This window comes from Solea solea, chromosome 9 (genome assembly GCF_958295425.1).
Source record: "Solea solea chromosome 9, fSolSol10.1, whole genome shotgun sequence".
NCBI lineage: Eukaryota > Metazoa > Chordata > Actinopteri > Pleuronectiformes > Soleidae > Solea > Solea solea.
In genome coordinates, this window is record NC_081142.1 from 28,799,161 (window position 1) to 29,087,518 (window position 288,358).

The following is a 288,358-nucleotide window of genomic DNA, read 5'->3' on the forward strand; positions in this document are numbered from 1 at the left end:
GGACTAAAGATTCTATACACATGAAGTATAGGGGAGGAAGTAGGGGGTGGAGTGGCTCAGTGGTTAAGACCGGTACCCTGTGTGCAAAAGACATCATGGTTGAATGGTCGCAAGTTCGATTCCACCCCTGGCTGATTGTACTCAATACCGTTGTAAGTCTCTTTGGATCAAAAAGTCTGCTAAATGACATGTAAAGTATAGAAGAAAAGACTGTGGCTCCTTTGTGCTCTTCATCAGATAACTTCTTGTATTTCTCTTTGTGTTTGGTCACGTAGTAGCGATTCACATTGTAATCCTTAAACTCAGCGACTTGTGTAGCACGAACTAAGCACACAGCTTTACCTCTGTGAAGAAATATTTAGCAGTCCATGTCTTGTTGAAAACGCGCCATTCGGAATTAACTTTTCTTTTTTTAACATGAGCTGACATTTTTAGGGGACGAGGGGTAACTGGCTAGCATCACCTGTCGCTGTGCGGACAGACGCAGATACGTGCGTCCATACGTCAGGCTTTTCAAAATAAAAGCAACACAGTTTTATCATGCGCAGCATTAATACTTGTTCATCTGTGTTTATGACAGGGACGCCCAAATGTGTGGCAAATGTGTGTAAAATGCCCAGGTCTGTCTGAGATGATATTAAAAAGTATCACAGCACAAACTAAGAAGTGACGAGAGGAAACAGAAACGCTCGAGGAAAGAATGTAAGTTTCTGGCTGAGAGTCAGAGCAGAGCTGTTTGTCGTTCTCACTCCCTTCCTCTTCTCTTCTCTTCTCTCGTCCCTTTTCCTGTCTTTCTCTGAACTTTCTCTCGCCCACTCCCACTCCCCTGTCTCTCTCTCTCTCTCTCTCTCACACACACACACATCTGGAGGGTGTCTGCTGTGGCTGGGACTTGTCTCCTGCTATGGGACAGCCCGTGTTCAGAGTAGACGGCAGTCTTCGGTGCACTTCTGCAGAAAGGTAAAGAGCAGACTTTTACTTTTATATTTTTTGATTTGACTGCATGTGGCTTTGTTGCTTTACTGTGGAATAACATGTCGGTGTCATTCACACACGTATGACACACGTCTGACATGTGTGTTCCAGATGATTCCACACAAACTCACAGAACCAAATATAAGAAAAACAGTGCAAGTGCACAGGCTTTTCATTCTCTCTCTGTCTGTGGATGAACAGCTGTTAGACACGTGCGTCTCGTGGAGGACGAGCAGCTCTGAACTTAGAGACAACGTCAGAAACTGACACTCTCACTCACTCACTCACTCACTTACACTCTCACACACTCACTCACTAACACACACACACTCACTCACGCTCACTCACTCACTCACTCACGCTCACTCACTCACTCATTGACACTCTCACACACTCATTGACACTCTCACTCACTCATTGACACTCTCACACACTCACTTACACTCTCTCTCACTCACTCACTCACTCACTCACTCACTCACTTACACTCTCACACACTCACTCACTAACACACACTCACTCACGCTCACTCACTCATTGACACTCTCACACACTCATTGACACTCTCACTCACTCACTTACACTCTCACTCACTCATTGACACTCTCACACACTCACTTACACGCTCACTCACTCACTCACTCACTTACACTCTCACACACTCACTCACTAACACACACTCACTCACGCTCACTCACTCACTCATTGACACTCTCACACACTCATTGACACTCTCACTCACTCACTTACACTCTCACTCACTCATTGACACTCACACACTCACTTACACTCTCACTCACTCATTCATTGACACTTTCACACACTCACTCACTGACACTCACTCACTGACACTCACTCACTGACACACTCACTCACTGACACTCTAACTCACTCACTGACACTCTCTCTCACTCACTCACTGACAATCTCACTCACTCACTTACTCATTGATATTCTCACTCACTCACTCACTCACTCACTCACTCACTCTCTCTCACTCACTCTCTCACTGACTGACTCACTCACTCACTTACACTCTCACTCACTCATTCATTGACACTCACACACACACTCACTGACACTCTCACTCACTCACTTACACTCCCACTCACTGAGTCACTGACACACTCACTCACACACTCACTCACTGACACTCTCACTCACTGACACTCTCACTCACTCTCTCACTCACTCACTGACACACTCATTCACTGACACTCTCAGTCACTCACTCACTGACACTCTCACTCACTCACTCACTCACTGACACTCTCACTCACACACTCACTCACTGACACTCTCACTCACTCACCGACACTCTAACTCACTCACTCACTGAAACTCTCACTCACTCACTCACTGAAACTCTCACTCACTCACTCACTGACTCACTCACTCACTTACACTCTCACTCACTCATTCATTCATTGACACTCTCACACACTCACTGACAAACTCACTCACTTACACTCTCACTCACTCACTCATTGACACTCTCACACACTCACTGACACTCCCACTCACTCACTGACACTCTCTCTCTCTCTTACTAACTCACTCACTCACTCACTCACTGACACTCTCACTCACTCACTCACTCACTGACACACACACTCACTCACTCACTTACTCACTCACTCACTGACACAATCACTCACTGACACTCACTCACTCACTGACACTCTCATTCACTCACTCACTTAGTGACACACTCACTCACTGACACTCACCCACACTCACTCACTCACTGACACTCACTCTCACTCACTCACTTAGTGACACACTCACTCACTGACACTCACTTAGTGACACACTCACTCACTGACACTCACCCACACTCACCCACTCACTGACGCTCTCACTCACTGACACACTCACTCACTGACACTCTCACTCACTCACTCACTGACACTCTTACTCACTCACTGACACTCTCAGTCACTCACTCACTCTATCTCTCACTCACTCTCAGTCACTCACACACTCACTCACTGACACTCTCACTCACTCACTCACTCACTGACACTCACCAACACTCACCCACTCACTGACGCTCTCACTCGCTCACTCACTCACTGACACTCTCACTCACTCACTCACTCACTGACACTCTTACTCACTCACTGACAATCTCACTCACTCACTCTCTATCTCTCACTCACTCACTGACACTTTGAAGTATGTGTTGTGGGATGGGAGGCCAGTGCAGGTCATGTGATCTCTGGAGTTCTGGACCTGTTGAAGTTCATTGAGGAGCTTTCCGGCACGAACCGTAGAGGGCGCTGTTGCAGCAGTAGTCGATTTTGGAAGTAATGAATGCATGAATCATGGAGTGATGGCCGGAGGAGTTGGAAGAAGAGGGTTTTAGTGAAAACGCTTCATGACCTGCTGTTTCTAACTTCTATGACAGGAGATCGTGAACATGGCCTTTAGCAGACATCCCTCGCTGCAGACTCTGACTGTGCTCCTCCTGCTCCGGGTTTTGGTGAACTGCCAGACAACACTTGAACCTGTGGAAGAGGATGAAGGAGAACCTGTGGAGGAGACGACAGTGGTGACCAAATCAGAGGCGTTCCAGTGTCCGCTGGACTGCAGCTGCACGGCAGAGGGCTCGGTGGACTGCGCGGGAGTCGACCTCGTGGAGTTTCCCGCCAAGCTGTCAGATAAAACCCGTCAGCTCTCGCTGCAGGTGCTTTTACACCCACATGATCTGTGGTTCAGGGGACTCATGAAGGAGCCACTGCAGAGCCTCTTCAGTCTGTCTGTGTTCTCACTCTCTGTGCTTTGTCTCCTGGAAACAGAACAACAAAATCGAGGAGATAACAGTGGAGCACGTCTCTCACCTGTATCAGCTGGAAACGCTCAACCTTCAGAACAATTGGCTAACCTCACACGGTATTCACACCTCACACCTCAGGGTTTCACACACTGACATCACCAAAGTAACACATTTGAACTCAGTGATGGAGGCAGCAGTGGATCAACAAAAATCAAAACCATTGATTTCCTCTAAGGACTTTGGTGTGGGACAGTGAGTGATCAACAAAACGACACAAACTCATACAAAAAAACAATGTTACAATGACTTGAGAAGCTCTCAGGAACAGAAACAGACGCCACAGCTGGTCAGAAATCTGCAGACACGCAGCATTTACATGTTGGCAGCACTCTGGGCCCAAAGCACAACAATCAAGCAAATGGGTTTGAGTCACACACAATGAGTGGGAACAAAGTAGATCCAACACGAAGGAACATCACATGTGACATGTGTTTTGTTGTTATGGGCTTTATGTGGCTGGTGAAATGCTCCAACAATAAGTGGTGTCATCTTAACCTCAGACTCACATGGATTAGCCCTCATACAGCTGCTGTGGACTCCAGTGTCGTGTGCAGGCATTAAGCTCTGAGAACCAGCCTGTAACACAGACCTTTCTTAAAAACAGCCATTTCATACAAGGACTCTCCCACACCAAACCCCACAGAGAAAATCAGTGATTTTAACATCACACACAGGAGTTGTTGATCCACTGCTGCCTCCATCACTAAGTTCAAATGTCTTATTTTGTCACTTCTGTGTTTAGAAACCTTAATTTGAATTAACCTCAGTGACACAAAGTGACCACACAAGGTAGCAGAGGACCAGCAGCTCCTTGCCTTTTTATTAGTTTATTAGTTGAGTCTTTTGTTACTTCGCCCGACAGAGTGGGAGTGAAGTATTTTAGTGGCTCTGTGTGTGTGTGTGTGTGTGTGTGTGTGTGTGTGTTTCTGCACTTGCTGAGCAACAGAACAGTTGCTCAGCAAGAATACACAAAATCTTGTGATCTGGAGTCTGGAGTGTGTTACACAGGCTTGTGAAGTCTGCCATCTCTGATCGCCTTGTTTTTCCATGTTTTCAGTGCGTGATCCTCTGTAACTCAGACAAAATCAGCGTTGTCCGACTTCATGAAACCTAAAATAATCTCTTTGATGCAGAAATGTTACATGTACTTTGATTTGACCAAAATATGACCTCAGAGTTCAAAACATCCAGCTGGATCAACTTGTCCTGAACATTGCACCACTTAAAAACTGATTCACTGATTCTCAGAACACACGAGCACAGACTGAGTCAGAGCCATTAATGTTGCAGCATTATAAGAAATGATGTGTCATCTAAACTTGGGATGCTGGACTGAGTAAAATGATCGTGTGGAGAATGTGGAGTGTGTTTTGTATTTTTGTCTTCTCAGGCCTTGAAGATGAAGGATTTGAGATGCTGGAAGAACTGGCTTATTTATACTTGGCAAACAACAAGGTGAGTCATCCAGCAGAGCAAAGCAGAGCAGAGTGCAGTGTGACATGGTGAATATAACTGACTGTGCCAGCTGGTCACAAACATCACTGATGACCCTCTGGGACAGAGAGACAGGATGGACAGATGTGTGATATGGAAACAGGATCCAGGAAGAATAGGGGGATTTTAAAGTGCTCACTAAGCCTCAAAGACACCAACGCTGCTTTAATCCATGAACCATATTATGAAGGAGAGGGCTCTAATGGTGCTTTTCCACCACGGCTCGGCTCTACTCCATCAGTGATGGAACCTGGTACCTGGTGTTCTGACAGGGTTCCAAGCAGGCAGGGCCGATATTAAACTGTGACGTCAACACACTCACCAGAAGATGCTTTATGAGATTTTTATGAATTAAATTTTGGGATGTGACTGAATGAATGATCAGCAAATGGACATTTCCATTAAAGTTTCACCTTTGACAAAAAATATGATCTCTTATGTCGCCAACAGGATTTGTCATGTGTATGTCCCATTACTGCAACTCCTACTGTGGTCGCTTGTGATATCTAGAAAATTCTAGAACTATGTACTGGCGATCTGTCCATGGTGTGACCCGGCCTTTAGAAGATGGATGGATGGATACCGGAAAGCAGAGAAATAGAGCTTTGCACTCATATGCTTGTCATTAAGGTAGAACCTCAGGACTTCAGAGGAACAAGCGTCCAATCACAGACGAGATTCACCATCACACGTTTGTGACGTCAGCTTCTCAGTACTGTAATTCCTTGTTGAGTTGGTTAAATAACTGCCAGATATGGAAAGTGAAAGTTATCTTGGAGAAAAGGGGCAGAAGAACTTACTCATTGAACACTTTTTCAACAATTCTACAGCCATAAAATCAAAATAAATCCAGGCTTTATGTTTCTTTATGTTTGCAGCTCACTTCAGCACCAAAGGTACTTCCACCCTCACTGATCAGTGCTGATTTTGCTGCTAATCAGCTCACAAAGATCTACCTGTATACGTTTGGCTACAAACCAAAGCTGAGGTACGAGCGTGCGCGTGTGTGTTTGTGTAAATTAATCTTTTTGTTTGTGGGATTTAATGTGTTCACCTGTGGCCTCATCGTGGCCGGCAGGTCTGTCTATCTTCATAACAACAAGCTGACGGAGGCAGGACTTCCTGATCACATGTTCAATGGTTCTGACAGTCTGGAGATCCTGACCTTGTCCAGCAACTTCCTGCGGGTTGTTCCCAACAACCTGCCGTCAAGCCTTTACCGTCTTCATCTGAAGGTAACGAGAACACCTGGATACACCTGGAGAGGAGTTCATGTACAGATACTTTCCCATCTGACTGTGGTTAGCAACAGTCATGGTAATGTATGAGTAACAACTTTAAGTTGTTTTCACACCTAATAGTCCGCTAGACTCGGTACGATTGGGTCAATGAATTTTGCAACGCGACTAAGTGAAACGAACAATGTGTATTCCCTGCCTTCAAAGGATTTGTGTTGTATGATTCCTGTGTTTTGTACAAATCATGCTTATGATGGACAGGAAAAGTCATGCTTTCAAACACTGTGTTGTCTTAAAGTAAAGTGTGACCAACAACTTGAGTCAAGTAACACATAAGGATTGTTGTTGTTGTTGTTACAGAGTAACAAGCTGGAGAAAATCCCAGCTGGGGCCTTTGACACCTTATCAAACCTCAGAGAGTTATATCTTCAGAACAACCTCCTAAGCAACGAGGGCATGGACAATGAGACTTTCAGGTTGATAAAATCCTTTTTCACAGTCCATCAGTGGTTTATTTCTAACCTGCTGATGTTGTTGCCAAGTGTAAAACATTGATTATACATGGGTGCGAACTCTTGGCAGGATCAGAGGAATGACTGGATTGCTTCCTCTTTTTCTCTGGTAGTCAACTGAGCAGCCTGGAGTGCCTCGATTTGTCAAACAACAACTTGAGCGTTGTACCCGGGGGCCTGCCTCGCAATCTGGTGCTGCTACACCTGGAGAAAAACGCCATCCGCAGCATCCCCGGAGACGCTCTCACCGCCGTCCGGAACCTTGAATACTTGCTCCTTCACAATAACAAGCTCCGTGCACGCTCCATCCACCCAGCATCATTCATGGTACTTTTATTTTCTCCGTTACTCACATTTGACATGTTTGCTTTCCATGTTAATTCATTTTTAATTTGTGTTTTCACAAGGGTTTGAAGAAGCTTCATACTGTACACTTGTATAACAACTTGCTGGAGCGGGTTCCCAGGGGTTTGCCTCGACGGGCCAAGACACTAATGCTGCTCCACAACCAAATTTCCGAACTTGGCCGCAACGACCTGGCTCTGCTGTACACGCTGACGGAGCTGAACCTCAGCTACAACAAGCTGACCAGTCCAAAGGTTCACCGCGATGCCTTCAGGAAGCTGCGGGACCTGGAGAAACTGGACCTGTCGGGGAATGGCCTTCACTCGTTGCCACTGGGTCTTCCCCGCAGTCTGCAGGTGTTGGAAATCAAGAACAACCAGCTCAACTCAATACCAGACGGAGCACTGACAGGCATGGAGAAGCTACAAAAGATCATCCTGAGTGACAATCAGCTGAAACTGAACTCAGTCTACCAGGGAGCTTGGATGGAGCTCAGTGCGCTCACAGTGAGTGTCCGAGGATCATATCGGATACTCTGAACCTGAGCATTTATGAACATCATGAGGCTTTGATTTAATTGGATCTTCCTTGTACTTAAAATGATAGTTCAGGTTTTTTGCACTGACTAGACTGTGAGACTGAAACACAGTGGCCCACTCACTGAATACATGCTCAAACAACAGAACAACAGATTTCACAGGAACTGTGTTAAATTGTACACAGTTCTTGGTTCATGGCAATGTGGTGTGCAAGGTGCAGCCATCACTGACTGTGTCAGTATCTCTTACAGCTATAATTGTCACCAAAAACCTGAACATTAAGACGCTTTCATACTTACAGTAGTTCACTCATTATAGCATAAATGTTTAATGTCAACAAACAAATCAACAAAAAGGATTTAAGACGATATCTATGATAATTTACTCTGCCTCTTCCAATTTCAGACATTAGACCTGTCTGGAAACCAGCTGACACACATCCCCTCTGACCTGCCTGAGTCTCTGGAGTATCTTCACCTGCAAAGTAACCGCATCTCTGCCATTCCTGAGTCAGCATTCGAAGGCACTCCGAACATCAAAGGCATCTTTTTGCGGTAAGGGACCTGCAAACCATTCACCTGACCAAACCTGACCAAACCTGACCATACCTGATCATACCTGAACATACCTGATCATACCTGATCATACCTGAACATACCTGACCATACCTGAACATACCTGACCATATTTGAACATACCTGACCATATTTGAACATACTTGACCATACCTGATCATACCTGACCATACCTGAACATACCTGATCATATCTGAACATACCTGAACATATTTGAACATATCTGACCATATTTGAACATATCTGAACATACCTGAACATATCTGAACATACCTGACCATATTTGAACATACCTGACCATACCTGAACATATCTGACCATATTTGAACATATCTGATCATACCTGAACATATCTGACCATACCTGAACATATCTGACCATACCTGAACATATCTGATCATACCAGAACATACCTGATCATACCTTACCATATCTGACCATACCTGACCGTATCTGAACCCAACAATCCTTTTGGGGTTTATTTCTGAAACCCGAGCCAAACCTGACTATCCTTCCTGGATTTTTGACCAAACTTGGCCCAACCCGATGGGTTCAGGTCGGATATCCACGCTCTATTCTGCACAGGGTCTACAGATGATTACATTCATATCACAGAGAAGATAGTGGACTTCTGTGGACTTATGGATGTGGGAGGTTTGATTCCATTCGTATTCTCAGTCGTGTTGCTGCTCATAAACAATCCTCGATTTCCAGCGAGCGGTCGTATTCTCGTCAACATTCCTCCTCCAGGGTTGTTTGCACAAGCTTTTCGGCTTCAAATTTATCACATGACCCACTTAGGCCAAAACCAAACACTCTCTGTGCTTCCCTGAGGTTGACAGAAACCTTGTGGGTGGCTCCTTACATAAATTTCTTCTCTATTTGGGATTAATTCCAACTCAGGAAGTGATTATGCAAGTGTGACCGGAGCAGACCTGTGAGGAAATTTGCTCTGTTTGTTTAAACTGCTTTGCTCGTCACACACTTCACTTCACCTCCCTTTTTTACACTGAGCTTGACTCTTAGGTCAGATTCAGGTTTTCAGTGCGGGGGAAAATCACTTCATTACATTACATGTCATTTAGCAGACGCTTTTATCCAAAGCAACTTACAATGGAATTGAGTTCAATCAGCCAGGGGTTGATTCGAACTTGTGACTGTTGCGACCATGATGTCTTTCGCACACAGGGTACCGGTCTTAACCACTGAGCCACTCCACCCCACTTCAAAAATACATACAACAATAATAATAATAATGATAATAACTTAGATTTATAAAGCGCCTTTCGCGAAACCCAAGGTCGCTGTTCAGTAGAAAACAGAAAAAGACAGATCCAAAACACAAACACTAACAAACAATCAATCAGGTGGCAAAAACTTGCCGAATCAACAGTGATTCAAACGACTCCAGAGTTGGTGCTTGGCAAACAGCCGGGGGGGAGTGAGTTCCAGAGCGTTGGAGCAGCGACACTGAAAGCCCTGTTGCCAAAGCTCTGCCTGCAGGGGAACGCAGAGGAGACCGAGGTCAGCAGGCCGCAGGTTCTGGGAGGGACGGTGCACGTGGAGGAGGTCAGAGAGATAATGTGGAGCAAGTGAATGGAGAGACTTGTAGCAAAGGAGGAGAAGCTTGGAGGCGATCCGGAACTTAACGGGGAGCCAGTGCAGTTGTTTCAGCGTGGGGGTGATGTGTTGCCAAGGTTTGGTTGATACAAAGTGACCACACGAGGCAGCAGTAGACCAGCAGCTCCTGTGTCCCCGTAAGCTAAAATCAATGATTTTCTCTATGGACTTTGGGGTGGGAGAGTGAGTGGTTTACAAATTTCAGTTTCCTGTTGGAAAAGTCTGTCTCACAGTGAGATAAAGACGTCAACAACCTTTTATTATGTGAGTCTTTTGTTTAGTGGCTAAAATCAGTTTGACCATGTCTATCCTTTTAGCATAAAGACTGGAAATGGCTAACCTTTCCAAAAGGTAATAGAATATCTGCGTACCAGATCTTTGAAAGCATTTGAACACTTTTAATTAATTAATTTACAAAAAAACTATTTGAACAATTTGATTATTTTCTTTAATTTACTCTGCAGACATTAGACTGGTGCTATTCTTCTCATCTAACTCTGGCCAAGAAAGTTAATAAACACATTCATAAATGTCAAACTAGTAATTTTTCAGTTTTGCAACACAATGAGCAGATGTTAGTTTCCAAATGTTGTGAAACAACTTGTTCAAAAATGTTGCCGTCTGTTAATAATCAACAAAATTCACTGTGTTGGATCGGGTGACTGGGCTTAACACTGCAGAGCACTGCTATCTATAATCCCTCCATCTTCTCTCACTCGTGTGCATTCAGCAACTTTTGCTCTGTGGTTTATTCCACAGAGACCAGACTCTGGGTGTTTAGCAGCTGTCACAGCAGAGTAAAGGGGTTTGAGACCAAACGCTTTCAAGGCTTTTGTTGTGTTTGGTTTTCAGTCTGACCTCAACCTGGTGTTTATGGGCCTTGACCTTTTCCTGGGCTGTTGTCCTCTTCATGTTGTTCATATCAGCTGCTGCTGCAGTTTTTTTTCATCACCAAAATCCCCTTCCAGCTGGAATCCTTGCGTTTCAGCCAATTGAGAGCCACTGGAATGTTTGCATTAGTGGGGGAAGTAGAAGGAGGTTTTATGTGTGTGTGTGTGTTCTTGTATTTGTTACCTCTTTAGGACTTTTTTCTGTCATAAACACTGATCTTGTCAGGACCAGTAGTCCTCATGGACACCAAAACCTGGTTCTGATGAGGCAGAACCTGATTTCTGAGGAACTGGCTGCGGTTGAGTTGAGCGAAGGCATTGTTTAGACAAAAAACCTTTCTATATGAGGACCCACTTTTTAAAGATGGAAAACTATCCATTGATTACATCAGGGATCAGTTCTGAGCCTCTTCCTGTGTGCAGTGATGATGGACAGGTGATGGAACAACAGACTGTCTGCCAAATAATGAGCTGTTATCTCCATACACCAACAGACTGTCTGCCAAATAATGAGCTGTTATCGCCATACACCAACAGACTGTCTGCCAAATAATGAGCTGTTATCTCCATACACCAGCAGACTGTCTGCCAAATAATGAGCTGTTATTGCCATACACCAACAGACTGTCTGCCAAATAATGAGCTGTTATCGCCATACACCAACAGACTGTCTGCCAAATAATGAGCTGTTATCTCCATACACCAGCAGACTGTCTACCAAATAATGAGCTGTTATCGCCATACACACACAGACTGTCTGCCAAATAATGAGCTGCTATCTCCATCCACCAACAGACTGTCTGCCAAATAATAAGCTGTTATCGCCATACACACACAGACTGTCTGCCAAATAATGAGCTGTTATCGCCATACACCAGCAGACTGTCTGCCAAATAATGAGCTGTTATCTCCATCCACCAACAGACTGTCTGCCAAATAATGAGCTGTGTGCTCAGTGTTAACAATAAACTCACAAGGGGTTCTTAAAATAGGGAATGAATCACACAGTATAAATAAAGCTCCACCTTATGCAGAGGCTAAGTGGACAATAAATGGAAGCCACAAACTTACTTCATTACGCGCTGTAGAACCTGATAATGTAATAAATCCCCGATAATGTAATAACCCTGATAATGTAATAACCCTGATAATGTAATAAAAATTTGCAATTGAGTCCATTGAAAATGTGATAAAACCTGATAATGTAATAACTTCCCGAAAATGTAATAAAGTGCATTTCCCAATAATGTAATACACTTTTTACCAATAATGTAATAAAGTATTACATTAACGGGAGGTTATTACATTATCAGGTTAGCCTTCATTTCGCAGGTCCTGATAATGTAATAATTCCCCAATATTGTAATAATTTAACAGCAGACCACCCGTTACTTGGGTTCAAGTGGTGATACTGTGTAAGCAATGCAAGCTCGAGAGCTCTAGCGCCACCAACAGGACAAAGTTGGACATGCATAAACTGTATGTACATTAACTTTTGACTTGTTCATCCTTTTTTCACAAACGATGTATCACTGGAACCCTTGGGCCAAGCCGAGTTCAACGCATCCTTAATGTTCTTTTTGGCCATATTGGATTTTCTGCCATCTTTGATTTGATCCATAACCGTTTAAAGGCTTCTCTTGTCACACATTTTGTGTAATCTCCTCAAAACATCGTTCAGATGATCTTCAGACCATGCCACACGAATGCATTCAACATCTTGAAATTCAAAGGCACGTGGCAGCCAATCAAACATGACGTTGAGGTCACCAAACAGGAAGTAAGCCAATTTCTCTGCATCCCTTTAACATATTTTAACCAAACTTGGTACATAGATTCATGACATCATCCTGGGGATACCACAAAAAATGGTGACCTTTGACCTCTGGGGGCGCTGTGTTTAAACCAGGGGTCGCGTTAACTGAATATTTTCCATCATTGACCGTTTTTTTTAAATAGTGATGGAAAAATCTGAGGGCCATCCGTCATTTTGACAGATTGCAATTCACACCCATGACCACTTGGTGTGAAAAGCATATTACAGTAATTGGCTCTTGTAGAAGAAGAAAAGTAGAAAAGGAAGAAAAATGTCACGGCAGTTGAGTGTCAGAAGTTTCTTTAAAAAGCCCAATAACTATGTTGATAAAAGAGGTGAAAAAAGAGAGATAGATGCAGATGAAGGACAAACTCAGCCCTTGGCCTCAGCGGAGCGAGGAAGCGGCAGTAAGGAGGTTAAGCAGGAGTACAGCGTTCAGTGGGAGCGGGAGTTCTCCTGGCTGAGGAGGGCGGATAGAAAAATGTTCTGCGACAAAATAAAGATTTCCATCGGAGCATCTGAGCATAATTTCTGACCTGGACACCGTACTCAATGCATCTCGCTATCCTTGTAGTGCTGACAGCGTGTTAAAGAGCTATGGACAGGAGGCTTTGGAGCGCGTCTGTGACCGGTGCAGCTGATCCACTGGTGCAGAAGGAGCGCATGTTGCGGGATTTCCTACCACGCGCAACTACGCGCAAGCAAGTATGCGATTCAAGTCCATGTGGACCAGGAGGAAGGTGTGAGACTGTGCGTTTAGGCCACAGGTGAACTCTTCATATTTCACTGCAATATGAACAATGCAATTGAATATGTCATTATTATCATTTAAAGTGACCGGTAAAATTTGATTATGACGGGATTTTTATGACCCTGTCAGTCAAAATGACAGACAACGAAAAAGTCTAGCGCAACCTCTGGTTTAAACTGTTTACTTAATTTCAACACACAACAGTCACACACAACACACAAGTAACTTATATCCAGAAAAGCAACCTCATTTTAAAGCCATCATTTAAGAACTTAGAACTCTATGGTTGATGTCTTCATCATGACTATTTTTAACATGGATTTGACTTTCTTTCGGCATCCAGTCCTCCACCACTTGTGGTCTCCTTGAAAAAGAAGTAATACAATATGAATGTTTTGAAAAAGTTTGAGATGTCAACATATTTACAAAATTCTGTATATAGATATGAACTCACTTATCTCTTCTACTTCCAGTATATATCTCTGATTTGGTATCTCCCATAACTCAGATACTTGAGCACAAGCCATGCTCTCATCCAATGACAATGCTTGGCAAATCTATGTACCAAGTGTGGTTAAAATATGTTAAAGGCTTGCAGAGAAATTGGCTTACTTCCTCTTTGGTGTCCTCAACGTCATGTTTGATTGGCTGCCACGGCCAAGTGCCTTTGAATTTCAAGATGTTGAATGCATTCGTGTGGCATGGTCTGAAGATCATCTGAACGATGTTTTGAGAAGATTACACAAAATGTGTGACAAGAGAAGCCTTTGAAAGGTTATGGATCAAATCAAAGATGGCAGAAAATCCAATATGGCCGAAAAAAACATTAAGGATGCGTTGAACTCGGCTTGGCCCAAGGGTTCCAGTGAAACATCGTTTGTGAAAAACGGATGAACAAGTCAAAAGTTAATGTACATACATGCATGTCCAACTTTGTCCTGTTGATGGCGCTAGAGCTCTCGAGCTTGCGTTGCTTACACAGTATCACCACTTGAACCCAAGTAATGGGTGGTCTGCTGTTAAATTATTACAATATTGGGGAATTATTACATTATCAGGACTTGTGAAATGAAGGCTAACCTGATAATGTAATAACCTCCTGTTAATGTAATACTTTATTACATAATGTAATACTTTATTACATTATTGGTAAAAAGTGTATTACATTATTGGGAAATGCACTTTATTACATTATCGGGAAGTTATTACATTATCAGGTTTTTATTACATTATCGGGGTTATTACATTATCAGGGATTTATAACATTATCAGGTTCTACACGCGCGCTTTGGTATTAATCACCCAAAATGATCATCAGTAGAACCTCCTCCATTGAGCACATCACCCCCGTTCTCCAACAACTTCACTGGCTCCCTGTCACCGAATACATATACATATATATATATATATATATACATATATACCGAATCCAACATAAGCTCCTCCTTCTCACCTTCAAACCTCTCCACAATCTTTCCCCGTCCTACCTCTCTGACGTCCTTCATCCCCACACTCCCTCTCGTTCCCTCAGATCCTCACTCTGCCCCCAGACTCACTGCACCCTCTGCCCGTCTCGTCACCATGGGGTCCAGGGCTTTCAGCCACTCTGCCCCCGCCTCTGGAACTCTCTCCAACAAGACATCCGCAATATTGACTCCCTTCACACCTTTAAATGAAGACTCAAGTTTAGAATTGCTTTCTCTTTCTGACCCTCCACCTTCTGTATGTTTTTAAAATTTTAGCTTTGATATTTGTATTTATATTGTTTTTTTGTGTGTTTTTTAATGATGTACTGTAAGGTGACCTTGAGTGCTTTGAAAGGTGCCCTTAAATTAAATGTATATAACTAGATCGGCAATTCTGTGCCGAAATTTCGAGCGTGCCTGCTGTTCTTGCGGCATGTGTTGTCGGGTGCAGGACTTGTGCTGGTAAAGGATTAAAGAATTGAACCTTCAAAAGATGAAGTATTTAGACAGAGTGGTATTTTGGTGGAATCACCCTTTAAAAGACCAAGTTTTAAAGGAGAGAGGGAGAGAGAGAGATTCACAAGCCCCTCTGTTTCCCATTCATGTGTATGTGGAAATTCTTCGCAGTTTTCTGCGATTTTTGTCGCCATGGTTACTTGGAAAAGTAATAGCACACCATTCCCGGTCAAGCCGCACGTTTTGATATAACATGAGTGGGGGTTTTCTCAAAACTGTGGGAGGAGTAGCGCGCCAAAGTTTTGGGTGGAAGAATACAGAGAGACTGACAAGCCCCTCCCAAGTCCCCCCTCCGCACACGCACACACACACGCACACACACACACACACACCTCTCCCTAACGGTCCCAAACCTCTGAAAACAGAGAAAACAGCATGTTTTAAAGTTGTCATATTTCAAGAACGGTTGATGATAGAGATACATTTTCTTTTAATTTTTGGTTTGTGAGCGTCAGGAGGCTTTCGGCAGCTCCCACATTTAAAGGCGACATCGAATGCTTGTATCACACATATATGTTAGTTATGGAGGTCTACTTACATATATTAACTTGTTTTCATGGTCACATATATGTTAGTTATGAGGTCTACTTACATATATTAACTTGTTTTCATGGTCACATATATATGTTAGCTATGGAGGTCTACTTACATATATTAACTTGTTTTCACGGTCAGGTATATGTTAGCTATGGAGGTCTACTTACATATATTAACTTGTTTTCATGGTCACGTATATGTTAGTTATGGAGGTCTACTTACATATATTAACTTGTTTTCATGGTCACGTATATGTTAGTTATGGAGGTCTACTTACATATATTAACTTGTTTTCATGGTCACGTATATGTTAGTTATGGAGGTCTACTTACATATATTAACTTGTTTTCATGGTCACGTATATGTTAGTTATGGAGGTCTACTTACATATATTAACTTGTTTTCATGGTCACGTATATGTTAGTTATGGAGGTCTACTTACATATATTAACTTGTTTTCATGGTCACGTATATGTTAGTTATGGAGGTCTACTTACATATATTAACTTGTTTTCATGGTCACGTATATGTTAGTTATGGAGGTCTACTTACATATATTAACTTGTTTTCATGGTCACGTATATGTTAGTTATGGAGGTCTACTTACATATATTAACTTGTTTTCATGGTCACGTATATGTTAGTTATGGAGGTCTACTTACATATATTAACTTGTTTTCATGGTCACGTATATGTTAGTTATGGAGGTCTACTTACATATATTAACTTGTTTTCATGGTCACGTATATGTTAGTTATGGAGGTCTACTTACATATATTAACTTGTTTTCATGGTCACACATATGTTAGTTATGGAGGTCTACTTACATATATTAACTTGTTTTCATGGTCACACATATGATAGTTATGGAGGTCTACTTACATATATTAACTTGTTTTCATGGTCACGTATATGTTAGTTATGGAGGTCTACTTACATATATTAACTTGTTTTCATGGTCACATATATATGTTAGTTATGGAGGTCTACTTACATATATTAACTTGTTTTCATGGTCACATATATGTTAGTTATGAGGTCTACTTACATATATTAACTTGTTTTCATGGTCACATATATATGTTAGCTATGGAGGTCTACTTACATATATTAACTTGTTTTCACGGTCAGGTATATGTTAGCTATGGAGGTCTACTTACATATATTAACTTGTTTTCATGGTCACGTATATGTTAGTTATGGAGGTCTACTTACATATATTAACTTGTTTTCATGGTCACGTATATGTTAGTTATGGAGGTCTACTTACATATATTAACTTGTTTTCATGGTCACGTATATGTTAGTTATGGAGGTCTACTTACATATATTAACTTGTTTTCATGGTCACGTATATGTTAGTTATGGAGGTCTACTTACATATATTAACTTGTTTTCATGGTCACGTATATGTTAGTTATGGAGGTCTACTTACATATATTAACTTGTTTTCATGGTCACGTATATGTTAGTTATGGAGGTCTACTTACATATATTAACTTGTTTTCATGGTCACGTATATGTTAGTTATGGAGGTCTACTTACATATATTAACTTGTTTTCATGGTCACGTATATGTTAGTTATGGAGGTCTACTTACATATATTAACTTGTTTTCATGGTCACGTATATGTTAGTTATGGAGGTCTACTTACATATATTAACTTGTTTTCATGGTCACGTATATGTTAGTTATGGAGGTCTACTTACATATATTAACTTGTTTTCATGGTCACGTATATGTTAGTTATGGAGGTCTACTTACATATATTAACTTGTTTTCATGGTCACACATATGTTAGTTATGGAGGTCTACTTACATATATTAACTTGTTTTCATGGTCACACATATGATAGTTATGGAGGTCTACTTACATATATTAACTTGTTTTCATGGTCACGTATATGTTAGTTATGGAGGTCTACTTACATATATTAACTTGTTTTCATGGTCACATATATATGTTAGTTATGGAGGTCTACTTACATATATTAACTTGTTTTCATGGTTACATATATATGTTAGTTATGGAGGTCTACTTACATATATTAACTTGTTTTCATGGTCACACATATGTTAGTTATGGAGGTCTACTTACATATATTAACTTGTTTTCATGGTCACATATATGTGAGTTATGGAGGTCTACTTATATATATTAACTTGTTTTCATGGTCACGTATATGTAAGTTATGGAGGTCTACTTACATATATTAACTTGTTTTCACGGTCACACATATGTTAGTTATGGAGGTCTACTTACATATATTAACTTGTTTTCACGGTCACACATATGTTAGTTATGGAGGTCTACTTACATATATTAACTTGTTTTCACGGTCACGTATATGTGAGTTATGGAGGTCTACTTACATATATTAACTTGTTTTCACGGTCACGTATATGTGAGTTATGGAGGTCTACTTACATATATTAACTTGTTTTCACGGTCACGTATATGTGAGTTATGGAGGTCTACTTACATATATTAACTTGTTTTCATGGTCACGTATATGTGAGTTATGGAGGTCTACTTACATATATTAACTTGTTTTCATGGTCACGTATATGTTAGTTATGAGGTCTACTTACATATATTAACTTGTTTTCATGGTCACGTATATGTAAGTTATGGAGGTCTACTTACATATATTAACTTGTTTTCATGGTCACGTATATGTGAGTTATGGAGGTCTACTTACATATATTAACTTGTTTTCATGGTCACACATATATGTTAGTTATGGAGGTCTACTTACATATATTAACTTGTTTTCATGGTCACGTATATGTTAGTTATGGAGGTCTACTTACATATATTAACTTGTTTTCATGGTCACGTATATGTTAGTTATGGAGGTCTACTTACATATATTAACTTGTTTTCATGGTCACACATATATGTTAGTTATGGAGGTCTACTTACATATATTAACTTGTTTTCATTGTCACGTATATGTTAGTTATGGAGGTCTACTTACATATATTAACTTGTTTTCATGGTCACGTATATGTTAGTTATGGAGGTCTACTTACATATATTAACTTGTTTTCATGGTCACGTATATGTTAGTTATGGAGGTCTACTTACATATATTAACTTGTTTTCATGGTCACGTATATGTTAGTTATGGAGGTCTACTTACATATATTAACTTGTTTTCATGGTCACACATATGTTAGTTATGGAGGTCTACTTACATATATTAACTTGTTTTCATGGTCACATATATATGTTAGTTATGGAGGTCTACTTACATATATTAACTTGTCTTCATGGTCACATATATGTTAGTTATGGAGGTCTACTTACATATATTAACTTGTTTTCATGGTCACATATATGTTAGTTATGGAGGTCTACTTACATATATTAACTTGTTTTCATGGTCACATATATATGTTAGTTATGGAGGTCTACTTACATATATTAACTTGTTTTCATGGTCACGTATATGTTAGTTATGGAGGTCTACTTACATATATTAACTTGTTTTCATGGTCACGTATATGTTAGTTATGGAGGTCTACTTACATATATTAACTTGTTTTCATGGTCACACATATATGTTAGTTATGAGGTCTACTTACATATATTAACTTGTTTTCACGGTCACATATATGTTAGTTATGGAGGTCTACTTACATATATTAACTTGTTTTCATGGTCACACATATGTTAGTTATGGAGGTCTACTTACATATATTAACTTGTTTTCATGGTCACGTATATGTTAGTTATGGAGGTCTACTTACATATATTAACTTGTTTTCATGGTCACGTATATGTTAGTTATGGAGGTCTACTTACATATATTAACTTGTTTTCATGGTCACATATATGTTAGTTATGGAGGTCTACTTACATATATTAACTTGTTTTCATGGTCACATATATGTTAGTTATGGAGGTCTACTTACATATATTAACTTGTTTTCATGGTCACATATATATGTTAGTTATGGAGGTCTACTTACATATATTAACTTGTTTTCATGGTCACACATATGTTAGTTATGGAGGTCTACTTACATATATTAACTTGTTTTCATGGTCACATATATGTTAGTTATGGAGGTCTACTTACATATATTAACTTGTTTTCATGGTCACACATATGTTAGTTATGGAGGTCTACTTACACATATTAACTTGTTTTCATGGTCACACATATGTTAGTTATGGAGGTCTACTTACATATATTAACTTGTTTTCATGGTCACGTATATGTTAGTTATGGAGGTCTACTTACATATATTAACTTGTTTTCATGGTCACATATATATGTTAGTTATGGAGGTCTACTTACATATATTAACTTGTTTTCATGGTCACATATATATGTTAGCTATGGAGGTCTACTTACATATATTAACTTGTTTTCACGGTCAGGTATATGTTAGCTATGGAGGTCTACTTACATATATTAACTTGTTTTCATGGTCACGTATATGTTAGTTATGGAGGTCTACTTACATATATTAACTTGTTTTCATGGTCACGTATATGTTAGTTATGGAGGTCTACTTACATATATTAACTTGTTTTCATGGTCACGTATATGTTAGTTATGGAGGTCTACTTACATATATTAACTTGTTTTCATGGTCACGTATATGTTAGTTATGGAGGTCTACTTACATATATTAACTTGTTTTCATGGTCACGTATATGTTAGTTATGGAGGTCTACTTACATATATTAACTTGTTTTCATGGTCACGTATATGTTAGTTATGGAGGTCTACTTACATATATTAACTTGTTTTCATGGTCACGTATATGTTAGTTATGGAGGTCTACTTACATATATTAACTTGTTTTCATGGTCACGTATATGTTAGTTATGGAGGTCTACTTACATATATTAACTTGTTTTCATGGTCACGTATATGTGAGTTATGGAGGTCTACTTACATATATTAACTTGTTTTCATGGTCACGTATATGTTAGTTATGGAGGTCTACTTACATATATTAACTTGTTTTCATGGTCACGTATATGTTAGTTATGGAGGTCTACTTACATATATTAACTTGTTTTCATGGTCACACATATGTTAGTTATGGAGGTCTACTTACATATATTAACTTGTTTTCATGGTCACACATATGATAGTTATGGAGGTCTACTTACATATATTAACTTGTTTTCATGGTCACGTATATGTTAGTTATGGAGGTCTACTTACATATATTAACTTGTTTTCATGGTCACATATATATGTTAGTTATGGAGGTCTACTTACATATATTAACTTGTTTTCATGGTCACATATATGTTAGTTATGAGGTCTACTTACATATATTAACTTGTTTTCATGGTCACATATATATGTTAGCTATGGAGGTCTACTTACATATATTAACTTGTTTTCACGGTCAGGTATATGTTAGCTATGGAGGTCTACTTACATATATTAACTTGTTTTCATGGTCACGTATATGTTAGTTATGGAGGTCTACTTACATATATTAACTTGTTTTCATGGTCACGTATATGTTAGTTATGGAGGTCTACTTACATATATTAACTTGTTTTCATGGTCACGTATATGTTAGTTATGGAGGTCTACTTACATATATTAACTTGTTTTCATGGTCACGTATATGTTAGTTATGGAGGTCTACTTACATATATTAACTTGTTTTCATGGTCACGTATATGTTAGTTATGGAGGTCTACTTACATATATTAACTTGTTTTCATGGTCACGTATATGTTAGTTATGGAGGTCTACTTACATATATTAACTTGTTTTCATGGTCACGTATATGTTAGTTATGGAGGTCTACTTACATATATTAACTTGTTTTCATGGTCACGTATATGTTAGTTATGGAGGTCTACTTACATATATTAACTTGTTTTCATGGTCACGTATATGTTAGTTATGGAGGTCTACTTACATATATTAACTTGTTTTCATGGTCACGTATATGTTAGTTATGGAGGTCTACTTACATATATTAACTTGTTTTCATGGTCACGTATATGTTAGTTATGGAGGTCTACTTACATATATTAACTTGTTTTCATGGTCACACATATGTTAGTTATGGAGGTCTACTTACATATATTAACTTGTTTTCATGGTCACACATATGATAGTTATGGAGGTCTACTTACATATATTAACTTGTTTTCATGGTCACGTATATGTTAGTTATGGAGGTCTACTTACATATATTAACTTGTTTTCATGGTCACATATATATGTTAGTTATGGAGGTCTACTTACATATATTAACTTGTTTTCATGGTTACATATATATGTTAGTTATGGAGGTCTACTTACATATATTAACTTGTTTTCATGGTCACACATATGTTAGTTATGGAGGTCTACTTACATATATTAACTTGTTTTCATGGTCACATATATGTGAGTTATGGAGGTCTACTTATATATATTAACTTGTTTTCATGGTCACGTATATGTAAGTTATGGAGGTCTACTTACATATATTAACTTGTTTTCACGGTCACACATATGTTAGTTATGGAGGTCTACTTACATATATTAACTTGTTTTCACGGTCACACATATGTTAGTTATGGAGGTCTACTTACATATATTAACTTGTTTTCACGGTCACGTATATGTGAGTTATGGAGGTCTACTTACATATATTAACTTGTTTTCACGGTCACGTATATGTGAGTTATGGAGGTCTACTTACATATATTAACTTGTTTTCACGGTCACGTATATGTGAGTTATGGAGGTCTACTTACATATATTAACTTGTTTTCATGGTCACGTATATGTGAGTTATGGAGGTCTACTTACATATATTAACTTGTTTTCATGGTCACGTATATGTTAGTTATGAGGTCTACTTACATATATTAACTTGTTTTCATGGTCACGTATATGTAAGTTATGGAGGTCTACTTACATATATTAACTTGTTTTCATGGTCACGTATATGTGAGTTATGGAGGTCTACTTACATATATTAACTTGTTTTCATGGTCACACATATATGTTAGTTATGGAGGTCTACTTACATATATTAACTTGTTTTCATGGTCACGTATATGTTAGTTATGGAGGTCTACTTACATATATTAACTTGTTTTCATGGTCACGTATATGTTAGTTATGGAGGTCTACTTACATATATTAACTTGTTTTCATGGTCACACATATATGTTAGTTATGGAGGTCTACTTACATATATTAACTTGTTTTCATTGTCACGTATATGTTAGTTATGGAGGTCTACTTACATATATTAACTTGTTTTCATGGTCACGTATATGTTAGTTATGGAGGTCTACTTACATATATTAACTTGTTTTCATGGTCACGTATATGTTAGTTATGGAGGTCTACTTACATATATTAACTTGTTTTCATGGTCACGTATATGTTAGTTATGGAGGTCTACTTACATATATTAACTTGTTTTCATGGTCACACATATGTTAGTTATGGAGGTCTACTTACATATATTAACTTGTTTTCATGGTCACATATATATGTTAGTTATGGAGGTCTACTTACATATATTAACTTGTCTTCATGGTCACATATATGTTAGTTATGGAGGTCTACTTACATATATTAACTTGTTTTCATGGTCACATATATGTTAGTTATGGAGGTCTACTTACATATATTAACTTGTTTTCATGGTCACATATATATGTTAGTTATGGAGGTCTACTTACATATATTAACTTGTTTTCATGGTCACGTATATGTTAGTTATGGAGGTCTACTTACATATATTAACTTGTTTTCATGGTCACGTATATGTTAGTTATGGAGGTCTACTTACATATATTAACTTGTTTTCATGGTCACACATATATGTTAGTTATGAGGTCTACTTACATATATTAACTTGTTTTCACGGTCACGTATATGTTAGTTATGGAGGTCTACTTACATATATTAACTTGTTTTCACGGTCACGTATATGTTAGTTATGGAGGTCTACTTACATATATTAACTTGTTTTCACGGTCACGTATATGTTAGTTATGGAGGTCTACTTACATATATTAACTTGTTTTCACGGTCACGTATATGTTAGTTATGGAGGTCTACTTACATATATTAACTTGTTTTCACGGTCACGTATATGTTAGTTATGGAGGTCTACTTACATATATTAACTTGTTTTCACGGTCACGTATATGTTAGTTATGGAGGTCTACTTACATATATTAACTTGTTTTCACGGTCACGTATATGTTAGTTATGGAGGTCTACTTACATATATTAACTTGTTTTCACGGTCACGTATATGTTAGTTATGGAGGTCTACTTACATATATTAACTTGTTTTCATGGTCACGTATATGTTAGTTATGGAGGTCTACTTACATATATTAACTTGTTTTCATGGTCACATATATGTTAGTTATGGAGGTCTACTTACATATATTAACTTGTTTTCATGGTCACATATATGTGAGTTATGGAGGTCTACTTACATATATTAACTTGTTTTCCTGGTCACATATATGTGAGTTATGGAGGTCTACTTACATATATTAACTTGTTTTCATGGTCACGTATATGTTAGTTATGGAGGTCTACTTACATATATTAACTTGTTTTCATGGTCACGTATATGTGAGTTATGGAGGTCTACTTACATATATTAACTTGTTTTCATGGTCACGTATATGTTAGTTATGGAGGTCTACTTACATATATTAACTTGTTTTCATGGTCACGTATATGTTAGTTATGGAGGTCTACTTACATATATTAACTTGTTTTCATGGTCACATATATGTTAGTTATGGAGGTCTACTTACATATATTAACTTGTTTTCATGGTCACATATATGTGAGTTATGGAGGTCTACTTACATATATTAACTTGTTTTCATGGTCACATATATGTGAGTTATGGAGGTCTACTTACATATATTAACTTGTTTTCATGGTCACATATATGTTAGTTATGGAGGTCTACTTCCATATATTAACTTGTTTTCATGGTCACATATATGTGAGTTATGGAGGTCTACTTACATATATTAACTTGTCTTCATGGTCACGTATATGTTAGTTATGGAGGTCTACTTACATATATTAACTTGTTTTCACGGTCACGTATATGTTAGTTATGGAGGTCTACTTACATATATTAACTTGTTTTCCTGGTCACATATATGTTAGTTATGGAGGTCTACTTACATATATTAACTTGTTTTCATGGTTATAAACTTACTAGTCGCTGCAAACGAGCCGATCAAAATATCTCCTCACTGACGCTCTCGTCAGCCGCGCTGTTTCAGACCAAAACCACACCCCCAGAACGTGGACTGTGTTGTGATTGGCCAGCCAACGCGAGCTTTCCCACTGTCCTGTGATTGGCCAGGTACCTGGAAGTGACGTAATAGATAGGCCAGCTCTTAGATACACAGCTCCCCCTCTGGCACCGTGGATGCTCTGCATCTCAGCAGCTACAACGAGAGTAGTTCTTCTTCTTCTGCAGTTGAATGTACGCAACTGGATGTGCCCGGACTAGTGCCCGCACCGGGAGGCGCTACGGTGGTGAGAGGAGTGGTGAGGATTTCTGATGACGACATCAAATTAAGGAAGTGCCGATCCGCTTCGCAGAGCCCAGGAAAACAATACAACACTATTTTCTCAGCAGTGGCTGAACTGTTGTTCTGAAACTTTAGGGTTTCATAAACGAGGTAATGACGCAGATACACACACACAAACGCAGCGTTAATTGGAGCTTCTGGTCTATGTCGCCTTTAAATTTGTGACAAACGGGCGTGAATTGACGGAGAAATCACAGTTTTAAAATCACCCTCGGGTTGATTTTTCCAAAACTCCAAAGCAGACATTTTAACATGGAAGTGAATGGAGGCTGTGACCAGAACTCTCTGCGCTTTGAGGGGATTTTAAGAAAAACGACAAGTCATATGAAAATGAAAACACACACAGGGTTAGACGACAACCATGGCAACGTTTTGGTGTAAAAATTGTCTGTGTAGGTTGGAAATTGTGGGCAGGAGAAGAGTTTGTTTAGAAATTTTTTGTGATTATTTTGCTGGCTCTTACTAGAGTGTGTCACTCTAGCGTCCCGCCTACACACGCAATACACACCCATTATAAAATCTGAAAACGTCGAAAAAAAGTACAAAACGTAAACTGCGATTGTTTAAAAACCGTAATATGTATCAAAACTTTGACTTAGGTCAGAAAAGTCCCAAGTCTTGTGGCTCGTTTAAAGTAACAATCATGTTTCTGCGTTAAAGTATGATGACACTGTGATGCTCAAAGTGGGCTTGGTTTGTCTCTGTTTCCCATTCATGTGTATGTGGACATTTTTTGCAGTTTTTCGCGATTTTTGTGTGAGGGTTTTCTCAAAACTGCGGGAGGAGTAGCGCTGCGAAAAACGTGCGGAGAAGGAATAATATCAAGAAGAATAAACGCCAGGAGGATTACAAGAGATGCTTGCGCTGCAATGCATTCTAGTGAGAACTCTAGGGAGTTCTGACTAGTATGCCTTGCAGCTGCAGGCACTAATAATAATTATAATAATTATAATAATTATAATAAATGAGCTGTTCTATCTTAGATCACTTGACTTAGATTATACTTCAAGTGCTTACTCCAGCTTTAACTACAAACAACACTTCAAGTCCTTTGTTTTTTTCCTTTAAAGGTTTAACCGTCTTTCTGTGGACGCTGTGGACGAGAGCTCGTTCGCCCATCTGTCTAACTTACAGGTGCTGGACATCGGCTCGGGAAACAAGAGAGATGATCTGGAGGGGGACGAGGACGAGGAGGAAACTTAAACTGACATTGGACTGACATGGACTTTGAGATGGGACTGAACCTGTGAATGTGTGAATTTATTTCACACGTCCATTATCGTTTGTTGAAAGAGTCGCATATTTCTGGTGCAGGATACCAGATGAAGTTACGTTAGTTTCCATTGTATGGGCTGGTTAGTAATGCATAAACTGTACCTGAGCTTTGATATTTTTTTACATCTACATGGTTTTATAAAGAAATGCACACAAAAAGTCACAAACATCCCTGTGAAGTTCACGCTGTAAAAGTCTAAATCATTATGAGAAAGCATGAAAAAGGAGAGGTTCACACTGTCATTACGTCTGCTTTATTTTCTTTTTAATTCTTTTGTTAATGGGTGCCTCGTTAAACAGACTTTAAAAAGTGTTTTTATGGCAAATATTGTGAAGCCATTTGTGTTGAAAACACCAGGACGACCGGTGGGTACGGTGGCTCGTAAGTTCAAAACAATGTTACAAAATTTGAAACAAATTTACATTCAGGACAAAAAGATTTGAAGCACTTTTACAAATCCTGAAAGAAATGAACAAACCTTGAAAGACGTGTACATAGGAGGTTATTAGGGATGAGTGAAAGTGTTGTAACTGTGTCAGCACTTTACAAAATATGAAACACTTTCTTTTTTTTCCCAACGTTTAGACAAATTTTGAAAATGTGAAACATTTAGAAAATCCAGAAATAATCTAAAAATGTAAATTTGTCTCAACTTTTGAAAATTTGTTTCTGCAATTTCCTAGAAGTTCCTAGAACACATTTTACAAAATTTGAAAATACAAAATATGAAACAAAATTACACAAGTTCAGACAAATTTACATTTTTGAAAATATATACTTTTTCACAAATCACAAAATAAATGATAAATAAATGTAATTTTGTTTCAAGTTTTGTAAAAAATAAAAAAATAAATTGGGATTTGTAAAATGTAATTTAACTTTGTTTTGTCCTGAATGTAAACGTAATATTGTTTTGCTCTTACAGGCCACCGTAGATACACACTCTGACATTAAGAACAGTGTGATGGTCGCTGATTGCAACTCTTAAACAGGACTTGATATTTAAAAAACTATTACTATAAATACTATATTTATCTCACCGGAAAATAAAGAAAACATTTGACAAACATAATAAAAACTTAAATTGGTCTATGGACCTTTCTTGAAGTTAACGTCATATAACTTTAGACTGAGTTTTAGGTGTCACCATTTGAAGTAAAGTTTGTCAAAAATGTTGTTGTTTAAGTTATTTTTGCGGCAAAAAAGTTGAGCATGTCAATAAGAAGGACTACACTACCCACAATCCCACAGACTGTATATTAGAAGTAGACTTGGTGATTTTGGGTTTGGTTTCAGGACAGTTAGCCACCAGGGGGCGACTCTGGTATTTAGCTTAGAATGTTGACTTAATTTAAAAAAAAAATTGAAAACATATTCCCAAGAAGTTAATGTCTCACTCACTAGTTTCAGCTCTTCTTCAATTGAACGTGATGACAGTTTTGTTATTTACATTCACATTCAGTGGAAAACAGACGATCAATTATGACAAATGTGAGTGTGATTGACGGCTGTATCGTCCAATAGGAGCCTGAATAATGTTCGTAAAACACTGACATGGTGCCGGTGAAAATCACCAGAAAACATCTCACGTGTTACGTTCCGACCTTTTCTCCGTCCGTCTGTCTGTCTGTTTTTAAGGACTTTTCACTTTGCCTTGTCTTCACTGCAGACCCTTTCTGTGTGATGCAGATTTTCTCACTAATTTTAGCAAAGGGAGCCCAAATTTTTGAGCACTTTACCCTGAGGACCGTGCGTTGAATCTGAGTTGATTTTAAAATCGTGGGAGACCACAGACGCTTTTATCCTGAGAAAGCACAGACTAGACGATCCAGTCCAGACCAGGACCACACACTTGGAGTTAAGCCAAACTATTTCCCAGGGAGGAGATCGCAGGGATTTGGGATCTCACAGAATCTCGCGTGATTTAACGTGATTTCAGACTGTCAGTGTTGTCAGTTAACAGCTGTTGTGTGAGCAATGTTTTGTGCTGGTATTTGATGAAGTCATAGCTGAGAAGACTGAATCAACTCGTCTTGCATCTAAACTAAAGAACGCAAACATCTCAATCTCATTGGCTAATGCGGGGTCCCCAATCATTGTTTGAAATCGGGAGGACTCCAGCGCATTCGTTAAAAACGCGCCTCACTTTTACAGGATGATTTGGATGTCTTGTAACAGCCTTTAAAAATCTGAAGACACCCACGATTGTCAGAAGAACAAGATCGGGACCTAAATCTGGCCAATTATCTTTTAGTGTGGGGCGGGGCTTTAGGTGAAGATCAGGAAAGTTAGAACAAAAGTGACTTAAAAATTGATAACAGCACCGATTTAATTTTCCACATGTTAGCATTTAAGTGCTGAGCAATGCTAGAAAAGTGATATGAACAAGTAAACAAAAACAGGAACATCGCTCGCTTCACTTTATGACAGTCATTAAAAACGTTTAAAACACTAGTTTTTATTCAAATCAGACAAAAATAAATAAATCATATAAAATGTAGAACAGTTCATCAACTTTCTTTGACGTCCTCACACCCGTGAGGTACGAGTTCATGTCCAAGAGTTTTATGAAGACAACTGTACTTTTTCGTTCTTTCTGCGTCTTAAATTCCATCGTTCAGTCGGATTAAAACTCGGCTGCTTCGATGAAAAGTCGTCAGAGACCGGTGTAAACGTTCCAGGACCTCGTCGTATCACATGTCCTCTGACGACTCGGTGGACGTAAGCAGGAGGCTATACGCTAGTCTCAAGGCCATTCATGTCGATGGTGCAGTGTTCTTTGTTCTTCTTCAGGTGCCTCGGAGGAACCGGCGGCTTCTTCCTCCCGGGCGGCCGGACGCCCTCCTCCAGCCGCATGAGTCGTGCCAGGTCCGGGGGGACATGCTCCTGTTTGAACCCCGAGGACGGGGGACGGTAGCTGCCGTTGTTGTTGTTGTGACAGTTCATCAGTTGCGGCGTGCTCATCGCAGGTTTGCTCTCACAGATTAAAGGCACCTGAGATTGCAGATTAAAATCATATGTCAGCAAGAAAACAGATTATTGATATGAAAATGTTGAATAACTAACGTTTCAAAATGCTGTCACTGGAAAGTAGAAAAAACATGGATGTATTATAAGAACTGGATAGAGCTCTGCCCCCTCTGCCTTGAAGACAATGATGTTATGGTGGTCACTTGTGGTACTGCAACAAAAAATACTCATGGGCCCTAAAAGCAATTTTCCCATTGACTACAATAGTAAAAGAGATGCGTGTAAAAGTGTCCACAGGACACCTGGACACCTGGAGACATGGACACAGGCATGTATAGATCTTTATATTCTATATTTTTAATTCATGGAGTTTCACATGTGTAAAACCTTCCTAAAGGCCATAAAAAGCCCAGAAAAATCTTATTTCACAGAGTGACGTCACAGCTGTGTACGAGCACAGCAAAGCGCGGTCATGTGACGTCTCGGGAACGCCTACTGTCAGGGAACCGTACGAAACTTTGAGAAATGTGAATAAATGAAGGCAATGATGGGTTTTCTTTGCCATTTTAAAAATATTACAACAAAACAGGTTTTAGTTATTTATTCTTCGCTCATTAGGATTTATTTTCAAACTTATTATCGATGTATTAACGAGCTGCTGTGTGGATTCATGCTGACATCGTGAACACGGGGCAGATGACGGTGTGATGACCTGAGACCTGCGCTCACTTCACCACTGATGAACACATGAATTACACTATCTGTTCATAAAGTTACTGATAAATGTGATGAACACATGAATTACACTATCTGTTCATAACGTTACTGATAAATGTGATGAACACGTGAATTAGAGAAAGAATCTGGAGTTATAAAACTACGTTTAACACGTTATTGTTCCTAATAATATGATCATGAGTCTGCAGGTTTTCTGTTTTTAATATTTTATGATTATTATATTTACCATAAATTGAAGTTAGCTTTATTTGTAAACCACCTACAAAAACAGTTAGAAATGTGAACTTTGACATTTAAACCAAAATACAAAGCATAGCAATGAGACCAAAATCATATTCATGGATAATATTCAATGGAATTGTTGTTTTTAATCATCATAAAAGTACTTCATGTTGTCATTATTTTCTTCTGTGACAGTGATTATCATACAGTTTATCAGTGAATGGAAGAAAACAACATCATTCCTGTAACAACACAAATAAACTAATATTCACTGATCATTTTAACTGTAATGACGTCATTATACTTTTCACTTTACTGTATTCACTATCGTTGGTTTTCACATTCATTTATAAATCCATGGTTTAAAGACTGAAGCTAACGTGACATCAGTATTCATGAAATCCACTTGCACACGTCAGCAGCGTACTCCCATCATGCCTTTCTCTGTTCATGGACACGGTGAGCGGGTCGAGAACGTGGACGGCTCGTTCACATAGATGAAAGGCATGATGGGAGTAACGCTACTGCACATGCTCTATGTGCAGCACAACCTGGAAATAAACCAGGAAGTCAGGAACGTTTTTGGCATATGTGCTGAGTGAGCAACTCTATAGGAATGAACAGAGCCAAAGGGGCGGAGCTACATCCAGGTCTTACAATACATCCGTGAGAAAAATGGGAGTTGTAGAATCACAGTTGTAGAATTACTAACACTAAAAATAACATTAAAAAGAACATGTTTTTTATTTTATTTATAAGCAGAATAAAAAAATATAAATTTATTTTTTTATTTTTGAAGAATAACAAAAGACGGTGTTACAGAAAAAGGTTGCAAAAGCAGTAAAAAGCCTTATATTGAAAGCCAGGTAGAAAATAAATGGTGCATGTATTTGTGTATTTTATTGCCTAAAAGTTAAATCAAATTGTGTATTTATTTTATAAAAATAATTACTTAGAGTTTAATATAATGTTATTTTAATATAAAACGTTGGATACGTTATGTTATTGGATCTGTTCCACATTTTATCCAGGTCACATTTGATAAAATATGACATCACTGATCGTAGATTTAAAGTTTTAGGGGCCTACATCTAGCTTACATTAAGCTAACCACCTGTAGCTACCATCTGTTCTGGGACACCAGGAAAAACCTAAGTTTAACCACTTAACAAAGATCTCACCTCATAAAACACTGTTTGAAATCTCTCTTTTCCAAACAAAAGGAAATGTTTGTAAACCACTCACTCTCCCACACCAAAGTCCAGAGAGAAAATCAGTGATTTTAGCTCACAGGGACACAGGAGGTGCTGGTCTACTGCTGCCTCGTGTGGTCACTTTGTGTCACTGACGAAAACCAGAACAAACTGGTCACTAGCTTTAAGTAAAGTTTTGCTTAGCTTAACTGCAGCCACTTTCTTCCTTAACAACTGGTTAAAAACAAGATTTCAGAAAGCTGTTCATATCACAATCATCTTTATTTCAAACTTGATTAACTGTAATAGTTAATAATAATAATCTTTTTTCATATTGTTCATTATTTTCCAAGATAATTGTTTTTCTTTTAAGAGAAATGTATTTTAATATCTTAAAAATAATTGTTTGCATGTGTAATTGTTTATATTGTGTCTCCGTTTACCCCGTCTCCCTCCTGCAGGAAGTCTTTCCTGCAGATGTGAGCCATGATTCCTGTGGCCAGAGCGTCTCCCATCACGTTCACCATGGTGCGGAATCTGTCGCTGTGACCAACGACACAGAGAACATCATCATCATCATCATCGTCATCATCATCATCATCATCATCATCATCACCACCATCATCACCATCATCATCATCATCATCAACATCACCATCACCATCACCATCACCATCATCATCATCACCACCATCATCATCATCATCATCATCATCACCATCACCATCACCATCATCATCATCATCACCATCATCATCATCATCATCATCATCATCATCATCATCACCATCATCATCATCACCATCATAATCATCATTATCACCATCACCATCATCATCATCATCATCATCATCACCACCATCATCGTCATCATCATCATCATCGTCATTGTCATCGTCATCGTCATCATCACCACCATCATCACCATCATCATCATCACCACCATCATCATCATCATCATCATCATCATAACCATCATCATCATCATCATCATCATCATCATCATCATAACCATCACCATCATCATCATAACCATCACCATCATCATCATCACCACCATCACCACCATCATCATCATCATCATCATCACCATCACCATCATCATCATCATCACCATCACCATCACCATCACCATCATCACCACCATCATCACCATCACCATCATCATCATCATCATCACCATCACCATCACCATCATCATCATCATCATCACCATCACCACCATCATCACCATCATCATCACCATCACCATCACCACCATCATCACCATCACCATCATCATCATCACCACCATCATCACCATCACCACCATCATCACCATCATCATCACCATCACCATCATCATCATCATCATCATCATCATCATCATCACCACCATCATCACCATCACCATCATCATCATCACCATCACCATCACCATCACCATCATCATCATCATCATCACCATCACCACCATCATCACCATCATCATCACCATCACCATCACCACCATCATCACCATCACCATCACCACCATCACCATCACCATCATCACACTCTTCTGTCACACTCACAGAGCCCAGTCCACTGCGATAATGAGTGTGATGTCATCCGTCGGCAGCCCCACAGATGTTAGCACGATCACCATGGTGACCAGGCCGGCTTGTGGGATTCCCGCTGCACCGATACTGGCTGCAGTGGCTGTGATACTGATGAGAAACATCATGATATTTATCATTCACCCCAATATTGTCTTTCCAGCAGTCGATGGAAACAGAAAAATGTGCATTTTCCTTCTTTAAAAATGTATCGATAATACAATGATGGACGAGCTGTCACATGATCAGTAACATCTTTATTTCTTATGTTCTAAATGATCATGCATGTAATGTATAGCATGAAAGAAAGAGGAATATGCTGAATAAATAAAGCATTTATTAGTGTATTTTTATGTTAATTCTTACTTGCCTTGCTAAAGAGCTCCTGTAAAGTCTTCAGAAAGTCTCCATGTCCTTGTCTTTTTTTTTATTTAACTGGTAAACTGGAGATTGAAGTCTGTAAACCACTCACTCTCCCACACCAAAGTACAGAGAGAAAATCAGTGATTTTAGCTCACAGGGACACAGGAGCTCGTGTGGTCACTTTGTGTCACTGACGTTAATCCAAATGTATGATTTTAAATGCTGAAGTGACAAAATAAGACATTTGAATTTAGTGATGGAGGCAGTGTGTGTGTGTGTGATGTTAAAATCACTGATTTTCTCTGTGGACTTTGGTGTGGGAGAGTGAGTGAGTGTGTGTGTGTGTGTGTGTGTGTGTGTGTGTGTGTGTGTGGAAATGAATATTCCAGTCAGAAAAGGCAGTGTAAAGATAAAATAAATAACAATAAAACAGGAACATATTCTGAAGACATTGTAAAGTTCAACTTAAAAAGTACATGTTTTAAGTCACTATGACACAAATGAACCTCCAATTTGCCATATTTATTTATTAGTTGTTTGGTATTAAAAAATGGTTACAAAAACGAAATAACTGAGCGTGGCTCCACTGACCTGATGGTGATGATCTGACCAAAGTCCAGCTCGTAGTTGTTGACCTGTGCAATGAAAATGGCCGCCACAGCCTCGTAGAGGGCGGTGCCGTCCATGTTGATGGTGGCGCCCACGGGGAGCACGAAGCGGATGATGCGGCGGTCGATGTGGTTGTTCTCCAGGAGGCACTTAAAGGTGATCGGCAGCGTGGCTGAGCTGAGGGAGACGTTAAACACAGATTAATATTCTATTTAATCTGTGTTTAACAAGTCTGACCTTGTTCTTGTCAACTCTTATTTTTTAAGCAAGTTTTTAAGATAATTATGCACTAAAATGCTTATAGCAAAAAAACAAAACTGCCTGGCAAGAAGAAATATCTTGACTGAGCAAATAAAATAAAAGAAATACAATTAGAAAATATGAAAAAAGTATTTAAATGTTCTTGTTATAGTCAATCTTTGCTGTTCTTTGCTGTTCTTTGCTGTTTTTTGCTTTTCTTTGCTGATCTTTGCTGCTCTTTGCTGCTCTTAGCTGATCTTTGTTGTTCTTTGCTGCTCTTTGTTGTTTTTTGCTTTTCTTTGCTGATCTTTGCTGTTCTTTGCTGATCTTTGCTGTTTTTTGCTGATTTTTGCTGTTCTTTGCTGTTCTTTCCTGTTCTCTGCTGATCTTTGCTGATCTTTGCTGTTCTTTGCTGATCTCTGCTGATCTTTGCCGTTCTCTGCTGTTCTCTGCTGATCTTTGCTGTTCTCTGCTGTTCTTTGCTGTTCTTTGCTGTTCTCTGCTGTTCTCTGCTGATCTTTGCCGTTCTTTGCCGTTCTCTGCCGTTCTTTGCTGATCTTTGCTGATCTTTGCTGTTCTTTGCTGTTCTCTGCTGTTCTCTGCTGATCTTTCCTGTTCTTTGCCGTTCTTCGCCGTTCTTTGCCGTTCTCTGCTCTTCTTTGCTGCTCTTTGCTGTTCTTGCTGTTCTCGTGGGCGACTGAAGACATTTCAGTATTTGGTGTTTAGTGTAAATCAGAGGCAGTGACTGACTGTTCTTCACATTTTGATGAACGTCTTAAAACCTTGACGATGTTCCCACAAAACTCGTCTACATTCTGGATTAATGATTGATAAACATGACTGAAGCTGTTTGTTGTTGGACGCACACACGCACAAGCACGCACACACACACACACCCTAGTCTCAACCATAACCAGTTCACGTGTCTTTGTCCTGAACTTTAACCAGTTTCTCAGGAATGAGGTTCTGCCAGGTTTTGGTCTCCATGATGACTACTGGTCCTGACGAGGTCAGTGTTTATGACAGAACACACTCACCCACACACACACACATGCACACACACTCTCACACACACACACACACACACACACACACACAGTCTAATCACATGGAATGCTCCTTTACATTCCAATCTCTTCCCACACACAGCAGATGTTTTGTGTCAGGGATTTTTATGCTCGTGTTTCTCAGACGCAGGTGTGTGGGACGTGAGAGACAAAACATCCATGTTTGAAAAGACTCTGGACAAAAATGTGGAGGAAAACAGGAAGTCCTGTCCAGGATCTGCTCCGTCTCCTGGGAAATGTGAGATTTGTTCAAACTCTCAGGTCACAGAAGAGTCATGAACGTGTTTCCCACTAACATTCACAACGTTACTGTCTCCTGTCCTGTCCTCATGTCTGTCCTGACATCTGTCCTCACATCTGTCCTCACGTCTGTCCTGACGTCTGTCCTGACATCTGTCCTGATGTCGGTCCTGACGTCTGTCCAAACGTCTGTCCTCACATCTGTCCTGACATCTGTCCTCACGTCTGTCCTGACATCTGTCCAAACGTTGGTCCCATCTCAGACTCAAACCCTTTTACTTAGTCTGGTCTCATTCTCAGTCATGGAGGGCTGAGGATTCTAGATCAAGATTCCTTCTTTTGATTGGGTATACAACCTGGTGCTAATTCTGATCTTTGACTTGGTTTTTGACCCAATCTCTGTACAAGTCTGTAAAAGTCTCGCCTCACCTCGCCTCGTCATGGTCTTGGCACACTCTGGTCTAGGTCTTGTCTTTTAAGTCCCGTACTTGGAAGTCTTGGTCTTGGTCTTGATTCCTTCTTTATCCTTACAAGTCTTAATGTGTGTCTAATCTATACACTCTGGTCTTGGTCCTGACTTGGTCTCAGTCCCTACAAGTCTTGGGTTTGTCTTGGTGTTGCTTCACACTGGTCTCTATCTCTGTCCTTACAAGTCGCATTTTGCTCTCTATACACTCTGGACTTGGTCTGGTCTTGATTCCTCATTTATCCTTACATGTCTTGATCTTATCTTACTTGATCTCTTGATCTCACTTTTCTTGGTATTGCTACACTCTGGTCTTGGTGTGGACTTGGCCTCTCCCTCTACAAGTCTTGATCTTATCTTGGTCTTCTCTCTTGATCTGGTCATAGTCCTGGTACACTCTTGTCATGGTCTTGACTAGGTATCTGTCCCTACAAGTCTTGGTCTTGTCATACTCTTGGTACACTCTGGTCCTGGTCTTGACTCGGCCTCTTTCTCTACACATGTTGGTCTTGTCTTGGTCTTAACTCCTTCTCTATCCTTACAAGTCTCAGACTTATCTTGGTCTCTATGAACTCTTGATCTTGACTCAGTCCCTGTCTCTACAGGTCTTGGTCTTGGATTTAGTGTCTCCTTGATTACAACACATTACAAAAGTCTTTAAAAATGTCTCGAACATGATCTACCTCGTCCAGTCCTCGTCATGTTTTTGTTTGTTCTCTGAACATAAATAGTCAATTGAATAAATAAATTCTAAATTTCATTTGTAAGCAGAGAAATGAGCGGAGACACAGATCAGAGGGTCAGAGTGACTGTGACCAGAATCCACATCTGACCTCAGCCAGAGAAAGAGGGATACATCATGGATGAATGGGAAGTAAAAAACAAAAACAATTGACAATTGGATATAATAAATTAGTGAAAAGAACAGTTTGGTCATTTTCCTTGTACCTGGAGGAGGTTGCCAGAGCGATGAGCAGGGCCTGCAGGATCCCCCGTATGTAGACGATGGGGCTCTTCTTGGTGATGAAGAAGTACATGGCGGGGAGGATGAAGAGGCCGTGCAGCACCAGACCAAACACCACGGTGATGGCGTAGAAGCCCAGCTTCTTCCCCATGTCGGACGGATCGCTCATCTCCAGGATCTTACCGGCCACCAGGAACACGATGCCAAATGGGAAGTACCTGCAACGAGGAGTCAGCAAAAACTTTCTGTAAGGTATCCAACCTTAGATGGTGCACATCACAGGATAGGATTACAACCACGTCATCATCTCATTGTATCAGGTGAATGAATGATGAGCATAGACTGGTGAATGAATGATGAGCATAGACTGGTGAATGAATGATGAGCATAGACTGGTGAATGAATGATGAGCACAGACTGGTGAATGAATGATGAGCACGGACTGGTGAATGAATGATGAGCACAGACTGGTGAATGAATGATGAGCACGGACTGGTGAATGAATGATGAGGACAGGTGAATGAATGATGAGCACAGACTGGTGAATGAACGATGAGGACAGACTGGTGAATAAATGATGAGGACAGGTGAATGAATGATGAGCACAGACTGGTGAATGAATGATGAGCACAGACTGGTGAATGAATGATGAGCACAGACTGGTGAATGATGAGGACAGAATTGTGAATGAATGATGAGCACAGACTGGTGAATGAATGATGAGGACAGGTGAATGAATGATGAGGACAGATGAATGAATGATGAGCACAGACTGGTGAATGAATGATGAGCACAGACTGTTGAATAAATGATGAGAACAGACTGGTGAATGAATGATGAGGACAGACTGGTGAATGAATGATGAGGACAGGTGAATGAATGATGAGCACAGACTGGTGAATGTATGATGAGGACAGACAGGTGAATGAAAGATGAGCACAGACTGATGAATGAATGATGAGGACATACAGGTGAATGAATGATGAGGACAGGTGAATGAATGATGAGCACAGACTGGTGAATGAATGATGAGCACAGACTGGTGAATGAATGATGAGGACAGACTGGTGAATGAATGATGAGGACAGGTGAATGAATGATGAGCACCGACTGGTGAATGAATGATGAGCACAGACTGGTGAATGAATGATAAGGACAGACAGGTGAATGAATGATGAGGACAGGTGAATGAATGATGAGGACAGGTGAATGAATGATGAGGACAGGGGAATGAATGATGAGGACAGGTGAATGAATGATGAGCACCAACAGGTGAATGAATGATGAGCACCGACTGGTGAATGAATGATGAGCACAGACTGGTGAATGAATGATAAGGACAGACAGGTGAATGAATGATGAGGACAGGTGAATGAATGATGAGGACAGGGGAATGAATGATGAGGACAGGTGAATGAATGATGAGCACCAACAGGTGAATGAATGATGAGGACAGACAGGTAAATGAATGATGAGGACAGGACAGGTGAAGGAATGATGAGGACAGACAGGTGAAGGAATGATGAGGACACACCTGTCCTCAATTCAATTCAATTTTATTTTTTTGGCGCCAAATCATAACATACATTATCTCAAGGCTCTGTACATAGACAACATCATAGAGAGCAGAGAAACACAACAGTTCACACAATGAGCAAACACTAGGCTAGGAACTGAATTGAATTGAATTGAACCTGTCCTCATCATTCATTCACCTGATGAGGACAGACTGGTAAATGATGAGCACAAGGGAATGATGAGGACAGGGGAATGAATGATGAGGACAGGGGAATGATGAGGACAGACAGGTGAATGATGAGGACAGACAGGTGAATGATGAGCACAAGGGAATGATGAGGACAGGGGAATGAATGATGAGGACAGGGGAATGATGAGGACAGACAGGTGAATGATGAGCACAAGGGAATGATAAGGACAGGGGAATGAATCATTTTTTCGTTTGTTAAATGAAAATGTCAAACATTGTGACACTGGCGTGATTGAGTTGCACCGCTCTGCTGCATGAGGTCAGAGAAAGTGTTTCTCACCATATTACGATGGCGACGATGCGGAGGACGGCCTCGTTCAGACTCTGGCAGAAGTTCACCAAGGCGCTTCCATTTGGCCCCATCCTCCCCAACATTATACCTGACAAAAACACAAGCGATGGATGAAAGACTAACTCATCTGCATGTCAGGAGGTCTGTGGACAGACTTCAGAGAAGAACAATCATTGTTAACTCTTAGTTGTCTTTTCCCTTTTCCACTTATGGTCCCAGCTCGCCTCGCCTCACCTTGCAGACTCCTCTGTTAAATATTGAGGTATCAGACATTTCCCAGGTATCTGTTGGAGATGAACCCACGTTTTTAGGATTGTTTAGGAGTCTAACTGATCTACAGTTCGGCTGTTAAGCTTGATTATTGTGTTAGACGTCTCTTCCTATCACAGCACACTGACCAATCAGTGGTCGGCAGTCTGGCGACATCACGCATCGTTCCTACTGAGCGTGCTTGGAACCTCACCAGAGCAGGTACTTAAAAAAGTACCTGGTACCAGGTAGAGGAAACACATTTTTACCGTGCGGAGGCGAGGCGGGGCGAGGTGGGGCGGGGCGGGGTGAGGCGAGGGGACGTGAGGCGGTGGAAACAGAGTGTGCCATTAGGTACACTCTTGGCAAATTGCAATCGGAATAATACAGAACAGAAATCGAGATAATTGTGCAGAAGTCACAGAATAGACAGTTTTCCTTTTCTTTTTGTTCACAAAAACGAGCCAAGTGAACTTTGAACTGTGACATATTTCCAAATGTCACAAATTCAATCCTTTTGAGCACTTTTTGCTCACATATGTTCATATGGTTGGCGGACAGAAAGGACAAGGGTTATGTTAGTATTACCCATGGTGGCTGAAAAGATAACGATCCCAAGGACGTTCATTCCGTCACTTGTCCCGTCTCGAGTGCGTATGAGAACATCAGGGGGCGGAGTCAAGTCGAGGGCAAAGTTCTGGACGTCGGTTCCGTTGTCGCCCCGGATGCCGTAGATGAGCGCTCGCCGCGTGGTAGACTCTGACGGCGTCTCACTCACGGTCGACTTTGGTTTGACGATGTACTCACTGCTCGTCCGATACTGAGGAAAGAAATGAAATATGTACTCCAAACCTGCAGGGGGCGCTCTGTGTTGTCAGTGCTGCGTGTGTCTTACCTGCTGAAAGGCAGCCTGGACCAGATTAGACGGGAACATGTTTCTGTAAAACATAAACACACACATAACGTTGTCAGTGAAACATGAGATTTATATTTAGTTTGGAGGGTTTATATCAATGTTTACATCTGAATGATCCCAATATCTGTCCTGAATGTGTCCTCAGATCAAATCACAATCACCACATGAGCTGCATTAAAGTTGTGCTTTGCTTCACTTAAAATTCCCCTGACTTGTGCTCGTGGTCCAACGAGACCTCTGTATTTTAACGTCATTTTGTTTACAGTGTAGTGTACCATCTAGTGGTTGACATGTGTAACTGCAAGGGGAACATGTTAGGGTTAGATCCATCACAGGTCAGTGTCGATGGCTGACGATCATTACTGCAAATGTTTGTGATTTACTGTTGTTGTAAATGACAGCACACAAACACACCCATTATTGTCGTCACATTTGTGAATCCACAATAATACACTATATGGACTAAAGTGTTGAAGTCAGGTGTTGGGCTCTTGGCCTCTTATCTCCAGTGAAGGACAATTTAGACATTTTGGACAATGCTATGCTTCCAACAGTTTGAAGAAGGTCCTTTTTTAATCCATGACTGTGTCGCAGTAGGACTAAGTAAGGACTATAAAGACATGGTTTGACTTGGAGTTTGGTGTGGCCCCACACAGAGCCCTGACCTTTAACCCCATCCAGCATCTTTGGGATGAACTGGAACAGAGATTATGAGCCAGACCTGCTTGTCCAACATCAGTGTCTGACCTCATCAATGCTCTACAATGAATGGACACTAATTCACCATAGAGACACTTCACAGAAGACAGGTGAATGATGAGGACGGACAGGTGAATGATGAGGACAGACAGGTGAATGATGAGGACGGACAGTTGAATGATGAGGACGGACAGGTGAATGATAAGGACAGACAGGTAAATGATGAGGACAGACAGTTGAATGATGAGGACAGATAGGTGAATGATGAGGACGGACAGGTGAATGATGAGGACAGACAGGTGAATCTGTTGAATGAACATAAAAAAGTCTCTCACCTATTTGCTACAACTGTGGTGATAAGCAGTTGAATCTGTTTACATGTTTGTTGTGGACGATGTTGTGACGTCTTTAAAAGCAAAATGAAAACTGAAACAATGTTTAGAATAGAACCAAGATGGACATGTGCCAGTACATGTGTAAAATAAAATAAGAGGTAAGTCAAAAAACAAGAAATAGACAATAAGAGACGTTGTAAAGACAAGACAGCTGTGGATTAAACGCTTCTGTGTGGAATTAGAAATACAAAAGATTCACCAGACACCTTATGCATGCTAAGGGAACTTGTAATATGGCTCTGAACAGAGCGTCCACTTGAGAGAAATAAGAGGAAAAAAAAAACATGATTATACATGTCTCATGCTGCTTGTTTTTCCCCTCTTAAATATTTGCTTTTAGTCCAATTTTGCATTCATGTTATTTTCTTATCCTCAGCCTTGTTTTTTTTTTAACCAAACCACCAAAGCAAAGCACTCAGATGTGCTCAACAATCCACCACATTATGATTCAGAGTTTCAGGTTTGGTCTAAAAGACACGGTGACTGGGACGTACAGTCCTGTTTGTCCTCACTGCAGCGGTGACATGGAAAAGCTCTGTCCAGTACATGTGATTTTTTTATGAAAAAGGACAAACCATGTCAAATAAAGTGTGGTCATATCATTTGTTTTATTTATGACAATCAAACACATTTGCTTGGCAGCTGCAATTGTACGCCCTGGAAATTTGAAGGCAGCGAGTTTGAAAGAACGAGGTCAAATTATTTTAAGAAAACAGACAGGAGCCATTAACATGAGCAGAAATATTTCTGCTGGAGTTCATTTCCTGACTTTGTTTTCCTGGGTTGTTTAATCACAACCAAAAAACCCACAAAGTCACTCCGGCCTCATCCAACCATCTTTAGTTGGTTTGCCTTAAACCTTAAGGGGATAGTTCAGGTCTTCCTTGAAGTGTGATTGTACCAAATACTGCCACAGAACCAGCAGAAAACATGGTTCCAACAGGAAACTGAGTGTGTAAACCACTCACTCTGCCACACCAAAGTCCACAGAGAAAATCAGTGATTTTAACATCACCCACACACCCACACACACACACACTGCTGCCTCCATCACTAAGTTCAAATGTCTGATTTTGCGTTTTCAGTGTTTGAAATCCTTTGTTCAGATTGACCTCAGTGACACAGAGTGACCACACGAGGCAGCAGAGGACCAGCAGCTCCTGTGTCCCTGTGAGCTAAAATCACTGACTTTCTCTCTGGACTTCGGTGTGTGTATGTGTTCTTAATCGCAATAAATGGATTTATTGCGATTAAGACCAGAATTCATAGTCATAGAGACAGGTAAAGCCTTTCATGAAGCCAGCTACGGCTAGTAGTTTATAGTTAGCTGCTACAGCTAGTTATTCGCCACCAAAGCTAGCTGTTAATTGCTACATATAGCTGTTAGTCACTATAACTAGCTGTTAGCTGCTATAGACAGCTAGTACAGCTAGTTATTAGCTGCTTGAGCTAAACATTAGCCACTATTGCCAGCTGGCCTCCGACACCAGCATTTTCAATCCTGTTTATTGGACATAATAGCAATATTTTAGCAGAAATACTGCTTTTATGAAATGTAATATCTATTTAATTATGTATTCATGTACCGTATTTAATTTAAAAGCGAAGCAGTTTCTTCATCAACGACAAAAAAACAACCAAGAGACTTCACGAAGGAGGCGAACGGAACAAAGGATGGATTTTGTACACAAATGAGCAGCAAGTTCTGCTGTTTTATGTCACATATTAGAGGATAACTGTTTTTAACTGTCTTGTATAAAGTGGTCTGTGTGAGTGTAAGTGTGTGAGTGAGTGTAAGTGTGTGAGTGAGTGGGTAAGTGTAAGTGAGTGAGTGAGTGTAAGTGTGTGAGTGAGTGGGTAGGTGTAAGTGAGTGAGTGAGTGTAAGTGTGTGAGTGCGTGTAAGTGTGTGAGTGAGTGAGTGAGTGTAAGTGTGTGTGTGTGTGTGAGTGAGTGAGTGAGTGAGTGTGTGAGTGAGTGGGTAAGTGTAAGTGAGTGAGTGAGTGTAAGTGTGTGAGTGAGTGGGTAGGTGTAAGTGAGTGAGTGTGTGAGTGAGTGTAAGTAAGTGTGTGAGTGAGTGTAAGTGTGTGAGTGAGTGAGTGTGTGAGTGTGTGAGTGAGTGTAAGTGAGTGTGTGAGTAAGTGAGTGTGTGAGTGAGTGTAAGTGTGTGAGTGAGTGAGTGTGTGAGTGAGTGTAAGTGTGTGAGTGAGTGATTGAGTGTGTGAGTGAGTGTAAGTGTGTGAGTGTGTGAGTGAGTGTAAGTGTGTGAGTGAGTGTAAGTGAGTGAGTGAGTGAGTGAGTGAGTGAGTGAGTGAGTGTAAGTGTGTGAGTGACTGAGTGAGTGAGTGTTAGTGAGTGAGTGAGTGAGTGTGTGTGTGTGTGAGTGAGTGTAAGTGAGTGAGTGAGTGAGTGAGTGAGTGAGTGTGTGAGTGAGTGAGTGTAAGTGTGTGAGTGAGTGAGTGGGTGAGTGAGTGTAAGTGAGTGAGTGAGTGTGTGTGTGAGTGAGTGTAAGTGAGTGAGTGAGTGAGTGTGTGTGTGAGTGAGTGTAAGTGAGTGAGTGGGTGAGTTGTCTTTCAAACTGGAAGGTTGTAGGTTGAACTCCTGGCTCGTCTTAACCACATGATGAATTGGTTGAAACAACAAAGTATTTGTACTTTGTTGTTTTACAACACTGGTTTTTAAAAATCACTTTTTTGGAATGTAAATCTTAAAATATACGTAATATCTCTTATACTTTGTTGCTGAGTGTTTTTGGTTTGTTGTCAGTTTGAGTCCAGAGGTGCAGCAGAGAGCTGTTTTGAAAAGGACCTATTTTTATGTGGAACTATTGACGTCATTTGCAAATCTTTTGGATTATATCAGAGATGAGGCAATCAGCTGTTGGCAATGAATGAAGCGTGAGTGTCTGCACAGGCTCAGTCAATGAGCACATGATTGTGGGGGTCTTACATCCATATTACATCATGTCATACATCCATAGTTTAAAAACCCTAAACTACAATGTTAACTTTAATCCAATGCAAATCATTTGTACAGATTTTCAAAAGCATCCACTTTACTCAGAGAGAGAGAGAGTGTGAGAGAGAGAGAGAGTGAGTGAGAGAGAGAGAGAGAGAGAGTGTGTGTGAGAGAGAGAGAGAGAGAGTGTGAGAGAGAGAGAGAGAGAGAGAGTGTGAGAGAGAGGGGAGTTTGACTTGGTGAGAGGAAATAAAAGACAAATTAAAACAGCCATTAACTGCACAGCTGGACAAAATAACAACCTCAATATACACACGTGTCCAAGCTATACAAAAAACACAGAAAACACAATTATAAGAAGATATTAAATATCATTTTCTCATGAACATGCAGGACTGAATTAAATGTAAAAAGGACACAAATATCATTTTAAACCTTATCAGAAAGTTGCATGTTTGGAAAGGAAATTCAGAAAAATTCTCTTATGGGATGTAAATCATTTCTGTGTTGAATAACAAAGAAATGGCTCAAAAATACCAGAAATCTGCCTCTAATCCACTACAGACCCAGTCTGTGCAACCGGACCAAGAACAGAACAAAAGGAAAGACAGAAGATAAATGTGAATTCCAACAATTATCTGATGCATTTCCAGACACCAAAGTCCAGAGAGGAAATCAGTGATTATAGCTGCGGGGACACAGGAACTGCTGGTCCTCTGCTGCCTCGTGTGGTCACTTTGTGTCATTGAAGTAAACCTCCCACAGTCCAAAAACATGCAATGTGGGGATTAGGTAAATTGGACACTCCAAATTGACCATAGGAGTGAGTGTGAGAGTGAATGGTTGTTTGTCTCTATCTGTGTGTGGCCCTGCGATGGACTGGCCAACTGTCCAGGGTGTACCCCGCCTATCGCTCAATGTAGCTGAGATTGGCACAGCACCCCCCGCGACCCTCTGGCAGAGGATAAAGCGGTAGATGATGACTGACTGACTTTCCTGTTGGAAAAGTCTTACTCACAGTGAGATAAAGTGATAAAATGATTCAATTACTGTGAAAAAAGACTTTTGAAATGAGATGTTTCTCATCTTGTTAAAGGTCCAGTGTGTGAAATTATTTTTATTTGTCAAAAATTGAAGGCAAAATAACTATGCTTATTGTTCTTTCTTTAAATAAGTGTATAATCTCCTGATTGTATGACTTTTTTTAACCTTTTATATTTATATCAGGAGCAGGAGGCGGTCATTTTCGACCACAATGTTTTTACACAATGTACAAACAAGGGACAAACGAAACATCTTTTGAGTTTTGAAGCTAACTGAAGGCTACGTAGTCTCAACAACACATACTGACGTGAAGGACATTCAGCTGTAACATGTAACTCCAATAATACATGTTGATTTTAAAATGTACACACTGTACCTTTAAGATCAGGGACCTACTTTGTCGTCCATGTGCTGAGAGCACCAACAACATAAACTCTGAGTAAGTTAAGTTTGGACAGTTAAGAAGACGGACGTCATGGTGGTTTTTACCGTATGAGGTCCAGCAGAGCGTCGGCAGAACTCATGATGGGCTTTCCACTGTCCTCAGAGTCCTCCTTCTGGGCCGCACCACCCGGGTGGATGATGGAGACCATGATGATCCCCACGATCACAGCCACGAACGTGGTCCACAGGTAATACGACACGGTGATCAGACCCAGGCGACTGGAACACTTTGCGTCGAGGGCAGCCAGTCCTGACATCAGACTGGAAGAAGACGGAAATGAAGAAACATCAAAGTTTCAATATGTAACACCAGAAAATATTCACATTTAATGGTAGTGATTGTTGCAGCCCTAATATTTTGAATTGGCAAAATCATAATTTCCAAGAGATGTACTGTTAATGAATTACAACTTCATTCACCACCACCACATGTTGCCCCAACCAGGGAGATTTGATTAAGAGTGAGGTGGAGACTGACGTCATTACCTGGACACAACGAGGGGGAGAATCAGCATCTTCAGCATCCTCATCAACAGCTCCCCAGGAAACTGGAAATACTTCACCTCCTATAAAATAATGAAAGAAATCTCAAAGTTCTTCAACTCATCTCAGAGTTCTTCAAAGTTCTTTAACTCATCTCAAGGTTCTTCAAATTCTTAAACTCATCTCAAGGTTCTTCAAAGTTATTTAACTCATCTCAAAGTTCTTCAAAGTTATTTAACTCATGTCATTTGCTCAGAAAAGATAAAAGATAAGGTAAAGTGATTTTAGAGAAATGTTTTGTTATCTCAATAATATTGAAGAATTGCAATTATTTATTAATTTGGATATTATAATGAATTGAATGTGTCATGTTTCAGTTGAAGGTTTTGCTCCAACAACACAAGCAGCTATGAATTATTTTTCTACGTCGTCTGACCTTGGTGGCTTTTCCAAATGACAGTGACTGCTGTGGCAATAAACATCTCCAATTTATCTCCATGTGTTTGACAAAATAATAGCCCTTTCAGGACAATCTCCATGACGACTGAGATGAGCTGGAAGTTGCAGATATTTTCTGGGGGATTAATTATTCATTGCTTGTGCAATGGAGTTTACAAAATGAGTAAATCATGCTCTGAGGATGAAGATCGGCCAAGTCGCTAAAATGACACTTGGTTCAAATAGGAAACACAGTTATGTTGAAATCAAATCAAGAAGACCAGTGTTTTCTCTAATCTCTCCTGTGTTTGGGCCCCATAAATATCAACACCTCCGAGGACACACTATAACACAGTAATCTAATCCCATGTATACGTTTCAAGATTCCACAACTTTTCAACAGGTAATCAATTTATTCTTCAGTGGCCAGGGTTTATTGGATTTTCTGCACATCTGAACATTTGCTGATGTCGCGCTGGTGCGGAATATTGACTTTTATATTTCATATCATGTATTTAAGGAGATAAAGTTTCATCAGCATTACTTCTTGGCTACCATTTTCTTTTCACGGATCAGTCTAATTTTTTCTGTTATGTGTAGGTGATCATGCAAGTATGTACCCATTAAATTTTGGTGAGAATCTAATCACTGATGATGCCACAAAACATGATAATGTTTTCAGAAATCCCCATCTCTTTATAATGGGCAAAACTGTAAAATATATACTGATATCTCTGTCAAAACTAATCTCTAATTTGAAAGGAATTTGGCACGTGTAGGTAGGATCACACGCTGTACCATCAGATTATGTTTCATCCAGATTTGATACAAATATATGGATTCGTCTGGAATTTAAATGTAAAATACTTCAGTCCCATTGAAGAGGTTCAGATGCATATAAACTCAGTGCCATCTTAGCCGATCAGTGTGATTTTTTTGTGATGTGTAGCTGATCACCCAAGTATGTTCCCATTCCATTTTGGTGAGAATCAACCCACTGATGACTCCACAAAACATGATCAAGAAGATGTTTAAGAAATCCCCATCTCTTTATAATGGGCAAAACTGTAAAAATATATACTGATATCTCTGTCAAAATGAATCTGATTTGAATGGAATTTGGTGTGGATATGTAGGATCACATGCTCTATCAGACTAGTTTAATCTGGATAGGATGCAGATGACGGATTTGGCAGGATTTTAAATGTAAAAGTTCAAATGTGTGTATATCAGCGACATCTTAACAGATCAGGACAAAATGTGTCATGTGAGATGGTAAAAGCTCTAAAAAGTCCTATACAGATCCAGAAAGTCTGGTTTGTGAAACACAGCTGAGGTGGAGGTGTTTGCTTCTCTGAGCGACCATGTTACATGTAGTTTATTCTATTGAAAGAGTTTAGAAACTTAACAATGTGGTGGTTGAGCTCACAGAGAATGCAAACGTGTAAATGAAAACCCATGTGTTATATCACATTTGGACAAATACTTCATTACAAGTCATTCTGTATAAAGATTTCTACTTAACTGTTATAGAATAGAATAAGTTAACAGTTTAGAGCTTATAATTATGTCTAGATATTCCTTCATAATCATCTCAACAAAAATCATTGTGACGATTATTGCGCACCATTTCAAAACAAATGTTGTTTTGGTATGAAATGACAGTTAATTAACATTGTGATACATACATATACCTACTGTATTATTATTATTATCGAAAATATTATTCACTGTTCATGCCAATTATTGATAAAAACACAAAGTCTGTGTTTAGTTGGAGGAGGAGGAGGCGGTTCATTATATATGTAAAATGTAGGGCCGTCAATCGATTAAAAAAAGAAAACGAATTAATCGCACAATATTCTGTAATTAAATGTTTTTTAATTAATCGTACAAAGCACTTAATGGTCAGGCCCCTTCATACCTGAAAGACCTAGTCTTACCTTATCACCCTAACAGACCACTTAAGTCACAAAATACAGGTTTACTTGTGGTTCCCAGAGTGTGTAAGAGCAGAATGGGAGGCGGAGCCTTCAGGTACCAGGCTCCTCCTCTCCTGGGGAACCAGCTTCCAATGACAGTTCGGGAGGCGGAGCCTCTCTCTGTATTTAAAGTTAGACTTAAAACTTTCCTTTTTGATAAAGCTTATAGTTAGAGCTGGTTCAGGGAAACCTGGACCATCTCTTAGTTATGCTGCTATAGAACTAGACTGCTGGGGGATTTTCCTGTGGTGCACGCACATTCACTCTCTCTCTCTCTTCTGTCTCTACCTCGTCTCCCTCTTGTGTCCCCCCCCCCCCACCCCCGTTTGCTGCAATGTTGTATATGTATTATGTATAGTTTTTCTTCCTGGATAGTATTTTCCTTTTCTTTTTCCTTTATATATATATATATATGTATATATATGTATATATATATATATATATATATATATATATATTTATAATTTAATTTTAACAACATTTTAAAATGTCTGTGTGTGACTGCAAATTGCACCAAAGGGAGTTGCACTCCAATTTCTTTCTGTCCCCCAGAGTTTTTTCTCTCCACTGCCCCCTAGTGTTTGCTCATTGTGTGAACTGTTGTGTTTCTCTGCTCTCCTTGATGTTGTCTATGTACAGACCTGAGATCATGTATGTGATGATTTGGCGCTATACAAATAAAATTGAATTGAATTGAATTGAATTGAATTGAATTGAATTGAATTGAATTAATTGATTGATTAACAACCACCTAAAAGTCCTTCCTTATCCTTTGTTGCGCCGTAGACTGTCCTGTAACCAGGATGGCTCTGTTGCCTGCACACATGATCACGTCGCCGCCAGAAGTAAACAAACAACATTGACTGCGTTCATTTTTTTAACACGTTACATTATTTAAATGAATCGCTAACGCTGACAGCACTAGTAAAATGATATATGTGATTGATTGTAGCTCTGATGTAAGCATGAATTTTTTGTAACGATGCAACAGGTGAGAGAGAAACTTTTATACAATCTGCAGCAGGTCTGTGAAAACCTCCTTCATGAACAAGAAGAAGTTGCATGATTTTTGTGAGGACCACCAAAAATGTCCTCACAACCAAAAATGTCATCTGTCAATAGTTGGACCTCACAAGTGCAGCAAAACCAACACCAACACATGCACATGCACACACACACACACACACACACACACACGCACACACACACACACAGTGATCGCTCCTGTGAAAGTCGTCACACAGCGACCGCCTTTTATTTCACATACAATTAGGGGAAAAAAAACAAGCTCTTGCTTGATTGAATTTTAATCCGGTGTTTGTCAAAGTGAAGGAGTCCTTGTCTATTTTAGGCCTGTTTGAGAATGAGATGGAGATTTAGTGTCAGGATGAGGCTGAAGAGAAAGAAAAAGCCCCCCCCCACGTGTGTTTATTTAAAGCGACAAGCTGCCACATGTATTTACTCTGTATTTACCATAAGCTTGTAGGTTTTGATCTTAGCCTGGATTTGTGCTTTTGTGATAAATAGAAAACTCATCATCAACATAAACACAATGTGAATGTAACTACTTTTGGTGCTTTTCCGCTGCCCAGTTCCAGTTGAATTGGCGTGGTTTGTTTTCTTCTTCTCCATCAGTGATAGAACCTGGTACCTGGTGGTTTTTTCCTGCTTTGATGAGGTTCTAAGCGAGCTGAGCTGATACTAAAATGTGCTGTCGACTGCCGGCCTCTGATTGGTCAGAGAGTGTCACCACTGAAGAGTCATGAGTGCGATGTCTGACACGAGAATCAAAACCAACAATGTCCAACTTTAGATCAACTGACTTAGGAATCCTACTTAGAGTTCCAAAATCTACTTTATAATTCCAAAATCTACTTATATTCCAAAATGTGCTTATAATTCCAAAATGGACTCTTCTTCATCCGGGTCACTTCCACCCAAGTTTCCCCTCATTCTTTTGAACAGCACCACCATGAGGAGACATGAAGTAGATGGCAGAGACTGTTTACTTTAGAGTGACTTCATTTGTTCAGTAAAATATCCGTATTTCCCCCGGTGTTCCATCGATTATCACGAGCACGAGGATGGACGGTAATATTTCCCCACAGTGATGACGTCATGACGTCATGACATCGTGACATCGTGACATCATGACATCATGACATTGTGACATTGTGACATCACACCTTGTCAGTGGGAGGAGCCCAGACTTGGACTGACCTGCTCGGTGAGACGCCGGGTCCTCAGGAAGAACCCTAAGAGACACCCAATGACCACGGCCAGCACGGACATGATGAGGAGGCCATTTTGTCTGCAGACGTTCTTCACCCTCAGCCACGCGGCGTCCAATGCCAAGGCCATCATGAGTCCGTCCTCTCAGTGACCCATAAATGTGAGGATGACAAACCAGGAGGGCGGGGGGGGGGGGGTATTGGGGGTGATGAGAGGATGAAAATCAATGACAATGAGTGAATGAATGAAGGGGGGGAAAAACCTCCAGGACAGGATGTTTCACTGCGTCCCTCTCATCCTCTCACTGCGGCGATAAGAAGATCCTCTCACTTTACACACAACGGCCACCCTCCCCCCTGGCTCCACCCACCAGCTGCCTGGATGTGGAAAGCGTTGACCCTCGGCCGGGGGGAGGAACAGCTGGCAGCCGTATCCCTGGAGGAGGAGGAAGAGGAAGAGGAGGAGGAGGGATAACATCCTAATAATCCTGTTAGAGCACTACTGTATTAAACAGGTCTGAGGCCGGATTAAAGATCCACGATGTATGAGTACGACGACAGAGTCACAGGCCCCGCCCACACTAAGGCTTTAAAAATGTACAACACAGACCAACAGAGACAGAAAGTAACAATATATGTTGTCTAACCAACAGGGGGCGACACCAGAAAAAGAACTCAAATAAAATAACCTGAATTGAAGCCAGTGGGGAACCAACATTAACTTCGGTCAATGTGGAAGAAGAATCTGCACCACAGGAAATTCCCCCAGCAGTATAGGTCTATAGCAGCATTGTAGAACCTGATAATGTAATAAATCCCTGATAATGTAATAACCCCGATAATGTAATAAAAATTTGCACTTGAGTCCATTGAAAATGTAATAAAACCTGATAATGTAATAACTTCCCGATAATGTAATAAAGTGCATTTCCCAATAATGTAATACACTTTTTACCAATAATGTAATAAAGTATTACATTAACAGGAGGTTATTACATTATCAGGTTAGCCTTCATTTTGCAGGTCCTGATATTGTAATAATTCCCCAATATTGTAATAATTTAACAGCAGACCACCCGTTACTTGGGTTCAAGTGGTGATACTGTGTAAGCAACGCAAGCTCGAGAGCTCTAGCGCCACCAACAGGACAAAGTTTGACATGCATGTATGTACATTAAATTTTGACTTGTTCATCCGTTTTTCACAAACGATGTATCACTGGAACCCTTGGGCCAAGCAGAGTTCAACGCATCCTTAATGTTTTTTTCGGATATATTGGATTTTCTGCCATCTTTGATTTGATCCATAACCTTTCAAAGGCTTCTCTTTTCCCACATTTTGTGTAATCTTCTCAAAACATCGTTCAGATGATCTTCAGACCATGCCACACGAATGCATTCAACGTCTTGAAATTCAAAGGCACTTGGCCGTGGCAGCCAATCAAACATGACGTTGAGGTCACCAAACAGGAAGTAAGCCAATTTCTCTGCAACCCTTTAACATATTTAACCATAGATTCATGACATCATCCTGGGGATACCACAAAAAATGGTGACCTTTGACCTCTGGGGGCGCTAAACCCGCTCCTTTCAGAACGCTCGGTTTTGTGCATGGTCCCTTTATATGCAAATGAGACACAGGCAAACACACACCCACTTCTTCCAGGGGGTTTGTGATTTGTCCTATTTACAGCGCTCACTCGCTCAGCTCCTGTTCCCTCCGCTTTATTCCTCTCCCACTCCCTCCACTAGTGCCACTGTTCTTGCAAGCCGAACAGTGCCGAACTGTAAATCAGTTAAAAACACTTAGGGACAGCACAGCTGATCGCCACCGCCGATCACCACGGCTGATCGCCAGCGGCGAGCTGCATAAACTGCCGCTGTATGTGACTGTATCAGACTGAGTCTGTGCTCCGGTCATGGAGGACGTACTGAACAAATATCTTTAATTAGGACGTGTCAGAATGGTCAGTTATGACCTCTATTTGACCTTTTCTTAAAAATGTGTGTGTTTGTACGTCGGTGAAATACGGTCACTGACTAAATACGGCGACCGCTGGCCGCAGTCTGATGTGAAGTGGTGCGAACACACAAACACACGTTTGCTGACTTTATCCGGAACATTAGCTTCATATATAAAATCCTCTGAGGCTGGAAGTTTGTGTAAAACACTGTGCTCCACTGTGCAGCCACCAACAGCACACTTGTCCCTCTGCGTTGACATAATAACGCTCTTCCTCCCTCGCCTGCACTCTCGCATTTTATAGGGACCAGGTGGAGCTAAGGTGGAGCTAAGGTGGAGCTAAGGTGGTGCTAAGGTGGAGCTAAGGTGGAGCTCTCCAAGTAAACTTACTGGTGGGTGGTAACATTCGCGGTGAAATGCGCATGCTGCCGTCATAAGCGCAGGGAATTCAACATTGCGTGTTTTATCGCCTATACTTACACTAAGGGGGACCACGAAAACATGACTGAGTATTCTTTTTCCACACTTTGGCGACTAGTGTCGCCTCCAGAGTCCCAAATATAAGTATTAAAATGGTTAAAAAGTTGATTTTGCATAATATGTCCCCTTTAATTTAAACACACAACAGTACACACACAACACACAAGTAACTTATATCCAGAAAAGCAACCTCATTTTAAAGCCATCATTTTAGAACTTAGAACTCTATGGTTGATGTCTTCATCATGACTATTTTTAACATGGATTTGAACTTTCTTTCGGCATCCAGGCCTCCACCACTCCTTGTGGTCTGCAAGTACAAGCATTTGAACTGGATGGAACATGCTAACATCTGTTTCATAATCCTCGTAATAAGTAATAGATCGACTGTGATATGATCACACTCACTGTGATTATAATGCTCTTATAGAGGTCAAAGGTCACCAAGTTATTCGTGCATCATCAGGATGGGGGTCATAAGACTATGTGCCAAGTTTGGTTTGGATAAATAAAAGCAGAGCTATGAGCGAACTTCCTGTTTAACATCCCCCCAGAGGTCAAAGGTCACCAAATGATGATGTCATGAATCTATGTACCAAGCGTGGTTAAAATATGTTAAAGGCTTGCAGAGAAATTGGCTTACTTCCTGTTTGGGGACCTCAACGTCATGTTTGATTGGCTGCCACGGCCAAGTGCCTTTGAATTTCAAGATGTTGAATGCATTCGTGTGGCATGGTCTGAAGATCATTTGAACGATGTTTTGAGAAGATTACACAAAATGTGTGAAAAGAGAAGCCTTTGAAAGGTTATGGATCAAATCAAAGATGGCAGAAAATCCAATATGGCCGAAAAAAACATTAAGGGTGCGTTGAACTCGGCTTGGCCCAAGGGTTCCAGTGATACATCGTTTGTGAAAAAAGTCAAAAGTTAATGTACATACATGCATGTCCAACTTTGTCCTGTTGGTGGCGCTAGAGCTCTCGAGCTTGCGTTGCTTACTGAGTATCACCACTTGAACCCAAGTAACGGGTGGTCTGCTGTTAAATTATTACAATATTGGGGAATTATTACATTATCAGGACCTGTGAAATGAAGGCTAACCTGATAATGTAATAACCTCCTGATAATGTAATACTTTATTACATTATTGGTAAAAAGTGTATTACATTATTGGGAAATGCACTTTATTACATTATCGGGAAGTTATTACATTATCAGGTTTTATTACATTTTCAATGGACTCAAGTGCAAATTTTTTATTACATTATCGGGGATTTATTACATTATCAGGTTCTACAAGCATAACTAATGACGCATTTCCACCGGCTCTACTCGCCTCGCCTCGGCACGACATGGCACGATTAGGTTGCATCTCCACTACAAAAAAGTACCTACTTAACGTGGGCGGAGTCATCACTGCACGGCTGAGTGAAACTGCGGTGATTTCGTTTTATACACAACACACATACACACACACAGACACACAAGTGACTAGTGACTTTACACCAGACTTCTGTAGTTGTTGGAGATTAACCCACGTTTTTAGGATTGTTAAGTAATTTTAATTTATCTACAGTTCGGCGCTGTTCAGCTTGATTTGTGTGTGGGACGTGTCTTCCTGTGACGGGACTCTGGCCAGTCTGTGGCCGGCAGTCTGACCAATCATCGCATAGTACCTACTTAGCACGCTTGGAACCTGGCCGGAACAGGTACCTGGTACTAAAAATAGTACCAGGTACCTTGAAATGCTGTGAAATATCCAATCCAATCCAATATATGATATCCAAAATATCATTGTTAATATCTGTAATTGGAAGATTACGATGGATTATCAAGATTTGATTTTAATTTCTTATCCCTAACAGTTTATTTTTCATGAACTATCTGACTTTTTTCTCCGAAGTTCACTGGCCCCCAGGTCATTCTGAGTTAGAGTCTAGATTATTTAGACTTTAGACACTGTTTACACTATGAACTGTAGTTTGTATAGTGTCTTATATTTGTATCTAAGGTATTTTTTACATTTCCTCTGAAGGTTACACAACAGTTTCCTTGTATGAGCACAAAAATAATACAGCATCTTTCCTGGGAAAAGCTTTTAGCTGCAAAAACATCTCAAACATGTGAAGGACTGATGTGAGTTGGACCAAACATCATCTAATTTAAACTAATAATAAAGTTGCTGAGCAACATCGAAAACAACATCCCCTTCCTGAAGAACAACAAATTAGTAAGAAAGAAATAGTCATTCGATAATGGAAACATGGCTGCCAGCATGGACACACGAGAAAAACAACCATTTTTTAACCACAAATTAATCTAAGAACATGTTTTTATCTCACAGACTTTTCCAACAGGACAGTAAAGTTTGTAAACCACTCACTCTCCCACACCAAAGTCCAGAGAGAAAACAGTGATTTTAGCTCACAGGGAAACAGGAGCTGCTGGTCCTCTGCTGCCTCGTGTGGTCACTTTTTGGTATTTAAGTAAATAAAAGAATTTAAAATGAGGATTTAAAATGCCAAACCAAAAAAACAGCACATTTAAACTTAGTGATGGAGGCAGCAGTGGATCAACAACTCCTGTGTGTGTGTGTGTGTGTTATGATCTGTCACCTCCGTTAAGTATCTTGTTTTGTTTCTCCCTTCATGTTCCATGTCTTGTCTTCCTGTTTTATTTTGAAATCACTCACCCTTGTCTCTGTTTCAGGTTCCTGTCTACCCCGCCCCCTTCCTCGTCTGCATGCACCTGATCCCTGATTGTGTCTTCCACACCTGCATCCTATCACTCCCTAATCAAGCACTGCTTATATTCCCCTCTGTGTCTTGTCTCGTCGCCAGTTCGTTGTAGTTCATAGCTCACGTTCTAGCACTCTTGTTTCACAGCCATAGTTTAGTCTTCTCATGTTTTTGAACCTTGCCTGCCTTTTTTGACCTTTTTTGACGTTTTTGTACCTCTGCCTGATCTCTTTGACCTCTCGTGTACCGAACCTCTGCCTGGATTCTGCCTGGATTTGAGTCCACTGTTCTGCTTTGCCATAGTTCACAACAGAACGAACTGGCCAGACATGGACTCAGGGGATTCCGACTCGTTTCGCCAAGCCCTTCGTCACGCTGAGAGAACTGGCGACACGCCAGGACTCGATGATGTCATCGGTGGGCTCACAGTTTCAAGAACTACTCTCTCATCTGCCACGAGAAACACCTGCTGAAGCTACGTCTGACCCAGCCCCATTTCCGGGTCCACACACGGACGCGCTGCTCCCTGCCAATACTGCAAAGCCTTGTCTACAGCTCTCCCGTCCTGAGCGCTTCTCCAGGGAGTCAGGGGACGTGAGACCCTTGACACAGTGCAAGCTGCACTTTGAGCTACAAATCAGCCTTCCCGACTGACCGGTCCACGGTGGCGTTCATCATCTCCCACCTCACAGGACGTGCAGAGGCGTGGGCTACCGCCGAGTGGAGCCGTCGTTCAACAGCCTGCTCTTCCCACGCCAAGTTCACACGGGCACTCAAGCTGATTTTTCAGTACACCGCGCCAGGCAGGGAAGCTGCTAGATCTCTGCTCACGCTAAGGCAAGGAAGGCACAAGGTAACGGACTATGCCATAGACTTTCGCACCTTCGCCACTGAGAGTGGGTGGAACCCTGTCGCCCTATTGGACGCATTTTTTCCAGGGCTCTCGGCGTCTGTGAAGGATCAGCTGATCAACATCGATCTTCCGGAGGATCTGGATTCCCTCATCATGCTGGCAGTTAAGATCAACAAGCAACTCACCGAGCGGGACCAGGAGCGGGGACGACTTCGGGCTCGTTTGTCGCCTCACCGAGGATGGAGGAGCAGCTCCGAGGATCGGCCAAGCCACGTCCGCCAACCAGCAGCCAGTCTGCCTCCGTCTCCCCCTTCCCCACAGGAACCAATGCATCTGGGACGCGCTCATCTTTCCGCTGAAGAGCGACATCGTCGTCATAGAGGGAAGATGCTTTTACTGCGGTCAACTGGGGCACTTAGTGAGTGCCTGCCACATCAAGGGGGGCGGGGCAAAGCCAAATCAACTGCTCACAGTGAGTCGAAGCCTGGTAATCAGTAACCCAGCCCTGCACCAGCCTCAGGTAAAGATTATTTTCTGGTTCTATCTTCTTGCCTGTATTCATTGACTCTGGTGCAGATGCTAGCATAATGAATTCTTCCCTGGTCAGAAGACTCGGACTGAGAGTTTTCGCACTCCCACGCTCCCTTGAGGTGAGAGCCGTAGATGGAAGCCCTCTGGGTAGGATTACCCACCACACCCAGTCAGTGACCTTAGTTTTCCCAGACTCTCACACGGAAAAGCTAAGCTTCCACGTCCTTGACTCAATGGCTCACCAGATTATTTTAGGGCACCCATGGCTGGTCACCCACAATCCTAATTTTGACTGGGTTAGTGGAAAGATAACCTGCTGGGGCCCGAAATGTGCCAACATCTGTCTGCCAAAAACCCACAGCTCTCTTCCCACTAACCCTGACCTCACCAACGTACCGCCATGCTACCACGACCTAGCCAAGGTGTTCAGTAAGGCAAAAGCCACCTCCTTGCCACCTCATCACCCTTATGACTGTGCCATTGACCTGTTACCAGGCAGCACCCCTCCTAGCGGTAAGCTTTATTCCCTTTCGGCCCCTGAGCGTAGGGGCATGGAGGACTATGTTAGGGAGTCCCTCGCCGCCGGTCTCATCCGTCCCTCCTCCTCCCCTGCTGGAGCCGGATTCTTCTTTGTGGAGAAGGACAAGACCCTCCTGCCCTGCATAGACTACCGTGGTCTCAATGCCATAACTGTCAAGAACAGGTACCCCCTTCCCCTCATCTCCACGGCCTTAGAACTGTTGGAGGGGGCTAAGATCTTCACCAAGTTAGACCTCCGCAATGCTTACCACCTCGTCAGGATCAGAGAGGGCTGTGAGTGGAAGACCGCTTTCAACACCCCAACAGGACATTATGAGTATCTGGTCATGCCTTTTGGTTTAACTAATGCACCAGCTGTTTTTCGAAATCTGGTTAACGATGTACTTAGAGATATGCTTAATGTTTTTGTCTTTGTGTATTTAGACGACATCCTGATCTTTTTCCCCGATCTGGAGACTCACACCCACCATGTCCACGCTGTGCTTCAGCGGTTACTCCAGAACCAGCTGTTCGTGAAAGTGGAAAAGTGTGAGTTCCACAAGCCCTCGGTCTCGTTCCTTGGGTTTGTGCTTGCTGAGGGGGAGGTCAGGATGGACCCAGAAAAGGTTGCGGCTGTGGCGGATTGGGCCACTCCCACTTCACGTAAAGAGGTTCAGAGGTTTCTGGGTTTTGCTAACTTTTACAGAAAATTCATTCGCAATTACAGCACCATTGCCTCACCCCTGCACAATCTCACTTCTCCACACAGACCATTTGTCTGGAGCCAAGAGTGCGAAACTGCCTTTAAGAGCCTTAAAAGAAGCTTCACCTCCGCCCCTGTCCTCTTCCTGGACCCCAGTCAGCAGTTCGTGGTAGAGGTAGACGCTTCGGACGTTGGCGTCGGAGCGATCCTCTCCCAATTCAGCCCAAAAGACGGTAAACTTCACCCTTGTGCCTATCTTTCTAAGAAACTCTCCTCGGCCGAACGCAATTACGACATTGGTGACCGCGAACTGCTGGCAGTCAAGGTGGCCCTGGAGGAGTGGAGACACTGGCTGGAGGGAGCCTCCCAACCATTTCAGGTTTGGACTGATCACAAGAATCTTGAATACCTCAAATCCGCTGAGGCTTAACGCAAGGCAGGCTAGATGGGCTATTTTCTTTAGCTGCTTTAACTTTACCCTCTCCTACAGACCTGGTTCCAAGAATCTTAAGCCTGACTCCCTGTCCCGAATTTTCGCCCATGACCAAGTAAACTCAGAATCCAAAACGATCCTACCCGCAACATGCTTTATATCAGTTCTCTCATGGGAGATAGAGGGTAAGGTTAAGGTGTCACTGCCCCCCTCAGATTGTCCTGCGGACAAGCTTTTTGTTGTTCAGGGGGGGAAGTGATTCATTGGGCTCACACCAACAAGACTGTCTGTCATCCGGGTATAAAAAAGACCTTGTTTGTTGTACAACAACGTTTTTGGTGGCCTAAAATGGTCTCCGATGTTTCCAATTATGTCAATGCCTGTGCTGTTTGTGCTACTAACAAAACCTCTCATCAGAAACCGTCAGGAGAACTCAGGCCCTGCCAATCCCTCAACACCCCTACTCCCACATCTCCATGGACTTTGTCACAGGACTCCCACCTTCGTACGGTAACACTGTGGTTTTGACGGTGGTGGACAGATTCTCTAAAATGGTTCACTTTGTTCCCCTGCAAAAGCTTCCCTCCGCCAAGGAAACGGAGGAGGTCATGTTGAATAACATTTTTAGGATACATGGTTTCCCTATAGACATTGTTTCAGACCGAGGTCCCCAGTTCTTCTCACACTTTTGGAAGGAGTTCTGCAGTCTTCTTGGGGCCACAGTCAGCCTCTCCTCAGGCTTCCATCCTCAGACCAATGGCCAATTGGAGCGCCTAAACCAGGAGTTGGAGACTGGCCTCCGCATCACCGCCTCCCAGGACCCTGAAACCTGGTCCCAAAGACTGGTTTGGGTCGAGTTTGCCCACAACTCGCTCCCCTGTTCATCCACTGGTCTGGCCCCTTCCACATTGTCCACGGTTACCAACCATCTCTCTTCCCCTCCACAGACCTCTGTGCCCTCCGCATTGGCCTTGGTGAGACGCTGCAGGAGAACCTGGGAGCGGGTCCGCCAGAACCTCCTTCGGCAGTCCAAGTCCTACAGGGCAGCCGTGGATCGCAAAAGGACCCTTGCCCCACACTATCGCAGCGGCCAAAGAGTGTGGTTATCCACCAAGAACCTGCCTCTTCGGGTGGACTCCAAGAAGCACGCTCCCAGGTTTGTTGGTCCATTTCCCATCGCCAAGGTGATCAACCCTGTCTCTGTCCAGCTCAAACTACCAAGGTCAATGTGGGTGCACCCCACCTGCCACGTCAAACCCGTCATGACCAGTCCTCTCGTCCCTCCGGCCAAACCCCCTCCTCCCACCCGATTCATCGACAGTGACCCAGTGTTTACCGTCAAGAAGCTCCTGTCTTCTCGCCGTCGGGGCCGGGGGCTCCAGTACCTAGTGGACTGGGAGGGCTATGGGCCTGAGGAGCGCTCCTGGGTTCCTTCCAGGTTCATCTTGGACCCTTCCCTCATCCGGGACGTTCATGCCGCCCCCCCTGACGCGCCTGGGCCTTCAGGAGCCAGCCCTTGGGGGGGGGGGGGGGGGGGGGGGGGGGGGATACTGTCATGATCTGTAACTTCCGTTAAGTATCTTGTTTTGTTTCTCCCTTCATGTTCCATGTCTTGTCTTTCTGTTTTATTTTGAGTAGTTTAGTCTTCTTGTGTTTTTGAACCTTGCCTGCCTTTTTTGACCTTGCCTTTTTGCCTGACATTTTTGTACCTCTGCCTGGATTAAACTTGTTTACTGATTGAATCGTGTCCAGAATTCCGCATTTGAGTCCACTGTTCTGCTTTGCCATAGTTCACGACAGTGTGATGTTAAAATAACTGATTTTCTCTGGGAAAGAACATGATTTACAAAGTTTCCAGTCAGAAAAGTCTGTTATGTTTGGGTGATAGATGCGATGAGATGAGTTCCACAGTATATGTATTCATTATTTCTTGTGTTTAAAGCGTATCCTACTGAAACTACAGGATGGATAAAAGGGGGAAATAAAGGATCAGGTTCCTCCTGAGCTGTGGTGTGTGCAGGGAGGCTTAACACTTCATATGGATTTCATTCAGTAATGTATGTATTAAATGCCTTATATGAGCAGAGCCAGGGGATTAGCAGCGATGCATTGACCTCCGTGTGTGTACAGTAGCTGCCCCGCTCAGTCACATGACTTCCTGACAGCTGTTGTTCACTTCAAATTGAAAAAAGACACATTTCTAAACCTCATCTCAACCGTTTTTGGTCAATTCACAAACTTAAAGGAGACAAACTCCACATTTAAAAAAACAAAACAAACTTTTATTTTCTTGCTTGAATAACAAAACAGACTGACACCTGTGTTTGTGTAGTTTTAGGTTTGATGTCAGAGTGTAGTTGGTGTGGCTTTGTAAAGCCACTCACTCTCCCACACCAAACCCCATAGAGAAAATCATCGATTTTAGCGTCACAGCACACAGGAGGTGTTGATCCACTGCTGCCTCCATCACTTAGTTCAGATGTATTATTTTGTACATACGACATTTCAAATCTGTGTTTCATTTGACCTTAGTGACAGAAAGTGACCAGGCAGCAGAGGTCCAGCAGCTCCTGTTTCCCTGTGAGCTAAAATCACTCACTTTCTCTCTGGACTGGTGTGGAAGAGTGAGTGGTTTACAAACTTCACTTTCCTGTTGGACCTCTCCGGGAACCATCACCTTATTGTGGTGGAGAGGTTTAAGTGTCCCTGGGATCCTGAGAGCTGTGTTGTCTGGAGCCTTATGCTCCTGGTAGGGTCTCCCAAGGCAAATTGGTCTCAGGGGAGGGGCCTGTCGAAGAATGGTTCAAAGACCCCATGAAACAACGACTGAGGAAGAGAGTGACCCTGCCCGGACGAAGCCCGGGGCCCCCGCCTGGAGCCAGGCCCAGACGGAAGGCCCGTGATCGAGCGCCTGGTGGCCGGGTCTACCACGGGGCCTGGTCGGGCACAGCCCGAAGAAGTCCCGTGGCCTCGTCGTCGTCCTCCTGTGGACCCACCACCTGCAGGGAGACCGACTGGAGTCGGGTGCGCTGCCATATGGGAGGCAGTGAAGGTCGGGGGTCTTGACGTACTGGACCTGGGCGGCAGAAGCTGGCTCTGGGGACGTGGAACGTCACCTCGCTGTGGGGGAAAGAGTCGGAGCTTGTGCGGGAGATGGAGTGCTACCAGTTAGATCTGGTGGGGCTTACCTCCACGCACAGCCTTGGGTCTGGAACCACACTCCTTGATAGGGGTTAGAAGTTTTTCTTCTCCGGAGTTGTGGGGATACTCACGAGCCCCCGGCTGAGCACCGCTGTGTTGGAATTTACCCCGGTGGACGAGAAGGTCGCCTCCCTGCACCTTAGGGTTGCGGGTGGGGAAAGCCCTGACTTCTGTTTGTGCCTATGCGGCGAAGAGAGGGGCAGAGCTGTCAACTGATCACCATCTGGTGGTGAGTTGGGTCAGAGGATGGGGGAGGACTCTGGACAGACCTGGTAAACCCAAACGTGTAGTGGGGATGAACTGGGAACGTCTGGAGGATGCCCCTGTCCGAGAGGCCTTCAACTCTTTTCAAAAAGGGTGACCTCAGAGTGTGTGCCAATTACCGGGGCATCACACTTCTCAGCCTCCCTGGTAAGGTTTACTCCAAGGTACTGGAAAGGAGGGTTCAACCAGTAGTCGAACCTCAGATTCAAGAGGAACAATGCAGATTCCGTCCTGGTCGTGGAACAACGAACCAGCTCTTTACTCTTGCAGGGATCCTGGAGGGGGCCTGGGAGTACGCACATGTGTTTTGTGGACCTGGAGAAGGCGTATGATCGGGTTCCCAGGGAGATACTGTGGGAGGTGCTGCGGGAGCATGGGGTGAGGGGGGCACTGCTTAGGGTCATACAATCCCTATACGCCCAAAGTATGAGCTGTGTCCGGGTTCTCGGCACTAAATCAGGCCTGTTTCCTGTGGGTGTTGGCCTTAGCCAAGGCTGCGCTTTATCACCAATCCTGTTTGTGATTTTCATGGACAGGATATCGAGGCGTAGTCGTGGGGGAGAGGGGTTGCGGTTTGGCGGGCTTGAGATCTCGTCGCTGCTTTTTGCAGATGATGTGGTCCTCATGGCTTTGTCGGCCTGTGACATTCAGCGCTCACTGGATCGGTTCGTGGCCGAGTGTGAAGCGGTCGGGATGAAGATCAGCACCTCTAGATCTGAGGCCATGGCTCTTAGCAGGAAACTGGTGGATTACCTTCTCCAGGTAGGGAATGACTCCTTGCCCCAGGTGAAGGAGTTCAAGTATCTCTTGGTCTTGTTCACGAGTGGCTCTTTGCCACTCATGAACATCATTAATGATAATAATGATGATAATGATAATGATAATAATGATAATAATGATGATAATGATGATAATGATAATAATGATACAGAAAAACATGCAAAATGAACATGTGAGGAGAATAATAAAAAAGTCAATAAAAATATCAAAGATATAAAGTAATGAGAATGCAGCTGAACAGAACAGGTTGTGATGCGGCCGTGTCCCATTCTTTGACGTGATGTGTGGAGGAACGATGAAAGGTGCCGAGCAGAGCCGAGCTGCATGTGTGTGAGTAAAGCATACGCTCCATAATCCTCCTCTTATTTACCAGTGTTTCCACTCAATCTGCCGGGATTACACAGTCATTCATTCATTCATTTATCAAAACACACACACACACACACACACACATCTAATCAAAGACAATTCAGCAGCATCAACACATGTTAAATTTCTTTTATGTTTTTAAACTGGAGTGTTTTTCACTCATGTGTGTGGGATTATGTAATCTATGCCTTCTATAGATCTATACATCTATTTATAAAAGTGACCACATGAGGCAGCAGAGGACCAGCAGCTCCTGTAAAACATGTTCTTAAATATATCGTATACTTCTGATTAATTTGTGAAGTGGTTAAAAAAATGTTGTTTTCTTCGTGTTCATAAAATGAAAACATGAAAACATAAAACTTCTGTAAATTCTTCATGGAGAGAGAGAGAGAGAGAGAGTGGAGGAAAGAGTCAGTCAAGCTCCCGCAGATGCCGCAAAGTGGCATCAGGAGGATGAGCAGAGTTGCGTGTCTGTCCCTGTGTCCGTGCGTCTGTCATGAGCTCAGACTGAGAGTTACTACAGCACAGAAAACGTGCTCGTGGACAGATTCTCATGTCCGATGGCGGACAGTGACACCACAGCTCTGTTCTGCTGCGGCTTCAGTGACCTCAAGTACTGCTGTGATGACCCCAACAGCTTCTTCCCCTACAAGTATGGATACATGTGGGGGCTGAGGTAAGCAGTAACAATAATGATAATAATGATGATAATGATAATAATGATAATCATGATGATAATGCTAATAATGATGATAATAATGATAATAATGATGATAATGATGATAATAATGATAATAATGATAATAATAATACAATGATGATAATGATGATAATGATGATGATAATAATGATAATAATGATAATAATGATGATAATGATAATAATGATGATAATGATAATAATGATAATAATGATGATAATGATAATAATGATGATAATAATGATGATAATAATGATAATAATAATATAATGATGATAATGATGATGATAATAATGATAATGATAATGATAATGATAATAATAATAATGATGATAATAATGACAAGAATGATGATAATAATGGTAATAATGATGATAATAATAATGATATAATGACGATAATAATGATAATAATGATGATAATGATGATATTAATGTTAATAATGATAATATTGATGATAATAATGATGATAATGATATATTAATGATAATATTGATGATAATAATGATGATATAATGATGATAATGATAATAATGACAAGAATGATGATAATGATAATAATGTAATCTGTCAGGATGTAATTGTTGACAGTGTTGTTGTTGTGTGTCGGACAGACGGTGTGTGTGTGTGTGTGAGCAGGTGTTTGGACAGAAAAAAATGCCAGAAATATCAGTTAAAAAAAGACAGAAAACGCCTTCACTTCTCTTGATTGCTATGCAGGCTACCATGGCAACCATGGTCATACATTTTTTTTTGCAGTGTGTGCAGAGTGCACTTTGACCTTGGACAAGAAATGCAAGAGATCACAGGCTTCAAACTTTAAATAATAAGAATAATAAACTAGAGTAAAACATGACACAGAGCAGCGTTATTCTAGGATCCCTTCAAAGTAAAAGTCAACTTTCTATTTCTTCAACTGATCTGTTACATTTTTAAAAGACATATCATCATGTAGCGAAAAAACTGACAATAAAACACAATAAAAAAATAACATCAACAAATTAAATAAATGTCAATGAAAATAAATACTTAGGTGTGAGTTTGCTTGTTGTTACATTTTATTGCACGAAAAAACCAACTAATCGATTATTTGTCTGTGTGTGTCTCAGTGTCGGGGCTCTGCTGGGTCTCTGTAGATTGATTGATTGATTGATTGATTGATCATGTGTGTGTGTGTGTGTGTGTGTGTCAGTCTCGGGGCTCTGCTGGGTCTCTGTAGATTGATTGATTGATTGATTGATTGATTGATCATGTGTGTGTGTGTGTGTGTGTGTGTGTGTGTGTGTGTGTCTCAGTCTCGGGGCTCTGCTGGGTCTCTGTAGATTGATTGATTGATTGATTGATTGATTGATCGATCATGTGTGTGTGTGTGTGTGTGTCTCAGTCTCGGGGCTCTGCTGAGTCTCTGTAGATTGATTGATTGATTGATTGATTGATTGATCATGTGTGTGTGTGTGTGTGTGTGTGTGTGTATGTGTGTGTGTGTCTCAGTCTCGGGGCTCTGCTGGGTCTCTGTAGATTGATTGATTGATTGATTGATTGATTGATCGATCATGTGTGTGTGTGTGTGTGTGTGTGTGTGTGTGTGTGTGTGTGTCTCAGTCTCGGGGCTCTGCTGGGTCTCTGTAGATTGATTGATTAATTGATTGATTGATTGATCATGTGTGTGTGTGTGTGTGTGTGTGTGTGTATGTGTGTGTGTGTCTCAGTCTCGGGGCTCTGCTGAGTCTCTGTAGATTGATTGATTGATTGATTGATGGATCATGTGTGTGTGTGTGTGTGTGTGTCTCAGTCTTGGGGCTCTGCTGGGTCTCTCTGTAGCAGCTCTGGTTCTTCTGGCGTTCATCATCACTCTGTGTGTCCTCTGTTATCTCTTCATCACCACCAAACCCAGAGGGCTGGACGATGGTCTTTCACTGCGAGCAGCAGCAGGTAACCACTGCAGCACTGGCTCCCCCTGCTGACTCACTCTGGTAACACGTCCATGAAAGCATGTTCTTGACTCTACATATGCACTGATGTCATATACTGATATAGAATTTATTTACTGAATTTATTCATGGAAATGCGTCACAGTTCAAAGTTCACTCGGCTTATTTTTATGAACAAAAACAAAATAAAAACTATTTTGTTTGTTTTCTTACAAACATACGATTGTGTTTATGTCAGAATCACTCTCAGGTGAATTTTCCTGCCTTTCAGGTTCCACGTCGAGTCCACAAGGACCAGAACCGAGTCAGAGCGGTGCACCCACGGGCCGTGGAGGGTCCTGCACGGACACTCTGACTGGCCTGGATTGTTGGGGGCGGGGCTTATTATTGATACCCAATGAAAAAACAGTCCAGAAATATTGACAAAGGAAGAACATCACTGACAGAGATAGACTAAATAAACATCAAATAAGTAAGTTAATATCAAACATTAAATGCATATAATGATAGTTTTAGCTGCGTGTTTGTTTTGTACAGGGTCAAATGTTGGAATGTGCTACTCCATTTCTGTCTCAAGCACCAATAATTTTAGATTCTTGTTTAACTTTAAGAATGTGACATTTGCCAAGAAATAAGACGGAAAAGTCTTATTTCAGACTAAAAGACAGAAGTATAACGTAACTGTGGTCAGTTACGTAAAGGTGTTCATGTCTTTACAAAGTTCATGTGTGACCAAAATAAAGAAATGTGAGACATTTTCAGGTCAAATTATACTTCTGTTAAAGTACTTTTTCAGGAGGTAAAAACAACGTGAACAAGACTTCACCCTCTGTGTCACAGACTCTGTGGTGTAGTGAATCCACGTCAGGGTCAACGTGTGTGTCTATCACAAATTATAACAAGCCTCTGTCGCTCATATTGCAAGTGTGGAAACACAGAGCCAAAAACAATACCTCACTCCCAGTCAAGTCAAGTCATTTCACTTCTTTAGTTTTATTTCTTAAAAGAAACTTTTCTTTTTTGTTGATAAGGACCAGAGTTTACCCCAATTTATGTTATTGACAACTGTGCTTTGGAAGAGATTAAATCAGCCTTAAAAATAAAGACCTCATGTATGTATGTAAATACATATACATATATGTATTTTTGTATATATACATATATATATACAAATATATGTATGTATACAAATATACATATATACATAAGAGAATGGTGCAGTGATGCAAAAAAGAATGCTGCATTTTACTTAAGTGTCTTGATGATATAAAAGCTTGGATGGCTCTGAACTTTTTAAATTTCAATGACAAAAAGACACAAATGATGGTTTTTGGTGGCACCATTGGGTCCCACAGATACACAGAATAAATCAATACAATTGTCAGAAATTAGATCATTTATTAAAACAGATTTTGAGGAGAGTGACCTAATATTTAATAGTCTACATTTAAAAGTGGTATTATTTGACTCTATTTTATTGTTGGTATTAATCTTTATTAAGTTAGAATGTCTAACTCCTCTTCTGTTTGTTATTGATTTATTTACTTTATTTACTTTAGTTTTTACTTTAGTAGGTCGAGGGACAGACACAGTCTCTATGGGGTTTTTAATTGGTGACTGCTCGAAAAGAAGCACAGAGAAGCATGAAAGACTGCAACTCTGTGTCCTGGTCTCAACTCTGGATTGTCATGGGTTTCTAATAAAATGTCCTAAGCTGCTAGATAAGAGAGATGCTCCATCCAAAGTGGGATGGACGCCGTCTCTCTTCATGAGACCAGGTTTCCCCCAGAAGGTTTGACAGTTATCTAAAAACCCAATGTTGTTTTCTGGACACCACCTCGACAGCCAGCGATTGAATGACGACATGCGGCTATACATGTCATCACTGGTCCCATTGGGCAAAGGACCAGAGAAGATTACGTTGTCAGACATAGATTGTGCATACCTACACACAGACTCAACATTAACTTCAGTGACCTCCGATTGGCGTAATCGGGTGTCATTACTGCCGACGTGAATAATAACTTTACTGAATTTACGATTATCTGTAGCCAGCAGTTTCAGATAAGACTCTATGTCGCCCGCTCTGGCCCCGGGAAAACACCTGACTGTGGTCGCTGGCGTCGCTATTTTCACGTTCCTCAGGATGGAGTCACCAATTACCAGAGTTGGTTTCTCAGTCTGTGTGGTGCTGAGAGGGGAAAACTTGTTTGAGGTGTGAACAGGTTGGTGGTGGACAGGACTCTTAGGCTTAACACTACAGTCACCCAGCTGCCCTGTTTGTCTCCCGGCTGCACGGGAGCTGCTGAGGGAGCTAATGCTAATGCTATGTGGTCCGCACTGACTACAGGGGACTGGCTAACTGATTTAGCTTCTAGCCAAGTTTCTACTTCACTAAGCCTCGCCTCCACCCTAGCCAGTAAGCTACACTTTTTACAAGTACTTTTATCGCTGAAGGAGGCAGAGGAGTAGCTAAACATGTGGCACACAACACAGGAGAGAGCAGGAGAAGGAGAGGGAGAGAGAGAAGCCATCGCTGCTAAGCTAACTTTACGCTAGCAAAGAAAGAAACACCGTACGTGATCTACGTAAACCATAGAGTTTAAGCAAAAGTAGCGGGTGAAAGTATTAGTCTTAGTACTAGTATTAGTAATAAAACGAGTGTTTGTTCAGTTAATCGATCAGTTAATTGATCGTTACAGTAGATAGAAAACCACAGAGAGCGCAGGAGACACACAGCGTAACACCAGTGGAAGCACAGGAAGTGACACAATACGTTACCGCCCCCCGTCAGAGTCGCGTCCGTTCACTCTCTCACACTCACTCACTCTCTCACACTCACTCTCTCACATTTACTCTCACGCTCACTCTGTCACTCTCACTCTGTCACACTCACTCTCTCACACTCACTCTGTCACTCTCACACTCACTCTTTCACACTCACTCTCTCACACTCACTCTGTCACTCTTACTCTCGCACTCACTCTTTCACACTCACATTTACTCTCATGCTCACTCTGTCACTCTCACTCTCTCACACTCACTCACTCTCTCACATTTACTCTCACTCTCACTCTGTCACACTCACTCTCTCACACTCACTCTCTCACACTCACTCTGTCACTCTTACTCTCACACTCACTCTTTCACATTTACTCTCACTCTCACTCTGTCACTCTCTCACACTCACTCTGTCACACTCACTCTCACTCTCTCACACTCACTCTCTCACATTTACTCTCACTCTGTCACTCTCTCACACTCACTCTGTCACTCTCACTCTCTCACACTCACACTCACTCTGTCACTCTCACACTCACTCTCACACTCACTCTGTCACACTCACTCTCACTCTGTCACTCTCTCACACTCACTCTCTCACACTTATATGAATATGACTTCTTATATGATTTCTCTCCCGAGTTTGTGTCTTTCCTTCCTTTCCTCTCTCTCTCTCTCTCTCTCCCTCTCTGTGTCCTCATCTTGCAGGTTGCAGGATCCAGATCCAGTTTCGAGGCTGTTACTATCATACATATCATCACCATTATTATTATTGTGCTATAATTATTATAATATTAATCAAGAGTTTCTGCTGCTGCTTATATAAATGACATCATAGTTCTCTAACTGTCCTGTATAAACTTGATCCAGTTGTTGTGTATCTGCTCCTGGTCTCTCTCTCTCTTCTGTCTCCCCCTCCTCTCCCTCTTGTCCTCTCTCCCCCTCCTCTCCTCTGTCCCCCATTTTTCCTTTCACCCCAACAGGTCGAGTTCTTCTTCTGTTTAAGGGACTTTTTTCTCTCCACTGATGCCTAGTGTTTGCACATTGTGTGAACTGTTGTGTTTCTTTGCTCTCCTTGATGTTGTGTATGTACAGAGGCCTGAGATCATGTATGTGATGATTTGGTGCTATACAAATAAAATTGAATTGAATCACAAATGGTAGGCCTGTTTCTCTGTTTCTATTTCAGTTATACATAAACCCATGACTTCCTCTTTTCTCAATGTGTGATTGTATGTGTGTACTTGTATTATGTGTGTCTGTATGTTCATTTGATGTCATTTGTTCTTGATCTCTCTTTTCTTTCAAAAGATTAAATAAATAAATAAATAAATAAACTTCATATCTATTTACACATATCTTTTGTCTTTCATATTTTTTGGGCCACTGGTCTTATTAGAATAAAAATGTCTCTTGTGTGTCTTCACATGTCTTTGGTCCCTGGGATGTAGTGCTGGTGTGGTTCTAAAAGGCCTCAGAGGGAGTTTGTCATAGTTTCTTACATACATAAATGTTCAGTTGTGCACAAACCACAAGTTACACATCTTTCATTTGAGTTCATCAGGCTCAACATACATGTAAATGATGTACAGTAAAGAGGAAGGAAGTTGGGAGTGTTTTACAGCTTGACTTCTATCCTCTGCTCACAGACTCACTGTCTTCTCTACTGAATGTGACTGAAGTGACTTGTCTGTAGATTTGTTTTCCACGTGTTGAGTTCACGCACAGACGAGAGCAGCAGCGACGATGAGTGTAACGACAGCAGCCAGAGGATTTGTTCTCTTCCTTCTCACTGTGCCAGGTACTGTACATCCACCTTTATGTTGTCACTCTTTAAGTTTAAGACATTTTATATTATTGTCACTGCTGTGTTGACATAGCCTCTCATTTCACAGCTGTAATGTGGTGTCTGTGGACACTTTGATCTTGATACAGTATAAAGACACTAAACCTCATCATGTGACGATGAAGAGCTGCAAATGTTTGTTTCAGTCAGTCAGAATGTTAGAAGTCACATGACAGTCAGGACCAGTTGACTTTATTCTGGACATTCAGGTTCACATTTGTTGTCTCCGTGTAAAAATAGTCGTCAATGAACGTGTGAAACTTTATTTAAGGTTCATTGTCTGACGTCTGACACTAATAGTCTTCAGTACATACAAGGTCGGCAATTTTATTTTTTTTACATGAAGAGAACATGGTGGGTGAGAGGTTGAAACTGGGGAGGAGGTGAGGGGTGGAGCTTACTGTGAGGTCAGAGACAGCAGTTTGCAGTGTGTAACATATGCTGTCCATTTATTTGATTTTCCTTTATTTAACCAGGTAAAAAAAACTCTTTTCCAAGAGTGACCTGGCAGCACAGCAGACACAAGACACAGTAACATATGATCACACACTACAGATTACACAGCGCAACCGCAGGAACCAGTTGAGCTTATATTTCTGTCTTTTATCATCAGAGCTGCAGCGTTCACACACAGGTCGACAGGCCAGAAAACATAAAAGCCCAGTTTAGTTTTGACTCTGTATGATGTCCTGAGAACACAGGCTAATATCAGTGTGGAAACACAAATATGTAGGCAGAAGTAAAGAATGGATTTATAAATAAGAGTCAGCCAGTGAGAGAGTCTACAAGACAGATTTCTGTGTTTACAGCTGTTGATGATGTTCACTCAGTGTGCACATTAACAACAGCCAGGATGACTTCATTCAATTCAATGTTATTTGTATAGCGCCAAATCATAACATACATGATCTCAGGTGTGTACATAGACAACATCAAGGAGAGCAGAGAAACACAACAGTTCACACAATGAGCAAACACTAGGCATCAGTGGAGAGAAAAAACTCCCTCTTAACAGAAGAAGAAATCTCTGACAGAACCAGACTCACACATGTGCAGCATCTGCCTCGACTGGTTGGGGTGAAAGGAAAATGGGGGACAGAGGAGAGGTGGGGGACAGAAAGGGGGGGAGAGAAAGGACAAGAGGGAGATGAGGTAGAGACAGAAGAGAGAGAGAGACCAGGAGCAGATACACAACACCTGTATCAAGTTACAAGTTTATACAGTTGATGATATCGACTTTTAATTATAGCACAATAATAATGGTGATGATATGGGTGATATGGATAGCGGATCATTTCATCAGGACAGGCCGAGGTAACGCTGCTCTGTGCCGGGCACAGTGAGCGCCGAGCGTCCGCAGAGGCGGAGCTTATCACCTCCGACAAACGTCGCCGTCAAACTATAAATACATCATATCTTCATACACAAACCACATGTTTGAATTCTAAATGACTCATTTCTCGCCTCAAATGATGTTAAAACGCCGAAATGTATTCTGGGATCAGGGGACGCGCTAACCGAATATTTTCCGTCATTGACCGTTTTTTTAAAACGGTCAATGACGGAAAAATCTGAGAGCCATCCGTCATTTTGACAGATTGCAATTCACAGCCCTAAAAACTATGTTGATAAAAGAGGTGAAAAAAGAGGGATAGATGCAGATGAAGGACAAACTCAGCCCTTGGCCTCAGCGGCAGTAAGGAGGTTAGGCGAGTTCAGTGGGAGCGGGAGTTCTCCTGGCTGAGGAGGGCGGATAGAAAAATGTTGTGCGACAAAATAAAGATTCCCATCGGAGAATCTGAGCATCATTTCTGACCTGGACACCGTACTCAATGCATCTCGCTATCCTTGTAGTGCTGACAGCGTGTTAAAGAGCTATGGACAGGAGGCTTTGGAGCGCGTCTGTGACCGGTGCAGCTGATCCACTGGTGCAGAAGGAGCGCATGTTGCGGGATTTCCTACCACGCACAACTACGCGCAAGCAGGCACGCGATTTAAGTCCATGTGGACCAGGAGGAAGGTGTGAGACTGTGCGTTTAGGCCACAGGTGAACTGTTCATATTCCACTGCAATATGAACAATGCAATTGAATATGTCATTATTATCATTTAAAGTGACCGGTAAAAATTGATTATGACGCGATTTTTATGACCCTGTCAGTCAAAATGACAGACAACGAAAAAGTCTAGCGCGACCTCTGTCTGGGATACATGGCCATCCCAAGTACGCTTAAGTCACCTCCGATGCATACTTGGTAAAAATGGGCGGAGCGAGGACACTTCCGGGTTTGAGAACCGTCCTCGCTGTTCGCTTACTTGAGAATTGGAACAGCACTTGGACTGAGGCTGATGACGTTTTCACAAGTACGGGAGTATACAAGTACGCACAAGTACGCACAAGTATGGATATTGAGAAACGGCCTCTCTCTTGATTCTGTGGTAAAGAACATTGCTGTTGTATAGTTTGCTACATTACCACCTGGTGGACTGGGGTGGAACATCATGTTGTGGCAGTGGGTCGTTCACCACAGTGGTAATCCACCTTTATGATGGCCTGAAGGAACCATTGAGTTACTGCTGCTATAGTTCCTGGAACAACACAGTGCACACACACCTTAAATGATATAATATAGAAAGTGAGACCTGAAAATAAACTCTTCCAGAAAATGTTTACAGATGTTCTTCCTCATTGGCTTCATTTCAAAAGACGGTGCATCGAGGTGATTAGAGCGAGTCGTCTTTCAACTCGAAGGAGTTGTGGGTTTGATTCCCGGCTCCACTAGTCTACATGCCGTTGTGTCCTTGGGCAAGACACTTAACCCCACGTTGCTCCTGACGGCAGTGTGTGAGTGGGTGTGAAAGATGAGTGACATAGATGCTTTATGAAAGTGTGAGTGAGTGGGTGAATGGCAACATCGTAGTTTACAGCAGCTTTGAGTAGCGCTATATAAATACAAACCATTTTAATGTACAGATTAATATACAGGATTTATTTAAGTATGGAAGAAAAAGAAAATGTGGGAAAACAATGAAAATGCTGGTATTGTAAAAGTCATCATTCATCACTGAGATTTATTTGTCCTCTGATCAAATTATCCATCCAGTTTCTACCACTTTCTCCTCCACATGAGGGGCGCGGGGGTGCTGACATGGGGCGATAGGCGGGGTACATGATCGAATGATCATTAAACATTAAATACACAACCAACAAGATCAGGGGTTCTCAAAGACTGGGTTGGGACCTACAGATGGGTTTCCAGACTTTTTTATTGGTGCACTAACAAAGAATTGTTCCAAAGTTTGACTTAAAATGTATAAAATGACTTTGTGATTGAATTACTAATTCAAATTCATATAACATGTCTCACAGATGAATCGTCAATTCTGTTTAAATGTGTGCATGAAGTAGCGACTGCTTGTTCCCTTGTGTTTTAAAGGTTCATGTTATATTTACTGCTGGAAACTGATCATGTGATCTCTTGTGTTACAGTGATACAAGGTCAGAAAGCTTATGATGTTAAATACACTTCTACTGAGATCTGTGGCCTCAGAGGATCAACAGTGGACATGAGCTGCACCTACACATACCCACGCAGGGTGGGTAACCAGGACACCACAGTTCAGGAATCATTCTGGTTCATCAGAGAAAGTAATGGGATATGTGCTGATCTGAAATCAGAGCCAGATTATTCAGGTCGTGTGGAGTATCTGTGTGACAACAACAGATGCACTCTGACAATCAAAGACCTGAGAGAGAGCGACGCAGCTCTGTACAAGTTCAGGTTCATAACAAACCAGTCTGGAGGGAGTTTTACTGGTTTACCTGGAGTCACTCTGTCTGTCACAGGTAACATGTTTATCATACATTTAACTCCAAATGTTCATTTTCTTCTATGAGTGAATCTCTGTGTTTGTGTGTATGTTAGACTAAGACTTGTGTTCTTTCTTCACATATACAGATTTACAGGTGCAGGTGGACACATTACATGAATATCAGTTCTATAGTCAAGCAAAGCTCACATGTCAGAGCAGTTGTCTCCCTGATCATTCGTCATTCATCTGGTACAAAGGTCAATCGAAGGCGACGGAAGGAGCGACTTATTCAGATTATTTTTACTCTTCAGACAGTATTTCCTGTGCCGTGAAAGGACATGAGAGTTTTCACTCTCCATCAGTGTGTGAGTTTTATTTTTTAAATTTCACTAACATACAATAAGAGCACATACTGCAGCATTTGTCTTAAACGATGGTCACCTCACTTGTTTTACTACGTTATGTGAAGGCCGTCTGCCAGGCGCGGTAGAGAAAGAGGACAAATAATATGAGTGCTTGTTTAATGTGTCCTGCATGAGTCAGTCCACCTGCATGTGTGTTTACATTCTGAAGTGAAATCATGGGAGTTTCTGTGAGATCGGCCACAATGAGACGGCTCTTTGTAAGAACACTAAAATACCAATCGAGGAGCAAGTAGCAGGTTTTGAAACCAGGAAGCACAGAGACTGGTTCGACGAGAGTGATGCAGAGATTCAAGACCTACTGCAAAAGACTGTAGACTGCTGTCCCAATCCTGCTCCACCAACAGACTGAAGAACTCTTTCGTCCTCATGGCCATCAGACTGTACAACAGCTCTCAGTGATGGCAGGAGGCATAGTTTTAATACAGTTTAAAAAAGTAAAAAATAAATGTATGTTCAATGTATGTTACTGCTGCTGGATTCTTGAATTTCAAGGGGAGTTACTCCTGAAGTCCACTGTCATCTCCACAGTTTTGAGCGTGTTCAGCTCCAGGTTGTTCTGACCACACCAGAGGACCAGTTGTTCCACCTCCCATCAATAAAGTATCTATCTATCTATCTATCTATCTATCTATCTATCTATCTATCTATCTATCTATCTATCTATCTATCTAAAAGAAACACTCCTGCTACAAGAGAGTCCTTGCGTGGCCAGATAACCAGTCAGCTAAAACAGCCTTCTTCTTTATGAGTCTGAAGCTTGGGTTTTGTACCGAAGACAAGTGAAGCTTCTGGAACGCTTCCATCAGTGATGCCCTGAAGAGAGTCAAAAACTCCAGCATTGAGGCCATGGTCCTGCCCAGACAGCTCTGTTGAGCAGGCCACCTGTCACGCATGGAAGACACCCGAATGCCAAAAGCTGTATTCTACGTTGAACTATGCCAAGGTAAACGTGCCAGAGGTCCGCCAAGAAAGTGCTACAAAGACCAGCTAAAACAGCAGCTCAGAGTGGCTGACATCCCTGCAGCCAACTGGGAGAACAGTTCTGCAAACAGGTCAAACTGGAGATTGCTGACAAAAAGAGGCGCTGAGGCATTCGAGAAAGATAGACAAGAGCATGCGGAAGAGCGGTGGAGAAAGAGAAAGGAGGCGGCTAACCAGAACTCACCAACGACCCATGCCGAGTTAATCTGCCAGAGATGCAGCAGAGCATGCCGCTCGAAGATAGGCCTTTACACCCACCAGAGGACATGCTCAACCCCTTCCCACTGATCCTCGGCGACGGGGAATGAGCCATACAGTATGATAAGAAAACAAATCCACATGAACAATATGGACAGTAAAAGATCCACATGAATATACTAATGGACGTATAAGCATGAGGTGCTTGCAGTGACAGGGCAGGGACTGACCCTGTGATTCAGTATGCAGTGGTAAGTGTGTGTCATGGTGGTATACTGTACAAACTTTGCAGGCTATGGAAGCTTCTGTGAAAACCCGCAGAAGGCTACAGCCAGGGCTGAACCTCCCTAAGCACAGAACGAGCACTCTGCATCGGGCCTGACGTTTGCACATAGGGACGCTTTTTGAGCAAATTGATGTGCAATATGAGACGTGCAAAGAGCACAAAGTCAGTCGAAGCAAGAGAGCAGTGAGAGGTGTAATCTGACACCACACAACAATCAACATGTGAAACATATTTCCACATATTATTGTTAGTCCTGACTGCAGCCTGTGGGCAGGTGTGCAATACATTTACCCAACAAACAAAGGTCCAAATCCAAAATTCTTGAGTGCCGAAGGCAAATATTTATGCTCAATTCTGTCGAATGCTTTGTGAGCGTCCAATGCCATAATAACCTCAGGGACCTGATAATTACCTGGAAGATACATTACATTGTATACCTGGCGAAGATTACTGTATAGCTGTCTAGCCCTTATAAACCCAGTTTGGTCAGAGTGAATGATTCTGCACTCACTCCAATCTGTCTGCTAACAGTGTAAGGTTCTCTTCAGAGTGCACTACACACACGTACCCGAACACCAGTGACAGTTGCAACCCGCCAACCACACACACATGTTCTGGTCGTGTCCGAACCTCAACGGATTCTGGTGCTGAATTTTTGACACACTCGCAATAGTGCTTGATATGGATCTCAGTCCTGACCCTTGCACTGTCTTTGCACACACTTACAACACCTGACCTCCCTGTGACAAAGCGCCGCATACAACTCTTCTGTTTAAGTGGAAACATCTTCTTCCCCCATTCACACAATATCTGTGTATATCTATATCAAACTTAAGAAGATTAGATTCTCACTTGCTGTTCCTGGCTGTGTTTTTGTCAAAGCCTGAGCAGAGTATTTAGACAGAACTACTAAACATCCAAAAAATGTTTTCATTTCATTTGATATATATGTGTGTATATATATATATATATATATATGTGTATATATTTTATTGATATAATAATACAAGAAGGAAAAACTAAATACATTTTATTTACTTTCTCCTTCTAACAGTGGGTGGGAACTAAGGTTCAGTCATACAAGCCGCTCAGGCTTAGTTTAAGTTTCTTCCTCTTTTTCAACAAGACTATTTAAATGCACTGTGTGTGTTGACAATTTGTTATGCTGCGATTTAGGGCCCCAAGTTGACCAATATATATATATATATATATATATATATGTATATATACATATATATATATGTATATATATATATATATGTATATATACATATATATATATATATGTATATATACATATACACATACATATTATACTTAAATTCTTAAATAAATCATGCAAACAACTAGAAACATGAAAACGTGATAAGAATGTAAAACTGAAACACTATAATAATGTTTTTATGTACAAATGAAAATGGTCTATGTTGCTGAGCAAATAAAACACTGTCGCTGTCGTTGTGTTGTTGACACTGGGCGAGAGGCACGGTGTCACCAGCATTTAGAGGCTTTCACAAATAATAAATCACATGTTTTCTCTGATGCTCTCTGTGTTACAGTGATACAGAGGCAGAAAGGTTATGATGTTAAATACACTTCTACTGAGATCTGTGGCTTCAGAGGATCAACAGTGGACATAAGCTGCACCTACACATACCCACGCAGAGTGGGTTACCATGACACCACAGTTCAGAAAACATTCTGGTTCATCAAAGAAAGTAATGAGATTCATGCTGATCTGAAATCAGAGCCAGATTATTCAGGTCGTGTGGAGAATCTGTGTGACAACAACAGATGCACTCTGACAATCAAAGACCTGAGAGAGAGCGACGCAGCTCTGTACAAGTTCAGGTTCACAACAAACCAGTCTGGAGGGAGTTTTACTGGTTCACCTGGAGTCACTCTGTCTGTCAGAGGTAACAAAAAAAGAAGTTAATAAATCAGTTAAAATGTTGATTTGTATGTTCATCTTATGTTCCTGTTTGTCGTTGACAGACCCACAGCTCCAGATTAATGTGAGATCACTTGATCACTATTCTCCCTGGAAAGAGCTGACATGTCACAGCAGTTGTCAGCTGCCTGATGATCTTTCCTACGTCTGGTACAACAATGGACAGAAAGTTAGAGGAAAAACAAAATATCTTCACCTTCGAGTCTTCTCTCCAACAGACAGCTATCACTGTGAACATGGGAGTATCCGTTCTCCTCCAGTCTGTGAGTTTACTCATATTTTAATACGACAGTTAAAGTGATAGTTCAGGTTGTCACTGACAACACGGTTGCCAGCGAGGATGTGAGCAAAATTATGTTTTATCTACTGAACAAAAAGCTCAACCAATAATATCTATGCCTTATTATAACACTGCCAATGTCTCTGCATGGTGTATGTTAGCCGGTTAGCATAACAAACCTCGCTTCCCATGAAGCCTTGCGTTACCTTCTAAAACAGTGGCCGCTAGTGACGTTTTATTTTGAGGGGGCACAGTCGGCAAGTCAGTTTTTCAGATGGACTGTGGTAACATAGTCCAGTGGTGATATGCAGTTACCGCATATCACCACTAAAACACACCAAAGCACCATTCTCATGCCTGATACCGTAATTTTAAAAACAACAAAAAGTTTTTATCTGTATTTTCAGGCATTTGAATTTCGCCTTCTCTATCACTCCTTTGTTAGCATAGCATTTTCCATATGTATCCTGTTTGTCTGTTTGTGTTTATTATTATTATTCTACAGAAAAATGTTTTAAGTCTGTATTACCTGTCTGAATCCAGGCTTGTTCAGTGTCCAGCATCTGAAAGAGGAGGCAGGGAAAACAAAACATGGCACTGGTCTGAGTGCAACCAGTTAGCCAGTCCTTCTTCTCATACCAGCTCCTGTCTTTCATTTGCTGTTTTATGGCGACGTTCGGCTGCTCAGGTCCGAAGCTTTTCTTCTATGAAACAGCCTTTTTTTGCCGCGACGGCGCTCATTGGGATTATTCATGCCCCCAATCTTCAATCAAAAAGTCCTTCCGTCTGGGAGGTTGACGCACTCTTACCGGGTACTGCCTCTCGCTGGAAAGAGTAGTCTTACCGTCTGTGGAAGGTGACAGTATAACTGCCAGGGACGGAGGCGCAGGCTCCACCATCTCTGTGGCGGAGGGTCAAGGACCGGCACCTCAGGAGTAGCGGCACTTACAGGTGGTGATATTGAGTCATTACATTACATGTCATTTAGCAGACGCTTTTATCCAAAGCGACTTACAAGGGAATTGAGTACAATCTGCCAGGGGTGGAGTTGAACTTGCGACCATGAAGTCTTTGCACACAGGGTCTTAACCACAGGCGGTCTTAACCACTGAGCTACTCCACCCACACTGAGCCACTCCACCCCCAGACACCCTGAGTCACTGATGTAGTGCCCCAGGGGCTCCTCAGCGCACTCCAAAGGCAGCTCCGATGTTGCTGCCACCACCGTCTATAGAAGTTGGTCGTCATGCCTCCTCCAGGTGAGGCCTCATCTGGACAGTATAGGAGACAGGCCCGGTCTGTGCCACAATGGTCGCAAAAACCCACCATGGCCCCGTACTGTAATTCCTTGCCAACACTTTGTCACCAGGAGAGAAAACTCTTTGTTTTGCTCGTTGATGTCTTCGCTGGACCTGCTTTTCCTGCTGATGTTGAACAGTGTCCTTCACTGCTGCTGGTTTTAGCAGGTCAAAGTTGGTTCGTGGGTCTCTTTTGAACATCAAAATTACAGGAGATACCTTGCGAGGCCTTTAACACATGTTTCAGGGTTTGGACAAACCTTTCGCCCATTAGCAGCCGGGTGGAATGGTGCTGATTTTATGTGTTGTACCCCGTTTGCGTGCAGAAATGTGGCCATCTCTTGTGACACCAGCTGGGGTCCATTGTCAGATACCAATTGTAGGGGGGAACCAAAACATTTCCCCTATTTTTTTAGTAGTTTTGGCAGTGGTGGTGGACTTCATGATGGCTACTTTAGGCCATTTGCTGTGGGCGTCTACAGCAGGGGTGCTCACACTTTTTCAGCATGCGAGCTACTTATAAAATGACTAAGTCAAAATGATCTACCTACTACAGAAATGCAAAACATATTTATTTATAAATATATTGAGAATTATTTATATGTACAATGTATGTTGATGTGCCTTGCATAACCACATGAGCCCATATTGCACAACACAACATAATTAACTATGTACATTTTTTGTCATTACCTGACTTTACTCTGATGACTTGCACTAAATGGAATCAGCCAGGGATGCATAGTCCGGACAGTAGCTGCTGACAGCCAGCCTCAAGCACACTCCAAAATGATCATGAAACGCACTTCGAAAATGTCATCCTCCCATTCCGTATGAAAGTGATACGATTTTGTCTTTTTACTTGGTCCAGCTGAGGAGGGATAGTGAGTATATTGGTAGAAGGATGCTGGGGTTGGAACTGCCAGGCAGGAGGTCCAGAGGAAGACCAAAGAGAAGGTTTATGGATGTAGTGAAAGAGGACATGAAGTTCGTTGGTGTGAGAGAGATAGATACAGAGAACAGGGTGAGATGGAGGAGGTTGATTCGCTGTGGCGACCCCTGAAGGGAGCAGCCGAAAGGAAATGAAGAAGACTTGGTCCAGCTCCCCCACTCATTTTATACCCTCAATTAAGTTTAAGAGAAAAAAACCGAGGGATAAAAATTGGAGGTAACTTGCTAGCTATCTTGTTAGTTTTGCTGCTGCACTTAGCGCCGTTGTTTGCGCATGCGCAGTGACCTAAGTCTCAGAAAAAGTCAGATGTCATCTGACTGGCTGCCCTGTATATCAATCAAGTTTCTGGGGGGCGATTGGGGAAGTAGGGAAATAGTTTTTTGACATAGTCACGGACCTGAAAAAAACGAAAAAGATGATGTCGTGGGAGGTCATACTTCGTTAAAAGTTGTGTAAAAGAAGAAAAGACCTTGTCTGAATACAAATCATGAACTGACTTTACGCCATTGTCATGCCAGATCCAGAATGCCAAGTCTGACATAGATGGCTCAAAGGCACAATTTCTGTATATGGAGGTCAGAGTAGATGGAGCCGAGAGGCCAAAAACCTTTCTAAACTGACACCATATCTTTAATGAAACAGCAACAATTGGACAACAAGACATGTTCGACACAGGCAGAGGAAGCTGCGTGCAAAAAGCCGAGCGCAAAGAAAATGGAGAGGCTTTGTTTTACAAACCGTACCCACATAGGCAAGGAATCATGATCATCACCCATCCAGAAGAGAAGCTTATGCACATTAGCTGCCCAATAATAGTGTCTAAAGACAGGGAGGGCAAAACCACCCCTATCCCTTGGGGACTACAGAATTGATTTGCGGATTCTGGCCGGTTTCCCGCTCCATAAGAATGATGACATTTTCTTATCCAAATTGTCAAAGAAAGATTTAGTCAGCAAAACGGGGAGGTGCTTAAAAAAATATAAAACTTTGGAAGGACAACCATCTTAATCAAATTTATTCGACCCACAAGCGATAGAGGCAAAGTCGGCCAACGACCAAAGTCCCTTTCAGTCTTCCCAACCAGGGGAGCAAGATCATTGTGAAAAAGATCAGAAAGAGATGCGGTGATGTGAACACCTAAATATCTGAAGCCACTACTAGACCACCTGAACAGTACCATGGAATGAGGAAGTTGCTTCGCCAAATCATTTATCGGCAAAATCTCACTCTTTTGGTAATTGAGTTTATATCCAGAAACGCTACTGTATTTGTCAAGAATGCTAAAAATTGCTGGAAATGAGTTGGCCGGGTCTGAAACATAAAGCAGAAGGTCATCCGCATATAAAGAAACTTTGTGGATAGCACCGAGACGGGCAATACCCTGAAAGCCAACATCCGAACGCAACCAGAGGGCCAACGGCTCCATGACCAGAGTGAACAAAAGTGGAGACAGAGGACAACCCTGTCTTGTCCCACGGCATAAAGAAAAAAAATCTGAGGTAATATCGTTAGTTCGAACTGAGGCCTTTGGGGAGGAATAAAGAAGCTTAACCCACTCAACAAAGGTCCCACCGAACCCAAATCTGACCAACACTTCATATAGAAAACCCCACTCAACCCTGTCGAAGGCCTTCTCCGCCTACCACAACCTCTGGGGATAAGGAAGTAGGTGAAACAATGAGGTTAAGCAAGCGCCTAGTGTTGGAATGTCGGTTTAACATAAAACCAGTCTGGTCAAGCCCTACAATAGATGACAATACAGTCTGTAACCGTAAGGCGAGAACTTTAGAGAGAATTTTAAAGTCAACGTTCAAAAGCGATATTGGCCTATAACTACTACAGAGAAGAGGGTCTTTGTCCTTTTTAAGTAAAAGAGAGATTTTGGCCTCCGACAGAGTATCCGGGAGGTGACCACGAGTGAAAGCTTTGTTATATATCAGTCAGATACGGACTAAGCGAATTAGAAAAGGACTTATAATATTCTGTGGTAAAGCCATCTGGCCCAGGTGATTTACCACTCTGAAGCGACTTAATGGCCTCCTGAACCTCAGCTACAGTATTAGGGGCTCCCAGCATCTCTGTCTTTTCTTTAGCTATTTGGGGAAACTCTATTTTGTCCAACGTACTATTCGGTGAACGAGGGTGATCTGAAGTGTAAAGAGAGGTATAGAATTCTAAAAAAGAATTATTAATTGCCACTGGATCACTAAGTACCTCCCCTGTAGTAGATTTAACTTCATGGATCAGCCTAGAAGTTGCCACCGCTCTTGCCTGGTAAGCGAGTAACTTGCCTGCCTTGTCTCCTGATTTGTAGAAACGCTGTCTAGATTTCAGTAGCAAGGTATTAACTCTGTTGGTGGAAATAAGATCAAACTTAGTCTGAAGTTTAAGGCATTCACCATACAGGCTTGGGTCTTGGTCAATAGCATAGCGTTCATTAATAGCCTTTATATCCTCAAGAAGCCTTGCAGTTTGCAGGGTTTCAGCATTCTTAACATTTGATATAAAAGAAATAAGGTGGCCCCTAATGCAGGCCCTGGATGCCTCCAAAAGTATTCCCCTGCCTGTGTCGGACAAGTCGTTCATTTCAAAAAACATAGAAACTTGTGACTGCACAAATTGTTTGTAACGTGCTTCCGCTAAAAGGACAGAATTAAACCTCCAAGGTCTCAGTAGGTGTGGTCGCACGAACATAGCCAGATCAAGAGAAGTTGGAGCATGATCCGAAACAACAATACTATGATAGTCTGTCGTAACTATTTTGGAAAGTAACCTAACATCTAGAAAAAAGAAATCGATCCGGGAGTAGGAGCGGTGAACATGAGAAAAGAAGGAGTAACTTCTGGTATCAGGAAATGTATGCCTCCACGGGTCAGTAAGGCCAAATTCACGTGAAAGGGTAGACAGGGTTTTTGCTGACCTAGATAGTGGAGCAACTCTGTTAGATGATCGATCTAGCACCGGGTCCTGAACCAAATTGAAATCGCCTCCCATGATTACATAATGACCGTCAAGGTCTGGAAAGGATGTAAATAGTCTGGTTATGAAGAGGTTGTCATCCCAATTGGGACCATAGAAACAAACAAATAAAACAGGACTTCCTTGAAGTCTCCCCGAAACCATTGCATACCTCCCATATGGATCTAATACTGATCTGTCTGCTGTGAAAGGGACCCTTCTGCGAATGAGTATGGCAGCACCCCTGGCTTTGCTATTAAATGTTGAGTGAAAAACCTCTCCGACCCAGCCTTTTTTAAGCCGAACTGTCTCCTTATTAAGCATGTGAGTTTCCTGGAGAAAGTATATATCACCCTTAAGTCGATTCAGATAAGTCATAACCCGGCCCAACTTTGTGGCATTCCCTGTCCCCCTCACATTCCAAGAGACAAGCTTAAGCGCATTTTTTAAGTCATACCTCAATAACAAGACACAAAAACAGTTGCAGATGGTAACACACCGTTGAGGTCTGGGGTGCACGAAGTGAGAGGGGTGCACATCTGAAACTGGGAAGACAAAGACAGACATGGGAGGGAGAGAAAAACAAACAAACAAACAAAAAAAAAAAACACCACCACAACAACAACAACATACAAAACTAAATAAATAAAAGGGCCTGGAAACTTAACAGCATATCAGATTATCAGGACAAAATTGGAAGGACCTGAGAACAAAAAGAAACTCACTCAAACACATTCAGAACACAGTTTCGATCGGTAGTAAGCACTCACTAAGCAGAGCTAGCATTAACTAGAAGGCAGATAAAACTATAAAGACTGCCTCACTGGTAAAAAAGTAGAGACTGAAACATATGGATTTAACAGCTGAATAAAACATCAGTTACCGGCAGACTGTGTGCCCTGGTGGTGTGTTGCAACAAAGTCTGTGGCTTCTTTCACCGAGGAGAGAAACTTTCTCGATCCATCTTCAGTCACAATAGAGAGCTTAGCAGTGCAGTGGAGGGCAGGTTTGAGGCCTATGTCGAATAGCTTCTTCATGATGTCCCGGTATTGAACATGTTGCTCCACGACCTCGGGAATGTAGTCCTCGAAGATGTGGATGGGCTGATCACCGTATATCAGCTTTCCCCGTAGTTTCCGAGCCGCACAAACCACTTGCTCCCTGGTTTGGATTTGGTGAAAGCAGACTAGCCCGGCCCGTGGCCTCCCCGGTGGTCTCGACTTAGCCGCTGGGGTACGGTGGGCCCGAACTGCATCCAAATTGCACAAATGTGTCTCATCGCTATCTCCCATGCAAAGAATGTCATCCAGGTAACACTGTACACCCCGAAGACCACAGAGAATCTGATCCATGGCGCTGAAAGTGAGGACATATTCCTAGACATGCATCTGTAAGTATGCCTGACTTTGCCCCTTGCTGAGCCCTGCAAACAGATCATCAATATGGGGAAGAGGATATTGTTCGGCTGCCAATACCGGATTCAGAGTTACTTGAAAATCTCTGCAGATCCGAATTTCTCCATTCTTCTTTGGCACGGGAACAATAGGCGTGGCCCACTCACTGATAGCTACAGGCTCCAGAACACCGCTGTTGACCAGTGCATCAAGTTCCCTGTCGACTTTTGCACATATTGCATACGGAACTGCTCTCGCTTTCAAGGACTTTGGGGATGCATTGGGCTTAATACTAAGCTTTACTGTGATATCTTTCATACTGCCTAGCTCATTTTTGAAAACTTTGTCATGTTTCCTCAAAATGGTAGCTAATTCAGTGGCACTGGGTGACAACATTTTGACACTTTCCCAATCCAGTCTCAGTTTCTCTAACCAGACTCTGCCTAGGATGGCAGGATAAATTACCTTACACAATATAGATTGGAAGCTTCCTTACTTGGTCGTTGCTTTCCACAGTCACATCAGTCATGCCGGCCATGGGCACTGGTTCTCCGAGGTAGGTGCTGAACCTGGTGTCGTTAGGTCTTAGGGACAGATGTCGCAGGTAAGTGGTGTACTCTTTTTCTGAGAGAATGGATGCTTTAGATCCAGTGTCAATTTGCATATGTACTGGGTGTCCCTCTAACAGGGGTTTTGCCCAATAACCCTCATCATTTGCATTGACCTTAATAATTTTTAATGTATGAACACTCATTTCCAGTTCGTTTTCAGTGGACTCACTAGACAGTTCCTCTTGTTGTCTCATTGTGTGAATGGGCCTTTTTTTCTTTTCCTTCCTATAGTCTTGTTTATTTTCAGCCTTAAACATTTTTAATTGTTTAAGTTCTTTTTGCTTTGACAAGTGCGCTCAATTTGGCCCTTTTTGCCGCAATTGCGGCAGTCCATATCCTTACATCTACATGTCGTGGCCAGATGTTCCATTCTGCCACAGCGATAACACGGGCCCTGTCCACTTTGTTTCTCCACACCTACTGTGTGCACTTTGCTAGTTGCATGTAGCTGTTGTTTCTGTGTAAGTGTGGCTACTTTGAGAGCAGCTGCTACTGTCACAGCGCGGAGCACAGCCAGACAGGCACACTCTGCTCCTCCACCCCCCTCTTGTGCTTTACTGTCACGTGACCCAAAGTAAAGTGTGTAGTTTTGTAGAAAGCCTGTACAGTGGCAATACAACAAATTTATACAAACACATGAAAAACCACGCCAAGGTAAATACCGAGCTTCAGAAACAGTCATTAACAGAGGCCTTTCAGTTTGGCAGAGAATATCGAGGTAGATTTTGTATTCTACTTGAAAGAAAAGAATTTGTTTATAACATTTGTTGTGCAATGATAATTTACACTTTTTTTATTTAAGAAAAGAAGTGCACTCAAGGGAGAGAATTTGTTTTAATTTGTTCAAGTGACAATTGTGTGCACTGTTTTGCAAACTGTCCTGGATGGATTACTATTAACTAATAATTAACTAATTAATAATCCAAACGAAAGGACGGAGCAGCGTGAAAGGAGTGCCGTTAGTATCGGTATCGGTATTGGCGATACTGACTGGTATTGGATCGGTATCGGATCGATACTAAATCTTACGGTATCGCCCACCACTAGTCGCCACTTGTTATATCCTGGAAAACTTCTTATACGTTATCTTACTTAATAAAGATGACTTGGGAGACGGAGCTGAAGTTAACCGATGCTTTACTTCATAACCAGCATTAGCATAACAAACCTTAGTTTGTTAGCTAGCTAAGATGACTTTGTCCTAAAAATGTTCAGAATGATTGGATAGAGATCAGATCTTGATGTGGACACGTGTAAATGAATGTGCTGAAGCACTATCTGATCACAGAGAACACAGAGGATGTTGTAAATATTGACATGATTTGAACTTTTTAACATCGTTCATATTTAGTATTAATCCCTCGACTAAATAGACGACACTGTAGTTCTTCTGTCACCGATTGATTGTGGTCTCACTTTCGTCACTTAGTGCATCTCAGTCCACCCTCGAACAATCATCAAAAACATTAAACAAACGTGATGAGCACATAATCACGTCATGACATAATCAAAAGAAAAATGATGCATTATTCTCATTTTGTGTGTGCATGTTAATGTAACTTCTCCTTTAGATGCTCCAAAGCTTCCCTCTGTGTCAGTGAGTCCCTCTGGTGTGATAGTGGAGGGCAGTTCAGTGACTCTGAACTGCAGCGCTGATGCTAACCCAGAAGCTACTTGTATCTGGTACAAGAATCAAACATTGATTAAAGGAGCAGAGAGAATTTATCGCCTCAGTCCCATCAGCTCTGAGGACAGAGGACGTTACGATTGCAGCTGTCAGAATCTCTATGGAACAACAACAACATCTAAATATGTACATGTCCAGTGTAAGACACTTTTTTTAAACACATTTAAGTTTCGGCCTGTTCTAAATCATACATGCTAATAATAGTGTAAACATATGTGTTTACCAGATGCTCCAAAGTCTCCCTCTGTGTCAGTGAGCCCCTCTGGTCTGATAGTGGAGGGCAGTTCAGTGACTCTGACCTGCAGCGCTGATGCTAACCCAGCAGCTAATTACACCTGGTACAAGGAGAACACACATGCACACGCTCAATTACTCAGAGAGTTTGTGTTTACATCTATTCAGTCTTCAGACTCTGGACTGTATCGCTGTGTGGCTCGTAATGAGCTGGGAGAAAGTCCAGGAAACATCACTGTTGCTGTGGAATGTGGGTGAAATGCATAATTAGACAAACAGATATTAAATATGTGTCATTCTTTGGTTTACACATAATGAAGAGTCATGATCTGTATACTGTCTCCTGATAATCAGTTTGTTTTTGTACATACAGATGCTCCAAAGCTTCCCTCTGTGTCAGTGAGTCCCTCTGGTGTGATAGTGGAGGGCAGTTCAGTGACTCTGAACTGCAGCGCTGATGCTAACCCAGAAGCTACTTGTATCTGGTACAAGAATCAAACATTGATTAAAGGAGCAGAGAGAATTTATCGCCTCAGTCCCATCAGCTCTGAGGACAGAGGACTTTACGAGTGCAGCTGTCAGAATCTCTATGGAACAACAAGAACATCTAAATATCTACATGTCCAGTGTAAGACACTTTCTTTGAAACACATTTAAGTTTCGGCCTGTTCTAAATCATACATGCTAATAATAGTGTAAACATATGTGTTTACCAGATGCTCCAAAGTCTCCCTCTGTGTCAGTGAGCCCCTCTGGTCAGATAGTGGAGGGCAGTTCAGTGACTCTGACCTGCAGCTCTGATGCTAACCCAGAAGCTACTTGTATCTGGTACAAGAATCAAACATTGATTAAAGGAGCAGAGAGAATTTATCGCCTCAGTTCCATCAGCTCTGAGGACAGAGGACTTTACGAGTGCAGCTGTCAGAATCTCTACGGAACAAGAAGAACATCTAAATATGTAGATGTCCTCTGTAAGTCTACCCCCTCCTGCTTTTGTCTTGTATATTTTCTTCCCTTTTGGCATGTTATCAACCATTCACATGCTATAATACTGTTTCCCAGATGCTCCAAAGCTTCCCTCTGTGTCAGTGAGTCCCTCTGGTCAGATAGTGGAGGGCAGCTCAGTGACTCTGACCTGCAGCGCTGATGCTAACCCAGCAGCTACTTACACCTGGTACAAGGACAATGAAGACTCAGTAAAAGCAACAGGACACAACTTCACCATCACTGACATCAGACCTGAACATGGAGGACAGTATTACTGTAAAGTCAAGAACACCAGAGGGAGCCAGAGAGCCATGTTCAGTTTGGATGTGACAGGTAAATATTTCAGTTTAATTGCTCATATTTGCTTCAAATGTCATCATTTACTGTTTAATGTTATATTTTTGTTTTCTTAATCAGTTTCCACTGAAGTATTAAAAACAGCAATCACTGGAACAACCACTGCTGTTTTGTTTGTCATGGTACTTCTCACCATCATCTTTCTGATGAGGTATGGAGAGCATTATTATCCATCAGTTACCTTTAAATGTTTTTTGTTATATTATTAAATATTATAATGATTAATGAATTGTCTTGGCTAGAAAAAAGAGGACCTCTGAGCAGCCATCTGAGCCTGGAGATAGAGCAAACCACAGTGAACAGGTATGGCAGGATCATGCCGAGTATGCAGGAATTACGACCTATGTCTACGTTTTCAAAAATCTATATATATACACACACACATATATATGTATACAGTATATATATACATATGTGTGTGTGTACAGTCATTTTTCTCGACTCCACAGTACATCTTACTAATCTTACTACACCATTAACCAAATGGAAGTCTAGATGCATTTATTTTATTTTTTGGATGGAAGGAGTCTGAGAGGAGAGAACTTGGTTTTCAGTGTATTTTTTAATTTTGCAAAAGATTGGACCCGTATTAAAAAGTCCGTGCTCCAGTGTGGAACTTCTTTTGCCCCATGAAGAACCAAAGCTGGAGTCTCTACTATGACAAGAAATGAGATGTAGCTCTGAAGGTTTCTTAAGCTCCCCATGTATATTAGAATTTAAATGTAAATGTGATTGTATGTGTCTGTCCACTCAGTTGGAGGAAGTGGTTGAGCCTCACTACGTCAGCGTCCACTTTGTGAAGAAGCAGACAGATGCAATCTATTCCAACATCCAGCCCGGGCCTCACAGAAACATGATGAAGCAGAGGGAGAACGAGGAGGATGTTGTTGAGTATTCTGCTGTCAAGTTCAGGTGAGCAGCAACAATAACAAATACCTCACAACAGCTATTTTATTCAGTTCTGTTAAGTCCAGAGAGAAAATCAGTGATTTTAACATCACACACACAGGAGTTGTTGATCCACTGCTGCCTCCATCACTAAGTTCTAATGTCTTATTTTATGACTTCAATCTTTGAAATCCTTTTCCATGGACTTGGTGCAGGGAAGTGTCCGTGTGTGTCATTGTGTGTGTGTGTGTCAATGACTGTGATGCAGTGAAATAAAGTGGTACATTTACTCTTAAACATCATTGACTTGAGCAGTCATGATCTTTCTTTAAATTTGTTAAAAATGCATTTTAATTTTTAATTTCTTTTGGCAGCCATCTTTTCTCTGAAAGTAACCATGCCTGGCTGAGAGTTCATTACAGTTTTTCTCGATTGCTAAGACACATTTCGTGAAAGCTGCTCTCTCTTTTCTCTGAACTATGAACATAAAACCCAATTTTCAAGCTACATTCACAAAACTTCAGACTCTTCTTGCAAAACCAAACTTTCACCTTAAAACAGTTCAATCGTCATTTAGGAAAGGGGAGTACGGTGGAAGGCAAAGATTGATAAAACCTTGGTTCATATTGAACCACTCTCTAACCTGGAGGGCTCTGTGAAAACTCACATTGTCCCAAACAACAACATAGATGTGATGCTCATCCTGCTGCCCTAACAGAGCATCTCGCATGTGATTGAGGAAGATGAGGAGCTGGTGAGTGTTGTAGGGCCCCAGGTTGGCATGATGGTGGACAACCCCACGATTGCTGATGGCAGCACATAATGTGACATTGCCACCACGCTGCCCAGGGACACCAACAATGGCCCGATGGCCAATCACATTACGGCCTCTCCTTCTCCTTTTGGTGAGATTACACGCAGCTTCATCCATGTAGATGTATTCATGAGGTCTTTCCATTGCATCCAGTTGAAAAACCCTCTGTAGAAATAGATATAGTTTTGTAAGTGATACAGAAAAGGTGATTTAGGCCACTACACTAAATCACTACTTAGAGTAATCAACATTGAATGTGTCTGGATATATACCAACCTGTACATACCGGAATCTTTGCTCTTTGACTCTGTCTGAGTTGCGATCAAAGGGCACTCTGTACAGCTGTTTCATGCGCAGTCTGTTGTGCTTAAAGACACGATAACACGATCAACAGTAGCGAGGCTGACACTGTTGATACCCTCAACATTTACATGGTCCTCAATGATCTTCTGCTGAATTTCACTCAGTTTAATGGCGTTGTTCTCACGGACCATATCAACAATTAGGGTCTCTTGGTGTGGGGAGAACATACCTGTCCTCCCACCCCCATGTGGCAGTCCTTCAATTCTACAAAAACAAAGTTACAAAAAATATACATGGAATACTAGGCCTACAAACAGTTAGAATACTACAGTACATTGGTACAGTGAAGTACTGAAACATGTATTTACTTACAGTATACTGTGGTACAGTATATAGTATGTCATACAGTAATTGCTGTCAACATTTACAGACTGTACTATAATGTCAAAAAGGTAATTACCTGTTCTCTTCTCTAAATCTTGGGATTATGGTGGACACAATGAATCTACTGATGTGTGGTTGTAGCCTTTGTCCGGCCTCCCTCATGCTCATACCATGGACAAGAACATGGTCAATCACAGTCGCTCTGATTTCATCAGATATCTTCACTGACCACCTCGACCTCCTCTCACACAAACTCTTCCTCTCAGATTTCTATCCATCATAGGGCCTCACAAACCAGTGCTCTCTGAACTGGCTTATATGTTCCCTCACATCTTTAGCCACAAGTGTGATCAGTTTTGAGTTGTTGTGTTCATGTGGTGACACTTGTGCTCTAATTGTGTTTGACTTGTGTCACCTGTGCTCACCATTATGCAGCACAGGTGCATCACAATGAAAATGTGTTGGCAAGTTGTGTCTAAACGGGTGAAAAGTGCTTATGGTTTTGCCAAAAGAGTGATGGATTCAATCAGTGGCTTCAGGCAACTGAGCATTTGGTTCAGACAATAGGGTTTAGTGTTTTAGCAATTGAGATTTTCATGTATTTCATGATCATTATTAGTTCATTATCACTTTAGCGCTACGTCTCCAAAATCTATTAATCATTTTATTTCTTCTCAGATCCAGAGGACAGGAAACTGTGGAGGATCCAACTGCTTTGTACAGTGTGGTCAAAAAACCCACTCACTGACACACTGTGAAGCATTTAAGTCCACATGTAAATATTCCAAAGCTACAGTGTTGCAGCCAGGATGAAGTTCTCTGATCACTTTGTGGATTCCCTGCACTATCGCTTTCTCATTTAGCCTAAGAATTGAAATATGTATCAAACAATTGTTGTTTGATACATATTTTATCAACCCATATGTTATAACATTTCAGTAAAAACCATGTACAGTATGTAAAGATGACATGACAAAATTACTTCCCACCCTGCTGATGTCTTTGAACGCACCGTCAGTGCTGCTCGTCTGAGAGCGATCGTCGTCTAAACGATCTGTGGTGTGTGCGTCTATGAAGCCGTGAGTTGCAATGTTTTGCTTGTGTATTGCACTTTGTTGGTGTTTGTGTTTATTCATGTGTCTTTTGATGACCTGGAAGTTGTGTTTTTTCCATCAGTTATGTGATGTAATGACTAATTAGTCCCTAATTAGTGACGTGAAGCTAGCTGCTAACTGGTGATCAGAGAAGTTTATGTTGCGGTATTGATCATCTGCATTGCTGGTCCCTGTTGCTTGTGAGTTGATGATTGATTAATGACTGTCTGTCCATCCATCTTAGGTTTTTATGTTGCATAGAAACCAATCGATGACAGTTCATTTAGTTTATTTGAGTAATGTTGACGCTACATTCACTACTTATCTGAAGCTGTATTTTCCTTTGTTACCTTTGGATAGCTCAGTGTATTTCTATATGTTAGTTTTGTTATTTTCTAATCAGACAGTATTGTGTTGTGCTTGTATTGCAGCAACCACACACCCTCACGCAAAAATTGATAAACAGCTTGAACCTTATTAAAGGACTCCGCCTCTTTTTCATGCACTCAGAAGAACTGTACAAAAGTGTCCTGACCCGACACCCTGTAGTGATTGCTGCCACCTAAGATCCCTATAGTCTACCGTACAGACATGAAGGTGGCTACAGTCTGTGATACACCTGTGATACTGCTGTTAGAAGCACACATACACACAACAGCAAAGGTAAGAAGGTCGCTGATATCAGAAGCTTCCTAGCTCTGAAGGAGAAGCATGATTTGTTTCTGTAAAAGAAACCGAGCTTCACCTTTAATTTAGAAACCACATTTCTTACATGCACTTTGAATCATAGCTCCCCATCAATAATAAATCCCAGTGTTGGGATTAGGAGCGTGATTGGTTATGAATTTAGAATATTAATTATTAATTAATTATGGAATAATTAATTTCTTAGTGGCTATAGTGGCAATAATTTGATTGATAAAAATAAAATAATAAAATATTTTAACTAAACATTTTGAAAAATGAATTAAATGTTAATTAATTCTAGAACGGGGCACCACCCTGAAAACAATCAATCTATGCCTTTAAAATCAGTCTTAAATAATCACTGTAATTGACTATGATATCAAAGATATCCCAATTTAACAGTATTGAAGGTATGCATCGGAGCACAGACCCTCTCAACCCCCGTTTGTCACAGTATTCATGTACAACAGACATAGAGCATTCCTTCAGGTTAATAATAGTAACAATTTATTAAATCAGACAATGAAATTAATTAAACAATCATGTTCACTAAAAGTGAACATTAATGTAGAAAATCTATTGGTTGAATCAACAAATCACTTGCTAAGCTACAACAACACGGGCTATATACAACATAAACACCAATATGTGTGTGTGTGTGTGTGATGTGATGTGTGTGTGTGTGTGTGTGTGTGTGAGTGTGTGTATGTGAGTGTAACATGAGACAAAGATAAGACAGGGGAGTGACGCGGTTGGCCGAGCAAAGCCACTCCCACTTCCGACACCAAAGTGGAGAAGGCATGCGCAGTAGCAGTGACTGTAGACGCACGCTTCCACCAAAGATGGCGCCAGAAACACATTAATATGAGGTCGCAGATCTTGGGTCGGCGAAGAGGAAGAAAACAAGAAGAGAAACGCAAAGAGAAAGAGGAATGTCTGTCCTCTGGTTTTATAGTGTTTTCAGGGGCAAGGCCAAAAAAAAAGAACGGCCAATGAGATTCACTGACCCTATGGAATGCTGACCAGTTGTAAAACCAAGAATGTCCCAAATGGTGGACTGAGACTTTGTTGAAAACTCAAATCAGGCTTTTGAAACTGCATGTAGGCCTTACCCATGAAGAACAATAGAATAGTGGATTACAGTAGACATCTCGGCCCCAACACCAGTATATAATAAATAACTGGTGACCAGCTCAAGAGCTCTGCCATGAGAAGTTCTAACTGAGGGGATTTTTTTCCATGGGAAGAGATGAATTAGAAAATAACATTACTTTAGATTTTTCAGCATTTAAAACCAGTTTCAATTCCTCCAGATGAGTCTGCACTGCATCAAACTGATCGTTAATGAAGATGTGGTTTGGATCTGAGTATCTCACCGCTGCATTGTCAATGTTACATCACATCTGATTCTGAGGTAAATAACAGGAGCCTCTCACGGTCCCAGAAGGCTCCATTCTTCTTCTGTCCTCTCCTCTTCAACTCGCCTGTACCCTCCAACAATGTAAAAAGTCACATATTCAGATATACTTGGCTCTTTCCTCAAAAGACGTTGATCAAGTTGACTTACTCTATTTGTGCTTAATGACTGAATATCCAATGGGCATATGAATATGAATTTCAAATGCTATATTCTCAGGTGGTTTGTTTGTTTAGAAATCAGGTTAAAGGTGGTGTACACTCTGGACCGGTCATAGCAGGGCAACCGGGCTCTGGATTCTCCCAAGTGCACTCACTCTGGAGGAGATAGAAGTAATGCTCTGTGTGAAAAGAGATGGACTAAACCACACAACTCACGGGTTCCCTTCTTCTCCTGATAGAATCCAGCAGGCTGTACAGAAGTTAAATGCTGCCCTCCACAGTTCAAAGTCTTTTTTCTTTTAAGGCCTGAATCAGCAGTCAGACAAATCTGCACTTAGCCCTATAACCCCAAACGTATCATATGTGGTACATGAGTTTTTGAGCCCTCCACATGAGCAGTGTGACAATTTTTCCCCTGAAAAACCCGATGTATACAATTATATACATGCAGTACACAGATAATCCACCAGAGGGCAGTAATCTGCCCACTAGAGGGCTTTCCAGCCATGCTACAAGACTGCCATTAACCAAGAAGTGGACACATGTGGTATTTGCAGAAGAACTGCCAATTTTAAAAAAGTTAAGGTAAGAAAAAAAATTCAAATTTTTGTGAAACATCAATAGGAACAGTTACTGGGTTGAGAAAACATCACTGACAACAAAGCTGTGAACCTGCTCTCTTCTTTTGTTGGTGTTGAACCACTGGGCAATGTGAAACATTGGGATCAGAAAGCCAAAACCTACATAATGGTTCCTAGACCAGCCATTGTTGACACATACAACAGGTTCATGGGAGGTGTTGACCTTCTTGATATGCTATCTGCACTGTACAAGTAGAGATGTTCCGATACCATTTTTTCCCTTCCGATACCGATTCCGATACTTGTGCTGTGGGTATCGGCCGATACAGAGTACCGCTACTGATACCAGTGTGTTATAAAAAAAAATATATCATACGACGCCTGCATGACTGGTTAAACCCTCTGTAAAACATGAACGAATACAGCAAATGGACACCATTTATTTTTACCAGTGATGTTATTTTGTTTTTCAGCTTGTACGTTTGTTTTGACTCAGGTCCAAACACCGCTGCGGTGTTTGGACTGGCAGAGCTTCATGTTTCCATGACGACTGACCGGGAAAGGACGCGTGTGACATCATTTTTACATGACTCCAGATTGTTAAAATGAGTCTCTGAAGTAACGCTAAACTTTAAAAACAGAGGCATACATACGCAGGACACAGGTACGCTGGTTAGTCGTAGCGCTGCTCTTTTCGTTTAATAAACGGGCCGCTCCAGTTTGACTGTAGGCGCGCTAATAGAGCTAGCACCGCTAACAATGCTAACGGAGCTAACTGGTAAATACTGCCAAACCGACATGATGAGCTAATGTTAGCTCCTTGTCTACAGGTGTCGGGTGATCAGTTCTTCCTCACACCTCTAAAAAGCACAGCGCAACTGTTTCAAGAGCGGCGAAGAAGAACCGCGTCAGAGCTAACGGAGCTCTAATAAATTACATGGTATCGGATCGGTGCATGGACTCCAGTACTCGCCGATACCGATGCCCACATTTTCGGCAGTATCGGAGGCATTTCGGATACTGGTATCGGAATCGGAACAACTCTATGTACAAGTTCAACTTCAGATCCCGAAGATGGTACATCTACATTTGATGGCACGCCGTTACAGTGGCAGTAATCAATGCATGATTAGCCGCTACAGAAGGGACCTGGAGAAATTGCAGCCCAGGCAGTCGTGAAAGGCCCCTCATGTCCCCCCACACTATATATACATACATAAGTACATATATGTATGTATGTATATTTATATAAATATATATGTATATATATATATATATATATACACAGATGTATATGTAATAATATACATCTGTGAAAAAAACATATACACACACACACACATATATATGTTTATACATATAAACAGTATATGCATATACATACACATATGTTGATAAATATATATATACAGTATATGCATATACATACATACACATAAGTTGATACATATATACAGTATATGCATATACATACACATATGTCGATACATTTATACAGTATATGCATATACATACATACACATATGTTGATACATATATACAGTATATGCATACATACATACACATAAGTTGATACATATATACAGTATATGCACATACATACACATATGTTGATACATATATACAGTATATGCATACATACATACACATATGTTGATACATATATACAGTATATGCATACATACATACACATATGTTGATACATATGCATACATACATACACATATGTTTATACATATATACAGTATATGCATACATACATACACATACTGTATGTTTATAAATATATACAGTATATGCATACATACATACACATATGTTGATACATATATACAGTATATACACATACATACACATATGTTGATACGTATATACAATATATGCATATACATATGTCACGAAGCGGCGGTTATGTCAGTTTAGTTGGTGTGGGTAGTAAGGTTTTTCGGTTTTGTTATGTCACTTCCTGTTTTATTTTGGTGAACACTGTCTGTGTTCACTGTCTCTGTCTTCACGCCCCATTGATTAGTAACCACTTGCACCTGGTGATAATTACCCATGCACCTTTAAAAGTGTCCCTCTCCCCTTGTCAGTGTGTCACAGATGAGTATTTAGAGAAGACCAAGTTATCGGTTCAAGCGTTTGTATCTCATTGTTTCCCCGTTCATGGTAGTATCGCAGCAAGGCTGTCGTTTTGATTTCAGTTTTTCGCAGCAAGTCTGTAGTTTTATTTTCTAGTTTTCGCAGCTTGGCTGTAGATTTCTTTTCTGTGTTTTTTTTTTAGGAGTTTTTGAGCCTGTTTGCTCCCACCCTGAGTTTTGTTTTGACCTCTGGTCAACTTTTCATTTTTTGCTGATCCAAGCAAATAAACCTTTTTGAAACCTGCTTCTGTTCTCCTGCAATTAGGTTCAAGATCTTGACTCCCGTCGTGACAACATACATACACATACAGTGCCTATCATAAGTATTCACCCCCTTGGATGTTTTACCCCTTTATTGCTTTCATAAATCAATCATGGTCAATAAAATTTGGCTTTTTTCACACAAATGTTATTGGAAAAAACTCTTTAATGTCAAAGTGAAAACAGATTTCTATAAAGTAATGTTAATGTAACAAAATTTTATAAAGAAATATAACTGTTTGTATAATTATTATAATTCAATAGAGGTCCATCCAATTGGTGCCAATAGTCTCACAATTAGTGAAATGAAGATCACCTGAGTGATGTGGGTGTCTCAAGTGATTGAGGTATAAAACACCTGTGTCTGAAGGGTCCAGAGACTGGTTGATCAGTATTCCTGGTTACCATTATGCCATGAAGACAGAAGAACACTCCAAGCAACTCAGGGAAAGGGTTATTGAAAAGTACAATTCAGGGGATGGATACCAAAAAATTTCAGAGGCATTGAACATCCCCCGGAGTTCAGCGAAATCAATCATCGAGAAATGGAAGGAATATGGCACATGTGTGAATCTGCCTAGATCAGGCCGCCCTCTCAAACTGAGTGACCTACAAGTAGGAGACTAGTGAGAGAAGCCACCTACGACTACTCTGAAGGAGTTACAAGCTTCAGCTGCTGAGATGGGAGAGACTGTGCATATATTCTTCACCGGTCAAAGCTTTATGGGAGAGTGGCAATGAGAAAAACACTGTTGAAGAAAATTCATATTAGATCGCAACTAGAGTTCGCCAAAAGGCATTTGGAAGACTCCATGGTCAAGTGGAAGAAGATTATTTAGTCTGATGAGACCAAAATTGAGCTTTTTGGCCATCAGACAAGACGTTATGTTTGGTGGAAACCAAACACTGCACATCACCATAAACACACCATCCCCACTGTGAAGCATGGTGGTGGCAGCATCATGCTGTGGGGAGGTTTCTCAGCAGCTAGCCCTGGAAGGCTTGTCAAGATAGAGGGCAGAATGAATACTGCAAAATACACCGAAATCCAACCTTTTTTTTCAGTCTGCAAGAGGACTATGGCTTGGGAGAAGATTTATTTTCTAGCAAGACAATGATCCAAAGCATACTGCAAAAGCGACACAGGAATGGTTTAAAAAGAACCAGGTAAATGTTCTGGAGTGGAGAATTTGTGGCTGGACTTGAAAAGGGCTGTTCATGCCCGATACCCACGCAGACTTGACAGAGCTTGAACAGTTTTGCAAAGACGAATGGAGCAAAATTGCAGTGTGCAGATGTACAAGACTGATTGAGACTTATCCACACGGACTCAGAGCTGTTAAATACTGACTTTAAGGGGGTGAATAATTATGCAAACAATTATTTTTCTTTATATAATTTTGTTTCATTAACATTACTTTATAGAAATCTGTTTTCCCATTGACATTAAAGAGTTTTTTTCCAATACATTTTTGTGTGAAAAAACCATGATTGATTTATGAAAGCAATAAAAGGGTAAAACACACAAGGGGGTGAATACTTATGATAGGCACTGTATGTTTATACATATATACAGTATATGCATATACATACATACATATGTTTATACATATATACAGTATATGCATAATGTGCATTATGTGCAACCCTTACGTTGACCTTTCCTGGTGACCTTTCCCTATCATGGGGTGATTGCCCCAGCATTCATTCACAGCTTGACTGTTAATTGCTGTCTTAGAACATTACAGGAAACAAGAAGAAAACCAGTTATTTCCCACATTTCCTCCCTTTTGACACAAAGTGTCAACATATGTTTGGGAAATCACATGGTCTCATCAACTAACTCTTTCTATGACTACACACAGCAAACATATTAGTATAGGTTAACTCTTAATTCTCAGAATATCACAAGAGAAAAATAAAACAACACCAAAAAAAACAAAAAAAACAAAAAACAAAAAACAAAACATCAAAACAAAACAATTCTCTTCATACTTCATCTGAATTATCTCACTATATGGGTTCCCTGAGGCCCATTCTGAAATGTGACACACATTCGATTCACAATCCTTACTAGGTTCACAAGATATTTTCACATACAATGGTGTTTTGTCACCTCCAAGTACTCCACCTGTACACCTATACACAGAAGCTTGCATACAAGTGAGTGCACAAGTACAACACAAAACACAATTAGCACAGGGATACACACATGAACAATTATTTCATCCCAGGGTCCAAATTGTTTATTTAACGATCTGTTGAAAGTAAAACCTTATTTCGTTCAGCGTGCAGAACGTGTGTCCAGATATTCGCTATTGTCCAGTTTCCCATCCACCACATGTAGCCATGACATGATTCTTGAGGCTAAGATGATCATATGCCTCATTTTCTGCGTCGATGCCAGAGTGAGCTGCAAAAACAGTTTCCATACGAGTGCGGTAGTCAGCTGCTAACTCACCCTCCTTTTGTTTAGTGTTGTGGATCTCTGACCAACACACTCTTAAGGGGAAAGCAGCACGCACAGCTTCAGCCAGGTGGACCATCATGTCGTTGAACCGCACTAATTCAATGGCTGGGGATGTCGACCAGTTGGCCGGTCGGATGTTGGCCCATCTGAGTTTAAAACACCTCCGACTCACAGCTTCTACCTCCTCTTCATCCGTTGGCCGTGGCTGTGGATTTGGGAATGTCAACATAGGCATCTGGTGCACGTTTCCTTTGTCCCCTTGACTCCAGAGCCAGTAGTCAAAAGAAGCTGCTAATGGAGAGGAGACATGTCTGGGAAAGGCAATGTTAGCTGGTTGAGTCGTAATATCAGTCCCTTAGTTTTTTTCTCATAGATGTTGGAAGGGTTTACAGATCAGGGTACAGCTTTGGCTTCTTCTCCTTCTCCCCTTCAGAGTCCTTTTGGGATTCAGCTGTAGGTGATTTTCCTGCTGTTTGTGTCTCTGAGGGAGGAGGGGGTGCAGACACGGGGAGAACATATGGAGGAGGCAGATTCACTTCTCTGGCCCTACGTCTCTGTCTTTCCTTCTTTTTACCACCTTCTTCTCCTATCTCCTGTGTCTGCAACAGATTTTTCTTCCCTCAGAGCTGCTTCTCTTTCCCATTTCTCAAAAACTTGCCAATCTATCTTCTTCTTTACTTTCTTTTCCTTTCTCTCTTCTAACAATACCCTACACCTTTTCAAACAATCAGTACTTAATGTGCCTATTATAGGAAACACTTCCTCGGTCAAATGGTGCCAGAGTGGAACATCTCCAACAACACTTTTACCCCATTTCTCTTCTTTATTTACTTAATATGTTAATAGCCTAACGCTCATGCTATAATAACTTCAACTAAAAAATAAAAAAGTCAAACAAACTTCACAGCCTGCAATGACCCCATGTCAAAAGTAGCTTTTCCTCTTCAACACAAGCTCTAAAAACTGATTTTATGTCCACACATACATAAAACAACACACAACAATACAAGACAACACATAAACCAAATTTCTAAATTTTACTCAGTCCCAATTTCAAATTTATATGTCGACTTTAAAATAAATCTTAATCTTAACACCTTTTTTTCTTAAAAAACTTTTGCTCTTCTTCTCACAGAACAACAAAAAACAATACAAGACAACACATAGTCCAAATTAAAATGTTACTCAGTCCCAATTGTAAAAATATATGTCGACTTTAAAAGAAATCTTAAATTTAACACTTTTCCCTTTTTTTTTGTTAACGTTTGCTCTTCTTCTCTTTAACTTTTTTATAATTTCTATGCTCAATTTTCACTTAGTAGAAGAATACCATGTCTTACAGTTTCTTTCGAAATCTGGCACCGCATATTCAACTTACTGTTGTTACTTATTAGCTGAATTTAAATTTTTTTCCTTTAAATTTTTCTTCTGAGCTTCAATACCACATCAATACTATATGTTTATACATATTTACATTATATGCATATACATACATACATATATGTTTATAAATATATACATTATATGCATATACATACATACATATATGTTTATAAATATATACATTATATGCATATACATACATATATGTTTATACATATTTACATTATATGCATATACATACATACATATATGTTTATAAATATATACATTATATGCATATACATACATACATATATGTTTATACATATTTACATTATATGCATATACATACATACATATATGTTTATAAATATATACATTATATGCATATACATACATACATATATGTTTATAAATATATACATTATATGCATATACATACATACACATATGCATGGTGGCATCCTGCAAATATGCAGATCTTGAAAAAAAAAAAAGTGTTGAAGACACATCTGTCCAAGGTAGAAAACATTTAGCTTCCTCTGAAAGAACAAAATTTGATTAAAACTATTACTGTTTCTTGCTTTAAGGCCAACTGTTGGCCTTTTTAGAAACACTGGTTTTCCGGTTTTTCTTTCACTTCAAAACAAGAGCAAAACGTTAAAGCTATGCCACCACATTTGCTTGGGAGGCATTTGTGTGTGTGTGGGGACGGGACGGGACGGGGGGGTGTCAAAGCCTGTGTAAAATTAACTGCACTATTTGCAGTTTCTTTTTTTTGTGATCTACAGAAGCTCTGGACAAGGAGCTGCTGTTAATCCATGAAGCAGCTGCAGGAGTCCTCTGTGTGCCATCTATATTCCCAGTTGTGTAATGTAATTCATGTATGTATGAAATGATAAACACTTGTTTACATTGAAGACATTGCACCACACAATCTACCCCTCTCTGTTTGTAGGAGGTCATGAATAGGAACAAAACCTTGCTGGGTCTCTCTCGTTTGATTGTTTGTAAATTGCATCAAAACAATTGAACACGAAGTGCGAAGACAATAAATGAATGAAGTGTTTGACGTTCAACTGCTGACTCAGCAAACACTGACTCAGCATGTCAAACACGTCATATGCAGGTGCAGCATCTCAGGGACTTAAAGAGCTGCCTTAGTCTCTACACTATTCATGCTTTTGAAAATTCTAAGTTCACCTGCGACCATCAGTGTCCACTTTCATAACTTTCAATTTTCTTGTTGAAAGCGATCTTGAGATCTCTGTTTTAAGATGTTCTCGATCTGTGCTCATGTTTCTCATCAGAAAACTTGTGTTACAGTATCACTACTCAAACCGCTCAACACTGAAAATACATCAGAAACATGGTTTACATTCTTTTGTTTTAGATACAGAAAACATGAAGACATGCAGCTACTATGCACAGCTTTACTTTGTTTTAGGTCTGTGATGACTCAGGTCTGTTTTACCAGATGGGAGGACTTATTTGCATCACTAACGGTCAAAGTGTTGACTGACTGATTTCTTGGAAGATGGTTCCTGAGAGAGGAACTCACACATGTGACATTTACTGCACAGAAATATGTGCATGCACCCTTGGTGTCTGGGTAGATCACTGATCCTGGATAATGACAGAGCAACGTTTTAACATTTCACCTCAGGGTTTTGCATTCATCCTGTCAGCAGATACACGTTTACACTAGTACTGTACAATCTGGAAAACATGTGGTAATAGTGATTTGCAATATATTAAATGTTATCATGAGCCTGCTGCTGCATTATTAAGGACAATACTGAGAATAATCCGTTTAGAAATGTTTATTGCTCAACTTCAAAATACAAATGTAAAAAGGAGTATAAACATACCCTGATATTTTCCAAAATAACGGTGTTGTTTTTTTTCCTTTTGAAGAATAAATGGTATTTCTGAGAAGTGCAAATTGTTATGGTAACAACAAGAACCAGACCCAGAACTCATTAACGCAGTTAAAGTCAAAATGTATTTGTGACACAGTGAATAAATGTGCAGGGGGAAGAGGTGCTGCAGAATCCTGGCATCCCATGTGGTTTTGGTGAATGTGGAAAGTGAATCAGTGTCTCTTTCTGAATACTCAAGTACGCAAGGATGTACTTGCGTACTTGAGAAGTATATATACATATACATATGTGTTTATTTATATATATGTATATATATATATATATATATATATATACATATATATACATACATACATACAGGCTCGTCTCAATTTTGCCAAAAAAACATCTTGATGATCCCCAAGACTTTTGGGAAAATACTCTGACGAGACAAAAGTTGAAGTTTTGGAAGGTGTGTGTCTCATTACATCTGGCGTAAAAGTAACACCACATTTCAGAAAAAGAACGTCATACCAACAGTCAAATATGGTGGTGCTAGTGTGATGGTGTGGGGCTGTTTTGCTGCTTCAGGACCTGGAAGACTTGCTGTGATAAATGGAACCATGAATTCTGCTGTCTACCAAAACATCCTGAAGGAGAATGTGCGGTCGAATGTTCGTGACCTCAGGCTGAAGTGAACTTGGGGTCTGCAGGAGGACAATGATCCCAAACACACCAGCAAGTCCACTTCTGAATGGCTAAAGAAAAACAAAATTAAGACTTTCGAGTGGCCTAGTCAAAGTCCTGACCTGAATCCTTCTGAGATGCTGTGGCATGACCTCATAAAGGCGGTTTATGCCCGAAAACCCTCTAATGTGGCTGAATTACAACAATTCTGCAAAGATGAGTGGGCCAAAATTCCTCCACAGGGTTGTAAAAGACTCATTGCAAGTTATCGCAAACGTTTGTTGCTGCAAACGGCGGCACAACCAGTTATTAGGTTTAGGGGGCAAACACTTTTTCACACAGGGCCATGGAGGTTTAGATTTGTTTTCCCTCCCTTAATAATAAAAACCTTCATTTAAAAAACGCATTGTGTTTACTTGTGTTGTCTTTGACTAATATTTAAATTTGTTTGATGATCTGAAACATTTAAGTGTGACAAACATGCTAAAAAATAAGAAATCAGGAAGGGGGCAAACACTTTTGCACACTACTGTATATATATGTATATATATATATACATATATATATAAATGTATATACATATATATGTATATATATATATATACACAGTATGGACTTGATTTTTACAGTATAAATAAGTATAAGGATATTGCACTTGTGAAAATAGTATAGTATATAATAGTATATTGCACGTGAAAGGAAGGAAGGAGGAGCCTGGTTGTGTGTGGTCTACTGAGAACGACCTGCGATAACACTCCTGTTTCAGTCTGTTACTGAAGGAGCTGCCCAGTGCTGTGATGCTGTCCTGTAGGGGGTGGAGAGATTGTCCATCAGAGATGATGAAGAGCTTGGTAGTCATCCTCCTCTCTCCAGGGGACATCCATGGACAGAGCTGGCTTTTTTAATCAGTCTGTCCAGCCTCTTCCTGTCCGCAGCTGTGACCCCAGTCGACCACTCCATAAAACATGGCTGAAGGCACTACTGGAGTCATAGAAGGTCTAAAGGAGTTCTCCCTGCACTCCAAAAGACATTAGTCTCCTCAACAGGTAGAGTCTGACCCTGATCCTGATCAGACCAGTCCAGTTTATTGTTAATGTGAACACCCAGGTATTTGTAAGATGATACCATCTCAATGTCCATGTCCTGGATGTTCACTGGTGTTGTAGGAGATCCACCACCAGTTCCTTAGTTTTCCCCACGTTGATCTGGAGGCGGTTCCGCAGGGACCAGTGCACAAATCCTGTAGAAGTTCTCTGTACTCTAACCTGCTCAGGTTATTTAAGATCCCTAGATAGTGTTTGATGCATTTTTGCAGCTTGTCTTTAGTGAACAGTAACTTGATAGTCACTGTTCACTAAAGACAAGCTGCTTGTGTGTTCACACAAGCATCAAGTTAAAAGATGACTGAGCTAATGTTACCCCTGCTTATTGGCCATCACATGGTTCAGACTTTGATCACTCTGATGTTGTGCAGTGAAGTTCATTTCATGTCCAAGTTCAGGTCTATTTATGATTTTACATATTCCTTTCAAAAATGTGTTCCTTTAAGTAAACCTTTTGGAGATGAATGCATCCGTATCACCAAGAAGCTGCAAGAAGGTGCTCAGGGCTAACAGCAGCAACCTGACCAAGGTAACACTCTGTGTCACTGCTTGTTTGGCTCTGATTCTACAGATTTTAAGGTCACCATGTCATGTTTTGCCAGTTGCACTCTCCACCTTCTAAAGAGACATTTTTGGAGTATGTCACTTCCTGCATCATTTGTGCCAGGAGTAAAGCCACTCCCCTCAGGCACCAAGTGGAGGCACTCCCCTCACAGTTCCAGGAAGACCTTAGTCACATATCACCCTCATCTTTGTTGCCGGGTAGCACACTAATACTTACATTTGTGGTTTTCTAAGGCTGCTCACTCTTTAGCTTCTGCCATTCATGCTTAACCTCCCCCTCTACTATGTTTCTCATTCACTGCTCTGTCATTGTTATGTCTGACCCTGGTGTGTCCCAGACGGGAGAGCCGTCTGCTGCGTCACAGCAGCCACACCATCCTCCTCCAAGCACACATCTAGAGATGTCAAAATAAATGCTCACACTGCCAACACGAGAACTCACCTCCCCACTGCGTCACAGCTCACTCTGTTCATATTTCTTACACAAGTATAACTCTTCACAATAAACCCAGAAATTGTTTTCCCATTACTTTTCCTGTTATTGTGTTGTTTGTCTCTCCTGTCTGTCTACATGTTGGAAGTGTCCACTCTGGCCGTGGCTGTCCAGTGGCTGTCCATTTTCCTGCTTCTGCCAATTCATAACCCGTGTCCCCTCACCAGTGTTTGCCAGTTTGTCATGAATGTTCCTTTTAAGATTTAAACCTCTGTGATACTTTTGGTCTAATCCCTGCATTCTTTGCTCATAGTGTTTACTTTACATAGATAGATGCATGTTTGCAGTCTGCTCTATTTTGTGTGGGACTTTTGTGGGACTGCAGGGGGCTACACAAACTTAAGAAGGTTAAACAAGTCATGAATAGAGATTAAATCATTGCAGTGTAGTATAGCATTTCCGCAAGAAACCCACCTGATGCACAAAGATGATCTGAAAGTTAGGAGGAGGTGGTGAGGTAATACCTTCTCAGCACCATTTACCTCTCAAGCAAGAGGTTCATGAATCTATACCATTGCAGGTGAATAACTGTTATTAAAGAGAAGTTTGGACGATACCTTATCATTCAGGGAAATGTACTTAATTTTTGTCTTCTTCAAACTGTTTGTGGGCTTTCTTTTTTTATATATATATAACTTTTATTTATCAAATGCAAGTCATATACATAAAGTGCAGAAATGGATACAACATATTTTCTTCTTTTTTTAACTTAAACTTAAATTAACACTATCCCCCCCCCCCATGGTCTTCTTAAACGATTAAAGTACATTATGAAAAGAATTACATACATGTGAAATAAGTAAGACAAAAAAATAAACAAATAAATAAAAACAAATAAATAAAAATACATATACACATACACACATTTACATACATATATAATAAAACAGTAGTAATTTAAAAATAAGATAAGAACGTAAGATGCAAGTGCTGAAAATTAAATGTACAAAGTATCAATGGCTGCCTACTCCTCAGTTATCAAAACAAGTTTGTTATGTTGGAGTGTCTAAGGGTTTGTTTGTGGGCTTTCTTGTGCATCAACTTTAGAAGAGGCTTGTTTCTGGGACGACAGCCATACAGATCAATATGATGCAGTGTGCGGCGTATGGTCTGAGCGCTGACAGACTGACAGACTGACAGACTGACCCCCCACCCTTTCAACCTCTGCAGCAATGCTGACAGCACTTCTACGTCTATTTTCCATACACAACCTCTGGATATAACGCTCTGTGCGTACACTCAACGTCTTTGGTCGACCACGGCGAGCCCGGTTCTGAGTGGAACCTCTCCTCTTAAACCGTTGTATGGTCTTGGCCACCGTGCTGCAGCTCAGTTTCAGGGTGTTGGCAATTTTCTTATAGCCTGACCATCTTTATGTAGAGCAACACATTTTTTTTTAAGATCCTCAGAGAGTTCTTTGCCATGAGCTGCCATGTTGAACTTCCAGTGACCAGTATGAGGAGTGTGAGAGCGATAACACCAAATTTAACACACCCTGTTCCCCATTTACACCTGAGACCTTGTAACACAAACGAGTCACATGACCCCGGGGAGGGAAAATGGTTAATTGGGCCCAACTTGGATATTTTCACTTAGGGGTGTACTCACTTTTGTTGCCAGCAGTTTAGACATTATTGGCTGTGTGTTGAGTTATTTTGAATGGACAGCAAATATTCACTGTTATACAATCTGTACACAGACTACTTAACATTGTAGCAAAGATATAATTAAAAATGTATAAAAATGTGAGGGGTGTACTCACTTTTGTGATATACTGTATTTATAGATATCTGGAGGGACATAAATCCTACTGTTTTAAAGTGTTCATGTTACTCCAGTGTTTATAAGTCTTACTCAAGAATGGATTTCTTTCTAATTTCAGCTGGATTAAGACATAGAATTAAGGATTGCTCTTATGATGCTATTCTAATTTCAGACCATGCTCCAGTTTCAATAATACATCAGGACTCAAAACTGGTTTAGAGATGCTACTACTTGGCGTTGGAACCTAAAATGGTTGGCTGATCCTGGTTTTAGCACCTTCATGGATGAGCAAATGAAAGTCTATTTTGAAATGAATACAACACAAACATCAGCAAGTATAAGGTGGGAAGCCTTCAAAGCCTTTATCAGAGGCCAGATAATCAGCATTACTAGCTCTATGGCAAGGCAGACATCGAGAAACAATAAAGAATAAATAAACTTGAAAATGAATACTTCCAATCAAAGTCCCCGGAAGCTCATCCGAACCTTCTACTGCTTAGAGCACAATATAATGAGCTATCCGCATCTTGAGCGACTTAAACAAACATTCTGTGATCAGGGAGAAACACCTGGAAAAGTGCTAGCCTGGCGCATCAAAGAGATCTATGTCCTCACTGCAGAATGATCCAGGAGAAACTATTGTAGACCCAAGAGAAATAAACAAGAATATTAGAACATTTCACAAAGGACTCTATAGTTCGGAAATAACTTGGGACAATTCGGAATTAAAAGTCTTCCTAGATAGAATAAATATACCCGATGTAGCAGAAGCTCTAAAGGGCTAGTTTAGAGAAAGAAATAACTGTAGCAGAGATATCTGCAGCAATGCAAAGTATGAAAACAGGGAAATCTCCAGGGCCTGATGGGCTACCAAATTAAAAGATTTACAAGACAAATCTAAATGACTGACTCCACTTTTGGATATGTTTGCAGAGTCCTTTCAAAATGGAATCCTGCCGTCCACTTTAAGAGGAGCTTTAATAACCTTAATTCCAAAAGCAGGAAAGTCAAATAATAAATGTGAAAATCAGAAGCCAATTCGCCTGAATGCAGATTTAAAAATACTCTTTTTGGAAAGAAGGATTGAGGGAATAATACCAAAGATAATTGGAGGGGATCAGAACTGTACATAAATCATCACATATGTGTATAATCATTTTTTTTAATGTATTCTGTGTGTGTAAATTTTCCCTAAAATGGTATATGGCAGGTTGTGCAATGTTTTTCTGAAAATGGCATGGGCGTAATCAGGCAGAGGACAGTGAAAGTGCTTGTGGAACTAGGAAAAGTGCACAGATTATGCTTGTGTAACTTGGACAATGATGTACAGGACAGGGTAAATTTCATTCATTTTTATTCAGAAACAAGAGTTTCTCCACAGTGTTTGGTTTTAAACACTGTGCTTAACACTTGTTAAGCTATTTAGCTTAACAAGGTAAGCTAAATAACTTACCTTGTTAGGAGATATCAGATCGAAGTCATCCTGGCTGGCTCTATCCTATCACCTATCCTACTCTCCTCATTCTCCTAAATCTCTCTCTCTCCCTAAACTCTCCAAACTATCTCCAAACTATCTAAACTCTATCCAAACTCTCAGCTGACCGCAACTCTCCTTCAAAAACCCACATTTTGAATGGAGCCTGAGGGGTCTATATAGCTGTAAAACCTTGCGGCAAAATCTGAACCACTTCCCGAAGCAATCACGTGGTACAGCCGGGTAGCGAGGCTTCGGACGTCATCATTTTTGGCTCCTCCCCTAAATGAAGCAAGCCTCGATACACGCTTCGCGGAAACGCCCCCTTCATTACTCGTTACACACTTTGAAGTCTCGGCACATCTCGTAACATCACTACTTAGATCCTGTTACTTAGTAGTTTAGGCTCCTTGAGAGTGATTTTTTGTTATCGTAGCATTGTTTTATAGCCTGATTATTTTGTCCTCACTAAAATCAGAAGTACTTCCTCTGTCCAAATCGGCTCTGGTATTATTGGGCTGATGTTCTATTATACAGAAATGGAGGGAGATGGAAGATTATGCACTGAATTTGCCTTTACCTATTTACATGGACTCAGCTTATATTAAGAAACTTAAAAAGAACCTGATGGTTAGAAACATGATCATTGTGTAGCAACAGGTTAGAAGATACCTTAAAGAAAAGACTGTCTTTCTCTTTTTAGTCCAATATGGGGAAACAAGTCTTTCTCCCAGGAAGAGGAGATGGAGGATTTAAAATCTGGGCTGACCAGGGACTGCAAAAACTAGCAGATATTTACAACCCGGGCAGTAAACATCTCATGTCCTTTGAAGAAATCACTGTCAAATACAATGTTGTATGTAGCCAGTTGCTCAAATACTTACAACTGCGAAACTTCATTAGAACACAACAAAACCAATCATTATCCAGCTCAGTATTGTCTACTGTCTATTGTCATAACTGAAACAATATACTTATTACTCACACACACACACACACATATATATATATATATATATATATATATATATATATATATATACATATAACAAAGAGGGTGTAGACCTGTGTTGTCTCTTTGAATCCTGAATGCTTTCTCTGTCTCTGGTCATGTTCTGGCGAGTCACAACATAACTCTGTCATTAACTGTCAAAATAACATGCACAAGCAGTCAAGCAGGACACCAAGGATATGTGTGCATACTGTACAGAGTGTTAATGCACAGTTTGGTTATATGCCTAAAGACATATCAGTATTCATTATTGAATGGAAATGTCTGCCTGAGACAAAGCTTTTTATGCATCTTCTTCAATTACATCTCTCATCATATGGCTGTTATTGATGATGGAGCTAGTTTGTAAGATTATACACAATCTGTCAGTTCAGTGGTTCCCAGTTATAGGACTGGACTTCTTCAAAGAATATCAAACAATTCAAAACTACTCCTCATGGGTTGTAATAATAATAATAACCAATTACAACAACAGAATTACTTCTTTTTTTTTTAGGAAATATAGTTGGTGGTTTTTCCTGAAAATGTACTTATATTTATATTTGTATATTTCCACCACAATCATCTGCTGACTTGTGGTTATAATGTGGTTGTCATGCATCATGAGCGTACAGTGGAACGATCACTCACTGCCGTCACTTTGAATACATTTGAATAATTTCAGAAAGCACTCAGCCAAGGCTGCTCACATAAATCATTCCTCGCACCAATGAAAATCCATTGTTTAATTCAGAAGTTAGGTCACTCACAAACATGTCCACTTTTACAGTCACAGTAAAAAAACATGTTTCATTTATTTGGTCTCCACTAAATAATGTGCCTGAGAGACACACTCTAATTATCTTAAGTGCCTGTTATTACACTATTATTGCAACCAATCTGTCCGTTTTTATGTCATCACTTCATCTGCACTTGGTACCACTGTATTGCTACTTTCTTAAACGCTTCATCATTTCAAAGAATAGTTTTTGTCTCCCCCTCCTCCTCCCACTGTGCGGTGCCTCACCACTATGCGCTCTGATAAATTTGCAGGAAAAGGGGGTGGGGAGGTGGAGGGTTAGCAGCAGCAGGTGCGTCCTCCTCATCCACAGCATCCCCGGCCCCACCACGCCCCCACACCCCCCACACAGGACTTAAACAGGCCCGCTGTAGTGATGACTGTGTGAGTCAACACATGACAGTGTGTCAGGACAGAGATGAACCTCGAGGTTGATTATGGAGGTTCCAGCAGCAGCGGCAATGGAAAGCTGCGCCACTGGCTCATCGAGCAGGTGGACTGTGGGAAGTATCCTGGACTCGTGTGGGAGAACAATGAGAAGAGCGTCTTCAGGATACCGTGGAAACACGCTGGAAAACAGGACTACAATCGAGACAAGGACGCCGCATTGTTCAAGGTATGTGGCACAAGTGAAAAAAGAAGTTATGCCTCGGGGGAAATCACCTATAATGTCTATATAATTTCCATAATGCAGGCTCTAGGACAGTGGTACAGGTATATTGTGATTTTGCAACTAATAGCAAATGAATTGCACAAACAAAGATGACTTTCTAATGTCACCATTTATCAGCAGATTCTCCCATGATGTGGTGATTGAGAACAATTGATAACTTCTGGCTCTTTCTGCATGGAGGTCACATGTTCGCCCAGTGTGTGCGTGGGTATTCTCTGGGTTCTCCGGCTTCCTCCCAGTCCAAAAAAACGCAATTGAAATAGTCACTCTAAATGGACCATAGGTGCACTGTAAACCCTAATAAGTTCACTGAACTCAAAAATTATTTTGTAACAGATTACACAAAAATATTTTAGTGATATTTTTAAATGTTTTAAGTTGACATAAAATAAAGATTACATTTGCAGTTGACTTAAATCATCTCAATGTTATCTTATAAATATTGATATTCCTCAACTTATAATTAGGGAGTAATTCACTCAAAATCTTCAATATTTTTCAACTCATATAATGTAGAAAATACACTCAAAATTTTCAATATTCTTCAGCTCATATAATGTGGAAAATACACTTAAAATGTTCAATATTCTTCAACTCATATAATGTGGAAAATACACTTAAAATGTTCAATATTCTTCAACTCATATAATGTGGAAAATACACTTAAAATGTTCAATATTCTTCAACTCATATAATGTGGAAAATACACTCAAAATCTTCAATATTTTTCAACTCATATAATGTGGAAAATACACTCAAAATCTTCAATATTCTTCAGCTCATATAATGTGGAAAATACACTCAAAATCTTCAATATTCTTCAACTCATAATGTTAGAAAACATTGAAGTGACACCACAGTGACAATTTAACAACTTTTTTTATTCAACACAATGTGCTTTTTAAAAAGGCACAAATCAAAGGAGCTCAGTGAAAACAAATGCTTGACATAAATTAAAACAAAAGGAAATGACTCCAGCAAAACAAAATGTGTTTTAATGTACATTTAGTGTCCTCTCAATAGTTCCATATTCTGATAGTGGTCATTGTCAGCACTTACTGTACCTTGAAGACTACAAATAACTTTTTTTAAATAAAAAATTCAAATAAAGTACTTGTTTCTACTGTGCCGTACTTCAACTGGCAACATCAAGGCAGTGCATCAACATAGGCATTAGGCAACAGAACATTAAACATGTATAGTGCATGAATTGAACAGTGAATTGAAGATGCAAACTGTGCCACATTCAGCATAACTAATTAGGCTTTGTACTGAGGTAGAAGAGGCAAATGGTTACATGTGTTAACAGGGGAAAAAAGAAAAACCTTCCTCAATACTCAGCTCAACAAATAGTCCATTCTGGGTGATTCACTCATAGAACAAATCATTCTTCAGTGTCAGTAGACGCCCTTTCAGTGGTTTGTTGTCCTCAAAACACATCACAACTTTTTGGATAAATGTAAATGTAAGCTCGAGACTCTTTGGATACTTTAGGTCTAGTGCATAGACCCAAAAGTACCCAAAGAGCAGGACAAATGAGTCAGCCATATTTGTGGGACCACTCACAAGTATTTCATCCTCCACATCAATACAGATGCTCTCAGGGCTGAAGAGGGCCACATCAGTATTGTCATCCATGACGACTGTCAGGAGAGCCACTGGAGTGTCAGTGAGTTCTGGACCATCACAAAATACAAAACACAAATATTACAAGAATGAGTCCAGCCCCTCAAGGATACAAATCATGCAAATGATGTCTAGAGATTACTGTCACTTAGCACTAAGCTACATGTTTAAACTATTTTCTTTATATATGCTTATGTCTTATGTTAGTTTCCCACCTATCTGTTAGCATACGTTTTGTTTAGTGGAATGCTTTATACTTACCTTTTCATTTATGTAATTTATACATGTTAGTTTGCAGAATAACAACTCAAGTAAACTACATAAACTGGTACTTGGGGGTATTCCAGGATGTTCAAGACACTCTGAGCCTAACCCTGAACTCTGAGTTGATTTAAGGCTAATATAAAAGAAAGTGATGTTAAATTCAAAATGAAAAGACGACCGCATCTAAAACTGTCAATGATTTTTATTACGGCTGCGTAATGTCTGCTTCCTGTGTTCTCCCCCTGAATCACAGCATCGGAGCTTCATTGATGGTGGCTTTTTACTAGTCGTCAGGCAAAAGCTCACCTCAGAGTTCACATACTCAGAGTCGACTTACCTAACTCAGAGCAGCTGTTCTGGAACTGAAAACTCAGAATTTCACATCACAGGATAAGTCAACTCAGAGTTCAGGGTTATGCTCAACATTTTTTGAACCTCCTTTCTGGAATAGCCCTCTAGAATGGAGAACTCAGAGTTTCCCTCATCTCAGGGTTCAGACTGAGTTTTCACGTAACCTGCTTTCTGGAATACCCCCCTTGTTCTCCTAGAGTTCTTTGAGTGATGTCATATGTTTAAGCTGACAGAATAGCTAGGCAAAGGGATTGATAGTGAGGCCAGTACACTTACATTACAGGTCCTGAAGAACTTGGAGGCATCTTCACGCAGGTACACAGGAAGTGCACGAAGGACGAGGGCCCGTCTCATATTTGTATCACGTTGTTCCTAGATAGACAAAAAATATCCATTACAATAGTAATTACACAAATGCAAAGCAAACACTTAAAAAAGTGGTCATTGCTATAGATGGTAGATTCAGTATATTGGGTCACCATTTCTTCAGTAAAACATTTACTTAATAACTTTCTATTGTAAATACTTTAATAACTCACAAAAGAAAAAATTTACAAAAACTGTAGTTATTTGGACTTCTTGAAATTGAAGCTGATAAAGTATCTTTTTAAGGTCCCTCTTACTGATAGAATACATCTTGTCAAGACGTCTATCTCTGATGAGATGACAATGTTGTGTTCATGGCATAATCACTTAACCTCGGGGCACAGTCGAGGCAATTCACACTATAGCTTCTTATATTTCTCTGCAAACAATCTGTTAATAATCTGTTTCTGAATCATTCAAAGTTAGAAATTCACCTGAAGGTCATAAATCCTTATGAGCTTGGCTAGCTCCTCCGCGTTCTTGCCAGTCTTGGTGGCCTTGTCTCTGAACAAGGTGATGAGTTTAGGCACGTGTCTGTCCAGCTCCTTGTAGAATTGATTGCGCAGGTTAACGTTGTTGATTCTGTGGAACTCTGCAAACACCTGTACATGGACAGAATTACACAGAAATGTACCATGATGAATTAGGAACAGATTAGCGAACACAGGGCGAGCTCTACGTGCACAATGCCCTCAAAAAGATCGTGGAGGGCATCAGGTGGAAAGCCAGTGACAGTATGAAAATGCTTTAGATGCTGGCTCAGGACACAATCTGCCTGAACACCATTCGGACTTTGACTATCCCCATGCATTACGGCATTTACATCACTATTATGGCTGTCTTTTGTCCTAAGACTGAACTCGCCACTTGCAACTTCATGAGTCTGAAGTTTAGCTTGTGTCGCTGTGCAGAATCTGCAAAAATATTCTGCTCTAAAAGACTTTGAAAAGCCTGCCAAATCATGGGCTACAAGATTGTCAGACACCACACACAACTGTTCCTTGAACTACCTTACCAATAGACTCAATGAATACCCCATCTTGTTCAAGGGTACAAAGGTCTCTCAACAAAGGTCCAAGTGCTTTTTCATAGCCAAATGTCTGTATGTCAGCCACTTTACATGAAGCTGCAAGCTGAATCACATGCACGGCTGATCAATATTTACTGGGAAGATCAGCAAGCATCCAGTATACTGAACAGATTTTATGTATTTTGCGTGATGTGCCAAGTGGATTGGCTATTTCCAAATCATCAATGTACAAAATGAGTGTTATCTTCAACTCATCTGAAGACAAGAATGTGTTCTCTTTGAAGTAAAAACCATCTTGGTGGCTTACATAATGACTGTTTTGTGCCACCTTTGTTTCTTTAATTTTGTCCAGAATATCTGTATGATTGAAGATGTTTTGTATCATCTTAAGAATGGGAACATGCACTGCTGTGTGTCCTGGCTGTAGCAGACACTGTACAGGCTTTACCACAGGGTAATTATTTTCGATGAAGGTTTTCCTTCTCTTGGTTGAGGATAACTGCTTCCCCTTAGCTGTAGCACTGACAATAACATTACTGTCCATAACAGTACTGACAACCTCATTTATAAGTGTTTCACTGACAGTGATGTCATGACTCTGTAAGACCTTTTTGTCATGTTTGAGTATCGGTTGGGACAAGGAAAATATCTGAGTCAAATGTTCCACTATTTCAGTACAGTGCCAAAATAACTGTCCCCGAGTATTTGAAGTTGCAGAACACAACCTGCACTTCCACTCCATTAGGCCAACTTCACCCTGCAATTTAAATATTTTAAATTTAAGTCCATTCAGCCCCGTTTTGCACTGTTGGCTATTCAAAAATTGAATTTGTACAAGTTAAGTGTGTAAAATTTTGAATAAGGGGGGAAACGATTATGCCAACCAGTGGACAACACATCAGTAAATTGATCAATTCTGTTCTGCTGCAAAAAATCTAAAAATTGTGAATAATTCAGGGCGAAAACCACTATTTCTTTTTATTCAAATTAGTACATTAGTAATATACAAACCTCAGCAATTGGCACCTGTCTGATGGTTAAACGCTGACTCTCTGTAGCACTCTTTGTAGTCCGATATCTGTACACAACATGCACACAGAGATGATTTATTAATGTTCAAAAACTTTCTTAAAATAATACATAATGCTACATGAAATTTAAAAAAGTGAATATACAGATAAAAAAAGTTTCCAAATCCATCGAAAACATTTATTATACGCTAATTATAGTAAAGAATAAAATGTTAAAAGATATTAGTTAGTATCAAAGCATCACAGTTGTGCACTTATAGATCTGTTATTTCTGTTGTTGATGTTTTTGTTTTTAACAAAGTATTAATAAAGGGTTCTCAACTGTGGACCCCACAGTTGAGATAAAAAAACATTTAAAGAAATAGCAAAAGAACGACTGTGGAAACACATACAATAAAACCAACTGTTAATAACACTTTTTCATAATATATCCTACCTGAACTGATTTCGAGATGATCTCACAACCACACACTTGAGCCTACGAAGAAGTACAAAAACCAGGCCTGATTAGCATCATGTTGTTCGTTTCACGCTAGCACACACATACACACAGCTCGACAAAGTAAACTATTGACTGTGTAACACGGACACGTATTGAAATAAGTATACTCACAGTATGCACGTGCATTACCGGCGAACAGCGAAAACAACAACCGGCAGAAACCGGAAAGCCGGGATAACGTTATGCTTTCATCTAAGAAACCCACAGATAACGTTACGCCGTTGTAACACCAACGTATTTGTCACATTCAACAACTTCTAAAGTTACAATTACTTGGATTTGTAAACTATTCACAACAAGTATTCACTATTCCCAGTTCCAAATTTAATCGAAATTCAAATTAAAAAAACGTTAGTGGTACTTACCAAATCAGGGCTGATGATAAGACGACGCGTAAGAAAACGAGGGCAATAAGACAGTGGTGGTGGTTTGAAGCGGTGGGATAAAATTGCGCATTGCACACAAATAAAAATATATTTGCAAACGAATAAAAACTGTGTTCCACATCAACACGAGCTGGCCAAAACTTCCCGCATCAAAACAAATTCAAGATGGCTGACTCTCCTGAGGGAGAGATAAGACCCACCCACCATGACGTCATGAAGTCGATGATAAACTTTGTGAGCGTTCCACACAAATTAGCTATAAAATATTGAGCCCTATTTAATTAACTAGGACTTTTTATGCATATCTGAAACATGGCTTCAACATTCTACCCCCATCAATGTATTTACAATGAGCGGGTTCCAATGCTTCAGACGAGACAGGGCCATGGGAAGAGGGGGCGGGGTACTTGCGAACGCATATATTTCAAGCCGGAAATCTCTCTTGAGTATGTCGCACTAAAAGTTGTTTTGTCTCAGCAAATGTCATTCATTATTATAGGCTTTTATAGACCCCCGACTGCCAATGACACATTTTATGACAAATTTGATGATATCCTTAAAGAATGTGACCATAACAAAGAAATTATTATTATGGGGGATTTTAATCTCAATTGGGAAGATAAGTCTAAGAGGAGAAAGTTAAAAGTTATTACAGACAAATACCATCTAGAACAACTGATAAAGGGCCCAAGCAGAATCACAAAATGTTCGAGTACACAACTTGATCTTTTCTTCTCCAATAAACCTGAAAGGATAACTAAAACGTATAACCTGATCACTGGCTTTTAAGACCACAATCTAACTCTGGTGGCAAGGAAATTAAGTAAAAGATTTAAGATTAATGCTTCAGCTTCACGCCACACAAATGTTTACTGTATCCCTAAAAGTAAACAGGAAACATTTGATAATGAGATAAATAACTTGGACTGGGGAGACATTTTATCCTCTGAAAATCTGGAGAATAGTTGCCAGCTATTTACATCAAAAATCAACATTGTCAGAGATAAACACATCGTCAAAAACATGAGAGAAAATAAGAACAAGGTCAACCTGCCTTGGTTTAGTGAAATTCTATGGCAACTGATGAAGAGTAGAGACGCTGCCTTAAAAAAGGCCATTAAAACCAAAAGAGACACAGACATTTTGGTCTATAAAAACCTAAGGAACAAAGTCATAAACAAACCAAGTCACACTTCTTTCTCAAACTTTTGAATGATGCTAAAGGGAACAAAAGCATCAACAGTCTCTTAGGGAGAGCTCAACATCACACTGAAGATATCCAGCTCACAGTTCAGGGCCAGACAATAGATGACAATGCCAAAATTGCCTCCATTTTTAATTCCTTTTTTATTGACTCTGTTCAGGAACTAGGAAATAATTTTAAGACTGGTGAACAACTCACTGACCTGAATGTTGCAGGACAGGGTTTTGACCTAGTCACAGTCACTGAAGAGGAAGTCAAAAAAGTGATTTGCTCCTTAAAAAACTCAAAAAGCAAAGATGTCTCTCATCAGGACACAGTGTTTATCAAAAAACATTCAACCACACTAATTCCTCCAATTACTCACTTGGCAAACCTCTCCATTATTCAAAGTTTCTTTCCTCCACACTGGAAACAGGCCATTGTAACTCCTATCTTTAAATCTGGTGATCGCAATATAGTCACTAACTACAGACCCATTAGCATCTTACCAGTAATTTCCAAAATTGTAGAAAAAATCGTCATAAACCAACTTACAGACCACATGAATAGCTGTAACCCTGGTCTTGACTCAGCACAATTTGTATTCAGAAAACACCATTCCACAGAAACAGCCATCCTCCAACTAACAGAGCAAATCAGACTAGGTCTGGACAAAGGTGGAGTTGTTGGAGCTGTGTTCTTAGACTTAAGTAAAGCCTTCAACACAGTTAATCATAAGGTCCTTTTGTCTAAGCTCTCCAACTTCAACCTTTCGTCCAACACACTTGCATGGATATCGTCCTACCTATCCGATAGAAGGCAGTGTGTGAAAATTAAAGATGCAGGCTCCAGCTACTTAAGGTGCACATTGGGTGTACCTCAAGGATCTGTGTTAGGCCCACTACTATTCAGTTTATACATTAATGACCTCCCACTGTATTGTCATGACGTAGAGGTACAACTCTATGCTGATGACACCGTCTTATACACACATGCAAAATCAGCTCAGCAAGCTGCTACTAAACTAACCAACGCACTGGTTGGAGTTGCAGAGTGGCTCGACCAATCCTGTCTCACCCTGAATGTAAGTAAAACAAAAGGCATGTTCTTCTCCAACACCAAGCTGAACATCCCAGATGTAAATATCTACATCAGAGGTGAACAGATTGAGACTGTCAGCGAGTTCAAATATCTTGGTGTGCTACTTGGTCCAAATTTGAATTTCAAGAAACATATCAAAAAGATGACAAAAACTATCAAATACAACTTGGCTAACTTCAGGCAGATTAGATCCTCCCTATCCACAGAGGTTGCAAAAATATTTCTGCATGCTCTTATTTTATCTCACATCTCCTATTGTATCACTTGTTGGGGGCAGGCTAGTCAAACAACAATCAGGCCCTTAGAATCCCTGTATAAACAGGCACTGAAAATATTTGACAAAAAGATACTTAGGTACCATCATTGTGACATACTACACAGGCACAATCTTCTATCTTTTGAAAATTTTTGATTTTTGTCAAACGTATGCACAGTCTACAAAATCCTAAAAGGCTTGGCTCCCACCTGTCTGCAAAGGTTTGTTTGTTACCGTGGCTCTGTAAGGTCCACAAGAACATCATCTGTACACAGCTGCACTGTACCCTTTCGCTACTCAGCATTTGGACTGGCAGCCTTTTCTGTTAAAGCAAGAATGGTTGTTTGTCTCTGTGATGGACTGTCCAACTTTCACTCTGTCAGCTGAGACCCCGTGTGGAGGATAAAGCGGTAGATGATGGATGGATGGATGGATGGATGGATGGATGGATGGGTAACTTCTGCATTTGTCCTCTGTGAAGCACTTTGCTTTTGTGAATGTAACTAGACTATGCTAAAAAAATATATACTCATTCAAAATCCAACAGTCAACCACACTGAAAAAAACGCTCACTGGCAGAGTCATTTTCTGGAGAGAGAAAACTTGCAGCTATTTTATCTTTACCATAAGAACTGGATCAGAGATGTCTTCTTCTGTTCTCTCCACTGATGCCTTGTGTGTGATCTGTGCTCTCCGTAATGTTGTCTATGTACAGAGACCTGAGATCATGTATGTGATGATGGTACTATACAAAATAAAATTGAATTGCATTGAATTCTCATGGCCCTCAGATTGAACTGCAGGCCACAGAGAGGTTTGGGTTGATCCAGTATGGTACTTCATATTTTTTTGCGTCTCCATTATGAATAGTACCAAAATAACCAGAACCAGCCCAGGGCTCCAGACTAACCTTTACTAGGAGCACAGAGGAAGCACAGAGGAAGCACATAGGAAGCAGAACATTTAGGGGCTCAAATTTTCTCTCATTTTCACTGTATTACTGATATTTACTTAAATAAATGCAGAAATGTGTTGTTTTAAATTGACAGTGTCAAAATAAAATGAACAACCAACTGGATCCTTTTTTGACAATAACATTTAACTTAGTCATAGGATTAAACACAAAAAACTTTCCAAAACCACCAAACTCCTCACTGTTAAGCAGCTGTCAGTGTTTATCTTTACTGTTGATAGTTATAGATTTTGATTTGAATGTGCTGTGTTTGAACAATAGGGAAAATCCACTACAATCCAATGCAAAGCATTTTTGTCTCAGCCCGAGTTTATATAAAAAGAACTGACACATTTTGATAGATGTTACATTGACTGGCATCTCTGGGCACCCTTCCCTTTGGGTACCAGATTAAAATGGTACGATACAGTCAGGGTGGAGCTAGACTGGCTCCACCCATGACAGTCAGCTGATTGGGTGACAGAAGAACTTAACTGTCTGCAGTCTATTGTCAAACAAAGCATGCGGCCTTGTGTGTCATGGTGTGTTATAGTGTGTTATAGTGTGTAATAGCGTGTAATAGTGTGTATTACTGGTTATAGTGTGTTATAGTGTGTCATGGTGTGTTTTAGTGTGTTATAGTGTGTCAACAGTATGGTTTTATTCCTAGAAAGAGTACTACAGATGCAGTATTTGCTTTAAGAATGCTGGTAGACAAATACAGAGAAGGTCAGAGGGAGCTGCATTGTGCCTTTGTAGATCTGGAAAAAGAGAGAGGAACTATGGTCCTGTATGAGGAAGTCTGGAGTGGCAGAGAAGTATGTTAGACTGGTGCAGGACATGTATGCCAACTGTGAGACAGCGGTGAGGTGTGCTGTAGGTGTGACAGAGAAGTTCAAGGTGGAGGTGGGACTACATCAGGGTTCGGCTCTGAGTCCCTTCTTGTTTGCGGTGGTGATGGACAGACTGACAGATGAGGTTAGACAGGAAGCTCCATGGACTATGATGTTTGCAGATGACATTGTGATCTGTGGTGAGAGCAGAGACCAGGTGGAGGAAAAGCTTGAGAGGTGGAGATATGCTCTAGAAAGGAGAGGAATGAAGGTTAGTCGCAGCAAGACAGAATATATGTGTGTGAATGAGAGGAACCCAAGTGGAACCATGAGGCTACAGGGAGTGGAGATAAAGAAGGTGGAGGATTTGAAGTATTTAGGGTCAACAGTTCAGAGCAGTGGAGATTGTGGAAAAGAGGTGAAGAAACGTGTTCAAGCTGGTTGGAATGGGTGGAGAAAAGTGTCAGGGGTAATGTGTGATAAAAGAGTATCAGCCAGAATGAAAGAAAGATATACAAGACAGTGGTGAGACCAGCGATGCTGTATGGTCTAGAGACAGTGGCACTGAGGAAAAGACAGGAAGCAGAGCTGGAGGTAGCAGAGATGAAGATGTTGAGGTTCTCTTTGGGAGTGACCAAGATGGATAGGATCAGGAATGAGTCAATCAGAGGAACAGCACATGTTAGATGTTTTGGAGATAAGGTCAGAGAGGCCAGAATGAGATGGTTTGGTCATGTACAGAGGAGGGATAGTGAGTATATTGGTAGAAGGATGCTGGGGTTGGAACTGCCAGGCAGGAGGTCTAGAGGAAGACCAAAGAGAAGGTTTATGGATGTAGTGAAAGAGGACATGAAGTTAGTTGGTGTGAGAGAGGGGGATACAGAGAACAGGGTGAGATGGAGGAGGTTGATTTGCTGTGGCGACCCCTGAAGGGAGCAGCCGAAAGGAAAAGAAGAAGAAGAGGAGTGTGTTACAGTGTGTATTACTGGTTATAGTGTGTCATAGTGTGTATTACTGGTTATAGTGTGTCATGGTGTGTTATAGTGTGTCATGGTGTGTTATAGTGTGTATTACTGGTTATAGTGTGTTATGGTGTGTTATAGTGTGTCATGGTCTGTTATAGTGTGTTATAGCGTGTATTACTGGTTATAGTGTGTCATGGTGTGTTATAGTGTGTCATGGTCTGTTATAGTGTGTTATAGTGTGTATTACTGGTTATAGTGTGTCATGGTCTGTTATAGTGTGTTATAGTGTGTATTACTGGTTATAGTGTGTCATGGTCTGTTATAGTGTGTTATAGTGTGTATTACTGGTTATAGTGTGTCATGGTCTGTTATAGTGTGTTATAGTGTGTATTACTGGCTATAGTGTGTCATGGTGTGTTATAGTGTGTATTACTGGTTATAGTGTGTTATGGTGTGTTATAGTGTGTCATGGTGTGTTATAGTGTGTTATAGTGTGTATTACTGGTTATAGTGTGTTATGGTGTGTTATAGTGTGTTATACTGGTTATAGTGTGTCATAGTGTGTTATACTGGTTATAGTGTGTCATAGTGTGTTATAGTGTGTCATGGTGTGTTATAGTGTGTTGTACTGGTTATAGTGTGTCATAGTGTGTTATAGTGTGTCATGGTGTTTTATAGTGTGTTATAGTGTGTATTACTAGTTATGGTGTGTTGTGGTGTGTTATAGTGTGTCATGGCGTGTTATAGTGTGTATTACTGGTTATAGTGTGTTATGGTGTGTTATAGTGTGTTATAGTGTGTTATACTGGTTATAGTGTGTTATGGTGTGTTATAGTGTGTTATACTGGTTATAGTGTGTCATAGTGTGTTATGGTGTGTTATAGTATGTTATAGTGTGTCATGGTGTGTTATACTGGTTGTAGTGTGTCATAGTGTGTTATACTGGTTATAGTGTGTCATAGTGTGATATAGTGTGTCATAGTGTGTTATAGTGTGTCATGGTGTGTTATAGTGTGTATTACTGGTTATAGTATGTTATAGTGTATCATGGTCTGTTATAGTGTGTGTTACTGGTTCTATGGTGTGTTATATATAGTGGTGTGTTATATATAGTGTGTATTACTGGTTATAGTGTGTTATGGTGTGTTATAGTGTGTATTACTGGTTATAGTGTGTTATAGTGTGTATTACTGGTTATAGTGTGTTATAGTGTGTCATAGTGTGTTATAGTGTGTTATACTGGTTATAGTGTGTTATGGTGTGTTATAGTGTGTTATACTAGTTATAGTGTGTCATGGTGTGTTATGGTGTGTTATAGTGTGTTATAGTATGTCATGGTCTGTTATAGTGTGTTATAGTGTGTATTACTGGTTATAGTGTGTTATAGTGTATTATGGTGTGTTATAGTGTGTCATGGTGTGTTATAGTGTGTTATAGTGTGTATTACTGGTTACCGTGTGTCATAGTGTGTCATAGTGTGTTATACTGGTTATAGTGTGTCATAGTGTGTTATAGTGTGTTATGGTGTGTTATACTGGTTATAATGTGTTATGGTGTGTCATGGTGTGTTATACTGGTTATAGTGTGTCATAGTGTGTTATACTGGTTATAGTGTGTCATGGTGTGTTATACTGGTTATAGTGTGTCATAGTGTGTTATGGTGTATCATGGTGTGTTATAGTGTGTAATACTGGTTATAGTGTGTTATACTGGTTGTAGTGTGTTACAGTGTGTCATGTTGTGTCATGGTGTGTTATAGTGTGTCATGTTGTGTCATGGTGTGTTATAGTGTGTTATACTGGTCTTAGTGTGTCATAGTGTGTTATAGTGTGTCATAGTGTGTTATAGTGTGTAATACTGGTTGTAGTGTGTTATAGTGTGTTATACTGGTTATAGTGTGTTATACTGGTTATAGTGTGTCATGGTGTGTCATAGTGTGTCATGTTGTGTCATGGTGTGTTATGGTGTGTCATGTTGTGTCATGGTGTGTTATAGTGTGTCATGGTGTGTGTCATGGCCTCCTCGGCGTCTTTGGACCCCACTTTGAGAATAATTAGCGTCCACATATATTAACTTGTACCAGTTACTGTTCTGCAGGCCTGGGCACTGTTCAAGGGCAAGTTTCGGGAGGGGGTTGACAAGCCAGACCCACCGACATGGAAGACCCGTCTTCGCTGTGCTCTCAACAAGAGCAATGACTTTGAGGAGCTGGTAGACAGGAGCCAGCTGGACATCTCTGATCCATACAAGGTGTACCGCATCATCCCTGAGAGTGCCAAGAAAAGTCAGTAACTTCATCAAACAATGCAGCTTTTACTGTTTTAAATGGCATCATGATGATCATTTTTACAGGTAAAATGACATTAATAATATCATTCATTGTAATAGTAAGACCATCTGTGTCTCAGTGTGATTGTCACTGACTTCTTAGTGAAACAATACATTTCAAACAGTCAAACATTTAAACATCATGGTTTCAACACTTTCTGAGCTGTATGACTGGACTTTTTTGTGAAGTGAATTGTGAAGTGAATTGTTCTGTGTTGCATGCAGGACCTCGACAGGAGAATAACCCACTGAGTCCAAGGAGTTATCAAGTGCAGTCCTACCCTTCACTGCAGAATCAGGTGCTTTTTATCAAAATGATTAATTTCCTTCTTTATAGCTCTTATTTGTTAAACAGGTTTTTACCATGTTAAAAGCAACTCTTACCAGTGTGTCTTCATAAGGAATCAAATGAATGCAAAGAAAGTTACTTTATGAACTTGAATTTTAAATGACTTGATTTATTTCATGTCAAAGAAATTGCAGTGAGTCTGAGGTGTCTACTTTAGAAATGCTAATGCACAGCATTTCTAGTTTGCAGTCATTTCAGTTTAGTTGTCTTCATTGTTGCATACAGACTGACAGATGAATGAATGGGTTGCAGCATTAACAATGGCAAACACTCACAACTGATATAAACACAGAATGAGCAGAAGAATCTGCACCCTACTTCATTTATTCATTTCAGTTGATGTTTGATCCACAGTATGTTCCCACAAAGTCAAACTGTACTCCAGGTTTTTTAATCATCATTTATTCTCAAAAATGTGACACTGACTGACTCCTCCTCCCCCTCCCTCGATCTCAGATCAGAAAAACAAACATGAGATGGTGCATGAGATGCTATTTGCAATAATAATTCATATTAATTATTATAATAATAACAACACATAATGTCCCACCTTTAATTAAACATAATTAACACATTAACACTGGGAACCCTGTGAATGAACAAGTATAAAGAAAGAAAATAATATTACTGGGGGGGTATGTCTCGAGACCGTTTTTGTCACAGCCTCGGCAGTCTTGGTCTCGGTCTTGTCTTGGTCTCGGTTTAGGCGGTCTTGACTACAAGTCCCAACAAGCAGGGAAATGTCTCAGGTAGACTCAGGTGTATGATGACGTTTTGTCTATTGTCTCCAGGGTGTGGTCTCACTGTCTTACAGTTTCCCCCCTTTGGCCCCTGAGAGGCATGTGGAACAAAACGATAGGGGTCAAACTGAAAATTGACAGTTCCACACCCATAATTCTATCATTTCAGTCTATGCAGATCTGGCAGTTGCAGGGGGCTGAGTACAAGGGCAGACTGTGTGGATGAGCTGAACAGGATTTCCACTGTCTTCTTGGCCAGGTTGGCCTGTACCTGGGTGCCTCCTTAACAGAAAGTGTCCTCCCACCAGGGAGAGATGTCCAAATCCAGGGGTACTTTTTGGTACTTTGCCCAAAAATGTTGATATGACCCATGGTAAAGTCCTCAGTAACTTCCAGGTAGAAACTGTGATTTGCTGGATAGGTCAACCCCCATAGGAAAAGAGTTAATTTCCCTGGTAACACACCACTGTGTGTGTGGCACCTGAATGGCGTCCGAGTATCCATGTAGAGACTGGACGCTGATGAGCTTGGAATCACTCTGTGAGAAAGGCTTCAGGGTGTTACAAGTGTATAGCTGGAAGTGTTATGACAACATGTGCGGGAAGTAAACAAGGTCTCAGTGTTTCTTAATGTCATATACCCCATGATGTGGTCCCATTTAATCACCTGATTCTTCACCACACTGCCTATTGAGAGTGTGGTGGTGGAATTTGGATAAATCTGTTCTGGGTGAATAAGTGGAAAAGTGACAACGAACCCAATACATCCAATACATTCATTATCAGTATACATCATTGAGGAAGACAACAGTTAACAACAGGCGGCGGAAGATGTGGAGGCTTTCCGCTGTCCGGATGTCGATGGGGAGCTCGTTCCACCATTTGGGAGCGAGGACAGTGAACAGTCTCGAGTTCTGTGAATGCCTCTGCGATCCTCTCAGTGAGGGGGCAGCGAGCCGGTTTGCCGATGCAGAGCGAAGTGGGCGGGCTGGGGTGTAGGTTTTGATCATGTCCTGGATGTAGGCTGGACCGGATCCGTTTGTAGCATGGAACGCAAGCACTAGAGTCTTGAAGCGGATGCGAGCAGCTACAGGAAGCCAGTGAAGGGAGCGGAGGAGAGGTGTAGTGTGGGAGAATTTTAGTAAGTTGAAGACCAGTCGAGCTGCTGCATTCTGGATGAGTTGCAGAGGTCATATGGCACACGTAGGGAGACCAGCCAGGAGGGAGTTGCAGTAATCCAAGCGCGAGATGACAAGAGCCTGGACCAGAACCTGTGCCGCCTTCTGGGTTAGAAGAGGCCGTATCCTTCTGATGTTGTGCAACATGTATCTGCAAGATCGAGCTGTTGCAGCAATGTTGGCAGTGAGGGAGATTGTTTTTGTGTTGGAGGCGGGGTTCCCTCAATACTCACTTCAAAATCAATGAGGCCACAATCATGTTCATGATTGGCCCACGCATCACTGTGTTTATTGATGAGCTGTTGTACTGGGTCAGGGGTGGTGATGAACATAATGCTTTCACAGTTTCTGACAGATTTTTTCTTGGCAGTTTTGTCTGTGATAACCTCAATCTGTTTTTCTAAACAGTGGATGACAAAGCCATGCTTTTCCATCATGTCCATCCCTAAAACTGTACCCTCGCTGAGAGTTATGTCCTTATCTTCACTGTCCTCCTGATTGTGGTTGTCTAGGCTTTTAAAGCTAATGGCAGCCTCTTTAATAGCTGCTACTGGAAAGCCAGCCTCACCACAGTAATCTTCCAGTTGGGGAGTGTATCGCTTTCTTGAATTTAGTTTTTGTTTCAATCGCTTAATTTCTGCATCCATTGTTTTGCTTTGTCTTGCCCAATTGACTTTATCATACTGGAATGCATCAATTTGTGCTCTCAGGTTTTTTAACTCTTCTGATCGCAGTCTTTCTAAACTTTGGATGTTCTCCAAAGTACGTTCTCCCTCAGCTATCGATTTTAAATCATTGCGTCTAAGCAAATACATAATCGCCACAGGGAGATCGTGAAATTTATTTTTAGATTGTAGTGTGACACCTTTTGTGGAATACCAGTGAAGAATTTCACTGTTTTTCCATTGCAAACTTACGCCACGTTTGTGCAGACGAACTAACGTCTCATAGACTTGCAAACCGACTGTGTCCATTAATTGCTCATCTAATTCTACACTCGAACATCCCTGTCCTAGTGAGTTGTGTGTTGATACCTTTCCCCCCATCGGATTTCTACGGTCTCCGATCTATCAGTGGATATGTCGATCCGTTCTATACTATGTGTCTATATGTTATGTGAATTTAAACTTTCCCTTAATCTTTATGAGAGCTGTAATTTTGTACTCACCACAGAATCTGTAGGTAGACACAGAGGAAATCACAACTCATTGTTTGATCCGCCGGAGTTGACTTCTCTCGCCTTTTGCTTGCTGCAATCGCGAGATCACATCGGTGTCACCAAACTGTAGGGGAGGAAATATCTACTGTTGGTAGTCCAAGTAACAATCTCTCCCCAAGAAGTATTCTGTCTTTCCGGCGTTAGGAAGAGGTTTTCCAAAGTAAAGTATAGTTAATATTTATTTAATCTGACTCCATTTAAACAACAATTAACTTTACTTTTAAATATTGTTGGGAATTAAAGTTAACCAATCATTTAAAATGTAAACCCTTTAAGAATTCAATCCTATTGTCAAGAAATCTGACATCGGTCTAGTTCAGGGATGGTTTATATTATAAAAACCACTCAGTGGTCTTTTTCCACATAGAAGATTAGCCCTAATGCCTGTGTTGAAGTATTCAGAGGTCAGAAATGTAACTCAACAGTTTACAGGACATGATACTCAATCCTTTCTATTCAACTCAGAGGTGAAGGGTATGAGTGTTAAATCTCACCATATTACTAGACTAAATAAATCTTCAATAACAGATTCTTAACTATTTAGAACAAAAGTCTCAACAAGGCAACATTAGAAATGAAGGGTTAACATACCAGTTTATTGAAATGTCCAGTAGTAGAAAATACAGCCAGTAAGTTGTGTGACACACAGTTGATGTGTGGGAGCTTCTGTTAAGCAGACCAAACTCCACGGTGAATGGGAGCTCTGTCCCTTATATCCAAGATATCCCACCAGCACACAGACACTTCACATTTACATATCCATTGTGATTTACTTAGGAATGCTATTTCCGTCTGAGGACCTTTGAATCACCATGGGGTCTTTTCACACGACAATTGAGCCACCTTGACTTGTCTACTTCCTGCACTGAGAACATCAGACCTACACACTACACATGTGTGTAACTGTGTGTAACTGTGTGTAACTGTGTGTACATGTGTGTACAACTGTCCACAGATGCCACAGTTCATGCCAGAATGTGGCTGGAGAGATTACTGTCAGGACCAGGCCCCCCTGCTGGAGCTGCCCTGCCCCCCCCGCAGCTTTCCCTGGAAGGGTCCATCCATAGAGAATGGTTGCCTGTGTTCATACGATATATGGAAATGAGCATTCTTGGCAGTTTTAGCCATGTACATATTGATTGATTGATTGATTGATGTGGTCTCTGTCTTTGACAGGATACCAGCTCAGAGCCTCTGTTTACTCGTACGGCCCTGCTGACTGCCAGCCGCTGCCATTCACCCTGGACACGAGCATCAGATCAGCAGAGGCACTCTCAGGTACCACAAGAGACCAAGCAGTGAATGCATGTTTCCACAGTGTATATCAGATATGATGCAGATATTGAGCCTCAGTTCAATAATACACACACATTAGCAGGGACACTGTAAGTGAAGTAATACAGTAGTAAAACACGTCTCACTCTGTAACACATTGCTTAAATACTTTAAGATCTAGTACTGCTCCAAAGGCCACATCAAATTCATGGTCAGGGCCCCTCCCTCCTTAAAGAATTCTGACTTTAAAATAGCTGGTGTTTTACAGGATATTTGTCAAAAAATAAATGAATGATAATAACAATAATAATAATAATTACATTTAAATAAATGGTTTAAAGCAATTACTGCTGCTGTACATCCATCTTCTACCACTTTATCCTCCACATGAGGCCAATCTCAGCTGACACAGGGCGACAGGCGGAGTACATACATATAATATAGGTCAAAAAAATGAATGAATTAATTAATTAACAGGAATTTAAGGTAGAGGGTGGATTACTTACAGATCTATTTGAGGGGTGCTTATGGTTTGCATGTTCCACATTTTATCATAAGTGTGTCATGCAGTGTTGGACACTGATCTGGTCTTGGTCTTGGTCTTGACTCGGTCTCACCCTGCCTCGGTCTTGGTCTTGTCTCGGTCTCGACCCCTCAAAGTCTTGGTCTTGTCTTGGTCTTGATACACTGTGGTCTGAGTCTCGACTTGGTCTTGGTTTAGGTGGTCTTGACTACAACACTACTGTGAGACGAGAGCGAGCATCAGTGAACACAGAAACATCGCTGAGTGAAAGAGAGGACCAGAGAGAGAGAGAGAGAGGGAAGGAGACAGAGAGAGAGGGAGAGAGAGACAGGGAGACAGAGAGAGAGGGAGGAGATTTAGATTTTTAATCAACTTTATTTTTTCGTTCTCTTTTCAAAAAATCATCTGAATGTAATAAATACAAACATTTCCACTCTTACTCTTTAGAGTAAAAAATAAATAAATACTTGATTCACATGAGCACGTCTCCCAACTGCAGTGTGTGGTTTTCCACAGAACACAACGCCTGATTAAAACACCAAACCTGCTGGAAAGAGTCCAGATCTCCTGCTGCTTTGAAATAGTTAAAATCAATGAGGAGTCTGGACTTCATGTTGATACACACAGTGACAGGTTCAACAATAAAACCATCCTCCACCTTTCTCCTTCGGCTAAAATACACCGCCATCTTGGCCTGCCCTAAAACAAAGTTTAAAAGCTGGCATTTGTTCTTGTGTTGTTGTGTATTTAAAACCCAGAATAAAAAGCTGCTTGGTAAAAACCTCTCCACATTTGGTAAAAACAGTTTGTAAAAACAGAAACACTCATAAAAACAGTGACCAAAGAGAGAGACACAAAGGAGTTCACCGCCATGACCCCATGGAGGACTCTCCAGTGAATGTCTGCATGTCTTTTTGAGAGTGTAGGCTTGTAGAAGGACCTCCACTCCGGTCTGGCTGCAGGAGCCAGTTGCAGATATCTCCTCCATGGAGTGTCAGGTCTTTTGTCCAGTTTTTTCCTGTTTATTGCTTTCACCAATATTCTGTAAAATGTTTTTCCCGTGGTACCCTCCAGTGTTGCGAGGTGTGTATATTCCATTAAAATCACAGAGCAGTCTTTAAAATCCGATGCCAGGAAAATGGCAGGAAAAGGATCGTCATCCGTCACTATTTGATTAAAAGAGGAGTTTAAAAGCAAAAATAAAATCCTGACCAAGGCCTTTAAAACCCTGCAGAATGCAGCGGGACAGGGGTCTCCACAGAGTGTCTTTTGGCCCGGTCAGCAGTCTTTGAATAAACTGGAGGCGGAAAGCCGCGCCCCTGCTGGCCAGATGGACCAGGCTTGCCCCACCTCTTCTTTAGGTAAAAACAGGACACTCTGTGGGACCCAGTGCAACTTGTCCCAAATAAAATCAACTAAAATAGACTGAATTTTTGACAGGAGAGAAACCGGAGACGCAGGCCAGCCGGTGCCACAAGTAGGATGAAACCAGGTTATTTGCTATTAAGGTTCGGCCTCTATATGACATTTTTGGGAGTAGCCACCTCCACTTCTCCAGCCAACCTTTAACATGTTCTAGGACATTGTCCCAGTTTTTATTATTGCTGGTCTCATCCCCTCAAAGGTATCTGAAACCTCCTTTTTTCCACTGTAGGCCACCAGACAGCCCCAGCCGACCCCCCAGCTCCCCTCCAGCCATCAGAGCCTCGCTTTTCCCCCAGTTCACTCTAGCAGATGTAATAAAACCAAAGTCTTTCACAGTGTTAGTTAAAATGTCAATATCTTGTTGTGACTTAACTAAAACAACGAGATCATCCGTGTACACAGACAGTTTAAAAGACACGGACACTGGGGGAAACACACACTTGTAAGTTTAGCTCTGAGTTTGTGGAGCAGAGGCTCGATGGCTATTGAATATAACATCCCAGAGAGAGAGCAGCCCTGCCTTACCCCTCTCTGGATCTCAAAAGGTGCGCTCAGCCCGCCATTCATTTTCAGAACACTCGCAATGTCACTATAGAGAACCCCGGACCATGGCTACGAAGCCAGGGTTGAACCCAAAAGCAGCCAGAGTTTGCCACAGGTACTGGTGTTCAACCCGGTCAAAAGCCTTTTCTTGGTCTATTGAAATCAGACCAGTCTTTATACCCAATGAACTGGAGAGCTCCAAAACATCTCGAATGATGATGAAACTGATGAGCCTGCCGGGCACACAGTAGGTCTGGTCAGGGTGGATGATGGACGCCATCACCTCTCTCAGTCTAAGGGCCAGAGCTTTGGACAGGATCTTATAATCTGTGCACAGCAATGAGACCGGCCTCCAGTTTTTTAGTTCTTGCAGGTCTCCCTTTTTAGGCAGCAGGGTTATTGCGGCCCTCCTGCAGCTCAGAGGCAGTCTGCTAGTCTTAAGCAGACTTTCATTTTTCCGCTCCAGCCCAAAGAAGAAGCGAGATGGGGCGTCCATCTGTGTGATGTTCATCAACCTAGACCTGACCAGAGCCCCCTGTGCTGAGATGCCCAGCAGGTTGGCTATGGCCGACTTTTTTGACTTGAGGGAGTCTAAAAGCCCTCGATTTGCTGTGGAGTCTGCTAAAGTCTGCAGCTCCACCACCTGCGACTCCAGATCTTTTATGGACCGGGTTAAGTCTGTAGTGACACTAGTGAACTGTAGTGAACTGCTGGCAGAGCTGCTTTATCTGGGTCTTACCAAAGTCCCACCACTGTTGTATGCTAGTGAAGGCAGGCCTGCTCTCTCTGTGGGAAGCAGTTCTAAAAGCCTGGTCATCTAAAAGGCCATATTAATATGCCAATAAGCGCTCTTTAAACAGATGCTTTTGATAAAAACCTGACAGGAAACTGATCACTAAGACCCACGGACTGAATAAAACACCTCTTGAAAATATTCAAATGGTGTTTAAAACAATAAAAGTGGTCCAGTCTGGCCAGAGATAAAACCCCCTCCCTGCTGTGGCTCCAGGTGTACTGTCTGTGCTGACTGTTAAAAACCCTTCACACATCACTCAGCTCCTGGTTCTCCATCAGCTGTCTGAGTGTGTGAGATGAAGGAGGGTGTGGCTCAGGATGGTTCCTGTCTAGGGTTGGATCTTCTGTGCAGTTAAAATCAACCCCTAAAAACATAAAACCATCATCCTCACAGTTCTTAACACAGTCACTAAAAATGTTTAAAAAAGCTACCCTGTCCACTGCATTAGTGGGAGTGTAGACATTTAAAAACACAAGTTTTACATTTTCAAAGACAGCTTTGACTTTCAATAAAACCCCTGGAATTACTTCATCCACAGTAAAAGAAAAAGGTAAAAAGCTCTGAGCAAATAAAATCCCCACTCCTCCACTCAGACTGGACCTGTGGCTTAAAACCACCTCCCCTTTAAAAGCCCTTTTCCAGTCACTTTCATTGTCTACAGTGCTGTGAGTTTCTTGAACAAACATGACATCAATTCTTTTAGTCTCCATCAGTTTAAAAAGAGCGGCTCGTTTAAAATCAGACCTGGCCCCGTTCAGGTTTAAGGTGCTGATGTTAAAATCACACATATATAAAAAAAAGAACAGCAGTAAAAAGAGCAGTCAATAGAAGGTAAAAACATCTATAAATCATCTTCATCACTCATGATTTGAGTTCTTACCTTCAGTATTAACTTTTTTAATCTGAATATTTCTTGCTCTGTTAAAACCTGCTCTCCATAGCTCTTCCTGGTGAGCGGCCTGGCTGAACTAATAAATAAGTGTAGGTCGGGAAAGAACTCCCCTACATTAGGCAGAGTATTTACACTGAGAGTCCAGCTGAGTCAGGAGAAAATCACTCTCTGACTCAGTGGGCGTCTGTGAACTCGTTTTCTTTACTTTGCTGTTCATTTTTTCAGATTTAAATGTTCTTTCTTTTCTGAGATATTTTGAGGAGATCGTCATCTGACATATCCTCCTCCATCATTTGTTGAACCATGTCACTCTGCTCATTCATACTTGTTATGGCTTCAGTGTTTGTCTCAGAAGACACTTCAGGAATCAGAGCCCCCGCAACCATGGGGACCGGCGCCGCGGGAGGATTCCCCGCGACGGACGGCCCCACCGGAGCAGAAAACAACGGCCTTGCGGCAACAACAGGAGTGCCCCACACGGTAATAAGGGCAGGGGTGACATCCGCGGGCGGATCTCCCCCTCAGGAGCCGCAGCAGCAGCAGCACCGGGCGGATCTCCCCCCGCAGCAGCCCGCCGCGCTCCGCAATCCCTCGGGCAAGAGCGGACCAGGTGCCCCTCGCCCCCACAACCAAAACATTTCATTGTTTCTGAGGAAACGAAAACCACATAAATAAATCTGTCAACTTTAAAAGAGAAAGACAGGTTCAGATCAGTGTTTCCTTTTTTTAGGACCATATGCACCTGGTTCCTATGACACACAACATGTTTCAGTTTCGGAGATTTACACCCCAGCGAAACCATCCTGATTGGTGATACAAGTTGTCCGTATCTAGACAGCTCCTTCCCCAGTAATTCATTCTTGATGAACGGGGGAGCATTGGAAATCATAATCTTTGTGGCTGGGTTGACGAGAGGGGAGACGGAAGTGAAGGTGTCTCGGATAACTACTCCCCTCTCCACCACCTCGCTAACCTTAGCCGTACTGTCCAAAAACAATACGATGGCCCTGTTCATTCGTGAGGCAGACTTCACGCTGTCATACCCGAGCCAGCCCTGCCTCCTCCACCGAGCACTGCACTGCGGGGAAAAGCTTGATCGCATGTCTGCGAGTCAGCTTCTCAAACTCCGCAGGTGCAGCCTCTGCCACCAGCATTGTGCCACACAGAGCACGCTGCCGCTCACAAACAATTACACACACACGCTCACACACACACACTCACGCACACACACACACCCACGCACACACACACACACACACACACACACTCACACACACACACACACAATCACACACCCACCCACACACATACCCACGCACACACACACACCCACGCACACACACACACACACACACACTCACACACACACACACACACACACACACAATCACACACCCACCCACACACACACCCACGCACACACACACACACACACACACTCACAAACACACACACACACACACAAACAGCCCTTATAACAACAAAAGATAAAATAAAAACTCATAAACACACTCACACACTCACACCGACAAAAAAGAAAATAGTTTTCTCACAACTTACGTTGAAGTTGAAACAAAAACCATACGCTCTCAGCTCCTTACTCACATACCACCTCAGAGAGAGAGAGAGAGGGAGAGAGAGAGGGAGGGAGGGAGGAGAGAAGGAGGGAGAGAGAGGGAAGAGAGAGATTTTTAAAAACACAACTTATTTACCGTTATAAAAACAGTCTTACTTTGTGTGTTTTTTAAAATAAAATATCCATATATACAAACACATATATACACATAGACAAAAACATCACTTCAGCACTTTCCCAAACAACATGTCAACATCTTCCACCTGACACAGGACATCCTGGTAACACCACATGTTTTTAAAAAAAACTAAAATCCAGCCTGATCCTGGCCCTGATCAGAACCACACACACTGGAACAGGAGAGATGGTTCCCCCCCCTCCACCCTCCTCTTTCTGCTCACATACACTGTCTCCCTCTCATCTGTCCTCTACCTCCGCGAAGAGAAATAAAAGAAATAAAAGAGTTCACTGCAACAGTCCCGTGGAGGATCCTCCACTGTAAGTCCCCGTGTCTCTTTGTCAGTGGAGTAGGGCTGCGGCTATCGAATATTCCATCGATTAATCGAGTAATGGGATAAAACATACTTTTGCTTAATTAAAGCCCAATTATAAATATACAATAGAAAACAAGACAGATCACTTAATAAAAACAACCAATTTGTTTCCTTGACATTTATTTACATATTATGCAAACTAGTTAACTGTTTGTTAAAATTTCCAATAAAATTACTTCAAACTTAACATTTCCTGAGACATAAAATTAAATAAAAAATATTCCTAAACACTGCCTTTAAATGGGCCACACGGTGGTGTAGTGGTTAGCACTCTCGCCTTGCAGCGAGAAGACCCGGGTTCGAGCCCCGGTTGGAACAAGGGCCTTTCTGCATGGAGTTTGCATGTTCTCCCCGTGTGTGGTGGGTTCTCTCCGGGTTCTCCGGCTTCCTCCCACAGTCCAAAAACATGCAATGTGGGGATTAGGTAAATTGGACACTCTAAACTGACCATAGGAGTGAGTGTGAGAGTGAATGGTTGTTTGTCTCTATCTGTGTGTGGCCCTGCGATGGACTGGCAAACTGTCCAGGGTGTACCCCGCCTATCGCCCGATGTAGCTGAGATTGGCACAGCACCCCCCGCGGTAGATGATGACTGACTGACTGACTGCCTTTAAATTGTGCAACTTCACATTCAGAATCAGAATCAATACGTTTCAACAGAAATGCTTGGCTGTGGACCGGGACTTGGAACAAGAGTCTTACACAATGTGGACCGGGACTTGGAGCAAGAGTCTTACACCCCCTTTAAAGTCTCATATAAGTCTCTGTTGCAACGCTCGTCCAGATATCAGTTGTGAGTGTCACGCTGTCAGTCTCTTGCAGGGCTTTCTTCATCTTGTCTTTGAGGTCTTCATACTTTTTGTCCAACTGTTTTGTGAAGAAGGTTCTTGATGGAAGTTCATAATTGGGATGGAAAGTGGAAATCCTTGCCTTAAAGCCACCATCTTCCACCATGCTCAGCGGGCGCATGTCTGTGACCAGCATATTTAGAATGCTGTCTGTCAGTACAGCTGCTTGTGCCGGTGTTTTTTGCAGAAACTTGTCCATAAGAGGCTGTGATGGTTTACTGAAAAAGAGGTGAAAATAATAATTACTTAATAGATATTTTGAAGGCTAAATGTCTTAATCCTACAATAAGCCTTACTGACTCAATATACTGCAAACTAAAATTAATATGCATGTGCTATGGTTAATCTGTTAATAGCAGATCTCTGGTAAGTTGTCAATTAATTGTAGTGAAGTACAGTATTTCCCCCTGAGATGTAGTGGAGTAGAATTAAGTGTTAAAAATTGGAAATACTCAAGTGAAGTAAAAATACCTAAAATTGTATTTCAGTAGTTGAGTAATGGCACATTTCCACCGGCTCTACTCGCCTCGCCACGGCATGGATGGTTTAAGCGTTTCCACTAGCCTAGAACCTGGTACCAGGTACTATTTTTAGTACCTGCTGCGGCCAGGTTCCAAGCGGGTTTAAGTGGGCTTAAGCAGGTACTATGCGATGATTGATCAGACTGCTGGCCGCTGACTGGCCAGAGTCCCGTCACAGGAAGAGACCTCCCACACACAAATCAAGCCGAACAGTGCCGAACTGTAGATCACTTAAAACTACTTAACTTACTTGCACTAACGCAACGTTAGTAACATTAATCTTTATCACATCACGGATTTTATGTTGTATTTACCTTGTCTCGTGTCGTCCGCTCATGTCGTCAAATGGGTGTTTTCTTTTGAGGTGCTGCAGCATTGAAGTCGTGCTGTTATGGTACCCTAGCTCCATCTTGTTGTCCTTAATTTTTTATTTAAAATGATCCCACACCTTCGACATCTTCTGTCTCTTCCTCTTATTACTTTGGCTTTGCTGCGTTTTCTCATTGTCGCTGTTTTCGGTCCCGGCGTCTGCCATTCTGTACAGCAAAACTGTCCATGCGTTACGAAAAGAACCGCCGCAGTCTTCTTCTGCTTTATAGGGGACGCATACCCGTAGGCACGTTGTGTCACACTAAAAAGAATCCTTGCGAAACGTGAGCTTTACATTTATTTTTTTAATTAAACGAGGCTTCGAGGCAGAGAAAATTCCTCGATCATTTTTAGTAATCAAGTTATTTGAGGTACTCGAGGAATCGTTGCAGCCCTACAGTGGAGGCTTATACAGAGACCTCCAGGCCGGTCCTGACCTCTTCAGACCGAAGTGACTCCTCCAGGGAGCACCCACTCAGCTTGTCTCTGTTCAAAGTTTTTACCATCAGGTGGTAGAAGGTCTTTCCTGAGGCCTCCTGCAGAGGGGCCACCCAGTCTGGACAGGCCAGGACCGACCCGTGGAGAACCGGCTCCTGCAGTAGTCAGTGTAGAGAATCTGCCTGTTTTTGTCTCTGTTTTTTGAGCAGGTTCCACACAGTAAAAACACTTTTATAAAAACTAGGAAGAGATGACCTGTTGAGCTGAGTGTTGTCCATTAAACACAAATTAAAATCCATACCCAGGCTGTTAAAACGGTTCAGGATGCAGCAGGCTAGAGCCCTCCACACAGTGTCCTCTGGTCTATTCAACAACCTTTGGATGAATTTCAGGCGAAAGGCGGCACCCCTGCTCGCCAAATGAACCAGGCCCTGCCCCCCCTCCTCCTTTGGAAGGAAGCGGACACTCTGTGGGACCCAGTGCATCCTGTCCCAAATAAAAGTCCTACCTCACCCCCCTCATACCCCTCCCCATGTTAAAGGGAGCACTCAGCCCGCCATTGATTTTCAGCACACTCTCAACGCTGCTGTAGAGAGCCCTGATCTTGGCAATTAACTCAGGGTTGAAGCCAAACCCCGGTTAAAGTCCGCCAAAGGTACTGGTGTTCAACCCGGTCAAACGCCTTTTCCTGGTCTATTGAAATCAGACCAGTATCACAACCCAGTTCACTGGAAACTGCCAGAACATCACAAATTAAAGTGACATTGTCACGTATGAGCCTGCTGGGAACACAATCGGTCTGGTCTGGGTGGATGATGGACACCATCACCTCTCTTAATCTGAGGGCCAGAGCTTTGGAAAGGATTTTATAATCCGTGCACAGCAGCGACATTGGCCTCCAGTTCTTCATCAGCTGCAGGTCATAATGCGTTGTTACAACCCCAGCCCTGCTACATGTGTGTGTGTGGTCCAAGATACTGGCCTATATAAAATGTGAGACTTGAAGTCAATCTAGTCTGTAATGAATCAGATTCAAACAATGTAGCAGGTCTTCAACACTTTTACTGAGTGAAGGAGCTCATGTGAGGAATCTTCAGGAACACTAAGGTGTAAACGTGGCCTCGGCTCAGGCTTTGGTCCAGAGTTCTTCCATGGGGAAGACGATCCTGAGGTTACATCACAGCTTCCCCAGTGCAGTCATGTGACCCTGAGGGGAAATGTGTAAAGCCAGCAGAAACGTATGATGCTTAATAAAAGGGTAAGCATCCTTACACCAGCTGTTATTTACACACATACTCTGTCTCAGTCCAGGACCTGGATCCTCCCGTGAGGATCACAGCAGCTGTGTCCACATTGTCAGGGCTTCTGGACAGACAGCTCAGTGTGGCTGACTGTGCCCGACTGTATCCTAAAAGTCTTTTCTATTTGAAACCTTTGAAACAGGTTTGGTGGAACCTGGATCCCTAACACGAATGCAAAAGAAGAAATAAATAAAACAACAATACAAAAAGAAGATGTAATTATGATATGATTAGATGTCATTTTGAAGCTTTTATCACATTTAATAGTGACAGGGACATAATAAGTCATTTCAACTCACTCATATTACTTAAACAGAGTTTAGTTCTGAAGAATTTACATTTGTAGAATGTAAAAAAAAGAAAAAAGGTTTAACCAGGTTTATTTTACCTGGTCCAAAACTGTGTTTGTCTACGACTTTATGTCCAAAATAATCAACAAGTTGACAGCATTGGTCGAATCATGACTCACATATATGATGTTGTACAGATTCTGTTCAATGTAGATCATTTATATCTGTATATCTGCTGTGGATGTGTGTGGCATGAAGGTTTCCATGACAACCACAGCACAGCATTCCCTTTATCATGCTGAGCTGTAGTTCTAGGTTTTAGCTCATCTCTTTTATTTTAAAGGGAAAATAACTGCCAGCAGGGTAGGCAGTGGTGATTGTGTGGCCCTCTCGTCTCGTCTCTTCCTTGGAAACATTGTCATTTGGCTGAACTACTCACATTAAGCTGCTGCTGTTGGTCCAGATGTGGGAGAAATTCAAAATTCAACAGGTGTTCAAGCCTGTGATGAACTGATTTCCAGAAGTTCTTTCCTTGTTACACAGTAGCACACATGTAAAGTGATGTTGGGTCAGAAGAGCAAAGCAAATGTCTGCTTATTAGTCGAGAAGTAAAGATACAAGAGCCCAGTGTTGCTACAGCTGCTTTCTCCTCTGTCCAGATGTGCGCCTGCAGGTGTCCGTATATTTCAGGGACAGTCTCGTGCAGGAGGTGACCACATCCAGTTTGAAGGGTTGCCACATCACTCCGTTCCTCCCTGAGGAGGAGCACAACCTGCCGCCTGGAGGTCCTGATGTGATACCTCTGCCTTTGGACAGCCTCCTCACCCAGAGGAGGACAGAGGAGAGGACCCACAACTCCTTTTCCAACTTAGAAAGGGGAGTATTACTGTGGATGGGTGCGGACGGACTGTACGCTTATCGCCTGTGTCAGAGCCGAGTGTACTGGCAGGGAGGACTGTCCACGCATGGAACCAAGGCCTGCATGTTAGAGAGAGAGGTCACGTGTAAACTCCTGGACACACAGCACTACCTCACAGGTGAGACAACACAGCAACAACAAGATCATCTCAACTCAGAGATACACAAATATTTATATTTGTGAAGCTGCACTTAATAAATGGGAGGGGTGCATCCGGAAGGGCATAAACACTCAAATATGTATTGTAGAATAGGTGTCTGATATCATTTTTATTTTATAGCTTAATCATTTACAGAATAATAATAAAAAACAATGATATTAATATGAATGAAATTCTGATTTGTCTGTAGGTCAATGTACAACAATCAGACACTTCTAATTTAACATCCTTTTCTTTAGGGAAACAAACAACCTTGGACAAAATATTACAGCTGCATGTTGACATCGTCTGTAAATAAAAATGAACTCTTTCAGTTTTCAAAACAGAAAGCAGTTTATTTGTTTTCAGTCTACAAGCCATTACATTTACCGGATCTTTAACACTTAGTATTCATATTTTAAAAAGTGGAACACACTTTAGTTGGACAGATAATGAAACATTGATTTCTCAGTTGTACACTGGACTTTCTACAGGACTCCATGATGATGTGTTGGGGCACAATTGCTGTTTACTTTGATGAAACTGGTTGAAACTGGCATAAAACGTGAGAAATGAATGTTGTGTTCTAGGTGGATCATGGTGACAGAGATCATCTCTGTATCTGCAGAGATATTAATATAGTATTATTAGTATTATTATTTATTATTATTATCATTATTATATATTATTATTAATAATAATAATAATAATAATACTAACAATAATAATAATAATAATAATAATAATGATAATAATAATAACACAAACAATGAAATAAACATGTTGTATCTGCAGAGAAGAAACCACTGTCTTGTGTGGTTTCACCACAGCATACAGAGCCGGACACGTGTGAATGAGAAAAGCTTTCAGTGATACTTTCTCACGACGAGCAGCTACTTTCAAAACTTGCGGTTTCTTCTCTGCAGACGTTTCCACGACAGAGAGTGCAACAATGATAATGACAATTTCTGTTTCAGACACAGCATACATATATACATATACATATACATATACATATATGTATATGTATATGTATATATATATATATATATATATATATATATATGTGTGTGTGTTTGTTTCTGAGTTTTTAACTATAGATTAAATGATGGTGCTTTTTTAGACACAAGCAAATATAAATGTGATATTGTGTGAAAATGTAAAATAGTATAAAGGAACACCCGAACAGAAATTCTATGCACAATAGAAAAAACACACCAATGAACAGTTGTGTGGCTGTCAGAGAAGAAGCAGGTAAACATGTTTATTATGATGCACTTGTTGGCCAGGACGTTCCATTCCAATCACACCAAAGGTCAAACCACTTCAATGACATTCCTCTGAAGTCATTTGAATCTGTCATCTTTGAGCTATCAAAGCTAATAAAGTGTTCTTGTGTTGTTCTCTTCAACCAGAGATCCAGAGTTATGGACTCCATGACCGACGACTGCCTCATTTCCAGGTCCTGCTTAGTTTTGGAGAAGAGTGTCTGGACCCACAGAGCCAAACATGCGCCCTTACTGTCCAGGTGGAAACACGCAGCTTATCCTTACAGTACCTTCATCCAACCAAGACACAACCACAAGTTCATGCTCAGCACTTCCAGACTTCTAAAACCCTTTTCTCTGTGATTTACAATGAAAGTCTGTTCATCAGGCTCATTGAACACAGATCAGGAGGTTTCTACTTTTGTTCCTTCTGAAATAAAGAAATAAACAAGACAACTGACAAGACACCTAACAAAGCCCAGATTCTGAGATTTAGGCTTGGTTTATCAGGTTGGCAGTTTTCTTTTTATTAAGACCTCTAATGTCTTCAGACCAGGTACAACAGCCTCTGTTAGAGCATGCTATACCAATATAATTAGTGTGTTGTATGTAAGTGTTTTATTTGTCAAGATATTACAAATTAAATCTCAATATAAATTAAATATTGATATAGAGGCAGCTGCACAAGACTAAAGACAAGTCTTAGAATAAGATTGTGAACATTTTCATTTTGAACCAAAGTCTGTGGAAAGTTTCTGTTTTAACTGCAACAGAAGGCAAATGAGTCCGTGATGACTGTGACTCTGACTGATTCTGACTGTGACTAATTGTAACTGTCACTCTGACTGTGATTCTGACTGTGACTAACTGTAACTGTGACTCTGTGATTCTGACTGTGACTAACTGTAACTGTGACTGTAACTGTCACTCTGACTGTGATTCTGACTGTCACTCTGACTGTGACTCTGACTAACTGTAACTGTGACTCTGTGATTCTGACTGTGACTGATTCTGACTGACTCACTGTAACTGTGACTCTGACTGATTCTGACTGACTCACTGTAACTGTGACTGTGACTGATTCTGACTGACTCACTGTAACTGTGACTCTGACTGATTCTGACTGACTCACTGTAACTGTGACTGTGACTGATTCTGACTGACTCACTGTAACTGTGACTGTGACTGATTCTGACTGACTCACTGTAACTGTGACTCTGACTGATTCTGACTGACTCACTGTAACTGTGACTGACTGTGACTAACTGTAACTGTGACTCTGTGATTCTGACTCTGACTGATTCTGACTGTGACTGTAACTGTCACTCTGACTGTGATTCTGACTGTCACTCTGACTGTGACTCTGACTAACTGTAACTGTGACTCTGTGATTCTGACTGTGACTGATTCTGACTGACTCACTGTAACTGTGACTCTGACTGATTCTGACTGACTCACTGTAACTGTGACTGTGACTGATTCTGACTGACTCACTGTAACTGTGACTCTGACTGATTCTGACTGACTCACTGTAACTGTGACTGTGACTGATTCTGACTGACTCACTGTAACTGTGACTGTGACTGATTCTGACTGACTCACTGTAACTGTGACTCTGACTGATTCTGACTGACTCACTGTAACTGTGACTGACTGTGACTAACTGTAACTGTGACTCTGTGATTCTGACTCTGACTGATTCTGACTGTGACTGTAACTGTCACTCTGACTGTGATTCTGACTGTCACTCTGACTGTGACTCTGACTAACTGTAACTGTGACTCTGTGATTCTGACTGTGACTGATTCTGACTGACTCACTGTAACTGTGACTCTGACTGACTCACTGTAACTGTGACTGTGACTGATTCTGACTGACTCACTGTAACTGTGACTGTGACTGATTCTGACTGACTCACTGTAACTGTGACTGTGACTGATTCTGACTGACTCACTGTAACTGTGACTGTGACTGATTCTGACTGACTCACTGTAACTGTGACTCTGACTGATTCTGACTGACTCACTGTAACTGTGACTGACTGTGACTAACTGTAACTGTGACTCTGTGATTCTGACTCTGACTGATTCTGACTGTGACTGTAACTGTCACTCTGACTGTGACTGACTGTGACTAACTGTAACTGTGACTCTGTGATTCTGACTCTGACTGTGATTGTAACTGTCACTCTGACTGTGACTCTGACTGTGACTAACTGTAACTGTGACTCTGTGATTCTGACTGTGACTAACTGTAACTGTAACTGTGACTGTAACTGTCACTCTGACTGTGACTCTGACTAACTGTAACTGTGACTCTGTGATTCTGACTGTGACTGATTCTGACTGACTCACTGTAACTGTGACTCTGACTGATTCTGACTGACTCACTGTCACTCTGACTGTGACTCTGACTAACTGTAACTGTGACTCTGTGATTCTGACTGTGACTGATTCTGACTGACTCACTGTAACTGTGACTCTGTGATTCTGACTGACTCACTGTAACTGTGACTGACTGTGACTAACTGTAACTGTGACTCTGTGATTCTGACTCTGACTGATTCTGACTCTGACTAACTGTAACTGTGACTCTGTGATTCTGACTCTGACTGTGACTCTGACTGATTCTGACTGTAACTGTGATTCTGACTATGTCTGTGACTCTGACTGTGATTCTGACTTTGACCGATTCTGACTCTGACTGTGACTGATTCTGACTATAACTGTGACTCTGACTGGGTCTGTGACAATGAGGCTCAGCTCACATAGTCTGAGTGTGAGAGGAATCTGCCACGAAGCATGTCGACGACACAATGTCCTCTGAGTCCAACCTTTTACACAAGCATGAGAGATCATTGACATGCTGCATCTATACAGACACACAATGCCCCTGTCAACGTTTATGTTCATGTTATACATATATATGTATATATATACATATATGTATATATATACATATATGTATATATATATACATATATATATGTATATATATATACACAAATATATGTATATATACATATACACATGTATATATGTATATATATACATATATACACATGTATATATGTATATATATACACATGTATATATACATATATACACATATATATATATATATATATATATATTTATATATACATATATATATATATATATATATACACATATTGTTGGAAATGGTTCACTGATCTGTCCAAACGTGCTGTTGCAGGTGGAGCCGCTGATTGCCAGGCAGCTCCTGTACTATGCTCAGCAGACGGGCAGCCACTACTACCGTAGCTAAGAGGTTTCACGAGTCCCAGAACACACAAAAACCAGAGGGTCCAAACCAGAGGGTCCTAACACAGCACCACAGCAGCATCAGCCTGCAGAAGTGACTCAGGATACTGCTGTGAGCTTTTTAAACAGGCAGTGCGACAACGTCTGAGACAACAGACAACATGGACAGTGTTACACAGGCATGATGGGCATTTAGTGACCATTGCTGTTTGCTGAGTACAGTTTCTTTGTGTGTATATGTATGTGTGTCAAAACAAACATGCAATATTTTTCTACATTCTCCTTTTGTTTTTTTCAGGGGACACAGACATTTTCCAAAATGTAACACAAGGTGATTTTTTTTCTAATAAAAACAAAGTTATGTTTTGTGTCTTAAATAAGCAGATTAATTATTTTCATACATATGAAATGAAAGTAAAAAGAGAAATATGAAGTAACTACGCCGTGTGTAGCTGCGCAGTATTTCAGCTGTTTAATCAGAGAGTGAAACAAACACTGATTATGTGTCCCAAACTCTCCCAGAACTACTGTTCAGGGGCGACAGAGGCTCAGTCGTAGAGTGAGTCGTCTTTCAACTGGAAGGTTGAAATGATGTTCGACGGGTCCTTGAGCAAGACACTTAACCCCACGTTGCTCCTGACAGCTGTGTCGGCAGCGTGTGATGGGTATGAAAGAGTGAGTGAAAGGTGGTGAATAACAAAACTAGTGTAAAGCAGCTTTGACTGGTCATCAGGACTAGGAAAGCACTTTAGCACAAAGCATTTACTTTAACAACGTTGCATCTACTCCTCACTCCTGGGCCTGTTTCTTACAAATGAATGTTCAAAAATCCAAACCATCTCTCTAAGTCTGGTTTGCACTTCTATAGAAAACAGTCACACAAAAGAAACAAACCATAAAGATATTTGTCTTTGAAATAAATCATTGTGTCATCACTTACAGAGAGTTTCTTTGGGAAAGCTGCCATTTCGGCCAAAGAGTTTTGAGCAAAATTGTCAAGTGAAATAAAGGATTGATTTATAAACTTAATCGCATAATCTTATGTTCTGCTATTTACATTAAAGCTTTTTTCTAATGACTTCTATGTTTCCATCAAAGGTTACTGACTGGTGTGTTATGCTATGAAATGTGGGTCCTTCTATGTTGAAATGTTGACTGGAAAGTGTCCATGAAATGCTCCAAAAGGTGGAAGAGGACGGGCGGGAGGTTCTGTGTGAGGTTCTCACTCATCCACCATGGTTTTTGGTTGTTTTTAGTCGGACTGCATACAAACATGTCAGGAAATGAGTAGAGCTTATTTCCCCTGCTCTGCACTAAAGGTGAATCAAAATGACTAATACGTTTGCATACGTTGCTGTCTGTCTCCTTCCACCCATTCCCATAATGACTATTATTCGTCTGCATCTTACTCTAGGATTCACGGACAGGCTCGAGTGTCTTCAGTGGCTCCACCCCCTGATTACCAAACACTGACCTTACTGTCAGACAGCATGAGTGAATTGATGAGAGCATTCGTTTTGTTAAAACCCAAATCTGATTTGATTAAGATCAATCAACAAATCACTTTTAATAATGAGTGAATTGTAATGACTTTATTGGGCAACTGGATCAGACTGAGTGATGGTGCCTTCATCATTAGCATAACAATCCCAACTGTTCTTCATGAAATCAACTCATTTACAATCTTCAAGATTAGATTACATACATTTGGATCAAATCTAGTGAAGCAGACATTGAAAAACCGGTTGACAAACCAAAGTGATGCATGTTCAATATTTGAATTCTAACAGCAGATACAAAGACACTGCAGCGCACATGCAGAGTTCATCTCTTTACAGGCTGGACAGAAGAGGGCTGGAAGCAGGTCAGCTGAAGCTGCATGCTGCTCTTGAATGTATTCAACAGCTCCTCCAGTAACCTGTCACGAGAAACACTGTCAAATAATCTTCAAGCAAATGTATCCTGAGGCCAATCATAGGTGTTGGTCCTGAATTATGTCACATTCATTCTTCATTTGTTATTGTCCAAACTGCAATAACTGCTTTTGTGTCTTGAATATTTTGAGGAAATATTCGTTCTTGTAAATCTAGTTTAAAAACGCCAAACAGACTTTTACAAATGTGCACATTGCATCAAATCATATGGGACTGATGAGGCCGCTCCTGTTTAAGATGGCGTCTAAGCGTAACTGACCATTGGCCTGATAACAGCCTCTTTTTATATCTAGATCTAGTATTTGCTTGTAATATGGACCAGTGAGAGACTTACTTCTTATCAGATCCACTGTGTAACTGAGGCAAAGCATCCAGAGCTTGTTTGAAGCTGCTACTGTGGGAACGAGAAAAAGAGCACAACAGAAATACACAGTCAGACTATGATACACCCATAGTTCATACATATGTACGTACATGCGTGTACACACACACACACACAGATTCATGTATGTGACTTGTCTTGCTGTGTGTACGTGTGTGTGTTGTACTTACTTGCTTTCAGCACTTAGATATGTGGCTATGGCGTCTCTCAGAGCACAGAGTTCAAGACGAGCCTGAGGACGACGCAGGAAAAGAATGGACAAGAAAAAAAGACAAGATGATGACATATTAAACTGAAATATGGCATTATCACAAATGACAGGTGTGTGTGTGTGTGTGTACCTGCAGGGCCCCATTTTTGCTGAAGAAGGACACACACTGCATAAGACGACACATCTCCTCTGAAACTGACTCAACAATCGTAGACAAGACCTGAGATACCAGATCCTTAGAGACTGCGAAGACCTGCGACAGAGAGCAGATACATGTTGATGAAAGGAAGTGAAACTCAACACTGTCCAGTGTTAGAGGTGTACGGCTGCTCGTACCTCAGCATGCACTGTGATTATGTTGACCAGAGCTTCTTTCAGGTAGTTCCTGACGCCTGAGACAAAAATCCACAACAGTGGTCAAAATCCAGGTCAAGGGAATGAGATGATGAATGAACTCACTGAAAAAAAGTACATGTCTTTCCTTTGTGTCTCCAAAGCTAATGGCAGGAATACTTTATGAAAAGCTGGATAGTTATGCATCATTTGTGCAGAACTATATGATGTACAATAACATTCATACTGCAAAAATGCTCTTATTTAAATTAGGAGTTGGAAGCCACCTCATGACCAAGTCTACATCCATGGATCTAATCATCAAAATAATAGATCAATAAACCTTTGGGAGACCAGTAACCTCTGGGAAAGTCTGGTAACACTGGAGAGACGGCTAACCCCCATCAAAACCTGGCAAGGACATTTGGAGACCCTCACCTGAATAGATTCACAGATAACAGCCTGGACTGTGACACAGACACAGAGAACAAGGCTTGAACTAACAACTCTAACTGGCGAGGCACGGGATGCAAACTGAAATCTGAAGAAAAATGTTTAATGTTTGAGTCAAAGAACAACTCAATGAAAAAAGCATTTGTGAATGTACATATTTAGAAAATAATAATAATGATAATGATAATAATGATAATAATGATAATAATGATAATAATAATAATAATACAACAATGTTCAGTATAACAATTACTACATTTTATATATTTACAGTGGAAAGAAGTTTATAAAATAATCTGTGAGAGTTAAACATGTCATGCTTCTTTGAAAAGGGGAAAATGGTTTAATGCATTTGCAGTTACCATGCATGCCACCAGAGAGCACTGTGGTTCTATTAATCAGGAAAGTTGGTGTTGAGAAAAAGAATAACCTCCTATGTTGTAATCTATCCAAATAAAGATGCATTAAAAACATCCCCACTGCTATGTATATATATGTATGTGTATATGTATGTGTATATATACATACATATACACATATATATGTATATACATACATATGTGTATGTATATATACATACATATACACATATATGTACATATATACATACATATACACATATATGTATGTATATATACATACATATACACATATATGTATGTATATATACATACATATAGACATATATGTATGTATGTATATATATATACATACATATATATGTATATATATACATACATATATGTGTATATATACATACATATACACATATATGTATGTATATACACATACATATATATGTGTATATGTGTATATGTATATATATATATACATACATATATATGTATATATATACATACATATATGTGTATATGTATGTATATAAACATACATATACACATATATATGTATGTATATACACATACATATATATGTGTATATGTATGTGTATATGTGTATATGTATGTATATATACATACATATATATATGGGTCGCGCTAGACTTTTTACATTCACATTCTTTTTCAAGATAATGACACATTTTTTTCATTTTTCATCATTTATCTCATGACCCCCTTGTGGTCATGAGATAGTGTGTGGCTATTATAAGGGTCCCTAATACTGCGCGATAACAGGAGAGTTCACTACACACTCTGCTAGTGTCACATAGAGATGCACTTCAGCGATCCTCCTCATCAGTTACATGCTGATTGAATGTTGGTGTAATTCCTTATTTAAGGGAGTTGTTGATTGGACATTAGTGCAGGGGGCAGCTGGGACTGCAGGCTCTTCCACACAGGAAGAGCTTGCAGTAAGACATTAAGACAGTGAGCAGTTAGTAAAACTACGCTTGCTCCAAAACAAATCAGACATGTTGAGCTACAGGACTCAATTAGTGGTTGCTACGAGTGATTTTCCTGTGTTATCTTCGCCTGACGTCGCAGCTTTTAGCGTAGTGAAAACATAAACTTCCAAAATCTGTGCCTCCAGTGAGGCTTTCACTGCACGCTTGTACCTGTGGGCGTTTGACAGTCTCTCCAGTCGAAGTATCCAGCATAAATGCCAGGCTCCAGAGAGCCTGCGATTGGGTCGGCACGTCTTTCGATGTAGGCATCAAACAGTTTTCTGTCCAGTTCCCGAACAGCATCGACACTCTCCTGATGGGTAACCACAAAAACCACATATATCAATCGTTCATAAACAACAATCTGTCCATCTGTCCACATGTTTACATGATACAGGCTTCAACAATTGTTTACGGATCACCTGTGATCAGTCAATGACCATGAATGGGATTCTTTATATCTGTCTAGTCCGTCTTAAAATGTCATCTTATTGAAAGAAAAAAGTTGAAATATGGAGATTAAACGTTTCTGCCCAACAGCAATCTCCAACACTTATCGACCTAAATTAATTTGTTAATAAATTAATAATGAATTAATAAGCATAATGTAGCACTGGTACAGAACTGGCAGAGGCTGAAGAACAGCAAAGGATTATTGGCTCTATTTTACAGAGGCAATTATTGGCTTTTTTATGCTTAAAACTGTTATAGCATCATATACATCGACAGTTAAAAATCCACTGTGAGACAAAGTCTTGTAAAACGTGAAGTGGAACACTGACCCGTGTGATTTTCTCTGTGCCTGTGAAGCCATGTTTCTCAAAGTGTTCAACCAGGTTCAGGAAGGTGCGTCTCTCCAGGTGCTGGCAGTTACTCAGGATGATCAGCAGACGCTGCTCCTGCGCACACACACACACACACACACACACACACTTATGTTATACTTTCATACATTTTAGGCCTCTCATAGAAACAATTACACGTGAGAGAGAAAACAACACTAAAGACAGTAACAGGTTGAGCAAGACAATGACAACAACACCACCAGCAATAACAACACCAGGGGCCTGTTGCACAAAACCAAGATAAGGGATTAAGCCAGTCAATTTTAATTCTGATACAGTCATTGTTACTCTCATAATGCATATAAGTGGAAGTTAAACAAAATGTTTTTTGATGCAGGTTTTGAGATGATTAGACATGTCTGAGGTTGCAACGATGGTTTCATTTAAGTCTGTGACAAGGGCAATAATATACATTCTCATTTCTGTAAACTCAATGACAGTTTACTGATATTTGAGACCAACTATTGTGGGATGTCAGCAAACACACAGTTCAGCCCCACCAGGCACCATCCCTGCTTATATGCAGTGGTTTACTATTAAACAAGCAAAACACGAGCTCTGTCACGAGTGCAGCAGTTTTCAATCTGGTCAGCAGTACTCAGTCAAGTTGGGATGCCTCATCCCTGCTTCACGTATCTGGGGCTGGGGAAACCCCATTTGCACCGCGTTCCATTTCCCTTAAGCAGGAACTGAAGAACATATCATACAGCGTTCCAGGAAACTACCTGATAACATTCTGGGGTTTGAACAAGAACCAGGTTTGACTAAAACATGTTCTGGAGATGCAGACAGTTGTCATAGGTTGGATTTAAGGTCAACCCCAAACAAGTTGTAAGGAAATAATAATAACAACAACAACAATAATAACTAGAATGCATTGCAGCTGCAGGCACCTAATAATAATAACAATAATAATAATAATGATAGCAATACTATTGTTATTATTAATGTAAAAACAATAATAATAATAGCAATACTATTATTATTATTATTATTATTATTATTAATGCAACAACAATAATAATAATAATAATAATAGCAATACTATTGTTATTATTAATGCAACAACAATAATCATAATAATAATAGCAATACTATTGTTATTATTAATGCAACAACAATAATCATAATAATAATAGCAATACTATTGTTATTATTAATGCATCAACAATAATAATGATAATAATAATAGCAATACTATTGTTATTATTAATGCAACAACAACAATAATAATAATAATAATAATACTAATAGCAATGCTATTGTTATTATTAAAGCAACAACAAAAATAATAATATGATGATGATAATTAACATCATAATCATTATAATAATAAGAATATTAATAATAATGCTTACAAATGTTGGACTGAAGACCTCTTGAATGCTGCTAAATTGATCTGGAGAGGACAAGTCCACTGCAATGTTGCTGTGTACAGGAAAGATTTGGACATGCATTTTAAAAGCAAACAAATGTATGCACACACACACACACACACCTTCAGACACTTACTGAGCTGCATCATTGTCTCCATCTGTCTTGGTGCTTAGCTGCTCCAAGCAGTTGATAAAAACCTAAGCAGAACAAATGGACATGGTTATCAGGTATGTTGTAAAACCAACACACCACAACAGTGGACGGGCATGTCATCAAATAAATACAAGTCAACAATGTAACATCACATATTTAACTCATGTGTGGATGTGTCATGGTTCATTTACACCATTTCATGCATTGTAATGATAATTGTACATACATTGTTTTGCCTGTTAGCTGTTGTTGGATTGCTGGTGGCACCAGAGTGTGTCTACTGTCAATTTTATGATTTTTTTTCTTAATAATTTTATTGTGTTTTGACGGCTTAACATAATCTCTGCTGCCAGGGGTCGCTCTCAAACAAAATATCCAATTCCATGATAATGGCGGCATGCACAGATGCAGCTGTGTTTTTGTATTTGTTCAGGGACTTTATGTACGTGTGTGCGTAGTGTAACGTCTGCATCCATTACAAGATACAGTCGCTGCTGTATTTTGGATATTAGGAAGGACTTATATAGGTTGTATAGAAGGACTGGTATAGTGTAGGAGGCTCCCAGACAGTTTTATTTTCCCTCAAAAAATACTGAATAATTACACAGAAAGGGCATGAAAAGGGGGAAATAAAAGATAGACCAGAAGTACTTCACGACGCAAAACGCTATGGAGGCTGTCCAAGCTAAGATCATTTCAGAGATCCAGAAAGAATTCAGTGAAGCAATAAGAACACTCAAGAGCGAGCTGGTGGACTTCCGAGGAGAAATAAGTTTGAAACTAAACGGAATTTCAACCGACTTAACGGAAATAACCGACAGAGCCGCAGGAGATGCTATCCTATACACTTAAACTTCAAGAATCCATTATATTACATGTCATTTAGCAGACGAGTACAACCTGCTAGGGGTGGAGTTGAACTTGCGACCATGAAGTCTTTGCACACAGGGCCTTAAACACAGGCGGTCTTAACCACTGAGCCACCGGGAACTAATAAAGGACTAATTAAAAAGGTGTTCAACAAGATAACTACTGATACATCAGGTGTGCTGGAATATTAATTTACATCCCATCTTGGACTCTACAAGTAAAATAAAAAACATAAAACAAATGTTTTCTCCCAATTCGCAGCATATGTATTCAAGAATTGATTCTTTTTTTATGTTTAAAACAGTCATAGGATTATAAAATGTGACATAGGGGTAAGAGACATTATATAGAAAAAATATAGAGGAAGAATTTGAAGAGTATATGTTGTTTAATGATAATGAGACAGTGTCTCCTGGTAGATTATGGCTGTTATCGGGGCAAACTTATAATGTGGTCAGCTCGTAAGAAGAAAGAAAAAGAGAAGCAAATGAATGACCTGACTGCAAAACTTAAATCCCTGAAGACACATGAAGTATAATGATATTGAAGTCAAAAAACAAATCAGAATAACATCTATGAAAGTATGTATGTCAAGCAAACTTTTTATGAAAATGGCCTGAATCTAATCAAGCAGAATCTAATCTGCTTGCGTGGAGGATACGAAAACACTTGGCAGAGAGATGTATTCACAAAATGAAAGACCCAAAGACTGAGAAGATGTACCATGAACTGGAAGATATTCAATGCTCATTTGAAACGTATTATAAGAACTTATACTCACAGCTCCAGGCAGCTGAATCAGTAGCTGCATCAGATTTTTTATCATCTCTAGATTTAACGTTGATGGGAACAATGCAGAATAAAATGATGACTCAAGACATAACGGATGAAGAAATAAATAAAGCCATATCGAGATTGAAAACAGGTCAAATGCCAGGAGGCGATGGCTCCCCAGCAGCATGGTGTAAAACCTTTCGAAAAATCCTTGTACTGGTACTTAAAAAAATGCTTTAATGATATCCTTAGGGGCGGGGAAATGGAGACAAGCTATCATTTCAGTAATTCCCAAACCAGGCAAAGACAAGACCGAATGTAACTCGTACAGACCCATATCAGAATTAAACATGGATTACAGACTATATGCATCGATACTAGCAAAAAGGATGGAGGATATTGTCCCAGATCTAATAGACCCAGATCAGACGAGCGAACCCAGGACAACGTGCGACGAGCTAGTAGCAACAGGGAATCTATAGCTATTAGCCTTGATGCCGAAAAGGATGGGAATATTTGTATATGGTTCTCAAACAATCAGGTAATTGGATGTCTGAACTCTCCATACAGTTCCCTCACCGCCAGAATAAAAGTGAATGGGTCCCTGTATAATACAGTGTTTCTTCAGGGGTGCCCCCTTAGCCCCACACTTTTTGCTCTTTTTATTGAGCCACTGGCTCAGGCGATAAGAGAGGATATTGACATAACTGGTGTATTGATTTGAAATACACAGTATAAAATTTGTTGATATGCGGATGACGTTCTTATGACCCTTAGCAACCCCAAAGTAAGTCTCCCCAAATGACTGCATTTACTTGAAGAATTCAGCTTTTACTCTGGTTATAAACTTAATCTTAACAAAAACCAGACTCTAACCTTTAATCTGAACCCACATGAAAACATTTATAGAACAAGTCAATTTAAACTGACAGACAGTATAATGAAAGATTTAACTACCATTTACGACCACAATTATACTTCCATAACAGCTGATATTAAGGCAGATATATAAAGATGAACGTGCTGCCCCGTCTCCTGAACCTCTTCCAGTCGTTACCAACTGAGATACCACCAAAGCAATTTAATGAATGGAATAATATGATATCTAATTTTATCTGGGCAAAACAAAGGCCATGGATTAAATATCAGACTACAGTCGCCCAAACATAAAGGTGTTTGGAGGATTATTACAGAGCGGCACAGCTTCGCTCCCAGGACGCTTGGTGTGATCTGCGTTATGAAGCAAAATAGAAGAAGAACAAAATTTTACAAGTGAACCTCTTCCATCTGTGTTAGGAGACAATCCCTCTTGAAAAAGAACCTACTGGGAGATCATCTAAGTAATTGGATCGCAATCCCTCTGAACATATGATATCAAAGTATGAAAGAAATGCACGACTATCACGCTGGGTAGCATTTGATACGCGCTGGACAGCAGCTTTACACGTTGGACAAACAGAAGAACACACAGACTTCAGTTTAGCATTCAACACGATTATCCCCCACACCAGCTCATACAGAAACTTGGACACTTGGGACTGAAAACCTCTCTGCAACTGGGTGCTGGACTTCCTAACATGGAGGCCACATTATGTTTATTATTATTTCAAACATTGCAGCAGCTCCCCAAAGTGGATGACAAATAAATCAGTCTATTAACTCCAACAGTGCTTTCTGTGGATTTAAAGAGACATTTTGGCTAATGTATGCATGGTTGTGGTAGTGGGGGGAAAAGGGGACCCGACTGCCCAGGGCCCGAGTAGAGAGAGGGCCCGTGAAAATCCTGATTTTCTTCTTTTTTTTTGTTGGTGATGTTTTTATTTCAAATGAATTGGGCCCATTCATTGGTGTCATAATGTATTTCAAATATATTGATAACATCGAGAGAATTAGAGCTGAAACAATTAATCGATGAATCAATTATTAATCGATTACTAAATTGATCGGCAACTATTTTGATCATCAATAATCGGTTTGAAGTTTTTTTTCATGGTTAAAACAAGATTCCTGATTGTTTAAGCTTCTTAAATGTGAATATTTTCTTCATTTCTTTGCTCTGGATAACAAAGAACTCATTAAAAGTGAATCATTTTGGTTTGTGGACAAAACAACACATTTAAGAACATCATCATTTACAGGTTTGACGAACACCGATCAATATTTTTTAAGGTTTTCTGATATTTCATGGACCAAACGATTCATCGACTAATTGAGAAAATAATTGACAGATTAATCAATTATGAAAATAATCGTTAGTTTCAGCGCTAGAGAGAATTAACTATGTGTCACTGTCACAGTCCTCCCAACATATTGGACATTCTGGGGGCCCCCTCCTGGAAGCACAAAATGGTTTAGTCCGCCCATAGACCGCACGGGTGGCAAGTGTAACGTCAGTGAGCTCAGACTGAATGACCTGGGGGCGAGCTGTCATCACGCTGCCCAAAAATCAGAGAAAGAAAGAGCGGAAAGAAAAAGAAAAAAGGCAGTAGTGTTGTAGTCAAGACCACCTAAACCGAGACCAAGTTCGACACCAAGACCACAGTGTATCGAGACCAAGACAAGACCAAGACTTTGAGGGGTCGAGACCGAGACAAGACCAAGACCGAGGCAGTAAAACTTTGACGTGGTCCCAGCCGTCTCCGTTAGCGTCGCTTTGCAGAATTTACACGTTGCGCTGTGTTTTCTTTTGGAGGTATTTATGCACAAAAAGTCTTTGTGGTTCAGGTAACCACATTTTATTATACAGTAGATGAGTCGGCTGACATCTTCTCACGGCCTCTTCTCCTGTCACTCACATGCACTTTTGTGGGGGGCGTGTGAAAGGGGGCGGGAGGGGTGACAGAAGTTAACGGTGACAAAATTTTTTAATTATAAATAAGTCAAGTTATTGGTTCGAAGCAATACGATTTACGCAAAATCACAGTAATGATATTAACAAGTTCATCCAAAAATGCACAGGCAATTTATTGATATCGCCACAGTTGTGGTCTTGACCGGTCTTGAAATAAAATCCCGAGTCCGCTTTGTCCGAGACCGAGACGAGACCGAGTAAAAATGCAGTCGATTCCGAGACGAGACCGAGACCTTCAAAAAGTGATTTAAATGTTTTAAATGTTTTTAAATCAAAATGTGCATGAGTGTCATGGATCAGAACATTCAAACACAAACCAGATGTAGCCTAATGATTATAGGTATTATAGCACAAGAAAGCCTAATGCATCAATTCAGGTGGTGAATGAAAGAATACGTCATCAATATAATCTGATCTGACTGTAGCTTAAACCCCTAACTATCCTTGTTTATTTATAAATGAATACCCCGACCTTTTTTTTTGGCTTGTGAGCTTCGTGCACTGGCATGGATGAGGGCTCACTGCCATTAAGAGTGTACAGGGCCCAGAATTTGGTGCTACGCCACTGAATGTACTGTGTGTACACTAATCAATGAAAAGTAGTCTTGACCTTTTTAGAGATTTGAATGCAAAAATGCTACAAATATCATTAAATGATGTTTTCTCACTCTCAGAGCTGATGAGTCATAAGAAACTACAGCTGTGCACAGAATACTCAAAGAATGATAACACATGTTCATTGTGGACTTCTGATGAAAGAGTTTAACACAGAACACAAATGCAGTCATTGCCGATTCTCTGCATGTTTCTCCTTTGTGACCACACAAGTATTGTTGTAACAGCTGCTTGATGTGCTGTAAGATAGTCACCCTAAACTCTAACTGTTTTAATCCAACAACTATTTTAAATATTCAAAATCCATGCTCACCTCTGTATACTAAATTATGATATTTCTTGCTTCACACAAATGTAAAGCTTAAGCACACTGACACAAAGAGAGTATAGCAGCCACACAATCTGGAAAAACAATGAAAAGCAACAATACAAGTTCAAGATTATTCACTTTAAGAGACGGAAGAGAAGGTGATCATGACCTGTAGTGTGAATGCCAAATCTGCCTTTATGTTTAGCACAGTTAAGGATGACTTTTTAACAACAATATCCAACAAGTCAAGAAGAAACAGCTGCTCCAATATCATAATTAACAGTGATGAAATGAAACTAAGTGAAAGACAAGCCCTGACTCCATGAAGTGTACAAATTCTTGAAATAGCAGACAACCTACATGTTTGCCCCTTTTTAATTAATCTATCTGCTCTAAAATATTCATTTAATTAATAGTGTGCTGCTGCTGAAAGTTCATTTTTAACTGTATTTTCTGACAATTGTCATAAAAAGGCGTGTATTATTCAAAATAGTTTGAATACTGCTCAGCTAGATGTTGGAACACACAGAATTGTCTAAAATACCACTAGGGTAATTTAATAAACCCGATCTAATTACAATTATGCTACTCGGGCCATTTAGTCCAGAATGACAGATTGAGATTTCATCTGATTGAAAGTAACAGTGTGTGGATCTAATAAACCTGGGTACCACTATCAGCTGTGAATGACAATTTCATATTGACAGTGCACAATAGTCCCATTAGTATAAAATACTAAATGTAAATATGACAATAAGAAAAGCACATGTACATTGACTCTAGTGTTACAGTACACAAATACAGAAGGACAACACATACTCAAGTGAAGCCAAGCTATTAAAAACACAGTTAGGGGATGAGTGGTCCACTGTAACCTTTATTATTATTTTTAAACATGATGAGGAAAGTCCATTCAGAACACGTTTGGGTTATTACTGATTCATAATCTCCAATTCCAATCTGTACAAGCAAGGTTACTTATAGATTACATTGTGTGATTTCACACGACATTCCTATAGGCTGCTAATTCAAACATAGGTGATAGTAGCAGTCAGATTAGGCTGTAGGCTGAGGAGCAGTCTTACCTTCATAATGGTCACAGTGAGCTCGGTCACCTGATCCTGGACCTGGTCTAACAGCAACACCTGAGAAAACAGCAGTAAAAGAGCATTTACATTTTTTTGTTATTAAAAGTGGAAGGCTGTCCTCTGTGTTTGCACTGCCACAATATTTTGTGATTTATATTTGGTTTTAATTCGATTTGGAGGAAGAATAAAGTATACTAATTGTCGAATTGTATTTTTATTTTCAGATTTTAAGGTGTATTTGACACCTTTTTAAGGGTTTGGGTCACTCGGTGTATGAAAAATTAAATAATGTGTTTTTATGTGTATTGAAAGTTACATGAAGGAAAACAGAATACAACTGAATTATTAATTTTTGGACTGCTAGAATGAACGTAATGTAATGAAATTTAATTTAATTTAATTTAATTTAATTTAATTTAATTTAATTTAATTTAATTTAATTTAACTACAATTAATGGCCAGAGAAGAAATAATCTCTTGTTTTGCAGTGAAAATGTTCTTAAATCCTTCAACAAATACTTGGAAAGCAAAGTAGCTATGTCTATTCAGTTTGACTTATTAATCTTAGTATTGATACACTTGTGGATCCTTTCATGATCGTGTGTGAGAAGGAGCAGTGTGTGATGCAGTTACTGCATGGATGAAGTCAGTCAAACCAAAGATTATCTGCTACAAACTAAATATCTGGGACCAGACATTCACTCTGTTTTAATTCAAGCGTTGAAGTTGTGAAGTATCTAGCACTGCTGTTTAACTCTGACGTGTGATGCTCCCTCATAGTTAAGTCAAGAAAAGCTTGAGGACATTTGTGATCAACACAGATGTTTGAGACATCTTTCTTGTTTCTTTCAGGGGTTTTGCTGCTGACTGGTGTGACTCTTTTTTGGAGGGGCTTCTAACCTCCTCGGCGTAATGTCTTGTCTATACTGATTTTTTTTTCAATATAATGTGCAAATAAACAAAGATTTGCAGCGGATGTTAAAGTTACTCAGCGTGGAGTTTGTACATTTGCTTAATGTGGAACATGTTGTGCTGTGTAATGGCTCTGTGGATAAACCCTGCCCGAGGATATGTTACACAGAAGTTACCTGAGGTATGTCAGCAGTTACGTAAGTTTCACTTTCATATGAACTTTGCAGTGATTCTTCTTCTAACTGTATTAAACAGTAGTGATCACAGGTGACTCTTACGTTAGTCTCTCCCATTTTGATTTCCAGAGGCTCTTCAAGTGACTGCAGCATCTGGACAATGCACTTTTCAAACTGAGAAGGCTACAAAAAAAAGACACAACAAAAACACAAGTACACACATGGACTGCAGTATGAAAATTAATATAAACAACGATTAAATAAAGGCCGAGTGTAATTTGTCATTCTTACCAAGTTAGTGATTCCCTTGTTGTCGACAACCCAGTCAACCTTCTCAGTGAGTCTCTTCACATCTGAGTGTCAAGAAAAAAAAACACAAATCTTAATTAAAAGTACAATTAGATGAAACCTCTGCAGTGCTTTGAAATGTAGCTTCATATAGGTAGAGACAAAAAATATCAACAAAGAAAATCTGGGTTTGTGTGGGAGAAAATCACATGATATAAAATGAGTGTTTCAAACCACAGACACATGTGATTGTTGCTAAAAGTTAAGTGAAGACCAGTCGCACTTCTCACACTGACCAAACATAAACTGAGCAGGTCTGCTTTTGTTAAGTTATGAGCAGTAAATCAGGACACTGACACTGAGAATATTCAATTCAATACTTATTACATTTTATTATTCTGGGTATTTTACAATTCACTAGCACAAATACCTTATTTTCTTTTTTCATATACCTGTACACACACACACACACACACATATATGTTTATATATAAGTACTATGCAGATTAAATTTAAATTCTAAATTTTTATAATTTTATTTAAATAACATGAAGATAAAATCACACAATTCACGAAAAGACACTAATAAAACGTCAGAGTGCAGAACGAGAGCCTTAATACCACAGAGACGAGTCAGGATCTACAAATCTCCCACCATTGTTTAATTAATAACTGTGTAGATTCATTTATCAAAACGCAGATTAACGTGAATGCCTGGTTTACTTCTTTAAAATAATATTAGCTGTAAGTAGATAGTAGAATTAATGAGCTCTTTTTATGATTCATATTGTCATTTTGACTGAAATAGTTTGTCATCCGTAAAGAATGGAGTCTTGGGAGAAGCTTGGCGAACACTGCCAAAGTGTGGGATGTGGTCCTCTGGTGGGCCATGAAGGAACTGCAGGCCGGCCGATCACAAAATCCATTTAAAAAAGTAACATTTCAGAGTTTTTGCAGATAAAGTTAATTTTGTTTTCTAGAGATAAACAAATGTAAAACTTGACGCCTGCAATACACTTGAAAAATGTTGGGACAGAGCTAAGTTTACCAGTGAGTCGACTTTTTGTATTAATCAAGTTCATTCTGTGATCATTCAGCTCTATACTTTCCACGATGCAGAAAACAAGGACAGAGGTGCACAACTGAGCAACCACATCAACTGTTGCTATGTGTTTAGGTAAGAATCCACCCACTGACGACATCACATTTTCATCTCTGAGACTAAGTACTTATTCAGACCTGATCCAGATTAGTTCAGATGTGTACATCTCAATGCCATCTCGACAGATCAGGATGAATTTGCTCATGCTTATGTAAGTATAAGCAGGTTCAATACAAACATGGAAACAAAGTGTTAAATCCTTGGTGGAATTCTGCACTTGTTCTTGTTTTACTAGCACATTGTTCTTGGACTTCCTGTCCACAGTGTGAGGACGTCACCAGGCCACACCCACTGCAGCTTTACACTGAACAATCAGTTCAAAAACTGTGTCTCTTTCAGCCATTATTGACTACGCTCACCAGCCTCACCTTCTGTTGTGTGCAAGAGAGTCACCATGAGGCAGTGAACTCTCAACTCCAGCAGCAGATCCTGGATCACCTGCAGCAAATCATTGGGGATTTCCATAGCAGATAGAGCCTCATGACAACTCCTGTGCAAGAAGAGAGCAGAAGGTCATAATCTCATGGAGACTCTATAACTATGTCTGAACAGCAAACAGTCTGACATGAAAACAAGTGCAACAGTTAGTGTCAGGACCTGACAGTGTGTATGATTTGTGTAAGCCAGGCTCCAGTGAGCTCCGCTTTATTCTCCCAGCCTCCATAATCACTCCGCTCCCCAGGGGGCAGGGTGGTGGGCAGGAGAGCCCCCCGAATGAGCTTCACCAGTCGATTGGTAATCTCTTCCACCATTTTCTATAAAACAAGCAGCATGCACACAAACAGCAGGGTTACGTTGCATTTCTTCATGTGGTGAACACATTTTAAAATGATATCACAGTGTTTTATGAATGATCGCTGTCACTGTCATTTTTCCAATCAGCTGACCACTGTTTAATGAGCAGTGCATCTATTACTGCATCATGGCAACAGCAGCATGTGTCACGTTGCCCTACACTCGTGCGACAGGGTTCTGTAGTGTCTCACTTCTCCATCAGGTGGCAGATGCGTTCCTACCATTCCAACATTATAAGCTACATTTAAAGTGATACAGCTGTGGTAGGATTGGATACACTCTCTCAATGTGGTTGTTAATGATTACTATAGAAACTGGAGCTGTCATACAAATGAATGTCAGTCTAATGTTGCTTGTTGTTTTGTTTTTTTCAAGTATGTTCTGTCTGTTTTATATCAGTTTCATTGTTTAAAGCTGCTAACATACTGTATATACACACTGCCACTGATATTGTTGTTCAGCTTTTTCAAAACTTCTCCCTGATCTGTTTGTTCAGGAATGTTCTGTGATTTATTCTGAGATTAAATTGTACTACTACTTTACTAGTTCCATAACTTCTTAAGGCAACTGGATGGACTGGATTTTACTAGGTGGTTTCATACTACAGGGCGATGAATACGCACACAACATTACATTTAGATTTGTACATAATTATGAAAACCCTTACTTTAAAATGTAAGGGAAACACTATTTTGTGTTGGTTGTAATGTGACAAAATGTGGAAAAGTTCAATTATTAAATGACACCCTGGTCATGATCCCTGGTCTAAACATCATAGTAACACTTACTTTAAAGTCATTCTGTCTCTGTCTGGCATTCTTCTTGGATTTCTCCATCTGTCCAGATTTCTCTCCAGTCTGCATGAATGAAACAAATGTTTAAATCTGACTTTACTGCCTTTCCAACATGAAATATTTTGGCCTTTGTTATGATTTGACAGTCAGTTTTAGTGGCTTCATTCCATCAATCAAGTTTAATTTCCAGAAATAAGAACACAACAATGTCCTTGTTTTAGGACCAAAAATAATGAATAAACCTCTCAGAACAGACAAAAAGTTATGTGTGTTATCTAAGATCTCAGGAAGGTCATTTGTGAGAACCATCTTTATCTCCAGTACACAGGAAGCTCAGGTATTTACCTCACTGAAAAGACTTCCATTAACATAAGAGATCCAAAGTTTCCAGAAATTCGGCAGCTGACCAATAACCACGTCTGACAGCTTCTCCACAAACTGCACCTGCTGTGGGGTTTCAAAGTGCTGGGCTGGAACAAAAAAATACACACTGTTCATGCTGGAACTGTACAGCAACTGTGACTCCACTCAGTACTGCAGACAAACAACACACAAAGCCAGTGATGTGCAACTCACTGCTGGCCCGGAGTGTTCTCAGGCTGCTCCCTCCCTTCAAAGACACAGTGTGGCTGAGTCTGCCGAGGGTCAGTGGATGGGCGTCCCCCTCCAGATCAAGCACTGACCGACAGGAGAGACAAGGAACAAATGCCCAATCAAAATATCAAATAAGACAATTTCATAATTCCACATTCAACAATCCTCCATCGCCTGGCTGACAGTGAGAGAAACTGACAGTCCAGAGAAATCGAGGGGATTTACGATCACCACAGGGGCTCATGTCGAGCACCAGACGTCCACTAGATGGAGATAGAGCTATGCTGCAGCAGTTTGAGTCATTGTTAAGCACACACTTACATTTAGACCTGTGAATACAACCCTCACAGTGAGTGTGGGTTCAAACGCACAACTCAAGTTACACACAGTATCACACACACAGACAGACACACACAGACACACAGTCACACACATACACACAGTCACACACAGACACACACACACAGTCACACACAGTCACACAGAGTCACACACAGACACACATTGACACACACGGTCACACACAGACACACACTGACAGTCATACACAGACACACACAGACAGTCACACACAGACACACAGTCAAACAGACACACAGTCACACACAGACACACATGGCACACACACACAGTCACACACAGACACACACACACACAGTCACACACGGTCACACACAGACACACACAGTCACACACTGACACACACAAACACACACACAGTCACACACTGACACACACAGTCTCACACGGTCACACACAGACACACACAGTCTCACACGGTCACACACAGACAGACACACAGACACACACAGACACACACAGTCACACACAGTCACACACAGACACACACAGACACACAGTCACACACAGACACACACAGACACACACACAGTCACACACAGACACACACACAGTCACACAGTCACACACACACACACACACACACAGTCACACACTGACACACACTGACACACACACAGTCACACACAGACACACACACACACACAGTCACACACAGACACACACACACACAGACACACACAGTCACACACTGACACACACACAGACACACACAGTCACACACTGACACACACTGACACACACACAGTCACACACAGACACACACACACACACACAGTCACACACAGACACACACACACACACACACACACACACAGTCACACACAGACACACACAGTCACACACAGACACACACAGACACACACACAGTCACACACAGACACACACACACAGTCACACACTGACACACACAGACACACACACACAGTCACACACAGACACACACAGTTACACACAGACACACAGACACACAGACACACAGACACACACACACACACACACAGTCACACACAGACACACACAGCCACACAGCCACACACAGACACACACAGTGCATAGAGCCAGAGGAAACAGTACAGGCTACATCTTATCAAATAGAGCAAGGCAGGTGGTGTCTGGATAAGACACCACCTGCCCCACATCCATCTGGAGGCTGAAGAGTGCAGCATATGCACTCAAGAAGGTATGAGGACTGAAAACTGTGCCAAAATTAAATAAAGACACCATTAAATAATTATTAAACGTGCCATTAATTCATTAAAATACCAATTAAGTTTATGTAAAAACATATATAATTACTTCACTATTTCATTCATTATGTCATGATCCGTGTTGCAGTGCATCATGAATTTATTGTATGTGTCAAACTCGCCCATCAAAGTCAGTGGGCGGGTTTCTAACACCTGATTGGTTACCCTGCACATCAAGTCAAGGCAAATTGATTCTACATAATGGATTGATGCAGAGCCATGGATGTATTATAAGAACTGGATGTAGCTCCGCCCCTTTGGCTCCGTTCATTCCTATGGAGCTGCTCACTGACTTCCTGGTTTATTTCCAGGTTGTGCAGCACATAGAGCATGTGCAGTAGTGTTACTCCCATCATGGGGAGTGATGGGGTGGAGTGGCTCAGTGGTTAAGACCGGTACCCTGTGTGCGAAAGACATCATGGTCGCAAGTTTGATCCACCCCTGACTGATTGCACTCAATTCCATTGTAAGTCTGCTAAATGCCTGAATGTAATGTAATGTAATCATGCCTTTCATCTATGTGAACGAGCCGTCCACGTTCTCGACTCGCTCGTCGTGTCCATGAACAGTGAAAGGCATGATGGGAGTACGCTGCTGACGTGTGCAAGTGGATTTCATGAATACTGATGTCACGTTAGCTTCAGTCTTTAAACCATGGATTTATAAATGAATGTGAAAACCAACGATAGTGAATACAGTAAAGTGAAAAGTATAATGACGTCATTACAGTTAAAATGATCAATCTAATGTTCATTTAATTGACCGTGAATATGACTTTATATGTGTTGTTACAGGAATGATGTTGTTTTCTTCCATTCACTGATAAACTGTATGATAATCATCAAATATGTTGTAAAATAGTCACAGAACTCAGGGATTTTATATTATTATTATTATTATTATTATTATTGAATATTATCCATGAATATGATTTTGGTCTCATTGCTATGCTTTGTATTTTGGTTTAAATTTCAAAGTTCACATTTCTAACTGTTTTTGTAGGTGGTTTACAAATAAAGCTAACTTCAATTTATAGTAAATATAATAATCATAAAATATTAAAAACAGAAAACCTGCAGACTCATAACAATAACGTGTTAGACGTAGTTTTATAACTCCAGATTCTTTCACTCTAATTCACGTGTTCATCACATTTATCAGTAACTTTATGAACAGATAGTGTAATTCATGTGTTCATCACATTTATCGGTAACTTTATGAACAGATAGTGTAATTCATGTGTTCATCACATTTATCAGTCACTTTATGAACAGATAGTGTAATTCATGTGTTCACATTTATCAGTAACTTTATGAACAGATAGTGTAATTCATGTGTTCACATTTATCAGTAACATTATGAACAGATAGTGTAATTCATGTGTTCATCACATTTATCAGTAACTTTATGAACAGATAGTGTAATTCATGTGTTCATCACATTTATCAGTAACTTTATGAACAGATAGTGTAATTCATGTGTTCATCACATTTATCAGTAACTTTATGAACAGATAGTGTAATTCATGTGTTCATCACATTTATCAGTAACTTTATGAACAGATAGTGTAATTCATGTGTTCATCACATTTATCAGTCACTTTATGAACAGATAGTGATGATAAGACATCAGTGGTGAAGTGTTCACGATGTCAGCATGAATCCACACAGCAGCTCGTTAAAACATCGATAATAAGTTTGAAATAAATCCTAATGAGCGACAAATAAATAACTAAAACCTGTTTTGTTGTAATATTTTAAAAATGTCAAGGAAAACCAATCATTGTCTTCATTTATCTACATTTCTCAAAGTTTCGTACGGTTCCCTGACAGTAGCCGTTCCTGAGACGTCACATGACCGCGCTTTGCTGTGCTCGTACACAGCTGTGACGTCACTCTGGGAAATAAGATTTTTCTGGGCTTTTTATGGCCTTTAGGAAGGTTTTACACATGTGAAACTCCATGAACTAAAACTACAGAATATAAAGATCTATACATGCCTGTGTCCATGTCTCCAGGTGTCCTGTGGACACTGTTACATGCGTCTCTTTTGCTTACTTTTATTTCTGAGATACTCTATCAAACTTATTTACAACCACTAAAACTCAATGTCCTGCTAGCACCGATGTTGGGACAGGGTTCGAGGTGCAGGACAAGATGTGGAACACTTGCCCGGAGCTGCTGAGACAACGCAGCGCTAACCATCAGCGTTGCCATGGAGGCATATGTGACAGTCACACATTTCACATACAGCTCAGACGAGCACAAAACGTTGCCAGAGGCATCGGCGACAAACTCGGGAGAGTTGAACTTGAGTCAGTGAGTCAGAGTCTCCATCACCACGGACAACACGGCTTATAATAATTATATTAACGCCGTCGAGACGCACCGAGGACGCCAGTGTCCCTGCATGACCCAGTGGATAGAACGTATAACAACCACATATTAAATTAAAACGTATTAAAACTTTAAATTAAAAATGTAATATAATTTGAATATTAAAAATAATGCCAATAATACCTGGTACCAGGTACTTTGCTAGTGGAAACAACTTAACCATGCCGTGCCGTGGCAAGGTGAGCCCGTGTAAACTCACTTCTGTCTTCACAGCCCAGAGGATGGTACGTTCCAACATCTAACAACATAAATATTAAATAAAAAACAACAGAACAAAGTTTTGGGCTCTTATGAGAAAATAAAGACTTTCCTCTGTCACTGACCAGATAAGTTTCCTTTAACAAAGTCAATCAGGTATCAGCTAAAACAACACTGCTCTCAGATGCAGCCCATCAGTGATTACATTTCTGCTGCTAAACCAAGCTTTAGACGTGTTAATGTTCCACACTGATCTGGCTATAGGAGTGCACGCATGTGTGTGTAACTGTACGCCCAAGCATGGCTGGTGAATTGCTGTTCTCCCCGAGTGGATGCTTTATAATTCACATTATTTTGCTGGCTGATGTATCAGAGGAGCAGCTTCACTGAGGTCGAGCCACGTCACTCACCTTTCTGGCCACAGATGAACTCTTCTCTGCAGTTTTGCATCAGGTGCAGGATCCACTTGTGCTGTGCATAGATGCACTGCCAGGCTGGGTCACCTGGAGCGTGCAGGTCGATCAGGTACCTACACAAACACAAAACCCACGGAGCAAATGTTGAAATCACTTCTACTACAGTTCTGGCAAGCAGGGATAGATTACAGGATGGAAGAATAATCCAAACAACTAATCTGATAAAGTTAAAAGAATCCCATGGAAGTTCTGTGTTCAGATGATTTAAAGTAATTACAGTAAATGGTGGTGTTTCTTGTCATTCATTCATGTTATTTGTGATGCTCACAGTTAACAGCATATGTTCACTTGTGATTTGGAGAGCAATATATCCCGTACATGGTCCGTTATTTGCCATTGTTGATTGGAGACAACCCCATTTAAAGGAGTTTGCGCAATTAAAGGAGCAGTCTGTGATTTTTTTTCTTTTTAGTTTAAAGCTGGAGCCCTGCCATGATGTGTACTGATTACTCAGTTCAACCCCCCTCCATTCACCTCCCCTTCACCTCCGCTTCACCATCACCAAGGATCAGGTGAGCAGACAGCTGAGGAGGCTGTGCCCAAGGAAAGCAGCGGGCCCGGACAAAGTGTGTCCAAGGATGCTCAAGGCCTGTTCTGCTGAGCTGGGGGAGCCGCTTCAGCATGTCTTCAACCTGAGCCTGCAGCTGGGGAGGGTCCCCGTGCTCTGGAAGACTTCATGTCTCATCATGAGGACTTTTTCTCATCTGGACAAGGAGAGCGGTGCTGTAAGGATCATGTTCTTTGATTTTTCCAGCACCTTCAACACCATCCGGCCCCTCCTGCTGAGAGACCAGCTGACAGAGATGAGGGTGGACTCACACCTGGTGAGATGGCACAGAGAGACCACAGTACGTCAGACTGAAGGACTGCACGTCGGACACTGTGGTCAGCAGCACCGGAGCACCACAGGGGACCGTGCTCTCTCCCATCCTCTTCACCTTGTACACATCTGACTTACAGTCCAACTCTGGGCTCTGCCACATGCAGAAATATTCAGATGACACTGCGATAGCTCAAGGATGGACGGGAAGGGGGGTACACGAGCCTGGTTGAAGACTTTGTGAGGTGGTGCAGCTGAACATCTCCAAAACCAAGGAGATGGTGGTAGATTTCAGAAGGAAGAAACCACATCTCCAACCTGTGTCCATCGAGGGGGTCGATATGGAGGTGGTCAGGACATACAAATATCTGGGGCTGCAGCTGGATGACAGGTTGGACTGGACAGCAAACATGGACTCTGTCTACAGGAAAGGACAGAGAATCCATCCATCCATCCATCCATCCATCCATCCATCTATCTTTCTTTCTTTCTTTCTTTCTCATAAAATAAGTGAATCCAAAGCAGGTAACAGTAAAGTAGATTACACTTAAATCAGCAAAGATTTAAACCTACAAAATAAAACATTACCAACAGTTCTTTAATAGGGCTGGGACAATTCATCCACCTTGTGCATATTGAAGTAAGATACCGACTCCTGGTCAAAGGATGGATGGAGAACAAGCAGAAGTAAAATTGTGGGATATTTTAGACAGAGACAGTTTAGTAGTTTGTAAGCCCTGTAGAAGGACACTATAAGTGCTCTGCATTGTAAATGACTTATTTATCTGTTTTTATCTGTATCTGTATATGTTTTACAAAAAGAGTTTTATTTCAAGTTCTGAGCCAGGAGATCATTTTCATTGGAAAGACGGTTAAGCTCTTGCTTTATTAGGGTTCGAGCTACAAGGTTGCAAGAACCCTATTGAAACTGGAAGGATTATTTTTTATTATGTTGTACTTTGCAAACTTGTTTTAATCTTGTTACATTCTTATTTGTAAGAAAAGATGGTTAAATAAAATATTGAAATATTAATATAATTAAAGACATGTTTTTGACATTTATTTTGGTAAATGCATTGCTATATTAATATAAGAGTGGAAAAAAAAATATTGTTAGAATAATCCATAAATGAATCATTGGATTAATCAACTAATCAAAAAAAATCGCTAATTTTACTGATAGAAAATAATCTTTAGGTGCAGCTCTAGTATTTAATGAAAATCCAATGAATGTAAGTGATAATAATGATTAAAGATTATGTTCATGTTATCAGTAAACCTGATGCTTTTGCTTTTGCTGAAGCACGAGAAGGGAGAGGCAAGGGGCAAGAAAATATAAATAGAAAAAAGAGAGTGGGGCAACAGGAGGCCAAGAGGGTTAGAGGGCATAGGAAAAAAACAGATGGAGGATAAAGTCCTGCTAAATGATGACAGAGGAACCAAAGGGAGTAAAAGAGATAGTTCATGACTTTGACTTGAATATTCAGACATGTTACATCATCATGTAAATTGTGTAACATGAAAAGATAAAGAGAAAAGATTATAAAATGTAGGATGAATTAACTCACTAATGCAAGTAAAAACTAATATATGTACATGAGATATGATTTCTGCAAAACAGTTGAAGGTACCTGATGTATCGCTTCTGGTCATGCAATGTTGATGGCGTCTGCAGCAGTTTCTCCAATAAGAGCCTCCTCAGAGCTCCGATCCTCGTCTCAACCTCGACGTACACTACACAGAACAGCGTACCAAGAGTACCAATGTAATGACAAATATCTGATTTTATTTCATTCATTTCATAAAGATGATAGTTTACCTTTTTGGAAAACAGGGACCTCAGTGTTACCAAACAGAGATTTGGCTTTCTCATAATCATTGATGACCACATCATAATCTCCCTGGAAAGAGAGGACAATTCAGTTGACAAATTTATATTCAGCCATCCTTAAGATAAATAAGCTTTACATATCGAAAAAGGCAGAGAGACAGGAATTAAAATACACTTAAATTTTACAGTAAAAATCTATCAAAACAAAGAATTTTGCTCAGTGTCTCATTATCTTGTATGGTCTATGAGATATATATGTATATATACATACATATATACATATATACAGTGGGTACGGAAAGTATTCAGACCCCTTTAAATTTTTCACTCTTTGTTTCATTGCAGCCATTTGCTAAAATCAAAAAAGTTCATTTTATATCTCATTAATGTACACTCAGCACCGCGTCTTGACAGAAATGTAGAAATGTTTGCAAATTTATTAAAAAGAAAAACTGAAATATCACATGGTCATAAGTATTCAGACCCTTTGCTCAGTATTAAGTAGAAGCTCCCTTTTCAGCTAGTACTGCCATGAGTCTTCTTGGGAATGAAGCAACAAGCGTTTCACACCTGGATTTGGGGATCCTCTGCCATTCTTCCTTGCAGATCCTCTCCAGTTCTGTCAGGTTGGATGATGAACGTTGGTGGACAGACATTTTCAGGTCTCTCCAGAGATGCTCAATTGGGTTTAGGTCAGGGCTTTGGCTGGGCCAGTCAAGAATGGTCAGAGTTGTTTTTACGAAGCCACTCCTTCGTTATTTTAGCTGTGTGCTCAGGGTCATTGTCTTGTTAGAAGGTGAACCTTCGGCACAGTCTGAGGTCCTGAGCACTCTGGAGGAGGTTTTCTTCCAGGATATCTCTGTACTTGGCTGCATTCATCTTTCCTTCAATTGTAACCAGTCGTCCTGTCTCTGCAGCTGAAGAACACCCCCATAGCATGATGCTGCTGCCACCACCATGTTTCACTGTTGGGATTGTGTTGGGCAGGTGATGAGCAGTGCTTGGTTTTCTCCACACATAACGCTTAGAATTAACGCCAAAAAGTTCAATCTTGGTCTCATCAGACCAGAGAATCTTATTTCTCATAGTCTGGGAGTCCTTCATGTGTTTTTTGGCAAACTCTATGCAGGCTTTCAAATGTCTTGCACTGAGGAGAGGCTTCTGTCGGGCCACTCTGCCATAAAGCCTCGACTGGTGGAGGGCTGCAGTGATAGTTGACTTTGTGGAACTTTCTCTTATCTCCCTACTGCATCTCTGGAGCTCAGCCACAGTGATCTTTGGGTTCTTCTTTACCTCTCTCACCAAGGCTCTTCTCCCTCGATTGCTCAGTTTGGCTGGACGGCCAGTTCTAGGAAGAGTTCTGGTCATCCCAAACGTCTTCCATTTAAGGATTATGGAGGCCACTGTGCTCTTAGGAACATTGAGTGCTGCAGAAATTCTTTTGTAACCTTGGCCAGATCTGTGCCTTGCCACAATTCTGTCTCTGAGCTCCTTGGGCAGTTCCTTCGACCTCATTATTCTTATTTGCACTGTGAGCTGTAAGGTCTTATATAGACAGGTGTGTGCCTTTTCTAATCAAGTCCAATCAGTTTAATTAAACACAGCTGGACTCCAATGAAGGAGCAGAACCATCTCAAGGAGGATCAGAAGAAATGGACAGCATGTGAGTTAAATATGAGTGTCACAGCAAAGGCTCTGAATACTTATGACCATGTGATATTTCAGTTTTTCTTTTTTAATACATTTGTAAAAATGTCTACATTTCTGTTTTTTTTCTGTCAAGATGTGGTGCTGAAATAAACTATTAATGAGAAATAAAATGAACTTTTTTGATTTTAGCAAATGGCTACAATGAAACAAAGAGTGAAAAAATTAAAGGGGTCTGAATACTTTCCGTACCCACTGTATATATATATACGTATATATATATATATATATACATATATACACATATACATACATATGTATGTATCAGGGGTCGCGTTAACCGAATATTTTCCGTCATTGACCGTTTTTTTAAAACGGTGACGGAAAAATCTGAGAGCCATCCGTCATTTTGACAGATTGCAATTCACACCCCTAAAAACTATGTTGATAAAAGAGGTGAAAAAAGAGGGATAGATGCAGATGAAGGACAAACTCAGCCCTTGGCCTCAGCGGCAGTAAGGAGGTTAGGCGAGTTCAGTGGGAGCGGGAGTTCTCCTGGCTGAGGAGGGCGGATAGAAAAATGTTGTGCGACAAAATAAAGATTCCCATCGGAGAATCTGAGCATCATTTCTGACCTGGACACCGTACTCAATGCATCTCGCTATCCTTGTAGTGCTGACAGCGTGTTAAAGAGCTATGGACAGGAGGCTTTGGAGCGCGTCTGTGACCGGTGCAGCTGATCCACTGGTGCAGAAGGAGCGCATGTTGCGGGATTTCCTACCACGCGCAACTACGCGCAAGCAGGCACGGGATTTAAGTCCATGTGGACCAGGAGGAAGGTGTGAGACTGTGCGTTTAGGCCACAGGTGAACTCTTCATATTCCACTGCAATATGAACAATGCAATTGAATATGTCATTATTATCATTTAAAGTGACCGGTAAAAATTGATTATGACGGGATTTTTATGACCCTGTCAGTCAAAATGACAGACAATGAAAAAGTCTAGCGCAACCTCTGGTATGTATATGTGTATATGTATGTATATATATACATACATATATACACACGTACTGTATATATATACATATATATGTATATATATATATATATATATATACGTGTGTATATATGTTTATATATACATATATATAGATAGAGAGAGAGAGAGAGAGAGAGAGAGTACTGTGCAAAAGTATTGGTAATTATTTCTTAATCACTTTCTTGAAACACATGGAGAAAATACAGGAAACATGTACACTTTTAATATGAAACATACAGGTTAAAGTGTCAACTATTTAGTGTGACCTGCTCTTACACTTGAACAATAGCACGAGCCTGGCTTTCTTAAACCTGGACTGGAACCCTAAGTAATAGGGATGCCCGATATTGGCTTTTTAACCGATATTCGATATGTCGATATTGTCCAACACCTGAGTTTCGATTCTGATATCAACCACTACCAATACATACAGACTTTTTTCCCACAAAACATCACTATCTCCTGTCGTGGAATTAAAACATATTGCCAACTTTGATTGTCAATAGAACGATCTATAAAAGCCTTTTATAGATCTTTATATTCTATATTTTTACTTCATGGAGTTTCACATTTGTAAAACCTTCCTAAAGGCCATAAAAAGCCCAGAAAAATCTTATTTCCCAGAGTGACGTCACAGCTGTGTACGAGCACAGCAAAGCGCGGTCATGAAAACTCTGAGAGTCACGAAACTTTGAGAAATGTGAATAAATGAAGAATATGATGGGTTTTCTTTGACATTTTTAAAATATTACAACAAAACAGGTTTTAGTTATTTATTTGTCTCTCATTAGTATTTATTTCAAACTTATTATCGATGTATTAACGAGCTGCTGTGTGGATTCATACTGACATCGTGAACACTTCACCAATGATGTCTTATCATCACTATCTGTTCATAAAGTTACTGATAAATGTGATGAACACATGAATTAGAGTGAAAGAATCTGGAGTTATAAAATTACGTTTAACACATTGTTATTGTTCCTAATAATATGATCATGAGTCTGCAGGTTTTCTGTTTTTAATGTAATAACAATAACAATAATAATAATAATAATAATAATAAGAATAATAATAAGAATAAGAATAAGAATAAGAATAAGAATAAGAATAAGAATAAGAATAAGAATAAGAATAAGAATGATTATGAGCTTATATTATGTGAAAGCAACATTTATGGACAATAACATTGTAGATATATTTAAAATGTGTTATTATGTACATATATACTAGGGCTGGGTGATATGGACTAAAATTCATATCTGGATATTTTTTCTGTGATGCAATTGGGGTTTCTCCCAAAGCATTATAGCATATTAGATCAAATGATTTCCAGAGGCAAACCCTTTAAAAAATAAAGAAACAGTCCATTATAAGTTTAAGCCACATGCCAAATGTCAGAAGTCACTGAAATAAAAAAAAATCTCTTTCCTGCATAACAATAATATACAGTCATTGATTCAAAAATACAATACCGTTACAATTTTAACAGAAATAAAAACAGACTTAATAAAATTGGAACAAACATGACTAATAAAATAAAAATTGTATCTGTGAAAATGAATGCTTCATTGGGTTTGAACAATGTTCTCAATTATTTCACATAGATATTTAACACATAATTTAATAATGTCTTATATTTTATGATCAATATTGACAACTTCAGGCTTCCATATGTCCAAAAGTGGATGGAAAATAAGTCAAAACTCTGTAGTGTGTGAACTATGAACCAGCTAGTTCCCGCCTCCTCAGCACGAGCTGAACCATAAATCTAACACACCAAGAGAGGCGGGACTTAAGGCAGAACAGCCAACCATCAGCTGGTCACACTGTCATGTTTGAGGCAATGACAGGAGAGGGAGGGGGAGAGAGGGGGAGGAAAAGTGTGGGTGTTGAACCCTCTCACTGGGTGCGACACCCCGGTGTGTGTGTGTGTGTGCGTGCGTGTGTGTGTGTGTGTGTGTGTGTGTGTAGGGACCCAGGGAGAGGAGAAATAGGTGTGAACTTGCGGCTCAAGTGATAAAAAAATTAAAATATCGTTATATTGCCCAGCCCTAATATATATGTGCATATATATATATACATATATATAGGTATTACATATACTTTATATGAACTAAACATACAGTTAAAAATGTGCTACAATGTACACACTGTGTATTTTCCGTAAACTGTGATTATTATCATATCGTATGGATCCGTGAAATAACGAGCTGAGGCGGATCAACATTTTTAAAATGCATTACAAATATACTAAATACTAAACTACCCAACTCATTCTCTCTTTTCCCAGCTCCGAAACACATGTAGCAGTACGGATCCCCGCTTGTCTGACTGACATCTCTCAGTGGATGTCTGACCATCACCTGAAGCTCAATCTCGACAAGACCGAGTTTCTTTTTCTCCCACCACAGATCTAACCATCACCCTCGACAACTCTGTGGTAACTCCTTCTCATACCGCAAGGAACCTGGGTGTGACACTTGATGACCATCTCTCCCTCACTGCCAACATTGCTGCAACAGCTCGATCTTGCAGATACATATTGCACAACATCCGAAGGATACGGCCTCTTCTAACCCAGAAGGCGGCCCAGGTTCTGGTTCAGGCTCTTGTCATCTCATGCTTGGATTACTGCAACTCCCTCCTGGCTGGTCTCCCTGCGTGTGCCATACAACCTCTGCAGCTCATCCAGAATGCAGCAGCTCGACTGGTCTTCAACTTACCAAAGTTCTCCCACACTACACTGCTCCTCCGCTCCCTTCACTGGCTTCCTGTAGCTGCTCGCATCCGCTTTAAGACTCTAGTGCTTGCATTCCATGCTACAAACGGATCCGGTCCAGCCTACATCCAGGACATGATCAAAACCTACACCCCAGCCCGCCCACTCCGCTCTGCATCGGCAAACCGGCTTGCTGCCCCCTCACTGAGAGGATTGCAGAGGCATTCGCAGAACTCAAGACTGTTCACTGTCCTAGCTCCCAAATGGTGGAACGAGCTCCCCATCGACATCCGGACAGCAGAAAGCCTCCACATCTTCCGCCGCCGACTAAAAATAAATTATTTCTTCCGACTCTACCTTGACTAAGACGACGACGAAAAAAAAAAAAAGAAAATTGCTTATACATCGCACTTATGACTAGCACTTTATAGTTTGGCTTACTTCAGAATCAGAATCAGAATCAGCTTTATTGGCCAAGTATGTGAACACATACAAGGAATTTGACTCCGGTTTTATCCAGCACACGCTGTACATTAAACGTAAACATCAACATAACTTAACACACATTCAACTTGAAAGAACAAGGACAACAAGAACAATAATTTAAAAAGAGTGTAGTAAAAAGTGAATAAATAAGGTGTCCAGAGGTCCGGTCTATTTTATAATATATATATATATTTATGTATATAAAAGATAAGGTGCAAAATAGTGAATAAATAAACTGGTCAAGTGTTCATTAGTGTGACGGCCTGGGGGAAAAAACTGTTCTTGTGTCTAGCAGTTTTGGTGTACAGTGTTCTGTAACGCCTGCCAGAGGGAAGAAGATCAAACAGGTTGTTTCCGGGATGTGATGGATCTGCAGAGATACTACCTGCCCGTTTCTTGACTCTGGATGTGTTCAAGTCCTTGATGGTGGGCAGTTTAACACCAATGATTCTCTCTGCAGTCCTGATGGTGCGATTCAGTCCGTTTCTGTCCTGTTTGGTGGCTGATCCAAACCAAACGATGATGGAGGTGCAGAGAACAGACTGGACTATTGCTGTGTAGAACTGGATCAGCAGCTCCTGGGGCGGGTTGTACTTCCTGAGCTGTCGCAGGAAGTACAGCCTCTGCTGGGCCTTTTTGACTATGGTGTCAATGTTTGGTGCCCACTTTAGGTCATGGGAGATGGTGGATCCTAGAAACCTGAAGGTTTCCACAGCAGACACAGTGTTATTGAGGATGGTGAGGGGGGGCAGAGCAGGGGAGTTACTCCTGAAGTCCACTCCACTGTCGTTTTGAGCGTGTTCAGCTCCAGGTTGTTCTGACCACACCAGAGGACCAGTTGTTCCACCTCCCGTCTGTATGCAGACTCGTCACCGTCTCGGATGAGGCCTATGACTGTTGTGTCGTCTACAAACTTCAGGATTTTGACAGATGGGTCACTCGAGGTGCAGTCGTTAGTGTAAAGGGAGAAGAGCAGTGGGGGGGGGCACCAGTGCTGATTGTCCAGGTGCTGGAAGTGATTTTCCCCAGTCTCACCTGCTGGCTCCTGTCTGTGAGGAAGTTTGTAATCCACTGACAGGTGGGGGCTGAGACGGAGAGCTGGGTGAGTTTGGAGTGCAGGATGTCCGGGATGATGGTGTTGAAGGCCGAGCTGAAGTCCACAAACAGGATCCTAGCATATGTCCCTGGGGAGTCGAGGTGATGCAGGATGTAATGTAGACCCATATTGATTGCATCATCCACTGACCTGTTTTCCCGATATGCAAACTGCAGGGGGTCCAGCAGGGGGCCTGTGATGTACTTCAGGTGGCACAACACCAGTCTCTCAAAGGCCTTCATGACCACAGACGTCAGGGCCACGTGCCTGTAGTCATTTAGACCTGAGATTGCTGGTTTCTTGGGGACCGGGATTATTGTAGAGCGTTTGAAGCGGGAGGGGACTTCACACAGCTCCAGTGATCTGTTGAAGATCTGGGTAAAGATGGGGGCCAGCTGGTCGGCACAGACCTTCAGACAGGAGGGTGAGGGTGACACGCCGTCTGGGCCTGGAGCTTTCCTGGACTTCTGTTTCCTGAAGAGCTGACACACATCTTCTTCACAGATCCTGAGTGATGGTGGGGGTCAGGAGGGAGGGGTGAGGGTGGTGCAGGGGGAGATGAGGGTTGTTTGATGTTGGATCGGGTGATGGGTGTGAATGTTGGCTTCTCAAACCTGCAGTAGAAGACATTCAGGTTGTCAGCCAGTTCACGGTTCGCTGCTATGTGGGGGGATGGTCTCCTGTAGTTGGTGAGCTCTTGTAGACCTCTCCACACTGACGCAGGCTTGTTAGCTGAGAAACTGTTTTTCAGCTTCTCAGTGTAACACCTCTTTGCCACTTTGATCTCCTTTGTCAGTGAGTTCCTGGTTGTATTGTACAGGACTCTGTCGCCACTTCTGCAGGCCTCCTCCTTGGCCTGACGAAGCATCCTAAGTTTAGCAGTGAACCAAGGTTTATTGTTGTTGTATGTGCAGAAGGTTTTGGTCGGCACACACATGTCCTCGCAAAACCTGGTGTAGCATGTCACAGTGTCAGTGAGTTCATCAAGATCTGTAGCAGCAGCCACGAAAACACTCCAATCTGTGCAGTCAAAGCAGGCCTGTAACTGCAACTTTGACTCTGTGGTCCATCTCTTCACAGTCTTCACTACAGGCTTAGCAGATTTGAATTTCTGCCTGTAGTTTGGGAGAAGATGGATCATGCAGTGATCAGAGAGCCCCAAGGCTGCACGGGGGACAGAGCGATATGCATCCTTTAAAATGGTGTAGCAATGGTCCAGAGTGTTTTTGTCCCTAGTGGGACACTTAACATCAGTCAGTCATCATCTACCGCTTTATCCTCTGCCAGAGGGTCGCGGGGGGTGCTGTGCCAATCTCAGCTACATCGGGCGATAGGCGGGGTACACCCTGGACAGTTCGCCAGTCCATCGCAGGGCCACACACAGATGGAGACAAACAACCATTCACTCTCACACTCACTCCTATGGTCAATTCAGAGTGTCCAATTTACCTATCCCCACATTGCATGTTTTTGGACTGTGGGAGGAAGCCGGAGAACCCAGAGAGAACCCACGCACACACGGGGAGAACATGCAAACTCCATTCAGAAAGGCCCTTGTTCCAATCTGGATGTTTCCTCTCCATGTCCGTTATCTTGTCAGCCAAGTGTTGTAAAGCCTCAGTAACACACGCCTGAGGTGGGATGTAAACACGGCTTGCAGTTTATGAAAAAAGACTCCAAGTGGGGGCTGCATGATTTGCTCAACACTGTGACATCTGTACACCAACCTTCGTTAATATAGAAGCAGATTCCACCTCCCTTCCTCTTCCCTGAGAGGTCCGTTACGCGGTCCGCACGGAGAAGTTGAAAGTCCGGCAGATGTAATCCGGTGTCCGGGATGTATTCACTGAGCCAGGTTTCAGTAAAACACAGGGCGGCAGATCTGTGAAGGTCCGAGTTTCTACTGTTGAGAAGCAGCAGTTCCTCTATCTTATTGTTCAGGGAGCGGACATTCGCCAGATGTATTGTCGGGAGCGCTGTCCAAAAACCCCACTGTCTGAGCTTAACAAGCGCGATGGCTCGCTTTCCCCGTCTGCGTCTCCTGAACATCCTACAGAGAGCTGCTGATCCTCCAACTAAAAGTTCCGTGAATACACCAGAATCGCTGGGAAACGGCGAAAAAGTGTGACCAGTTGAATGTTCAGACTGTAAAAGTTCCTCTCGCGTGTATTGGATGATGGAGGGACAACTTAGAACGCGACAAATAAACAAAAACAAACAAAATACTGCGGAGCAAAGCACAGAGGCAGCCGTCTGTGGCGCCATCCTCAAAGAGGTGTCTTAGTTACTTCTAATTCTTACTTACTTCTAGCTCTTGTTTGTACCCAAATGTTTAAATGCACTTATTGTAAGTCGCTTTGGATAAAAGCGTCTGCTAAATGACATGTAATGTAATGTAATGTAAATATTCCATTGTAAACACATGTCTCAGCAGATGTGACTGTGTTACTCCCATCATGCCTTTGACTGTTCATGGACGTGCCGAGCAATTCGAGAACGCTCGGCGGCTCGTTCACATAGCCCAGAGGCATTATGAGAGTAACACTACTGCACATGCTCTATGGGCTGCACAACCCGGAAATAAACTTTTTCAGCATATGCGCTAGGTTAGCAACTCCATAGGAATGAACAGAGCCAAAATGGCGGTGCTCTATCCAGTTCTTATAATACACCCATGGTTGGGAGGGTAGGTGGGCAGAGCGTAAAATGCACGTCTTGAGTTTGTTAAGCATAAATGTGTTTATGGTTGTGCAGGCATGGTGCAGTAATCATTGTTGTATCAGCATACACTGTTGTGTTTGTGTTGATGCAGTTAATCTCCCTCTGGGTGATTAATGCTGTGAGTGTCAAAATAAAAGTCACTTTCCTCTACTCATTATTGCTCACTGCGACTCAAGCTCGCCACAATACATAACAAGCATTGAATTGCACATTTTTGACCAAACCCAGGTATTATTTTATCTGGTTTTCATTATTGGCAGAAAAAACAATACCGATATGAACCGATTTTACATTAATCGGCTAATATTGGGCTGATATTATTGGATAGCCCTACTAATTAATGTAAATAGTAAAACAAATTATGATATGTGGCTTTAAATAGAATGAAGGTAAAAGCTGGGATTGTTCAACTAACTGAATGTGAAGTTGAAAATGTTTTTTTTGTATTTTCTACATGCTGCAATATATAATTGACCTTTATTTAATTATTATACTTACTTGTTATTTATGAGAGCAATGTCACATTCACCTTTAAGTTCTTTTGGTAGTATATGCAGCAGTGTTGAGAACTGGCTAATTCTTTTTTGTTCATATACCCTTTGCTCAGGCCACAGTTATGTTTACAGTAGTAGTACATCACAAACAGTGGCTTCAGACCTTTAGGGTCACCGTCATATGTCAATGGTTGCTCCTGCAGTTCATGGCAAAAATGACTGGAGAGTAAAGTGAGGTGAGGGAAACTCACCTCACACAGGACTTTGTGAACTGTAAACACTTTTCTCTTGCCCTGTCATGACAGCTAAATCAATCTATAAATCTATTAATATATAAGATAAACACAATGACATATTATCAGATCGAAACACTGCATAACTCCATCACTTGGAGCAATCTGTTGATGATGGCTCTAATATCTCATTACACACACACAAGCTGGGGTGAATTTATCGACACAGGTGGCTAATAGGGTTTTGTGTAAATTGTACCTTTTGAATATTGCGTTCAATGTTGAGTGGTAAGTTGAAGAGAAACTTGAAGCGTTGTAGTACATTGAGAGCATTGCGTGTTGAGTCCGCTTTGTCCTTCCGGCCCAGGACCTCCTGGAAAAGAGTATCTGCAGTATTACTCGCTCCTATGAGAAAGACAAAGACGACGAGCGAGAGAAAGTGAGAATATGGAGAAAAACAAACGCTAATGTCATATTTTCCATATTTTCCTTATTGTCAGTCTCTGGTGTTTCTGGAGTACATGATGTCTCTGTATTTGTTGAGATACCCTAGATCAAGTGTGGCACCATAACAATGTGTATGCTTTGTATCAATTATTGGCTATCAAAGATTAATAGTACTAATATTGAAAATATTAGTATTCAATTAACAACTTGAATTAATATTAAAGTTCCTTGAGGCGCCACCTTTCAAAAGTAGAGAAAAATGGCCAAGTCAATCATTCAGTCTCCTTAATTTAGATTATGATTAATAATCAACTTAATAATTGACAAACTTCCTAAATGTAGGGTTTGTTCAGATTAAACCTCACACCAGATCTCACCTCATCCAAACTAGAAATTAGCGTGGACCGGTCCTGCAGTCTATGGCTGTGTCAAATAATCCATAATAGATCATACTATATGTCCTGTTCAGATTCACGAATAGCAATGTTAATTACAAAGATGTTATACAAGTGATAAAATGACTATTAATAATTAACTAGTGACAGTTGCATGTTTGCTGCCTCTGTGCTGTATGTAGTAATTAAGAGAAAAATTCATCTAATTAACTAGAGGCTTTGTGATTAATTAATCTCAATTGATCGCACATCAATATTTGACACGAGAAGCAACATTTTTCAATTTAAATGGATTTTGGTAAATGACTTTTCTATTCGATGAATAGACACATAAATGAGCTTAAATAACAAAACATTAACTTCAAAATAAAGTGCAATATAACTGCATTGTTCACAATGCACAAACTTCAATTCAAGTAACCTATATTCAAGCTTTTTCAGGACTGTTTGTAAACTTTCTATGTCTTAAACACATTTGTTTTTATTAAAATAAAATAAGATAAAAACAGCACTTAGTACAGTATATTCATAAAAGTGGAAACAAAATAGTTTATACATATTTATATATATATGTTGTTTCCACTAATGACAGTCCCTGATCTTCTAGCACCGAGCGTGGTCGACAGTCTACTGTAATCCACTTTGCCAGCGCGTTTGTTTTGTCAGTCATGGACTCATGTCGGCTCTGAACCCTGTCGTCTCGTCGAGTGTGGATTGCCGACACAGCCGCTCAAACTAGGAGCGTTGTCTGTGCTAGCTGCAATATGTTTGACATTGAGGTGGTAGCGGAGGATGGAAGTGCTCCGGTGGTAGGCAACTGTACTTTTATCCATGTTTCCACTCGGTAGTTTTTTAAACCAAACCCAGCAACAAACTTCTCATCGGTTTCCATTTCTCTCGTGTTGTGTCCTGTGCATCAGAATTACGCGTCGGGAACTCGTGCAGCGAGCAACGTTGCACGCTGTTTGGAGTGCAAAAATAAATTGCAATTAAATGCATTATTTTTTCTGTCGCATTATTTTTTATGTAATGAAAAGCCCTAGTAGTAATAAAATACAGCAACAGTCTAATTTATCAAAACTGTTAAAAATGGGTGCAGATAAAGAACATCAATTCTACATTGTGATCATAAATGTGCAACTGCAGCATTTTGTAATACCTAAAGCAATATGTACTTATAATTTAAACTGTAGACAAATATATTACACAACGCCATCACAAAATTTAGCAGATCAATAAAGAATGAAATAATGAAGTATCACAATACGACATATTTTGATAATATTTACAGGCGTCTCATTAAAATCTATGATTTCCTAAGTCTATAATATTTGTTATATATGTTTGCCACTTTATTTCTATGGTACTGTATCCATTAGTAATGTATTTTGTGACTTGTTTGAAATCCTTTATTAGGATTTAAGATACACTTCTAGTTTAATAAAGCAGCAACTACATTCCTCAGATGTCATTGGCACCATCATCAGTGTGTGAAATTACACACCAAACAGATTTATGTGTGAGATGGACATTTTTAAGAGGAAAGTCCGAAAGCTCAACATGTATATGGGGAGCATTATAAATATGCAAAGACATGCTTACTGTTGAGGATGTTTTCAAGTCGTTGGGTCATTGATCCTTCAACTCTCTCTGTTCCATCAGACTCCAGTCTCTGGTGAATTGCTGCAAAACAAGTTGCAATTTATTCAGATTGTAAAAGACAAAATGCACTCAAATGAAAACAGAGAAAGTAAATGTAAGCATTAGCGGGTTAGACATATGGAAAATAAATATAGGGTATTGTAACTGTGATGGAAATTAGGTACCTCATGACTACGTGAAGAGAAAGGTACAATGAAACTGTTTGACGTGAAGTGTAAATGTGACTTGTGAATAGAGACAAAGGGTCTGCGCCTTAGGGTAAGGTGATAACAGACCCACAGAGGCGGGGGTCTGCACCTTATGGCAGGGTGATAGCAGACCCACAGAGGTGCAGGTCTGCACCTTATGGCAGGGTGATAGCAGACCCATTGAGACAGATAAATACCATGTGTTTCCTCCAAGACAGGAAGTCTTCACTTTGTAACTGGCCTGTGTGTTGCTTTGTGAATGCTCCTCTTACCAGATTAAACCCTTGTTTGGATTTTGAGCTGACTCCGATTTCCTTTCTCCAGAGCTCAATTATTTTAACAGTAACCACTGCACAAATCCTTTTCCTTTTGACTGTTCCCACACAACTGAGGACCTGTCCTCATCCCAGTGGTAACTGTACTGGATCAACTCACCGAACAAAGCAATGAAAGAGTGGTATGACTCTTCTCTTGAATAAATACATGGTGTGCAGGAGTGGGCAGCTGGGTGCTGACAGCTGCAGTGTGGGTTTATTGACAAAGTGGAAAAGTGGTGGAGAGGGTTGAGGCAACCTTCTTATATTAGCTGTGGATCCTTTCAAATACACAATAGACAGGCATCTCAGGGATGAAGAAACACAAATGATAATGTTTCCTCTCTCCACTGCCTTGTCGTGCATTAGCAGAGGGGGTGAATGATTTTTAAACAAGAATAAGGTGTAGAGAAATGCTTGTCTTTATTTGAAGCACAATTACATATAAAAAGAAAAATAAAGTGTTTAAAGTGCAATGTTGTATGCAACATTACATGTGACGATCATTTCAGATTCCTCAGAGGAGCTGAGTATTACTGCCTGCCTCTGAAAAACATGTTGTGTTTTTTTACGCTTCAATTCAAAACGATGAATTGAATCCCGTTGTTCTCAACAGGTCAGACTGGGTCGCACCTGAAAAAATATGCAAATAAGGCGAGTCGGGCCTCAGGCTTCCTTTTTTACACTCATAAAACACATTTCTTGCAGGTTGTAAATGATTTGTTGTTTGTTGGGAACCATCGCTATTCACGCGTGGTGAAGAGTAAATCTGGAGAGGGGCAGACCTGACGCCGATGCGTGCCTAACCCCCGACACTTTGGGCATGTTAGTGTCATTTTTGGAGCCTTTTATGATGCTCAGCGTGAACTGGAGGGGCACAAATATAATATATTATATATATATATATATATGAATGTATGTATATTATATAATATATATATAATATACATATATATATATATACATAAACATAAACATATATATACATATACATATATATATATATATATATACTGCCAGGCCAAAAAAAAAGTCGCCACCTAAAAAAAAGGGTCACATCGTTGTTCACTGTGGCATTGTTTCCATAAGCTACTGTAATGTCACAAGATTTATTTCCGTCCAGTGTTGCATTCATTTTTCACCAAGATCTTGTATTGATGATGGGAGAGTCGGGCCACTGAGATTCTCAATGGGGTTAAGGTCTGGACTCTGTGGTGGCCAATCCATGTGTGAAAAGGATGTCTCATGCTCCCTGAACCACTCTTTCACAATTTGAGCCTGATGAATCCTGGCATTGTCATCTTGGAATATGCCCATGTCATCAGGGAAGAAAAAAATGTATTGATGGAATAATCTGGTCATTCATTATATTCAGGTAGTCAGCTGACCTCATTCTTTGGGCACATAATATTGCTGAACCTAGACCTGACCAACTGCAGCAACCCCTTACCTATGTGTTTAGTTAAATCCAGGTGGGGACTTTTTTTTTGGCCAGGCAGTGTATGTGTATATATATATATATACATATATACAATACTTTTACAATATATACAATATATATATATATATATATATGTATTGTATATATACAATATACAATATATATATATATATACAATATACAATATACAATAAACAATATACAATAAACAATATATACAATACTTTTATTGTTTATAAAAGAAGAGGAAGTGCGTGCCTGATTGTGGCCCACTGGGGAAGTTAGGCCAAGAGTCAGTGGCACATTCAGCAGCTCAGTCCAGGGTGCAAAGCCAAGTCTGCGGGCACAGCTGGGACAAGCTGCACGGATTACATGTGCAGGACCCTGACTTTAAGTGGTGACTGCTCTGAAAGCGTGTAAAAGACGTGCAAAACAGGTGGTCTGCACAATGGATTGGCCACAACGGAAACTTGTCACTGAGCGGGAGCGACTGAAAGCGCTGCATGGCATACTATTCCATTGTGTGCGGATCCCAGAGGTGGTGAAGAGATAAGCCTATATGTGCTAATATAGACCTGAGTGTGATTGTGTTTGGTTTTCCTTTTTATATTTGTTCTTGCCTGTGTACTAATCCAGAAATGTAAACTGTAGGGTGATTGTAAATGTTCTGCTTTACTTGCTCCCTGTTAAACCACCTGGACAAAAGTAACTGATGGACAATTCACACTGAGCCCAATGCTGTGGTGAAGTCTTGGTCGTGTAGTGAACAGTCTATGTGGTTACATAAAGCAAAAAGTAAAGCTGCAACAGAAATCGTGTTGGTTATTGTGGACTATCGTGGAACTGCAAACCGGTGTTAGTGGTGCTGCTCGGCTGAGCTGTGGACTTTGTTGTATGTTGCTGTCAAAAACCAAACTGATTTTGTTCGATTGAAGAACTGCTCGGAATCAAAGTGTTGAGCTTGCATGCAGGCGGGTTGAATTAGAATTGTGTTTCACTTTGTTTTCACACTGCATTTAATTTTGCTGCATTTTCTCAGGTCATTGTTTGTGACTACTATCAGACTGCCATACTGACAACATTATTTGTTAAGGTTTACATATTAATGTCAATACTTGGGACTATCAATGGATTGTTAAATGGTTGGTGAAGGCCGCTCTTCTGTTGGGGTTTATTGATTTGATTTGATTTGATTTGATTTGTATTTACGCCATCATTATTATTATTAGTACTATACTGTCTGGAGAATTAATTACTGGGCCGAGTTCAAATAAATTTGTTTTGTCCCATTTAACTTAAACCTTGTCTGCTCGAGTGAGTGAAGGGGTGGGAAGGTTAAGGTGAGTTAAGGTGAAACCTTTTTATGGGGGGCACAATCAGCAAGTGAGTTTTTCACATGGGCTATATAACCACAGTGTGGTTATATATTCTTTTACGAGCAGAAGAAAAGTGATGACTTGGAGTTGGTGGAGTAACTCTCCAATAGTTGGTATTATTCCACAAGAGACAACAATGTGTTCATGTGCGTCTTACCTGCAAGAGCGTCCTGGGCCTCAAAGAACGTACTGAGGCCTCCTTTCACATAGGCCAGACTCCCCTCATTCTTCTTAGTAGCTTGCTTCTTAAGGTTACTGGCTGCAACCTTCAACTGTTCAAAACTAAGAAAACAGAAATAACAGCTAATTAAGTGCTAACTTACAATTGGTTGCTTTCTGTCAATACGAGGGTACAGTACACTTAAGCATCCATGTCTTGTCTGCGCTGAGTGTGTGGTTGTTTGTGTCAGTCTTGAATGAGGTTTCCTGTGCAGGAAGATAAAGCCACTAGAGCTGAAACAATTAATTGATTAATCGATTATTAATCGATGACTAAATTAATCGACAACTATTCTGATCATCGATAATGGGTTTGAAGATTTCTGACTGTTTAAGCTTCTTAAATGTGAATTCTTTCTTCATTTCTTTGCTCTGGAGAACAAAGAAATCATTAAAAGCAAAACAAACAAGACATTTGAGGACAAGACATTTCCAGGTTTGACGAACACCGTTCAACATTTTTTAAGGTTTTCTGATATTTTATGGACCAAACGATTAATCGAGAAAATAATCAACAGATTAATCCATTATGAAAATAATCTGTAGTTGCAGCTCTAAAAGCCACCCTGAGAAGTCCAGAGATCCCTGATGATGGATGCTGAAGTTCGGGTTAGTGGAAGTCTAAGTAGGGGGGAGAGGAAAGTACCAAAATAACTCTCATCTGCCCAGAAATGACAATGTCAAGTCAACTCAAGGCTTTACGTAAATTATTTTCATTTAAATTTAGTCATTGGAATGTCAGCATGGGCCAAGCCACCAACCAGTAACTGACGGCTTAAGGGAAAGGTGAATGAACACATCACTTTTTTTTTTTTTTTTTTTTTTTTTATTTTAGATACTTTATTAATCCCCTTAGGGAAATTATTCTCAGTCTCAGAGTGACTGATTATTCTCTGCATTTGACCCATCCTAGAATTAGGAGCTGAGTAGCGCCCGGGGAGCATTGGGAGTTGGGTACCTTGCTCAGGGGTACCCCAGCCCTTTTTTGGCCGGGTGGGGATTTGAACCAGCAGGTGGGGATTTGAACCAGCGACCTTCCGGTTACAAGTCAAGTTCCCTTTCCACTTGGCCACGGGCTGCCAAATCACAGGGGCATTTAAAGCTTGTGGCTTCAGACAAGGAAGAAAACTGCAAAACATTGTTATTCCAAATATTGCAGGAGTCCTGGAGAAAGTTAGAAGTGTGTTCAACAAACACTATGTCCAAAACCTGCAACACTTTAAGATAGAACATCAGGTTTTAAGTTGTACTACTATGGTATTGATAGGAAGAGAAATGGAGTAGGGGTTATCCTAAAGGAGGAGTTTGTTAGGAATGTCCTGGAAGTGAAAAGAGTGTCAGATAGACTGATGAGTCTGAAGCTTGATGTTAAATGTTATTAGTGGCTATGCCCCACAGGTGGGATGTGAATTAGAGGAGAAGGAAACATTCTGGAGTGAGTTAGATGAAGTGATGCAGAATATCCCCAGAGGTGAGAGAGTGGTAAGTGGTGCAGACTTCAATGGACATGTTGGTGCAGGAAATAGAGGTGATGAAGAAGTGATGGGCAGGTTTGGTATCCAGGACAGGAACACAGATGGACAGATGGTGGTAGACTTTGCAAAAAGGATGGAAATGGCTGTAGTGAATACTTTTTTCCAGAAGAGGCATGAGCATAGGGTGACTTATAAGAGTGGAGGTAGAAGCACACAGGTAGACTACATCTGGTATAGACAATGTAATCTGAAGGAGATCAGTGACGGTGAGAGTGTAGCAAGTCAGTATAGGATGGTGGTTTGTAGGATGAATCTGGTGACAAGGAAGACGAAGAGGACAAAGGCAGAACAAAGGACAAAGTGGTGGAAGCTGAAAAGAGAGGACTGTTCTGTGGCTTTCAGGGAGGAGTTGAGAAAGAATCTGGGTGGTCAGGGAGAGCTCCCAGATGACTGGACAACTACAGCTAATGTAATCAGGGAGACAGGTAGGAGAGTACTTGGTGTGTCGTCTGGAAGGAAAGTAGATAAGGAGACTTGGTGGTGGAATGGGGAAGTGCAGGAGTATATAAAGAGAAAGAGGTTAGCAAAGAAAAAGTGGGACACTGAGGAGACTGAAGAGAGCAGACAGGAGTACAGGGAGATGCAGCACAAGGTGAAGGTAGAGGTGGCAAAGGCCAAACAAAGGGCGTATGATGACTTGTATGCTAGGTTGGAAAGTAAGGATGGAGAGAATGATTTATACAGGTTGGCAAAACAGAGAGATAGAGATGGGAAAGACGTCCAGCAGGTTCGGGTGATTAAGGATAGAGAGGGACATGTGTTGACAGGTGCCACAGAAGTAATGGGAAGATGGAAAGAGTACTTTGAAGAGCTAATGAATGAGGACAATGAAAGAGAGCAAAGGGTAGAAGATGTAACTACTATGAACCATGAAGTAGCAGAGATTAGGAAAGCTGAAGTTAGGGGGGCACTGAAGAGGATGAAGAATGGAAAGGCAGTTGGTCCCGATGATATACCTGTGGAGGTATGGAAGTGTCTAGGAGAGGAGGCAGTAGAGTTTCTGGTTAGACTATTCAACAGGATCTTAGAGAGTGAGGGGATGCCTGAGGAATGGAGAAGAAGTGTGATGGTGCCCATTTTTAAGAATAAGGGAGATGTTCAGAATTGCAGTTACTATAGAGGAATAAAGTTGATGAGCCAAACAATGAAGTTATTGGAAAGAGTAGTGGAAACTAGACTGAGGGCAGAAGTCAGCATTTGTGAGCAACAGTATGGTTTCATGTGCCTAGAAAGAGTACTACAGGTGCAGTATTTGCTTTAAGAATGCTGGTAGACAAATACAGAGAAGGTCAGAGGGAGCTGCATTGTGCCTTTGTAGATCTGGAAAAAGCCTATGACAGGGTGCCGAGAGAGGATCTATGGTACTGTATGAGGAAGTCTGGAGTGGCAGAGAAGTATGTTAGACTGGTGCAGGACATGTATGCCAACTGTGAGACAGCGGTGAGGTGTGCTGTAAGTGTGACAGAGAAGTTCAAGGTGGAGGTGGGACTACATCAGGGTTCGGCTCTGAGTCCCTTCTTGTTTGTGGTGGTGATGGACAGACTGACAGATGAGGTTAGACAGGAATCTCCATGGACTATGATGTTTGCAGATGACATTGTGATCTGTGGTGAGAGCAGAGACTAGGTGGAGGAAAAGCTCCAGAGGTGGAGATATGCTCTAGAAAGGAGAGGAATGAAGGTTAGTCGCAGCAAGACAGAATATATGTGTGTGAATGAGAGGAACCCAAGTGGAACCATGAGGCTACAGGGAGTGGAGATAAAGAAGGTGGAGGATTTTAAGTATTTAGGGTCAACAGTCCAGAGCAGTGGAGATTGTTGGAATGGGTGGAGAAAAGTGTCAGGGGTAGTAATGTGTGATAAAAGAGTATCAGCCAGAATGAAAGGAAAGATATACAAGACAGTGGTGAGACCAGCGATGATGTATGGTCTAGAGACAGTGGCACTGAGGAAAAGACAGGAAGCAGAGCTGGAGGTAGCAGAGATGAAGATGTTGAGGTTCTCTTTGGGAGTGACGAAGATGGATAGGATCAGGAATGAGTCATTTAGAGGAACAGCAAATGTTAGATGTTTTGGAGATAAGGTCAGAGAGGCCAGAATGAGATGGTTTAGTCATGTACAGAGGAGGGATAGTGAGTATATTGGTAGAAGGATGCTGGGGTTGGAACTGCCAGGCAGGAGGTCTAGAGGAAGACCAAAGAGAAGGTTTATGGATGTAGTGAAAGAGGACATGAAGTTAGTTGTGGTCAAGTGGTCGTTTGCAATATGTATATCACGCATGTAGATATCGCAATAATGATAGATTTGTGATATTGTGCAGCCCAATTCAGGGGCCAATGCAGGATCTAGGTGAAGTATAGAGATGGGAACCTACCTCGATCCTGCATGGTTCTCGATGAGGTACCAGGTGGCAGAGAAGTTCTCACTGGTGAAATCTCCACTCATGCCTGGAAATGTCAGCTCCATGTCACTCTGTAGGATTTTGCATCTGGGAGAGGACAAATGAACAAGCAAAAGATGCACAGTATAAAAACAAAGCAAACACTTAACCAAAGAATCAATGTAATAAATATAATAAATATTAATGCCATTCTGAGTGGAGACAGCAAGACAGATTTCAGTTTCTCAACATGGTATGGAAAGGGAACACAGCACTTGCAACGCCAACCAAGACAGTAAGTTCATCCCATTTCAAGACTTGATGGAACAAGTATGGAATCAACAGTAGGCATTTTATTTGAATACTTGTAACTTTAATATGTAATACATCTCTAGGTTTGGACATAGCCAATTGCATCTAGTGCTGACTCCACAGAGAGTTTCTAGAACGGTTAGGTCCTATCAGCATGTTTCAGGTACATTTATTTCCACTGGCCTTACACTAACGACCTAACCCTAAGCCAAACCTTAATTCTAACGTCCTTGTAACCATAAAACGTGTTTTCATCTTCAAATATAATCATTTACATTATGGAGACTTACTTTTTGTCCCTTATAAGAAATGCAACTCCCCAAAATGTGATGTGTAAACAGATTAAGTTGCACGCATGGAGAGTGACAAGAGTGATTGAACGCTTGTATGTTTACTTAACAACAAACAAACAAACAAACATTCAATCATGCATAAATGCATTGGTAGCAAGCCTATTGTATTCATTTCACTACTGCTAAATATGCTTACTCTCAATGCTGGTTGCAAACATCCATTTCAAGACAGTGTTACCCTGAATTTGGTAAAGAGTGATGTGAGTGGATGTGAAATAATTATTTCGTATAGAAATGACTAAAATGTGACTAAAACTATCACATATAGAAATGATTAAAACATGACTAAAACTATCACATATAGAAATTACTTAAACTATCACATATAGAAATTACTAAAACGTGACTAAAACTATCACATAGAAATTACTAAAATGTGACTTAGTTCATGCTTTTGTTAAATCTAGATTAGATTACTGTAATTCCTTATCATCAGGATGTTCCAACAAGTCTGTTAGAACCCTTCAGTATATTCAAAATGCTGCAGCACGAGTTCTGACAGGAACTAGAAAGAGAGACCATATAACTCCAGTGTTAGCTTCTCTACACTGGCTCCACCCACAGTTTAGAATTCAATTTAAAATCCTCCTCCTCACGTACAAAGCACTTAATGGTCAGGCCCCTTCATACCTGAAAGACCTAGTCTTACCTTATCACCCTAATAGACCACTTAGGTCACAAAATACAGGTTTACTTGTGGTTCCCAGAGTCTGTAAGAGTAGAATGGGAGGCAGAGCCTTCAGTTACCAGGCTCCTCTCCTGTGGAACCAGCTCCCAATGATAGTTTGGGAGGCGGACACTCTCTCTGTATCTAAAGTTAGACTTAAAACCTTCCTTTTTGATAAAGCTTATAGTTAGAGCTGGTTCAGGGAAACCTGGACCATCTCTTAGTTATGCTGCTATAGAACTAGACTGCTGGGGGATTTTCCTGTGGTGCACGCACATTCACTCTCTCACACTCAGGGTATGAATATGACTTTTGATATGTCATTAACCTTGTCTCTTTCTCTCCCTAGTTTGTGTCTTTACTTCCCTCTCTCTCTCTCTCTCTCTGTATTCTCATCATGCAGGTTGCGGGACCAAGATCCAGTTTTCGAGGCTACCCATATCATCACCATTATTATTGTGCTAAAATTAAAAAGTCGATATCATTAACTATATAAACTTGTAACCTGATACAGTTGTTGTGTATCTGCTCCTGGTCTCTCTCTCTCTTCTGTCTCTACCTCATCTCCCTCTTGCCCTTTCTCTCCCCCCCTTTCTGTCCCCCACCTCTCCTCTGTCCCCCATTTTCCTTTCCCCCCAACCGGTCAAGGCAGATGACCGCACATCTCTGAGCCTGGTTCTGTCAGAGATTTCTTCTTCTGTTAAGAGGGAGTTTTTTCTCTCCACTGATGCCTAGTGCTTGCTCATTGTGTGAACTGTTGGGGTTCTCTGCTCTCCTTGATGTTGTCTACGTACAGTGCCTTGAGATAATGTATGTTATGATTTGGCACTATACAAATAAAATTTAATTGAATTGACTAAAACTATCACATACAGAAATGACTAAAACGTGACTAAAACTATCACATATAGAAAAGACTAAAACTATCACATACAGAAATGACTAAAACGTGACTAAAACTATCACATATAGAAAAGACTAAAACTATCACATATAGAAAAGACTAAAACTATCACATACAGAAATGACTAAAACGTGAGTAAAACTATCACATACAGAAATGACTAAAACGTGAGTAAAACTATCACATACAGAAATGACTAAAACGTGAGTAAAACTATCACATACAGAAATGACTAAAACGTGACTAAAACTATCACATATAGAAAAGACTAAAACTATCACATATAGAAAAGACTAAAACTATCACATACAGAAATGACTAAAACGTGAGTAAAACTATCACATACAGAAATGACTAAAACGTGGCTAAAACTATCACATATAGAAATGACTAAAACGTGACTAAAACTATGACATATAGAAATGACTAAAACGTGACTAAAACTATCACATATAGAAATGACTAAAATGTGACTAAAACTATCACATATAGAAATGACTAAAATGTGACTAAAACTATCACATATAGAAATGACTAAAACATGACTAAAACTATCACATATAGAAATTACTAAAACAAAGTAGCGTACCGTGGCATTTCAGTCAGGGCCTTCAGTAAAAAAAAAAAAAAAAAAAACACCACTGTGCATCTATAGGCTACTGCATCATTACCATCACATCTTCCGTTATGTCACTCAGCAACTGCAATTTCACAAGCCACCATATGACACAAAAACAAGCTTCCACATAAGCATAGGCGTCAGCTACGCGGGGAACACATCCACGGCACTATTTATGATCAACAGTTTTGTCCTCATCACTTCTAAAAAATGTTATAAATTTATCATTAACACTCCAACTACCGTAAATGATGTACCTCTTCGGTGTAGGTCTTCCTCTTGTAATAATTTCCTTCTTTTCTCCAAACAATCGCCGTGAAAAGTGCACACGAAGGACATCAGAAACATGATCGATCTGTGGTGTTAATGCAGTGACCATAGCTTACTTCAAAACCCGCCACAGGTTCAAACGTCATCGATGACAACAGCGGGGGCTAGCGCCAGACACATCACTGGGCCTGGGGCGTTCAGTCACTATGCATCACATTTTGATTGGCTGATGACACACGTCAGTCAAAGTTATAACCAAATAGGAAATGGCAGCTTCAACGAAAGGCCAGCAATGCTACTACAGCAGGTCCACGGAGGTATGATGCGTTTAATGACATCCAGGAAAATCCAGCTCAGCTTCACAAAAAATAACCATATTCTTTCTGGAAATATAATCATAACATACTGAGAAAGTAATTGAATTCAGACACGTTCAGACACAGATTAATTTGATTATTAAAAATAATAATAATAATAATTATAATAATAAAAAATACTTTTTTGATATTGTCAGGGCCAGCAGAGAAGGCCCTGCTGGCCCTGACAGCCCACCACTGCTAAAACTTAAACATGCAACTTAAACGTGACTAAAACTATCACATATAGAAACGATTAAAACGTGACTAAAACTATCACATATAGAAATGACTAAAACGTGACTAAAACTATCACATATAGAAACGACTAAAACGTGACTAAAACTATCACTTATAGAAATGACTAAAACGTGACTAAAACTATCACATATAGAAACGACTAAAAAGTGACTGAAACTATCACATATAGAAATGACTAAAACGTGACTAAAACTAATAAATCTAGACTGGCTGCCAAAAACAACACGAAGGTGTTAAAAGCCTGGTTGCAGACATCAATTTCTAAATTTTTTAAGTTTAAAACTCTGAAAATAATTATTATTTCTGTCTGTTAAATTAAGGTTCAAATGAATTAGCAAATTACAGATTTTATCCCACTTGCCCACAGCCCAACTCTGAGGCAGTTTACTTATTTACATGTGTGTGGCTCTCTGACTTGCAGTAGTTTCTGTGACTAGGGTGCATGTTCTCATATTAAGTGTGTCGTTAGACCATACTTGTCTATCTCGATGCCCAGTGGATTGCTAGGTCGCAGGGAGAGGGGGGAGATGCCTTTGTTGCGGCCGGTCCTCATGTCATAGTAGTTCATCTCATCCACCCACACAGCAGACTGGTCCAGGATACCTGCAGGACAGACCAGGACATGTGAGACACACATCACTTAGATGTACAAATGTCCCAGGTGTATACTGGAACACACAGTATCCTGCAAATGCATACATGCAAACATTCTGCTTAAATACAAAACATTCTATTTAGGGAAAAGCTTGTTGGTTGACACTAACGTTTCATATTTAGCATTTATTCAATGCTATACTATTTAAGGCTTATGTTAATTCACTTGGCGATGTGCAGTTGTCTGCCAAGTCCAAAATGTCAGGTTTTGTGATGTAAAAAAAATGAGACCACAATAAATAATTTAGAAATGTTTTCCACTTTTAATGTGACCTGTAGTATTTGAACTGAAAAACAAACACATCTACAAAACTACAAATGTACAATAAGCTGTTTGCATGAGTAAGGATCTCAACAAGTACAACAAAATGAAGCATCTCTCATACCCGGCTAATGAAAAAGAGATGACTTAAATTTAAAGTGTGTACACTTTGAAACTAATTCTTTGTTGAAGCAACTTTGATTAAGTGAAAGCATTCTGCTTGGGTACACACCTGTCATCAACTGAAGAGACTCTGATTAACCCCAAATACAGTTCAGCTGTCAAAGTAAGAGTTTCCTGACTTCTACTACATTGCCTGCTACAGCAAAAGCCACGGTTCAGAGGGGTGAAAAAACAATTCCACAGCATTGGATAAACGACGGAACACAGTGAAGACAGTCGTCAAAAAGTAGAGGGAAATATGTGACAATAGTGACATTGCAAGGACTGGACATCCTTCCAAAACTGATGAAAGGACGAGATGAAAACTGGTCTGGGAGGCTGCCAACACTGAAGGAGCTGCAGGATGTTGGCAAATACTGATTGTGTAGGTGACAACAATCTCCTGGATGTGTGATAGTCACATCGCAGGACATGTCACACACCACACTGAAGAAGAGCGATAAACAAGAGGGAGAGACTGTGGCCACATCCAGACGGAAAAGGCACAAAACATAAACAAGCTTTTTATTTGCAGTTACGTGGTGAACTTTAGTGTTTAGTGAGCAAATCCTGGTGAGTGAACTATAATCAGACTTTGGAACATCTACCTCTTTCCGTTACGACTCAGTTGGAAAAGGTCTGTTTGTGTTACTCTTGCTGCCCGTGTGTGTGTTTGTGAGAGGCTGGGACAGAGACACACACAGATCTCTCCTCATTGAAACAGCAAAAATCCATCAGCTACATTTTTTTTCCAAAAATACCATTAGCAGCACCATTAATGTCAGCACTTATCGATATTATGGTACTTCAAAATTTTTCCTTGGGGCCCAAATAGTACCGGGTTTCGTATCCATTCCTAGTTACCAGATGACATCTTAAGTAGTGAGGGACATGGCCAAGATGGTGTTTGGTGGTGGAACAATGAAGTGCAGGAGAGTATCCAAAGAGGAAGAGGATGGCAAAGAGAAAGTGGCAGCCAGGTGCCTCATGAAGTAAAGAGGATTAGTAAGGAGAGATGAGGGCAGCTATCAAGAGGATGAAGTTAGGTGGGAAGGCAGTTGGTCCAGATGACATATATGTGGAGGTATGGAGATGTCTAGGAGAGAAAGCAGTGGACTTTTTGATGAGAATGTTTAACACAACCTCGGAGAGCAAGAAAATTCCTGAGGAACAGAGAAGTGTAGTGATACCAAATTCAATCAGTCACATTTTGAAGATGTGCTGAAGACTTGTTGAAGCTCAGTTAAAAAAAGAAGTGAAGATCAGCAAGCAACAGTATGGGTTCCCTCGTAGTTGGTGTAAATATCCCATGGACGTTGAGGTAATACTGAATGGTCCTCAGTTGTGTTGTTGTCTGTTGTGTCGTGTTCAGTGTCGTCATTTGTTATTGTCGCACCAGTACGGCAGCCAACGGGCACAGCCCACATTTCACTTTTTTGACATGTGCAGTTAATAATTATTATTGTAATATAAAATAATATAGGCAATGTAGACCATTTTTATTTGCATTTACAAGTACTTGTGTCTCCAATTCTTCATAATTATTTGTCTCCTGAGTCTTACCAATTCTCTCTGGTCTGAGCAGTTTAAATGACACCGTGGAGGTGCCAAGACCCCCTGACTTGGTGGTGACAACGATCTCTCCCTTGTCATCTTTGGCAGGACCCACACGGCACACTATCTTACTGGCTGACATCCATTCAGCTGTCAGCAGGCAGTTGTGGCCACAGATCGACAGGCCTGACAAAAGAGAGGGGAAAGGGCTGTTACAGCACAATTAAACACACTGCAGCACAGACAGACAAGAAGTGCGCACTCAAAATGAGTATCTCATAGCAAGCTCATCAAAACTGTCACCAGAGCTAAAAGTTGGACAGGAGAGGACATATAGTGATTATATTGGACAAAGGATGTTGACTATGGAGCTGTGGGGCAGGAGAAAAGAGGAAGACCACAGAGAAAGATCATGGGTTTTGTGAAGGAGGACATGAGGAGAGTTGGTGTAACAGAAGAGGACACAAAGGATAGGACAAGCTCAGAATCAGAATCAACTTTATTGGCCAAATTTGTGCACACAAACAAGGAATTTGACTTGGTTCCACTTTTCTCTCTTACAACAAACAAATATATAAACAGAAGAGATTTTTTTTTTCTTAGAGCAGAAGGTATAAATATAAAAAGTACAAGTTATTGAGAATAACCAGAATGTACAAGTGAGCATAGTGCAGAGATGACATTAATTGTTCATATGAGAGACAGCTTGGGGGAAGAAACCCTCTGTTTGCATACAGTGTGTTTGTAAACTGTTTGTAAACAGTTTGGGTTTGCAGAGATGGTCAGCACCTATGATCTTCTCTGCAGACCTGATTGTCCGTTGCAGTCTGGTCTTGTCCTGTTTCGTGGCTGAGCCAAATCACACAGTGATGGAAGTGCACAGGACATACTGAACAATGACGACCAGCAGCTCCTGTGGCACGTTGAACTTCCTGAGTTGCCTCAGGAAGTACAGTCTCTGCTGGGCCTTCTTCCTGACAGTGTCAGCATTACGGCTGTAAAGTCCTAGTCGACTGGTCGATTTATTAGTCGATAAATTCTGATTGGTCGATTTTTTGCCTGCTAGTACAGGGCTCAGTCCGACTGCTGTAGGCCTCCTCCTTGGTCTAGTGCAGCTTCTTTAATTTAAATGTGAACCATGGTACACAGTTCCTCACAAAAACTGATGAAAAAAGACGCTCCAGTCCGTGCAGTCAAAGCAGGCTTGTAGCTTCTGCTTTGACTCCTGTGTCCACTTCTTACCACAGGCTTAGAGGTTTTTTAATTTCTGTCTGTAGGTAGGTATGAGGTAAAGCAGAGAGTGATCAGAGAGTCACACAGTGCAATAAGCGTCCTTTAAAAGAGTGTAGCAGTGGTCCAGTGTGTTGGTGTCCCTGGTTAGGCATTTAATATGCTGTCTGTATTTGGGGAGTTTGTGGATCAGGTTTGCACTGTTAAAATCCCCAAGAATATTGATGAAGGAGTCTGGGTGTTTTTATTCCATAGCCATTATCAGGTCAGCCAGCAGTTGTTGAGCCTCCAATACACAGGCTTGTGGTGGAATGTAAACTCCGACCAGAATGAATGAGGAAATTTGCTGCGGTGAATAAAAGGGTTTGCAGTTTATGGAAAGGAACTCCAGATTAGGGCCACATGACTTTTCCAACACTGTGACATCAGTACACCAATCTTTGTTTGTGTAGAAGCATAGTCCACCTCCTCTCTTTTTCCCTGTACGATCCGGGCTGCGTTCCGCTCGGAACAGCCAGAAGCCCGATATCCTAAGTGTGCAGCCCGGTATGTGTTCACTGAGCCACGTTTCAGTGAAATAGGAGGCGGTGGAACATGCAAAGTCCGAGTTTTTTTGATTAAGGAGCAGCAGCTCATCTATTTTATTTCCCAAGGAGCGGACGTTCGTCAGGTGTGAGGGATTGGAGTGGGGCGCGCAATCCCCACTGGTGCAGCTTCACGAGTGCTAAATTTAGTAATGCTGCCTAACCTCTTTTTGTTCACCATGTTGAGGTTGCCAAACCAACCGATTACTGCAAATTGTCAACATTAAAATCAATCACCTAACTCAAAAGAAAAAATCAGTTAATTATAATCAAGTAACTTATATGAAATATAGAGCTACCAAACCCTTACTTGTTGTTTGAATATGTAGTTGCCCATTTTACCAGGGGGGGTGCTAAACGTTAAGTAAGTATAGGTGAGGTGTGCATCCTGCAAGCGTCTTACTGAGGCCTGATACACAGCTGCAAGTTACTAACTCAGTCAATTATTTATCCCCTTTAATAATAAGGAATAACAACAATAATAGTAGTAGTAAAAGTAATAAAAATGTATTTATATAATTGAAAGCCTGATTAGTTACCTTTACAAAGTACACATTGTGCATTTGTGGAATGAACACAGCTAAACTTAAAATGTCAAAATCCCCTGCAATATTCTCCTGCTGGTATTCACTCTTGTTTTGAGCTCCAAGTGCTGTCAGGTGGGTGCTCGTCACAGGTGTATGACTGGCACCTGATTGTCGGGCTGTGCAATTAATCAAAACTTGTGTCTCAATTACAAAAACCAAATAATCTAACCAAAACACTTAGTACAAAACAGGGGCTTTTATTCTGAAAATAACATTTAATGTTGTAACGGTGTTGCACGGTGACTAAAGACATATACAACATACAATAATTTACAGTTATTTTAAGGTACATTTTAAAGGTTTGTTCAGAATTTCATGTTAAAAGCACAACTTTGTAAGTGCAAAAAAATTACATTTGTTTCAAGTTCAATGAGTAATCTTTTGAAATATTTGGGATTTAAATTTTGACCCGAATAATTGTGATTACTATTTTTTCAGCATCGAGCTGCCCTACCTGAGCAGCACATGAGATTGTGGAGCTAGTGGCGATCCCATAACTCCAGAATCTGGGACCTAACTCCATCCTCCAGGATGACAGCATTCCCCCTGTAGAGATTTTTTTCCTTGTTACTGTAGGAGCATGCAATCATCCAATCCACCAAGCAACTCAAAACAGTGAATATAAAAAAAAGAGTGAATATCAACATGTTGGCACATTTTGTGTGGGCACTACCCACACTTTTAGCTGTGTTGCTCATTCTGCAGACAAGCTTTAAAGCAGGAGAATACTCCCATAGGATATCAGACTTTGATTGGATTTCTTGATAGTAGTAGTGCAGTGACACAGAACATTCACACAATTTCTATATAAATGGTGTCAAAACTCAGCTATTGAATGAAATTATTAAGACCTGTTTCTTTAATAAAATGTAGTGAAAATAAAACCTAAATATTGGAAGACATTAAATTTGTATTTAGAAGAAACTAAATAAAAATGTTTAAAAAAAAAAAATTTAGAGGGAAAATAATAAGTTGACCTTTTCCATTTACAGTATAGTACACTACAGGAAGCGTGTATGCAATTTGAAAACATCAAATATTTCAGAAAAACAGCTTCTATAGTTTAAAGTGTTAGATATTTATTGTGACCTACCCTTTCAATGTAACAATAGTATGACTCTGGTTTTCTTGTCGTACAACTGTAGTACAACCCTTATTGTTTCAAATATGTTTATTGGGAAACCAATCACTTAACAGAGAGATTTAACAGTCAACAATCATGTTTCCTTTGTTTTTTTACAGAAGGTAAGAAAAAGTAATCCCTAACAGAAAAAACTAATGGCAAAGAGGAATAGCAAGTAAACAAACAGAGCCCTGCATCAACAATGCAGGTGAAACAAAAAGGACAGGACAAAACAAACAAAAAACAGCAACAATACATACCCACCCAACACCACCCCACCCATCCCAACCCCCCTGAGGAGGGCATCCAACTCAGGACTCGATCAGATTCTCATTCGAGATGAGAGACCAAAGGTTGCCAGATTTTATCAAATCCCTCAACTTGTCTTTCAGAATAAATCAAATTCTCTCCAAATGCAAAGTGTCTGTCAAATCAGTCAACCAGTGCTTAAATGAGGGGACCTCTCGCTTCTTCCAGTTAAGTAGGATCATTTTTTTTGCTGTCATAAGGCCATAAGCCAGAAGACACTGTTGTGCACTATTTAGCTTCCTTAACCCCTCAGATGTCCCCAGAATTATTAAAATAAGATCTGGATCTAGTCGAATCCCCAAAATCAATGAAAAGAAACCAAATATTCCATGCCAATAATTTTGAAGTTTGGGCCAGAGAGCGAAACTATGAGATAGGGTAGCCTCCATGGACTCACATTACTCACACAAAGGAGAGACTTCAGGAAACATTTTATGCAGCCTTGTTTTGGAGTAATGTAGTCTGTGCAATATTTTAAATTGAATCAAACAGTGTCGGGCGTTTATAGAACAGTCATGGATGTGCTCCAAACTCTCCTCCCACAAATTGGGAGGTATCGGGGCTCCGAACTCTTTTTCCCACTCCCCTTTTGTCATGTCCATCTTGGGAAGGCACAGGTTTTGTAGTATCTCATATAGTTGCGAGATTATGTAGCGTGGGTTGGGGAACAGATTAAATAAACTCTCTATCTTGTCTGGGTTTGCCTTCTCAAAATTAGGGAGGTGTGTTGTGACATAATTCCTAATCTGAAGATATCTGAAAAACTGATTCCTCTGTAAATTAAACCTTTCTTGGAGTTGCTGGAAAGAGGCAAAATCCCCTCTATGTATAGATTACCAAAAATACAAATCCCCAATCGTCTCCAGATGGAAAAGGCCTCATCCAAAGCTGAGGGAGTGAAAGAGGGGTTTGTAGTTATAGGTAGCAGAAATGAAACTGCCTTAAGTTTGAAATTATTCCTTAGTTGTTTCCAAATCTTAATTAAAGCATAAATTACAGGGTTATGTTTAAAACAAGATCTATTAACTGGCACGGGAGATAGTACAACAGCTCGAATAGAATAAGGTAGACAGTCTTCCCGTTCCATCTCTAGCCCATCATACGGTATTGGGTTGTCATCTAACCAATATACCATAAAGCGTAACCCAGTGGCCCGGTAATATAAAATAAAATTAGGCAGCGCCAGCCCCCCCATTAGTTTTGTGTTTAGTACAACCCTTATAGGGGTGTAACGGTACACAAGTCATGTTCAGTACATATAATTTAATAAGAAAATAAGTACAGGGACAGTAGGGAAAGTGTAAAACACCAAAAGAATAAATAAGGATCATTTTATTCCCCACAAGAATGCTGCTGGAGAGAAATGTGCTTATATTAATATTATAATTGTTAATATTAATTACCAATGAGGTCAACTGGGCCTGTGCCCAGGTTTTCTCCACGGATGGTGACTTTGGTCCAAGCAGCACCCTCTTTCGGTGAAATGCCTGTGACTAGTGGAGGTTGACGGGAACGAGACATGGTGGCCTGAGGTAGAGACAAACCCTGGATCTGTGGATCTGGAGAGAGAGGGGAGAGAAAGGCATACATAAGTGAAGGAACACTTGACGGCTCTGAAAGTGTTTTGCATCTCGTGCATCTGCAATATCAAAGCGCATGATTTCCGAAAATATACTATATACTATACTACGTTGATATCAGCGTGATAGAAACTGTTGAGGAATATTGAGATGATTTGTCTCATGTCCTCACACAGAGACACTGAACAAAGGAGCTCAGCTTCACGGCTGAGACACAAATAGATCGCTGCCGTTGTTGCGGGCAAGTGCATCTGCAGTTACAAAACAAATCAATGATTATTAAACTAAAACATTGACATATGACAATTCTGATATGATCATATACTCAAAACAGACGGAGCAACATAATGAAGACAAGTTAGCTGAAGTTTTTATATTTGTATGTTTGTATGTTTGTAGTTGAGCTGTGATATGAAAACTGTTGCTGGCAAACTTTGCATTTGACTTTTTTATCAAAATCTATTTTTGTAAAATGCTGCCACACTGTGATGTCTGTGACATGTTAAAGGACGACTGACTGTAGCTCAACATGAAATAAAACCACCGCACGTTCTTTAATCTGTCTGTCTCTAGTGGGTTGGGCTAATCCAAAATACTGAAAACAAGGGGGGTGTTCTCTGAAGACACGCTGTTACCTGTGAAACACAGGTGCTCTGAAAACATCCCCATTAGCACTTGGTACATTCCTCCAGATGAAATCAAATCAACCATAGACTGTATGAAATTAACACGGCAAAAAATCGACTTATCAGAATGTGAGTCGAACCAAAACGTATCGACTAGTCGACCGGGACTTTACAGCCCTACTAGTTTAGTCTAGAATCCTTTGTCATAACTCATTTAATTTTTTAATCCCATTTCAATTGTCTCCCATGGTGTCATGAGTGGTGAATGGTGTCCATCATTTATTTCGATGTACCACACTAGATCCCTATCTAGTGTGGTACATCGAAATAGGACCAAGGACCTGCCATGCCCGACCCTGGTATTAGTCAGCACCACCTACCACAAGGGGTCTTGAAGGAAGGAAAAAAAATTAAGCATTAAGTGTACATGGGCAAAATTCAAATTAATCAATAGAATTAAAAAGGTCAAATGTCAGCTAAATTGACAACAAAATTCTAAATCTGCTAGCCGAACAGTACACAGAGCTACAGTGCTAATACACAACACTACCGACTACCAACAACCACAAGCAAACATACAGCAGATGACCAGCACCATTTACAAATTAGGGGGAACATATACTGGAACAATTATTTAATACATAAATAACAACACAGACTCTGAAACAAAAGTACAAGTTCTTAAATATTGAAAATAAGCACATTTACCAAATAAATACTCAACTCAACTCAACTTTATTTATAAAGCACTTTAAGCAGCCATAGCTGAGACAAAGTGCTGTACAAAAAGTAAAACAATAAAAATACTAAAACAACAAAAATGTTGAAACAATAAAAACAATAAAACAATAAAGATATTGAGAGAATAAAAACAATAAAACACTAAAAAACAAGAGCAGAGTCTCATGCAGAGTTATAAGCCAAGGAATAAAAATGGGTTTTAAGATGAGTTTTAAAAATGGACAGTGAGGGGGCTTGTCTGATGTGGAGCGGGAGGACGTTCCAAGGTTTGGGACCGGCAATGGAAAAGACTTTTTCCCCTCTGAGCTTCCGCTTAGACCTCGGTACCTCCAGGAGCAGCTGGTCAGCTGACCTGAGACACCGAGCAGGAGCGTAGGGATGGAGAAGCTCAGAGAGGTAAAGACCATTTAAAGATTTAAAAACAAATAAAAGAATCTTAAAATGGACTCTAAAATGCACAGGCAGCCAGTGGAGGGAGGCCAGAATAGGAGTGATGTGCTGACTCTTACGCGCCCCAGTTAAGAGGCGAGCAGCAGCGTTCTGGACCAACTGGAGACGTGTGAGGGAGGACTGGCTGACTCCAAGGTAGAGTGCATTGCAGTAATCCAGCTGAGATGTAATGAAGGCGTGGATTACTGCTTCAAAGTGCTCATGTGCAAGAAAAGGCTTCACCTTTGCCAGCTGCCTCAGGTGAAAGAAGCTGGACTTCACTGTTGCACCAATTTGCCGGTCCAATTTAAAATCACTGTCTATCTTAAAACCCAAGTTTGAGACTACTGGCTTCATATATTGTGCCAAAGGGCCGAAGTCAACAGGGGGGGGGTTTCTAGAGCCGCTCGGACCAAACACCATCCCTTCTGTCTTCTTTTCATTGAATTTTAAAAAGTTCAGAGACATCCAGTCTTTAATGTCTTCAAGACATAGCAGAAGTGACTTCAGACAGGTATTTATCTTTTTCAGTGGCACATAGATCTGACTGTCGTCAGCATAAAAATGAAAGGAAATGCCGTGTTTTCTTAGGATGGAACCCAGGGGAAGCAGATACAGAGAGAAGAGCAGGGGCCCTAAAATTGAACCCTGTGGAACCCCATATGACAGCGGAGCAGAGCAGGACTCAGAGCCACCAAGGCGTATGCGCATAGATCTTCCCTCAAGATACGATCTGAACCATTTTTGGGGCGCTACCACTAATGCCCACAAGGTGCTGCAAGCGTGACAGTAGAATGTTGTGGTCTACAGTGTCAAACGCTGCAGTTAGGTCCAGCAGGACAAGGACCACGTGGTGACGAGGATGTCATTAAACTAGAGTTGTTCCGATTCCGATACCGGTATCGGAAATGCCTCCGATACTGCCGAAAATGTGGGTATTGGTATCGGCGAGTACTGGAGTCCATGCACCGATCCGATACCACGTTATTTAATAGAGCTCCTTTAGCTCTGACGCGGTTCTTCTTCGCCGCTCTTGAAACAGTTGCGCTGTGCTGTTTTAGACGTGTGAAGAAGAACTGATCACCCGACACTTGTAGACAAGGAGCTAACGTTAGCTCATCATGTCGGCGGTTTGGCAGTATTTACCAGTTAGCTCCGTTAGCGTTGTAGCTGTGCTAGCTCCGTTAGCGTTGTTAGCTGCCTTAGCTCCGTTAGCATTGTTAGCTGCGCTAGCTCCGTTAGCGCGTCTACAGTCAAACTGGAGCGACCCGTTTATTAAATGAAAAGAGCAGCGCTACAACTAACCAGCGTACCTGTGTCCTGCGTATGTATGCCTCTGTTTTTAAAGTTTAGCGTTACTTCAGAGACTCATTTTAACAATCTGGAGTCAAGTAAAAATAATGTCACGCACGTCCTTTCCCGGTCAGTCGTCATGGAAACATGAAGCTCTGCCAGTGCCGCGGTGTTTGGACCAGAGTGAAAACAAACGTACAAGCTGAAAAACGAAATAACATATCACTGGTAAAAATAAATGATGTCCATTTGCTGTATACGTTCATGTTTTACAGAGGGTTTAACCTGAGCCAAACCTTACCACCAATGATTTATTTATATATATATATATATATATATATATATATATATATATGTATACTGTATATATATATATATATATATATATATATATATATATATATATATATGTATGTTTATTTCAGTCATGTCAGTTAGATCTCTCATCATCACACATCATCTTAGTGTAGTTTACACAATACACATAACCAAAAGGGAAAGCCGGAGAAGCAAAAGCTTATCTAGTCACGTCCCCATTACCCACAGAATACATATTTTCATCATACAATACATCATTTTTCTTTTTCTTATGACATTTTGACAAAAACATGTTTCAGCATCAGGTAGCACTCAGAGATGCAGTCTAGCTCTAGACAGTCAATCAGACTCCATGTATGTCAGCTAGGGATGTAACGATTACCGGTATGACGATAAACCGTGGTAAAATTCCGACGGTTAGTACTACCGTTTCAAATTTTAATTATCGTTAAAACCGTGATTGATTACCGCAACTGATTACCGAAAAACTCACAGTGATACTGCTCATTTCCTGGAGAAGCAGCAGCACCTGAACGGCACTCGCTCAGAAGCGGGCGCGCATGCGCAGTTTCCACTGTCTGTCCAGCGACAACACGGCTGAAGCCACCTGCGCTCCAAAAATCTCCGCGAAGGGGGGTAACACTTCCAATTTGACGAGCCATCTCCGTGACCACCACCCACTACTTTTCAGCGAGTAAGTCAACAAATAAAGGAAACCTAAGTTAAGTGTTACCTAACGTTACTCCTGTAAAAATACATGTTATTGGGCACGATCAGCGAAAGCGAGTAGTGTGCAGACGACAGGTACCGAAGCAGACCGAAATGTGTTTGTTTCTGTGTTTTTTTTATTTTATTTTTATGCTGTGTACGACAGCCACTACTTAATTATTATCCAACACAGAGTGAGGACCTGCGTGTGTGTGTGTGTATCTCTAATGTCAGCTGTTGTTTGGTTACATTTGCTTCCACTGCCGTATCCACACGGTGTCTACAGATTTCTGTCTCTGACCTTTGTCATACTTTCCTCCTGGGTCATTCTGTATCGATTAATGGTCATCTCTACATACTTCTTTTTAAATACACTCCGTTTTGCTGATTTTTTCATCTCCTCATCCAGATTATTCCACTGTCTGACACCCGTGACTGATACGGTAAAGGATTTGGTGATGATAATCATATCACAGTCATACAGGCGTAGTATGATATATATTTTTTTATAACACACTGGTATCGGTATCGGTACTCGGTATCGGCCGATACCCACAGCACAAGTATCGGAATCGGTATCGGGAGGGAAAAAATGGTATCGGAACATCTCTACATTAAACACTCTTAATAAAGCTGACTCCGTACTATGCATTGTTTTAAAACCAGACTGGAAAACCTCCAGGATATCATGCTCATCCAGGAACGACTTCAACTGAGCGTAGACAACTTTTTCCAGGATTTTAGAAATAAAAGGCAGCTTGGAGATAGGTCTATAATTGGCTAGCAAACCACAATCACAACCACTCTTTTACAGTGTTCCGGTAGCGGCACCAGCAGTCTTTTAGGATTTGGCGAGAAACCTGCAGCTTGTCCTTTTTCCACCTGCGTTCAGCTTTGCGGCAATCCTGCCTGGCTGCACGAGTTTTCGCATTGAACCAGGGCTTAGGTTTAGCTCTGGGCTGCACAGTTTTAAATGGAGCCACAGAGTCCAGTATGGTTTGGCAGGAGGAGTGAAACCAGGAACTGAGCACCTCCGTGTTTGCAGAGGTTAAGTCAGAGCGCTGGTTAAAGGCAGCAGAGAACTGACTGGCAGTGACGGGGTTAAAAATCCGACAGCAGCGAGCAGGAGCGCCAGATTTAACTGCAGCGCAGGAGACAACAGCTTCAAACAGCACTGGCAAATGATCCGAGAACACATTGTCACAGATTTCCACGTTTGACACAGACAGAAATACAAAACAGGCTATATTCTTAGACCATAAAAAGGACACAACACAGAGGGGGTTTGATCAAGACCCATCTCTGTCATCCCCATGGTCATAACTAGAGTGGACTAGGCCTATTAGGCCCGGATCCAAATAAATAAGTTTCCATTTCTGGATGGCTCCCTTTTGCTGCTGGACAGACATGGCCAGACTGCGGACCACAACAACCACTCACGGCACAAATGGTAATTAATTTCCTGCTTAATAACGTTTATTTTGTGCTCAAGCTTGTGCCTCTGCTTGAGCACATTAAATGTCCACAGCACCACGAATAATTGGGTGGGTCTCCTCTTCACCAGAGGAAACATGACCCAGCCTAAGATGACTGACCTAATCACACAGGCTGGGTGGGACATCATCTATCTATAAATTCCAGGAATGTCTGTCTGTGTGTGTGTGTGTGTGTTATTTGCATATGAATGAATGACTTTATTTCTCCCCCAGGGGGGTAACACACTGAACTATTGATTCAGTTCAGTGGCCCATCGCTGGTCCCCCCCCCTGCTGTGGCTCCACTCTGTCCATGACCTGTGATGTTCTTCAGGCCTCTCCACACATCCCTCGTCCTGCTCTGCCCCATCTGCTCCTCCAGCTTCCTCTTGTAGACTTCCTTAGACTTTCTGATCGCCTTCTTGAGCTCCCGCTGGACTTCTTTCAGCTCCTTTCTGCTCCCTGAAGCAAACACCCTCTTCTTCTTGTTCAGCAGGACTTGAAGTTGAGGGGTCACCCATGGCTTGGTATTGGCAAAGCACCGCACCCTGTGGGTTGGTGCGACGTTCTCCTCACAGAATTTCATGTAATCTGTGAAACAGTCATTGAAGCCATCGATGTTATCTCCATCAGAGAATGTCTCCCAGATTGTTGTCTCGAAGCAGTCTCTCCACCTCTCCTTGGCTTCTTCATTCCACATCATTACAGTTATTTTCTGTGCGGGCTGCCTCCTCACCACGGGTGTGTATTCAGGTCGCAGACGTATCAGGTTGTGATCAGAGCGGCCGAGTGGAGGGAGGGGGGCGGAGGTGTACGCACCCTTTATATTTGCCCGGGTGTAGCACTTCACGTACTGTGTGAACGTGGGGAAAAAGGAGGAAAGCGAGGCATGGTTTAAATCACCATTTATGAGCAGGAGAGAGTTCGGGTGTTCCGTTTGCAGTGCCGACACTGAGCTGTGCAGCCTCTCACACGCTGCGGCTGCATCGGCTGTGGGAGGGATGTGGACTGTATACACAATCACACATATATGTGAGTCATGGAGGTCTACTTACATATATTAACTTGTTTTCATGGTCACATATATGTTAGTTATGGAGGTCTACTTACATATATTAACTTGTCTTCATGGTCACGTATATGTTAGTTATGGAGGACCTACATATATTAACTTGTTTTCATGGTTAAAATCCTCCTAATCGCTGCAAACGAGCCGATCAAAATATCTCCTCACTGACGCTCTCGTCAGCCGCGCTGTTTCAGACCAAAACCACACCCCCAGAACGTGGACTGTGTTGTGATTGGCCAGCCAACGAGAGCTTTGCTACTGTCCTGTGATTGGCCAGGTACCTGGAAGTGACGTAATAGATAGGCCAGCTCTCAGATAGACAGCTCCCCCTCTGGCACGGTGGATGCTCTGCATCTCAGCAGCTACAACGAGAGTAGTTCTTCTTCTTCTGCGGTTGAATGTACGCAACCGGATGTGCCCGGACTAGTGCCCGCACCGGGAGGCACTACGGTGGTGAGAGGAGTGGTGAGGATTTCTGATGACGACATCAAACTACGGAAGTGCCGATCCGCTTCGCAGAGCCCAGGAAAACAATACAACACTATTTTCTCAGCAGTGGCTGAACTGTTGTTCTAAAACTTTAGGGTTTCATAAACGAGGTAATGACGCAGATACACACACACAACCGCGTGTTAATTGGAGCTTGCGGTCTATGTCGCCTTTAACTTGTTTTTAGTGTTGCACCGATACCGATACTAGTATCGGAAGGGCCCCGATACGGCACTAAAATGCTGGCATCGGTATCGGCGAGTACTAACGAATAACGCGCCGATGCCATTTACTGATGCTAGTATGGAACTTTGAACACAAGACTTGTGTCTTCTCTCGCCCGACACTCACTGCTGTGTGATCACACGTGTTCAGTGCGGCAGCTATCGCTATTGGCCCGCTCCGCTCTTAATCAATGGCGGGGCAGGTTTTTCATGTTGAGGAAAAACAAACCAGCGTGCCACGGGTGAGAAAATGTCGGCCATTTGGAAATATTTCAACATAGAAAGTCCAGCGAGTACAACAGCTACATGCAAGATTTGGGGTCTGAAAGTTGCGAGAGGTGGAACTAAAACCGTCACTTTCAATACCTCGAACCTGATAAAACATTTGAGAACGAAACATATGAACGAACACAAAGAGTTTGAGGCGACGGCAACAGTGAGCAAGATAATACATCACAGAGAAGGCTGTCCCTGCACTCAAAAAGAAGATGACGGAGCATGTTTCAAGGAAGCTAGAAAAGGTGCAGGCCATAAGCTTTACTACTGATATCTGGAGCAGCCACGTCTCCCCACTTTCCCTGTCACTTGGTGGACATTGAACGTTCAATATGAAAAGCGGAAAGCGTGGTGCTAGATGCAAACGAGTTCAAAGGATCCCACATTGGTAAAGCAACATCCCCAAGCCAAAGGTAACGTTAGCCTACTCTTTTCAAGAATTTGCTATTTTCTCTTGTTTTTTCACTTGTCTTTCACTGGAAAAAAAGACCTGTTTCAAAAGCGCTGTACAAAATACACATTTTATAATGTATTATTATTATAATATTATTTCTTATTTTAATTTAATTTTACTTCTTGTTGCACTACTATTATACATGTTGCAATTACATGGATATTGCACTATTTTGGCCAAAACTGTCAGGTTTTAGAAGAGTTTATTCAATTATTGTCACCCATACCAGGTAGGCAATAAAAAAGTTCTACTGGATTCACTCTGTATTAGCCTTTTTTCCTGTTTCACAAAGGTGTTTAAGCAGTGCCTGACCAAGCCATGATAGCAATCATTTTACATCCAAGTGAGTTTGCAGTTCTTTAGTATTAGAAGAAAAAAAGCTCTTATATTTTTTTTTTTCCAAATGGCGTGGTATCGGTACGGTATCGGCATTGGACGATACTGCACAGCCAGGTATTGGAATCGGTATCGGGGGCCAAAAAATGGTATCGGAACAACACTACTTGTTTTCATGGTTAAAATCCTCCTAGTCGAGCCGATCGAGGAGATATTTCGAGCCGATCGAAATATCTCCTCACTGACGTTCTCGTCAGCTGCGCTGTTTCAGACCAAAGCCAACGAGAGCTTTCCCACTGTCCTGTGATTGGCCAGGTACCTGGAAGTGACGTAATTGGTAGGCCAGCTCTCAGATACACAGCTCCCCCTCTGGCACGGTGGATGCTCTGCATCTCAGCAACTACAACGAGAGTAGTTCTTCTTCTTCTGCGGTTGAATGTACGCAACCGGATGTGCCCGGACTAGTGCCCGCACCAGGAGGCGCTACGGTGGTGAGAGGAGTGGTGAGGTTTACTGATGACATCATCAACATACGGAAGTGCCGATCTGCTTCGCAGAGTCCAGGAAAACAATAAAACCCTATTTTCTCAGCAGTGGCTGAAACTTTAGGGTTTCATAAACGAGGTAATGACGCAGATACACACACAAACGCAGCGTTAATTGGAGCTTCCGGTCTATGATCTCCAGCTGGTGAGATGGCACCCCTGCGCGTCTGCGTGCCATGGCTACAGAATACGACACATTTATCAGCAAGCACATGAAAACAATTACCTATTATACTATACTACGTGTTTAAACAGCATCTAACCACATACAATATAGTCCACACTGCAGCGGTGGTCAGTGTTTTTTGTCCTCCTCTTTTACCCCACAGAACATGAGAAGCTCTTTTTTTCTCACTGTGACACGTTGGTTGAGTGCGAGTCGCGACGCGTGTCCCACTGCCGACAGAAGTAAGCGGGTTTAAACCATAGACTGTGTAAAAAGAAACGAGAGTTTGGCCAATGGGAAAGAGAAACTTGAGAGTGGAGCAGAGGAGCCACCACAGCACGTGTGTGTCTCTCTCTGTATGTCTCTCTCTCTCACTCTGTGTCTGTCTCTCTGTCTCTATCTCTGTCTGTCTCTCTCTAGTGTGTTGTCTTTGCATAATAGGCGACATAATAAAACATGGTCATTTTATTTCATGACATCACCATGGCTTCCAGTTCCACTGTGAGGAACCTTGGAGTTACTTTTGACCAGGAAATGTCATTTGATTCACACATAAAACTCATTTCCAGAACAGCCTTCTTCCACCTGCGGAACATTATGAAAATTAGAAACATTCTGTCCTTACAGGATGCTGTAAAACTAGTTCCTGCTTTTGTTACATCTAGATTAGATTACTGTAACTCCTTATTATCAGGATGTTCCAACAAGTCTGTTAGAACCCTTCAGTTCATTCAAAATGCTGCAGCACGAGTTCTGACAGGAACTAGAAAGAGGGACCATATAACTCCAGTGTTAGCTTCTCTACACTGGCTCCCCGTACAGTTTATAATTTAAAATCCTCAATTTTTGCAACCGTCTGTCTGCACAGCGGCAGGTGACTCTAGCCCAGACCTGGGCATTTTACGGCCCGCGGGCCACATACGGCCCTTTAAGCATTTTCAACAAGACATGGACTGCTAAATATTTCTTTACAGGCGTCAAAGGTAACGCCGTGTACACAAGTCGTTTGTGGTACACAAGTCGCTGTGTTTAAGGATTACAATCTGAATCGCTACTACGTGACCAAACACAAAGAGAAATATAAGAACTTATCTGATGACGAGCGCGCAAAGGAGTCGGAGGCAGCCTATATAGAAGACAACGTTAAGAACGAGGTCCGTAGTACTTTTATTCTACAAGTGTCTCGGTTTAAGTTCAGGAGTTATCATTATCTCCCTCCCTGTTCATTATCTCACCAGCGAAGCAACGTCACTCGTATGTAAACTCGTACGGTGTGATTGCAGCATTAGTGTGTAAGCGTGCAGGTGCGCTCTGCGTGTGTGTGTGTGTGGGTGTATATTCACTGCACTGCACTACACCACACCACACCACAGTAGTATAGTATAATAGTATTCATTATATAGTGTAGTCATTTGATATTTTCAATAGAGTTGGTTAGTAATTGTGTTTATTGTGTGTTTGTATGCTGCCCAATTTACACCAAAACAATACAATTTACTGCTTTTTTTTTTTAGATGAAAGTGATACAATTAAATTAAAATGAATTCAAATTTGGCTCGGCCCTCAACGATATTTTTTGTTTCTCATGTGGCCCCTTGTGGAAAATAATTGCCCACCCCTGCTCTAGCCAGTTACCCCTGGCCCCCTAAAAATGTCATTAATAAAAGAAAAGTTAATTCTGAATGGCGCGTTTCCAACAAGACATGGACTACTAAATATTTCTTCACAGGTGTCAAAGGACAACCCGTGTGCTGAGTTTGTGATACACAAGTCGCTGTGTTTAAGGATTACAAGCTACTATGTGACTAAACACGAAGAGAAATACAAGAACTTATCTGATGAAGAGCACACAAAGGAGTCAGAGGCAACGTTAAGAATGATGTCCGTGGTCTCAGTTTAAGTTCAGGAGTTATCATTATCTCCCTCCATGTTTATTATCTTATTATCTAACCAGCGAAGCACCATCACTCGTATGTAAACTCATCCGGTCTGATTGCAACATTAGTGTGTGTGTGTGGAAAATAATTGCCCACCCCTGTCCTAGAGCTTTCGTGCGAACACCTTCAAACTTGGTGAGGTCACTGTGGACAAGTTGAGGAAGTTATTGAAAGTTTTTTAAAATGTCGCATGGTGTACGAGATAGGAGGCACCAAGGTTGGCAAAAATGACGATTTTTCTTGCCCCAGAGAACGAAACTCTTATAACTTCGCAATGGAAGGTCCGATCCGAACAAAACTCGATGTTGATGACGGGTAGTTGCTGAAAATGGAACATTTTGAAAACTGCACCTCCACAACTTTGCCAATCCTGGTCCGATTTGAACCAAACTTGCTAAGATTGATGAAAGTCCGGCCCTGAACACGTCTATATGAAAATATTAAATTTTCATATAGACGTGTTCAGCGCCCCTTGGTGACAGCAGACATTTACAGTTTTTCATGCTGCTCAAACAGGAATTGTTGTATCCAACTAAAACTTGGTATGTGGGAACCCAGACCCATCCTGACCATGTCTGCAAAGATGACCTCCAAACAGGAAGTGGAATGCCCAAAACAGGAAGTAAAGCCTAACATTGTCTGATCTGCATGAAACTTGATATGTGAGAAAAGGGAACTTCACTGAACACGTTTACAGACACGCCTTCGACCGAACAACAAGTCAGCCATTTTAAACAGGAAGTGCCCTCTAAGTTTGCTGTACATTGACTGATCTACACAAAACATTATATGTGAGACTAACCTCTAACTTTGCCATATGTTGCCCGATCCCCCTGAAAGTTAGATATTTCTGGCATTGTAGTTCTATAAACGTGTCATCGCTGACTCTAACTAGGGATGCTGATCCAATTTTTTCACCTCCGATATCTGAGGTTTAGAATTGGCCAATCCGATCCAATACCGATACAGAAAAGCAGCACAGAATTGTGTGTCTCTTTGTGTGGAAAAGACTGGGATCATTCTTGATCAGACTTGACTTTAGGGCGGGGCGATATCTCGATATTTTAATATATATCAATATATTTCTAAACGAGATATAACACGGGACGGGGCTTGTATCGACAGAGTTCATTTTGTTAAAATGACAATACATGGGCCAGTGAGCTGTTAAACTTAAAAGTGACACAGGGGAAACGTCAGAGCTCAAGATATCTGTAGTGAAACTTTTATTTTCTCTAATATGCGATTGTACACTTTACCATGCAATTTAGTTAGAGCCGGCTGAGACAAATATTTTTGGCTTATCATGTCGTACCATGGCTCCAGGTAGCTAATTAACAGCCGGAATCCCTGACAGTGTGGTGTTGGTTTAAGTGGAGCCTTACACAGGAAAGGGCAGGGACATCACTAAAGATAACTTTTCTTAATTCATTTTAGTTGGCAAAAACATTACCTGAAAAAAAAAAAGTAGGGGCTTTTTATCTGTAATTTCAAGAGCGGATTCAATTTCTGACCGCTATGGTATTTCTAGTAGGTACATCCTTTCCGGTAGTTCGAGTGTTAATGATAAATTGATAAAAATTATAGAAGTGGTGGGGACAAAATTGTTGATCATAAATAGTGCTGGGGGCCCCTGCCGTATCTGATGCCTATGGTCCCACCTGCGGTGATGTGGGCATTTAATAATTGTAAATTATTGTCATAACATTTAGTGCATCACAATGTGCATATGTTGTTCTGCATTTACAAAATATAATATATTGACTCCTTCAGTATGTTGTTGTAATTTTTTTATAATTACTCATATTCTCCGGCCCCTTGTTTTGCCTCAGTTTCATGAATTGGCCCCAATTTCAAATTAATTGAATAGCCCTGTTTTAGAATATTATTTGAGTTAAAATCTTAAAGTACAATTACTGTACTTCTGATATAAAAATGTACTTAGAAGTAAAATTATTTAAACCAAGTGTGCAATAACAATTTTGAATATGACATTTATTGTGGCTTCTTAACAATAAAAGCATAATAGGTACAGGCGAACAACTTCAAACAACATTAAAATTAACCTTGTCATGAATAGCGAAAAGCTCTCTCTCTCTCAACCTCCATGTGTCTGCTTGAATTTTTGAAACCTATTGTGTTTTAATTCAACTTAGAGATGAAATCTGCGGTTTATCTGCGTGAGCTCGCAGACAAAAAGTATTTCGGCTGAAATTTCGGGTGGCTCTCTATTAAAAATCAATGTAAAAAAGATTTTGATTTTATTGTTAAAAAATTATGCAATTGTGTCCGTCTGTCAGTCTGCCAACTTGAGTGGACATTTGACAAGTATATAAGATTTTCAAAAATTGCGCTTTAATTAACACCTTCACACGTGTTGTGAGAGAGCTGCGGTGCCTTTAGGTGTAAGAGTGTCAGCCCGAAGCAGCTACAGCTTCTGTCCTGGAGGAAATATCTCCCCTGCACTTTCTGACCATGATCTATAAGCTAAGCAGGAAAGCTAACACAAGACAATTATCAGCATCAGTTATTGGTGAAACATAACCAGAATTTAACTTTCTCCACTGTGACATCACTGTATCATATCAAACATTATATGAGCAGGCTGAACAATAGAAGGGCATTCCTATTGATCAGCCTTTCTCAAAGTGTGGTCCCCAGACCACTGGTGGTCCGTGAGCGACCCCTAGTGGTCCGCGAGGTGACAAGCCAGTAACATACTGTATGTCTGTCTGTGACTTGCATCTCTCGAACCGAGGAGCCGACTGATTTCAAATTTGACAGGTGTCGTGCTACGGGCACGAGTAAGTGCAGTTAGGCGTTGTTTGGAGAAGTAATGCAAAAGATATCGATAAAAGAAGCACACATTGGCTTTCGCCGCTCTCACCGCTCTACTGCAGCCACACCCCCTCTCACTCGCACAGCATTGAGAGTGAGACAAGGCACAATGAAGTTGAGGCAGATGACGAACACAGTGCCCCCAACCATAGACTGTTCCCCCCACTCCCCTCTGGGAGGCGTTACAGGTCTCTGCACCTGAACCAGCCGGTTCAGAGGAAGCTTCTTTCCTGCAGCTGTCACCCTACTGAACTCAAGCTCTGAATCCCAGTGATAACCAACCAACTGTTATGCAACCATGTTGTTCAATTTTCCATATTTATTGTATACCATTATGTCAGTATCAGTATTTGCTTTCTACCATACACAAATAAAAATGTCACTGAACTTTTACTGTGCAATAGTAACAATGAGCACTCAAACACACCAAACCAACAATTACTAAAAACACACAAAAACAGATTTTGCACGGGCACTGCACCAGTGTTTTCAAATTTAAATATGGGTTGTTTTCAATATCAAATCAACTAGTTCATTTTAGGAGGCTGCAATTTTTAACTGTTTAAGGGTTATGGGTTAAGTTGTCCTTGGTCTGAAAAAGTTTGAGAAACACTGCTATAGATGCACCGACCATATTTAGTTTGCAAAACAAGCTGAAGAGTTGATGTCAGCAATAAGGAAAATGGAATTGGTACAGGGAACTTCATCTGCACATCTGGTGTGACCACGACTATAAGGCCATGCTGAAAACTGATTCTCTGACAATCAAGTTTCCAAAAGGTTAGGTGATTCAGGGACATGGGACTTAGAAACACACATATATATTGTCAAATAAACAATTTGTGTCACAGGTCTGAAATGTTTATGCTAATCAAAATGTAATCTGTAAGTTTCCGATTCATACAAGCTCATATGTTGTGATCATGCATCTGTTTTAGCCATCTCTCTCTCTCGCTCTCTCTCTCTCTCTCATTCTCTCCATGTAGATATATATAGACATGTATATAGAAGCGTGCTAAGTACATTGTCTCTGTCGTAACTGTGACAGCTGACGTTAGCTTAAGCTAATCTCAGTACCTTGCAAGATGATTCGTCATACCGGAAGGGTTAACAGAAGCTGTCATTTGTGTTTTCTGTAATATTAAATGCTCCATTTCACGTATTATAACGAACAGTCCCGATATATGACGAATCTGGGGGAAAGAAAACCCAAATAAAAGAACAGCGACTTACATGTTACAGTAGGACGAGTGCCGCGACCATTTCCTGTATCATCTGACTACTTCCGGCTTTCCGCTCTCTTCTTCTTGTTTGAGATGTTATGGAGGTTGGCAAACAACGATTTGGTGCGTTACCGCCACCAACTGGTATGGAGTGTGGATCAAAAATGTGGATTTAAATACTGCAAAATAAATAAATAAATAATAATATACATATATGTATATAAGCAAACATATTAATACACATGCTTAGATACACATACATATATATGCACACACAAACACAGTGAAAAACATAACCAATACAACTTACATCCCAACCTATATCCTCTCAATCAGCTTTGTGGTTTTAAGAAAATCACATAATATTTTGTAACAGTCACAGTCGCAAAAGTCCCTTCTTTTCCAATATGTCTCCACTTCAATGTCTCTCAACCTTTGAATCATAATTTCTCTTTCTCTTCGATGTCCATGACATCGAGCTAGTACATGTTGAACTATTTCTTCCTGCCCACAGTGATCACATCTGCCTGTATTATGTTTATTGATTCTGAATAATGTACTGTGTAATCCTGTATGACCAAATCTAATCCTTGATATGTACTGTACTGTAACCTCTCCCACTTTCCTTTGGATTTTGAAAAATCATCTTCCTTTTCTCTCCTCCTCCCATTGTTTTTGCTACCTCTCCTTTAGTTTTTGTTTAATGATGCTCCTCATTTCCGGTTTGCTCAATTGTATTGCTAAATCTATGTTAGTGTGTCCTGTTGCGGCCTTTGCCACCTTATCTACTATTTAGTTTCCTGTAACTAAATAGTGAAGTGGTACTGAGTTCAGTGAAAGTGAAATCATAAACTACTAATACAAATTATGGATTTTATACTTCATCAAAAATGGATGATCACACAGGTCATACAATACATCTATCTTATGTTTGATTTGATGTAATTATTGTACATGTAATCACTATAATATGATAGGGTTAGGGTTAGTTTTGATATATAATTAATATATAATCAGTACATTGTGACTGATGGTTGATGAGGTCGAGGGCTTCAGCATCTAAGGCTGTGTCTTGACAGTCAGGATGAATTGAGCCCCAAACAAAGTGACACATTGTGTTTACTTGTAATTGCAACCGAAAATCGCAAATATTCACATTTAAGAAGCTGACAAATGACAGAAAGTGGAAAATATTCACATTTAAGAAGCTGAAAAATGTCAGAAAGTAGAAAATATTCACATTTAAGAAGCTGAGAAATGTCACAAAGTAGAAAATATTCACATTTAAGAAACTGAGAAATTTCACAAAGTAGATAATATTCACATTTAAGAAGCTGAAAAATGTCAGAAAGTGGAAAATATTCACATTTAAGAAGATGAAAAATGTCACTAAGTAGAAAATATTCACATTTAAGAAGCTGAGAAATGTCACAAAGTAGAAAATATTCACATTTAAGAAGCTGAAAAATGACAGAAAGTAGAAAATATTCACATTTAAGAAGCTGAGAAATGTCACAAAGTAGAAAATATTCACATTTAAGAAGCTGAGAAATGTCACAAAGTAGAAAATATTCACATTTAAGAAGCTGAAAAATGACAGAAAGTAGAAAATATTCACATTTAAGAAGCTGAGAAATGTCACAAAGTAGAAAATATTCACATTTAAGAAGCTGAGAAATGTCACAAAGTAGAAAATATTCACATTTAAGAAGCTGAAGAATCACAGAGAGTAGAAAATATTCAAATTTAAGAAGCTGAAAAATGACAGAAAGTAGAAAATATTCACATTTAACAAGCTGAGAAATGTCACAAAGTAGAAAATATTCACATTTAAGAAGCTGAGAAATGTCAAAAAGTAGAAAATATTCACATTTAAGAAGCTGAGAAATGTCACAAAGTAGAAAATATTTACATTTAAGAAGCTGAGAAATGTCAGAAAGTAGAAAATATTCACATTTAAGATTCTGAAAAATGTCACAAAGTAGAAAATATTCAGATTTATGATTCTGAAAAATGTCACAAAGTAGAAAATATTCACATTTAAGAAGCTGAAAAATGTCGCAAAGTAGAACATATTCACATTTCAGAAGCTGAATAAGGACAGAAAGTGGAAAATATTCACATTTAAAATGCTGAAAAATGACAGAAAGTGGAAAATATTCACATTTAAGAAGCTGAAAAATGTCACAAAGTAGAAAATATTCACATTTAAGAAGCTGAGAAATGTCACAAAGTAGAAAATATTCACATTTAAGAAGCTGAGAAACGTCACAAAGTAGAAAATATTAACATTTAAGAAGCTGAGAAATGTCACAAAGTAGAAAATATTCACATTTAAGAAGCTGAGAAATGTCAAAAAGTAGAAAATATTCACATTTAAGAAGCTGAGAAATGTCACAAAGTAGAAAATATTTACATTTAAGAAGCTGAGAAATGTCAGAAAGTAGAAAATATTCACATTTAAGATTCTGAAAAATGTCACAAAGTAGAAAATATTCAGATTTATGATTCTGAAAAATGTCACAAAGTAGAAAATATTCAGTTAAGAAGCTGAAAATCTCACAAAGTAGAAAATATTCACATTTAAGAAGCTGAAAAATGTCGCAAAGTAGAACATATTCACATTTAAGAAGCTGAATAATGACAGAAAGTGGAAAATATTCACATTTAAAATGCTGAAAAATGACAGAAAGTGGAAAATATTCACATTTAAGAAGCTGAAAAATGTCACAAAGTAGAAAATATTCACATTTAAGAATCTGAACAATGAAAGAAAGAAGAAAATATTCACATTTAAGAAGCTGAGAAATCACAGAGTAGAAAATATTCACATTTAAGAAGCTGAACAATGAAATAAAGAAGAAAATATTCACATTTAAGAATCTGTGAAATCCCAGAGTAGAAAATATTCACATTTAAGAAGCTGAACAATGAAATAAAGAAGAACATATTCACATTTAAGATGCTGAGAAATCCCAGAGAGTAGAAAATATTCACATTTATGAAGCTGAAAATTACAGAAAGTACAAAATATTCACGGGCCACACGGTGGTGTAGTGGTTAGCACTCTCGCCCCGGTTGGAACAAGGGCCTTTCTGCATGGAGTTTGCATGTTCTCCCCGTGTGTGCGTGGGTTCTCTCCGGGTACTCCGGCTTCCTCCCACAGTCCAAAAACATGCAATGTGGGGATAGGTAAATTGGACACTCCAAATTGACCATAGGAGTGAGTGTGAGAGTGAATGGTTGTTTGTCTCTATCTGTGTGTGGCCCTGCGATGGACTGGCGAACTGTCCAGGGTGATGTAGCTGAGATTGGCACAGCACCCCCCGCGACCCTCTGGTTGAGGATAAAGCGGTAGATGATGACTGACTGACAAAATATTCACATTTAAGATGCTGAAAAATGTCAAAAAGTAGAAATGATTCACATTCAAGAATATGAGAAATCACAGAGAGTAGAAAATATTCACATTCAAGAAGCTGAAAAATGAAAGAAAGTAGAAAATAATGACATTTAAGAAGCTGAAAAATTACAGAAAGAAAAATATATTCACATTTAAGAAGCTGAAAAATGTGACAAAGTAGAAAATATTGACATTTAAGAAGCTGATAAAATACATACAGTAGAAAATATTCACATTTTAGAAGTTGAAAAATGTCACAAAGTAGAAAATATTCACATTTAAGAAGCTTAAAAATGACAGAAAGTGGAAAATATTCAACAATTATTTGACATGAAATCACTATAATGTGAAATATTGTCATATAATAAATTAAATTAACATATCATTTGACCATTTATTTTTCAGTATGTTGTAATCGCTTCCGAAAGTCAAATCATAAACTACTAATAAGAAAATAAGGATTTTATACCTCATCAAAAATTATTACCCTATTGTTTGTTGCAAAAAGTGAACTTTGACCCTATATGATGGAAAAAAACAACAAAAGCACTGGAATGTTCTGTTCTGTCAACTTGAAATCAGTTCACAGTGATTAAATAACCCAAATTCATATACAAAGTGTATGGTTCTGTCTAAATAAAGAGCATCTAACGTCACCAGCAGAGGTCACCATCACCCACAGTCAAGACTGACACGGCTTCAAATTCCAATAATAGTATTAATAATCCTTTGAAAATGTTAACTTGTGTTTAAGTTATGATGACGTCAGTGTTGATGTTTAGCCATCTGTGATTTCTCAGCTTCTTGAATGTGAATATTTTCTACTTTCTGTCATTTTTCAGCTTCTTTAATGTGAATATGTTCTACTTTCTGTCATTTTCCAGCTTCTTAAATGTGGATATTTTCTACTTTCTGTCATTTTTCAGCTTCTTAAATTTGAATATTTTCTACTCTCTGTGATTCTTCAGCTTCTTAAATGTGAATATTTTCTACTTTCTGTAATTTTTCAGCTTCGTAAATGTGAATATTTTCTTATTTTCTGTCATTTTTCATTTTCTTTAATGTGAATATTTTTACTTTTTTCTACTTTTTTAAATGTGAATATTTTCTACTTTCTGTCATTTTTTAACTTCTTAAATGTGAATATTTTCTACTTTCTGTCATTTTTTAACTTCTTAAATGTGAATATTTTCTACTTTATGTCATTTTTCAGCTTCTTGAATGTGAATATTTTCTACTCTCTGTGATTTCTCAGCTTCTTAAATGTGAATATTTTCCACTCTCTGTCATTTTCAGCTTCTTAAATGTGAATATTTTCTACTTTCTGTCATTTTTCAGCTTCTTAAATGTGAATATTTTCTACTTTCTGTCATTTTTCAGCTTCTTTAATGTGAATATGTTCTACTTTCTGTCATTTTCCAGCTTCTTAAATGTGGATATTTTCTACTTTCTGTCATTTTTCAGCTTCTTAAATTTGAATATTTTCTACTCTCTGTGATTCTTCAGCTTCTTAAATGTGAATATTTTCTACTTTGTGACATTTATCAGCTTCTTGAATGTGAATATTTTCTACTCTCTGTGATTTCTCAGCTTCTTAAATGTGAATATTTTCTACTTTCTGTCATTTTTCAGCTTCTTAAATTTGAATATTTTCTACTCTCTGTGATTTTTCAGCTTCTTAAATGTGAATATTTTCTACTTTGTGACATTTTTCAACTTCTTAAATGTGAATATTTTCTACTTTCTGTCATTTTTCAGTTCCTTATTGTGAATATTTTCTACTTTCTGTCATTTTTCAGCTTCTTAAATATGAATATTTTCTACTTTCTGTCATTTTTCAGTTTCTTAAATGTGAATATTTTCTACTTTGTGACATTTTTCAGCTTCTTAAATGTGAATATTTTTTACTTTTTTCTACTTTTTTAAATGTGAATATTTTCTACTTTCTGTCTTTTTTACACTTCTTAAATGTGAATATTTTCTACCTTCTGTCATTTTTCAGCTTCTTAAATGTGAATATTTTCAACTTTCTGTCATTTTTCAGCTACTTAAATGTGAATATTTTCTACTTTCTGTCATTTTTCAGCTTCTTAAATGTGAATATTTTCTACTTTCTGTCATTTTTTAACTTCTTAAATGTGAATATTTTTACTTTTTTCTACTTTTTTAAATGTGAATATTTTCTACTTTGTGTCATTTTTCAGCTTCTTAAATGTGAATATTTTCTACTTTCTGTCATTTTTTAACTTCTTAAATGTGAATATTTTCTACTTTCTGTCATTTTTTAACTTCTTAAATGTGAATATTTTCTACTTTCTGTCATTTTTCAGCTTCTTCAATGTGAATATTTTCTACTCTGTGATTTCTCAGCTTCTTAAATGTGAATATTTTCTACTTTCTGTCATTTTCAGCTTATTAAATGTGAATATTTTCCACTTTCTGTCATTTTCAGCTTCTTAAATGTGAATATTTTCTACTTTCTGTCATTTTTCAGCTTCTTAAATGTGAATATTTTCCACTTTCTGTCATTTTCAGCTTCTTAAATGTGAGTATTTTTTACTTTCTGTCATTTTTCAGCTTATTAAATGTGAATATTTTAACTTTCTGTCATTTTTCAGCTTCTTAAATGTGAATATTTTCTACTTTTGTAATTTTTCTGTCATATGAGGTGTCTCAAGATTTAGGAAAATACAATTTTATTCAACACAATAATGTATTATCTTCTAAACAATTATTGACAATAATTTAACAAAAAAAGATATTAACAACCAATCATATACTGTAAAATCACATAACACAAATACAAGAACAATCCAAAAGGTCTGTGAGTGTGTGAGTGAATGGTTGTTTGTCTCTATGTGTGTGGCCCTGCGATGGACTGGCAAACTATCCATGGTGTACCCCGCCTATCGCCCAATGTAGCTGAGATTGGCACAGCACCCCCCGCGACCCTCTGGTGGAGGATAAAGTGGTAGATGATGACTGACTGACTGAAATGGCTTAATGTGCTGGTTAGTCTATGTTAGAACACAATGGGAAGTTTCTATTTTATGAGAGCTAATAATTTTTTTGACACTCATAATTTTCCTACACTGTAGCTATTGTTTGACAAGAGTTTGTCAAATAGTTGGATGATGAGGTTCTGACTGTGGCATTGATCAACGACACAGTAGTGTTACATGCATGTATGTCACAAAGTTAGGTACAAAACTACAAATTGTGTTTTACTTTAGCTTGTTCATTTTTTCAACTTTTTGGCATAATAAGACACTTTTGTGTGCATGTGTCTGTGTGCCCACAGCAAACGGACAATGCTGTGTAGATGTTTGAGCAGATCCTTCATCAGAGTCTCGAGTCTCAGGGTACAGAGGAGCTGTGTAAGATCATCCAGCACTGCCAGGACAGAGTCATTAAGGTTATACGAAAAGAAAACAGGCTTGTGCATCAAATTCTTGCATAACATCCACATTAATATCTAATAATATCTATAATCTGGCATATTCCAGCCCTGGGAGTGCTCTGGCCTTGTTTTAGTGTTAATGAAAATGTAGGGTTTTGTTTCACTTCAGATGAGCACAAATTAAGACGTCAGGAAACGTAAGTGACTGCCACTGCCTGTGTCACTCCTACACAAGGTGTATCTATTGTAAAACAAGATGTGAATCAGGATATGAAATCAGTGTTTTTCTCTTTCTCGTTCTTAAATATGATGTCATCATCCCAGTTTCTTGAATGTCTAGTGAACTAAAAATCATTTAGGGAGATAACAACGTCCTGTGCCAAATTAATAAAATGCACATGGAAAGAGTGACACCACTATTGTTCATGAAAGATAGCACCAAAACAACTCAAAATTAAGTGAACTAATTTCAAATGTACCGGTTTCTTAACAGTTGACCTTTCACAATGGCAGCATTCAGTGTTTTTTTTTGTTTTTTTTCTGGAGCCTTTAACTCAAATAATGCAATAATATATGTAGAATATTATCAAACCTCTTACTGACCTGAATGATGGTGGTCTAATAATGACCACCGTAGGCATGAATGATTGTAAAATTGATTACAGTCAAAATAATATAAGATGTAGCTACTTGTTTGAATAACATACAGCATAATATTTTCATGGGGGTTAATTCAATTATTTACCAATAAGAGTGACAGCTAACCAAATGGAAGCATCAGTAGTTTTAATCTCTACTGGCTCTTACCCTGGTCTGGCGGAGCTTCAGAAAATAAATCTCCATGGCAACCTAACTTTATCAATTGATCTTGTTTTGAGCAAAATAGCCCAGGATACTGGACAGTTTAATCCCTTCTGTGAATGATATTTTCAAGCCTCAACTTGCCAGCTCCATGTTTATTTTTATTATATCAGAAAGTATGAGTGTGTGGATGAGCTAACTCATGCTTTTGAAGCATGATGATGGTCGCCACAGCGGTCGTCTTCCAGATAGAGATGAGATGGAAAATAAAAACTCTAAACTCAAGGAATTTTGCGAGAACAGGTGAACGTCACATAGTGTACCCTGAGACATTATTGCTCTGGACCATAATCAGGAATTGGATTGATAATCTCAAGAGATTACCGGCATCTTGTGAAAAGTCCCAGTACGGAAATAAATGTGCCGGTTTTGTGTACTGGAAAGTACCGGGCCACTTGAATATGAATATTTGCTTTGCAAGTCAATTTAAGGTGTGCGCCCCTAAATGTTTTGATTGCTCTCCTAAAATGTTCAGTTAGGGGTTACTGTGCTCCTTGTAAAACGTTAGTCTGATGCCCTGCAAACATTGTTCTAAAGGGTTTATGGTCTTAGTTCCTCTTCAGTAGAGCTGCATGTCCACAAGGTAAAAAAAACCCTTCTCCACTAACTATGGTTGTTTCCATCCCTTCTCTTCTATTGTTTGTATTGTATTTGTATTGTATTTGTATTTTATGTATTTAGGTGGTCTTATAAATGAAAGGATACATACTGTGAAGCAGCACTGTAATAAGCGACGGCCAGTTGATGAACCATTAAAATATTCCATAACATGTCATTTAGCAGACACTTTTATCCAAAGCGACTAACAATGGAATTGAGTACAATCAGCCAGGGGCGGAGTCAAACTTGCGACCATTACGACCATGCTGTCTTTCGCACACAGGGTACCGGTCTTAACCACTGAGCCACTCTACCCCCCATATATATGAAATATGTCTTATTAACTTGTGATAGGATGTGGAATTTGAGACACGGCCTCATGACAGAATGAGCTGGTTAATGTCTTTTTATTTTTTATTTCCCTTTTCATTGCTTAAGCAGGAATGCTGTTGTGACCTATGGCCTTTGTGGACCAAGTGAGGGTGGACCATGGAGGAGAATTCTATCTCTCACTGTATGTGCAAGAAAAACTGTCAGGATACACAGAGACAGCATTAACAAGGGTAATTAAAAGTGTTTCTTAACATTATTTCTCTCAACACCATATGTGATGTGTGTGTGGGTATGTATTTTTCAGTACTTGGACAGTGGAGTGTGTGGGTGGTTGTGTATATAGCTCCTGTGTGTCTATAACGATACATGTTACTAGATTATATCAGACAGTGGTCATGAAATTATTTGCATTTCTTTTTCCCACAAATCTTTTCTGAGTTATATGGCATGTGAAAAGTAAAAGATAATCTTGGAATAACATTAATATTTCCTAAAATGTGTTCGATTGACTGGGCTTGAAACCAAAAAGCAACAGAAAACTTTTTTTAAATTCCCTACTGCTCTGCATTTTTACAGAACCACAGGAAGTGAACAACACTTCCACTGAAGGCCGCCTTGGTTCACCTGGTGGACCAAGAGCTTCTTGATATGGAGGACACCACAGTTCGATACTGTGTGTCAAACCTGAGCTGCCAGCATTTGAATCCAACGGTTTATTGATGCTTGGAATTCTCACACAGTTTCAGATCCATTTGAGCAGTTGTATCCCCAACACAAAAATTAATTTCACTTAGCATGGAGCCTGCTGTGAGGATTACTTCCCCCTTGGCAACACCTCAGGTCCACTTCCTCAGGTCCCACTGAGCATTTTCAAATTCAAAATGTGTGAAGAAAATCATTTCAGTGTAATCAAATCAGTGCATCTGAAAAGTATTCAGATGCACTGGCTTTCATGTAATAACCCTAACCCTAACCCTCATTTATTACACACTTTGTTGTGTTAGAGACTTGATTTAAATAAATAGCATAGCATGAATCGGATTTTACATAATTTAGGCAGCTGACAAAACAATATTGTGAAATTACAGTTGCCTGATGGCCAAAAAATTATTACCCTGTTATTTGTTGCAAAAAGTGAAGTTTGACCCTATATTCCTCCAAAACATATACAGTAAAAGTATTTCATACAACTAGTATATGAAGTACGCCCCCCATTTTTTTTGTTGCTTATATCATTTCAAAGGCCTTGTGTCATCTGTAAAAAAAACAAAAAAACAGCAGAAACTCAAGTAACAATACCGTTTCTCGCCAGTAGGTGTCAGCGTGAGGATGATGAATGAGTGACTGCCACTTGAAGTTCACAGTAAAGACAGCGCCACACAGATTATGGATGGTTATTCATGTCTTCTCTACTATATTCACAGATTCACAGTGTTTCTTGCACAATAAAATCACTGGCACCAAGAAGAACATTGTTATGATTGTGCAAGTATAAAAAAAAAAGAAGGGAAATTTGACCCAGGATTACTCAATAAGTATACAGTAAAAGTACTCCATACTACTAATATATGAATTAATTTTATACTTAAAACGGATGATTACACAGGTCATACAATACATCTACCTTATGCTTGATTTGATGTAATAATTTTACATGTATTCACTATAATGTGATAGTCTTGGGGTTTGTTTTGATATATAATTAATATATAATCAGTACATTGTGACTGATGGTTGATGAGGTCGAGGGCTTCAGCGTCTCAGGCTGTGTCTTGACCGTCAGGATGAATTGAGCCCCAAACAAAGTATTGTGTTTACCTATAATTGCAAACGAAAGTCAAAAATATTCACATTTAAGAAGCTGAAAAGTGACAGAAACTAGAAGATATTCAACAATTATTTTACATAATCACTATAATGTGACGTAATTGTTATATAATAAATTAAATTGACATAAAATTTGAACATTTTTTTTTTCAGTATGTTGTAATCGCATCCGATAGGACTTTATTTTGAAAACCAGAAATAAGACCGCTTGGTTATAGCAGTTTAAGTAAAATGGACAAAAAAGGAGTGAAGGGAGCCCAGGTTACTCCAAAAGTATACATTAAAAGTACTTCATATTACTAGCATATGAAGTACAAGAGGTACTGAATCCAGTGAAAGTAAAGTCATAAACTACTGATACAAAATAAGGATTTTATACTTCATCAAAAAATGTTACCCCATTGTTTGTTGCAAAAAGAGAACTTTGACCCTATATTCCTCCAAAACGTATACAGTAAAAGTACTCCATACTACTAGTATATGAAGTATAAGTGGTACTGAGTTCAGTGAAAGTGAAATCATACACTACTAATACAAATTATGGATTTTAAACTTCATCAAAAACGGATGATCACACAGGTCATACAAAACATCTAGCTTATGTTTGATTTGATGTAATTATTTTACATGTAATCACTATAATATGATAGGGTTAGGGTTAGTTTTGATAAATTATTTAACCTTTTTCTTTTTCAGTACATTGTGACTGATGTTGATGAGGTCGAGGTCTTCAGCGTCTGAGGCTGTGTCTTTGACAGTCAGGATGAATTGAGCCCCAAACAAAGTGAAACATTGTGTTTACCTGTAATTGCACCTGTGTAAACAAAACCAGACTTTTGTTTGGGTTCACGTAGAGGGCAAGTCTTTGAAGTCCCTCAAGATGCCTGTTTCTTTTTTTTACTCAAAGGAGTGAATGTGTGTATGAGCCTCTTTGTAGGTGTAGGTGCCTGTGTATCATGTCGATTTGAACTTGATGTGAGAACAAGAAGTGCCTAGAGTTGCACATACACACAGACACACAGACACAGACACACACACACACATTTATTCCTAAACCCACATTCACACCATACTATGATATCCCTAAAATACACCCACATCATTTTAGCTTCAGATATTGATTTAATAGTGTGTTATATGATAATGAAAAATGTTGATATTCCCTGACAGTGGTAGATTTATATTACATAAAAAGTAACTTCACCTACACCAAATTTCAAGCAATTTACATCAACACAGCCAAAGATATCCACAAAAAAATCCAAAAGCACGAAGAATGCAGAGGGTTAAAAAAGATTTGTTCACAGAATCTTTCTGCATGACTGGAGTGCAGACTCCCTGTAACACAGTCAATGAACTGAAATATGCCACTCGACTCTTCCAGTGCGGACACTGCCAATCAGTTGCCGACAGTCTGTGGACATCACGTGTAGTATGAAGTATTAGTGTGTTGTTCCTCCTCGATCTCCCTTCGATCTTTTCTTGCATCTGTCGTGGGCTTGGGCTTCAGCAAGATTCCCCTTCTGTGTCTGTAGTTCATTTATATTATCTGTTAGTTTACACTCAATCTCTTGTTGTAGATTGATCATTTCTTCTTTAATTTCCTTTTTCAGTTCGTCATTTAGTGTGGTTAGTTTGTGTCATAGCTCTTTAAGGTCTTTAATGTTTTTACTTACCGTAGCTAGCCCAACTCGCAGTGTCTAGTTGTGTTCTTGTCCTGTTGTGTCATTATTTTGCCTGAAAAGTTCATTCATGAGGCTAATATTTGACAGATAATACCTCACCCAGTCATTTGTACTGTGGAATACAACCCATGAAATGCTCATTTCCACAAGTTAAAAAGTGATTATGATGAAAAGTGCAATTGATAAGTCTGTCCAAATGATGAATTATTCCACCCTTCCCAATTACGTGCTCCCTGATTTATATTCTCCATCTGACTGGATTGACGACTACGACAAAGACGAATCTGAATCTGATTCTGAATCCCATTTGACCTGAACCACAATCGGTCCTTAAACTGTTAATATGGTTGACACTTTTTGACTGTAGCTTAGCTCTTTTTGTTAGGTGTTAGGTGTCTTAGGTGTTAGGTAGCTTCAGAACAACACTTGGGCACATATTGGTCAGAGCATATAACAACAATCTTATCAAGTAAAGTCTTTTCCTCGCCTTCGTATTGGACCACAACACCCAGGCGAATGTTCCCATTTAATGTTAAACTTGGTGTGCATACAACCAATAACTCTTTCCACGTGGATCCTGGAGTGAGCTAGTTTGCTGGTCTGTTCCACATCTTTTGCATCCAGTTGGCTGCGGCCCCTGGTGAATGCAGGGATTTTCAGTGTGGCACCCTGCTGTCCACCTGTGTTGTCCATTGGAGCAGCATCCTCCTGACATGTCTGTGCCTCTTGATCTGACAACCCTGTTTCCATCTCAGCTACAGATGAAGTGTTGTCTGATGATGATAAGAATAAGAAATATTGTTGTTATACAATATCATTTGAAATCCAAAAAAAAATCACAAGGTACTGTAATATTTATCATACAGACGCATTGATCAGTGAAACATCATATCCATTCATTCAGGGATAACAAAGTACCAAAACATTTACCTGAAGGAGCTGTAATTTCTGTGTAAGTCACGTCTGTTGCATGTGTGAAGTGATTTCCAGAAGCCCGCATTTTTCAAAAAAAGAGAGCAAGAGTGGTTATTTATTTTTCCATCACTTAAGTTTCTTAGATTGCTGCTCTCTGAAATATCCAAACATCTAGTTCTGGTCTTGTATTACAATGTGTCTCATTCAGTGTGAACACGAACCGTAGGATGTAAGGCGGGGTGCACCCTGGACAGGTCGCTGTGACTTCTTAATGCGCCGTGAATGCGTGTCGCGTTTCTTACTTCATCTGCCATAATTCAAACAATACCACCTTGAATGTTGATGTAAAAGCCCTGAAAAGGGGAGTAATGAGTGGAGAATACACGGACACACACTTTCCTCAGATCACGGAAGGTAATGACTGAGAGAAAGGAGTGAAGTGCAGCGTAAGGTAGCTCAACAGTGCTACGCTTCCCCTACTGTTGCCCTCAGGCATTTTGAACAAATTATTAAATAAAATAACAGCTGGTAATACAGAGACAATTCAATCCGTAACATACTTCCCCTCAAAATTAAATGTTGTCCTCAACATTATGACCTTTAACCTTAAGTGTCCAACTGCAGTCAAACATATTGAAAAGCTGGAATTCTTGATACATTCTGTTTTGTCTCAGTACATTTTTTTCTTTTTTACAGTTCACTTACAGCCTTAAACCATTTTTGACACCTTTAATCGCCAGTTTTGTTTTTTGTTGTCTTTTTTTTGTTTTTTAGTCCCCAGGACACATTGTGTATGTCCAATATCTGGAAAAATGTCAAGACTGTTCACAGCACGTCATTTGAATCCACCCTAGTCAACATTGAAACAAAGTCCTCAACTGTGCAATGGTTGTGACATCAGTGACACTGCTCCATGAGTGTACGCGTGTATGATCTATACAAAGTGTTCACATGTGTACGATCAGCAAACGCTAAATAAGTCCATGAGTGTAACGCATTCTAAACTGTCCAAGGCAGAAATAAGTCTTTTGCTTTACATCCCATACAGATAAAGGTGCTGGTTGTAGTAAGGCTGCACTGGTTGTGTCCATATTTGAGGCCTTACATAAGAGGGCAGTAAAGCAAGACTGTAGCAGGATGGAGTTCCAATTTTGTCATATCTGAGAGTCTTTGGTGGCCTGCACTGTCTCTGAGGCCGCTGAGGTCTCATTTCCATCTCGCTCTCTCTTGTGTCATCCATCGAGGGCAGTGATACCTCCTCCTCAGCATCAAGCGCATTGTTGTCCTGGATATCCTGACTTTCCGGTAGGTTATCATCACTGTTCTCCGTCTGATGTGGTTCTGCTGCAGGTTTGTTTTGGTCTGGTGGGGTAACATCTTCTGCCATAACAGGAGTCTCTCTCACTGGTTCGGATAGGGAAAAGCCAGTTACCTCTGTACGTGTGCAGTTATAGGCAAATATGAGCTTATTCAGAGAATCTTTCCAGTTCATTTTGTCTTTGTCTGTGAGAGTTTTAAGCATTTGTATTAATGTTCAATTGAAACATTCTACCTGTCCCTTTTTGTGTAACCTCCTCCCTTGGGGCTGTGGGCTTCCTGTGGAGGCAGGTCCCTTAGTTAGCTCATAAAGGGGGCTGACGATACGAGAAAAGTCTTTTATGTACTGACGATAGTAGCTCAACGGTTCCATAATCTGTCCTAACTCACCAATTGTTTTTGGGTTTTTGTCTTTTAGCACTCTGATGGCAGCAGTATCAGAAGGATCAATTTTGTTCCCCTGTGCTGATACTAATTTCCCAAGGTAGGGAATTTCAGTTTTGAATACCTCACACTTACTTGGTTTTAGTTTGACCCCATACTGTCTCAGTTTCTGCAATACTTGTCTTACGTCATTCACATGTTTTTCAAATGTTTTGCTGTACACAAGGGTGTGATACCCTCTAAACACTCCTCCATGCAGCGTTGAAAAGCTGCTGGGGCATTCATGAGCCCAAATGGTATCCTGGCCCATTCATACAGGCCCCAGGGTGTCACAAACGCTGTCAGGTGATTGCTGTCTTTCACCATAAACCCCTGGTGGTAGGCCTTTCCCTGGTCTAACAGTGAGAACATGGCGTTTCCTCCAAGGCCATCCATGATATCCTGAATTCTGGGGATTGGTTGTCTGTCAGGTTCAGTCTTGCGATTTAAGTCCTGAAAATCTATGCACAGATGTAGAGAGCCACATTGCTTTCTGCGAAGCATAGGATGAATGGGATTTCGCTATCCACCCCTGTGTAATAAGATTAATTAGGTAGTCCTTCATTTCTTCATATAGGGGTTTAGGAACTGACATATACGTTCGTACTACAGGCTCAGGATCTTTCAATGAAATTTTCAACTGAAGCTTCTCAATACAACCTATGTCATTATCTGAGCGGGAGAAAGAGTCCAACTCCTCCCTCAACATCTCACAAACAACCTGCCTCTGATTCTCATCAAATGACTGAGATCAATGGGGGGGTCCCATGGCTCTGTACTCACTTCCTGCTCTTTGGTGCATTGAGCCTGAATGTTGTTTACATCAACAGGTGAGTGTGCTTCCTTTGCAGTCCTGACTGGATTTTTTTTTTTTTTTTTTTTTTTTTTTTTTTTTTTTTTTTTTAGATACTTTATTAATCCCCTTAGGGAAATTACTCTCAGTCTCAGACTGACTGATATTCTCTGCATTTGACCCATCCTAGAATTAGGAGCAGTGGGCTGCTGCAATGAGTAGCGCCCGGGGAGCATTGGGAGTTGGGTACCTTGCTCAGGGGTACCCCAGCCCTTTTTTGGCCGGGTGGGGATTTGAACCAGCGACCTTCCGGTTACAAGTCAAGTTCCCTTTCCACTTGGCCACGGGCTGCCCCAAATATATACTGATGTGACTGACTGTGCTGTACCGATCGCTACTCTTCCTGTTAACATGATGTCATGGTCAGTGGGGTTTTGGACACTGAGGGTTATACTTGGTTGTGCCCCTTTTCCCACCTGAACAAGTGTGTCATACAATTCAAGTCCTTCTGGCCACTGGGGGTTTTCGTCTGGCTCAAATACTGTGGTGTCTTCTCTGAAGGGATTGGCATGTATTTTCTACATGTTACTTGGACAGCACTATGACTTGGTATATTTGTTTTCTGACAAGCTGTTTTCACAAGGTACTCACTTGTTTGCTCCCCACTCACTGCTTTAATAAATGCCTTAATAGTCCTTTTCTTAACTCTTGGAAATGCCGTCTTCACTGTTTTTATTAGTTTATCTCCCTCTTCATTGTCTGTCTGTCTGTTCTGGCTGTTCATAACAACACGTTCAATGACATTGAAGCCAATAATAGGTCGGGGCTGCTGGCTGCCTTTCATGACTAGCAATGGGGACATTAAACTCCTCTGCATCAGCTGCTAGCCTGAAGGTCACTTCTACCCACCCCACATATGGCATCTCTGTACCCTTAGCTGCCTCAATCTGTAAGGGATTATCTGAATCAATTATCTCAGCTATGTCTCTCAGTTCAGGGAAATCATTAATTTTACAGACCTCATCAATTGCAGAAACCTGTGAGCCGGTATCCCAGAGTACTTTGGTCCACTTTCCTTGTAGGTAGCAGTTGAGGAGACACTTCTTTCCAACCAGTTCAGTCACTGTTCAATGTTTTTTGTCAGTCATGCATGAATGTTTTTGGTGTGTTTTTGACTCAGGGTGTGTGAAAAGTGGACAGTTTTCTTCCTTACCGCAGCTGGTGCATTTGTGGGACACTTTGGATGATCTGGTCACTCCCTGTCCCTCGGGGGCAACCGCTCCTCGTTTAAAGGTCTCTCTCTTACACCACTGGACAGTCCCCTGTGTGCTCTGCAGCCTGCAAGGAAGTGCTCACTACTCCCGCACCTGGTGCAATGCATGCAGTATTCCTCTCCTTGCTGCTGGCACATGAAACATCTCGGTGGGGGACGTGCCGTTGGATACCTCTGTGGTGCAAATCTCTGCTGAAACTGAGCTGTCATGAACCTTGGATCACCAGCAGCACGGTACGCCTGCATTGGCCCGCTTGGCTTATAGAATTGTGGCGGAACATTAACTGGGTGGTTGGCTGCCCCATAATCTATCTCTTTGGGAGCACGAGGATACAGTTTTGGTGCATTCTCTGTTTTATGAATGGACTCTCTGATTTGTGACACATCTGCCTTGAGATCTTTCAACAGTACTATGTCTGCCTTGATTTCTTTTAGGTCAGACAGCACATCTGTAGGGAGGGTGGCAAACAGCATGGTCGCCCGTGTGCCGCGGTGCTGCAGTCTGTCTATTTTTATCTTGCTGCTCCTTCTCATGAGCACATGCCATACGTATTTAGCTTCTCCAAAAGCAACTCATCTGAGGAAGATGGGTTCGACAGGTAAGGCTGGAGGTCAGTTTTAATATTGTCATTTTGTAGGCCTGTGAGTACAGTGTGCATGAACATACTCTGCACTAGTGTAGGGTCATACTTGAGACTACTCAGCTTCCTGTGATGCAAACAATATTTTCTGCCTTAAATCCATTGCTTTAATTAAACATTTTTGTGGAGTCTCTTTATTGCTCTGAACCTCGGTGGTAAGTTGTTTGTATAGCTCAGTTGCACTCCTCTCTTGGTAGTGTGACCGGAGGATTCTCCTTAGATTAGGCAGGGACATGTCTCTTTTGCCTTCAAGATAGCTCCGCAGCTATAGGCCAGGTACAATAGCTCTGATAACAGCATCCGCTATTTCTGATTCAGGGTAGCCTTTGCTGAGACCCTTCTCAATTTGGCGAGCCAGACAGGAGAAGGTAAGCCTGTTCTTTTGTCCAGGTTCGCCAATTTGACCTGAAATTTTAAAGTCTTTTCACCATGGCAGGTTGATTGTATTGGCAGAGACTGTGTAAACGGGTACAGATTAATTGTTTACTACACTCTTCCTGTTTTTGTTTTTCTGTTCTTCATCATCTTTAGCTTGTTCTGGTGTTTCATTTTTGTTATTCTCCTGCAGTGTTTTAATTGTGTAAAGTAGGATCAACAGTTCTGACATGCCTTCATCTTCAAGTTCACTTAGCTCATCATGTTCACCATGGTTAATAATATGGGAAACAATAGCGCTGACTTTCTCTCCAATCTTGTGTCACTACATGATCGTCTTCTCATACTTGGTGATTTTAATATCCACGTCTGCTGTCCAGACAAACCTTTGGTTAGCAAATTTTGTGGTGTAACAGATGCACTTGGCTTTACGCAACACATAGATAAAGCTACTCATAAACTGGGACATACACTTGACCTCATTTTGTCTTCTGGTTTAACTGTTGAAAATATTGTGATTGAGGATGCTACTAAAGGAGATGGAAAAAGGACCAACTTACTGTCTCCTTTGAAATGTTTAAATCTGCATTAACTTCTTTGCCAGTGTTGGGAACGTTACTTTAAAAAAGTAATTAGTTATAGTTACTCACTACTTGTTCCAAAAAGTAACTGAGTTATTAACTGAATTACTTTATAATAAAAGTAACTCGTTACCAGGGAAAGTAACTATTTGCGTTACTGTTAAAAAAAAGTTGCTATATGTCAAAGAATTTGGATTTTTTTGTGTAGTTTTCACAGGTCAGTTGAAATGAGTAGAACAGACAGGTGTTTGTACCTAACTTTCTATATTTATTGCACGTCGACAGACAGCAAGATGTTTATCCTGCACTTCAAGTATTATCTTTGTAAGAAAAGTAAACATTTACACCATATAAAGTGCATTTAACTCTAGCAAATTAAATCAAACTCTCTCAACCTGAGACAACAAAAGTAAACTTTTAAACAACAAAAAAGTGTGTTTAGCTCTGTAGTCTTATTCTTAATCAAATAAATCAAACTCTCAATAATCGGTGTGCCATTGTGAGATGCTTCATTAAATTAGAATTGCTTACAACGGATGTCGACAAATCATAAGAAAGCATAACATCTCTTTTCACCTTTATGCGGATGACTCTCAGCTGTACTTGCCTCTAAAATCTAGGGACTCCATACAATCACTCCTGGTCTGTCTTGAAGACAGCAAAAGTTGGATGGCCAAAAACTTCCTCCTGCTGAATAGTGACAAGACAGAAATCATAATTTTTGGTTCTCCCAAGGCAAGATGCACTGTAGAGCAAAACCTAGGTCATCTCACCCCATCTGTCAAATCCCATGCTAGGAACCTGGGGGTCATCCTTGATTCTGAACTCTGCCTTGACAAACAGATCAGCACTGTTGTCAAAAATAGTTTTTACCAACTCAGAATGATCTCCCACCTCAAATCCTTCCTATCTCATAATGACCTTGAGAAAGTTATCCACGCCTTTATTACAGCACGGCTGGATTACTGCAACTCCCTTTACCTTGGCCTCCCCCAATCCTCAATCAGACGCCTGCAGTTGGTCCAAAATTCAACTGCGCGCCTTCTAACTGGTACTAGGAGGCGTGAGCACATCACGCCCATTCTAGCCTCCTTACACTGGCTCCCAGTTCATTTTAGGGTCCAGTTTAAAGTTTTACTATCTGTTTTTAAGGCACTTAATGGGCTGGCCCCATCACCAACCTTGCCCAGCTTCACTCTACCCAAAGGTCCCTTCGATCCACCAACAAAGGGCTCCTACATGTGCCGCACTCACGGCTGAAACAGCGGGGTGACAGAGCCTTTGCTGTTGCTGCTCCACGTTTGTGGAACCAGCTCCCCCTGGATATTAGATCTGCCCCCTCCATTTCTGCCTTCAAATCCAGGCTAAAACCCACCTGTACTCCCTGGCCTTTCTTGTTCCCTAAATCCTGTATTGCTTTTCTCTATAGTTTCTGTGTTGTGTGCCCTGTCTTGAATGTTACTTATTTCACTATTCATGTTTTATTTAATGATGACTATTGGTCAAATGTTTTTCTTTTTTGTATTATTTTGTATTATTTTGTGTCTTTTTTAGTCTTTCACTGTACAGCACTTTGGTCAGCTTATGCTGTGTGTAAATGTGCTTTATAAATTAAATTTACTTACTTACTTACTTACTTACCGTGGGTTTTGCTGTTCCCTAGTGGACACTTTACACCTCAGGATGCACGCTTTCCTCGGCTAGGCTCTCACTCCAACTGTAGCAGCACTCTCTTCCACCTGGGTTCATTTTTATGAGATGATCGAAGCGGGATGTCTTCCTCTGTTTTGGGACGCCAACCTCGCCTCTTTCATCCCAGCGGTGCCTCTCAATGTAAAAGCCCTGAAAAGGGGAGTAATGAGGGAAGAATACACGGACACACACTTTCCTCAGATCACGGATGTTAATGACTGAGAGACAGGAGTGAAGTGCAGCGTAAGGTAGCTCAACAGCGCTACGCTTCCCCTACTGTTGCCCTCAGGTAATTACAACAAAGCATAAGAAAATACAAAAATACTGATATTAAATGGCATTTTGAACAAATTATTAAATAAAATAACAGCTGGTAATACAGAGACAATTCAATCCGTCACATTGACAGGTTTTCTTCTTCTTTTCCTTTCGGCTGCTCCCTTCAGGGGTCGCCACAGTGAATCAACCTCCTCCATCTCACCCTGTTCTCTGTATCCCCCTCTCTCACACCAACTAACTTCATGTCCTCTTTCACTACATCCATAAACCTTCTCTTTGGTCTTTCTCTAGACCTCCTGCCTGGCAGTTCCAACCCCAGCATCCTTCTACCAATATACTCACTATCCCTCCTCTGTACATGACCAAACCATCTCATTCTGGCCTCTCTGACCTTATCTCCAAAACATCTAACATGTGCTGTTCCTCTGATTGACTCATTCCTGATCCTATCCATCTTCGTCACTCCCAAAGAGAACCTCAACATCTTCATCTCTGCTACCTCCAGCTCTGCTTCCTGTCTTTTCCTCAGTGCCACTGTTTCTAGACCATACAGCATCGCTGGTCTCGCCACTGTATATCTTACAGTATATCTTTCCTTTCATTCTGGCTGATACTCTTTTATCACACATTACCCCTGACACTTTTCTCCACCCATTCCAACCAGCTTGAACATGTTTCTTCACCTCTTTTCCACAATCTCCACTGCTCTGGACTGTTGACCCTAAATACTTCAAATCCTCCACCTTCTTTATCTCAACTCCCTGTAGCCTCATGGTTCCACTTGGGTTCCTCTCATTCACACACATATATTCTGTCTTGCTGCGACTAACCTTCATTCCTCTCTTTTCTGGAGCATATCTCCACCTCTGGAGCTTTTCCTCCACCTAGTCTCTGCTCTCACCACAGATCACAATGTCAGCAAACATCATAGTCCATGGAGATTCCTGTCTAACCTCATCTGTCAGTCTGTCCATCACCACAGCAAACAAGAAGGGACTCAGAGCCGAACCCTGTGTAGTCCCACCTCCACCTTGAACTTCTCTGTCACACCTACAGCCAGTGGTGGGCTGTCAGGGCCAGCAGGGCCTTTCTGCTGGCCCTGACAATAACAAAAAAGTATTTTTATTATTATTATTATTACTATTTTATTTTTTTTAATAATCAAATTAATGTGTGTCTGAACGTGTCTGAATTCAATTACTTTCTCAGTATGTTATGATTTTATTTCCAGAAAGAATATGGTTATTTTTTGTGAAGCTGAGCTGGATTTTCCTGGATGTCATTAAACGCACCATAGCTCCGTGGAACTGCTCTAGTAGTATTGCTGGCCTTTCGTTGAAGCTGCCATTTCCTATTTGGTTATAACTTTGACTGACGTGTGTCGTCAGCCAATCAAAATGTGATGCATAGTGACTGAACGCCCCAGGCCCAGTGATGTGTCTGGTGCTAGCCCCCGCTGTTGTCATCAACGACGTTTGAACCTTTGGCGGGTTTTGAAGTAAACTATGACCACTGCATTCACACCACCGATCCATCATGTTTCTGATCTCCTTCGTGTGCACTTTTCACGGCGATCGTTTGGAGAAAAGAAGGAAATTATTTCAAGAGGAAGACCTACACCGAAGAGGTACATCATTTACGGTAGTTCGAGTGTTAATGATAAATTGATAACATTTTTTAGAAGTGGTGAGGACAAAACTGTTGATCATAAATAGTGCCGTGGACGTGTCCCGCCGCGTAGTTGACGCCTATGCTTATGTGGAAGCTTGTTTTTGTGTCATATGGTGGCTTGTGAAATTGCGTTAGCAAGATGTGGTGGTAATGATGCAGTAGCCTATAGATGCGCAGTGGTGTGCGTACGTGCGCTATGGCATGTTTTTTTTTTTGTTTTTTTTACTGAAGGCCCTGACTGAAACCCCACAGAAACGCTACTGCCTACAGCACACCTCACCGCTGTCTCACAGTTGTCATACATGTCCTGCACCAGTCTAACATACTTCTGTGCCACTCCAGACTTCCTTATACAGTACCATAGTCAGAGCTGGCCCTGGGCATAGGCAGTATAGGCAATTATAAATACTACTTTTTATTTTTTTACCAGTGCCATTATTACTATTATTTCGAAATATTATATAAGCCCACAGCAACATAAAGTCATAACAAAGACTATTAAATAATGCAGAAGCCTTTTTTCTGGGTTTCTGTACCTGCCCTCTGTGAGGGGGGCGGGGTCAAAAGGCCAGCTGCCTAAATCTGACAGCACCGTGACCCAGAGACGAAGAAAAAGATTAATGACACTGTATCGGAATTATGTCCAAAAGACTGAAGCCATCGGCGCCCAAGGAAGGAAAAGAAGGAAAGAAGAGGAAGAAAAACATGAAAAAGATAGAGGTACAGTAATGTCAATGTGATGAAGTTCATGAAATTATAATAGTTTAATGCATCGTAGTTACCGTTGTTGGAGCAGAGTGTTAGCTTGCTAGCTTACTTCGGACGATAGCAACATTGTTTAATAATCACTAAATAGCTGAGTGGACGTGTGTTAATGTTACTCCACCTTAAATTCATCAGGGACATTTGGAAACTTAACGTTAGGCCTGTTCAGGTGTTATTTTACAGGTGTCTTTCCTGCTTGTATGTCAGTTAAAATGCTTTTAGTTGTCCATCCCCTTTGTAACAGGGTGGTTGTAAGCCTTTGGTTTTATGTGTCACAGTTTATGTTTGTTAAAGTTTACATCAGTGTTAAAGTGCAGATAAAGTGTATTACTGTTAATATTTCATACCTTAGCTTTCCCATATCATTCATAGGCTATATATACATATATATTCATTTCACTGCACTTTACTGGTTTTTGCACTCTGGTTAGACTGAATTGCATTGCAATGACAATAAAGTTGAATGAATCTCATCACATTTGCATTATTAGTCTATATTAGTCTCATGTATAGCACACCAAGCATCTGTTTTTTTATTAAAATGTAACATGCAGTCGTCACATATACTTCTCTTCTCTCTTCAGATGCAAAATATTTCAGTACCACCCCCAGTGACACAGCATCAGGTGCTGCTGTCCTTTTTCATTTTATCACTTGTTTCTGGCCGGCACTGACCATAGTTCCTCTCTCGGCACCCTGTCATAGGCTTTTTCCAGATCTACAAAGGCACAATGCAGCTCCCTCTGACCTTCTCTGTATTTCTCTACCAGCATTCTTAAAGCAAATACTGCATCTGTAGTACCCTTTGTAGGCATGAAACCATACTGTTGCTCACAAATGCTGACTTCTGCTCTCAGTCTAGTTTCCACTAGTCTTTCCCAATTCTTAAAAATGGGCACCATCACACTTCTTCTCCATTCCTCAGGCATCCCCTCACTCTCTAAGATCCTGTTGAATAGTCTAACCAGAAACTCTAGTGCCCCCCTAACTTCAGCTTTCCTAATCTCTGCTACTTCATGGTTCACAGTAGTCACCTCTTCTACCCTTTGCTCTCTTTCATTGTCCTCATTCATTAGCTCTTCAAAGTACTCTTTCCATCTTCCCATTAATTCTGTGGCACCTGTCAACACATGTCCCTCTCTATCCTTAATCACCCGAACCTGCTGGACGTCTTTCCCATCTCTATCTCTCTGTTTTGCCAACCTGTATAAATCATTCTCTCCCTCCTTACTTTCCAACCAAGCATACAAGTCATCATATGCCCTTTGTTTGGCCTTTGCCACCTCTACCTTTACCTTGTGCTGCATCTCCCTGTACTCCTGTCTGCTCTCTTCAGTCTCCTCAGTGTCCCACTTTTTCTTTGCTTACCTCTTTCTCTTTATATACTCCTGCACTTCCCCATTCCACCACCAAGTCTCCTTATCTACTTTCCTTCCAGACGACACACGACACAAGTACTCTCCTACCTGTCTCTGTCTAATTGACAGGTTTTGTTTATTCTATTCTCATATCGTCAGTGCCTTCTGACAATGACGCTCTCACGTTTATAGAAAAGAAGCCTTCACGTAAAAAGGGCACTGACAACGTAAAGGAAAGTAAGACTTCTTGAAGTGCATGTAAAAGATAGAACATAAAACAGATCTTAAAAGATAAGCATTATAATCTATACATTAGAAATGATATGCACATACATATGGATTAGAACACATACAACAATAACTTAACAATGTGTCATTGGAAAAAAAAAACGCCACAAGATAATCCTTTGACAAACAAATGTTCACTCACTGACTAGCTGGTTGAAATGAAGGCAGATTATGTCTGAACATTCAAGACAACTACAGTGCATGTTTTTTTATGTGTGAAAAAAAAGGTGGAGACTCAGTCTATCTGTCTCTGGTAAAAATGAGTTTAATTAGCTCCAAATGGATAATGGTCCTCGCACAGCAGACCCTTCCAGGCTCATTTAAGTCCAATGTGTGGAGAAAATGAATCAATGTGGACTTGAAGAAAGTGCATTCGCTTTATGATTTGGTGGCACTTTTTCTTTTTTTAAAGTTTCAGTAAACAAGCGAGGTGTTGACCTCGGCAGCAGCTGAGATCAGAGCTGTGCAGCAGTTTCACATGGCGAGGGCTTCAAAGTGCATAAATATAAGACTGTTGCCAGGGCACAGTTCACCATGTTAGCACGTTTACAGGTACCACAGGCAGCATTTCTAATCTTTCCACTGTGATTTAGTGTTCTTGTATCATTTTCAGAACATTTCTCTTTGTATTGCCAATACACAATTATATATGATGATAAACAAGTAAAAAACTGATTAAGGGAATTTGTCACCATTTTAGGACATTTATTCAAAAACAAAAGGAAACGGCTGCTGTCAGTCACTGTAAATCCGGGAGAAACTCCAATCAGGAGCCAACATTTCAAAAAGCTGATGGGGTTCAATAAGAGTGTTTCCAGTCAAACTGACGGTGCCAAACACTTTGTGTGGAGGTGCTGTGATATCAGTGGCTCCCACTCATCTACAGACAGAAAGGAAACAAGCTGATGTTCATAAATATGAAGGTGTAAGTCGCTTTGATGAAACGTCTGCTAAATGACATGTAAAAGAAGAATGAACCAGTCTTTCATTGCTGTTTTAAAAGTTCATATTACTCAATCAGCACACACACACACACGCACTCACATACGCACGCACACACACGCACGCACACACACACACACACACATGTATGGTGAAACAAAGGGGCAGTTTATTTCAACTACTACTGTAGCTTTAAGATAATTATCGACCATCATCACACTCCAACGCAACGTAGTTCCCCACCACAGCAGCAGCGGATTAATATCCAAAACGTGAACAGGTTAGTGTCTGCTCAGCAGGTGGATGAACATGTAATGGAGTTGCAGCATCAGTCGCTGACCAAGGAATTACTGGGGAAGTTGGTGGTAGAGGGAGGCTATTGACATGTCACAGGAAGATGCTCAAAAATGTAGAGGTAAGTGGAATTTTACATTATTATAATGAGCTAAACAGCAGGCCATTGCTAAAATGTGTTCGTTCATTACAGTAACTACGTCTTTTCACTACATAATACACATGCATTTAAACACACACGCATTAATCGAAATATAGTTAATACTAATATATGCACATGTAAATGTTCCATGCTCTTTTTTTTCTTTTTCGCTTTGCTGTTTTTTTCGAAAGTTTAGTGTTTAAATGCAGTCAGTATCCTATCTCTGAGATGGTGTTGTCTGCGACGTTACACGGGAGCCAGACTTGCTGTCTGAACAGTTCCACTGTGAGAACCGATGTCCTCTCACCCGGACCCGCAGCTGCAAAGCTCCCGTTTTCGCGGAACCGCTTGCTGTGTTTCGGCTGCGTCTTCGGTTGTGAGGACTGTGGGTCACATTGCTGATCTGTTCAGAGAGCTTCGCTGGTGCTGCTGCTGCACTGTCCTGTCTATTTAACAAGTAGGCTATACACTAAATCTATCCCTCTATTCTTAAAAATTAGGTCCACTCTGAATGTTGATACAGTGTGGGTGTTGTAATTATTATTTTTTTTTTATGACAGTCTTTTCCATTCTTACAACGCACAGTTAACGTGACTGGATTCTGCTTCATCCGGGGAAAGAGGCTGACCCTCAGGCTTTGGACACCTACAGTATTTAGTTGATGACAAACTGTTTCCTTAACCCTCAGGCTTCATTATGATTCATTTCCACTGTGTTAGTGCATATGGCACACTTTCTTGTAAGAAGGTCTCTTGGCAAATTGGAATTCAAATGAAAACATTTTATTAATAGATCAATAGAACACTGAACATTGTTTTCACCATACACTTGAGTATATGGCAGGAATGTTCACTCCCAAGAATTGTTGTCATAAAAGATTAATACTTTTGTCCTGCATCAGTCCTCCTCAAAACCACCAAATATTCAATCATTTCCATATTACAAATGTCCTCTTTTCAAATTAAGAGGGGAGGGAGTACATGTTTTAGCTGATGCTACACAAAACTAACAATGCTTCAAAGTTAATATTGTGGGTAATCTTTGACATATTCAAGACTGATTAAAAAAAAATCTCCCAGCCACCCAACATTTGTCATATCTGTTGCCAGTACAACCCATGAAATGCTCATTTGTACTTGTCAGGAAGTCACTGCAGCTCTGACCTTGTAACCTAAATATGTTTCTGCTTCAAAATCACTTTGTTTCATACATGAGGCTAATGTCTGGCAGATTATACCAATCTTAGCCAATCTTCATCACTAAGTTTTATGTTAAATCCTGATTCCCATCTTTTATGTATTTTGTAGCATTTTTTTATATAGTCCCAATATAATTCTAATTGTGGTTTCTTTGTATGCGTTGATTATGATGATCTGGATCACACTATTCACTTCTCAGGAGGGGTCCAGCCTGATCTCTTTCATATAGTAGTCTCTAAGTTGCAGGAATCCACAGAATTCATGATTGATTATCTAAATCCTTTTTTTCTGTCATATTTTGGAAACTCTCAAGCTGTCCATCTTTCACCAAAACACACCATGCTGTGATTCCCTTGGTTGTCCACTGTTTAAATCCTATATCGTACCTAGTCGGTGTAAAATTGCTATCATATTCAATAAATTAGTGTCTTTCTGTATCTTATATTTTTTTATTATGCTGAACCATATTTTGTATGTGAACATCGTGATTGTGTCTATTTGGTTTTGAATCTTCTTGTATGTTTCTTTATCCCCAATTATATTCTGTACTGGGTTTTCTCCAAACTCTTTTTCTATTTCATTTCACTGTGTCTGGTTTGCACCAACCTACAATATATCTCAATTGGGCCGCATGGTAGTATTCCTTTAATTTTGGAAGTCTCATCCCTCCTTCTTCTTTTGGCAGCTGGAGAGTTTCCAGTCGTGGGTCTTTTGCCACCCCAACTAAACTTTGATATCATTTTATTCCAGCTCATAAATTGGGGTTTGGGGGACCTCTACTGGTAGGGCTTGGAATAGGTATAAGGGTCAGGGTCAGCGAGTCGGCTGACCCTGACCTTACCCGCAGGCTGTAGCAGAGAGCCCCCCTTACAGCAACAACTTTGGCTCTTTCTCTCCCACTCCTGAATTCCCCGCTCCAGAGCCTGGTGATGATCATGAAACACCTTTTGTAGAGGTAGAGAAAAAGAAAAGAAAAGCTTGTAGTATAAGTTATAAAATGACGACAAACCCACACCATTGCTTCCCCCCAAACATTTATGACCTTCCCCAAAGTTTCATCTTGGAATGCCCATGGCATCCAATCAAATTCTTTTAGAGCCCAACAAATTAAATTCTTGTTGAAAACTGACTTTGACATATTATGTTGTCAAGAAACTGAGACGGAACACAAGTAAAGAGTAAAGGTATCCAGCAGGTGGAACAAAGGTCTAAGTGTAATTTCTATTGGCAAAAGTAAAGCTGATGGTGGGATCTTTTTTAAAACTGGTGATGTCACTGTTATTCGTAAAACTAATGATTTCCTAATTTAATTCCTTGTAGATTGCTCATGTTGGATTGTTTTTATCGAGGAGAAAAAATATGAACGATACACGTGTACACCTCTCATGAGAGAACAAACATTTTTCAACTTTTTAAAAGACTTAAAGAACTGCTAATGGTCGGATACAAATTGAAGCACAAGAATCTGGATCTTTACAAAACACATGTTATCTATCCACCATTTCTATACTCCTATTCCAAATATGTTTGTGATTTAAACAGCATTTGTCTAGTGTAACATTAGTGATACTTTTGCAGTAGTATATTTATTGTGAGACACAATTATACATTTTTCCCAAATCTGTCCATGCCTCATCCATCTCTTCCTCTCCCTTCTTGTCTTCCTCCTCAGCACATGGAGAAAATCTCCATGCTGGCTTTCCATCCAGTTAAGATGCACAGCTGCTATGAGAAGGTGGTGAACCTGAGCCTTGAGGGTCTGCAGCACTGACGGGCTGTGAGCAGCCCGTCAGTGTTTGTCCAAAGGGCCCAGATCCCCATGAGAGAGGTGAAACCTCAACTACTGACTAACCAGTCTAATATAGAATGGTTAGTGGTGGTTAACTGGTTAACACAATGGGAAGTTTCTATGAGAGCTAATCATTTTATTGACACTCATTTTATTTCTTGATCATTTTCCTAGCTCCTGTTTGACCAGAGTTTGTCAAATAGTTGGATGATGAGGTTCTGACTGTGGCATTGATCAAGGACACAGTAGAACTAAAGGCGAACATCTTTTGGTGGTTCGATAACTCAGTGGACAGTTAAATAGATATAGTTGTCTACAGACATGCCACAATACAGACTGTGGAACTGGGTGTAGTACATTATCATATATTATCATTATTTCATGGGATATTCCTATATGAGTCAGTTTGTCTGGTGTTACATGCATGTATGTCACAAAGTTAGGTACAAAACGACAAATTGTGTTTTACTTTAGCTTGTTCATTTTTTCAACTTTTTGGCATAATAAGACACTTTTGTGTGCATGTGTCTGTGTGCCCACAGCAAATGGACAATGCTGTGTAGATGTTTGAGCAGATCCTTCATCAGAGTCAGAGAAAACAGGCTTGTGCATCAAATTCTTGCATAACATCCACATTAATATCTAATAATATTACATCTGGCATACTCCAGCCCTGGGAGTTAAACTTTTGGTCTGGCCTTGTTTTAGTGTTAATGAAAATTCAGGGTTTTGTTTCACTTCAGATGAGCACAAATTAAGACGTCACGTGTCACTCCTACACAAGGTGTATCTATTGTAAAACAAGATGTGAATCAGTATATGAAATCAGTGTTTTTCTCTTTCTCGTTCTTAATTATGATGTCATCATCCCAGTTTCTTGAATGTCTAGTGAACTAAACATCATTTAGGGAGATAACAACGTCCTGTGCCAAATTAATAAAATGCACATGGAAAGAGTGACACCACTATTGTTCATGAAAGATTGCACCAAAACAACTCAAAATTAAGTGAACAAATTTCAAAGGTACCGGTTTCTTAACAGTTGACCTTTCACAATGGCAGCAGTCAGTGTTTTTTTTTTTTTTTTTCTGGAGCCTTTACCTCAAATAATGTATGAGTGTGTGGATGAGCTAACTCATGCTTTTGAAGCATGATGATGGTCGCCACAGCGGTCGTCTTCCAGATAGAGATCAGATTAGAAAATAAAAACTCCAAACTCAAGGAATAAACACTTGACTTTTGCGAGAACAGGTGAACGTCACATAGTGTACCCTGAGACATTATTGCTCTGGACCATAATCAAGTGGACTGATAAGAGATTACCGGCATCTTGTGAAATGTGCCAGTACACAAATAAAAGTGCCGTTTCTGTGTACTGGACAGTACCGGGCCACTTCTAGTTAATAATTGTACTGTAGTGACAGTGATGGTATTTTATGTACACTTAATGTCTCTTATGTGATGTTATTCTTTAACAAACAAGTGCACAATAAAAATTCACTGGGAATTCTAAACAGCACATTGCAATTTATTCAATTATTATCGGAGTATTGATCAGTAATACAGTGAAAATGAGAGGAAATGTTTAAGGTGTGCGCCCCTAAATGTTCTGCTTGCTCTCCTAAAACATTCAGTTATAGGGGGGGCTACTGTGCTCCTAGTAAAAAGTTAGTCTGGTGCCCTGCATACATTGTTCTAAAGGGTTTATGGTCTTAGTTCCTCTTCAGTAGAGCTGCATGTCCACAATGTAAATTTAATTTTACATTGAAATGCAGAGCTGTCAGTCCCACCGTGTGTGATTGACAGCTCTGCATTTCATGGTTGCAAAGTTGCAGTTATAGGTGGATTTGTAGTGGACAAGCTATCAGTATCCATCCCTTCTCTTATAACTATGGTTGTTTCTGGTTTCAAAAACTAACATGGTGTTGCCCAAAATACTAAACTCCAACATTTAAACAGGGGAGTCTACCCATCAGTGGCAACCCAAATAGTTGATACATCCCAACCTTATGAGAACCTGCCTCTCAAAATGGGTTATGGATTCATATTTTATCTCTGACAAATGGAATGTGAACTATGATGAGGAAGGCATGACAATATTATAGCTATATCATGACATGAGACAAGATATGATCTTAGAATTTTGATATTGTCATATCGTGATCGGGTATTTGTGATGAATTTTCCTGGTTTGAGAATTTTGGAGAAAATCAAGCTCAAAAGTCAAGATTTTGACAATTATTTTGCAACAATTTGTGACTTTGCACTGCCCTCTAGTGGCCTAATATGATTTCCCATGAAATATGTCACCTGCTTTGCATACTACAGCTCCTTATTTTTCCAGTGATCCCCTATATGTCCATATCTACTGTGGACTATAGGAGAAAGTCCATCTCAATATGAATGCTGACTGAATTCTATTGCAACCATTCCTGAATTTGCACTTCTCCCTACTGGCCGAAACGTGCATTTTTTTAAGGTGGAATCGAAACTCAATGAAAATCGGAAGCGAATGTGGAGCCACCTTCAGCATCATCATGTCATTGTTCCCAATAGAATGAGTGCGCGAGTTTTTGTTTTTTTATGTTAATATAATGTCAATGTATTATTGATATAAATATAATGATGGTGATGATAACAATAATAATATTAACAGCAATAATAATAATAATATTAATAATAATGATATGATTACAACAATAATGTGTGCTGTGAAAGCAACATTTGTTGAAAAAAACATTGTAGAAATTTTTTTTTTGAAGTTTGATTATGACAAATAACCATACAGTTAACTGAACAAATGAAATGTACATCTTATAAGATATACTTCTGTACTCTCAGTGTTTGATTTTGCAATGATTTCACTGTTTGGATGTGTTTTTCTATTGGTGTCTGTTTGTGTGCGCATTCAGCAGGGATACAGCTGTTTTCTGATTTTTTTCATTTTTCTACTGTCCCATAACATAAACCTCACAAATGAAGTTAAAATCTTATAAGATATAGTTATATACCTTCAGTGTTTGATTTTGCAATGATTTCACTGTTTGGATGTGTTTTTCTATTTGTGTCTTTTTTTGTGCGCATTCAGCTGGGATACGGCTGTTTTCTGATTTTTTTTATTTTTCTACTTTCCCATAACATAAACCTCACAAATAAAGTTAACATCTCATAAGATATAGTTATATACCTTCAGTGTTTGATTTTGCAATGATTTCACTGTTTGAATGTGTTTTTCTATTTTTGTCTGTTTTTGTGCGCATTCTGCTGGGAAACGGCTGTTATCTGATTTTTTTCTTTTCTACTGTCCCATAACATAAACCTCAAAAATTAAGTTAAAATCTTATAAGATATACTTCTGTAACCTCAGTGTTTGATTTTGCAATGATTTCACTGTTTGGATGTGTTTTTCTATTTGTGTCTGTTTTTGTGCGCATTCAGCTGGGATACGGCTGTTTTCTGATTTTTTTTATTTTTCTACTGGCCCATAACATAAACCTCACAAATAAAGTTAACATCTCATAAGATATAGTTATATACCTTCAGTGTTTGATTTTGCAATGATTTCACTGTTTGGATGTGTTTTTCTATTTGTGTCTGTTTGTGTGCGCATTCAGCTGAGATAAGGCTGTTTCCTGATTTTTTTCATTTTTCTACTGTCCCATAACATAAACCTCACAAATAAAGTTAACATCTCATAAGATATAGTTATATACCTTCAGTGTTTGATTTTGCAATGATTTCACTGTTTGGATGTGTTTTTCTATTTGTGTCTGTTTTTGTGCGCATTCAGCAGGGATACAGCTGTTTTCTGATTTTTTTTATTTTTCTACTGGCCCATAACATAAACCTCACAAATGAAGTTAACATCTTATGAGATATAGTTATATACCCTCAGTGTTTGATTTTGCAATGATTTCACTGTTTGGATGTGTTTTTCTATTGGTGTCTGTTTGTGTGCGCATTCAGCTGAGATAAGGCTGTTTCCGGATTTTTTTCATTTTTCTACTGTCCCATAACATAAACCTCACAAATTAAGTTAACATCTCATAAGATATAGTTATATACCCTCAGTGTTTGATTTTGCAATGATTTCACTGTTTGGATGTGTTTTTCTATTTGTGTCTGTTTTTGTGCGCATTCAGCAGGGATACAGCTGTTTTCTGATTTTTTTTATTTTTCTACTGGCCCATAACATAAACCTCACAAATAAAGTTAACATCTCATAAGATATAGTTATATACCTTCAGTGTTTGATTTTGCAATGATTTCACTGTTTAGAATAGAATAGAATAGAATAGAATAGAATAGAAAATACTTTATTAATCCCTTGCGGGAAATTCTTTCGTCACAGCGCTCCAGTGTACAAAGGTAACGAATGTTGTAACAGCAATTTTTTTGGAAATTACAAAATTACAAACTATAAGAAGAAGTAGGAGTAAACATAAGAATAAAATTACAAAGTTAAAGAATACTATTAAAATAAGAATAAATTTACAGAGTTAAACATTTCCAGAATATACTTCAAAACTTGTACCTCCCCCTCCCCCCATATTAACAATATATACAGAGGAAGTATAAGCCTATTTATCTTACAGAGGAATTGTACAGCTTAATGGCCACAGGCAGGAATGATTTCCTGTGGCGCTCTGTGGTGCAGCGTGGTAGAATAAGTCTCTTGCTGAATGTGCTTCTGTGGCTGGTCAGCACATCATGGAGAGGATGGAGGGAGTTGTCCAGTATGGACCTAATCCTGGACAACATCCTTCTCTCTGACACTGCTGTCAGGGAGTCAATCTCCTCTCCAACAACATGGCTGGCTTTGCGGATGAGTTTGTTAAGTCTGTTGGCGTCCCGCACCTTCAGTCTGCTGCCCCAGCACGCCACAGCGTAGAGAATGGCACTGGCCACCACAGACTCGTAAAACATCCGCAGCATTTTCCGGCAGATGTTGAAGGACCTCAGCCGCCTCAGAAAATAGAGACGGCTTTGACCCTTCCTGTAGAGTGCGTCTGTGTTTTTAGTCCAGTCCAGTTTATTGTCCAAGTACACCCCTAAGTACTTGTAATCCTCAACTATGTCCACGTTAACCCCACGGATGGAGATAGGGGTCACTGGAGCCCTGGTCCTCCTCAGGTCCACCACCAGTTCTTTAGTTTTTGTCGCGTTGAGCTGCAGATGGTTCTGCTCACACCACGTGACAAAGTTGTCCACCACACCCCTGTACTCAGTCTCCTCACCCTTACTGATAAGTCCAACTACTGCAGAGTCGTCAGAAAACTTCTGAAGATGGCAGGTCTCTGTGCAGCAGCTGAAGTTCGTGGTGTACAGGGTGAAGAGGAAGGGAGAGAGGACCGTCCCCTGCGGTGCCCCAGTGTTGCTGATCAGTCTGTCTGATGGGCAGTGCTGCAGGCGCACATACTGTGGTCTGCCAGTCAGGTAATCCACAATCCAGGACACAAGGGGGGGCTCCACCCGCATAGCTGTCAGTTTCTCACTCAGTAGAGCTGGCCTGATGGTGTTGAATGCACTGGAGAAGTCAAAAAACATGACTCTTACAGTGCTCGCCGGCTTGTCAAGGTGAGCGTAGACACGGTCTAGCAGGTAGATGATGGCATCCTCAACTCCTAGTCGGGGCTGGTAGGCGAACTGGAGGGGGTCTAGCAGTGGTCTCACCATGGGCCGGAGCTGATCCAGGATGAGTCTCTCCAGGGTCTTCATTATGTGTGACGTCAGTGCCACCGGTCTGTAGTCCTTGGATCCGCTGGGGCGTGGTATCTTGGGCACAGGAACGATGCATGACGTCTTCCACAGCACGGGGACCCTGTGAAGACTCAGACTCAGGCTGAAGATGTGTTGTAGCACTCCACATAGCTGGAGGGAACAAGCTTTCAGAACCCTGGGGCTCACACCATCAGGTCCTGCACACTTGCCTGCATGGAGTCTCTTCAGCTGCCTCATGATTTGGTCAGCAGTGATGTGGAGTGAGGGGGTGACCTGTGGGGGAGGGGTAGGGGTGTTGTCTTGGAGAGTGTTGTCACTTTGGGAGCCAGGGGAGGAGGAGGTGTGTGGGGGGCCATCACTGGGGGAAGAGGGGCTGTAGGAGGGGGGAGGGAGAGAGAGTGGAGTGGGCGCTAACTGCAGGCATGCAGGAGAGGAGCCCATGGGAGGATGAGCCGGGGTCACAGAGTCAAATCTGTTAAAAAACAGATTCATCGCGTTTGCACAGTCCATGCTGCCCCCAACTCCTCTATTGCTGGTTGGTCTGAAGCCAGTGATGGTTCTCATTCCACTCCAGACCTCCCTCATGTTGTTCTGCTGGAGCTTCCACTCCAGCTTCCTCCTATACTTCTGTTTGGCCTCCTTGATCTTCACCTTCAGCTCCTTCTGGATTGTTCTGGATTGAATGTGTTTTTCTATTTGTGTCTGTTTTTGTGCGCATTCAGCAGGGATACGGCTGTTTTCTGATTTTTTTTAATTTTTCTACTGTCCCATAACATAAACCTCACAAATAAAGTTAAAATCTCATAAGATATAGTTATAAACCTTCAGTGTTTGATTTTGCAATGATTTCACTGTTTGAATGTGTTTTTCTATTTTTGTCTGTTTTTGTGCGCATTCTGCTGGGAAACGGCTGTTTTCTGATTTTTTTTAATTTTTCTACTGGCCCATAACGTAAACTTCACAAATAAAGTTAAAATCTTATAAGATATAGTTATATACCTTCAGTGTTTGATTTTGCAATGATTTTACTGTTTGGATGTGTTTTTCTATTTTTGTCTGTTTTTGTGCGCATTCAGCTAGGATACGGCTGTTTTCTGATTTTTTTAATTTTTCTACTGTCCCATAACATAAACCTCACAAATTAAGTTAACATCTTATAAGATATACTTCTGTAACCTCAGTGTTTGATTTTGCAATGATTTCACTGTTTGGATGTGTTTTTCTATTTGTGTCTGTTTTTGTGCGCATTCAGCTGGGATACAGCTGTTTTCTGATTTTTTTTATTTTTCTAATGGCCCATGACATAAACCTCACAAATAAAGTTAACATCTCATAAGATATAGTTATATACCTTCAGTGTTTGATTTTGCAATGATTTCACTGTTTGGATGTGTTTTTCTATTTGTGTCTGTTTTTGTGCGCATTCAGCTAGGATATGGCTGTTTTCTGATTTTTTTAATTTTTCTACTGTCCCATAACATAAACCTCACAAATAAAGTTAAAATCTTACAAGATATATTTATGTACCCTCAGTGTTTGATTTTGCAATGATTTCACTGTTTGGATGGGTTTTTCTATTTGTGTCTGTTTTTGTGCGCATTCAGCTGGGATACGGCTGTTTTCTGACTTTTTTTAATTTTTCTACTGTCCCATAACATAAACCTCACAAATAAAGTTAAAATCTCATAAGATATAGTTATATACCTTCAGTGTTTGATTTTGCAATGATTTCACTGTTTGAATGTGTTTTTCTATTTGTGTCTGTTTTTGTGCGCATTCAGCTGGGATACGGCTGTTTTCTGATTTTTTTAATTTTTCTACTGTCCCATAACATAAACCTCACAAATGAAGTAAACATCTCATAGGAGATAGTTATATACCTTCAGTGTTTAATTTTGCAATGATTTGACTGTTTGGAAGTGTTTTTCTATTTGTGTCTGTTTTTGTGCGCATTCAGCTGGGATACGGCTGTTTTCTGATTTTTTTCATTTTTCTACTGTCCCATAACATAAACCTCACAAATAAAGTTAACATCTCATAAGATATAGTTATATACCTTCAGTGTTTAATTTTACAATGATTTCACTGTTTGGATGTGTTTTTCTATTTTTGTCTGTTTTTGTGCGCATTCAGCTAGGATACAGCTGTTTTCTGATTTTTTTTATTTTTCTACTGTCCCATAACATAAACCTCACAAATAAAGTTAAAATCTTATAAGATATAGTTATGTACTTTCAGTGTTTTCTTTTGCAATGATTTCACTGTTTGAATGTGTTTTTCTATTTGTGTCTGTTTTTGTGCGCATTCAGCTGGGATAAGGCTGTCCCTGATTGTTTTCATTTTTCTACTGTCCCATAACATAAACCTCACAAATGAAGTACACATCTCATAAGTTATAGTTATATACCTTCAGTGTTTAATTTTACAATGATTTCACTGTTTGGATGTGTTTTTCTATTTGTGTCTGTTTTTGTGCGCATTCAGCTGGGATATGGCTGTTTTCTGATTTTTTTAATTTTTCTACTGTCCCATAACATAAACCTCACAAATAAAGTTAACATCTTATAAGATATACTTCTGTTACCTCAGTGTTTGATTTTGAAATGATTTCACTGTTTGGATGTGTTTTTCTATTTGTGTCTGTTTTTGTGCGCATTTAGCTGGGATACGGCTGTTTTCTGATTTTTTTTATTTTTCTACTGTCCCATAACATAAACCTCACAAATAAAGTTAAAATCTTATAAGATATAGTTATATACTTTCAGTGTTTGATTGTGCAATGATTTCACTGTTTGAATGTGTTTTTCTATTTGTGTCTGTTTTTGTGCGCATTCAGCTGGAATAAGGCTGTTTTCTGATTTTTTTTTATTTTTCTACTGTCCCATAACATAAACCTCACAAATAAAGTTAAAATCTTATAAGATATATTTATGTACCCTCAGTGTTTGATTTTGCAATGATTTCACTGTTTGGATGTGTTTTTCTATTTGTGTCTGTTTTTGTGCGCATTCAGCTGGGATACGGCTGTTTTCTGATTTTTTTTATTTTTCTACTGTCCCATAACATAAACCTCACAAATAAAGTTAAAATCTTATAAGATATAGTTATATACCTTCAGTGTTTAATTTTGCAATGATTTCACTGTTTGGAAGTGTTTTTCTATTTGTGTCTTTTTTTGTGCGCATTCAGCTGGGATACGGCTGTTTTCTGATTTTTTTTATTTTTCTACTGTCCCATAACATAAACCTCACAAATAAAGTTAACATCTCATAAGATATAGTTATATACCTTCAGTGTTTGATTTTGCAATGATTTCACTGTTTGGATGTGTTTTTCTATTTGTGTCTGTTTTTGTGCGCATTCAGCTAGGATACGGCTGTTTTCTGATTTTTTTAATTTTTCTACTGTCCCATAACATAAACCTCACAAATAAAGTTAAAATCTTATAAGATATAGTTATTTACCTTCAGTGTTTGATTTTGCAATGATTTCACTGTTTGAATGTATTTTTCTATTTGTGTCTGTTTTTGTGCGCATTCAACTGGGATACGGCTGTTTTCTGATTTTTTTAATTTTTCTACTGTCCCATAACATAAACCTCACAAATAAAGTTAACATCTCATAAGATATAGTTATATACCTTCAGTGTTTAATTTTGCAATGATTTCACTGTTTGGAAGTGTTTTTCTATTTGTGTCTGTTTTTGTGCGCATTCAGCTGGGATACGGCTGTTTTCTGATTTTTTTAATTTTTCTACTCTGTCCCATAACATAAACCTCACAAATAAAGTTAACATCTTATAAGATATAGTTATGTACTTTCAGTGTTTTCTTTTGCAATGATTTCACTGTTTGAATGTGTTTTTCTATTTGTGTCTGTTTTTGTGCGCATTCAGCTGGGATAAGGCTGTCCCTGATTGTTTTCATTTTTCTACTGTCCCATAACATAAACCTCACAAATGAAGTACACATCTCATAAGTTATAGTTATATACCTTCAGTGTTTAATTTTACAATGATTTCACTGTTTGGATGTGTTTTTCTATTTGTGTCTGTTTTTGTGCGCATTCAGCTGGGATATGGCTGTTTTCTGATTTTTTTAATTTTTGTACTGTCCCATAACATAAACCTCACAAATAAAGTTAACATCTTATAAGATATACTTCTGTTACCTCAGTGTTTGATTTTGAAATGATTTCACTGTTTGGATGTGTTTTTCTATTTGTGTCTGTTTTTGTGCGCATTTAGCTGGGATACGGCTGTTTTCTGATTTTTTTTATTTTTCTACTGTCCCATAACATAAACCTCACAAATAAAGTTAAAATCTTATAAGATATAGTTATATACTTTCAGTGTTTGATTGTGCAATGATTTCACTGTTTGAATGTGTTTTTCTATTTGTGTCTGTTTTTGTGCGCATTCAGCTGGGATAAGGCTGTTTTCTGATTTTTATTTATTTTTCTACTGTCCCATAACATAAACCTCACAAATAAAGTTAAAATCTTATAAGATATATTTATGTACCCTCAGTGTTTGATTTTGCAATGATTTCACTGTTTGGATGTGTTTTTCTATTTGTGTCTGTTTTTGTGCGCATTCAGCTGGGATACGGCTGTTTTCTGATTTTTTTTATTTTTCTACTGTCCCATAACATAAACCTCACAAATAAAGTTAAAATCTTATAAGATATAGTTATATACCTTCAGTGTTTAATTTTGCAATGATTTCACTGTTTGGAAGTGTTTTTCTATTTGTGTCTTTTTTTGTGCGCATTCAGCTGGGATACGGCTGTTTTCTGATTTTTTTTATTTTTCTACTGTCCCATAACATAAACCTCACAAATAAAGTTAACATCTCATAAGATATAGTTATATACCTTCAGTGTTTGATTTTGCAATGATTTCACTGTTTGAATGTATTTTTCTATTTGTGTCTGTTTTTGTGCGCATTCAACTGGGATACGGCTGTTTTCTGATTTTTTTAATTTTTCTACTGTCCCATAACATAAACCTCACAAATAAAGTTAACATCTCATAAGATATAGTTATATACCTTCAGTGTTTAATTTTGCAATGATTTCACTGTTTGGAAGTGTTTTTCTATTTGTGTCTGTTTTTGTGCGCATTCAGCTGGGATACGGCTGTTTTCTGATTTTTTTAATTTTTCTACTCTGTCCCATAACATAAACCTCACAAATAAAGTTAACATCTTATAAGATATACGTCTGTTACCTCAGTTTTTGATTTTGCAATGATTTCACTGTTTGGATGTGTTTTTCTATTTCTGTCTGTTTTTGTGCGCATTCAGCTGGGATACGGCTGTTTTCTGATTTTTTTAATTTTTCTACTGTCCCATAACATAAACCTCACAAATAAAGTTAACATCTCATAAGATATAGTTATATACCTTCAGTGTTTGATTTTGCAATGATTTCACTGTTTGGATGTGTTTTTCTATTTGTGTCTTTTTTTGTGCGCATTCAGCTGGGATACGGCTGTTTTCTGATTTTTTTTATTTTTCTACTGTCCCATAACATAAACCTCACAAATAAAGTTAACATCTCATAAGATATAGTTATATACCTTCAGTGTTTGATTTTGCAATGATTTCACTGTTTGGATGTGTTTTTCTATTTGTGTCTGTTTTTGTGCGCATTCAGCTAGGATACGGCTGTTTTCTGATTTTTTTAATTTTTCTACTGTCCCATAACATAAACCTCACAAATAAAGTTAAAATCTTATAAGATATAGTTATTTACCTTCAGTGTTTGATTTTGCAATGATTTCACTGTTTGAATGTGTTTTTCTATTTTTGTCTGTTTTTGTGCGCATTCTGCTGGGAAACGGCTGTTTTCTGATTTTTTTCTTTTCTACTGTCCCATAACATAAACCTCACAAATTAAGTTAACATCTTATAAGATATACTTCTGTAACCTCAGTGTTTGATTTTGCAATGATTTCACTGTTTGGATGTGTTTTTCTATTTGTGTCTGTTTTTGTGCGCATTCAGCTGGGATACAGCTGTTTTCTGATTTTTTTTATTTTTCTAATGGCCCATGACATAAACCTCACAAATAAAGTTAACATCTCATAAGATATAGTTATATACCTTCAGTGTTTGATTTTGCAATGATTTCACTGTTTGGATGTGTTTTTCTATTTGTGTCTGTTTTTGTGCGCATTCAGCTAGGATATGGCTGTTTTCTGATTTTTTTAATTTTTCTACTGTCCCATAACATAAACCTCACAAATAAAGTTAAAATCTTACAAGATATATTTATGTACCCTCAGTGTTTGATTTTGCAATGATTTCACTGTTTGGATGGGTTTTTCTATTTGTGTCTGTTTTTGTGCGCATTCAGCTGGGATACGGCTGTTTTCTGACTTTTTTTAATTTTTCTACTGTCCCATAACATAAACCTCACAAATAAAGTTAAAATCTCATAAGATATAGTTATATACCTTCAGTGTTTGATTTTGCAATGATTTCACTGTTTGAATGTGTTTTTCTATTTGTGTCTGTTTTTGTGCGCATTCAGCTGGGATACGGCTGTTTTCTGATTTTTTTAATTTTTCTACTGTCCCATAACATAAACCTCACAAATGAAGTAAACATCTCATAGGAGATAGTTATATACCTTCAGTGTTTAATTTTGCAATGATTTGACTGTTTGGAAGTGTTTTTCTATTTGTGTCTGTTTTTGTGCGCATTCAGCTGGGATACGGCTGTTTTCTGATTTTTTTCATTTTTCTACTGTCCCATAACATAAACCTCACAAATAAAGTTAACATCTCATAAGATATAGTTATATACCTTCAGTGTTTAATTTTACAATGATTTCACTGTTTGGATGTGTTTTTCTATTTTTGTCTGTTTTTGTGCGCATTCAGCTAGGATACAGCTGTTTTCTGATTTTTTTTATTTTTCTACTGTCCCATAACATAAACCTCACAAATAAAGTTAAAATCTTATAAGATATAGTTATGTACTTTCAGTGTTTTCTTTTGCAATGATTTCACTGTTTGAATGTGTTTTTCTATTTGTGTCTGTTTTTGTGCGCATTCAGCTGGGATAAGGCTGTCCCTGATTGTTTTCATTTTTCTACTGTCCCATAACATAAACCTCACAAATGAAGTACACATCTCATAAGTTATAGTTATATACCTTCAGTGTTTAATTTTACAATGATTTCACTGTTTGGATGTGTTTTTCTATTTGTGTCTGTTTTTGTGCGCATTCAGCTGGGATATGGCTGTTTTCTGATTTTTTTAATTTTTCTACTGTCCCATAACATAAACCTCACAAATAAAGTTAACATCTTATAAGATATACTTCTGTTACCTCAGTGTTTGATTTTGAAATGATTTCACTGTTTGGATGTGTTTTTCTATTTGTGTCTGTTTTTGTGCGCATTTAGCTGGGAAACGGCTGTTTTCTGATTTTTTTTATTTTTCTACTGTCCCATAACATAAACCTCACAAATAAAGTTAAAATCTTATAAGATATAGTTATATACTTTCAGTGTTTGATTGTGCAATGATTTCACTGTTTGAATGTGTTTTTCTATTTGTGTCTGTTTTTGTGCGCATTCAGCTGGGATAAGGCTGTTTTCTGATTTTTTTTTATTTTTCTACTGTCCCATAACATAAACCTCACAAATAAAGTTAAAATCTTATAAGATATATTTATGTACCCTCAGTGTTTAATTTGCAATGATTTCACTGTTTGGATGTGTTTTTCTATTTGTGTCTGTTTTTGTGCGCATTCAGCTGGGATACGGCTGTTTTCTGATTTTTTTTATTTTTCTACTGTCCCATAACATAAACCTCACAAATAAAGTTAAAATCTTATAAGATATAGTTATATACCTTCAGTGTTTAATTTTGCAATGATTTCACTGTTTGGAAGTGTTTTTCTATTTGTGTCTTTTTTTGTGCGCATTCAGCTGGGATACGGCTGTTTTCTGATTTTTTTTATTTTTCTACTGTCCCATAACATAAACCTCACAAATAAAGTTAACATCTCATAAGATATAGTTATATACCTTCAGTGTTTGATTTTGCAATGATTTCACTGTTTGAATGTATTTTTCTATTTGTGTCTGTTTTTGTGCGCATTCAACTGGGATACGGCTGTTTTCTGATTTTTTTAATTTTTCTACTGTCCCATAACATAAACCTCACAAATAAAGTTAACATCTCATAAGATATAGTTATATACCTTCAGTGTTTGATTTTGCAATGATTTCACTGTTTGGATGTGTTTTTCTATTTGTGTCTTTTTTTGTGCGCATTCAGCTGGGATACGGCTGTTTTCTGATTTTTTTTATTTTTCTACTGTCCCATAAAATAAACCTCACAAATAAAGTTAACATCTCATAAGATATAGTTATATACCTTCAGTGTTTGATTTTGCAATGATTTCACTGTTTGGATGTGTTTTTCTATTTGTGTCTGTTTTTGTGCGCATTCAGCTAGGATACGGCTGTTTTCTGATTTTTTTAATTTTTCTACTGTCCCATAACATAAACCTCACAAATAAAGTTAAAATCTTATAAGATATAGTTATTTACCTTCAGTGTTTGATTTTGCAATGATTTCACTGTTTGAATGTGTTTTTCTATTTTTGTCTGTTTTTGTGCGCATTCTGCTGGGAAACGGCTGTTTTCTGATTTTTTTCTTTTCTACTGTCCCATAACATAAACCTCACAAATTAAGTTAACATCTTATAAGATATACTTCTGTAACCTCAGTGTTTGATTTTGCAATGATTTCACTGTTTGGATGTGTTTTTCTATTTGTGTCTGTTTTTGTGCGCATTCAGCTAGGATATGGCTGTTTTCTGATTTTTTTAATTTTTCTACTGTCCCATAACATAAACCTCACAAATAAAGTTAAAATCTTACAAGATATATTTATGTACCCTCAGTGTTTGATTTTGCAATGATTTCACTGTTTGGATGGGTTTTTCTATTTGTGTCTGTTTTTGTGCGCATTCAGCTGGGATACGGCTGTTTTCTGACTTTTTTTAATTTTTCTACTGTCCCATAACATAAACCTCACAAATAAAGTTAAAATCTCATAAGATATAGTTATATACCTTCAGTGTTTGATTTTGCAATGATTTCACTGTTTGAATGTGTTTTTCTATTTGTGTCTGTTTTTGTGCGCATTCAGCTGGGATACGGCTGTTTTCTGATTTTTTTAATTTTTCTACTGTCCCATAACATAAACCTCACAAATGAAGTAAACATCTCATAGGAGATAGTTATATACCTTCAGTGTTTAATTTTGCAATGATTTCACTGTTTGGAAGTGTTTTTCTATTTGTGTCTGTTTTTGTGCGCATTCAGCTGGGATACGGCTGTTTTCTGATTTTTTTCATTTTTCTACTGTCCCATAACATAAACCTCACAAATAAAGTTAACATCTCATAAGATATAGTTATATACCTTCAGTGTTTAATTTTACAATGATTTCACTGTTTGGATGTGTTTTTCTATTTTTGTCTGTTTTTGTGCGCATTCAGCTAGGATACAGCTGTTTTCTGATTTTTTTTATTTTTCTACTGTCCCATAACATAAACCTCACAAATAAAGTTAAAATCTTATAAGATATAGTTATATACTTTCAGTGTTTTATTTTGCAATGATTTCACTGTTTGAATGTGTTTTTCTATTTTTGTCTGTTTTTGTGCGCATTCAGCTGGGATAAGGCTGTACCTGATTGTTTTCATTTTTCTACTGTCCCATAACATAAACCTCACAAATGAAGTACACATCTCATAAGTTATAGTTATATACCTTCAGTGTTTAATTTTACAATGATTTCACTGTTTGGATGTGTTTTTCTATTTGTGTCTGTTTTTGCGCGCATTCAGCTGGGATATGGCTGTTTTCTGATTTTTTTTATTTTTCTACTGTCCCATAACATAAACCTCACAAATAAAGTTAACATCTTATAAGATATACTTCTGTTACCTCAGTGTTTGATTTTGAAATGATTTCACTGTTTGGATGTGTTTTTCTATTTGTGTCTGTTTTTGTGCGCATTTAGCTGGGATACGGCTGTTTTCTGATTTTTTTTATTTTTCTACTGTCCCATAACATAAACCTCACAAATAAAGTTAAAATCTTATAAGATATAGTAATATACTTTCAGTGTTTGATTGTGCAATGATTTCACTGTTTGAATGTGTTTTTCTATTTGTGTCTGTTTTTGTGCGCATTCAGCTGGGATAAGGCTGTTTTCTGATTTTTTTTTATTTTTCTACTGTCCCATAACATAAACCTCACAAATAAAGTTAAAATCTTATAAGATATATTTATGTACCCTCAGTGTTTGATTTTGCAATGATTTCACTGTTTGGATGTGTTTTTCTATTTTTGTCTGTTTTTGTGCGCATTCAGCTGGGATACGGCTGTTTTCTGATTTTTTTTATTTTTCTACTGTCCCATAACATAAACCTCACAAATAAAGTTAACATCTCATAAGATATAGTTATATACCTTCAGTGTTTAATTTTGCAATGATTTCACTGTTTGGAAGTGTTTTTCTATTTGTGTCTGTTTTTGTGCGCATTCAGCTGGGATACGGCTGTTTTCTGATTTTTTTTATTTTTCTACTGTCCCATAACATAAACCTCACAAATAAAGTTAACATCTCATAAGATATAGTTATATACCTTCAGTGTTTGATTTTGCAATGATTTCACTGTTTGGATGTGTTTTTCTATTTGTGTCTGTTTTTGTGCGCATTCAGCTAGGATACGGCTGTTTTCTGATTTTTTTTATTTTTCTACTGTCCCATAACATAAACCTCACAAATAAAGTTAACATCTCATAAGATATAGTTATATACCTTCAGTGTTTGATTTTGCAATGATTTCACTGTTTGAATGTATTTTTCTATTTTTGTCTGTTTTTGTGCGCATTCTGCTGGGAAACGGCTGTTTTCTGATTTTTTTCTTTTCTACTGTCCCATAACATAAACCTCACAAATTAAGTTAACATCTTATAAGATATACTTCTGTAACCTCAGTGTTTGATTTTGCAATGATTTCACTGTTTGGATGTGTTTTTCTATTTGTGTCTGTTTTTGTGCGCATTCAGCTGGGATACGGCTGTTTTCTGATTTTTTTTATTTTTCTACTGGCCCATGACATAAACCTCACAAATAAAGTTAACATCTCATAAGATATAGTTATATACCTTCAGTGTTTGATTTTGCAATGATTTCACTGTTTGGATGTGTTTTTCTATTTGTGTCTGTTTTTGTGCGCATTCAGCTGGGATAAGGCTGTTTTCTGATTTTTTTTTATTTTTCTACTGTCCCATAACATAAACCTCACAAATAAAGTTAAAATCTTATAAGATATATTTATGTACCCTCAGTGTTTGATTTTGCAATGATTTCACTGTTTGGATGTGTTTTTCTATTTGTGTCTGTTTTTGTGCGCATTCAGCTGGGATACGGCTGTTTTCTGATTTTTTTAATTTTTCTACTGTCCCATAACATAAACCTCACAAATAAAGTTAACATCTCATAAGATATAGTTATATACCTTCAGTGTTTAATTTTGCAATGATTTCACTGTTTGGAAGTGTTTTTCTATTTGTGTCTGTTTTTGTGCGCATTCAGCTGGGATACGGCTGTTTTCTGATTTTTTTAATTTTTCTACTCTGTCCCATAACATAAACCTCACAAATAAAGTTAACATCTTATTAGATATACGTCTGTTACCTCAGTTTTTGATTTTGCAATGATTTCACTGTTTGGATGTGTTTTTCTATTTCTGTCTGTTTTTGTGCGCATTCAGCTGGGATACGGCTGTTTTCTGATTTTTTTCATTTTTCTACTGTCCCATAACATAAACCTCACAAATAAAGTTAACATCTCATAAGATATAGTTATATACTTTCAGTGTTTGATTGTGCAATGATTTCACTGTTTGAATGTGTTTTTCTATTTGTGTCTGTTTTTGTGCGCATTCAGCTGGGATACGGCTGTTTTCTGATTTTTTTTATTTTTCTACTGTCCCATAACATAAACCTCACAAATAAAGTTAACATCTCATAAGATATAGTTATATACCTTCAGTGTTTGATTTTGCAATGATTTCACTGTTTGGATGTGTTTTTCTATTTGTGTCTGTTTTTGTGCGCATTCAGCTGGGATGCGGCTGTTTTCTGATTTTTTTCATTTTTCTACTGTCCTATAACATAAACCTCACAAATGAAGTTAACATCTTATAAGATATAGTTGGGTGCCGAGTTTTAGACCTTTGCAACCTTTGGAAAGGTCAAAGGTCAGCCATTTGGGTGTGTTTTTTGCAATAATTACTAAAGGCATTAAGCCAGGAGTCTGGTTTTTCCGTATGTGTATTAGGGACTAAGACTGATCTAGGGTGCTGAGTTTCAGACGTGTGCAATCTTCGGAAAGGTCAAAGGTCAGCCGTTTGGGTGTGTTTTTTGTAATAATTCCTAAAGGCATTAAGCCAGTAGTCTGATTTTTCCGTATGTGTATCAGGGACTAAGGCTGATCTTGGGTGCCAAGATTCAGACCTGTGCAACCTTCGAAAAGATCAAAGGTCAGGCTGAAATTGCACCCAATATTTTTCTAGAGGACTTTATTCATATTTTTTGTGCGCATTCAGCAGGGATACGGCTGTTTTCTGATTTTTTTCATTTTTCTACTGTCCCATAACAATAAACCTCACAAATAAAGTTAACATCTTATAAGATATACGTCTGTTACCTCAGTGTTTGATTTTGCAATGATTTCACTGTTTGGATGTGTTTTTCTATTTCTGTCTGTTTTTGTGCGCATTCAGCTGGGATACGGCTGTTTTCTGATTTTTTTCATTTTTCTACTGTCCCATAACATAAACCTCACAAATAAAGTTAACATCTCATAAGATATAGTTATATACCTTCAGTGTTTGATTTTGCAATGATTTCACTGTTTGGATGTGTTTTTCTATTTGTGTCTGTTTTTGTGCGCATTCAGCTAGGATACGGCTGTTTTCTGATTTTTTTAATTTTTCTACTGTCCCATAACATAAACCTCACAAATAAAGTTAAAATCTTATAAGATATAGTTATATACCTTCAGTGTTTGATTTTGCAATGATTTCACTGTTTGAATGTGTTTTTCTATTTTTGTCTGTTTTTGTGCGCATTCTGCTGGGAAACGGCTGTTTTCTGATTTTTTTCTTTTCTACTGTCCCATAACATAAACCTCACAAATTAAGTTAACATCTTATAAGATATACTTCTGTAACCTCAGTGTTTGATTTTGCAATGATTTCACTGTTTGGATGTGTTTTTCTATTTGTGTCTGTTTTTGTGCGCATTCAGCTAGGATACGGCTGTTTTCTGATTTTTTTAATTTTTCTACTGTCCCATAACATAAACCTCACAAATAAAGTTAAAATCTTATAAGATATAGTTATTTACCTTCAGTGTTTGATTTTGCAATGATTTCACTGTTTGAATGTGTTTTTCTATTTTTGTCTGTTTTTGTGCGCATTCTGCTGGGAAACGGCTGTTTTCTGATTTTTTTTAATTTTTCTACTGGCCCATAACATAAACTTCACAAATAAAGTTAAAATCTTATAAGATATAGTTATATACCTTCAGTGTTTGATTTTGCAATGATTTTACTGTTTGGATTTGTTTTTCTATTTTTGTCTGTTTTTGTGCGCATTCAGCTAGGATACGGCTGTTTTCTGATTTTTTTAATTTTTCTACTGTCCCATAACATAAACCTCACAAATGAAGTAAACATCTCATAAGAGATAGTTATATACCTTCAGTGTTTTATTTTGCAATGATTTCACTGTTTGAATGTGTTTTTCTATTTGTGTCTGTTTTTGTGCGCATTCAGCTAGGATACGGCTGTTTTCTGATTTTTTTAATTTTTCTACTGTCCCATAACATAAACCTCACAAATAAAGTTAAAATCTTATAAGATATAGTTATATACCTTCAGTGTTTGATTTTGCAATGATTTCACTGTTTGAATGTGTTTTTCTATTTTTGTCTGTTTTTGTGCGCATTCTGCTGGGAAACGGCTGTTTTCTGATTTTTTTCTTTTCTACTGTCCCATAACATAAACCTCACAAATTAAGTTAACATCTTATAAGATATACTTCTGTAACCTCAGTGTTTGATTTTGCAATGATTTCACTGTTTGGATGTGTTTTTCTATTTGTGTCTGTTTTTGTGCGCAGTCAGCTGGGATACGGCTGTTTTCTGATTTTTTCATTTTTCTACTGGCCCATAACATAAACCTCACAAATAAAGTTAACATCTCATAAGATATAGTTATATACCTTCAGTGTTTGATTTTGCAATGATTTCACTGTTTGGATGTGTTTTTCTATTTGTGTCTGTTTTTGTGCGCATTCAGCTAGGATATGGCTGTTTTCTGATTTTTTTAATTTTTCTACTGTCCCATAACATAAACCTCACAAATAAAGTTAAAATCTCATAAGATATAGTTATATACCTTCAGTGTTTGATTTTGCAATGATTTCACTGTTTGGATGGGTTTTTCTATTTGTGTCTGTTTTTGTGCGCATTCAGCTGGGATAGGGCTGTTTTCTGATTTTTTTTAATTTTTCTACTGGCCCATAACATAAACTTCACAAATAAAGTTAAAATCTTATAAGATATAGTTATATACCTTCAGTGTTTGATTTTGCAATGATTTTACTGTTTGGATGTGTTTTTCTATTTGTGTCTGTTTTTGTGCGCATTCAGCTAGGATACGGCTGTTTTCTGATTTTTTTTAATTTTTCTACTGTCCCATAACATAAACCTCACAAATGAAGTAAACATCTCATAGGAGATAGTTATATACCTTCAGTGTTTAATTTTGCAATGATTTCACTGTTTGAATGTGTTTTTCTATTTGTGTCTGTTTTTGTGCGCATTCAGCTAGGATACGGCTGTTTTCTGATTTTTTTTAATTTTTCTACTGTCCCATAACATAAACCTCACAAATAAAGTTAAAATCTTATAAGATATAGTTATTTACCTTCAGTGTTTGATTTTGCAATGATTTCACTGTTTGAATGTGTTTTTCTATTTTTGTCTGTTTTTGTGCGCATTCTGCTGGGAAACGGCTGTTTTCTGATTTTTTTTTATTTTTCTACTGGCCCATAACATAAACTTCACAAATAAAGTTAAAATCTTATAAGATATAGTTATATACCTTCAGTGTTTGATTTTGCAATGATTTTACTGTTTGGATTTGTTTTTCTATTTTTGTCTGTTTTTGTGCGCATTCAGCTAGGATACGGCTGTTTTCTGATTTTTTTAATTTTTCTACTGTCCCATAACATAAACCTCACAAATGAAGTAAACATCTCATAAGAGATAGTTATATACCTTCAGTGTTTTATTTTGCAATGATTTCACTGTTTGAATGTGTTTTTCTATTTGTGTCTGTTTTTGTGCGCATTCAGCTAGGATACGGCTGTTTTCTGATTTTTTTTAATTTTTCTACTGTCCCATAACATAAACCTCACAAATAAAGTTAAAATCTTATAAGATATAGTTATATACCTTCAGTGTTTGATTTTGCAATGATTTCACTGTTTGAATGTGTTTTTCTATTTTTGTCTGTTTTTGTGCGCATTCTGCTGGGAAACGGCTGTTTTCTGATTTTTTTCTTTTCTACTGTCCCATAACATAAACCTCACAAATTAAGTTAACATCTTATAAGATATACTTCTGTAACCTCAGTGTTTGATTTTGCAATGATTTCACTGTTTGGATGTGTTTTTCTATTTGTGTCTGTTTTTGTGCGCATTCAGCTGGGATACGGCTGTTTTCTGATTTTTTTTATTTTTCTACTGGCCCATAACATAAACCTCACAAATAAAGTTAACATCTCATAAGATATAGTTATATACCTTCAGTGTTTGATTTTGCAATGATTTCACTGTTTGGATGTGTTTTTCTATTTGTGTCTGTTTTTGTGCGCATTCAGCTAGGATATGGCTGTTTTCTGATTTTTTTAATTTTTCTACTGTCCCATAACATAAACCTCACAAATAAAGTTAAAATCTCATAAGATATAGTTATATACCTTCAGTGTTTGATTTTGCAATGATTTCACTGTTTGGATGGGTTTTTCTATTTGTGTCTGTTTTTGTGCGCATTCAGCTGGGATAGGGCTGTTTTCTGATTTTTTTTAATTTTTCTACTGGCCCATAACATAAACTTCACAAATAAAGTTAAAATCTTATAAGATATAGTTATATACCTTCAGTGTTTGATTTTGCAATGATTTTACTGTTTGGATGTGTTTTTCTATTTGTGTCTGTTTTTGTGCGCATTCAGCTAGGATACGGCTGTTTTCTGATTTTTTTTAATTTTTCTACTGTCCCATAACATAAACCTCACAAATGAAGTAAACATCTCATAGGAGATAGTTATATACCTTCAGTGTTTAATTTTGCAATGTTTTCACTGTTTGGAAGTGTTTTTCTATTTGTGTCTGTTTTTGTGCGCATTCAGCTGGGATACGGCTGTTTTCAGATTTTTTTTATTTTTCTACTGGCCCATAACATAAACCTCACAAATAAAGTTAACATCTCATAAGATATAGTTATATACCTTCAGTGTTTAATTTTGCAATGATTTCACTGTTTGGAAGTGTTTTTCTATTTGTGTCTGTTTTTGTGCGCATTCAGCTGGGATACGGCTGTTTTCTGATTTTTTTTATTTTTCTACTGGCCCATAACATAAACCTCACAAATAAAGTTAACATCTCATAAGATATAGTTATATACCTTCAGTGTTTGATTTTGCTATGATTTCACTGTTTGGATGTGTTTTTCTATTTGTGTCTGTTTTTGTGCGCATTCAGCTGGGATACGGCTGTTTTCTGACTTTTTTTAATTTTTCTACTGTCCCATAACATAAACCTCACAAATAAAGTTAACATCTCATAAGATATAGTTATATACCTTCAGTGTTTGATTTTGCAATGATTTCACTGTTTGAATGTGTTTTTCTATTTTTGTCTGTTTTTGTGCGCATTCTGCTGGGAAACGGCTGTTTTCTGATTTTTTTTAATTTTTCTACTGGCCCATAACATAAACTTCACAAATAAAGTTAAAATCTTATAAGATATAGTTATATACCTTCAGTGTTTTATTTTGCAATGATTTTACTGTTTGGATGTGTTTTTCTATTTTTGTCTGTTTTTGTGCGCATTCAGCTAGGATACGGCTGTTTTCTGATTTTTTTAATTTTTCTACTGTCCCATAACATAAACCTCACAAATGAAGTAAACATCTCATAAGAGATAGTTATATACCTTCAGTGTTTAATTTTGCAATGATTTCACTGTTTGAATGTGTTTTTCTATTTTTGTCTGTTTTTGTGCGCATTCTGCTGGGAAACGGCTGTTTTCTGATTTTTTTTAATTTTTCTACTGGCCCATAACATAAACTTCACAAATAAAGTTAAAATCTTATAAGATATAGTTATATACCTTCAGTGTTTGATTTTGCAATGATTTTACTGTTTGGATTTGTTTTTCTATTTTTGTCTGTTTTTGTGCGCATTCAGCTAGGATACGGCTGTTTTCTGATTTTTTTAATTTTTCTACTGTCCCATAACATAAACCTCACAAATGAAGTAAACATCTCATAAGAGATAGTTATATACCTTCAGTGTTTTATTTTGCAATGATTTCACTGTTTGAATGTGTTTTTCTATTTTTGTCTGTTTTTGTGCGCATTCAGCTGGGATAAGGCTGTCCCTGATTGTTTTCATTTTTCTACTGTCCCATAACATAAACCTCACAAATGAAGTACACATCTCATAAGTTATAGTTATATACCTTCAGTGTTTAATTTTACAATGATTTCACTGTTTGGATGTGTTTTTCTATTTGTGTCTGTTTTTGTGCGCATTCAGCTGGGATACGGCTGTTTTCTGATTTTTTTCATTTTTCTACTGTCCTATAACATAAACCTCACAAATGAAGTTAACATCTTATAAGATATAGTTGGGTGCCGAGTTTTAGACCTGTGCAACCTTCGGAAAGGTCAAAGGTCAGCCATTTGGGTGTGTTTTTTGCAATAATTACTAAAGGCATTAAGCCAGGAGTCTGGTTTTTCCGTATGTGTATTAGGGACTAAGACTGATCTAGGGTGCTGAGTTTCAGACCTGTGCAATCTTTGGAAAGGTCAAAGGTCAGCCGTTTGGGTGTGTTTTTTGTAATAATTCCTAAAGGCATTAAGCCAGTAGTCTGATTTTTCCGTATGTGTATCAGGGACTAAGGCTGATCTTGGGTGCCAAGATTCAGACCTGTGCAACCTTCGAAAAGGTCAAAGGTCAGGCTGAAATTGCACCCAATATTTTTCTAGAGGACTTTATTCATATTTTTTGTGCGCATTCAGCAGGGATACGGCTGTTTTCTGATTTTTTTCATTTTTCTACTGTTCCTTAACGTAAACCTCACAAATAAAGTTAAAATCTCATAAGATATAGTTATATACCTTCAGTGTTTGATTTTGCAATGATTTCACTGTTTGGATGTGTTTTTCTATTTGTGTCTGTTTTTGTGCGCATTCAGCTAGGATACGGCTGTTTTCTGATTTTTTTAATTTTTCTACTGTCCCATTACATAAACCTCACAAATAAAGTTAAAATCTTATAAGATATATTTATGTACCTTCAGTGTTTGATTTTGCAATCATTTCACTGTTTGGATGTGTTTTTTTATTTGTGTCTGTTTTTGTGCGCATTCATCTGGGATACGGCTGTTTTCTGATTTTCTTTATTTTTCTACTGGCCCATAACATAAACCTCACAAATAAAGTTAACATCTCATAAGATATAGTTATATACCTTCAGTGTTTGATTTTGCAATGATTTCACTGTTTGGATGTGTTTTTCTATTTGTGTCTGTTTGTGTGCGCATTCAGCTGAGATAAGGCTGTTTCCGGATTTTTTTCATTTTTCTACTGTCCCATAATATAAAACTCACAAATGAAGTTAACATCTTATGAGATATAGTTATGTACCCTCAGTGTTTGATTTTGCAATGATTTCACTGTTTGGATGTGTTTTTCTATTTGTGTCTGTTTTTGTGCGCATTCAGCTGGGATAAGGCTGTTTTCTGATTTATTTTTATTTTTCTACTGTCCCATAACATAAACCTCACAAATAAAGTTAAAATCTTATAAGATATATTTATGTACCCTCAGTGTTTGATTTTGCAATGATTTCACTGTTTGGATGGGTTTTTCTATTTGTGTCTGTTTTTGTGCGCATTCAGCTGGGATACGGCTGTTTTCTGATTATTTTCATTTTTCTACTGTCCCATAACATAAAACTCACAAATGAAGTTAAAATGTTATAAGATATAGTTATATACTTTCAGTGTTTGATTTTGCAATGATTTCACTGTTTGGATGGGTTTTTCTATATGTGTCTGCTTTTGTGCGCATTCAGCTGGGATACGGCTGTTTTCTGATTTTTTTAATTTTTCTACTGTCCCATAACATAAACCTCACAAATAAATTTAACATCTTATAAGATATACTTCTGTTACCTCAGTGTTTGATTTTGAAATGATTTCACTGTTTGGATGTGTTTTTCTATTTGTGTCTGTTTTTGTGCGCATTCAGCTGGGATACAGCTGTTTTCTGATTTTTTTCATTTTTCTACTGTCCCATAACATAAACCTCACAAATAAAGTTAAAATCTTATAAGATATACTTCTGTTACCTCAGTGTTTGATTTTGAAATGATTTCACTGTTTGGATGTGTTTTTCTATTTGTGTCTGTTTTTGTGCGCATTCAGCTGGAATACGGCTGTTTTCTGATTTTTTTCATTTTTCTACTGTCCCATAACATAAAACTCACAAATGAAGTTAAAATCTTATAAGATATAGTTATATACTTTCAGTGTTTGATTTTGCAATGATTTCACTGTTTGAATGTGTTTTTCTATTTTTGTCTGTTTTTGTGCGCATTCAGCTGGGATACGGCTGTTTTCTGATTTTTTTAATTTTTCTACTGTCCCATAACATAAACCTCACAAATAAACTAAACATCTTATAAGGTATACTTCTGTAACCTCAGTGTTTGATTTTGCAATGATTTCACTGTTTGGATGTGTTTTTCTATTTGTGTCTGTTTTTGTGCGCATTCAGCTGGAATACGGCTGTGTTCTGATTTTTTTCATTTTTCTACTGTCCCATAACATAAACCTCACAAATAAAGTTAAAATCTTATAAGATATATTTATGTACCCTCAGTGTTCGATTTTGCAATGATTTCACTGTTTGGATGGGTTTTTCTATTTGTGTCTGTTTTTGTGCGCATTCAGCTGGGATACGGCTGTTTTCTGATTATTTTCATTTTTCTACTGTCCCATAACATAAAACTCACAAATGAAGTTAAAATGTTATAAGATATAGTTATATACTTTCAGTGTTTGATTTTGCAATGATTTCACTGTTTGAATGTGTTTTTCTATTTGTGTCTGTTTTTGTTCGCATTCAGCTGGGTTACGGCTGTTTTCTGATTTTTTTCATTTTTCTACTGTCCGATAACATAAACCTCACAAATAAAGTTAACATCTTATAAGATATACTTCTGTTAACTCAGTGTTTGATTTTGCAATGATTTCACTGTTTGGATGGGTTTTTCTATTTGTGTCTGTTTTTGTGCGCATTCAGCTAGGATACGGCTGTTTTCTGCTTTTTTTAATTTTTCTACTGTCCCATAACATAAACCTCACAAATAAACTTAAAATCTTATAAGATATATTTATGTACCCTCAGTGTTTGATTTTGCAATGATTTCACTGTTTGGATGGGTTTTTCTATTTGTGTCTGTTTTTGTGCGCATTCAGCTAGGATACGGCTGTTTTCTGATTTTTTTAATTTTTCTACTGTCCCATAACATAAACCTCACAAATGAAGTAAACATCTCATGAGATATAGTTATATACCTTCAGTGTTTAATTTTGCAATGATTTCACTGTTTGGATGTGTTTTTCTATTTGTGTCTGTTTTTGTGCGCATTCAGCTGGGATACGGCTGTTTTCTGATTTTTTTTATTTTTCTACTGGCCCATAACATAAACCTCACAAATAAAGTTAACATCTCATAAGATATAGTTATATACCTTCAGTGTTTGATTTTGCAATGATTTCACTGTTTGGATGTGTTTTTCTATTTGTGTCTGTTTTTGTGCGCATTCAGCTAGGATATGGCTGTTTTCTGATTTTTTTAATTTTTCTACTGTCCCATAACATAAACCTCACAAATAAAGTTAAAATCTCATAAGATATAGTTATATACCTTCAGTGTTTGATTTTGCAATGATTTCACTGTTTGAATGTGTTTTTCTATTTGTGTCTGTTTTTGTGCGCATTCAGCTGGGATACGGCTGTTTTCTGATTTTTTTCATTTTTCTACTGTCCCATAACATAAAACTCACAAATGAAGTTAAAATGTTATAAGATATAGTTATATACTTTCAGTGTTTGATTTTGCAATGATTTCACTGTTTGAATGTGTTTTTCTATTTGTGTCTGTTTTTGTTCGCATTCAGCTGGGTTACGGCTGTTTTCTGATTTTTTTCATTTTTCTACTGTCCGATAACATAAACCTCACAAATAAAGTTAACATCTTATAAGATATACTTCTGTTAACTCAGTGTTTGATTTTGCAATGATTTCACTGTTTGGATGGGTTTTTCTATTTGTGTCTGTTTTTGTGCGCATTCAGCTAGGATACGGCTGTTTTCTGATTTTTTTAATTTTTCTACTGTCCCATAACATAAACCTCACAAATAAACTTAAAATCTTATAAGATATATTTATGTACCCTCAGTGTTTGATTTTGCAATGATTTCACTGTTTGGATGGGTTTTTCTATTTGTGTCTGTTTTTGTGCGCATTCAGCTAGGATACGGCTGTTTTCTGATTTTTTTAATTTTTCTACTGTCCCATAACATAAACCTCACAAATGAAGTAAACATCTCATGAGATATAGTTATATACCTTCAGTGTTTAATTTTGCAATGATTTCACTGTTTGGATGTGTTTTTCTATTTGTGTCTGTTTTTGTGCGCATTCAGCTGGGATACGGCTGTTTTCTGATTTTTTTTATTTTTCTACTGGCCCATAACATAAACCTCACAAATAAAGTTAACATCTCATAAGATATAGTTATATACCTTCAGTGTTTGATTTTGCAATGATTTCACTGTTTGGATGTGTTTTTCTATTTGTGTCTGTTTTTGTGCGCATTCAGCTAGGATATGGCTGTTTTCTGATTTTTTTAATTTTTCTACTGTCCCATAACATAAACCTCACAAATAAAGTTAAAATCTCATAAGATATAGTTATATACCTTCAGTGTTTGATTTTGCAATGATTTCACTGTTTGGATGGGTTTTTCTATTTGTGTCTGTTTTTGTGCGCATTCAGCTGGGATAGGGCTGTTTTCTGATTTTTTTTAATTTTTCTACTGGCCCATAACATAAACTTCACAAATAAAGTTAAAATCTTATAAGATATAGTTATATACCTTCAGTGTTTGATTTTGCAATGATTTTACTGTTTGGATGTGTTTTTCTATTTGTGTCTGTTTTTGTGCGCATTCAGCTAGGATACGGCTGTTTTCTGATTTTTTTTAATTTTTCTACTGTCCCATAACATAAACCTCACAAATGAAGTAAACATCTCATAGGAGATAGTTATATACCTTCAGTGTTTAATTTTGCAATGTTTTCACTGTTTGGAAGTGTTTTTCTATTTGTGTCTGTTTTTGTGCGCATTCAGCTGGGATACGGCTGTTTTCTGATTTTTTTTATTTTTCTACTGGCCCATAACATAAACCTCACAAATAAAGTTAACATCTCATAAGATATAGTTATATACCTTCAGTGTTTAATTTTGCAATGATTTCACTGTTTGGAAGTGTTTTTCTATTTGTGTCTGTTTTTGTGCGCATTCAGCTGGGATACGGCTGTTTTCTGATTTTTTTTATTTTTCTACTGGCCCATAACATAAACCTCACAAATAAAGTTAACATCTCATAAGATATAGTTATATACCTTCAGTGTTTGATTTTGCTATGATTTCACTGTTTGGATGTGTTTTTCTATTTGTGTCTGTTTTTGTGCGCATTCAGCTGGGATACGGCTGTTTTCTGACTTTTTTTAATTTTTCTACTGTCCCATAACATAAACCTCACAAATAAAGTTAACATCTCATAAGATATAGTTATATACCTTCAGTGTTTGATTTTGCAATGATTTCACTGTTTGAATGTGTTTTTCTATTTTTGTCTGTTTTTGTGCGCATTCTGCTGGGAAACGGCTGTTTTCTGATTTTTTTTAATTTTTCTACTGGCCCATAACATAAACTTCACAAATAAAGTTAAAATCTTATAAGATATAGTTATATACCTTCAGTGTTTTATTTTGCAATGATTTTACTGTTTGGATGTGTTTTTCTATTTTTGTCTGTTTTTGTGCGCATTCAGCTAGGATACGGCTGTTTTCTGATTTTTTAAATTTTTCTACTGTCCCATAACATAAACCTCACAAATGAAGTAAACATCTCATAAGAGATAGTTATATACCTTCAGTGTTTAATTTTGCAATGATTTCACTGTTTGAATGTGTTTTTCTATTTTTGTCTGTTTTTGTGCGCATTCTGCTGGGAAACGGCTGTTTTCTGATTTTTTTTAATTTTTCTACTGGCCCATAACATAAACTTCACAAATAAAGTTAAAATCTTATAAGATATAGTTATATACCTTCAGTGTTTGATTTTGCAATGATTTTACTGTTTGGATTTGTTTTTCTATTTTTGTCTGTTTTTGTGCGCATTCAGCTAGGATACGGCTGTTTTCTGATTTTTTTAATTTTTCTACTGTCCCATAACATAAACCTCACAAATGAAGTAAACATCTCATAAGAGATAGTTATATACCTTCAGTGTTTTATTTTGCAATGATTTCACTGTTTGAATGTGTTTTTCTATTTTTGTCTGTTTTTGTGCGCATTCAGCTGGGATAAGGCTGTCCCTGATTGTTTTCATTTTTCTACTGTCCCATAACATAAACCTCACAAATGAAGTACACATCTCATAAGTTATAGTTATATACCTTCAGTGTTTAATTTTACAATGATTTCACTGTTTGGATGTGTTTTTCTATTTGTGTCTGTTTTTGTGCGCATTCAGCTGGGATATGGCTGTTTTCTGATTTTTTTAATTTTTCTACTGTCCCATAACATAAACCTCACAAATAAAGTTAACATCTTATAAGATATACTTCTGTTACCTCAGTGTTTGATTTTGAAATGATTTCACTGTTTGGATGTGTTTTTCTATTTGTGTCTGTTTTTGTGCGCATTTAGCTGGGATACGGCTGTTTTCTGATTTTTTTTATTTTTCTACTGTCCCATAACATAAACCTCACAAATAAAGTTAAAATTTTATAAGATATAGTTATATACTTTCAGTGTTTGATTGTGCAATGATTTCACTGTTTGAATGTGTTTTTCTATTTGTGTCTGTTTTTGTGCGCATTCAGCTGGGATAAGGCTGTTTTCTGATTTTTTTTTATTTTTCTACTGTCCCATAACATAAACCTCACAAATAAAGGTAAAATCTTATAAGATATATTTATGTACCCTCAGTGTTTGATTTTGCAATGATTTCACTGTTTGGATGTGTTTTTCTATTTGTGTCTGTTTTTGTGTGCATTCAGCTGGGATACGGCTGTTTTCTGATTTTTTTTATTTTTCTACTGTCCCATAACATAAACCTCACAAATAAAGTTAACATCTCATAAGATATAGTTATATACCTTCAGTGTTTGATTTTGCAATGATTTCACTGTTTGGATGTGTTTTTCTATTTGTGTCTGTTTTTGTGCGCATTCAGCTGGGATACGGCTGTTTTCTGATTTTTTTCATTTTTCTACTGTCCTATAACATAAACCTCACAAATGAAGTTAACATCTTATAAGATATAGTTGGGTGCCGAGTTTTAGACCTTTGCAACCTTTGGAAAGGTCAAAGGTCAGCCGTTCTGGTGTGTTTTTTGTAATAATTTGTAAAAGCATTAAGCCAGGAGTCTGATTTTTCCGTATGTGTATCAGGGACTAATGCTAATCCAGGGTGCCGAGTCTCAGACCTGTGCAACCTTCGGAAAGGTCAAAGGTCAGCCATTTGGGTGTGTTTTTTGCAATAATTACTAAAGGCATTAAGCCAGGAGTCTGGTTTTTCCGTATGTGTATTAGGGACTAAGACTGATCTAGGGTGCTGAGTTTCAGACCTGTGCAATCTTTGGAAAGGTCAAAGGTCAGCCGTTTGGGTGTGTTTTTTGTAATAATTCCTAAAGGCATTAAGCCAGTAGTCTGATTTTTCCGTATGTGTATCAGGGACTAAGGCTGATCTTGGGTGCCAAGATTCAGACCTGTGCAACCTTCGAAAAGGTCAAAGGTCAGGCTGAAATTGCACCCATTATTTTTCTAGAGGACTTTATTCATATTTTTTGTGCGCATTCAGCAGGGATACGGCTGTTTTCTGATTTTTTTCATTTTTCTACTGTTCCTTAACGTAAACCTCACAAATAAAGTTAAAATCTCATAAGATATAGTTATATACCTTCAGTGTTTGATTTTGCAATGATTTCACTGTTTGGATGTGTTTTTCTATTTGTGTCTGTTTTTGTGCGCATTCATCTGGGATACGGCTGTTTTCTGATTTTCTTTATTTTTCTACTGGCCCATAACATAAACCTCACAAATAAAGTTAACATCTCATAAGATATAGTTATATACCTTCAGTGTTTGATTTTGCAATGATTTCACTGTTTGGATGTGTTTTTCTATTTGTGTCTGTTTGTGTGCGCATTCAGCTGAGATAAGGCTGTTTCCGGATTTTTTTCATTTTTCTACTGTCCCATAATATAAAACTCACAAATGAAGTTAACATCTTATGAGATATAGTTATGTACCCTCAGTGTTTGATTTTGCAATGATTTCACTGTTTGGATGTGTTTTTCTATTTGTGTCTGTTTTTGTGCGCATTCAGCTGGGATAAGGCTGTTTTCTGATTTATTTTTATTTTTCTACTGTCCCATAACATAAACCTCACAAATAAAGTTAAAATCTTATAAGATATATTTATGTACCCTCAGTGTTTGATTTTGCAATGATTTCACTGTTTGGATGGGTTTTTCTATTTGTGTCTGTTTTTGTGCGCATTCAGCTGGGATACGGCTGTTTTCTGATTATTTTCATTTTTCTACTGTCCCATAACATAAAACTCACAAATGAAGTTAAAATGTTATAAGATATAGTTATATACTTTCAGTGTTTGATTTTGCAATGATTTCACTGTTTGAATGTGTTTTTCTATTTGTGTCTGTTTTTGTTCGCATTCAGCTGGGATACGGCTGTTTTCTGATTTTTTTTTTTTTTCTACTGTCCCATAACATAAACCTCACAAATAAAGTTAAAATTTTATAAGATATAGTTATATACTTTCAGTGTTTGATTGTGCAATGATTTCACTGTTTGAATGTGTTTTTCTATTTGTGTCTGTTTTTGTGCGCATTCAGCTAGGATACGGCTGTTTTCTGATTTTTTTAATTTTTCTACTGTCCCATTACATAAACCTCACAAATAAAGTTAAAATCTTATAAGATATATTTATGTACCTTCAGTGTTTGATTTTGCAATCATTTCACTGTTTGGATGTGTTTTTCTATTTGTGTCTGTTTTTGTGCGCATTCATCTGGGATACGGCTGTTTTCTGATTTTCTTTATTTTTCTACTGGCCCATAACATAAACCTCACAAATAAAGTTAACATCTCATAAGATATAGTTATATACCTTCAGTGTTTGATTTTGCAATGATTTCACTGTTTGGATGTGTTTTTCTATTTGTGTCTGTTTGTGTGCGCATTCAGCTGAGATAAGGCTGTTTCCGGATTTTTTTCATTTTTCTACTGTCCCATAATATAAAACTCACAAATGAAGTTAACATCTTATGAGATATAGTTATGTACCCTCAGTGTTTGATTTTGCAATGATTTCACTGTTTGGATGTGTTTTTCTATTTGTGTCTGTTTTTGTGCGCATTCAGCTGGGATAAGGCTGTTTTCTGATTTATTTTTATTTTTCTACTGTCCCATAACATAAACCTCACAAATAAAGTTAAAATCTTATAAGATATATTTATGTACCCTCAGTGTTTGATTTTGCAATGATTTCACTGTTTGGATGGGTTTTTCTATTTGTGTCTGTTTTTGTGCGCATTCAGCTGGGATACGGCTGTTTTCTGATTATTTTCATTTTTCTACTGTCCCATAACATAAAACTCACAAATGAAGTTAAAATGTTATAAGATATAGTTATATACTTTCAGTGTTTGATTTTGCAATGATTTCACTGTTTGAATGTGTTTTTCTATTTGTGTCTGTTTTTGTTCGCATTCAGCTGGGATACGGCTGTTTTCTGATTTTTTTTTTTTTTTCTACTGTCCCATAACATAAACCTCACAAATAAAGTTAAAATTTTATAAGATATAGTTATATACTTTCAGTGTTTGATTGTGCAATGATTTCACTGTTTGAATGTGTTTTTCTATTTGTGTCTGTTTTTGTGCGCATTCAGCTAGGATACGGCTGTTTTCTGATTTTTTTAATTTTTCTACTGTCCCATTACATAAACCTCACAAATAAAGTTAAAATCTTATAAGATATATTTATGTACCTTCAGTGTTTGATTTTGCAATCATTTCACTGTTTGGATGTGTTTTTCTATTTGTGTCTGTTTTTGTGCGCATTCATCTGGGATACGGCTGTTTTCTGATTTTCTTTATTTTTCTACTGGCCCATAACATAAACCTCACAAATAAAGTTAACATCTCATAAGATATAGTTATATACCTTCAGTGTTTGATTTTGCAATGATTTCACTGTTTGGATGTGTTTTTCTATTTGTGTCTGTTTGTGTGCGCATTCAGCTGAGATAAGGCTGTTTCCGGATTTTTTTCATTTTTCTACTGTCCCATAATATAAAACTCACAAATGAAGTTAACATCTTATGAGATATAGTTATGTACCCTCAGTGTTTGATTTTGCAATGATTTCACTGTTTGGATGTGTTTTTCTATTTGTGTCTGTTTTTGTGCGCATTCAGCTGGGATAAGGCTGTTTTCTGATTTATTTTTATTTTTCTACTGTCCCATAACATAAACCTCACAAATAAAGTTAAAATCTTATAAGATATATTTATGTACCCTCAGTGTTTGATTTTGCAATGATTTCACTGTTTGGATGGGTTTTTCTATTTGTGTCTGTTTTTGTGCGCATTCAGCTGGGATACGGCTGTTTTCTGATTATTTTCATTTTTCTACTGTCCCATAACATAAAACTCACAAATGAAGTTAAAATGTTATAAGATATAGTTATATACTTTCAGTGTTTGATTTTGCAATGATTTCACTGTTTGAATGTGTTTTTCTATTTGTGTCTGTTTTTGTTCGCATTCAGCTGGGATACGGCTGTTTTCTGATTTTTTTTTTTTTTCTACTGTCCCATAACATAAACCTCACAAATAAAGTTAAAATTTTATAAGATATAGTTATATACTTTCAGTGTTTGATTGTGCAATGATTTCACTGTTTGAATGTGTTTTTCTATTTGTGTCTGTTTTTGTGCGCATTCAGCTAGGATACGGCTGTTTTCTGATTTTTTTAATTTTTCTACTGTCCCATTACATAAACCTCACAAATAAAGTTAAAATCTTATAAGATATATTTATGTACCTTCAGTGTTTGATTTTGCAATCATTTCACTGTTTGGATGTGTTTTTCTATTTGTGTCTGTTTTTGTGCGCATTCATCTGGGATACGGCTGTTTTCTGATTTTCTTTATTTTTCTACTGGCCCATAACATAAACCTCACAAATAAAGTTAACATCTCATAAGATATAGTTATATACCTTCAGTGTTTGATTTTGCAATGATTTCACTGTTTGGATGTGTTTTTCTATATGTGTCTGCTTTTGTGCGCATTCAGCTGGGATACGGCTGTTTTCTGATTTTTTTAATTTTTCTACTGTCCCATAACATAAACCTCACAAATAAATTTAACATCTTATAAGATATACTTCTGTTACCTCAGTGTTTGATTTTGAAATGATTTCACTGTTTGGATGTGTTTTTCTATTTGTGTCTGTTTTTGTGCGCATTCAGCTGGGATACAGCTGTTTTCTGATTTTTTTCATTTTTCTACTGTCCCATAACATAAACCTCACAAATAAAGTTAAAATCTTATAAGATATATTTATGTACCCTCAGTGTTTGATTTTGCAATGATTTCACTGTTTGGATGGGTTTTTCTATTTGTGTCTGTTTTTGTGCGCATTCAGCTGGGATACGGCTGTTTTCTGATTTTTTTAATTTTTCTACTGTCCCATAACATAAACCTCACAAATAAACTAAACATCTTATAAGGTATACTTCTGTAACCTCAGTGTTTGATTTTGCAATGATTTCACTGTTTGGATGTGTTTTTCTATTTGTGTCTGTTTTTGTGCGCATTCAGCTGGGATATGGCTGTTTTCTGATTTTTTTAATTTTTCTACTGTCCCATAACATAAACCTCACAAATAAAGTTAACATCTTATAAGATATGCTTCTGTTACCTCAGTGTTTGATTTTGCAATGATTTCACTGTTTGGATGTGTTTTTCTATTTGTGTCTGTTTTTGTGCGCATTCAGCTGGAATACGGCTGTTTTCTGATTTTTTTCATTTTTCTACTGTCCCATAACATAAAACTCACAAATGAAGTTAAAATCTTATAAGATATAGTTATATACTTTCAGTGTTTGATTTTGCAATGATTTCACTGTTTGAATGTGTTTTTCTATTTTTGTCTGTTTTTGTGCGTATTCAGCTGGGATAAGGCTGTCCCTAATTTTTTTTATTTTTCTACTGTCCCATAACATAAAACTCACTAATAAAGTTAAAATCTTATAAGATATAGTTATATACTTTCAGTGTTTGATTGTGCAATGATTTCACTGTTTGAATGTGTTTTTCTATTTGTGTCTGTTTTTGTGCGCATTCAGCTGGGATACGGCTGTTTTCTGATTTTTTTTTATTTTTCTACTGTCCCATAACATAAACCTCACAAATAAAGTTAAAATCTTATAAGATATATTTATGTACCCTCAGTGTTTGATTTTGCAATGATTTCACTGTTTGGATGTGTTTTCTATATGTGTCTGCTTTTGTGCGCATTCAGCTGGGATACGGCTGTTTTCTGATTTTTTTAATTTTTCTACTGTCCCATAACATAAACCTCACAAATAAATTTAACATCTTATAAGATATACTTCTGTTACCTCAGTGTTTGATTTTGAAATGATTTCACTGTTTGGATGTGTTTTTCTATTTGTGTCTGTTTTTGTGCGCATTCAGCTGGGATACAGCTGTTTTCTGATTTTTTTCATTTTTCTACTGTCCCATAACATAAACCTCACAAATAAACTTAAAATCTTATAAGATATATTTATGTACCCTCAGTGTTTGATTTTGCAATGATTTCACTGTTTGGATGGGTTTTTCTATTTGTGTCTGTTTTTGTGCGTATTCAGCTGGGATAAGGCTGTCCCTAATTTTTTTTATTTTTCTACTGTCCCATAACATAAACCTCACTAATAAAGTTAAAATCTTATAAGATATAGTTATGTACTTTCAGTGTTTGATTGTGCAATGATTACACTGTTTGAATGTGTTTTTCTATTTGTGTCTGTTTTTGTGCGCATTCAGCTGGGATAAGGCTGTTTTCTGATTTTTTTTTATTTTTCTACTGTCCCATAACATAAACCTCACAAATAAAGTTAAAATCTTATAAGATATATTTATGTACCCTCAGTGTTCGATTTTGCAATGATTTCACTGTTTGGATGGGTTTTTCTATTTGTGTCTGTTTTTGTGCGCATTCAGCTGGGATACGGCTGTTTTCTGATTATTTTCATTTTTCTACTGTCCCATAACATAAAACTCACAAATGAAGTTAAAATGTTATAAGATATAGTTATATACTTTCAGTGTTTGATTTTGCAATGATTTCACTGTTTGAATGTGTTTTTCTATTTGTGTCTGTTTTTGTTCGCATTCAGCTGGGATACGGCTGTTTTCTGATTTTTTTTTTTTTTCTACTGTCGCATAACATAAACCTCACAAATAAAGTTAAAGTCTTATAAGATATATTAATGTACCCTCAGTGTTTGATTGTGCAATGATTTCACTGTTTGAATGTGTTTTTCTATTTGTGTCTGTTTTTGTGCGCATTCAGCTGGGATACGGCTGTTTTCTGATTTTTTTCATTTTTCTACTGTCCCATAACATAAAACTCACAAATGAAGTTAAAATGTTATAAGATATAGTTATATACTTTCAGTGTTTGATTTTGCAATGATTTCACTGTTTGAATGTGTTTTTCTATTTGTGTCTGTTTTTGTTCGCATTCAGCTGGGTTACGGCTGTTTTCTGATTTTTTTCATTTTTCTACTGTCCGATAACATAAACCTCACAAATAAAGTTAACATCTTATAAGATATACTTCTGTTAACTCAGTGTTTGATTTTGCAATGATTTCACTGTTTGGATGGGTTTTTCTATTTGTGTCTGTTTTTGTGCGCATTCAGCTAGGATACGGCTGTTTTCTGATTTTTTTAATTTTTCTACTGTCCCATAACATAAACCTCACAAATAAACTTAAAATCTTATAAGATATATTTATGTACCCTCAGTGTTTGATTTTGCAATGATTTCACTGTTTGGATGGGTTTTTCTATTTGTGTCTGTTTTTGTGCGCATTCAGCTAGGATACGGCTGTTTTCTGATTTTTTTAATTTTTCTACTGTCCCATAACATAAACCTCACAAATGAAGTAAACATCTCATGAGATATAGTTATATACCTTCAGTGTTTAATTTTGCAATGATTTCACTGTTTGGATGTGTTTTTCTATTTGTGTCTGTTTTTGTGCGCATTCAGCTGGGATACGGCTGTTTTCTGGTTTTTTTCATTTTTCTACGGTCCCATAACATAAACCTCACAAATAAAGTTAAAATCTTATAAGATATATTTATGTACCCTCAGTGTTTGATTTTGCAATGATTTCACTGTTTGAATGTGTTTTTCTATTTTTGTCTGTTTTTGTGCGTATTCAGCTGGGATAAGGCTGTCCCTAATTTTTTTTATTTTTCTACTGTCCCATAACATAAACCTCACTAATAAAGTTAAAATCTTATAAGATATAGTTATATACTTTCAGTGTTTGATTGTGCAATGATTACACTGTTTGAATGTGTTTTTCTATTTGTGTCTGTTTTTGTGCGCATTCAGCTGGGATAAGGCTGTTTTCTGATTTTTTTTTATTTTTCTACTGTCCCATAACATAAACCTCACAAATAAAGTTAAAATCTTATAAGATATATTTATGTACCCTCAGTGTTTGATTTTGCAATGATTTCACTGTTTGGATGGGTTTTTCTATTTGTGTCTGTTTTTGTGCGCATTCAGCTGGGATACGGCTGTTTTCTGATTATTTTCATTTTTCTACTGTCCCATAACATAAAACTCACAAATGAAGTTAAAATGTTATAAGATATAGTTATCTACTTTCAGTGTTTGATTTTGCAATGATTTCACTGTTTGAATGTGTTTTTCTATTTGTGTCTGTTTTTGTTCGCATTCAGCTGGGATACGGCTGTTTTCTGATTTTTTTTATTTTTCTACTGTCGCATAACATAAACCTCACAAATAAAGTTAAAGTCTTATAAGATATATTAATGTACCCTCAGTGTTTGATTTTGCAATGATTTCACTGTTTGGATGTGTTTTTCTATTTGTGTCTGTTTTTGTGCGCATTCCGCTGGGATAAAGCTGTTTTCTGATTTTTTTTTATTTTTCTAATGTCCCATAACATAAACCTCACAAATAAAGTTAAAATCTTATAAGATATATTTATGTACCCTCAGTGTTTGATTTTGCAATGATTTCACTGTTTGGATGGGTTTTTCTATTTGTGTCTGTTTTTGTGCGCATTCAGCTGGGATACGGCTGTTTTCTGATTTTTTTCATTTTTCTACTGTCCCATAACATAAAACTCACAAATGAAGTTAAAATGTTATAAGATATAGTTATATACTTTCAGTGTTTGATTTTGCAATGATTTCACTGTTTGGATGTGTTTTTCTATTTGTGTCTGTTTTTGTGCGCATTCAGCTGGGATACGGCTGTTTTCTGATTTTTTTTATTTTTCTACTGTCGCATAACATAAACCTCACAAATAAAGTTAAAGTCTTATAAGATATATTAATGTACCCTCAGTGTTTGATTTTGCAATGATTTCACTGTTTGGATGTGTTTTTCTATTTGTGTCTGTTTTTGTGCGCATTCAGCTGGGATAAAGCTGTTTTCTGATTTTTTTTTATTTTTCTAATGTCCCATAACATAAACCTCACAAATAAAGTTAAAATCTTATAAGATATATTTCTGTACCCTCAGTGTTTGATTTTGCAATGATTTCACTGTTTGGATGGGTTTTTCTATTTGTGTCTGTTTTTGTGCGCATTCAGCTGGGATACGGCTGTTTTCTGATTTTTTTCATTTTTCTACTGTCCCATAACATAAAACTCACAAATGAAGTTTAAATGTTATAAGATATAGTTATATACTTTCAGTGTTTGATTTTGCAATGATTTCACTGTTTGGATGTGTTTTTCTATTTGTGTCTGTTTTTGTGCGCATTCAGCTGGGATACGGCTGTTTTCTGATTTTTTTCATTTTTCTACTGTCCCATAACATAAAACTCACAAATGAAGTTTAAATGTTATAAGATATAGTTATATACTTTCAGTGTTTGATTTTGCAATGATTTCACTGTTTGGATGTGTTTTTCTATTTGTGTCTGTTTTTGTGCGCATTCAGCTGGGATACGGCTGTTTTCTGATTTTTTTCATTTTTCTACTGTCCGATAACATAAACCTCACAAATAAAGTTAACATCTTATAAGATATACTTCTGTTAACTCAGTGTTTGATTTTGCAATGATTTCACTGTTTGGATGGGTTTTTCTATTTGTGTCTGTTTTTGTGCGCATTCAGCTAGGATACGGCTGTTTTCTGATTTTTTTAATTTTTCTACTGTCCCATAACATAAAC

General features: G+C 39.5%; 6 protein-coding genes across 7 annotated transcripts; 4 read left to right on the plus strand and 2 right to left on the minus strand.

The window, feature by feature from the left end:
- Positions 1 to 843: 843 nt before the first annotated feature.
- Positions 844 to 28,147, plus strand: podn (podocan). Its single transcript, XM_058638152.1, has 11 exons — positions 844 to 960; positions 3,386 to 3,664; positions 3,777 to 3,870; positions 5,205 to 5,269; positions 6,187 to 6,296; positions 6,387 to 6,543; positions 6,907 to 7,022; positions 7,172 to 7,385; positions 7,466 to 7,909; positions 8,348 to 8,496; positions 26,768 to 28,147. Exons 2-11 carry the CDS (start codon positions 3,398 to 3,400, stop codon positions 26,898 to 26,900), a joined length of 1,749 nt encoding a protein of 582 aa, XP_058494135.1. The 5' UTR covers positions 844 to 960; positions 3,386 to 3,397; the 3' UTR covers positions 26,901 to 28,147.
- A 1,414-nt stretch (positions 28,148 to 29,561) lies between these two features.
- slc1a7b (solute carrier family 1 member 7b) lies at positions 29,562 to 51,676 on the minus strand. Its single transcript, XM_058638153.1, has 11 exons — positions 51,509 to 51,676; positions 46,872 to 46,951; positions 46,431 to 46,646; positions 40,827 to 40,869; positions 40,520 to 40,751; positions 39,671 to 39,770; positions 37,607 to 37,840; positions 34,628 to 34,822; positions 33,650 to 33,784; positions 32,540 to 32,639; positions 29,562 to 29,967 (listed from the first exon to the last, which is right to left on the minus strand). Exons 1-11 carry the CDS (start codon positions 51,650 to 51,652, stop codon positions 29,707 to 29,709), a joined length of 1,740 nt encoding a protein of 579 aa, XP_058494136.1. The 5' UTR covers positions 51,653 to 51,676; the 3' UTR covers positions 29,562 to 29,706.
- Positions 51,677 to 63,926: 12,250 nt separating this feature from the next.
- Positions 63,927 to 67,840, plus strand: LOC131465767 (protein shisa-like-2B). The gene is made up of 5 exons (XM_058638654.1): positions 63,927 to 63,965; positions 64,862 to 65,031; positions 66,848 to 66,987; positions 67,258 to 67,353; positions 67,827 to 67,840. The coding sequence occupies exons 1-5, from the start codon at positions 63,927 to 63,929 to the stop codon at positions 67,838 to 67,840; spliced, it is 459 nt and encodes a 152-aa protein (XP_058494637.1).
- A 3,601-nt stretch (positions 67,841 to 71,441) lies between these two features.
- On the plus strand, positions 71,442 to 94,065 carry LOC131465161 (B-cell receptor CD22-like). The gene is made up of 14 exons (XM_058637541.1): positions 71,442 to 71,568; positions 75,103 to 75,459; positions 75,572 to 75,790; positions 78,875 to 79,231; positions 79,311 to 79,529; positions 88,331 to 88,585; positions 88,673 to 88,930; positions 89,054 to 89,308; positions 89,397 to 89,651; positions 89,743 to 90,000; positions 90,085 to 90,175; positions 90,267 to 90,327; positions 90,779 to 90,936; positions 93,092 to 94,065. The coding sequence occupies exons 1-14, from the start codon at positions 71,514 to 71,516 to the stop codon at positions 93,159 to 93,161; spliced, it is 2,868 nt and encodes a 955-aa protein (XP_058493524.1). The 5' UTR covers positions 71,442 to 71,513; the 3' UTR covers positions 93,162 to 94,065.
- An 18,677-nt stretch (positions 94,066 to 112,742) lies between these two features.
- LOC131465260 (interferon regulatory factor 4-like) lies at positions 112,743 to 147,411 on the plus strand. Its single transcript, XM_058637743.1, has 8 exons — positions 112,743 to 112,940; positions 125,941 to 126,127; positions 126,397 to 126,470; positions 130,612 to 130,729; positions 130,833 to 130,934; positions 141,667 to 142,044; positions 143,481 to 143,593; positions 146,550 to 147,411. Exons 1-8 carry the CDS (start codon positions 112,743 to 112,745, stop codon positions 146,619 to 146,621), a joined length of 1,242 nt encoding a protein of 413 aa, XP_058493726.1. The 3' UTR covers positions 146,622 to 147,411.
- Positions 147,412 to 148,194: 783 nt separating this feature from the next.
- Positions 148,195 to 219,612, minus strand: exoc2 (exocyst complex component 2). Of its 2 annotated transcripts, none has more exons than XM_058637742.1 (28): positions 219,551 to 219,612; positions 204,217 to 204,372; positions 198,990 to 199,166; positions 196,825 to 196,951; positions 192,601 to 192,714; positions 188,631 to 188,755; positions 185,095 to 185,175; positions 182,910 to 183,055; positions 172,199 to 172,280; positions 172,007 to 172,113; positions 169,494 to 169,608; positions 164,862 to 164,963; positions 164,631 to 164,755; positions 164,280 to 164,348; positions 163,294 to 163,451; positions 163,065 to 163,186; positions 161,538 to 161,599; positions 161,349 to 161,429; positions 160,156 to 160,215; positions 153,633 to 153,694; positions 153,479 to 153,548; positions 152,058 to 152,174; positions 151,447 to 151,588; positions 149,481 to 149,536; positions 149,275 to 149,397; positions 149,104 to 149,165; positions 148,886 to 148,942; positions 148,195 to 148,535 (listed from the first exon to the last, which is right to left on the minus strand). In XM_058637742.1, exons 2-28 carry the CDS (start codon positions 204,332 to 204,334, stop codon positions 148,442 to 148,444), a joined length of 2,754 nt encoding a protein of 917 aa, XP_058493725.1. In that variant the 5' UTR covers positions 204,335 to 204,372; positions 219,551 to 219,612; the 3' UTR covers positions 148,195 to 148,441. The 2 variants fall into 2 exon arrangements, with proteins under 2 accessions (XP_058493725.1, XP_058493724.1); XM_058637741.1 differs by having other exon boundaries at positions 148,886 to 148,945.
- Between the last annotated feature and the right edge of the window lie 68,746 nt (positions 219,613 to 288,358).

Excerpts from the sequence above, each read along its gene's own strand:
- slc1a7b (XM_058638153.1), bottom strand. The coding sequence starts at position 51,652 with ATGATGGCCTTGGCATTGGACGCCGCGTGGCTGAGGGTGAAGAACGTC. Across the intron at positions 37,841-39,670 it reads ATCGTCGCCATCGTAATATG|GTACTTCCCATTTGGCATCG; the intron begins GTGAGAAACACT and ends TCCTCGTTGCAG. Across the intron at positions 34,823-37,606 it reads GCTCTGGCAACCTCCTCCAG|CTCAGCCACGCTGCCGATCA; the intron begins GTACAAGGAAAA and ends CGTCTCCCTCAG.
- LOC131465767 (XM_058638654.1), top strand. The coding sequence starts at position 63,927 with ATGGCTCTTAGCAGGAAACTGGTGGATTACCTTCTCCAG. Across the intron at positions 63,966-64,861 it reads TGGTGGATTACCTTCTCCAG|ACTGAGAGTTACTACAGCAC; the intron begins GTAGGGAATGAC and ends TCATGAGCTCAG. Across the intron at positions 65,032-66,847 it reads GGATACATGTGGGGGCTGAG|TCTTGGGGCTCTGCTGGGTC; the intron begins GTAAGCAGTAAC and ends TGTGTGTCTCAG.
- exoc2 (XM_058637741.1), bottom strand. The coding sequence starts at position 204,334 with ATGTCTCGTTCCCGTCAACCTCCACTAGTCACAGGCATTTCACCGAAA. Across the intron at positions 188,756-192,600 it reads GAGAACCATGCAGGATCGAG|TTTTGAACAGTTGAAGGTTG; the intron begins GTAGGTTCCCAT and ends CTGTTTTCTTAG. Across the intron at positions 169,609-172,006 it reads AGAAGCGATACATCAGGTAC|CTGATCGACCTGCACGCTCC; the intron begins CTTCAACTGTTT and ends TTGTGTAGGTAC.
- podn (XM_058638152.1), top strand. The coding sequence starts at position 3,398 with ATGGCCTTTAGCAGACATCCCTCGCTGCAGACTCTGACTGTGCTCCTC. Across the intron at positions 6,297-6,386 it reads GGCTACAAACCAAAGCTGAG|GTCTGTCTATCTTCATAACA; the intron begins GTACGAGCGTGC and ends CGTGGCCGGCAG. Across the intron at positions 8,497-26,767 it reads ATCAAAGGCATCTTTTTGCG|GTTTAACCGTCTTTCTGTGG; the intron begins GTAAGGGACCTG and ends TTTCCTTTAAAG.
- LOC131465260 (XM_058637743.1), top strand. The coding sequence starts at position 112,743 with ATGAACCTCGAGGTTGATTATGGAGGTTCCAGCAGCAGCGGCAATGGA. Across the intron at positions 126,128-126,396 it reads CCCTGAGAGTGCCAAGAAAA|GACCTCGACAGGAGAATAAC; the intron begins GTCAGTAACTTC and ends TGTTGCATGCAG. Across the intron at positions 130,935-141,666 it reads ATCAGCAGAGGCACTCTCAG|ATGTGCGCCTGCAGGTGTCC; the intron begins GTACCACAAGAG and ends TCCTCTGTCCAG.
- LOC131465161 (XM_058637541.1), top strand. The coding sequence starts at position 71,514 with ATGAGTGTAACGACAGCAGCCAGAGGATTTGTTCTCTTCCTTCTCACT. Across the intron at positions 79,530-88,330 it reads TATCCGTTCTCCTCCAGTCT|ATGCTCCAAAGCTTCCCTCT; the intron begins GTGAGTTTACTC and ends CTTCTCCTTTAG. Across the intron at positions 88,931-89,053 it reads CATCACTGTTGCTGTGGAAT|ATGCTCCAAAGCTTCCCTCT; the intron begins GTGGGTGAAATG and ends TTGTACATACAG.